The sequence below is a fragment of the Sminthopsis crassicaudata genome, chromosome 3, assembly GCF_048593235.1.
Source record: "Sminthopsis crassicaudata isolate SCR6 chromosome 3, ASM4859323v1, whole genome shotgun sequence".
NCBI classification, from domain to species: domain Eukaryota; kingdom Metazoa; phylum Chordata; class Mammalia; order Dasyuromorphia; family Dasyuridae; genus Sminthopsis; species Sminthopsis crassicaudata.
This window is the reverse complement of record NC_133619.1, coordinates 249,045,925-249,334,282: the sequence shown is the minus strand read 5'-3', so window position 1 is coordinate 249,334,282 and position 288,358 is coordinate 249,045,925. Positions and strand designations below refer to the sequence as shown.

General features: G+C 35.2%; 1 protein-coding gene across 5 annotated transcripts; it reads left to right on the top strand.

The window, feature by feature from the left end:
• Nucleotides 1–55,018: 55,018 nt before the first annotated feature.
• CRACDL (CRACD like) lies at nt 55,019–282,641 on the top strand. 5 transcript variants are annotated; one of them, XM_074300363.1, is made up of 12 exons: nt 55,019–55,301; nt 168,135–168,309; nt 211,141–211,220; nt 226,800–226,968; nt 229,817–229,952; nt 230,750–230,911; nt 233,831–233,899; nt 239,943–240,170; nt 244,387–246,034; nt 273,463–273,656; nt 275,786–275,933; nt 276,247–282,641. In XM_074300363.1, exons 3-12 carry the CDS (start codon nt 211,151–211,153, stop codon nt 276,387–276,389), a joined length of 2,967 nt encoding a protein of 988 aa, XP_074156464.1. In that variant the 5' UTR covers nt 55,019–55,301; nt 168,135–168,309; nt 211,141–211,150; the 3' UTR covers nt 276,390–282,641. The 5 variants fall into 5 exon arrangements, with proteins under 5 accessions (XP_074156464.1, XP_074156463.1, XP_074156462.1 ...); XM_074300360.1 differs by lacking the exons at nt 55,019–55,301; nt 168,135–168,309 and adding an exon at nt 186,176–186,562 and having other exon boundaries at nt 276,250–282,641; XM_074300359.1 differs by lacking the exons at nt 55,019–55,301; nt 168,135–168,309 and adding an exon at nt 186,176–186,562.
• The last annotated feature ends 5,717 nt before the right edge of the window (nt 282,642–288,358 follow it).

Below are 288,358 nucleotides of genomic sequence, written 5' to 3'. Positions count from 1 at the left end.
ATGGTGGTAAAGAACTGGAAGTTATGGGCATGATTGTAAATTGGGGAATGGCTAAACAAGATGTGGTATGTTATTGAAATGGCATATTACAATGCTAAAAATTAATGAGATCAATGATGGGTAGATTTAAATGAAGACTAAAATGAGGCAAACTAAGAGAACATCGTATACTATTAAGAACCATGCCTAGGTGAAGCGGCAGGTCAATTCTTTGAGAGTTTCCACAGCTGTGGATCGTAACACTTGCAAAGCAGCCTTTACTAATGCAGATGTTCTTTGTGGATTGGGAATGAAATAAATTGGAGGCAAGAGGGAAGAGGAGAGATGTCAGACAATGCACCTTCCTCTCAGTCTCCTTGTATTATCATCATCATCCTTTCACAGGAAGAGATCCATTCTACAGGTCTGAGTTAGACCTCCAGCAGCCACTGGCAGATGGCTCCCATATCACAACATATGGTACCCAAACAGGGACATAAAGAAGCAGCAGCGCCCAAGAGCTGTTTGTGAGTAGGATCCTCCCAGAGTTCCTTCAGTAACCCACAGGGAAGGAAAGGGAGAAGAGACCTGGTAAAACTTTTTTAGTTGGGATAATTAATGGACCAACACATCAAAGGACAAAGCCAGGAGACTGATGAGAGATTTGTGAAAAATACTTGTTCTGACGATAGTCCTCTTCTCCATTTGAAATTTTGCCTCCATGACATTTCACAAGATTCAACACCTGCTATAGCATCTCACCTTATAACCACCCAGAAGTGATAGTGCTGTTTGCACTCCCTAGCATGCAGACTCAGATGCCTTAGCATATGGACTTAGACAACAGCCAATGCATAAACTTACTGACCAAGCTGTGGGGGGAAAATAATCACACTCCCATAAAGCAAAAAACGGGGAATTGTTAAGGGCCATGCCTAAGTGAAGAGGCAGGTCAATTCTCCAAGAGCTTCCACAGCTGTGGATCACGAACTTGAAGGAGTTGCAAAGCAGCCTTCACAGATGTATGTAACTTGTGGATTGGCAGGTGGCTCTCATATCCCAACAGTATACAATAATAGTATTTTTTATGAACAACTTTGAGTGACTAAGTCATTTTTGACTATTATAAATACCCAAATTAACTACAAAGAACATATGCCTACATCCAAAGAAAAAGCATAAACAGAAGTATGTATAGGATGATTTTACATATATGTGTGTGTGTGTGTGTATATCTATATATAAAAACATACACATTTATGTCTAATGGTAACCATTTCTAGAGTAAGAGAGGTGGGGGAAAAAAGACAAAGTTACATAACTTTATTATGTATCTAAAAGAAATAGTCAAGTTGTACATAATAAATTTGCAGTTTTATGGACAATCATTTTTTCCTATTCTGTTATGGAAATGCTTGTTTAGAATAAAATTAATAAAAAACTTTAAAAGACACCATAATTTTTCACAGAAGGATGAAGGATGAAAGAATAATTGGTTTTGCATTACTTCATATGCTCAGCACTGCTGTTGCATGAGACAATTATCTTAAGCTTCAAGCAAGTTTCATCTATGGCTAAGGAGCAAGTTGAGCTCCAAGGGTTCTATCCAAATGACAAACCTGCACTGGCCTGGGTACTTAGAAACAGCAGTGTTCTCATTGGCAGAAATGATCATGACTTCCATTTATACTCCCACATTTGTTCTCGCTTCTAAATTCGTCAGTGTAAAGACTTTTTAAAAGATTAGCTGTTTCGAAGCCACATTTTCAAGGAGAGCTATGTGGGTCAGCACACGAACTAAATGCTTATTTGTCATTTCTCCATTTGGGAGCCAAATGCTGGGGTTTTTGTTTTTTTTCTTTTCAAGAATATTTTTTACTTTTAAGAATAATTAAGGATTTTGCTTTTCTAAATTGAAAAAAGTTATTCTGTTCAATAAAATTCAAATCTATTGTATCAAGGTAATTCTTCAATATTGTCCAGGTTTGTGGCCAAATGTTTTAAATTTCAGTTTTTCCCCTCTACTTTTGAACAGTCTGGTGAAAATTATTCCTTTTTCAGGTAATAGTCACCACAATCTGGATGACAATTTCAGAATAGGCCAAATTCTTTCTAGGAAATGATATTTTTGGTTTAACAAACAAAAAACTATGAAGGCCTTTGGATAGAAAGAAAATGTGTGTGTGTGTGTGTGTGTGTGTGTGTTTGAGAGAGAGAGAGAGAGAGAGAGAGAGAGAGAGAGAGAGAGAGAGAGAGAGAGAGAGAGATTTGTTCAAGACTGAAAGAGACCCCAGAGAAGAAAATGAAAGGGAAAAAAGAATCCATATCTGATTACATTTATAAAATGGACTGCAAAAGCTAGTGGTTTACCAAAAGATGCTATCCTGTCCAATATTAAGATGGCTCCCTCAAAATTTTAAATTATCTTTCTTTGACATGTATCAGAATTTTTCCATGGTGTTGAGTATTTACAAATGGAGAAAACTGATCAGTATTCTTCATCCATTCAATACCAATTGGGTGAGATTTTGCTAAGTGAAATAGATGAACCTACAAACAGGATTATGATAAGGCTATAATTACATAAAAATTGCTTTACATAGTGGTCTGTAGAACAGTCCTCTTTTGTAAAGCAAGCTGATAACATACTTAAGGGATAAACCTAAATTACTTAATCTGGTACTAGAGACCAGGGCTTCTTAAACTTTTTTTCATTCATGACCACTTTTTGCAGGGAAACTTTTATGCAATCTGGGTATGTAGGTATATGAAATACATATATAAACCAGACATATATTGACGCTAAATTATAGAGAAAGTTATTTTAAAACAATTCTTTGTTATTCATATAATTTTACTACTTATTAAAGACAATGAAAGCAAATTTACATACTAAAGAGATGGATGTGCTTGTTTATTTTTGCATAAAGAATCAAATTTTGGTGAAATATTTGATATCTTTTACTATTGCCAAATTTTTTGCAACTCCCACGTTCAACTATGTGACCTCATATGGGTTTGATACTCACCATTTAAGAAGCTTTGCCATAGATCAAGGGGTTCTTAACCCTTTCCAAATCATAAATCCCTTTGGTAGCAAGATGAATTCTGGACTTCCGGCCAAGATGGCGGCGTGGAGGCAGACAGCTGCTTGAGCTCCTCGTTTTCTCTCAGAACTTACTTCATGACAAGCCTCTGACTTAATGCTTGACCCAGAAAGAAATCCACAAATTATCACCAAGAGAAGACATCCTTGAAAGTCGCCAGAAAAGGTCTGTGTTTGTTCGGGGGAGGGTCAATCAGACTGGGCGCAGACTGAGGGCAGACAGCCAGAGCAAGACAGGCAGCTCACACAGCTCAGACCGGAGGGGGAGGGGTGTGATCTCTGCCGTTTCTGTGAAAGGGCTGTTGCCCCAGTGTGGATGCTCCATCTTGGTAGCAAGCCAGGAGCGGTGGAGAGGGTGTAAACACCGGAGGTGAAGATTAAAACCCCAGAAAGCCAGCGTCTCTCAGAGCCCGGCCACCCCCAACCCCCACCTGGACTGACTCAGTGCGTTCTCAGAGCCTCAGAGCGCAGACTCAGTACAGTCATTGCTGTTCTGTTAGTGGCTCTCTGCTGCCCTACCCCCAGTCTGTAGAGGAAGCCCATTAATACCATCCAGCCCCATCACCCGCAAAACAGACCAATTGTTTCTCTTGTCAGTTTGTTTTCTTTGATTCCTACTCTGACAAAATGAACAAAAAATTCAAAAGGGCTCTAACCATTGACAGCTTTTGTGTGGAGAGGGAGCAGACTTCAAATGCTGAGGAGACTAGGAACAGACTGTCCCCAGATGTATCCCCTGGGAGGGATATAAGCTGCTCCTCAATACAGAAGAACCTCATAGAGGAAATCAAAAAGGCTCTCACAAGAGAGCTGGAAGAGAAATGGGAAAAGGAAAGGGAAGCTTGGCAAGAGAGCCTGGAGAAGTCATCCCATGCATTCAAAGACAGAGTGGATATAGAAATCAAATCATTGAGAAACAAGATTAGTGAGCTGGAAAAGGTAAACAACTCCAAGGAAAACAGGATTAGTGAGCTGGAAAAGGTAAACAACTCCAAGGAAAACAGGATTAGAGAGCTGGAAAAAGAAATCAGCTCTCTAAAAAATAAAATGGATAAAATGGAAAAAAATTCCATAGAAGATAAAAACTCAATTGGACAATTACAAAGAGATATAAAAAAAGTGAGTGAAGAAAATACATCATTGAAAATTAGACTGGAACAAGTAGAAATGAATGACTCCAGGAGAAACCAAGAGGGAGTCAAGCAAAACCAGAGAAATGAAACAATTGAAAAGACTGTCAAGTACCTTACCAGAAAGACAACAGACCTGGAAAACAGATCCAGGAGAGACAATTTGAGAATAATCGGACTCCCTGAAAAATGGGAGGAAAAAAAGAGCTTGGACACCATTTTCGAGGAAATTATCAAAGAGAACTGCCCAGACGTTTTGGAAACAGAGGGTAAAATAGACATTGAGAAAATTCATCGATCACCTACTGAAAGGGACCCTAAAATCAAAACGCCAAGAAATATAGTGGCCAAGTTCAAGAACCATCAGACAAAGGAAAAGATATTGGAAGCTGCTAGAAAAAAACAATTCAGATATGGAGGATCCACAATAAGGATAACACAGGATCTAGCAGCATCCACATTAAAAGAACGCAGGGCCTGGAACATGATATTCCAAAAGGCTAAGGAACTTGGTATGCAGCCAAGAATAACTTACCCAGCAAGAATGAGCATCGTTTTCCAGGGAAGAAGATGGACATTTAACGAAATAAATGAATTCCATCTATTTTTGATGAAAAAACCAGACCTACATAAGAGGTTTGATCTTCAAATACAGAACTCAAGAGACTTCTAAAAAAGGTAAAAAGAAATCTTGAGAACTATACTTCTGTCAAAAAAATATGTAAAGAACATATGTACAATTTGTCTTAGAAACTAGAGGTGGAAAGGAGATTATATCATAAAAAAGTATAAAGTGGTGGTACTACATCTCATGAAGAGGCAAAGGTAACCTATTATATCTGAGAGAAAGAAAGGAGGGAGATGAACATAGCGTGTATCAATAGACATATTCAATTTATGGTGAAACTTCTTCCACTTCATTGAAAAGTGAAAGGGAAGGAGTAAGCTAAGGGGAAGGGAATACAGTAATTTCGAGGAAAAGGGGTAAAATAAGGGGAGGATCTTTAAGGTGGGGGAGGGATCCTAAAAAGGGAGGGCTGTGAAAAGCAAGTGGTGTTTACCAGTTGAATACTGGATAGGAGGGTAAAAGGGAAGGAAAGGGGAAAAGCATAAGCAGGGGTTAATAGGATGGCAAGCAATATAGAATTAGTCCTTCTAACCATAAATGTGAATGGGGCAAACTGCCTCATAAAGAGGAAGCAGTTAGCAGACTGGATTAAAAGTCAGAATCCTACTATATGTTGTTTACAGGAAACACACCTGAAACAGGATGAGACATTCAAACTAAAAGTAAAAGGGTGGAGCAGAATCTATTATGCTTCAGGCAAAACCAAAAAAGCAGGAGTAGCCATCCTCATCTCAGATCAAGCAAAAACAAAAATTGATCTAATTAAAAGAGATAAGGAAGGGCATTATATCCTGCTAAAGGGAAGCATCAATAGTGAAGCAGTATCAATATTAAACATGTATGCACCAAGTGGTGCAGCATCTAAATTCTTAAAAGAGAAATTAAGAGAGCTGCAAGAGGAAATAGATAGCAAAACTATAATAGCGGGAGATCTCAACCTTGCACTCTCAGAATTAGATAAATCAAACCACAAAATAAATAAGAAAGAAGTCAAAGAGGTAAATAGAATACTAGAAAAGTTTGATATGATAGATCTTTGGCGAAAGCTAAATGGAGACAGAAAGGAATATACTTTCTTCTCAGCAGTTCATGGAACCTATACAAAAATTGATCATATACTAGGGCATAAAAACCTCAAAATCAAATGCAGTAAGGCAGAAATAGTAAATGCATCCTTTTCAGACCATAATGCAATCAAAATAACATTTAATAAAAAGCCAGGGGAAAATAGACCAAAAAATAATTGGAAACTAAATAATCTTATACTAAAGAATGATTGGGTAAAACAGCAAATCATAGACATAATTAATAACTTCACCCAAGAAAATGACAATAATGAGACATCATACCAAAATGTGTGGGATACAGCCAAAGCAGTAATTAGGGGAAGTTTTATATCTCTACAGGCCTACCTGCATAAAATAGAGAAAGAGAGGGCCAACGAATTGGGTTTACAACAAAAATTGCTAGAAAAGGAACAAATTAAAAACCCCCAGACAAACACAAAACTTGAAATTCAAAAAATAAAAGGTGAGATTAATAAAATTGAAAGTAAAAAAACTATTGAATTAATTAATAAAACTAAGAGTTGGTTTTATGAAAAAACCAACAAAATAGATAAACCCTTAGTAAACCTGATTAAAAAAAGGAAAGAGAAAAAGCAAATTGATAGTCTTGAAAATGAAAAGGGTGAACTCACCACTAATGAAGAGGAAATTAGAACAATTGTTAGGAGCTACTTTGCTCAACTTTATGCCGATAAATTCGATAACTTAAATGAAATGGAAGAATACCTTCAAAAATATAGCTTGCCCAGATTAACAGAGGAAGAAGTAAGTAGTCTAAATAGTCCCATCTCAGAAAAAGAAATAGACCAAGCTATTAACCAACTTCCTAAGAAAAAGTCCCCAGGACCAGATGGATTTACAGGTGAATTCTACCAAACATTTAAAGAACAACTAATTCCAATGCTATGTAAACTATTTGAAAAAATAGGGATTGAAGGAGTCCTACCAAATTCCTTCTATGACACAGACATGGTACTGATACCTAAACCAGGTAGATTGAAAACTGAGAAAGAAAACTATAGACCAATTTCCTTAATGAATATTGATGCTAAAATCTTAAATAAGATATTAGCAAATAGACTTCAGAAAATCATCCCCAGGATAATACACTATGACCAAGTGGGATTTATACCAGGAATGCAGGGCTGGTTTAATATTAGGAAAACTATTAGTATAATTGACCATATTAATAATCAAATTAATAAAAACCATATGATCATCTCAATAGATGCAGAAAAGGCATTTGATAAAATCCAACATCCATTCCTACTAAAAACGCTTGAGAGTATAGGAATAAATGGACTATTCCTTAAAATAATAAGGAGCATATATTTAAAACCTTCAGTAAACATCATATGTAATGGTGATAAACTAGAACCTTTCCCTATAAGATCAGGAGTGAAACAAGGTTGCCCACTATCACCATTACTATTCAATATAGTACTAGAAACTCTAGCCTTGGCAATAAGAGCCGAGAAAGAGATCCAAGGAATTAGAGTAGGAAATGAAGAAATCAAATTGTCACTTTTCGCAGATGACATGATGGTATACTTAGAGAACCCCAAAGACTCTGCTAAAAAGCTATTAGAAATAATTCAGAATTTTAGCAAAGTTGCAGGATACAAAATAAATCCACATAAATCCTCAGGATTTTTATACATTACCAACACAATCCAACAGCAAGAGATACAAAGAGAAATTCCATTCAAAATAACAGTCGATAGTATCAAATATTTGGGAATATATCTACCAAAGGAGAGTCAGGAATTATATGAGCAAAATTACAAAACACTTGCCACAAGAATAAAGTCAGATTTAAATAATTGGAAAGACATTCAATGTTCTTGGATAGGCCGAGCGAATATAATAAAGATGACAATACTCCCCAAACTAATCTATTTATTTAGTGCTATACCAATCAGACTCCCAAGAAACTATTTTAATGACCTAGAAAAAATAACAACAAAATTCATATGGAAGAATAAAAGGTCAAGAATTGCAAGGGAACTAATGAAAAAAAAGTCAGAGGAAGGTGGTCTAAGTGTACCTGATTTAAAGCTATATTATAAAGCAACAGTCACCAAAACCATTTGGTATTGGCTAAGAAATAGACTAGTTGATCAGTGGCATAGGTTAGGTTCACAGGACAAGATAGTGAATAAAAATAGCAATCTAATCTTTGACAAACCCAAAGATCCCAAATTTTGGGATAAGAATTCATTATTTGACAAAAACTGCTGGGAAAACTGGAAATTAGTATGGCAGAAACTAGGCATAGACCCACATTTAACACCACATACTAAGATTAGATCAAAATGGGTCCAAGATTTAGGCATAAAAAACGAAATCATAAATAAATTGGAGGAACATGGGATGGTTTACCTCTCAGACTTGTGGAGGAGGAAGGAGTTTGTGTCCAAGGGAGAACTAGAGACCATTATTGATCACAAAATAGAACATTTTGATTACACCAAATTAAAAAGTTTCTGCACAAACAAAACTAATGCAAACAAGATTAGAAGGGAAGTAACAAATTGGGAAAAAATTTTTACAGTTAAAGGTTCTGATAAAGGCCTCATCTCCAAAATATACAGAGAATTGACTTTAATTTATAAGAAATCAAGCCATTCTCCAATTGATAAATGGCCAAAGGATATGAACAGACAATTTTCAGATGATGAAATTAAAACTATTTCCACTCATATGAAAGAGTGTTCCAAATCACTATTGATCAGAGAAATGCAAATTAAGACAACTCTGAGGTATCATTACACACCTGTCAGATTGGCTAAGATGACAGGAACAAATAATGATGAATGTTGGAGGGGCTGTGGGAAAACTGGGACACTGATGCATTGTTGGTGGAGTTGTGAAAGAATCCAACCATTCTGGAGAGCAATCTGGAATTATGCCCAAAAAGTTATCAAAATGTGCATACCCTTTGACCCAGCCATACTACTACTGGGCTTATACCCCAAGGAACTACTAAAGAAGGGAAAGGGTCCTGTATGTGCCAAAATGTTTGTGGCAGCCCTTTTCATAGTGGCTAGAAGCTGGAAGATGAATGGATGTCCATCAATTGGAGAATGGTTGGGTAAAGTATGGTATATGAATGTTATGGAATATTATTGTTCTGTAAGAAATGACCAACAGGAGAAATACAGAGAGGCTTGGAGAGACTTACATCAACTGATGCTGAGTGAAACGAGCAGAACCAGAAGATCATTATACACTTCAACAATGATACTGTACGAGGATGTATGCTGATGGAAGTGGATTTCTTCAACATAGAGAAGAGCTAATCCAATTCCAATTGATTAATGATGGACAGAACCAGCTACATCCAGAAAAGGAACACTGGGAAATGAATGTAAACTGTTATTTTTACCTTCTGAATCCAATTCTTCCTGTGCAACAAAAAATTCGGTTCTACACACATATATTGTATCTAAATTATACTGTAATATATTTAACATATATAAGACTGCTTGCCATCTGGGGGAGGGGGTTGGGGGAGGAAGGGAAAAAATCTGAATAGAAGTAAGTGCAAGGGATAATGTTGTAAAAAATTACCCATGCATATGTACTGTCAAAAAATGTTATAATTATAAAATAAAATAAAAAATTTAAAAAAAAAAAAAGATGAATTCTATGATCCTTTTTCAGAATAATGTTTTTAAGTGCAGAAAAATGATACATAAGATTACAAAGAAGTAGTTGTCAAAATATTTTTCATTATAGCTTTTTATTTACAAGATATATGCATGGGTAATTTTTCAGCTTTGACAATTGCAAAAGCTTCTGTTCCAACGTTTCCCCTCCTTTCCCCCATCCCCTCCTCTAGATGGCAGGTAGACCAATGCATGTTAAAAATGTTAAAGTATATGTTAAATACTATATATATATATATACATACACACATATCCATACAGTTATTGTCAAAATATTTTTAAATGATTCCACAAATCCCAGATTAAGAAACTCTTCTATACAGGTCATATGTAAATATACATTTTTAAAAATACGTATTCCATTTTGTTTTTAGACCTCAGCCTTTCAATGAAAAATACTTTAAAAACCTCCTGAATTAGAGGCTTAATGCTGAAGTAGGATTTAACAATATATTCCCAACAGAGGGTCAGAAACACTTGGGTTCTCATCTTGTTATATGAATGGAAACATTTAAAAAGTAATTTCCCTTTCATGAACATCACTTGTAATGGCTAGATTGCCCTGTATACAAAGGTATCCCTACTTCAAAGCAAATTTCAGTTAAATGCAGGAAAAGTTATAGCTTGAAGGTTTTATCTTTATTTAATAAGAAATCAATATTTACTAGAGAGATAGCATTGATGGACATTACTTAAGTAGTGGTGCCTTCCTGTAATTATGGCCCTTTCTTATTAATCCTCATGAATTAGTCCTTATGTATATAGCAGGCTCTGAATATATAGTTCTCACATTATGCAAATTCATGTTACACAAATTCAATTTTACAAAAAGATTCTGAAAGACAAGAAAGGATGTAACAGAAATATAATGAATATAATTTGGGAAAAAAATGTGCCTACAATTCATTTCTGATTTTTGTAAATTTGACAAAGGTGAAATATTTGAAGAAGTGAGTAAAAAGATTGTAAAATTAGCACAAGAATTGGAGATAGAAGTAGATGAGAATGATGTGGAGTGGATTGAGTCTCCTGGAGAACTGCAGAATGAAGATCTGATCGAGCCACTAGTTGCAAAGATTGTAGAAGAAGGGGAAGCTTTAGAGCCTAAGGTCAAACCAAAAAGGCTCACAATGAAACAACTGGCAGAAGCATTTCATTGTTTAACTGATTTTTTTTTTATTGAAAAGATAAATCAATATTTTTAAAAGTTCAAAGACTAGATGAGGTCAATATTGCATGTTATCATCAGATGTCCAAGGCAAAAAATAGAGTCACTGTCTAAACATCTCTCCAAAGTTTCATAAAAATGTTCCACCACCATTGATAAAGGCTAGATGCAATGATGGGGATGGGGCAACATATTGTATACCTATGTTAACTTTACTGTACTGTAAAATGCATATTTTATCATTCAATTTACCTTTCATCTTATAATTCTGTTTATTATCATGGTATAGTATTTGACATCTATGCATAAAGAAATTATTTTGTGTTTGACTTTGTTATATAGGCTAAGTGAAGTGGATGGGTAGAGGCAAATTTGTATTACATAAAATTGCTTTACATAGAGGTCTGTAGAACAATCCTCTTTTGTAAAGCAAGAACAGTCTGCACCATCTCACTGGCCTTGCTTGCTGATAACATACTTAAGGGATAAACCTAAATTACTTAATAGAGAGCTTTCCATGGCTATGCCATTCTGTTACCTCAAGCCAGTATTTAATCTTAGTCTCTCAGGTGTTTGTTAAGAGAAAGAGAGGCTAAAGTTAGAATCCTATTGATTTCCTTCTCTAGATGTTCTAATTGTACATGCGCACATATGCACAAATATAAAAATGATTATTTTTAACACTTTAGAAATAAGTAAAGATATAAAGCCTAAAGATTAAATAATAGCTGCAGTAAGGTAGAAAATAAAACTTGTGAAATGGAATGTACTGAGAAAGTTCTCTAGTTCTGTTGTAAAGAATGGTATTTTATTAACTTCAGAGAGACAGAGAGTCATGATTAGTATTAATAATCAGTAGGTAAAACTACTGAGCCTGAGACGCTGTTATGCTAATTTAAAAAAACATATATTCATGTTGAAATCCAAACATATTTGTGAGCATTCAAGTAATATTTATTAAGAGGTGTTAATGATTCCAATGGAGGCAATGATACCCCAAAAGGTTTTTTTTTTAAATGAGATTTAACAGTAGACTTGTGAACTAATACAATTTGATAGTTTTCTCCCTTCCCCCAGACATATTTGTTTTTACATTATTATGATTACATATAATGGTATATATTTTACCTTGGATATAACTTTAATGTCAAGAACTTGTATATTTATGAACCAATAGCAAATGTGAACATGTCAAAATCCCACTACACTGAAATTATAATTTCTGACAGCAACAAAAGAAAACTCTTTATGTAAAAAAGCTAATTAGAATGGCAACCAGTGTTGCTTGGAATTTTCCCTTCCCTTTCCTCTCCATGGAAACATCTCATGCCTGAGGTGTTCCTTCTACCCTCGACAGATTCTCATTTTTATCCTGACTCCAATCTGTGCTTGGGAAAGGTAGAGCCTGCAGATGGCAGGATTTTCAGTAAGGGAAGAGAATAAATTCTCAAGCTGTTCTTCCATACCTATGCCTTCTACTTCATTCAAGACTAAAAGTTCTTTCTAATCCAACAGTAGTGTCCTTTGTAGCATTTGATCTCTTCACACTTACCCTTTCACCTTCTAAATCCTAAATATGTATATTTCCCAAATCTCTGTCTTTCTTTCCCTTCCTCCCTCCCTCTCTGCCCACCTTTCTTTCCCCTTTCTTCATTTTTCTTGAGGGTTTTGGGGGGGCTTATGTTTTCTTTTACAGCAAGATCATTATGGAAATGTTTTATGTGTCTAACACATATTTAACCTAAATTGAATTGTTTGCATTTTTGATGTGTGTGTAGACTGAACAGGAATAAAGGGAGAGAATCTAGAACTCAAAGTTTTAAAAATTAATGTTAAAATTTGTTTTTATGTGTATAACTGGGGGAAAATAAAATATTAAATTAAAAAAGACAATTCCACAAATAAAATTGCTCCTAATTCTCTAGCTAGTGGGCTTTCAAATAATATTTCCTTAATATGTTCTGACCTTTTGGAATATCAAAAATCTACTAGAAACTCTTGAGATATTCGGATATTCTCCAGGTGCAATGCAGTGTAGTCAATGTTATGTTCACAAAAGATATAAGCATGAGTTGATTGTGTTTCTGCCCTTTAGGAGCAAGCAGAAAAAGTCTAATCCTTCTTCCAAATATTTGAAGTCAACTATCATGTGTCTCCTGAGATTTTTCTTCTCTAACTTAAACATCTCCCAAATTCCTCAGTGGATATGATCACCAGTCCTTTTACCATCTAATGTTCTCCTAAGGATCTACTCCAGCTATTAATGTCATTCTAAAATGTCATGCCTACAATTGACTACAGTATTCTAGATTATTACTCCTTTGTTCTCGTCGACAATGTCTTTCTTCTTTTCTTCTTCTCCTCCTTCTCCTCCTTCTCCTCCTTCTCCTCCTTCTCCTCCTTCTCCTCCTTCTCCTCCTTCTCCTCCTTCTCCTCCTTCTCCTCCTTCTCCTCCTTCTCCTCCTTCTCCTCCTTCTCCTCCTTCTCCTCCTCCTTCTCCTCCTCCTCCTCCTCCTCCTCCTCCTCCTCCTCCTCCTCCTCCTCCTCCTCCTCCTCCTCCTCCTCCTCCTTCTTCTTCTTCTTCTCAATTCAGTATAAACAAATTTTGACTTTTTTTGAAAGTTGTGTTACACTTGAAATATATTGATCTAGACAGTAGTGCAGTAGAGTGCCAGGTCTGGGATCAGGAAGACCTGAGTTCAAATCCAGCCTCAGACAAGTACAGACTGAATGACCCTGGGCAACTCACTTAAACCCTGTTTGCCTTGGTTCCTCATCTATAAAATGAGCTGGAGAAAGAAACAGCATACAATTCTAACACTTTTACCAAGAAAAATCCCAAATGAGGTCCCAAATTGTCAGATATGACTAAAATGATTCAATAACAATAACAAAAGATTTAATTCATTTTTCTAATCTGCTTAAATCTGTTATCCAACATATTCATATATCAGCTTGAAATTCATGCTTTGATCCATATTATTGATGAAGGATGTTGCATAGCATAGGGCCAAAGACAAACTCCTAAATGTCCATTATGAACATCTCTCTATTTTGGTTTTGAATGCACTTTTCTGGATTCACTTAGTACTCTTCACTCCATCTTGTCCACAAAGACAGTATGAGATATTTTGTCAAGTGCTTTTTTGGAATTCAAATATACTCTATCTCTAGCATTCTCTTAATCTATGAGGTTCCTCTGGCATAACCAATTCTTGATGAACCCATACTAGCTCTTAGTGATCAATTACCACAACCGTTTTCCTGAAGACTCACAAGGCATCTTTCTAATAAAATATCTAATAGAATTTTGGCAGAATCAGTCTCATTAATTTGTAGTAGTGTGAAGATTTTACCCTACTTTTCATTTAAAAAAATTTAGATCATATGCCCTATTCCAATCCAATAGCATCTCTTCCATTCTCCATAGTTTTTTTCAATGAATTTTAAAATTGAAATAATTTATATTTTATTGAACTAAATTCATATTTATTCTTTTATTTACATCTCCAAAATTTCTCCCAGTATTTCTACATTTAACCTCTATTACAGTGTCATCCCCTATCATAAATAATATTTCTCCATAGTTTTCCAATCAGGCTCCTAATAGTGACACAGTAATCACATCCAGCAATTCTTTTAGTATCCCAGTTCATTTAGGCTCACCAATAAATTCATTGAAAGCAATTAGGTATTTAAATTCCAAATTTTTAATATGTGTATAAATATATACATATATAGATATATAAAATCACAAGAAGTGATAATATCTGTATTATGTATATATGTATGTGCTTTTCTTTTTAATTATATAATAAATTCAACTTATTCTAGTAGTTTTCAAAGTTGATCTGTTTGTCTGTACTTCTTTTTTGACTTTTCTTTTGTTCTCTCCTCTGCATAAAAAAATGTTGGAAGTCGAATCTCTAAGCTGATTGGCCAAGCCCAGCACTGAGATCAAATATGCACAGCACTCGTGTAGGAACAACATTTCCTTCTATGATTCTCATCAGTGGACTACTGTTTCCTATATTATTTATATTTGGCTTGATTACAGCACTAAACATTATCTAAAAAAAATCTGGTGACAAGGAGAATTTGGACAAGTTAACTAGAAATGATTCCACATGCATATTCTGTCCTAATAAAAAAAATCTCTCACTGAGACAAATGATAAAGGAGAGAACACCATGGAGAGCATTGCCACTCTGGGAGAGAATCTAAAGGTCTAGGAAACAATGATGTTTACCGACTTAGACTCAGAAAAGATCAGTATGTCTAGGAACCAATAGATTGTTAAAGTATACTTGGGAATTGCCCTGAATGTCTATGTACACGGTTCTAAGTCAGGGAAATAGAGGGATCAAACAATCCATAGAATTGACAAAGAAGACATAAGTAAACTAACAAAATTCACTAACATTTAACCTTGTATAACATTTACCTTTCATTATTAGCTTTGTGTAATGTAATCAATAATTAACATTTAACCATAAAAAACTTACTCAAATATTAAATGTCAACTATAGTAACCTATAAAGGTCAATATGTCAGACACCTATCTGAAGATTATGTTGACCTAAAGAAATGTATATGTAATCAGGAAAATTGAATGATCATGATATAGTATAAAAATAAAGCCTGAAGGAGCCTGAGGGAGTAGGAGCATCATTTCCATCAGTTCCTCATTCAAGCTACCCCATGACTCCTGTCTTCCTTTGACACTGACCCTATTCCTCCTGCTCAGCTCCTTTGGACCCCCTGCAGAACCTGGACTCCTGCAAAAAAGATGTTTCAAAGAACCTTTTTGTTCTTTATTTTCACTTTTTCTTTTCTTTTCCCTTCATTATCTGTATCCCTCTTCATTCTCCCACCAGCATTACTGCAAAATCAAAGTCAATATGCACAATCAAGCAAAATAAATTCTCACATTGGCTGAGTCCCAAAAGGTAAATTAAACAGAATTAAAATAATAGTTGACATATTTGAAAATGCAATGGATTTGAGAATTCCAATTCATCTTCTTTCTATGTGGATTTGGACAATAATTTCTTCTCAATTTCTTCATCTGAAAAATGAGGAAATTGAGATTCTTAAGGTTTCTTCCATCTCAAATTTCCTTTCCTATAGGTCTACCATTGTTGGCTCCATTCTTGAATGTTGTTCCCTGTGAATTATTTGTCTTCTCCATTTTCTGCTTAGATTGGGGAGCAGCTGAATGAGTTGTGGTATGTAGATGTGATGAAATATTATTGTTCTATGAGAAATGATGAGCAGGCTGATTTCAGAAAAGCCTGGAGAGACTTACATGAACTGATGCTAAATGAAATGAGCAGAGCCAAGAGAACATTGTACACAGTAACAACAAGATTTTGTGATGATCAATTGTGATGGAATTGGCTTTTTTCAGTAATGACTTCTGCTGGAAAGTGCCATGCACATGCAGAGAAAGAACTATGGAGATTGAATGTGGATTAAAACATAGTAGTATTTTCACCTTTTTTATTTGTTTGCTTGTTTTTTTTTCCTTTCCTGTGTTTTTTTCTTTTGATATGATTTTTTTATGCCCAGCAGGATGAATATGGAAATATGTTTAGAATAATTGCACAAAATTTAACTATATCGGATTGCTTGTCTTGGGAAGGAGGGAGAAGGAAAGAGAGGGAGGGGGAGGAGAGGGAGAAAAATCTGGAACACAAAGTTTTGCGAAGGTGAATATTGATAACCATCTTTGCATGTATTTGGAAAAATAAAATATATATTTTTAAATTTTTATAAAGCTTTTTTTTTTTCTTTCTTTTTTTCTCTGAGGCTGGGGTTAAGTGACTTGCCCAGGGTCACACAGCTAGGAAGTGTTAAGTGTCTGAGACCAGACCTGACCTCCTGAATTCAAGTCTGGTGCTCTATCCACTGCGCCATCTAGCTGCCCCAGCTTTTTATTTTCAAAACATATGCATGGATAATTTGACATCATTGACTCTTGCATAGCCTTGTGTTTCAGATTTTCTCCTCCTTCCCTCCACCCCTTCCTCTAGATGGCAAACAATCTAAAATATGTTAAACATGTTAAAATATATGTTAAATCCAATATGTATAAACATATTTATACAATTTTCTTGCTGCACAAGAGAAATCAGATCAAAAAAAGAAAGTTAACAAGTAAGAAAACAAATTGCAAGTGAACAACAACAAAAAGAGTGAGAATGTTATGTTGTGATCCACATTCAGTTCCACAGTCCTCTTGGGTGGGGATGGCTCTCTTCATCATAAGATCATTGGAACTGGCATCAATCATCTCATTGTTAGAAAGGGTCACGTTCATCAGAATTGAAATAAATAAATTTTAAAAATACTTAAAAATATTGTGCCCTCATGGGAAGTATCCTATTCCCAGAGAGGAAAAAAAATGAATTCTAGGACAGCTGATAACAAAAATGGTGGAAGAGTCATAGAACTAGATAAACATTTGTGAAGGCCGTTCATCATACTGGGCAGAAGGCTATGCTACTTGAAAATAGTTCCAGTGTCATATTTTAAAACCTTTAACCTATGAAGGATCCAGAGAATAAAAAGAAGAAATAAGGACGTAGCCCACAAAGTAGAAAATAAAATTCAGATTAGAATGGAAGGCAAAATAAATAAAAAAAATAAATAAAAGAAAAGCTTCTTAGAAAAAAATTCATAAAATTAATATAAAAAAGAGGAAGGAAAGGAAGATTTAGAACTAGATCACTTGAAGACTTGAGGAAAGAGATTGTTGTTGTCCTTTGTTCTCAAAAAGGGCCAATGACATCACGAGGATGATGTCTTGACTTGCAGATGAATTAGATTTAAGTGAGGCAGAACTCTCAAGATCAATCAACCTCATTCTCTCTGATCTGATTTCAGTGGCAAGACATAGGTCAGGATGACTAGCAATGACCTGAAAGAGAAATTATTTTATTTTTATTTTTTCAATTTTTTTTATTATAGCTTTTATTTACAAGATATGTGCATGGGTAATTTTTCAGCATTGACCCTTGCAAAACCTTCTGTTCCAACTTTTCCCCTCCTTCCCTCCACCCCCTCCCCTAGATGGCAGGTAGTCCAATACATGTTAAATATGTTAAATTATATGTTAAATACAATATATGTATACATATCCATACAGTTATTTTGCTGTACAAAAAAGATCAGATTTAGAAATAAGGTAAAATTAACCTGAGAAGGAAATCAAAAATGCAAGAGGATAAAAACAGAGGGATTGGAGATGCTATGTTGTGGTTCATACTCATTTCCCATAGTTCTTTCCCTGGGTGTAACTGGTTCAGTTCATTACTGCTCTATTGGAACTGATTTGGTTCATCTCATTGTTGGAGAGGGCCACGTCCATCAGAATTGATCATCATATACTATTGTTGTTGAAGTATACAACGATCTTCTGGTTCTATTCATTTCACTCAGCATCAGCTCATGTAAGTCTCTCCAGGCCTTTCTGAAATCATCCTGTTGGTCATTTCTTACAGAACAATAATATTCCATAATATCCATATACCACAATTTATTCAGCCATTCTCCAATTGATGAGCATCCACTCAGTTTCCAGTTTCTGGCCACTACAAAGAGGACTGCCACAAACATTCTTGTACATACAAGTCCCTTTCCCTTCTTTAAGATCTCTTTGGGGTATAAGCCCAGTAAAATCACTACTGGATCAAAGAGTATGCACAGTTCAATAACTTTTTGAGCATAGTTCCAAATTGCTCTCCAGAATGGCTGGATCTGTTCACAATTCCACCAACAATGTATCAGTGTCCCAGTTTTCCCACATCCCCTCCAACATTCAGCTTTATCTTTTCCTGTCATTTTAGCCAATCTGACAGGTGTGTAGTGGTATCTCAGAGTTGTCTTAATTTGCATTTCTCTGATCAATAATGATTTGGAGCATCTTTTCATATGGCTAGAAATAGTAAATAGTTTTCCATTTCTTCATCTGAAAATTGTCTGTTCATATCCTTTGACCATTTATCAATTGGAGAATGGCTTGATTTCTTATAAATTAGGGTCAATTAAGAGAAGTGTTTTTAAAATGGAGGAAAATGGATAACAAAAGATATAAAAGAAATCTAAATACTAGGCAAGCTCAGGAGCAAGTTCATGTGCTAGCATCCTATATTATTACCATGATAGTGCCATTATAATAACCCTATACATGGAGTTAAAGTATTTTAGACAGACTAATGGATTTTCTATAGCAGTCCTTGTTCTCTTTTCCCTTTAGAAACTAAGTTTTATTCACAGCTTCTCAGACTGAAGGGATTATCAGTTCTTCATGATGCACTACTTTCTGGATAAATAACTTTTTTTTTTTTTTTTTTTTTTAATTAACAATAGGGAAAGAAAATAGAACTAGTTTTCGAATTTGGGTGCTGGTACTTCTGCAAGGCTTATAAATGACAACATGTAAGTCTGATGGGGGCGATAGCCCCTTTGATATTCCTTGTCTGATCTCCAACTTCCTTTGGGACTGATCTTTGATTATAAGATCTGGTTAAGCCAGTTTGGGCTGTACCCAGCCCCCCACCGGATCTGAGCTGGCTTGGATTTTCTCAAGCCCCAACTATCTGCTCAGATTTCCCCAAAACAGTTTCTTCCTTCTCTGAAAAGCCCGCCAACAATCTGGCCTTCCAGGAATCAACCTGGGCTCTACCCATATGCCCCTTCAAGCAGATAAAAACAGCCAAGGTAGAATCATCCCTTGGCAGAGAGTTGAAACATGCCAGCAATATGCCTAGCATCACAGACTCTCTGTCCCGCTGCCGTTTGGGGTGTGTATCTTCCTCTATCTAATGCCTTTTACTAACCAGACTTTAACCTTGCTTCCAAATCTTGCACTCGGTTCATACCAGCCTTGTGTCCGCCAACTGGCATCCCCTTGCAGGCAGTTTAGTCTTTCTGGAGGCCAAATGTCTGTCTATCCCTTTACTATCAATAAAGACTTTGTTTCCATACAGCGTTGAGTAGCAAATTCATTCGCTACCGAACCCACCCGGTGGTTACTTTGGGAAGGAGAAAGATAATCAGCCCCAGGAGGAAAGGAACTGACTTATCTCGGTTTAGAACCTCAGTTTACTCCTCAAGTCCTCTTTCTACCTTTATGACTCTGTGTTTCCATCTCTAGTTCTAATCTGCTAAGCAAAAAATGCAGTCTCTCTCTGAAAAAAATAAAACTATTCTTTTTAATCTCAATCTTTACATTAAACAAGCACTACAAATAGTCTATTAGTTTTGAAAAGCAATAAGCTTTATTACTGGCTAAAGAATTAAGGCAGAAAGTAAATAGAAAGGGCAGCTAGATGGCATAGTGGATGGAGTGCCAGACTTGGAGTCAGTAAGATTCATCTTCCTGAGATCAAATGTGGTCTCGGACACTTACTACTTTTGTGATTCTAGTTAAGTCTCTTCATCCTGTTTGCCTGGGTTTCCTCATCATAAAATGAGCTGAACAAGGAAATGGCAAATACTCCAATGTCTTTGCCAAAAAAAAAAAAAAAAAAAATCCTAAATGTGGTCATAAAGAATCAGACACAACTGAACAATGACAACAGCAGGAGGGTAGTAGTAATTAGCGTTTTTGATAAGGCTTGCAATTTGCAAAACCTTACATTCCAAATTTTCCTCCCTTCCTTTCCTTTTCCCTCTTCCCAAGATAACAAGCAATCTAATAGAAGCTATGCTATATACATAACTTTCTTGAACCAAGGGCAGAAATGTCTTCTTCAGACTGAGTCAGCAAATAAACCAAACCCAGAGTCAAAAGCAGTGTGAGGCAATAGAGATTTGCCTCAGAATGCCAATATTGGAGGGGCTCTCACCTACTCCCTTCAGTAATGGTTATTTCCTTTTTTTCCCTAATCCTGTAAAGACTTGTGCTGCCCTACAGACTAACCAATCACATGCCATAACCCACAGGTCCTTTTCTCATTGCACCCTTTCTCCAGGACCTACTTTTCTCCAACTCCTTGGGAGATGAAAGCCTGATTACCCCTTTCCACCAGATCAAACTTCCCTTGCAATAGTGATGAGGAGTAAACTGAGGTCCTAAACCGAAATGGGTCAGTTTCTTTCTAGATGTCTAATTATCTCTCTCCTCCCCAAAGTCCCAACGGGTGGGTCCTTTAGCGAATTTCGCTACTCAAGGCTGTGTGGAAACAAAGTCTTTATTGATTAGAATGGAAACACCAGAGAGTCGGTGGGCAAAATGGCTGCAAGGTACAAGGCCAATTTTTCAAAGAATAGATTTTTGAGGACTCTGTTTTATACAAGAGCACAATCATTCAGATGCAGTGATGTGAGGAGGTTCCAGAGAATGATGTAAATAAGATAAGAATTCTCTTGTTATCTATTGGGGAGAGACGTCTCTCCCAAAAAGGAATTTCCTGCTGGCATTTGGTCTGTTTGAGCAGATTAGAATGGGGGCTGTAAACCCCAGCCAGCTCAGATAGCCCAAACTAGTTTGACCAGATCTTGTAATCAAAGATCCAAGTCCCAAAGGAAGTTGGAGATCAAACAAGGAATATCAAGGGACTACCGCTCCCATCAATAGGGCTGTCCACAACCTCACCATTCCACTGCCCTTCTCTTTTGATATAAGTAGAAAAAAATTCTTGTAATGACTCAAGAGAACCTTCTTTAATTATTATATTGCCACTCTTTCTCAGAAACACAATTTTAGAATGCATTCCAAGGAAGACTTACACTTTTTCTGAATGCGATCTCTTGGTTTTTTATCCTTGGAATTATACCACTCAAGTGCACCATGCCTCATTCATTGCTGATGCTTCCTTCTCTTTGCCCTCTTCTCATCTCCCTCTTCATATGTAATTGCTAGCACCTGTTCCTTTTCAACATATATATCCTCCCAGTCCATGCCCATTAATCCCTTCAACTCAGGTTCTAATTGGCTCTTATTTTCTAGCCCCAAAGGTACTAAAGGATTCAGATAAGTTCTGTTCTTACAATATTTGTAGTGTCTTTTTTTTTTTCTTTCCCAAAATGCTCAAAGCATTTTTATGTAAATTTTGTCTCTGGTTCCTGATCAATTCCAAACGAGGCAGAAAAGGCTGGTTGTTATTTGCCTCATTCTAGAACATTCATAGAACTCCTGGGTCTAGAAGAGATGGAACCTACCCACCCACATCTTCTTCATTTACTAGCTTTGTGACTTTAGACAAGCCACTTAAAGGCAGGTAAAGAGAATAAGCATATTTAGATTGCCTATTATATGCCAGGCACTGTGCTATTCATACTTATAAATACTATTTCTTTTTATCCTCAACCTCTAACGGTCTCTAGTTTTTCTTGAAAGTTCAAAGATTTGGAACTAGTAGGAACCAAACTTGCTGTTTACAAATAGAGAAACCATGTCCCCCAAACCAAATTCTCAAGGATACTAAATTGCAGAACTAGAGGATCCAAACTCAATTTCCTTGAGGAGAGATTCAGGGCTGTTTCTCCTATATCATACTAACTCTCTGTCTAAGATCCCTTCTAGTTCTAAACCCCATGACTTACAATAATTTAGTTAGATGCCTTCATTTGTGAGGAAGTCATAGATCAGAGAAATGAAATTACTTATGTGAGGTCACACAGTTAACTAGTGGCAGAGATATGCCAGTCCTCAGCCTCCACTTCTCCAGATTTTTGTTTTTTTCCCCAAAAATGATATTCCTCTCACCTTCCCTCCCCAAAATTGGTATTACTTTATTACAAACACCCAGGCATGAGCTTTGGAACTCCAAGGTAAAAACTCCAAATATGATTAATATTAATTTTTGCTCACAAAATGAAATATAAATATGTGGCCTCTATAGCAAGTGATTTTTTAAAACCTCCTAGTTAGAAAGTGTTCCAGCCTATGTAATTATTATTTTTTAACATAAAAGAACTCTGAAAAGAATATGGAAATCTGAATATAAAACTAAAGTGCCATGGTCTCTCTTCTAGAGATATTGTAAGGATTAATGAAAAAAAAACATTTCTTAACTCTTGGCAAAAGAAAGGATTCTGTGTTCCAAATACAAAGCCCCATGATTGCTACAGTTTCCTTGAAAACAGCTAATCAGTAGTAAGAGCAAACAGGCATCCAGCTCCAACCCCCTTTCCGTATATGAAACACAATAAGACTTGGTAAAGCATCAGCTGCCCGGGTGCTATGGTGATGGAAGCTATTTAAATAATAGTAAAAGGAAGTCGGAAGAAAAAAAATAAAGCTATGCAGAAGGTTAAGTACACAGGAATTGAATACTTGTTTAAAAGTGAATATGACTTCTTAGATATGTAACAAAAGGCTCACATCAAAAGATGAGGGGAAAATTCACTTGCTGGTCTTAATCCATTCAAATGAAAGATGGTTTCTTCAGGTCTTTTGCCTCATTCCCAACTCCAAATTTAATAAAACAAACAGGTTATTAGGAAATGAATTAAAAAATAAAGGAAAAACAAACTGCCAACTCTAAAAGAAAAAAATGAAAACAACAATTGAAGAGGAAAAGGAGAAATTGAAAGAAATTCTTATATATTTCTTATATGTTAGAAAAAGCAACTTAAATAAAATAAATGAATATTTATAAAAATATAACTTACCCAGATTTTCCAAGCATGAAAGAACTAATCTCAAAATATGAAATTGAATGATACTAATGAGGGAAAGGGAAGGGGGAACCCCATTTCTCGTCACATAGATAATCCCATGAGGCACAGTGTCCCCTGTAAAATGAATTTACAGGCCTGAAAACCTAAATTGATAAATAAAAGGTTTATTGTAGGAATCTGGAAGTAAAGTTCAGTTACAAGACACCAGGGCCAGAGGTGGCCGCTGGGCGGGCAGGAACCTTTACATGGCTGGAAGGATACCATATGTTGGCTGGGAGGGCTCCTGAAGAGGGCATTCCAGCTCACATCTTTTATACCCAAAAGATGATGGGCGGTACCCCTAAAGTTCTTGGTGGGCTTTTCAGTTAGCTCAGAACAGGTGAGGGCTGGGGGAAGCTGAACTGATAGTGGGCCTGGGTCCGGATATTCAAAGGGTGCCTTTGACCAGGATTTGTGAATCAAGGTCAGTCATGGGTTGGGCAATTAGAAAGGAATCTTAAAGGGACCTCAAACCCCATCAATACATTATATTAACTCCCAGAGGGAAAAAATTAAGGAACAGATGGATTTAAAAGTGATTTCTAATTTAAGAATAGCTTGAAAAGCTTGAGGAATATTAAGTGCTAATGACTAGGTTGTGCCAATATAATTTTTTAAATGACAATACAACCAAAATTATTTTATACTTTTGATGTGCTGACAATCAAATTACCAAGAGGATGTTTTACAATCCTTGGTAAAATAATAACAAAATTCATTTAGAAAAAAACAGAAGATCAAGGATATCAAGAGAGTTTTTGAAAGGAAGTAAGGATGATAGGGGAATAGTACTTCCAGCCCTCAATTTATATTATAAAACAGCAGTTATCAAAATCAGACAATATTGGTTAAAGAATAGAGAGATAAATCAATGGAACATACTAGACAAGGAAAGTTAAAAATAGTAGAACTCAATAATACAATATTTGATAAAAATTAAAAACAGAAATTACCTAGGAGAAAATTCCCTTTTTGATGAAAACTTCTGGGAAAATTGAAAAGCAGTTTGGCAGAAATTGGGCTTATATGAACTCTTCATATCACACTCCATATTATATACTACATGTATAACTATTCTTAATATAAAAGATCACATAATAAAAAAATTAGAAGGGAAACAGGTCATAAAACTCTCACAGCTGGGACAAAAGATATATTCTTAACCAAACAAGAGATAGATACAACTACAAGAGATAAAAGAGATAACTTTAATCTCTTGAAACTGAAAAGCTTCTGCATAGACAATATTAGTTCATACATGTAATAACCATTCCCCAAAAGATAGAGTCAAAGGAAATGAACAGGGCGCAGTGGACAGAGCCCCAGCCTTGAATTCAGGAGGACCCGAGCTCAAATCTGGTCTCAGACACTTAACACTGACCCTGGGCAAGTCACTTAACCCTAGCCTCAAAAAACAAACAAACAAACAAACAAAAAACAAAACAAAACAAAAAAAGGATATGAATAAACAAAAAGAACTGCAAAGTACTCACAACCACATGAAAAAATTGTTCCAAATCACTAACAATAAAAGAAATGTATATCAAAACAATGCTGAGTTTACCTCACACAGTGAAAAATGACATAAATAACAAAAAATGGCAACAGTAAACATCAGAGGGGTTGTGGAAGAAAGACACACAAATACATTGTTGGCAGAGCTGTGAAATGGTATGGCCATTTTGAAAAGCAATTTGGAATTATACAAAAAAAGTAACTAAATTATCCATATCTTTTAAACCAGTCTTCATTATTGGATTCATACACCAAGAAAGCCAACAATAAGGAAAAAAAATCCTCATATACTTCAAAATATTTAATCCACCACTTTTTGTGATAGCTAAAGATTGGAAACAAAGCAGATGCCCATCAATTGAGTAACAACTAAACAAATTATGGTGTACGAATTTAATGAAATACTACTGAATTGTAAGAAATGATGTACATAATGAATACAGAGAAGCATGGAAAGATCTAAATGAACTGATAAAAAGTAAAGTAAGGAGAGCCAAGATAATAATATACACAGTAATTAATTACAACCATTTAAATGGAAAGACACAAGAAATAAAAAATAAATGTAACAAAATTATAAAGATCAAGTGGGGTTCAAATGAATAGATATGAAAAGATCTTCTAAACCTATTGTTTGTGGAGGTGGTAGGTCTACAGGTGTTATACTTTGTATATGTTTTCAGAATTTCTTAATGTGACAATCAATTGTGCTTACTTTTTTCCCCTTTTTTAAAAAAACAACTCCCAAAACAGCTATTTGGCATTTGGAAAGGCTCTGGGGGAGAGGGAAGAATATACATAGGATAACATGGTGATATAAGAAACTGAAAACATCAATGGTTTTATTTAAGTAAATTCCATCAAGCATCAAAGGAACAATGAATCTCACATTTTTATGAATTTCAAAAATTGGGAAAGAAAACATTCTATCATTTTCCATTTATGAGACAAACACAGTTCTGATAAACTAAAGAGGGTCAAGTCAGAGAAAGAAAATACACCAGAACTTCCTAAGCTTTTCACATCATGAACCACTTTGGTAGTTAGATGTCCTTTCTCAGGAGTTCTTATGCTCTTTGTGTTGTAGAATAACGTTTTCATTATTCCTCCCAGAATAATGTTTTCAAACATATAAAATTAAACATATAGGATTATAAAGGAAAACAAAGCTGAGTGAAATTGGTTTTTTCCTGTCCAAGTTGGCAAATTCCCCGAAAACTATATACAAAACTCAAGTTCTGTGCTACAGAATCATATCTAAGGCCTGTAAGTATAGGGGGAAAATGAATAAATTATTAGCAAAGAGATTAATGCAACATATTAAAAACTGTTATAGAATACCAGATTGGTATTCTAAATTGGTATACTAAGAAGACAAAGTTGGTTCAATATTAAGAAATGAATAACTATAAGAGGCCAAATTAATAATAAAAAACCCCCACTAAAAACCATATAATTTTATTGAAACAAAAAGATTTTTGATAAAATGCAATATTCTTTTATGTTGAAATTTCAGAAAACATAGGAATCAATAGACTTTTCCTTAATATGTCAAAAAGACATAAAATGTTTTTGTGTATGGGTCTATTCAAGTCAAATCAACTAGTATTAAGTGCCTACTATTTACCAGAATATGCAAAGTGCTGGGAATAGAATAAAAGCCCCAACTCTTTAGGAACTCACAGTCTACTAGAAAGGTAGGTGGGCTATATATATATATATATATATATATATATATATATATATATATATATATATATATATATATATATATATATATATATATATATATATATATATATTATATATACAGGATAAATTGGGGGGGAAAAACTAAAATTAAGAAAGATCAGGAAAACCTCTTGTAAAAAGTGAAATTTTAGCTGGGACTTGAAGGAAGATAGAGAAGCCAGGAGACAAGAAAGGAAGAACAGAATTCCAGACTTAGGAGGTAGTAAGTGAAAATGCATGGAAAAAGTTAAGAGTACCTTGTGGGAGGATCAGCCAATGTCATTGGATTGCAATATAAATTAGGGGGTAAGGGTGAAGTGGAATGTAAAATGTAAGAAAGCTAGAAAAAGGGCAACTATATGTCGAGTGGATAGAGTACTGGCCATGGAGTCAGGAGGACCTGAGTTCAAATTTGACTTTAGATACTTAACACTTCCTAGCCATGTGACCCTGTTCATGTTACTTAATGCCAATTGGGAAAAAAAAAAAGAAAGAGAGGAAGAAGAAAGAAAGAAAGAAAGAAAGAAAGAAAGAAAGAAAGAAAGAAAGAAAGAAAGAAAGAAAGAAAGAAAGAAAGAAAGAAAGAAAGAAAGAAAGAAAGAAAGAAAGAAAGAAAGAAAGAAAGAAAGAAAGAAAGAAAGAAAGAAAGAAAGAAAGAGAGGAAAGAAAGAGAGGAAAGAAAGAAAGAAGAAAGAAAGAAAGAAAGAAAGAAAGAAAGAAAGAAAGAAAGAAAGAAAGAAAGAAAGAAAGAAAGAAAGAAAGAAAGAAAGAAAGAAAGAAAGAGAAGAAAGAAAGAAAGAAAGAAAAGAAAGAAAGAAAGAAAGAAAGAAAGAAAGAAAGAAAGAAAGAAAGAAAGAAAGAAAGAAAAGAAAAGACAGTTGGAGAGATTAGAAATCACTGTTTCCTCTATAGATTAGATGGAACAGATCCTACATTTTGTCTTTCTAAATAAAAATCCATCTAGAATAGCTATTATATATTAGGTAATTATCTATATTACATGTAGCAAGATTCTGGACTTAATTTCCCAACCCACATGTTGGTAAATTGATTCCCAGAGGGTAGCTAGCTTATATCTCAAGCCTCTCAGGGGTTCTAAGGTAACACATAAGGAGTGACAGGGCAACTAATCTGATCAGTTTAAGCTCACATTCTAATGTGTTTTGTCATTAGGGCTGAATCTCCAGTTATTTCTTCAATAACATTAATATTATTGATTAGAATCCCACTATAAACTTAATTAATTAACATGAATTAGATTTTATAAAGAACATGTACTGAGAAGATATATCTCAAGAATAAAAATTATAAAACATTTTCTCCAGCATGAGGGTTTTATTTTTCCCCTCTACTTCATAATTTCTTGTAGAGCGCAATCTCAGACTTAAAGTGATTATTACTGATTTAATTGTTGTTGAATTGTTTTTCAGTAGTGTCTGACTCTTTGTGACCCCATTTGGGGTTTTCTTGGCAAAGATACTAGAGTGATTTGCCATTTTTCTTCTCCAGTTCATTTTACAGATGAGAAAACTGAGGCAGACAGTGCTAAATGACTTGCCCAGGATCACACAGGGAAGTGAGGTTAGATTTGAACTCCTGAAGAGAAGTTTTCCTAACTCTAGGCCCTGTATTCTGCCCTCTGCACCGCCTAGTTGTCCTGCTATTCATTAGCCCATCAAATTTACTTCCAAATGTGGTATAGTTATTGGACTTAGTGCTATAAGAAATGACTTCCCAGATACTGATTGATCTATTACTGAGCCAAGTCAAGTCGGTCTCAGAACTATATGGATATGCCCAATTCAGTGACTGTCAAACTTTGGTATGAACTCCCATCACTGGATCTCAGCTCCTCCAACCTATAAAACTCTCATGAGTCCTTAATCCAAAAGAAATAAGACACAAACAGATGGCTCCATCCAAGAACAGGGAGGCTTTAGAGATCATGAATTCATGGGCCACCTGTTAGAGGGAAGAACACCCCTTCATTGGCCCTCTAGAGAGTAAAGAATCATCCTTAATCATCATGGCCAGCAAAAAGGGAAAAGAACAAATTTTTACTTTAAGGCACTATTAATGCATTACAAGTTCTTTCTCAGCAATAGGAAAGAGTATAAGAAGACTTGAGGATATTCCCAAGTGGAGAGCCAGACCTCTCCATTCAAAGTTATGTAGATTTCCTAAAGTATTCATTAAATGCCCAGGTTTTCAGGATTGGGATTTCATTGCATAGCATCTTTATTATCTATACTTGTATCAATTCTAATATATGTTGAGTATCAGACCTTCATCAGAGAAATCAGTTGCAAAGATTTTCCCCTAGGAAACTTTCTTTTATAATTCTAACTGCACTGATTTTTTAATGCAAAAAATTTTTATATAATCAAAATTATTCATTTTATCTTTTGTGATTATAATTATTCATTATTTGACTAAGAATTCTTCCCTTATTCATAGCTGAGAAAGGTATCTCCCCTTCTATTCTCTCTCTCTCTCTCTTTTTTTTTTTTTTAAACAATATGATGGCTCATATTTTACTTATACATCTATTTGGAGTTGTGGTATATGGTATGAGATGTCTAAGCCTAGTTTCTCACAGATTTCAAATTTTCTCAGGACTTTATGCTGAATATTGAGTTCTTGTGCTAGTAATTAGCATCCTTAGATTTGTTAAATACTATGCTATGTTCAACTTTTTCTAGATTTTGCATAACTAATGTGTTCCAGTGATCAAATTTTATTTATTTAATTTTTAACCAGTAACAAATATTTTTTATGGCTACTATTTTGTATATAGTTTGATGTCTGGTACTGCCAGACCCACTTTCCTTCCCCCCATCATTTTCCTTAAGATTCTTGACCTTTTGTTACTCTAGATGAAGTCTACTATAATTTTGTATAATTCTACAAAGTACTTCTTTGTTTATTTAATTGGTACAGCATTGAATATATAAATTAATTTAAGTAATATTGCCATTTTTTTAATCTTGGAATAGCCTCACTATAAGAAATTAATCTCTCCAATTTTAAAATTTTATATTTCTAGAAAAAGTGTTTAATAGTTGTATTTATATAATTTATGTGTGGGTCTTAGCAAGTGGACTACCAAATATTTTATATTTTCAAAGTTATTTTTAAGGGAATTTATTTTTCTATCTCCTTTTTTCTAGCTTTTGGCAATGTTGTATAGAAAGTTTGATGATTTTTATGGATTTATTTTACTTCTTACTACTTTATGAAGTGGTTTTTAGGCATGTCTCTAAGATTCTCTAAATAAAATATATCATCTGCAAAAAGTAGTATCATTTTCTTTTTTTTGCATGTTTATTCCCTCAACTTATTTTTCTTATTTTATTTTTTTAGTTAGTATTTCCAAAAATTTATTATATAATAGTGGGGACAGTGAACATCTTTGATTTAACTGAAAAGAAATTACCTGAAATGAAGTGAAATGAAAAAGAAATTAAATTCTTCAAAAGATAATATTCTTTTTAAAAATTAATTAATTAATTTGTTTAATACACATTGCTTTGTGAATCATGTTGGGAGAGAAAAATCAGAATAAAAGTGAAAAACCATGTAATAGAAAAAAGAACAGAAAAAAGAAGTAAACATAGCATGTGTTGATTTACATTCAATCTCCATGGTTCTTTCTCTGGATGTACATGGCATTTTCTTTCCAAAGTCTATTTGGATTGCCTTGGATTACTGGAGCACTAAGAAGAACCAAGTCTTTCATAGCTGATTACCACAATTTCTTGCTGTCATTGTATACAATGCATAACCGGTTCTGCTTATTTCTCTTAGCATCAGTTTGTGTAAATCTTTCCAGGCCTTTCTAAAATCAGCTTGTTCATAATTTTTCATAGAACAATAATATTCCATTACCTTCATAAAGGTAATGACTTATTCAGCCATTTGCCAATTGATGGAAATCTACTCGTTTTCCAATTATTTGTTACCACAAAGAGCTGCTACAAACATTTTTGCACATGTGAGTCTTTTTCCTTCTTTTATGTATCCTTAAGATACAGACGCAGTGATGGCACTGCTGGGTCAAAGGGTATGCACAGTTTTATAGCCCATTGGGCATAGTTTCAGATTCCTCTCCAGAATGGTTGGATCATTTCACAACTCCACCAACAATGTCCCAGTTTTTCCCTATCCCTTCCAACATCTATCATTGTCTTTTCCTATTATCTTAACCAATATGAGAGGTATGAGGTGGTACCTCAGAGTTGTTTGAATTTACATTTCTCTAATCAATAATAATTTAGAACATTTTTATGCCATTAATTGTCTGTTCATAACATTTCATTTATCAAGTGGGGAATGACATATTCTTATAAATTTGACATATAAATTTTCACCAGCTTTGTACTTTCCTTTGAATCTTATTTCTGTTGGTTTTGTTTGTACTGAAACATTTTCATTTAATGTAATCAAAGTTGTCCATTTTGCCTTTCATAATGTTCTCTAGTTCTTTTTTGGTCATTAATTCCTCCCTTCTCCAGATGTCTGTTTTTTGATTTTATTTTGGTATGAGGTTTGAAATGTAGATCTATGTCAAGTTTTTGGCATATTATTTTCCAGTTTTCCCAGAAATTTTTGTCAAATAGTGAGTAAAAGTAAAAGATAATATTTCAAAGAAAGTTTCTTCGGCCTCTCTCTTTGAGTACAAGTAAGGAAACTTAAGGGGAAAAATTTAATAATTAACATATCTTTAAGTTTTAGTTCATAGTGCCTCTATCATTCTGCTAAACCAAAGAAAGATAAGCCTTCAAAACTGTTGTTTCCCTGAGCTCAAATTCAAATATCAGCGGAAACAAGGAATTTTATGACTATCAGCCAGAATCAGTGAATCAGGGATTATGAGTGAAAGTGCAGCTAGTCCTGGAAAGAAATGCATTATCATTTTTGAGGAACCAGGTTTTAGTGAGCACCAGAAGAAAGAGCAAGAGTGAAATAAGTAGCAGTATTTTTAAAAATGATAATGTTTGTTAATTACAAAACAGGAATCCTAGAGGGCACAGTGAAAGATCTGTGCAATATGTATTGGAATATTGATGGGGTAAAAATTAAGAAGATGGGAATGAAGGAGTGGACAGCAGAGTTTAAGGAGGAAGGAATTATTTTTCAGCTGCTAGGAGTTCAGTACCACGGAATGAAGAGCCCAAAAAGGGATGAGATAGGCAACCATTGGAGAATGACTACAGATAGAGTAAAATGAATGAAAGGGACTCTATGGATGAAGGTAGATTAATAGTAGCGTCAAGCAGAGCCAGATGGCATTATATCCCAAGGCATCCAGAAGCCCAGTCCTAAAGTAGATGGTATTACCCTGCAGTAGGTACAAATATAGCAAGAAGGTAGGTGCTTTTGCCAATACAACCAAGAAAGCTTTCCTCCCATTGTAAGGCTAACCAGATTCAGCAGATTCTGAATCTCTAGCATCTAGGCTAACCCATTTTGGAGGAATTGGGTTCTATATTTGGAACAGAAATGAGCCAGGTGATACAGTTTTTTTTGCATTATGCCTCTTTGTTAGATTTTTTAACTTGAGGTTGATTTCCCATGATTTAATTTAATCTGCATGTGTGTCCCTAAAGCTTGTATATCAGATTAACTGGTTAAATGTTTGGAGAGTTAGATGAAGTATGCACCAAAGGGACTAAGTACTAATTCTGTGTTACAAGATCAGCAAGTGCTGCACCTTTTAAAAAGTCTTCTGAGCCTTTTACTTTTACTAAGGTATTCCTGTTTTAGAGGGTGAAAGACTTTTGCAGTTAGTCAGTGGCTGTGGGATTCTGCCATTTAGACATTTTGCCTTGTAGAATATGATCAGTAGAAAGAGGCCTTAGATATTATTTAAATCCACATTGACATAGGTGAGTTTATTGTTTCCTACTGTATTGTAATTTGGTTTAACTCAATTAAAAACTTGGTTCAATATAGAAGCATATATCATGGAATCACAGAAATGTGGGAGCTAAGTAAATCTAGTTTCCCCTCTTCATTCTATGTATCAGGTAACTGAAATCTAAGTAGTGGTTTGTCTAAAACAATATTGTGAATTAAAGTCAAAATATAAACTAGAATTCAGATCTGTCAACTATCCAGTCTAGGCTTCTTTTGAATATACCACAATAACTCTTAAAATAGGACTTTACAGGCTGCTCTTTCTTTGAGTAAAAGAACATATGCATATGAAATATAAACATATGTAGTATACTTATATATAGCTATACATGAATTAAAAAGTCATCAGGTTTGCAAAAACTCTATGTAGACCCCTAAATTTACATATGGTGGCCCTGCCAAAATTTATCAAAATTACTACTTCTTCATTGGCTGCCTATACTTTGTAGTACTTAATGTTTTTAGAGTACCTAAGAATATATTTTTGACATATAAGATAATCTGAATATTTCAGGTAAAAGTGACAATATCTGCTGCATTATATTCTATTTTTAGACTACTTAAGCATATTCTTTTGACTTATAAGATGATCTGCATTTTCAGGAAGATATGTAACCATATCTGGTATATTATAGTCTATTCTAGGCATGTTTTAGAAAGATTAGTGAGAGGAACATGAAGTATGAGAAAAGAACTGAAGATGTTTATTATTGAGAAAGGAAGATTTGGTAGGAGCCAGGAAAAGATAGTATGTTATAACCTGCTTCCAACTGGAGTATTTTCAAGGAAGGATGTACAAAAAGTATTTGCTTTAGTGAGCAGAAGTAGAGAACCTGAGTACAAGATGCAAAAAAAGCAAAGTTCAGTACAGTAGAAGGAAAGACTTCCTTACATTAGAGCTGACCAACAGGTATGCATTACCATAAGAAGTAATATATTCCTTATCCCTGGAAGTTTTTAGGCAGAAGTTAGATGACTGAACTGAGGATATTAAAGAGGAGATTTCTATTCTAATATATCTTGGATTATATGATTTATTAGTTCCTTCCCAACTGTAAGATTCCGGAATCATATAGCATTAATTCAATATTTCAGATAGTAGTGGGGGGTTAAACTTAAATCATTTGGAAATTGTCTCAAATATTAATGTTACTTGATTAGATAACCTCTGAATTGTTTGTTGTTATTATTTATCCTTTCTTGAAGAAGACTATGACATGAAAGAGGTGATGCTATGACTTGCAAGTGAGTTGGATTTAAGTGAGGAAAGATTGTGTAAAGTCACCACAGCCCTCTGGATCCGGTGGCCAGATACTGATCAGGATGCCTGAAGTGGTTGGTAGGTGAGAGTTTGGCCTTTTAAGCCTCTGAATTACCTTCCAACAAGCAGTGGATGGAATGAAAAAGATCAGTGGGCTTGGAATTATAAATTACCAAATTCTGAATTATAATAATCTGCATCATCATAGTTTTATTTTCTTAAAAGAAAAAATAAAAAGTAGAAGTAGAATATATTCAACCTAGAAGAAGAGATGAGAAACCAGGAGACATATATTTGTCATTCTTCTACTGTGTAACCCTGAATAAATCTCTTAATTTTTCTGTACCCCAGTTTCCTCATCTGTAAAATAAGGAAACTGAAATTGATAATTTCCAAAATGCCTTCCAACTCAAAAATCATTCAATTGGTTATAAAGCACCAGATTTAGAGGTAAAAGACCTAATTTCAAATCCAAGTTATAACATTAACTATTTGTGCAATCTTGGATAAAGTGGTTTGTAGTTTATAAAGGACATTATTTATATTCTTACTATTATCTCACTATCTAAATTATCTATTTTATTCTTTATCTTAATTTTATAAGATGAATATTAGTAGTATTATTATCCCCAGAAAACTGGATCTCAGGAAAGTTAAATTCTCTACACAATTACATAGTAAGCAAGTTGTGGCAAAGAACTGGAATTTGAGGGATGCCCGTCAATCGAAGAGTGGCTGAATAAGTTGGGTATAGGAATGTGATGAAATAGTATTGTAGCATAAGAATTAATGAGCTTATTTATTTTTAAAAAAACATGGAAAGACTTGCATGAAATAATGAAAAGTGAATCAAGTAGATTCAAGAGCACAATGTACATAGTAACATAGCAATATTGTCTGAAGAATAACTGTGAATGACTAGGCTATTCAGAGCAATATGAATATTCAGATCAACTACAAAGGATTTACAAAGTAAGATGCTATCCACCTCCAGAGAAAGTAATGATACATGCAAGTATGTAATATAGGGCTTCGTGTGGGTGGGTGTGTATGTGTGTGTATGTGTATATGTGTAATGTTGGCCTTCTATAGTTTGGAGTTGAAGAAGAGTGAGGAAGACAATCAGAATTCAAAATGTAACAACAAAAAATAGTTTGTTTGGTTTTTTTAAAAGACTCATTGAAGGAAGGAACTTATGAACAAAGAACTAGAGAACATTGTGAAATGCATAATGAATAATTTTGATTACATTAAATTAAAAAGATTTCATGCCAAAAAACATTCATAGCGGCTCCCTTCTCAGAGCAAAAACAAATTGGAAATTGAGGGACTGCCCATCAATTGGGGAATGACTCAATAAACTATGGTATGTGTTTGTGATGGAACATTATCATTTTCTGGAAAATGAGGAACAGGATGCTCTCAGTAAAAAAAACAAAAACAAAAACAAAAACAACCCAAACACCTGGAAACTCCTCTAAGAACATAGTAAAATGTACTATATATACAAAGTAATACTAATGTTCTGGGATGATCAGCTGCGAATGACTTTGCTATTTTCAGTAGTACAATTATCTATAACTACTCTGAAGGATTTATGATGAAAAATATGTCTGAATACAGATTAAAGCACTCTCTCTTTCTCTCTTTAAACTTACTTTTTCTTGAAGATTTTTATTTTCATTATGGTGGGAGCTCTATGTTTTCTTTCACAACTTCTCTTTCATGGGAATGTTTTGTATAACTTCACATGTGGTTTCTTAATTATGGGTGAAGATAAGGGAGAAAACCTAGAATCAAAAATCTTAAAACAAATGTAAAAAAATTGTTTTGAATGCAAATGGGGAATACATTAAGTAAATAAGATTAAATTTAAAAGGAAAGAAAGTTAGGCTAGCATGTATATAAAGCACTAAATTAACTATTTTTTTTTTTTAATACAAACAAAACCAATGCAGCCAAGATTAGATGGGAAGCAGAAAATGGGAAAAAAATTTTACATTCAAGTATTCTGAAAAAGACCTCATTTCTAAAATATATAGAGAATTGATTCCAATTTATAAGAATACAACAGGCAATTTTCAGATGAACAAATTAAAGTCATTTCTAGTCATATGAAAAAATGCTCTAAGTCATTATTAATTAAAGAAATGCAAATTAAGATAACTCTGATGTGCTACTTCATATCTCTCAGGTTGGCTAAAATGACAAGATAATGAATAATAAATGATAATGATAAGAATCATTATAAAATAAAAGGGAAATAATAATGATAATAATAAATGATAATGATAATGGGAAAATTTGGCCACCAATACATTGTTGGTAGAGTTGTGAACTGGGTCTGTATCCCAAAGAGATCATAAAAGAGGGGAAAGGACCTACATGTGCAAAAATGTTTGTAGCAGGCCTTTTGTAATGGCAAGGACTAGAAACTGAGTGGATGCCCATCAGTTGGAGAATGGCTGAATAAGTTATGATATATGAGTATTGTGGAATATTATTGTTCTATAAGAAATGATCAGCAGTTAAAGAAGCTTGGAGAAACTTACATGAGTACTTACATAATGCTAAATGAAATTAACAGAACCAGGAGATCATTGTACACAGCAATGATCCACTGTGATGGACATGGCTCTTTTTAACAATGAGGTGATTTAGGGCAATTCTAATAAACTTGTGATGGAGAAAACCATCCAGAGAGAGGATTATGAAAACTGAATGTGGATCACAACATAGTATTTTCACCTTTTTTGTTGTTGTTTGCTTGCTTCTATTTTTCTCTCATTTTTTTCCTTTTTTGATCTAATCTTTTGATCTAAATTTTGATCTAGGAAGAGTCAGGGAGGGATGGAGAAAAATCTGGAACACAAGGTTTTGCAAGGGTGAATGTTGAAAACTATCTTTGCATGTATTTTGAAAAATAAACAGCTATTATTTATTACTTTTTATCATGTCTGTTTTTTTATTACCTTATCATAAATATCCTAAAATTTCTTCTTTATGGTAGTGAACAAAGCTTGTATGATCTTTACTATAGCTGTATTTGAACTATTTCTCTCTGGCTGTTTGTGGTATTTTTTATTTTGATCTGGAAGCTTTGAATTTTGGCTATGGCATTCCTTGGAGTTTTCATTTTCAGTAATAGGATGTTATAATACATGGTGCTCTCTCCTCCATTGCTTTTTCTTTCTTTTTTTTTTTCCTGAGGCAAATGGGGTTAAGTAACTTGCCCAGGGTCATATAGCTAGGAAGTATTAAGTGTCTGAGACTGGATTTTGAACTCAGGTCCTCTGGACTTCAGGGCTGGTGCTCTATCCACTGTGCCATCTAGCTGTGACCCCCGCCTCCATTTCCAACAGGAATTTGGATTCTCACTCCTAGGTCCCTAGTAGACATTCACTTTATCATGCTCAGACCCAGTTCCACCACTTTATTTCCTAGTCACCATGCTGTTATATGAATGATCTCCACCCATCCTCACCCTCTAAATCTAGCTCTAAAAATAACAACCAGATCAATATTACCATATCAAACCTTACTATAAAGTAGTAATAATAAAAACAATTTTGGTACTGAGTAAGTAATAGAGATGTTGATTAGTGGAACAGATTTAACCATACAATATTAAGAAATAAATCAGCCCAGTAGCCTAATATTTGATAAACCCAAAGATTCCAGTTGTTGGAGCAAAAATTCACTATTTGACAAAAACTTTTGGAAAAACTGGAAAAGCAGTTTGGCAGAAATCTATGTATATATTGGGCAACACCTCACAGCACATACCAAGATAAACATTGCTATGTTTCAAACATAAAAGGTGACACATGAACAAATTAGAGGAGCAAGATAGAAATTACCTGTCAGATCTGCCAAAAGGGGAAAAGTTCATAACCAAGTACGAGGTTAAGAAAGTAACAGGTGATAAAATGGACAATTTTGATAACATAAAATTGAAATGTTGCACAAGCAAAACTGATCCTAAAATTATAAGAGGTAAATGGGAAAAAAAAATCTTGCAACAAGTTTTAGATCTCAATGAATGGAGAAGATTCTGGGTAATTGATAAATTTCCCGATACAAGTTGATAAATTTTAAGCTCTGCAGATTTCCTGCACAAATAAAACAAATTTGCCCCTTCAGGGTGAACAAAGACTGATAAAAAAAATCAAGAAGAAGATTTGGGGCAGAACAGCAGTCCTCCAGGTACAACTTGAGAAGATCTGAAGACCCCCCCAGACTGGGGATTAACCCCTGTGAAGTAAAAACACCTCCAGACTTAGCTCCATAAAAACACCAAGTGAGGAATCCTGGGGAAAGCTGGGTGAGGCTGGAGCCTCAAGAGAAACCACTTAAACTTTTACCTTCTGGACAGGGGAAGAGTGAGAGTCTGAGTCCAGGAAAGAACCTCATCAGAGAAACTTCCTATGGGTACAGGGAAGACCAGTGTTCAAATTCAGAGGACACTGAAATAAAAAAAAGGTTCTACCTCCAAGAGTAATGTGAAATGGTTCCTTGCCCAAGAAGAATTTATAGAATAACTCAAAAAAGGATTTAAAGATCAAATAAGAAACATGGAGGAAAAACTAACTAAATAAAAACTATCCGAGAAAAACAGGATTATGAAAAAAACAGTTAACCAACTAGAAAAGGAGATAGATTCTCAAAGATGAAACTAACTCTGAAAATTAGAATTGGGCAAGGGGAAGCTAGGAGAGATCAAAAAATAACAAAGCAGACTCTAAAGAATGAAAAATAGAATGAAATGTGAAACATTTTATAAGAAAAATGACAGATCTGAAGAACAGATCAAGAAGAGAAAATATAGGAATAATTGGACTCACTGAAAGTTGTGTCAAAAAAAAAGAAAGAATCCAAGAAAAGTGTCCTAGAATAATAGAACATGAGAGAAGAGTAGAAATAGAAAAAATCCAACCATTACCACCTCAATAAGATCCTTTGTAGAAAACACATAGGACTATTACTGCCAAATATCTCAAATGAAAGAGAAAAATTTGCAAGAAACAAGAAAAACCAATTCAAAACTGCTAGAGTTACTATTAGAATTGTATAGGATTTAGCAGTAGCCACAATAAAAGATCACAGGTCCTGGAATCATATCTACCAGTAATCAAAAGAACTCGGTCTATGGCCAAAAAACATATCCGGAGAAATTATTCACAAATTTGAATGAGAAAAAATGAACATTCAATGAACTGGAAGATTTTCTGGACTTTTTATCAACCAAACCCAAATTCAATAGAAAATTTCAAGGAACTCAACATGGACAAATTGTTTATATTTTTTTTTACATAGGAAATGTATACCATATATTTAAGATTGACATCAGCTATAGAGTAGTTCAAAAGAAAGATTGGGACAGAGTTAAGTTAAAAATAGTAATTATATTATACAAATGAGATGCAGAGGAAAAATAGACACAAAACTTAGGGGGCTTGTCATTCTGAAAACTTACATCGGGAATGAGTTAAATAGGCAATTACATATATATCATGAAGCATATAGCATCCTCCAAAATCTATAAAGGAGTAAGGAGGTAAGGATGGGTAGATGGGGAAGCAAAGGAAAGAAGACAAGGAAGGGATCCATGGGTGGGGGGAGGTTAAGTAATATAGTAAGGCAAGTTCAGGAGCAGAATTAAAGCAGAGTCAGCAGGGAGAGGAAGGATATATGTGTGTGCATGGATATATCTATATATACATACATAAATATAGCTTTTCTTAACTACAGTCAGCTGGGGGGAGGTAGGAGGGATGAAAGGAGGAAAAAAAAGAATAAAGTAAAAAAGATGTGCAGCAGAGAACAAAAGAACAATTTATAAGGAAGTAAAGTTGGACACTCATGAATATAATTTCTTTTACTAATATGCATGCTTTTTTAAACTGTTAATTTATTGTTAAATATTTTGAAGCTTTCTTGATATTGGTCACATGACAATGTTCTCTTTTTGTTTTGTGTTCCTTTTCTGTTTTTCTGTTTTTCTCATTCTTTTTAAATAAATATTATAAAAAAGAAAAAAGTTTCATTGCTGAAATATATAAGGAATTGATTCAGATTATTATGAATCAGCCATTACCCAAATAATGAATGGTCAAATGATATGAATAGACAGTTTTCTTTTTTAAAAAATTTATTTTATTATAGCTTTTTATTTATAAAACATATGCATGGGTAATTTTTCAATATTTACCCTTGCAAAACTTTCTGTTCCAAATTTCCTCCTCCATCCCTCTACCCCCCCATCCCCTAGATGGCAGATAATCCAATACATATTAAATATATTCAAATATATGTTAAATCCAATATATATATATATATATATACAGTTATTTTGCTGCATAAGAAAATCGGATCAAGATGGAAAAAAAAACCCGAGAAAGAAAACAAAAATGCAAGCAAACAACAACAGAAAGAGTGAGAATACTATGTTGTGGTCCACACTCAGTTCCCATAGTCCTCTCTCTCTGGGTGTAGATGTCTCTCTTCATTACTGAACATTTGGAATTGGTTTGAATCATCTCATTGTTGAAGATGGCCACGTCCATCAGAATTGATCATCATTGTTGCTGTGTATAATGAGCTCCGGGTTCTGCTCATTTCACTCAGCAGCAGTTCATATAAGTCTCTCCAGGCCTTTCTGAAATCATCCTGTTGATCATTTCCTACAGAACAATAATATTCTATAACTGAATAGGCAGTTTTTAAAGATGAAATTCAATCTATCAAAAGCCACATGAAAAAAGTACTCTAATTCACTAAAAGTTTAGAAAATGCAAATTAAAACAACTCAGATTCCACCTTTCACCTGAGGAGGGGTGTAATGTTCTCTGATTCGGTTTTCTTGGGGGTCTCTGAGGGCAGCCTTCTTTTCAATTCAGTAATCACCACAAGAATTGCCACGTGTTAAAGTCCAAAAGTCTTTATTGTCTCCTTCTTCTGGTACTCAGCTAACTTTCTCATGGCCTTCAGACAGGACTTGGTTTCAATGGAGAAAATGCAGGAAGATAGGCCACCATGGTGGTGTGAGATGAAGTGAGTCTGAGTCCAAGGGTTTGTGCTTCAGCCTCCAGCCACCACAACCGTGGATGATGGAATGAAGCCTTACCACTATTAGATCCATAGACCCAACGTTATCAAAAAAAGAAGAGGAAGGACCTACATATACCAAAATAATTATAGAATCAGCTGCTTCTGTGGTGGCAAAAAAAAGGAAACTGAGAGGTTGCCCACCATGATTGAACAAGTTATTGATGTGAATTTGATGGAATACTATTGTACTGTAAGAAATGATAAAAGGAATTCTTCCAGAGACAACTAGGAAGATTTATATGAAATAATGCTGAATAAAGTAAGTAGAACCAGAAGAATAATTTAAATAATAACAAACAATATTGTAAAGACAAACAACTTTGAAAGACTTCTGAAGGAGTCATAATAAAACAAGCTACCCATCTCCTAAAAGAGAAGTGATGTCCTCAGGGTATTGTTAAGAACCACACCTAAGTGAAGGAATCTATTCTGCTGGTCAGAATTAGATCCCCAGCAGCCACTAGCAGGTTGTACCTGTAACAAATGGTGTCCAATGTGGGGCACAAGAAAGAAAGAAGCAGCAGTGCTGGAGAGCTGTTTATGAGTAGGATCCTCCCAGGAAAGTTCCTTCAGTAACCTGTGAGGAAGGAAAGGGAGAAGAGACTCAGTAAGACTTTTTCAGTCAGGGTAATTAAAGTGGGCTAACATATCAAAGGACAGAGCCAGGAGATTTATGAAAAATGCCTACTCTGACTACAATCCTACTTCTCCATTTGCCAGAAAATTTGCCTCCATGACATCTTACAAGATTCAATACCTGCTATAGCATCTCACCATACAAAGGAATAGGACAGAAAAGACTTTGATAGTGCAATTTGCATTTAGCATGTGGACTCAAATACCTTAGCATGCAGATTCAGATAATGGCCAATGCACAAACTTACTGTTTGTGGACTATGCTGACCATGCTGTTGGGGGGAAAATAATCATGTTCCCACAAAACAAAAAGTGAGGAATTGTTAAGGATCACGTCCAAGTGTGAAGGGGCAGGCAGGTTGATTCTCCAAGAGCTCCCACAGCTGTGAATCATGACACACTTGAAGGAATTGCAAGTCAGCCTTTACTGACACAGTTGTTGCTTGTGGATTAGAAATAAAATAAATCAGAGGCAAGAGGGAAGAGGAGAGAGGTCAGAAAATGCAACTGCCTCTTCAGTTTCCTTGAATCATTATCATCTTCACTCATGAAGGGATCTATTCTGCTGATCAGAATTAGATCCGCAGCAGCCACAGGTGGCTCCCATAACACCCAGAAGCTACTAGCAGGTTGCGCCATAACAGGGTACAGATTGAGATTTATTATCTTTTGGACATAACCAATTCATGAATTGATTTTGCTTGACAATATATATTTGTAAAAGGAATTTTGTTTTTCTTTCTTTTTCAATGAGTAGGAAGAGGAGGTTGGAGGGAAAGAATGCAAACACTGAAATAAAATATAAAATTGAATTAAAAAAATAAACACTACCATTCCTGGAAAGAATATGTTAATAAATGCTCCTATTATTCCATTATTCTTCCTTTTATTTTCCAGTCTAAAACATTCCTACTTCACCACCACTCCTCTATAGATCCTATCTTTCCCTATTAGAATGTGATATGTATATTGAATTGTGTGCCATCTAGGGAAGGGGATGGGGGGAAGGAGAAGAAAATCTGAAACACAAAGCTATGCAAAGGTCAATGTCAAATTATCCATGCATATGTTTTGAAAATAAAAAGCTTTATAAAAAAAAGAATGTTATATGTATGTATAAAGCAGTATACAGTGTGTATTATTTGTATTTTTATTCCTGGAGTCTAGTTACAGTGCCTAGCATAGAGCAAGTACTTTAAAAATGCTTTTTTCCATTCATTCAAAGGAATTTTTATTTTATCTTGTAAGTACAAGAGAGCTGAGCTCCTTAAAGTTTTTGGGTGGAAAACTATCATAGTCATGCTTTTCCATAGGAAGATTAATTTGACAGCTAAGTGGAAAATGAATGAGCGACTAGAAGCATAGAGACCAAATGAGAAGCTATTACAATAGTCCAAGCAAGGAGTGATAAAGATTATTCAGATATATAGTTTTTTGGTTTTTTGTTTTACCATACTAGTCTATGCTTACTTATATAATTATTGGGTCAGAGGCTTACTCTTGATGTGAAGGCTGTTTTAGGAGACCCCTTGCTGCTATAACTTATTGTTCCTAGTCAGACAATCTAGGAATTTTATTATCCCTTCTCTTTCCCCATGGATGTAGTTACTGTTTTCAGTTAAAATCAGAAACTTTAAACATGAACAGATAGATTTTGATTTTAAGAGAAATCCAAAAAATCCTTTCAGAGATCACAGAAAATGAAGGCATATACCATTTGACCAAGGTATTTCATGAAGACAAAAACAGTCTTTAACCGTATTTTTCAGAGTAGGAATCATAGCAACTCTTCTTCAGCGAAGTACTTTGTACTCACAGATCTGATCTGGACCAGGTTTGAATTAGTAGAGCCTGGCCAGTAATGAAAGAGCTCAGGTTTCCTTTTCCTATGATCTTCAGATTTTTACACCCCACCCCCAATCCCTATGCATGGTTTACTTAGAACTTAGATATTTGTTCATGTCTAGGATACTCCCCCAAAGGAGGAGGATACTCAGTATACAGTATAAATCAGGTATGGGACAGATACTTATTTCCTCTATACAAAAGAAATGCTAAAACACAAAAGACTCACAAGTATTCACTGACAGAAGACTTACAATTATTCAATAGTAACTTATAATTACTATTATACTCTTTTAGGAGATTGAAGCTTCTCATCTGAACATAAAACAGATTGGGAAGTTACTGAACAGACATTTCTATTTTACCTCAGCTCTATATTATTCAAACAATTCTATATCTTCTTCCAAACCAGGACACATTTGAGACTCATTCTGTTGTTACTCAATTTCTCTGATGAACTCTCCTTGCTGCCAATGAGCTCCTCTACAAGGGCCCAGGATGTTATGAACTAACAAGTTCGATCCAAGCCTGCAGAGGTTTATCTTAAGTCACCTACTCAGGAACTTATACACAGAGTGACAAAGGTATTTAGGGGCTTAAATACAAGCTTATAATGAGGGAAAGGAAATGGGGAACCCCATTTCTTGGCGCATAGATAGTAAGATAATCCCATGAAGCGCAGTGTCCCCTGTAAATGAATTTACAGGCCCGAAAACCTAGATTGATAAATAAAAGGTTTATTATAGAAATTTGGAAGAAAAAGCTCAGTTAGAAAGACGCCAGGGCCAGAGATGGCCGCTGGCCGGCAGGAACCCTTATATGGCTGGAAGGATACCATGTGTTGCTGGGAGGGCTCTGGTGTGGCCCTTTTTATATCTAGAAGATGATGGGCGGTACCCCTAAATTCTTGACGGGCTTTTCAATTAGCTCAGATCAGGTGAGGGCTGGGGGAAGCTGAGCTGATAGTGGAGCTGGGCCCGGATATTCAAAGGGTGCATTTGACCAGGATTTGTGAATCAAGGTCAGCCATGGGATGGGCAATTAGAAAGGAATCTTAAAGGGACCTCAACCCCCATCAGTTACATGGCAGAATCCTTGCTCTTCATGGGAATGATTAAGGTGTATAGGAAAAGAACACCACCTATATAGCCTCACATCTTTATGAAAAGCCTAGGATAGAGAGAACTATTTGCCACTTAAAAGCATTGAAGGATGAGAGGGACCTGGAAATGTAACTGACAAAGCATTCAGCCCCTCCCTTGCTTTGCTGCTTGGAGTATACAAGGAGAAAAAAATAAGGGACTACCGGTAAAGGGCTGGAACTGAACAGATGCACTTAGATAACCCAGAATCTAAAGCTAATTACCAATTGGACAATACTCTATTAACATATGCTTGGGGGATGACCCTGCCCAACTATTCTGTGCTGGCTGGATCTGTGGGTGTGGACTGAGAAGTGTGGGAGAGACCAGAGGGTGGAGTAGGACAAGTAGGATCATTCTTTGGTAGTGGAGAGAGAGAGAAAGGAGGTGTGGAGATTTCTATCTCTATTCCCTTGATGGCAACCCCAAAAGACCAAGAATAAAGACTTTTGCTTATCCTGACTCTGGTTGATTCTAAGATATCTGGGGTACTAACACGGTCATTACATTTGGCGCCCAAGGTATGGGTCAAGCACCCTACTTTCACTGGAGAAGTCCCCTGGTGACCAGGAAATTAGGTGAGTATTTTAATAGACAAACAGGGAATTTACTTTGTTAAGGGCTAAACTAGTAACCTTTTTTTAGCTGAAATGGGGCAGATGTTAGGAAAAGATTCTCCCCCTTCTCCAGCCCCACCCCCACCCCAAGGGGCCCAAGGGGTGCTATAAAAAGCATGCTTAAGTTAATTGAGGGGCAAGGTTTAATTATAACCTGGGAACATTGCTAGACTCTTGGGTACATTAGGATGCATGTCTCCTTGGTTCTTAGAGGAAGAAGAAATAAATGCAGATAATTGGAAACTTGTAGGAGAACAACTCTGTGAATACTACAATGTTAGAGGTCCTCCTTCAATTTCCACAGAAGCATTCTATATATACAACATAATTCAATTGGCCTTAAAGAATCTTGCAAGTTATAGAAAAAGGAAAAGTTTTAGAAATGGCCAGATGAGGAAGTGTGAGGGAAAAGAGGAAGACTGTTAGGATTACTAGGTGAGAACTCAGGTTGTCTGGACAGTGACAAGGTGAGAATTCAGGTTGTCTGGACAATTACAAGGTGAGAACTCAGGTTGACTTGATAGAAGGAGCAAGCTCATTGGCTGAAGTGGTTCTTCCCAGAAGCCCTTGCATTATCCCACGCCCATTCTCTGGGAGGATAAAAGAGGCAACATTGGGCCTGGAGAGCAGATTGGACTAAAAGAGGACACCACTCCAGAGATAGAAGAGGTCTCTGAATTACATCAGGCCTGACGGGGCTCTCTGCAGGAAGGGAAGTCACTTCTCTGGACAAGAGTTAACAGCAACTGCCTGGAGACAACGGTTCGTTACAGAAGACAAAGAACAGTCTAATGACTATATCATCAGAGGGCATGGGAACTTAAATGAGGTTCAAGGATGGGGTGATTCTGGCTCTTTTGAGGAAGCTTCAAACCCACTGAGGGAGTAGGTTATTGACATGCCCCCATCAGCTCCACCTTCTGGGATGGAGGGAGGAGGAGTAGTGGGAGGGGCAGTGACACCACCAGCACCTCCCCTCCAGCAATCACCCCCTGCTATGACTAGATTGCTAAAGGCACTACTTAAAGCCACAGAGGAAGGGAAGGCAATTTGAAGCTACAAATATTTCCAGTGATTCAACAGTTTAACTCTTCAGGTCAAGAAAGTAGAAGATACGCTGTTTTTGATACAGAAATCCTAAAAGACCTGAAAAAGGCTTGCACTCTTTATGGGGCTACATCAGCTTATGTTAGGATGCTATTACAAAATTTGGCTTATGAAGTCTTAACCCCTAGTGACTGGGAATCTATAGCAAGGGTGTGCTTAGAACCTGGACAAAACTTGTTGTGGATTTCTGAATATAGTGAGCTCTGTAGGATACAAGCCCAGCAAAATAGTCAAAGTGGCGTTAATCTTCCAATCACTTATAACCAACTCAAAGTGGCGTTAATCTTCCAATCTGTAACATGCCCTCCTGGGGGTTACAATTACTAGTCTGTCCTAGGCCCAAGAGAGTACCTTTGACCACTGACCTTTGCAATGTCAACTCTACCTGGCTCGCCTCCTCTGAGGCCTTCAAAGGTCTCTGGCCACAATCTCTTGAATCTATAGTTTAATAACCAGTAGCACGCTCAAGAACAGCCACGTGTAATCTTAAAAGCCTTTATTATACCTATTCACATAATGCCCTGACTTGATGCCCTGACTTGTTAACTTCTTACCTCTCACGGCTCCATCAGCTTGGCTCAGCTACCTCAGATTAGGGAGCCAGGTTAAAGAGCGCCAGGTTAAAGAGAGTGATTGCTGTCTGCAGTGGGCTTATATAGGGCCTGTGAGGTCACACACACAGCCAATCTGCGAGAGAGTTACCCATTATGAAAATATCTCAATGTGGCCAAGATCCCACCCACTGGACAGTCCTAATATCCACAGAGCTTATTTCCTGGGGCACTTAATCTCCCGTTGCGCTGTGGCGCCGCCCATTTAAAGGGTCCTTACAATTCCCTTCTCTTGTTTTTCGGGAACTGCATTCTTACACAATCACCTATGACCAACTAACAGGTGTAGGTTCTTATGCAGACATTTCAATATAGATTAATTACTCCATAGTAGCATATGAGCAAATTGCTGCTGCTGCTATCAAAGCATAGGCTTCTTTCCCCAGTAAAAACGGGTGAGGCCTTCACAAAAATTGCACAAGGATCAAATGAACCCTTTGCTGATTTTGTGGGACGTTTGCAGATAGCTGTCATACGAACTAATGGTGAAAATACAGTAATGGACATTTTGATAAGGCAACTTGCTAAAGAAAATACTAATGAGGCTTATAGAAGGACTATACTAGGATTACACAAGGATGCTCCTTTAGAGGAGATCATAAGACTCTGTGCCTCAGTGGCATAGCCAGGCAATGATGCAAATTTCCCAAGATCCTAACATGGGAAGACAGGGTCCCTTTTGGCAAGGGACTTCTAGAGAGACTCGTCAATGCTTTCAATGTAAAGTAGGGCATCTGAAAGCTCAATGTTGGCATAGAGACAGAGTGAAAAAACAGGGTGGGAGAACAAGATCCAATACCCCATGTCCAAAATGCAACAGAGGCATCAGAGTGTAGACTGATTCAGGGAAATGGGATGAGGGGCCCAGCCCCAGAACACCAGGCAAAAAACATTTGGGGCATGATAGCAGCCGATGCCACACCCAGAAAGTGCCTAGAAGCCCAATACCCAGACATGACCAGTCAGTCAGGAAGCCATCTGATTGGAGAAAGGGATTACACAATCAATCAGCCAGGAAGCAACCTGATGGGAGAAAGGAACTACAATTAGAGAGGATAGAGTTGTATGTAGCTGGGACTACTGAGATACCCCGTGGAGAGGTGACATCTGTTCCTCTCCAGCCTATGGATCCCTTGCCTCCAGGCACAGTAGGCTTGACCATTTCACCTCCTGAGAATACTTACAAAACAGTGTCCATCTATACACTGATGTGGGAAACTGGGGAAGGAAACTGGGGAATGTGTAGATAATATCCCAGTCACTAATACAGGTAGACAATGTGTGACTTATCAACCAGGAAAAGTAGTAGCATCAGGTTTATTGATACAGACCCCTAATAAGCAATCTGGTGACAGTCGCCCAGATTCTGACTCCAAGCAGCAAAATCCAGGAATATACTAGACAGCAGCTGTGACAGTTGACCAACCTATGCTCACTATCTATATAAATGGTATACCATTAGAAGGATTGGTGCAGATCGCAAAGTCATTAGAGGTGCCAACTGGCCCAGTCACTGGCCAAAGATTAAGGCAGACACCTACATATCTGTTGTAGGAGGATCAATAGCAGCTGAAGTTAGTGCTATCCCTTTGAGATGGATATTTGAAGGTGAAACAGGAATTTTTACTCCTTTTATAGTTGGAAAAAAATCCCCATCAATCTGTGGGGAAGAGACATTTTACAACAATTAGGGTTAAAAATGAGTACTTTGTTTTTTTAGGCAGGGCTGCTGTTGAAGGCGTCAACACTTTCACCTGTTCCTATCCAATGGAAAACTGGTACACCAGTGTGGATAGAACAGTGGCCCTTAGGTAGCAATAAAATTCAGGCCTTATTAGATATAGTAGAGGAGCAACTTGATCAAGGACACTTACAACCTTCTCTAAGTCCTTGGAATTCCCGTGTATTTGTTGTAAAAAAGAAATCTGGAAAATGGAGGATGTTGATTGATTTAAGAAAGGTAAATGAACAGATGAAAACTATGGGAACTCTTCAGCCTGGACTTCCATCTCCTACTCAATTGCCTAGAGAATGGCCTCTTTGGGTTATAGACATTAAGGATTGTTTCTATTCTATCCCTCTAGATAAGGAGGATATGAAAAGATTTGCCTTTTCAGTGCCCAGCGTTAACTTAGCTGAGCCTTATAAAAAATATGACTGGACAGTTTTGCCACAGGGAATGAAAAACAGCCCTACTGTGTGTTAAATGTATGTTGCTGCTGCTCTTACTCCAGTAAGAAAAGCATTTCCAAAAGTAATGTTATTACATTATATGGATGATATATTGGGATGTGCACATGAGGAATAAATGTTAGAAGTATGTCTACAAAAGACCATAGAAACACTAAGGAATTATAAATTGCACATAGCTCCAGAAAAAATTCAAAGACATGCTCTTTTCAATATTTAGGATATGAAGTACACCTTAAAGTGCTTACAGTACAAAAACTATTAACTTCTTAATCTTTGACAAAATGCACTGGCTCTGGCAGATAGGTTTTACAACCCACTGGAAGGGCAGTGTCCAGGGCGAGCAGCTCCACTATTTTTAGATAATTGCCAGGTGATGTGGAGAGACCCAGAAAGTGGTGAATGAAAGGGACCAGATAGGTTGACTGCTTGGGGGAGAGGGTTTGCTTGTATCTCTACAGATGGAGAAGGAATTAGATGGGTACTAATGAGCCACATTTGCCTTGTCCATCAGAGAGAGAGATGGAGCAGACCCTTGAAACAGAGAAGACCCAAGAAACATCGGGTGGTTCTGTTGCTGACTGTACCCACTACTGAAATAGCTTGGAAGTTATGGCGTTGACTCATGGATCAAAAATTGTTGGACTTCAAAACCCTCAAGAATCACTGGATTCTCTGAGACATTATAAGACTGTTGAAGGACTTGAAAACCCTCAGGAATCACTGGATTCTCTAAAACATGATAAGACTGTTATAGGACTTGAAAGCCCTCAGGAATCATTGGATTCTCTGAGACATGATAAGACTGTTGCAGGACTTCAAAAACTGCAGGAATCATTGGATTCCCTAACACATAAAAAGATTGTTGCAGGACTTCAAAAACTTGCGGGCATCATTAGATTCCCTGAGACGTGAAGCAATGGACAATAGATTGGTTTTAGACTATCTCTTGGCTGCTGAAGAAGGTGTATGTGTGATTGATGTTTACATACCCTTCTTCTAGGACTTCTGGAAATCTTTTACAAGACCATGTTGATTTATATTGTTTGTTATACCACTACTTACATGTACAATTCATGTTTGTTACATCACATCAAGCCTGCACTGACTGTGGGAAGAGTCATTACTAATAGCCTGTGCATTATTGCTATGTGGTTGTGTAATACCTCCCATGCTGATGGGTTTGTGCATACCTGTCTCAGAAACCTGCTAGCAATCCCCACTTCCCTTCCTAAGATATCAGGGAGGGCGTGATTATCTCCTTTTTAGTGCTTTCACCTCCCTTCCTGAAAAGTCAGGGGGGACATGATCACCTCCTTTTCAGTATTTTCACCTCCTTTCCTGAGAAGTCAGGGAGTATCTGATCACCTCTTTTTTGGGGTTCTCACCTCAGTGAAAAGTCAGGGATGGTATGACTACCTGTGTTCTAAAACAAAAGAAAGTGGGAGATGTAAAGGGCTGGAACTGAGCAGATGCACTTAGATAACTGAGCACCTAAAGCTAATTACCAATTGGACAATTACTCTATTAACATATGCTTGGGGGGTGGCTAGGTGGCGCAGTGGATAGAGCCCCAGCCTTGAATTCAGGAGGATCCGAGTTCAAATCTGATCTCAGACACTTAACACTTCCTAGCTGTGTGACCCTGGGCAAGTCACTTAACCTCAGCCCCAGAAAAAACAAAAACAAAAACATATGCTTGGAGGATGATCCTGCCAACTATTCTGTGCTGGCTGGATTTGTGGGTGTGGACAGACAAGAGATCAGAGGGTGGAGTAGAACAAGCAGATTCATTCTTTGGAGGTGGAAAGAGAGAAAGGAGGTGTAGAGATTCCTATATCTAACCCCCTGATGATGGCCCCAAAGACCAAGAATAAAGACTTTTACTTATCCTGACTCTGGCTGATTCTAAGATATTCAAGGTACTAACATGGTCATTACAACCACCCAGGGTTTGCTACATCATACCAAAGCAACAAGTCTTTTCAGCATTGAGTCCCACATGTCCAGAAGCAATCAAGGTTCAACATCTTCAAAGTACTAAGCTCCTTTAGCACTGAATCATGTACATAGTCATTTAGAAATATAAAGATCAGCTTTGTACATGCTATATTCAACTCATGATACATATCCATATCCATATATATGGATAGAAATTGATCTATAGACATATACACATATATGAAACGTGACACATTGTGTGATGTTGGGCAAGTCAATTAATTTCTCAGTGCCCAGGCAATTTTCTAAGATTCTAAATTACAGACAGACAAGGTAAGTTGCCCATCTGACTACTTAGTGGTTATTTCTAAACTGGGATTTCCCCACACTGATGAAATTACCCTTTGCTCCCTAAAATACAGTTCAATGGTCCATTTGCAGAAATTTGCTTAATTGCTGATAACACGTATATATCAGAACCCCCCTGAGATTTTTCTTCAGTCAGAAAAGCCTGTTTCATTTCTATGTGGTTTCAATGAAGTTTTATTACAGTCTTCCTGTTGTTGCCTTTTATCAAAAATGAATCGATTAATTAAATTCACATCACTCTTTAGGACTTAATGATGATGGAGGCTTTGTTTTTTTTTCTTAGAACAAAGCATTTGAAGGACAGAGACTACATTTAATTTGAGTGCTTCTGACACATCTAGACATTGAACAGATAACATATTAAGACAATGATGATAATTTGGTGCAGGATAAAAATGTAAATACAAGTCATTAAATGTTTCAAGAATCAAAAATTTGGCTGTGCCAAAGGACAATTTTTGTTGGGGGCTAAGATCATGAGAGAAAGACCAATTTCTTTCATAAGTTAATAAGACTGTGTTAGATTCATAACATCAAAAAAAATCTCATTGTTCCTAAATCCTCTTTGACTTTTCATTCTTATCTCTGCATGTGCAATCTGGTTTCTATCTTTTCAACATCTCTCAGATATCCTTTCCTCTGGAAGGTAGGACTATTCAGATTTTTTATTTGTATCCATCCTTCAGTGCTTATGTGGGTATTTCATAAATTCTGTTCATTTATCCATTCATAATTTCCACTGGAAGGTTAAGAAATATGGCCTAGGATCACACATAGTCAGAAATAGGTTGAATTCAGGTTTTCCTGATTCTAAAAGTGGCTTTCTTTCCATTATGACACAAAGCCTCTCATTAAAGCAAGTACAAGAATAATCAAGGAAAAAAGGCTGAAGGAGGGTGATTCAGGGCGTTGTTATTGTTTAGTCTCAGTTGGAGGGTTTTTATAAAACAGAAAGTCATACATTCAAATCCACGATGTCTAAATTTCATAAGTCAGTCAACCATACCTCAGGATATTGATGCTTTGGGGGTGTCTTGGTCTTAATTATAATTTGTTCTTTATTAGAGCTTCTTCCACGCACTCAATGAACTTAACTTAAAATTTAAAAATGAACTTCTAAATGGACAATCTTTTTTAAAAAATAAACTTTCCCTTTTTAGCTTCACTGTTTTAAGTGAATTTCTCCTGCATCTAATTAAGCACAAATTTCTTAATTTGATATCTCCTTCCAAACACGCCACCTTTCACTCCTTGTATGGTAGAAAGTGTTTCCTCAGTCAAAGTGAGAGAAAACAATCTTTAAATAACTGCATTGCTGGATGTAATGGAAGGGTACCTTGACTTGGAGGTAGAAGGTCTGGTTTTTAGTTCTTGCTCTACGAACCCTTTTTAGGCAAACCATTTTACTGTTATTCAATGTCTTTTTTTAAAAAGTTCAATTAATTTCAACACAACTCTATTAAGTAGCTACTCTGTGCAAAACTGATGGACATAACTCTAGGATTCTTGGAGCTTCATTACCTTTCCTTGGTGTAAGTAGATGTCATTTTCATCACATCATCATTATGCATAAGGAAACTTTAGGAATTACCTAAACAACAATCAGAGCTACTAAGTCAAGCAATGCATAAAATGCTGAGTCTGTATGTCATTTTCATCACATCATCATTATGCATAAGGAAACTTTAGGAATTACCTAAACAACAATCAGAGCTACTAGGCTAAGCAATGCATAAAATGCTGGGCCTGAAGTTAAGAACTCTTTGGGAGTTCAAATGGGACCTCAGACCCTTTTTAGTTATGTGACCCTAGGCAAGTCATTTAACCCTGTTTGCCTCAGTTTTCTCATCTATAAAAAGAGCTGGAGAAGGAAATGTACCGGGCTCCACTGTCTTTGCCAAGGGAACCCCAAATGGAGTCATGGAAAGCCTCAAATGACTCAGCATCCAATCAGATGGGAAGCCTCCTAGTAATGTGAAAAATACAACGGTTCTGATATCTAGTGCCCTCTGTTCAAATCCTGCCTCTAAAGCTTATTACCTCTTTGACCTTGCAAAAATACCAAGGCCCCTTCCTGGGCCCTTTTCTTCATCGGTAAATTAAAGTGGTTGGATTAGATAAAGTCTGAAGTCCCTTCCAACTCCAGGTCTCTAATGCTATGAGAAGAATAAACATTTATTGAGTGCCTATAACAGTATCTTCACATCATGTTATTTTTGCCCAGGAGTGTTTCATTTTACCCTTCAAAAAAGCTCATTTAAAAATGGGAAGCTAGACTTTCTTCTTAGTGTGTATGCAATCTTATCATTTCAAGGAACTTCCAAGAGATCATCTTATACAATCTCCGGTCCCATCCAGACCTGAAGCTAAAACTAGTACAGCAAAAAACTTTCACCATACACACCAACCTATTAAGAACCTTTAAAAATTAAGCAAATTAAACAATCACTGGAAGCCCTTCTCCCACTTACCACGGCCATTAATCCTGATGATTCATGTTGAAGCACAGAGGGAACATCATTTGTCTGTAGAAGTACAAGACTCACAAAAATGGATTTTTGTTTGTTTTAAACCTGCACAATTCCTTTTGGTCAGGAGCATGTGTGCTTGTACTATTGTGCATGGCAGATCTAAATCATTCTAGGGAAACTTGAGGTGCTAATCTTATATTTAGACATCCCTGGTCGTAGGAGGTTCTATAATGAGTCTTGGTTAGTGACTAGGACTGGTGCTGGTTTTGCAGTAGGAATGAGAAGCCGACACTTCATCCCTAAACACCTATGTGGATGAGCATGAAGAGTTTTGCCTCCAGATTTGCTCTCCCCTGAGTGAACAAGTTGCCCTCTTTTCTGGCGAGCACTATCTTTCCTCAGAAGTAACTGAATCTTTGCTGCTTTCCTAGTATTAGTTGTACGCCAAAGTATACAGATACAGAAATCCAATCAATTCTCCTTTGTCTTCCTCCCCGGGCACCCTGGCTCTCTATTTTGATCCCTAAAGATAGATGTAGAGGTGGGGTGTAGATGGGAGGAAGGTGGGAGCTCCTCACCCGTTCAGTAAGTAGGGAGTGGAAGAGAAGAGTCAGGATCGCCGCTAGTGGCGGATAGGGGAGGGAAGGTGTCTGGACCTGGGCCAGCATGAAGGCATATAGAGGCTTCCTTCTGGGTGCAGGCGTGTTGTAAGGCTTAGTGCACTAAAGTTCTCTCGGTGGCTCTTCCCCGCTATCAGTTTTTTTGGTTTTTGTTGTTGGGTTTTGGGGTTGGGGTTTCCCAGGGAGTTGGCAAAGCACTGCAGTTGGCCCTACCAAAGTGCAGCCTTCCGAGAGTCTCAGAAGAGGTGGAAGCCGGAGAGAGATGGGGATGGGGTTGGAAGGAGGCACGCGGGATCTCCTCCTCCCCTGCCCACCCCCTCTCCTGGGTTGCCCCTCCCCGGGAGCCGCAGCGCCCCTGCCACGCAGCTCCTCTCCACGCCTCCAGACTCCCCTGGAGCAGCTCGGCGCTCTCTCCTTCCTCTCACTTATTCCCCACCTGCAGGGGGCCCGCCGAGCTCCAGCTCCTTCCCTGCGGCGCGGACTGAGTGGGAGCTTCGCGCAGCTGCTCCCGCTGTGGCCCGGGCTGCCGAGGCGGCGGTGCGCTCTGCGCGCAGTAACCGACTGCGCGGGAAGCGCTCGGCTGAGCCAGCTGCAGCAGCACCAGCTTCCTCGCGAGTCCGGCCTCGAGTCCCCGGCGGCGGACAGGGGAGCCCCGCCACCTGCGCCGGGCTCCCAGCGGCTCCTGCCCGGGGCAGGCTCTCGGAGCGCGCAGCCCGCGCTTGGTGCTGCCTATGGGAGCTTCCCGGAGCGCCAAAGAGTGGCAAGACCCGGGGAGTCTGAGCCAGGGAGAACAAGGCAAGTGTCTCTGCGGGACAGAGGGAGAAGGTGGGGGCAGGTCTCCCTTTTCCTCGCTTGCCCCTGACAGTCCTTCCGCGATTTCCCCATTCTCCCTTAAAGCTCCCCCTCTCCCCCCATTCCGGTCCCTTTCTGTGATCTTTAAACTGGCTTCTGACCCTTGGACCATTAACTGCATGTAAGCGCTTTTCTCAAATATGTTACCGGCGAGGGGACGGAAAGGTTTGGATTCCATTAAGCGCTGGGGGTGGTGGAGGGGAGCAATTGCGTTTCAAATAGCCTTACACCTACTTCTTTCTCTGCTGTCCCTTTTCCCCCCATATGTCTTGTGGAGAAATCCTCCAGGACTCTCAAGTCGAACATCACCCAAGCGCCCACGATGAAAGTAGCCCTAGTTGTTTTGTGGGGCAGGAGAGAGGAAAATGCCCTTGGATTTAATAGTTCACGGGTGTGGGTTCCCCCTCCCCCCTTCCTGAACTGGACACCTGTTGGATTTCCTCAGGCAGTCAGGTCTTAGGCTTAGTGCCCTGTGCTGCTAAAACCCACATTAGTGGCTGGAAACCTGAGAAACCTGGATTGTTCTTTGACTGGGACCATGAGTTCCTAAGGATGTGCTTAATTCGGCCCTAAGGGGTCCTGAATCTCTTGACCTCCAGTGGGCCGAAGAGTATTCCCGGCGAGTTTCAATGACGGCCATCAGCCTTCACACAAAGATTACATTTTGATTTCTGGGATCAGGGGGACAGGATCCGTCTCAGTTTTCTTTCGTTACACCAACCCCCCACCTCTCTGATTTACCTGAAACCGCAAGAAATGCCCAACACTGAAGTTTGATTCTTTCCTGCTAAGTCACTGAGCCCTGGGATCTCACCTTTCTTTTAGAGTCCCATAAGCCTTCTAGCCACAGTAAATTGCAAATTACATGGGAGATTTTTGCTTGTTTGGGGTTTTGAAGGAAGATATCAGTTTCATCCTGAAAGACCACTGAAGAACTCATTCAACACTGTAGAAAGCATTTGTGGGAATTATTGCTAGGCCAACATTCAGAAAAATGTAACACCAGCCTTGGAAAACCAGTTGCCTTTTAAGAGATGTGTTTATTAGCACCACTACAACATGCATGATGTAATGTAGTGAGGTGGCTTGAATATCAGCCATGGTAAATGCTGACTTGTTGGGTGTTCGTTCTTGTAACTCCCACTCTTTCTTTTCGTATTTGCAGTGGGACAAGCAGTTTGTTTTACATTATACTTCTGGAGGGTAGAAAACAGGAGTCAGAGTTTGCAGGAAGAAAAGTTACAGTTAACAGGAAGAAATATAATGTAAATAGAATATTTGCCAGCTTGTTGCCCTTTTTCTTCTTTGAAGGAGGGAAGGAATCCCGGAGGAGACTGCAAAGGTGAAACATGTTGTGGTGTATGGGGAGCCATGTTTCCATTTGCTTGGCCTGGTAGAATTTAATTTTGTGCATGAAATATGAAGACCTAATTGATTAGTATTCAAAATAGCTTTCACTATCAATATAGTTAGCCTTCTTTTATACTTATATTACTGGTATGTTTTAAGTAGTTAGTATACATAATTGTGTATATGTACATAGATATGTATGAATGCATGTGTACTTATATGTGTGTATGCAATCAATATGTGTATGTATAATTTATATGTTTTTACATATAGTTGTAAGGATCTAATGAGATAATAATTACAAAGTGCTTAACAGTATCTGGCATATAGTAAGCACTCTGCAAATGTTAGTTATTACTGTTATTATTATATATTCTGTCTGGCTTTTTTTTTTTTTTTTTTTTTGGAGTAGCTTGTGATTTCTTGGATGTATGGAAGTCCTTGGGAAGAAATTTTATGGTTTGCAAAGCACTTTAATATACATTATCACTTGCTATTATTCTTATTTTAGAAATGAATGAACTTGCACAGGGTCCCTTATCTAGTAAGTATTACAATCAGTTCTTAGTTTGTTTAGACTGTAGGTTTTAGGACTTTGATTGAAGGCCATAATGCAAATTGGAAGTTACTCAGCAAATTATTAGGTTAGAATTGCCTGGGGTTTTATGCAATTGGTTTAGTGACTTGGTTAGGATCCCATAGCCATTGTACATCAGAATTGAGATAAATGGACTTTCTGACTTTCAGGTCTTCTCCCTGTTAATTAGGTTACCATAACCTATATCTATAATAGGGAAAAATATTGGGTGAATTAATGAATAATCAGAGCTCACATTTATATCATCAAAGAACAAACAAACAAACCTGTGAGATAGACACTATAATTATCCCCATTTTACAGATGAGCAAACTGAAGCTAAGAAAGGTTAAATTATTTGCTCAGGGTGACAATATAGTATCAGCAATGGTATTTTTTTTTTTTTATACTGCAATCTAATAATTTTGCTTAGGCAACATATTTTTTAGGATTTTTGACTATAAGCCTAATATTAATATTACTAATATTAAAATACATTACCACTTACTATTAATAATAATTATTAATGATAATACTAGGAGCTGAATGGTATAAGTCTCTATATTTCAATTGGTTGACAAATGCTTTTCTGAGTATCTGTGATATTTCAAGAAAACTCTTCTACAAATGCAGATTGACATTTACTTTGTGATTTATAATCATAAAGTTGTTTGAGGAAATGAAAGTTAGAGAAGTTAAATCCTTTACCTGTATGTTTCAAAGTTCGAACTTGGACTAAGGTTCCTGACTTTGAGGAGGGGCAGCTAACCACTCTAGAATGGTTCTGACTCTCATTGTCACCTAGTGGTACAATTGAAAGTACTCAAGGGCAACTAGGTAGTGCCATAGCATATAGAGGTCAGGGCTGGAGTCAGGAAGTCTCATCTTCCTGAGTTCAAATCTAACCTCAAATATTTACTGTCTGTGTGATCCTGGGCAAGTCATTTAGCCCTGTTTGTCTCAGTTTCCCTTTTTAAAAAAGAGCACTATCTCTGGAGTCAGAAAACCTCAGTTCAGTTCCAAATTCTGACATTACTTGTGTGACCTTGGATAATTTTCCTTCTCAGGAGTTGAAGTTGGTTTTCTACATATATGGTTTATGAACACAAAACTTTCCTGTTGTCAGAACATAAGTTAAATTAGTATTTGGCATATAAATTGTAGAACAAAAAGGGATAACTTTATTGCTTGATTAATTGTTCTTTCTGGCATTGTCAATTAGCTGACATTTTCTCTTTAGCTACAAGTATATACATTCCAGGTTTATATGTGAGACAGTGATTTACTGGAAAGAATTCCAAATTTATAATGATCCTTTCTCTGAAACTTACTGGCTCTGTGACCAAAGGCAACCCATTTAACTTTCCTGAGCTACAGTTTTTTCATCTGTAAAATGCTGATAATAATATTTGCACTGTTTACCTCATGGAGTTTTTAATGGAGATTTGTTGTTGATACTGTTGTGCACTTGTTTCAGTCATTCATGTCCAACTTTTCTTGACCCTATTTGGGCTTTTCTTGGCAAAGACATTGGAGTAGTTTGTAATTTTCTTCTCCAACCTGTTTTTACAATGAGAAAACTGAGGCAAATAGTGGCTAAGTGATTTTCATAGGATCATAGAACTAATAAGTGTCTGAGACTGGATTTGAACCCGTTTTCCTGACTACAGGCCTAGCACTTTGTCCTCTGTGCCACCTAGCTGCCTCTGTAATGGAGAAACCATTCTGCAAACTTTAAACTAGTAGAAAAATGTGAGCTGTTTTTATTATTAAGCACTAATTGTTATTGTGGGAATGGGTCTGAATTTATTATTTCACTTGGATAAGGAGTTCTGAGGTGAGAAAAACCCATTTAACTTTATCAACCCAGGATTTCATCTTCAGTGCAATATTACTGCACTATCAGTGCAATATTAGAGAAATATCTCAAGCATTGAGAATTTAAGTGATTTGACCAGGATCATATAGTGTACAAGTTATGACTAGAACACTTTTCCTTACTTCAAAGCCAACTCTATCCTTTATCCCATACTATCTATTATTAATGTATTTTAAAAGTAATTAACATCTTTCCAAAGTTCACTTCGTTCCTGGACTTCTCACATTGTCTGCTCCCTCGGCCCCTGTTGCCTCTCCTTTGAATGGTTGAATTCTCCCAGAATCTCCTTTTTAAAGATTCCAAGGCGAGTCATGTCTGAATTCCTCTCCAGGATATACTCCTGATAGCTGTATTTCTTCATCACCAGCAGATACCTTAATCTTTTCCATCCCTTTCTCAACTTTCTTTTATATGTTTTCTTCCCCATTAGAATGTAAGCTCCTTGAGGGCAAGGTGTGTCTTTCTGCTTTTATTTGTATTTCTCACGTAACTGGCATGTAATAAATGTTTAATAAATGCTTGTTGACGTGACTCATCTTGAGCTTGTTAAATTTAAGGACATAGTTTTCTTCCTTGATTCTACATTCTGATGATGGCTTCATAAAAACCTAAAATGATACTTAAGAGTTTTTCAAATCCCAAATTGTCTAATGGTAATGCCATTATGAATATGATCACATGGAAAATTTAAGAGAAGAAATAACCCATAACCCTCTGAATCAAGAAATTACAAGTAGGGAAGATGGAAATTATTTTGCCTCTTCAAAAGTACTCCATTTCACTCATTCATGCTTATACTTTGGAATACAAAATATAAAGGAATCAAATTCTCTGAAGTCAATCATCAAGCATTTTGATGAGTAATTAAATATTTACTGACTGATATATATTTCACATTGTATTAAGAGCTGTGGAGGAAAGAAGAGGGGACATGGAAATCAAAATACTTATAGGGGAGACAAGACTGACCTACATTAAGCCATAAAACAATATAAAGCAGTACAAAATTAATTACTAAATTATGGATGTTTGATTTGTGTAATAAGATCCTGTTCACAAAAGGGAAGATCCATGAGGCCTGGAATCAAAAGAAAAGCCTTCAGGAGGAAGTAAAGTATAAAGGATGAGTAGGAAGTTTGGGATAGTTAGCTCTTTGAATTCTACCTGTAATTTTTTTTTTCTGTCAAAGAACTCTGTTATCTCATTTAATCCTCAATCCTGAAAGCTAAGTGCTATTATTTTGCTCATTTTACAGATGAGGAAACAGAGGAAGAGAGAAAAGTGACTTGCCTAGGGTCACATAGCTACTGAATGTTTATGGCTAGATTTTAATTCAATGCTTCCCAACTCCAAGCCTAGTATTTTATTCATTGTGCCACTTAGTACATTAAGAATAGTATAACCTATCATTTTATTTATAATTTTTCCATCTAAAATAAATTTATACTTTTAGGAAGATGAGTCAGCTTGTTAAAAAAAAAAAAAAAGATCTGTGATTCTGAATAATTTTTACTGTGTTAACAAAAAGAAGCATTTCTTATGATTCAAGGAGATTTGTCTCTCTCTCTCCCTTCTCCCCCTAGGGATCTATATGCTCTGTACCTAGTCATGCAGTCTGGACCAGATCCTGAGGGCTGGATTCCCAGTGACAGTGTCCTCCCCCCCACCTTTTTTTTTCCTTTTCTTTTCATTTCTTTTTTTTTTTTTTTTTTTTTTTTTTTTTTTTTTACAATCTCTGGCTCACTAAACCCCTGACCAAGTTCTCTGGAGTTTAAAGCATTTTTTTTAAAGTTTAGGCTTAAGCTTCTATCTATGATTTCTCAAAAATTAGGAGTACAGAGATATTCAATGTACAATATGAATTAGATATGGGAAAATTTATATTTCCTATGCACACACACATACACACACACACACACACACACACACTAAAACACAAAGCCCATATTGATAGAATGACTTAAAAACAGAATTCTGTGACTTATACTATAATTACAATTTACTGGGAGGCTGAATCAAAATATAACTTTCATGAAAACCTAAAGAGTTTGCAGATCTTCTGATTAGGTTTTTTGCATTTCACACTCCAACTTTTCTTTCAATCCTTGCAGCACTCTTTCCCATGGTATTGTTACTTGTCATGGAGGAGGATAAAGACCAAAGGATCACTCAAGGGCTGACATATGATACCAAAATGGCAGGTTCAAGTTCTTTCAGTTCTAGGCATGTGACAATTTTTAGTCCATTAAAGTTCACTCTGTGATTCTTCCCCACTACCCATTTTTAAAATTTTTTGTTGTTGGTAGTTTTTTTTTAGCTGATATGGGGATTTTGCTCTCCATCTAATAAAGGAGTAAGACACTAATATTAACTGTTTATGATTAATCCAGTGCCTGGCACATAGTATGTGCTTATTAAGTGTTTGTTCATTGATTGATAGATAACTATAATATATAGAATACTATGAGATAAATATCTTATGTAGGAGTCTAACTTGGGCTTTGAAACCAACCTACTGTTAGCCCTAAGGGCTCCATTCTGTAGTTGTGGCCCCAAGAACAAGAACAACTATAATATTTTATTATGTAAGCATTTGGTATAGCATTATTTGCCAAATATTGTGTGTGGCCCATCAGTGAGGAAGGTTGGCTGATGTCCCAAGCGAAACCCAGCTTTATAATTAATAATAGTTAGCATTCATATGGCATGTCAAGGTTTGTAAACTCTTTACACATATCTCATTTAAGCCTCACAATAGGCCTGGAAGGTAAATGCTATTACTGTTGCTATTGTTCAGTTGTTTAGTTGTGGCTGACTCTGAATGAACCATAGCACTCCAGCCCTCTTTCATCCACTATCACTCAAAATCCATTCAGATTCATTTTCATCATTTCCATGACACTATCCATCTCATCCTCTGCCATCCCTCTTTTTTTTTTTTTTTTTTTTTTTTTTTAACTTTGGTCTTTCCCAACATCGGGGTCTGTTCAATGTGTACTGTATTCTCATTTTGTGGTTAAAGTATTTATGTTTCAGCTTCAGTATTTGACTTTCCAGTGAGTAGTCTGAATTAATTTCTTTAAATATTGACAGATTGGATCTTCTTGCTATCCATGGGACTCTCAAAAGTCTTCACTAGAACCACAGTAGCTATGTATCCTGGTGTAGTCGTTCTTTCAATCTCAGTTTCCTTATCTGTAAAATAAGGAGATTATATTTCTGGGCTATGAGATCCCTTCTATCTTTAAAATCAGTGATTTGTTTCATGTTGGAGACTGTCTTCGCCCCATATATCCATCTGCCTCCTTTTACCCATGCAGGTTTAAAGTTGTTTTACTAAAAGGAAAGCAAAGTAGAATGTGTTCTGCAGTTTTTCTTCTGGACATTATATTTATCAGAGATGTTACATCATTTCTCAGAGAACTTATAGTTTAAATGACAAAAAAAGAGCCAAATATGTATGTGTAAATATAAGTATATATATATATGAATATGCACACATATCTATATATAATATATATTTATGTATGTGTGTATATATACACACATACATATGGATGTATAGTACTAGACTGAGAATTATCTTCTTGATTTCAAATTTGTCCTAAGACACTTCCTAGCTGTGTGATCCTAGGCAATTTACTTAACCCTGTTTGCCTGTTTCCTCATCTGTAAAATGAGCTAGAGAAGGAAATGGCAAACTACGCCAGTATCTTTGTCAAGAAAACCCCAAATTGGGTCACAAAGACATGGGCTAGACTGAAAATGACTAAACAATATACATATACATACATTTGTGTGTATCTGTAGTTTACTATTCCATGCTGCTAATTTGGTTCAAGATAAACCCTAACATTCTTGAGAAGATTCAGGGCTAAGAGGCATGGTTCTCAAATATTTTGCTAATGACTAAGCTATTATTTTAAGAGAAATTTTGAAAGACTCTTTCAAAAAGCAAGGAGTGGCAAGTTATTCGGGCCACACTCCATCTGGTGTGATAGAATTCAAATGTATAAAGGGATCAATGCAAAAAATACAGGGTTGTTTTTTTTGTTGTTGTTTGTTTTTGTTTTTGCCATTATATGTAGCTCACAACTAGCAATGGTTTTTGCTTTTAGGATTTAATAATTGGTATAAAATAAAAGAAGTCTGTAATCAGGAGACAGGGTGTAACTATGGTTTAGATATTTCCCAGGAACAAGATTGCACAATTTCAAAATATTTCATTTTGCAAAACATACTGTAAAATATGTATTTGAAATGCATAGCTGGTACCTTCTTCCTTATGCTCTTAAAAGTAATTTCACAATAATAGATTTAAACCTAGAAGGGATATTAGAAATCATTTAAGCTGATCCTCTTGTTTTGAGTTTCGGGAGTTTGAATAATTTGCCCAAGGTCAAATAGATATTCTGTGAAGGATTTGGGATTCAACTCCAAGTTAATTCTACTCCAAATTCAACTTTATTGCCCTTAGATTATGCTGCTTCTCCATTTTTATTCCTTTAAAAATGTTGAGAGTTTATTGGATTTCTTAAATTGGGTCTATTATTAAAGCAACCCATAGGTTGTGATAAGGGTTAGGTGATATTAAAAGAAAATGAAAAAGGATGCATATATTTAGTGTTCTCCGTTTTGCTGTTTGGGATAATAAAAATAGTAAGAATATCTAATATTTATATAGCAAAGTATCTTATTATGAAATAATAATCTCATTACATTTTCCCAGTTGTTTTTCAATCATGTCTGACTCTATGACAACATTTAGAGTTTTCTTGGCAAAGATACTGGTTTGCCTTTTCCTTTTCCAACTCATTTTACAAATAAAGAAACTGAGGCAAACAGTGAAGTGTCTTGTTTAGAGTCACAGAGTTAAGAAGAGTCTGATGCTGAATTTGAACTCATGAAGATTAATTTTCTTGACTACAGACCCAGCACTCTATCCACTAAAAAGCTTAATTGAATATATCCTTGTAAAGCATTATTTCTGAAAACATATTTTTATAAAGCTTTTTTCAGAATGTCCAGAGATGGAAAAAACCCAAGACATGGATGCCCTGATGGGACCCAAGTAGAGGGACTAAGCTGTGGAATCCTTTCACACATTTCCTGTCCCCTTCACAAAGTATGCATACCTATTGAGCTCAGATACCACTGTTGGTGGAGTCCACCTTAGATTACTAAGGGACAGGTATAACCCTGGTTTGATGATTTCTTAAATAATATACTCACACAATATTTCAAAGCACTTTCACATCTATAATTTCATTTTATCCTGGCAGCAGCTCTGTAAGATAGGGAGGACTAGTTTTATCACTGTTTGATAGATGAAGGAAATTGAATTGTAGAGAAGTTGTAAATTGTCTGTCACATAGAACAAGAGACTTAAACTCCAATCTTCTGACTCATAACATGTATTCTTCCTGCTGGGACACATTGCCTTTATAAGAAACAAATAGTTCTTTTTTTGTACCTGCCATTATTTTAAATTTAGTTTTAGCTTGTTTTAAATTTAGTATCTAACTTTCAAATAGAGAGTGAAAAAATCCTAACTTTGTATTTTAATAATTAATAAAATTTTCAAGGAATGAAATTAAATAAAGCTCTTTTTTCTTTCTTTCTTTTCTTTTCTTTCATTCTCCAGCTAATGAGCATCCACTCAGTTTCCAAGGAACTAGATTTCTAAAATTTTTTCTTGCTCTAAATCTATGATCCTATAATTTGATTAACAAGTTTTGCCCACATTTAGTCACCATTACTTTATTTTCTTTATTGCTTTCAAAGAATAAGGAAAGGGTGTTTATTTTGCTTAGGTTTATATAGTTCCTCCTTTCAGAGATAGTTGAAGTGTCATATAAGTTTATTGTCTGAGAAATCATCAAACAAAGGTTATTTTTGTTCCTTGGGAATCCAGAAGGAACTTCACCAAAAATAACATCTCTCAGAGATCCATAGGAATATTCACTTTGTGAGGAGGAGGAGACTATGAGAAGATTTCAGATTCCTTTCCATATTTCTGGGTTCCATGATGGCATCCATCTTTTAGGCTTCCATACATCTCTTAAAATTCTGCAGATAGCCACATGCAAAAGTACTTTCAGGAATAACAGATATAAATAAACATTTATTAAGCTCTTATTCTGTTCCAACCATCTTGCCAATCTCTTTCCAGAGAAAAAAGACAATTCCTACTCTAAGAGATCTTATATTCTCAAGACAGAAAACAGCTCAAAAAAGGAATCTGGGAAGTAGTGGAGAGGTGTGTGGGAGGAACAAGACAAAGTGAAAGAGTGCAATCAGGGACAGATCCAGGAGAGAATGAATGGCCTGGGTACTTCTTGAAATTGTGATCCCAAGCAGGGACTTACCAATTAGAAAAAAAGGACTGCACGGTGGTGATATCTTCAGGCAAGAAGGTTGTTGGTACAGAATCTGGAAAGGTTAGCAGGAAGAGAAGGAGAAATAATGTTTGCTAATAGATTATTAAGCATTATGAGAAGCTCTAGGCCAGGGAGTGTCTTTATTAGGCTGATTGCATACCAGGATTTAGGCTTTGCCAATCCACATTCCCTAATAACTTTCTTGTAGGGTTCTTAGAAGTACTTGTGGAGGGCATAGCTTTGTTTTAGGATGGCCCTATGATCCGATGTAGTCTCAGAACAAATTACCCTATATATTTCATTTCTGTGGGACCTGTAAAATGAGGGGCTTGAGTTAGATGATTTCTCTCATGTATTCCAATTCTGCAGAACTTGAATTAGATTGCTGTATATTTCTGAGGAGACAATTTGGTTGGATAGAAAGAGGATTGGATTTGAATTTAAGAGCTTTGAATCTCCATTCTACTTCATACTAGATGGGTGACCTGGGGTTTATCATTTAACCAGAATGAGCCTAATGTCCTCATTTTTTTTAAAAAATAGGGATTTTAATATTTATACTTATTTCATGGAGCTGATAATTAAAGAAAGGAATGAGGATAAAAATACATCAAGCATTTTGTTCTAGAGTGCCATAGAAATGTAAGCTATAACATATTACATACCTTAGAGGTAGGTGGGTAGTAAAAATGGTTAAAGCATTAGAGTCAAAAAGACCTTAATTCAAATCCAACCTCAAAAATTTTTAACTTTGTGGCCTTGGACAGATCACCCAACATGTTTGCTTCAGTTTCTTTAGCTGTGGAACAGGAATAATGAGAGCACCTTCTTCCCAAGGTTGTGAGTGATCAAATGAGATATTCATAAAATATTTAGCATAGCATTTGGCATATAGTATGTGTTGGATAAATGCTTATTTTATTCCTTAATTTCTTCCTTTTTATCAAAAGAAGGAGAGAGCCTTGGCTTTTTGTCTAACCCACCAGAGGGCAGCTAGATGGTCCAGTGGATAGAATACTGGGCCTGAAGTTGGGAAGACTCAATTTTCAATTTGGACTTAGATATTTCCTAGCTGTGTGCCATTGGGCAAATCATTTAACCCTTTTTGCCTCAATTTCCTCCTCTGTAAAATGAGCTTGAGAAGGAAATAGCAAACCTCCCAAGTGTTTTTGCTAAGCAATCTCAACAATAACAAACCCACCGGAAATTAGTGATTCAATTTTGGAATCAAGGAACAACTTAATCCCACCTTGGTTATATACTGGCTTTGTAATCATTAGCAAGTTGCTGAACCAATTAGTACTCACAAGCAGTGGTCTAAGACTGTTGTCAAAAGCTCTGATTTTAAGAATTTTGGGGAAGGAGTCATGACTTCTTTGGCTGGCAAAGCTTATGAATCTCCTCTCAGATAATTAAAAAATATTTTAAATAGTATTTTCAATATTCTTCTTTTTAAAACCTTGTGTTCCTTTTTTTTCTCCTTCTCCTTCCCCTGCACAAGAAAAATCAGATCAAAAGGGGAAAAACATGAAAAAGAAAAAAAAAATTAGCAAACAAATAACAACTAAAAAAGGCAAAGATACTATATTTTGATCCACATTCAGTCTCCATAATTCTGTCTCTGGATGTGAATGGTAATTTCTATCACAAGTCTATTATAATTGCTCTGAATCACCTCATTGTTGAAAAGAACCAAGTCCATTACAATTGATTATCACATAATCTTGCTGTTACTCTGTACAGTGTCCTCTTGGTTCTGCTTACTTCACTCAGCATCAGTTCATGTAAGTCTTTTCAGGCTTTTCTGAAATCAACTTGCTTATCATTTCTTATAGAACCATAATATTCCATTGCACTTATATACCATAATTTATTGATAGATATTAGAATGATATTTTAAAATATACTGAATAAAATACAGAGCATTACAGAGGAAACTAATTATGTTAAAGTCATCAAAAACATTTCCGAGAAGAGGTAGACTCTAGATTAAGAAATCTTTTCCCTAAGACTTGCAGAACAGCTGTCATCTGCATTAAACTGGGAATTTTTCCACATAGTTATTACCATAAGATAATAAAAAAGATGATTGCACATGAAACTGGAAATCTCTTAAATAAAACCTACAATTCCTTTTAAATATATAGTAAAGTTATCATGTATATTTCTTTTTTCCTTTTTTTTTTTTCCTTCCCTACTGTCCCCTACCCTGAGCTCTCCTGCATCAATTAAATCATAGGTCAGAACAAAAAATAATTCTCTGGGCAAATTCTGAGAAACAGAATTAAGGTGCCTCAGTGTTTGTTGGCTGTCCTACCCTGTACTGACATGTTCTTAAAGAAGCATAAAAATGTCATTCTCCTGGGAATGACTCATTAAACTATTCTCTCACTTATTTTCTGACACTAAGGATAATGACTTTTGCTCCAATCCCTATCCAGAGGATGGGGGTTGGGAAAGCAAGTTTTGACTGAGGGGATGGGAGAGAAGGGAAGGTGATCCCTAGATAGAGTTTAGTCTAAGAAAAGGGCCAGAATGCTGATCAAGACAATTTGTGGATAGATTTTAATTATCAGAGGATAAGAACTCTGTAAACTCAACAATTTCTGTACTTTGGGCCCTTTTTTGTTTTGTTTTATTTTTATTTCATGTCATGCATGGTTTCAGGGAAAAGTTCCTGAAGAAAGATTCCAATCTGATAGTAGATGAATTACCAGGCCATCTAAAGAAATCAGAACATTCTTAGAGGTCATCCCAGTACCCTGAGGGAAGCAAGAAAAACAACTGAGGAGATAGGCCAGGAAACAACTATAACTGCTGATTTCTTCCTTTCTAGCCAGACTATCCCAATACCTATAAGGTTGCAATTTGCCAGAGTGATTGACTGATACCAGGACAATCAGAATCCCAAGATTTTAGGGGTAGAAAATAGTTTTAGAGATCATTTTATTTTACTATGAAAATGTAAAATATTTAGATTAACAAAACAACAAAAAAGAAATTGAGTAACTGGGAAAGAAAGAAAGGAAGGCATCCTCACAACTCTTTCTATGATACAAATATAGTTTTGATAACTAAACCAGGGAGAGACAAAAATACAAAAACAAAACTGCAGATGAATATCCCTAGTGAATATTAACACAATTTTTTTACTTCTTTTTATTTTATAGTACAGTGGATAAAATTCAATGGAACATGGAGAAGACTTGAATTCAAATATGGCATCAGATACTTAAGAGCTGTATGATCCCAAATAATTTGATCTCCATCTGCCTTAGTTACCTAACTCAATTACTATTTGACACAATACTAGAAAGAAATGTTAACCATAGCTTTAAGACAAGAGCATGAAACTGAAGGCACAAAGACAAGCACAGAAGATACAAAATGATCCCTTTTTTGCAGATGATACAATTCTGTCCTTAGAAAACTTTGAAGTCCACTAAAAAAAACAAGTAATAACTTCAGCAAGTATGCAGAATATAAAATAAATCCACACAAATTACCAATATTTTTATATATAACCAACAAAACTCATCAAGAGCTAAAAAGAGGGGCAGCTAGGTGGCACAGTGGATAGAGCACCAGCCTTGAATTCAGGAGGACCCGAGTTCAAATCTGATCTCAGACACTTAATACTTACTAGCTGTGTGAACCTGGACAAGTCACTTAACTCCAGCCTCAGAAAAAAAAAGAGCTAAAAAGAAATTTCATACAAAATAATTATAGATGCTATAAAATATTAGAAACTATATTAAGATTCACCAAGGGACTATAGGAGTATAACTACACTATACTCTTTGCAAAAATAAAGACAGACTAATAATTGGAAAACTTTTAATTGCTCATGGGTAAGACAATATCATAGTAAAAATGAAAAGCTTGATAAGGAAGAGTACCAAATTTCAAAGTGTTCTATAAAGTAGCAATCATTAAAATGACCAGTTAAATAAGAAAGAGGTTGATTGATGGAACAAATTAGGTATAAAACATACAGGAACAAAAATACACAACATGATGTTCAACAAATCCAAAGAGCTTAACTATCGGGGTAAGGACTCATTTATTTGACAAAAACTGTAGGGAAAAGTAGTCAGTTATCTCTTAGATCAGCATCTTATACCATCATACATCATGATGAGTTCCATAGGGATAAATGACCTAGACATAAAGGTAACTTCATAAACAAATTAGAGGAACAAGGAAGAAATTATCCATTGGAACTATGGATAGCGTAAGAGTTCATGGCTGAACTAGTGAAAGAAAGAACTGATTTGCTAGACAAAGACTTATATTTTCAGAAATGACTAATGTGGAAAATTGTTTTGCCAGTATATGCAACTATGTTTTAAAGGCTTTATTTTTCTTTCTTTAATTTGGGAGAGAGATATAATGGTAGTGACAGATGAGTATTTAAAATGGTTGCTGGTTCAAAAAATATATACTTTTAAAAAGCATATGCATAATAATTGTGAAGCTACCAGGCAATATGTAAAATTTTCCCTGCTTCGGCACCAGAGAGGGGTCAGGGTACAGAAAGAAAATAAGGATTTTATATATTTGGGGGCAATTAGATGGCACACTGGGCTTGGAGACAGGAGGATGTGAGTTCAAGACCAGCCTTAGACATTTAATAGCTGTGGGATCCTAGGTAGGTCATTTAACCTTTGGCTAAGTTTTAATAATATAATGAAGATAATAGCACTTAATCTCTATGTTGTAAAAAAAACAAATGAGAGAATACTTATAACATGTTTAGCACAATGGTTGACACATATTAAGTACTATGCAAATGTTAGCTATTATTACTGTTATTCTATAAAACCTACTATGTAACAAATGCTTTTACAAATATTTTCTTATTTGGTTCTCATGATACTACTGCAAAATAGGTATTGTTATCCCCATTTTACAGCCAAGGAAATTGAGGAAAAATGAAGGTGAGTGACTTGCCCAGCCAGGGTCTTCCAGCTAGGTCTTCCTGACTACAGGTTCATAGTCCATCCATTCTGCCTCTTCTTTCCTTCAACCTGAATCATATTTTCTACCATATTACTTGTACCCTTCTCTTCTAAAAGACCATATTCTATCACATTTTCTTTCACTGCCTTCAAAGACCAAAACACTCTCAAGTGCCTAGAGTCCCTTACTATCAAGATTAGGAATTGGAGGATTCTTTTGTTAATCATGCAAATTATGGAACATTTGGATCAAGTGGACTTGAGTTCAAATCCCAGCTCTGCCACTTAATACTTATGTGATTTGGGGGCAATTTACTTAACTTTTTGGGGCCTCAGTTTCCTTAGCTGTAAAATGAAGGGAATAACTAGATGACCTTTAATGTCTTTTCCAGCTTTAAATCTAATATCTTAAACTGTGTGTTTGATACTGTTTGATGATAATAAGTACTTTAAAAAGTACAATGAAACAATCTCAACTTCTAAGGATTTTTTTGGCTAATTTTTTTGAGTGATACAAGTTGTGAATACTTTGTCTAAAGTCCACGAACTTCTACTTGTGCTTTATTTGGAAGGGGTCACTAGGGTTTCCATCTTTTTGTAAAGTATTTGTCATTCTGTTGTTAAGAAATGTGAGAGGTCAGACTTTTTATCAGAAGAGAAACTAGGAAAATGTTTGCCTAATAATTCATGTACCCCTGTGAAGAATTGAAATCAGCATTTATGAATCTTATCTGCTTTCAATTTTGTAGGAAGTTAGAATTTCATTAATATTCCTTAATGTAACTTTGCTATCATTCACTATATTAATTGTACTCATATTTTCTGTTTAGTATTTGATCCAACTTGAACTTTGTATTGGACTTTTTTCAATGATTTAGCTAAGTAGAAATTTCCATTATCTTCCTTCTCTCTAATTATCTTTGCTTTTCTGAGCTTCTGTAGTAAAGATTTTAATCGATGTAGTTGTTTGCTCTGTTCTTTGTGCTGCTTTGGCTCTTTATATAAGGATAACCTTTTATCTTTTGCTTGTAATTGTTGATTTTGGTTATTAAGAATTTCTGCTGTACTTTTACTTCTCGTTTCCATTTTACATATTTCTTTTTCATTATCTTAATAGTATTTAATTTTTCTATTATTTTCTATTATCACCTTTCCTTCTTTGATCCTTAGCAATTTGGACATAGCATATTCCATTTTGGGTAGGATTGAAATGTTTTTACTCTCAATATCAAATATTTTAAGACAATGAATTTGTTTATGACAGCTATATTATTTTAAATTATTCTTTTCTGATAATTGGTATTTTAATTGGATTCATAAAACTTAAAAAGAGCTTTTCAAAATTTCATTCTAAGTATGCTCCTCTTCAATGGATACTTAATATGAAGAAATGTGACATATACATAAGTCTAAGCAACTAAGTTATTCATCCTCTTAATGCTCCCTCTCAGGCAACTCTTTCGATTGTAAGTTATAGTGAAGTTTTGCACTAGTAGAGGGAATTATCTCATATAAGATTACCTTATAACAATAACATGACTAGCTCTTAAACCTCTATCTTTATTTGACTTGATTTAAAAAATTGTCAGTGCATACAATGTAGAATGCAAGAATTGGTATCAGGAAGAAATGTGTTTGAATTCTACCTTTTAGAATCATTTCAGAAAAACTTGGGAGGACTTATATGAACTGATGCAAAGTGAAGTGAGCAGAATCAGGAGAACACTGTATGTAGTAAACAGCAACATTGTAACAATGATCAATTGTGAAAGACTGAACCATTCTAATATATACAGTGGTCCACAATAATTCCAAAGGATTCATGAAAAATGCTAACCACATCTAGATAGACAACTGATAGATTCTAAATACAGATTTGTTTTCCTCTTGTTATTTTTTGTGCTTTTTTCCCATGCAGTATACTATTATGAAAAAATTATGAAAAACATGACTTCATAGTTATAATAGGTATTATATTTTTTGCTTTCTCAACAGATGGGGGAAGAGGTAGGAAAAGGGTATTTGGAACTGAAAAAGCAAAAATCAGATCAAATTCTACTGCTCACATTTATTGGTTGTATTACCATAAATTCTAAATTTTTCTAGGTCTCATTTTATTCATCTATAAAGTAGAAATAATGATACTTGTAGCTCACAGGTCACTTAAGAATTTAAAAGAGATAATGCATATCATAGCTAAACTTAAATTATTACATACATATTTCTTATTAGAGTAAAATACATTCTTTAAGACTGTTCTCCAAAAAATGTGCCTATGCAAGTGATGAAATTTAATTAATCAGCAAGCATTTATTGGGCTCCCATTATATATTCCAGGCTCTATAGGAAGGATTAGAAATACAAAGAAAATGAGTTTACTTTCTTCAATGAGCTCACTTTCATTTAGTTGTTTAAGATTTGGTTATCAATGTAGTCACAGAGGTAGCACATTTTTATGATCCTTTGATTTTCAAAATAAGAATAAATTATGCTTAGCAAAGTATACAGCACATGAGTATTTCATAAATATTTGTTTACAGATTTATTTACTTATATTTGTATGCGTGTTTTCCCCCTTTGAAGTCAGGGGCTGTTTTCATTTTTTTTTTATCTGCAGAACTTGGCACATAGAAAGCATTTAATAAAAGCTTTTTTAATTGAATTGAATTGATAACTGAATGGAGGTCCAAACACTATCTGTTCTCTTCCAGAGTGATCCATTGTCACTCAAAAAGAGCTCAGCCTAGTACAAAGAAAAAACCACTAGAAACAAGTGGATTAAAATATCCATTTTCCCAAGTTATGATACATTGGGGGATAAAAAGCTAATTGAATAACTGTGTCAACATCTATATCTTATATAGATATTGCAGATAGACATTGCATAGGGATCATAACTGAACAGATGGGAAAGATATAGAATCTCATCTGAGAAACTGATCAGCATTTTCAGTGAACCCAAGCAGGTGTTACCTGTGACCAAAGCCTATCTTTTTAACATTGATAAACTCTCAATGACAGACAGTGTAACATAGTGAATAGAGTCTTAGGTTTAATGTCAGGAAGAGTAGAGTTTATATCCTGCCTTTGATTCTTACTAGTCGTAGGATGTTTAACACTAAGAAACTCCCTAAGATTTTATCTGTTCATTTTGACAGCTTGGTGGCAGAGTAGTTAGAACACTGAGCCTAGAGTCAGGAAGACCCAAATTGAACCCAACCTCAAATATTTACTAGCTGTGTGACCCTGATTAGAAAAGTTTCAAACTCTGTCTGCCTCAGTTTACTCAACTGTAAAATGAGCATCTACCAGAGGAAGCTAAATGGCACAGTAGATAGAACATTGGTCCTGAAATGAAAGGAACTGAGTTCAAATGTGACATCAGACACTTAACATTTATTGGTTGTGTGACTCTGAGCAAGTGACAACCCCAATTGCCTCTCAAAAAAAAAAAAAGTGAGCACTTATCTCTCAGTGTTGTGAGGATCAAATGAGATTTATGTGTCATTGTCTTGAAAGTAGTAAGCATTACATAAATGCTTATTCCCTTCCCCCTTTGTATTATGTCATAGTAGGTTGCAATATGAATTGTGACAGGGAGACTTTGCTACAAATTCTCCACTATGAAGTGGATTTTCACATTTGCATAATCTTCAAATGAGTCTCTGTGGTTCCAAGACATGGGCCATATAGGGACCATATAGTTCAACTAAAATCTCAGACAAATTAAAATCACAGGTGATCTATTGGGTGATAAAAAGATATATGGTGGGTCTAAGTAGACTGTGAATATGCAAAAAAACATCAAAGTCATGCATGACATGGAAAAGACTGGAAATACCATAAGAGCAAGAGTTAGATAGCTTGACAGTCACAAAATATTCTAAGATCCAGAGAAAGGATTCTATCATGCAAGATATATCCTCTATGGAGCAATCCAAAAACAGATTTATTATAGAAATGGAATGATTTTCCCCAGAATGCAGTGATTTCTTCACTGAAGGTCTTTAAGCAAAAGCAAGATTAATAATGACTTGTTAAGTTTGTTGTTTTTAGATATGGGTTGAACTATATGGTCCTTAATATCACTTACAATTCTGAAATTTTGTGATTCTGGAAATTATATAAGGCCTTGGACTTTTTGCTTAGGATTTGCTTAGGATGAAAAAGCACATACGGCTTACCATTTGTTCTGGGTTAAGAAGTGTCTATTCTAATATCATGAATTCATTAAAGTATTAATGTGAGATAAGATATAATACATTATATTAATAACACAGGTCTAGGTCACTATGGGTATATATGCCTGAATTAGGCTGGTAGGATGTGAGCTAGTTCTAAGACTTGTGTTTTGTTTTTAGGAAAAATTTACATTTGTTTTCAGTGAAATCCAAATCAATAAATTATTTCTTATATCTGGTGAAGCTAAGTTTAGAGAAGGATGATCAGTACTGTATAATCTATAACATGTTTTGTTTAACCTGTGATTTCATTGGTGTAGGAAATTCCTAGTGAGAACAATCAGTTCTGTCAAAGCAGATCAATACTTACTTTTCACAGTGAATGTTGAAAACTATCTTTGTATGTATTTGGAAAAAATAAAATACTGTTAAAAGAATTTTGAAGAAAAAATGCTTTCTTTGCAACTTAGGATCTTAGAGACTTTCATTGAGAGGTAAAGATTACTGATGAGAATTATAGAACCAAAAGTTTATGTCAGAGGTGGGAAATAGGTATTCTTTACTCTTTCACTGATTTTCCATGCTACCCTTATGGCTATAAAAAAAAGTCAAGCTATTTACTCTCCTTTGGGTTTGTTTGTTTTTTTAACCCACAAGATCCTTCTTTTGATCATGGTGCCCCATGAAATATTATTCTACTCAATAAAAATTTATATATCTTATGTAATCTTATACCAGAAAGGTACATTTTCTAGAAAACTGCTGAGAACCCCAGTCAGAAATTTCACAAGCATTATTTCTATATCAAGATTGTCAGAATTGTTTCCCAAAAGGGAATTGGAGTACTTTGAAAAAAAAAAAAGATTTCCATTTGCTATTTTCTTGCCTTGCCTACAATTCACTTTTCTTCCTTTGCCTAAATTAGCCCAGCTTTACTAAGCTTGGCTCTTCCTTTGCTAGAAGCAAACTCTGAGCTTTGGAAAAAATGCATCAAACACAAGGATAAATGGAACAACCAATAGTTCCCTATGACAGACTCCTAGTTATGGCCTTTAATAGGAAGGTGAGTAAATGTCTATGACTGCTTTAAAAAAATTGAATAATGATGCACACTATTTTTTCATGATTTGCTTTTTTTTTTCCCCACGGCAGTTTGAAATTAGCTTCACGTAGTTTAATGGTTGGCAATATGTAAAAAACAAGAGTTTGTTAATTTTCTGTATATTTTTTCCATGTGTCACAATTGATAAGCAATCAAATTTAGGAAAAATATTTGTCTTTCTGCCACTATGAACAGACTTTGTGAATAATTAATGGGAATTCAGGTATTTGGCAAATTCCAAAATGCCAAGCTCAACAGATTATAATATTTTATGATCAACAAGGAAAATGTTGTTGTTGTTTTTTTAACCAATATAAAGAACAGGAGGTATGACTATAGCATCAAAATGCTACTTTGGTAGTTAGAAAGGTAGCTTGGTAACTACACTCATGGGTCTTATTAGTTTTCTTTACTGTTTTTTTCAGAATTGGATTTCTCAGCTGAAGGTTAATGTCTAGAATATTGTCGGTATTTTAAACAAATTATCAAGTTTGACTACCATCCCTGGGGTGGTGAGAGGATGAGGCTATCAGAAAATAGTACCTTCTAACCATTCTTCTCAGCTTTAAATGTAGAAAATATTTCCTCCCATCTCTCTTGAGGTCAAGGCTGCAATGATATGTTTATATATAGTTAGACCGTACTTGAAACAAATTTGGATAAAGGACCTTCCAGATTGAAAAGGAAATAGATTAAGGGATAATTGTGCTTTAGTAAAGAATTTTGTGTGTGTGTTGAGGCAATTGGGATTAAGTGATTTGCCCAGAGTCACACAGGTAGGAAGTATTTCTAGGTTTTTGAAGTCACACTTGAACTTGGGTCCTCCTGACTCTAGGCTTGGTGCTCTATCCACTACAAAAGAATCTCTAAATAATATCTATTGTGTTTTTAGAATTTTACTCAGTTTATGAATATTTTAATTACCTGTTTGGAAGGGACCTTTCTATTTTATAGAATAAGGTAAACCTGTAATAGTTCTTAACAAGAACAAAAAAAACAATACTTTTCTCCTTCACTATTTCTAGACTCAGATTCTTTGTCCAGAACAGACATTAGCTATTCCAGACCTGCTTAATTTGAAATAGATTTTTTACAATCTATCACATTTAAAAATTAATATACTTGGGATAAAGGTAGTGATTTTTGCCTTGGAAATACTATTTCTATATTCCTGTTTAACTACAACACCGCATTAGATACTCTTATCTCTTTTTTTCTCCCAACTATTATATTGTATCTCTTTATTTTCTTCATTATATTTCCCTGTATTTTTTTTTTTTTTGCTATTCTTAAATTTTTAGCTTTTAGGATTTGAAATTAAGACTTAGAAAGAGACCTTAGAGATCATCTAATCTGAGCTCTTCATTTTACATGAGTATAAACTGAGACTTCAGTGTAAAATGACATGTTTTAATGGTCATACAGGTAACCAGGCCTTTGATTTGAGTCCTTGATTTTCTGACTGTAAATCTATTGTTCTTTCCATCATATTCCCATTAAAGGAATAGGTAGAATATGTGATTAACTTGCTTAATATTATACACAGCATATACTTAATAAATGTTTAAGATGATTGTTTCAGGATCCAGAGACAATTAATATAGTATAAGTAATATTTTATTGAATAGCAATTAGGATTTGACTATTTTGTATTTATTTTCTTTATATTTATTCTGTATTTATACATGTGTATCTATATTTATATATGTATACATTCACACACATATATTTATGTACATATACACATTTTTGTCACCCTCCCATTAAAAAGTAAACCCTTTTTAATGATTGCTTCATTCTTTGTATTTGTATCCCTAGTGTCTATAATAGTGCTTAGCATGTAGTAGATAATTAATATACTTATTGTTTGATAAGAATAGCTGGTGAAATCCTTGCAAAACCTTTTGAAGATGCAAAAATTTTGGCCAGCATTTTTGCAGACAAAGAAACTGAGTCATTTAAAAAAAGACACTCAGAAAATTGAGTGTTTGTGTTTATATTAAATCCTATCATAGCTCCTAATTCCAATCCAGTAATGTCTTATGTGAATAGTAAGTCTAATATCAAAAATACCCTGTCCCTGGGTCCAGTAGAGAAACTCCTTTAAGATGCAATGGGAAATGTGTCCTGAACATCCAGCGTACCATCAAAAAGAAAACAGGGAGTAGGAGAGTTTTATCAGAGGACATGAGATCTTCTCAGATTTTATATACCTGCTTTATTCTGGTTCTCTGGCAGCTAACTTTGATCCTGGATCTCTTATTGCAGCTTTAATAGTAATTGACTTCAAGTTTCAATCCAGCTTGTATCTTGTTTCCATTCCTGTGTTCTCTTTTCCCATAGTGTATCTTGAGAAGACAAACCAATTTGGACTCCTTGAAATCATAGGAATATCATTAACCATTCCTTTCCACACCCTAAGAAAAGGGCTTGACTAGAATATTCAATTCAATAATGAGATCAAAGCAGATAGCTGAATCTGAAGGGTGTTTTGCATGATTTGTGTACCTAAAAATATTTCAGATTTCTATAGTGCTTTAGGGCTTATGAAACACTTTCCTAATAGCATCTCTGTAAAAAGAGTAGTTATTTCCACTCTACAGATTGGGAAACTGTGGCTGAGAGAGGTTAAATGATCATATAGCTCATAAGAGTCAAAGCCAAGATCTCTTCTCAGGTCTCTTGATTCCAAGTCCAAGCTCTTTCTTTTAATACTGTACTACCACCCAATTTCTAATATTTATATTTTGGGTTTAGAAACTTTGAATATATTTTTAGAAACTGTTCTTGCTTGTTCACCATGTGCTATAGAAATTAAGTAAAGTATTAAAGTATTAAATATATTATTTAAATAATTAAATATCATCTGTCCTTTTTTCCATTTATTAAATAAATATTTCAGTTTCTGCAATACTATTATAAAATAGTCTACCATCATCAGTAAGTGTTATCTGTAATGGGGATAAACTAGAAGCCTTCTTAGTACAATCAGGAGTTAAACAAGGATTTCTATTAGCACCATTATTATTCAATAGTACTAGAAATACTAGCTATAGCAATAGCAGAAGGAAAAGAAATTGAAGGAATTAGACTAGGTAATGAGCAAAAAACTATCATTCTTTAGAGGTGATATGATGACATACTTGGAAAGTCCTAGAGAATCTATTAAAAACTAGTTGAAATAATTAACAACTTTAGCAAAATTTCAGGATAAAAAAAATAAACCCATATAAATCATCAGTATTTCTGTGTAGTACCAGAAAGTCCTGCAGCAAGAAATAGAAAAAGAGACTTCATTTTAAATAACTATAGACAGTTTAAAATATTTAGGAGGCTATCTATCAAGATAAGTATAATTACATAAAATACTTTCCACACAAAGTCAGATCTGAAAAATTAGAAAAATAGTAATTACTCATGGATAGGCTAAGCCAATATGATAATCTTAATTATATCTTAATTAATTTACATATTATATCTTATATCTTAATTAATTTACATATTCGATGCCATATTAATAAAAGTACCCAGAATTATTTTATACAGATAGAAACAAATAATAACAAAATTCATCTGGAAGAAAAAAAGGTCAAGAATATGAAGGGAATTAATGGGAAAATTTGTAAAAGAAGGTAGCCTAATAGTACCAGATTTCAAACTATATTATAAAGCAGTAATTATCAAAACAAACTACTACTAGCTAAGAGAAAAAGCAGTGAATCAATGGAATAGATTGGATATAAAATACACAGTAGATAATAATCATAGTAATGTATTATTTGATAAACACAAAGATAAAAGTCAGGGACAGAAACTCACTATTTGATAAAAATTACTGGAAAACTAGAAAGTAGTTTGACAGAAACTAGATAAAGACCAACATGTCACATTAGCTACCAAGATTACATGATTTAGATAGAAAGAATGATATAAGCAAATCAGGAAAGCATGAAATAATTTACTTGTCAGATCTATAATAAGGGAAGAATATATAATTAAAGAAGAGATAGAGAGCATTATGTGATGTAAAATAGATTACTTTTATTTCATTAAGTTAAAAAAGTTTTTGCACAAATGAAACCATTGAAGCCAAGATTAAAAGGAAAGCAAAAAAACTGGAAGGAAATTTTTACAGCAAGCTTCTCTGATAAAAGCCTCATTTTTCCAATAAAAAGAAAACTGAGTCAAATTTATAAGACATATGGTTAAAGAATATGGATAGACAGTTTCATATGAAGAAACCAAAGCTATTTGTAGTCATATGGGGAAAAAAGCCTTAAGTTATTGTTGACTAGAAATGCAAATTTAAACTCTGAAGTATCACACCACACTTATCAGATTGGCTGATATGACAGAAAAGGAAAATAGTAGATGATGGAAGAAATGGGGGAGAAATTAGGACATAAATGTATTGTTAGTAGTGTTCTGAACTGATCCAACCATTCTGGAGAACAATTTGGAACTATACCCAAAAGACAATAAAACTATGCATATTCTTTGTCCACTACTAGCTCTGTATCCCAAAAAGATTTTAAAAATTGGAAAAGTGTATGTATGTACAAAAATATTTATAGCATCTCTTTTTTGGTGGTAGAAAAGAATTGGAAATTGAAAGGATGCTCATTAATTAGAGAATGGCTAAACAAATAGTAGCATATGATTATGTTGGAATTCTACATAAGAATTATGAGCATGATGGTTTCAGAAAAACCTGGAAAGACTTACATGAACTGAAACAAAGTGAAGTGAGTAGAACAGAACATTGAACAGAGAAACAGCAGTATTGTACAATAATCAATTGTGAATGACTTATTCTCAGCAGTACAAAGATGCAAGGCAATTGTTAAGGACTTATGATGAAAAATTCTTTTAGCCTCCAGAGAAGAAACTAAATACATAATATTGTATTTATTATATGTATGTATTATGTAATAATGTGTAATAATTATGTATTAAAACATAAATACTTATTGCATATCAAAACATACTATTTTTTACTTTTATTTTTTCCATAGTTTTAATGAGTCTGTTTTCTTTCACAACATGGCTAATATGGAAATATTTTATTTCCATATATATGTAGTTGTGTATGCATGACTATACATATATAACCTATATCCGGTTGCTTGTTGTCTTAGGAAGAGGGGAGATATTGGATGAGCTCAAAATTTTGAAAAACAAATCTAAAAAATTGTAATTGGAAAAAACCTTAGAAGTAGCAGTTATCTTTTTTTGATAGAAGAAATTATAAAACATGATTAGTGACTGATACAGCACTAATGTTCCTTTGATTCAAACTTAATTAAAATCAATCTTTTTTACCTACCAGCCGATATACTATCTTTTAAAATGTCTAGAAATGTGTTTGTAGTCACTTGATTATGCAGGATTAGCAAGGTTTGTTTCTTTCATGTGACTGCCATCTTTACATGCTGCTTGGTGAATAGTAGTGCTTAGAAGTTAAATGATTAAGCTCTTTTCCAGGAATCAATAATGGAAATTAATTGGGTTTTATTCTTTAGTTATTTCCTTTCTTCTTTTCCATATAGTCCCCTCTGTTCCCCCTTTTCACTCCTCACTTTTCACCTCTCCCCTTTACCCCTTCTGCTTCCTTTCCCTTCCCTGAATATAAATCTCACCTCTGACTCTGTGACCCTGGACAGGTCACTTAAACTCTATGCTTCAGTCACTTTGTGATCTTAATAGCTTCTATGGATCTAATTATCATCTTTATGCAGATATTCCCAATATTTTTATATCCAACTTGAGTCTCTCTCTTCTGAGCTCTAGTCTCACATCATTAACTGCCTGTTGGGCATTTGAAACTGTTTTATAAGCAGTTTTTAAATCCATATGTACAAAATATTGTCTTTCCTCCAAAATCCATTCCTCTTCTGCATTTGCTTATTATTGTCAAGGAATACCACTCTCCTTTCACTCCACTCAGATTTATAACCTCAGTGAATTTTCAAGCGTTCATTCAAACTCAACTCATATATCTAGTCCATTGCTAAAGATCAACATTTTTTTCTCCACAACATCTTTTTCATGTCACCTCTCCATTTATATAATCATTTAATTCCGTGTGTGTGTGTGTGTGTGTGTGTGTGTGTGTGTGTGTGTGTGATTTTCCCAAACCATAGTCTGATCAGGACACTCTCTAACTCAGTAAAAGAGATGGGCTGTCATACACACACACACACACACACACACACACACACACACACACACACACACACACACATATATATATGTTCAAGTCCTAAGCAGCTCCATCATTCTTATTGTACATTTGATATTTATTATATATGTGAAGTAATGCAAAATATATTTTCATATTAGCCATGCTACAAAAGAAACTACAGACCCCTCAAAACCCAAGAAAAATAAAAAGTTTTTAAGAACTGTGTTTCAATCTTCATTCAGGGTTTATCAATTCTCTTTCTGGAGATGGATAGCATTTTTCATTGTAGATCTTTTGGAATTTGGTGCTTTGTCTTAATCAGTTCTTTCATGGTTGATCAACCTTATAATATTGTTATGATTGTGCACAATATTCTCTTGGTTCTGTTCACTTCATTTTGCATGAGTTCATATGTTCCAGGCTTTCTGAAACTCTCCTGCTCATCATTTTTTATGGTACAATAAAATTCCATCACTAATTCAACCATTCTGGAGAGCAATTTGGAACTATGCCAAAAGGCTATAAAACTGTGTATACTCTTTGATCCAGCAGTGTCTCAACTTGGCTTGTATCCCAAAGAAATCATAAAAAGGAAAAGGAGCCATATGTACAAAAATATTGATAGCAGCTCTCTTTATGACAGCAAAGAATTGGAAATAGATTGGAAAAAGAAATGATGAGCAGGCAGATTTCATAAATGCCTAGAAAGACTTAGTACATGAATTGATGCTAAGTGAAGTGAACAGGACCAGGAGAACATTGTACACAATAATAGCAATTCTATGCAATGATCAGTTTTGGTAGACTTTTTTTTTTTTTTTTTTTATATCAATACAATGATCTAAGGAAATTCCAGAAGACTCATGAGAGAAAATGCTAATCACATCCAGAGAGTTATAGAGTATGAAGGTAGATTGAAGCATACTGTTTTTCACCTTTTTAAAAATTGTTTTTTCTTTCTCATGATTTTTTCTGCTTTATTCTGATTCTTCTTTCATAGCATGACTAATTTGAAATATGTTTGATATAATTGTACATGTAGTACCTATATCAGATTGATTGCTTCTTCAGGAAAGAGTAAGGGAGGGAGAAAGAAAAGCTGCACATATTTAACCTATATTGGATTGTTCTATGAGAGAGAATAGGGAAGAGGAAAAGAGAAAAATTTAGAAAACAAGGTTTTTTAAAATAACTTTTTATTTACAAAATATATGCATGGGTAATTTTTCAGCATTGACAAATTGCAAAACCTTTTGTTCCAATTTTTCCCCTTCTTCCCCCCACCCCTTTCCCAGATGACAGGTTGACCAATACATGTTAAATATGTTAAAAGAACACAAAGTTTTGCAAAAGTGAATGTTAAAAACTATCTTTGCATGTATTTGGGAAAAAGCTATAAAAATAATAAAAAAGTGAATGCTGAAAACTGTTGTAATTGGAAAAAATAAAATAATATTGAATGGGTGGGAAAGAATTCCATCATAATTATATGTCACAATTTGTTCAGCCATTCCCCAATTGATCAAACCCTCTAACTGTTATCCTATATCTCTTTACCCTTTATAGCTTAACTTGAAAATACCAACGAGATGGGCTCTCATTTTCTCTTCCCTCACTCTCTTCCTAAGCCCCTAAGTCTCTCTGACCTTATCATTTCACTGCAATGGCTCAATTTATCAGTGATCTATTAGTGGTCAACTTCAGAGCTTTTTCTCAATCTTCATTCTCCTTGATCTCTGTTAACCTTTGATATTATTGATCATTCTCTTTAGATTTTCAGGACACCGTCCTCTCCTGGGTTCTACTCTTACCTATCTGACCACTTCTCTCTTTTACTAAAGCCACATGATCCCCTCTAATCATAGGCCCCTCCGAGATTCCCATCACTCCTGCAGACCTGCATCTCCTCATATTTGAATTATTGCAATAGCCCCCACTCCAATTTATCATCTATTCATTTTCTAAAAGTGATTTTCCTAAACCATAGGTCTAATCAGAACATCCTCCATCTCAATAAACTCCATTGGCTCTCTGTAGCTTCCAAGATCAAATACAAATACATAATCCCTATTGCCTCCAGGATCAAATATGAGGCGTCTGGTATTCAAAGCTTTTCATAACCTAGAATCCTCCTACCTTTCCAGTTGTCTTAAATTTTACTCTTGGCCATATACTCGTTGACCCAATGGCTATTTCACAAATGAGACATTCTATCTGTAGGCTTTGGGCATCGACTCTGGACACCCCCAAGACTAGAATTCTCTCCTTCAGAACTCCACCTCTTGTCTTCCCTAGTTTCCTTTGAGTTAAAAGCAGAATCTAATGTTTCACAGGAAGCCTTTTCTAACCTCTCTTAATTCTAGTGCCTTCCCTCTGTTAAGTATTTACTCTTTACCTTCTATATAGTTATATTTGTTTGTTCTTTCTCCCATTAAATAGTAAATTCCTTGGAGCCAAGGACAATTTTTTGCCTATGTTAGTAATTTCAGCACTTAGCAGGCACTTAATAAATATATTGATTCATCATAGAGGCGTTTCAGTTTGAATGGAGAATTTCCCAGAAATCTCAAATCTTCTTGGATATTTCCATAACCTATTTTATTAGAATTTTTGTTTTTCTTTTTCAGTCATCTGAGTTGTGTTTGACTCTTTGCGAGCTCATTTGGGGTTTTCCTGGCAAAGATTCTCTAGTAGTTTGCCATTTACTTCTCCAGTTCATTTGAAAGATGAGGAAACTGAGGCAAACAGAGATAAGTCACTTGCCCAGGACCATACAGTTGGTAAATGCCAGAGGCCAGGTTTGAACTCAGCAAAATGAGTCTTCTTGACTCTAGCCACTATACTACCTAACTCCCATTATTAGAATGAAGAATATTAACTTACTATAGTCTTAAAAAGAGAAATGCAATCTGATGCAAATTTTAAAAAGAAATGGAATATCCAGAAATTATACCACTTTAACTCAGGATATTATTCTTGTTTTTGTTATATATTGTTATTGATTATCACATAGTTCAATCAAATTCTGATTTTAATTTTGGGTCAGCTACAGAATTCCAGCTTTAGAAGATATCCCTAGATCTCAGCTGGGATTTCCTATTTAAAACTCATGAGTTCTGTCAGCTACTTCGTTTCTCAGAAGGTTTCCAGTTTTCTTCTTTCTGCTTGTAACACAAGAGAAGGCATCCAAGCAAGGATTCTTCACCTTTTTTATGTGTCATCAACAGTCTGATGAAGTCTATGAACCCATCTTCAGAATGTCATAATTGAAGAAATTTCTAAATTTCAGTTAAGAGTCAGTGAAAATAAAAATGTAAATATTACATCCTGACATTTATCCATCAGCCCCAGGTTAAGAACTTCCACATTAAGGGATTTCTATGAAAGTATCTTCTCTTTTTCTCTCTTTGATATCTGTCTATTCTTCCCTATGTTAATCCCCTGATCACAGCAGAAGGTCCTCAAAAATACAGAATTTACATAGACAAAAACTTTTTCCTCCTTTTTCTTCCAAGCAGGATATGAGGATTTGAATGACAACCTTGATTTCTAGGAGAGTAACTCTATTCATTCTCCTCTCGTAAAGTATATTGTTAATTCCTAATATTAACAGAATGCCCAAACTTAAACAGAAAAAATATTGCTGCTTAGAGAAATAAATTTTAAAATATTTAAAAATAATATAGGTGAAGTTGCATGAGTGAATTCTTTTATACTTCTATACTAATTAGAATTTTTAAGTTTCAGAAAACAATCCCCATCACTAATGTTCATCCTTTGATTCATTCTACCATGATATATAGTGAAGCATTTCTTGGGAGACAGATGAGCTAAGTTCTGATACAGCAAGACTGTGAAATCACTGAAATCCAGGAATTCCTCATGTGCTTTTCCTTTTGCATTTATGCTTTTTTTTTTTTCCTGGAGAAGATCCTGGGATGATACTTCCTTTATATTTTTCCCATGTTAAAAAATATAACATTCTGTATGTACCCTGAGTCCATCATCTCTCTGAATGGGTAACATATTTCATCATTGGACCTCTGAAATCAGGGCTGTTCTTTGCATTGATTGAAATGCTAAAGTCTTTCAAAGTTGTTTGTCATTACAATGTTCATGTTATAGAAAGTGTTCTTCTGGTTCTGCTCATGTCGATTTGTTTCAGTTCCTAAAGATGTTCCTAGGTTAGAGTGAAACTATTCCCTTCATCATTTCTTACAGCACAGTAGTATTCTGTTACATTTGGTATACAATAATTTGCTCAACTATTGCCCTAATTAATGGACATGCTCTTAGTTTCTGATTCTTTGCCAATGCCAAAAGAGATGCTCTAAATATTTTGTATGCATATTTTTCCTGTTCCTTTCATGTCTTGAGGTATAGGTCTAATATTGACATATTATATAGTATAGCCTCTAGACCCCTTCCTCCCTCACTTTCAGCAATTTGACACTCATGGCTTCACATACTTTGGAGAATACCTAAAAGGAATTAGCTGTGATAAATCTGTGCTGCAAAGTTGGCAAAAGCTTCTGCCTTGATGAGTCTAAGCTATGTGTTCCCTTTTCAAATAAGCTGGTACAGAATAATAATGTGACAGAACACCAGCAATGGGAATTGTACTATGATTGCAGCTGTTATCAGAAGCACCAGGGAACTGATCTTCTGCACTACAATACCTGTTCCTTCCTGCCCTTGTGATTCAGCAGCCCGCTTTCCTTAGAGTACTAACTACTTAACTCCTTAGTCCTATAATGCCCTATTGCTATATTGAAATTCATTGACTCTATTTGAATCTAGTATATATTCATGAATCCTTACTTTTCTTCAAATCTTCCTGCTCAAACTAGTCAGAATCAGTTATGTAATGTTAGAGAAAGCAAAAGTACATATATTTAAAATAGAAAAGTAAATAATAGACAATTAAAATCAAGCAACAAACTGTCACGTGTTTCACAAAACAACCTCCTATCCTTCTACATTGGAAGGAAACAAATCCATTGATAGGCTGTCATAAGCATAAGGTTTAAAAAAAAGATTTTTGGTATCTATTCATATATCTTTTTAAATGATACAATCTTGAGTCCTTGTGAAACTTACAGATCAAGGATTCTTAGTTTTTTTGGTGTTATGGATTTCCTTTAGCAGTCTAGTAAAGCCCATCAACCCCTTCCCAAAACAATGTTTTTAAATGCACAAAATAAGGTAAATATGATTACAAAGGAAATTAGATTGAAATATAGTCATCTCAAATGTTGGAGGGGATGTGGGGAAATTGGGACACTAATACATTGCTGGTGGAGTTGTGAAAGAATCCAGCCATTCTGGAGAGCAATCTGGAATTATGCCCAAAAAGTTATCAAACTGTGCATACCCTTTGACCCAGCAGCGCTACTACTGGGCTTATATCCCAAAGAAATACTAAAGAGCGGAAAGAGACATATATGTGCCAAAATGTTTGTGGCAGCTCTTTTTGTTGTAGCTAGAAACTGGAAGATGAATGGATGTCCATCAGTTGGAGAATGGTTGGGTAAATTGTGGTATATGAAAGTTATGGAATATTATTGCTCAGTAAGAAATGACCAGCAGGAGGAATACAGAGAGGGTTGGAGAGACTTACATCAACTGATGCTGAGTGAAATGAGCAGAACCAGAAGATCACTGTACACTTCAACAACAATACTGTATGAGCATGTATTCTGATGGAAGTGGAAATCTTCAACATAAAGAAGATCCAACTCACTTCCAGTTGATCAATGATGGACAGAGGTAGATACACCCAGAGAAGAAACACTGGGAGGGGAATGTAAATTGTTAGCACTAATATCTGTCTGCCCAGGTTGCATGTACCTTCGGATTCTAATGTTTATTGTGCAACAAGAAAATGATATTCACACACATGTATTGTACTTAGACTATATTGTAACACATGTAAAATGTATGGTATTGCCTGTCGTCGGGGGGAGGGAATAAGGGAGGGGGGGTAATTTGGAAAAATGAATACAAGGGATAATATTATAAAATATATATATATATATAATAAAAAAAAAAAAAGAGTTAGCTAAAAAAAAAAAAAAAAAGAAATATAGTCATCTAAATATTTAAAAAATAAATTTTTGGAACCCAGGCCACTAATCCTTATACAACATATTTTTATACAATTTGTTTATCAGGTCTGATGTCAAAATAGCCAACTTTCATCAAGAACAAACATTTCTCCAATAAAGGTACCAAAAGCATTAGTCATTTTCATTGTTTATCTTTTATAAGAGTCCATTGTTGGAGATGGCTTTGAATCATTTTGAGCAAGTTAAATGTTTCTAAAGTCCTGAGATGTTTTTGAACATGTTGAACAAATTGGAACATACAACCTACAACCAAACTGGTCAGAAAAATATGTATAAACTCACTCATTAATTCAAACAGAATGTCTATCTAGGAATCACTGGCATCCTTGGCTATCACATTTACATATTTTATCATTTGTAATTACTGCTTGCTGCTTAATATGAGGTAGAAATGAGAGATTTGAGAGGAAATAAAAACATAATTTTCCCCATTTATACTCACATTATTTTTTTTTAATTTTTTTTATTTATTTAGAATTTTTTCCACAGTATATATGCATGAGTAATTTAAAAAATAATATTATCCCTTGTATTCATTTTTCCAAATTATCCCCCCCCCTCCACTCCCTCCCCCTGATGACAGGCAATCCCATACATTTTACATGTGTTACAATATAACCTAGATACAGTATATGTGTGTAAATACCATTTTCTTGTTGCATATTAAGTATTAGATTCCGAAGGTATAAGTAACCTGGGTAGATAGACAGTAGTGCTAACAATTTACATTCAATTCCCAGTGTTCCTTCTCTGGGTGTAGTTATTTCTGTCCATCATTGATCAACTGGAAGTATACTCACATTATTTTTAAAGAGCTGTGAGTTTGAGGAAGACAGTGATTCTTGGGAATGACCAGGAATTCTATATTTCTAGGCTATGTTTTGCTGTTTAGTTTGGACTCAGAGAGTAGATCTATTAATAATATGTAGACATTTCAGGGAGGGGTTACCTTGAACTTAATTTGAGGAAATAATTCCTAATATAATTCTGTGTCTAAGAGTAGAATGAACTGCTTCAGGAGATAATGAGTTCATAGCATAGTGGGCATTTACATAAAGTAGTTCCTTAGTTCACCTGAATTATCAGTGGTTTTCCAATAGAAGATTCTGTTATTTTGTTTCTCTAGGCTGAGCCACTAAGCCTTTAGCATTTATTTGCTGAAAAGAGTTATGGCTATTAGTGTCAAAGGAAGATTATGTGACCTTATATGAGTGTGCTTTCTTTCTGGTCTCAAGAGTTTGCAAGCGTAGTTTTTTGCTGTTCCTTTAGACCCAAATTTGGTCTTTCCATCAGGATGAACAAATTTAGATTGGACTGATAGATTCATTATAAATTAGAATGGAGGAAGAGTAGGAGAGGTGATTCTTTGCGTGGTTTTCACTTTAGAGTTAGCTAGAAAGATAAGACCGGATTAAAGTTCTGTTTTTTTCCTCTGAAAATTGTCAAGTGTCCAGGACTCTAATGATATATTTTATGGAAGCCATCCAACCATGTTCGAATGTAGGACTGGTAAAAAAACAAACAAACAAACAAACAACAACAACAACAAAAAACCCTGGATAAACAATCATAGAATGGCACCCTGTACAATAAACCAAGAGAGGTTATGGTTGCAAAAGCTACCTTGGACAGAGAGCAAATCTATAATTTATACTTTGCATAGAGTAAATGTCTAACAAGTATAGTTTCAGTTTGGAGTCTGGGGATCTGGGACTGGATTTTGGTTAGAAGATAAGGTCATCCATCTATCCACTATGATAAATTTAGCTCTTCTCAGCAATATAGGAATCAAGACTATTCTAATAGACTTGGGTTAGAAATTGCCCTTTTCATCCAGAGAGAAAACTATAGAAACTAAATACAGATTTAAGCATACTATTTTCACCTTTTTTTTTTTTTTTTTGGTTTGCTTTTTCTCTCTCATGGTTTTTTACTTTTGTTCTGATTTTTCTTTCACAACATGACTAACATGGAAATATGTTTTAAATGATTGTATGTATAAAATAGAGAGTAAAGGAACAGGGAGAAAAAAATTAGAATTCAAAATTTTACAAAAATGAATGTTGAAAACTTTCTTCACGTATAATTGGAAACATAAAATGCAATTGAAAAAATTTTTAAAAATGATTGCTGAGAAGTATGTGTAAGGTAAGAAATAAATATTTAATTTAATTTAAATTTAATACTAAGTATGTGTAAGGGGGGAATGTTAATTAAATGCTAGAGAAAGAGTGAATCATGTTAAATTTTGAAATAAAAGCCCCCAAACTTAAAAAAAAAGAAGATAAGGTCATCTCATTTTTCATTTATTGAGGAAGTCAGAGAAGGCTTTGGGTAAATTATAAGATACATCAGCGGATTATACTTTATTCAAGTTTATATGTTCCAGTGCCTAACTTGGTGCTTTGCATATCATAGATGCTTAATAAATGTGCTATCACATGTTTTATCAATTTAATACTGATTTTGTATTCCATACTGTATTCTGATTTATTTATTCCTAATATTCCTCATTTAGAGGAAGAACGGTAGGATTTAGGGTTATTTACTAAATATCTGTGTGACTTTGGAGGAGTCAGTTTTTCCATCTGAATTTTAGTTTTATCATTTGTGAAATAGAGACAGTAATACTTGTATTGCTCAGTTCTTAAGGTTGTTGTGAGAAAGTACTTCACAAATCCTAGGAGTGTGAGCTGTTATTATTATTCCTCTAATGCCTTTAGTAAAGAAAACTTGCTTCTTTTGTAGAGCTGTGGCTGACATTTCTATTGTGAAATCCTTCACAATAAACTCCATTCTTTGACCTCTCTGCAGAACTTACTTAATATTTTTCCTACTAATGTCTTTTGTATGTGTTCTTACATTATTTAAATAACCTAAATTTTATTTTAAATAAGTTTTTAAAAATACTTTTATTAGCTTAACTCAAAAAGACCAACAAAATAAATTAAAGATGAATTTCCAACTATTTAAAAAATAGGGAAGAGAGAGTATTTCAACATATAAAATGTTTATAATAGTTAATTCCTTGAATATTAATATCCCCTTTGCTTGTTATGTATGTCTTCCCTTTCACAGAGTAGTCCATGTGAACATAACTTGAGTTCTGTTTTCTTTGACTTGCAGCATTTCATCTTTCTATATATTTTTCATCAACGTCTGTCTTACCTCCTAAATTAGATCACTAGCTCCTTGAAGCCAAGATTTATTTCTTCCACCTCTTTCGGATCTCCCCATGGCACTGAGTACTTGTTCTGCATATACATGTTGCTTTTATAAATGTTATTGACAAACTAGTACTTCTGCTTTTAGTCAGTGACAACTCCACCCACTGTACTTGCTTCCCCCCCCCACCTTATTACTAATGGGGGACATAAATTTATGCTTTCCTTTAAGGTGACTTGAAGTTCAGAAATGGTACATTTAAAAATACTAAAACAACAGAAGAAACAAAGGTGCTTATTTAGATGTCTCAGAGACATTCTATTTGTAGAAACTTCTTGAGTAGGATTCTGGGGAAGGGGAATTGAACATATAAGTACCTACTGAGAGCCTCATTTGCACTTTATTCATACTTCATAATTAGCAAAACTAAGGAGAAGCGAGGTACTGGGAGACTCTGTCATATACCACAGTGAACAAAGTAGAGATGTTTTCATTTTTGCAAGCTAATTCTTCTTTCTCTAAGAGCTCCTCCTATGTCAGCTGAGACAATAAGGTTCTTGTTCATAGTGAAAGACCTAGGTTTCCTGCCACTCTGTGAATAATAACCTTTGTTGATGGATAACCTTTCTGGTAACTTGAGAGCACCATCTCTAAGCAGGCTAGTAAAGAGGCTGATAATCTAGTGCTATGGATCTAAGAATCCCAATGAAGTTTCCAAGGTCAGACTTCAGCAACTATTAAAAAAAAAAAAAGCACCTCAGCAGATGAAGTCAGAGCAAACACTAAGTTACCTGGGCTGTGTTTGACTAATGTAATCTTAGATACACAATGCTAAAGAGATCAGATTCAGCTTATATAACAGGGGAAAGAGAAGGAACGAGGCAGTTTATGTTGAATTTTCTTTTGGAAATTCTTCCATGGTATAGCCACCTACACACAAAAGCACTGTGAAATGCACCAGCCCACTCATACACGTGTATTAACAGACTGGATGGAGATTAGTGGAGCAATAATTTTGGAAAATACTTTGCAACAGCTATAAAGGACTGTTCAAAAGGAAGTCATAACCCCCAGTCAATCTATAAGATTGCTGACTAGATCTTTTTTCAAAGATACTTAAGGAAAAGGAGAACAAGAAGTGTATGCACAGAAGAATGAGTTAGGTGTATGGAGCTCCCAGTATGTGTCTAGAGATTAGTGCACCATTAAGTTTATAAAGATTGTTGCTACTCACAGCTCATTTGTATAGTCTACTAAAATCATATTTTCCTGAGCTGAGATTTATCATTTTTTCTTTCAGTTTAGAGGTAGTTGTGAATGAATACGAGGTAACTTTAAAGATATTTTGGGGGTTTTTATTCAAAACACAGGATAAGGGCTTTGACTACAAATCCAGTGTCCATGCAACCATATGACATAATTTCCGAGGGTATAATAGAGTTCTCTCTGAAGATATATTTGAGAAGATATTTTATTAAGACCAGGCTAATTGTATATTAGTAACATCTAGAATGTCTCAGTGTGATCTAATAAGAGAGTTACGGTGACCTTTTGGTACAACATTTAGTTTTCATCTTTATGTGTGATAGGTGACTTGCAGATATGGGCAATGCATGACTGAATAGTACATGTCAGTGGGTGAAACAATGTTATATTAACCTCTGGAAACCTAGACTAAACTTGTTAACTTAAGGAATTCCTGAATTGTGATAAGCAAAATAAAATTTAGTCTTAACCAGCATGAACACATTGAAGACTAAGACTTGGGTCTCTCTTCTTCACTATTTTCACTTTTCAGCACTGGCAATTCAATACATATTATGTTCAAGAATTTAGGAGCTGTCATAATAAAGATATATAGGTATGCTGAAGAGGAGATTGGTGGGAGTTGAGAGGAGGGAGAACTAGAAGTTTAATTTTCAGATGTAGGGACATTATATGAGTCTTAAGGATCAGTTCTCTCTTTTTCTTTTCTTTTCTTTTTTTTTTTTTTTTTTTTTTTTTTTTTTTTTTTTGAGGCTGGGGTTAAGTGACTTGCCCAGGGTCACACAGCTAGAAAGTGTTAAGTGTCTGAGACCAGATTTGAACTTAGGTCCTCCTGAATTCAGGGCTAGTGCTCTATCCACTGCACCACCTAGCTGCCCCATGATCAGTTCTCAACTGATTGTATGCAGCTGTGACTGTCAAGATATTGATTAATTTTAAGGACTGACATGTTTTCACACTCATTTGTACAAATTTGTTTGAGATCAATATGTTCCTTCTGTGCAGATAAAGACCTTGAACCTGTCATTAGCTTCTGTTATCCTGACTGAAAATGAGCCTCCATGTATGTGTATGGCTGCTTTTCCCACATTCTCTGCTTCAGGGCTGTCTCAAGAAATCAGTCAAAATATATGTAGTGTGGGCTTGTTTAAGATGGCAGGGAGCCCAGAATTAGTTCAGCCATGTTTCAGCAAGGCTTACAAACATGGAGTGGTGGTCAGCTTGCCAAGTTGAAATTTGAGAAACTGGGCAGCTTTGAGGGAGACCTGTATAAAGAGTGCTTCCAGTTCTCAGATGCCAGATCAACCCTTGTGAGTTTCATGGATATCGTACCTTTATTTTCATCTTCTTGAAGATGCTCTTGTATAAAATGATCAAGCTATATCACAAGCTAGTGTGGCTCCAAATGAACCCAATTCACTTTGTTCCTGGATAACAAGAAAAACAGTTGGGTAGAACCCTCAGATCAAAAAAAGAATAATAGATATTTGAGTCCCGTGGCACAGTCTGGACAAATCCCAGAGTTATGGCCACCCTAGTTCTTGTACTTGAACTATGTTCTGTTAGGGCAGGTGGTATATAATTGTCTACAAAAGAATTTAATACTTTGATTCTATCCAAGTAATAAATAATGTGTCTCCACCTCTATTTAGAATGCTTTTATACTTTATTTTGTTCTGATATCTAAAAATGTTGGGATTGGAATCACAGTCCTAGGAGATGGGGGAAAGTACTTACTACTCAGATGTTTAACATGACACAATAACCATCAAGTATTCTTTGTTTATTTAATAAGAACCCATGATTATGTACACAAGCCAGCTCCAGGTGCTGGCTTGAACAAAGATGAATAAGATGCTGTTTTTGTTCTTAAGGAGTTTATACTCTAGTTGAAGAGATAAGAAATGTCCACAAATAACACTAAGATAAATTAGAATATAATAGGTGTATAAGAAAAGCAGATATAAAGAGCCTTCAGAAAACTAAGGAGATGGGGTGGAGAGAGGCAGAGAGACCAAGATAGAGAGATAGAAAGAGGGAGAAAAAACAGAAAGGGAAGGAGAAAGAGAAGATAAAGAGGACAGAGAAGGGAGGCAAAAGAGAGGAGAAACAGAAGAGAGAGACAAAGAGAACCAGAGACTGATTTTGTGTTTGAGGGAAATCAAGGAAAATGTTATGGAAACAACATGACACAAATTGGTCAAGATAAGTATTTTATAAATGTATGTTATCTTGATTCTTAATATAATCATAACAACAGCTAAGAGGGTGGAGTATATATCCAGCATAGTGTGGAATGAGGAAAGGTAGAGGTAGTAAAGAGCATTGTGCACTGAAGATTATTAGAGTCCATTGTTGAATTCAAGAAGATCTGAGTTTATAACCTACATCAGATAATAACTATGGGACATTGACTAAGGTCAAATTATTTCACCTTTCTCAGACTCAGTTTATTTCATCTGTAAAATAAAAGTTTCTGTGAGGATTAAATGAGATAGCACATATAATGTACATTGTAAAACTTTAAGCATGATATAAATACTATGTTAGAATTATCATTAACTAGTGTTAAAATGATTATTGGACAGAAGGATAGTTATGAATTATGTGAGAAAAGGCTGAAAAGACAAAGTAGAATGAAATTGTGCAGTATCTTAAATGCTAAAATTTGTTGATTTTATTTATTTTTTTTCATTTAATTAACCAAATTCAGTTGTCCCTTTCTCCCATCTCTCACTCTCTTCATCACTCTCATTGAAAAGAAAAAATATACTTAGTCAAGCAAAACAAATTTTCACATTGTCCATGTCTAAAAGAATGTATGCACCTAGAGTCCATCACCCTTTTATCTGGAGATGAACATAAACTTCTTTGTTGGCCCTCTGGAGTTGTGGTTTATCATTGCATTCATCAGAATTATTAAATCTTCCAAAGTTGTTTGCCTTGGAAATATGGATATTCTATAATAAATTGTTTCTCTAATTTCTGCTCACTTCACTATATATCAGTTCATACAACTCTTCCTAGATTTCTCCAAAACTTTTCCTCTCATCATTTTTATAGCCTTTGAATAGATGAGAGAACTTCATAAAATTCATTATCTATACTAATTGGGACATAATTGAAATAAATATTTACTAAGTGTTATACACTATGTTAAGTACTATATAATTTTGAGAAAATCTCTGCCCTTAGAGATTTTATATTCTAATTGGGGATGGAAGGAAGAACCATGACCAGGAAAGAGAAGTCAGTTTTGGAGAGTCACAAGAATGGTGACCATAGCTGGACAGAAATTAATTTGACTCTTGTTCCTAACTCAGGAGGTAAAATCAAGTAGGGGAGAGAAGTGTTTATGGCATATTAGAGAGAAAAAATTGACCCAATTGATTGCAAGTCTCTTGAAGACAAAAACTATCTTATTTATATTTGGATATCATGCTTGGTGCCTGATACAAAATATATACAGAAGGGACTTAATGTATATTTAATGGATGAATAGAACCATGATTCCTCATTTATTGTTGCTTCTATTATACCATGTGGTTCCTGCCTGTTTTCCAAAATTGTACTATTAGGTTATGCCATGTTAGCCTTACTTGATATTCCATATTCATGTTCCTACTCTAAGTAGGTCACTCACAGCAGATCTCTTGACCTTGAAAGAATCATTTGAGAGAAGAAGAATCCTAGGTTGTCTCATCTTTAGCATTGTCTTTCACATAGTTATTTTTTTATTTGTTCTTTGATATACTCATTATTCCAAATCTCATTAGTAAATCTCCATTTAAGTCTGTGTCTTTTACTTATGCTACTTGAATTGATGACTTTTTATTGTATTTAACTTCTAAAAGATGTATTTTGTATTGGAAATTTTTTATATTTGTATGAAATTTTTCTGTGCCTTAATATATGATCATTTTTCAAAAAGTATCATTCAGAAGCACATTATTTAACAAGTTTTCTGTTTTAAAGGTACCAAAAATATTTTTCTCCCCTGAGGTAGGGTTAAGTGACTTGCCAGGGTCACACAGCTAGGAAGTGTTAAGTGTCTGAGATCAAATTTGAACTCTGGTTCTCCTGAATTCAAGGCTGATGCTCTATCCACTGTGCCACCTAGCTGCCCCTACAGTTTTCTTTCTCAATTTAAAAAAAATCTATATGTTCTTTTTTGTTAATATTTCTGTTAGATTTGTCCAACTCTGAAAGAGAAACATCAAAATCTCTTGCTATTACTCATATTATTGTGTTACTTTCTATGTCTTTTTGCCATTTTCCTTAATTTAAATATTATGCCATTTGATGCATACATCTTTAATGTTGGTATTGATTCACTGCCTATACAGTTCTTGTAAGCACAATGTAATTTACTGTTTGCCTCTGACAAGTAGCATAGACTTTTACACATAGGAAGAAATGTAGACAGTACTAGCATAGGGCTCAAATAACTTGTTTACAGTTATTATCAAAATTAAGAAAGCAATAATTTTTTATGTTTGAAAGAAAGAAAACCAAGAAATAGGGGTGTGGAAAAATCTATGTTAAAGTATCAGTTCCTAACCTCAGGCTGAGACTTAAATTATTATCACTGAGTGAGTATTGGAGGATTTTGAAGATTACATGGAATGACTAAAAAAAGGACAGAGGTGGGCAGGGGAGAAACACATGGTACAACAGCATATCCAGCCAAAATATTAATATATATAAAGATATAATGGATTTGGCGCCCAAGAGCCATAGTTTAAATCCCAATTCTGCCTCTAATCAATAGTGTTACATGAAGCAAGTCATTTCACTTCTCTCAGCCTCAGTTTCCTCATTTGTAAAATGTACATATATACCCAAGAATTTATCATGTGCTGTATTCAAGGGCAACTAAAGCACTATGTTCTCCCTTCTGATCTAAATTCTTACTTTCCCTTCCAGTGAATAGAGTGGAATCCAAATAGAAATATGCATGCTACATTTGCCATGTTGGAATGGTCAGTTCTACAAACAACTTTTTTTTTCAAATTGAAAAGCATTATGATATAGTGAAAAAAGGATGACATTGGGAGAGACTTTGGTTCAGGTTCTGCTCATGACCTTGACTAGCTATATGATGATGAATAAATCCCTTATTCTTTTTGAGCCTGTTTCTTGATCTATAAAATGGAGATATATCATATTAACTTTTTCATGGTATTGTTGTAGTAATCCATTGAGCATACTTTAAACATTGAAAACGTTATTATATCAGTGTATACTAGCTATTATTTGTTCTGAACCTATCATTGTGATTTCATAATTTTAGGGAATTCCCAGCATAGAAACTTCCTACAGAGATATAAATGAGCAATTCACCCGTGACTTGTAGCATTAAGAAGTTGCTTGTGTTTTTAACATGTTTAGAGTTAAACAGAACAGTATTGTATCCAATATGTCTCTTCATTTATTATTAATAGCATCAACATAAAAGTTATTGTGTAGGGCTATATAGCTACAAAGCACTTTATGTTAGTTATTTAATTTGATCCTGACTATAACCCAGTTGTATCAATAGCAATGTAAGTTTTATTATCTGATTTAGATTTTGAGCTATTAAGAGACCAGGGTCATCCACTTATTAATAAGTAGTCAGAATTTGAATCCAAGGCTTCTGACTTTAAGGTCAGGTTTGTTTGCTTGTCATCCCATGCAAATGTGCAGGAGTTTGCCCATGTTATTTGAATTAAATAAGATTGTTTCAATAATACTAGATGCTGCAGTGGAATTCCTGGACACCATGGCAACTTGGTACTTAAGATTTGTTATACTATTATCTATTGCAAAAATCTCAATTGACAGATAAGAAAAATGAAGCCTTAATAAAGTAAGTGAAATTATGATTTAATCTCAGACTGGTTTGGGGAAGAAAATGAAGAAGCCCAAAATATTAACATTTTAACATTAAGATGTTAAGTAGTAACTTAGTAAGTTACTATTAGTAAGAATATCTGTGATTGAATCTAAGGTAACTGAACTTGGATATTGGCAGAATTTGGAGTATATAATTGCTAATTTTTTAATCACAGAAAACAAGAGACAGGTCATAGAACTGGTTTATGTGATGGGTCACTTTTTTGCTCTGGAGTCAGAGTTATGAGTTTAAATTTTGACTCTCATGATTTCTTACTGTGTAAAAAATCTTGGACAAGTCAATTAGCTATCGGTTTCCTTATGTGTAAAATGAGGTAGTTGAACTAGTTGGCCATTGAGATACTTAACTCCAAATCTATGATTCTGTCATCAGAGATGAGTAAATATCTGTCTTCACAAAAGGAAGAAAGACAGGATGCTTAACTCCCCACTCTTATTCTTCATAACCAATCATTTGTCAAGTCCCGCTTATTCTATCTTTATGATACTTCTATATACACTCCCTTTTCTCCTCTGACACTGCCCTCACCCAGGTGCACAGGCTCTTATCACCTCATATCTGGACTATTACAATACCCTGTGTTGATAGCCTCTGGTTTATCAGCTATTCAACTGATCTTCTTAAAGTGAAGTTTGACAATGTCCTCCCCCTGTTCATTAAACTCTGATGTTTCCTTATTACCTCCAGGATAAAATAAAAAAATCTTCTGTTTGCTTTTGAAAACTCTTCTTGGTAAATTCTTATGTTTCTAGTCTTTTTATATCATATTCCTTTCCAAGTACTTTGAAATCAAATGATACTGGTCTCCATGTTGTTTCTTACATGTGATACCCCATCTCCTGACTGTGAGTCTTTTCATTGTCAATGCCCCATATCTAGAATTCTTTCTCTCCTTATCTGCCTCCCATATTCATTGGCTTTCTTCAAGCCCTAGTTAAAATCCTGTTTTCTAAAACAAGGCTTTCCTCATCCACCTTAAGGCTATTGCCTTCAGTTCCCATGGTCTTGCGATGGAGAGAGCCATCTACACCCAGAGAGGTTGTAGGGACTGAGTGTGGATCACAACATAGTATTTTCACTTTTTTCTTGTTGTTTGTTTGTTTTTTCTTTTCTTTTCATTTTTTCCCCTTTTTGATCTGATTTTTCTTGTGCAGCATAATTGTGGAAATATGCATAGAAGAATTGCATATGTTTAACATCTATTGGATTACTTGCCATCTAAGGGAGGGGGTAGAGAAAGGAAAGAGAAAAAAAATTGGTTTTGCAAGGACAAATGTTGAAAACTGCATATTTTCTTAAAATAAAAAGCTTTACAAAAATGCTATTTTGTACCAGACCTAAAACTGTATTACAAAGCAATGGCCATCAAAACCACTTGTTACTAAGAAATTATTGTTGAAAGAGTTGAAATTGTTGAAAGAGTTGTCAATCAGTAGAATAGGTTAAGTTCACAAGATATAATAGTGACTATAGAAATTTAGTGTTTCATAAATCCAAAGACTCCAGATTCTAGGATAAGAACTCATTATTATTGGGAAATTGGAAATTTCCCAAATTGTTGAGACAAATTTTGGGGAAAATTGGAAATTAGCATGGCAGAAACTAGGCATTAATCCCCACCCAACACCCTATATATACCAAGATAAGATTGAAATAGGTTCATGATTTAGACATAAAGAGTGATACTATAAGCAAATTAGAAGAACAAAGGATAGTCTACCTCTCAGATCTGTAAAGAAGAAAGGAATTTGTAGCCAAAGAAGAGTTAGAGTATATTATGAAATGCAAAATGGATAATTTTTATTATATTAAGTTTAAAAGTTTTATACAAACAAAATCAATACAGATAAGATCAGAGGGGAAGCAATAAACTGGGGGAAATTTTTGCATCCAAGGATTCTGATAAAAGTTTTATATCTAAAATATATAGAGAACTGACTCAAATTTATAAGAATTTAAGCCATTCTCCAGTTGATAAATGGTCAAAGGATATGAATAGACAATTTTCAGATGATGAAATTGAAACCATTTCTAGTCACATGAAAATAATGCATTGTCATTATTGATCAGAGAAATGAAAATTAAGACAATTCTGAGGTACTACTATATACCTCTCAGACTGGCTGTGATGATAGGAAAAGAAAATGATAAATGTTGGAAGGATGTGGGAAAACTGGGGCACTAATACATTGTTGGTGGAGTTGTAAACTGATCCCATCATTCTGGAGAGTAATATGGAATTATGTCCAAGGAGCTATCAAACTGTGCATACCTTCTAATCTTGTTTGCATTAGTTTTGTTTGTACAAAAGCTTTTTAATTTGATGTAATCAAAATCTTCTATTTTGTGATCAATAATGAATGATCTCTAGTTCTCCTTTGGTCATAAATTCCTTCCTCCTCCACAGGTCTGAGAGGTAGACTATCCTCTGTTCCTCTAATCTATTTATGATCTCATTCTTTATGCCTAAATCATGGACCCATTTTGATCTTATCTTGGTATATGGTGTTAAGTGTGGTCCATATCTAATTTCTGCCATACTAATTTCCAGTTTTCCCAACAGTTTTTTTCAAATAATGGATTCTTATCCTATATGTTGGTATCTTTGGGTTTGTCAAACACTAGATTGCTATAGTTGTACCCTTTTTTGTCCTGTGTATCTAATCTGTTCCACTGATCGACTAGTCTATTTCTTAGCCAATACCAAATGGTTTTGGTGACTGCTGCTGTATAATATAGCTTTAGATCAGGTACATCTAGACCACTTTCATCTGACTTTTTTTCACTAACTCCCTTGAAATTCTTGACCTTTTATTGTTCCATATGAATTTTATTGTTATTTTTTCTAGGTCATTAAAATAGTTTCTTGGGAGTCTGATTTGTATAGCACTAAATAAATAGATTAGTTTGGGGAGTATTGTCATCTTTATTATATTCGCTCAGCCTATCCAAGAGCACTTAATGTCTTTCCAATTATTTAAATCTGACTTTATTTTTGTGGCAAGTGTTTTGTAATTTTGTTCATATAATTCCTGACTTTTCTTTGGTAGATGGATTCCCAAATATTTTATACTCTCGACAATTGTTTTGAATTGAATTTCTCTTTGTATCTCTTGCTGTTGCTTTTTGTTGGTGATGTATAAAAATGTTGAGAATTTCGGTGGATTTATTTTGTATCCAGCAACTTTGCTAAAGTTGTGAATTATTTCTAATAACTTTTTATTAGAATCTCTGGGGTTCTCTAAGCATACCATCATATCATCTGCAAAGAGTGGGGAGATATCTTTCCATGTTAACATAGAAACATTATGATTATTTTGGGGGTCAACCATTCAACCAGTTTTGAATCTACCTTATTGCACCTGTTGTCAAGTCTGCATCTCACCATCTTATTCACAAGAAGACCATGAGAGACTGTCAAATGTTTTACCAAAATCTAGGTAAACTATATTGCTTTCATGAGGAAGTTGGTGGTAATTTTTTCAAAAAGATATTATAATGGATAGAGCACAAAACATGGTGTCAGGAAAACCCATCTTCCTGAGTTCAAATCTGGCTTTAGATACTTACTAGCTGTGTGACCCTGGGCAACTCACTTAATCCTATTTGCCTCAGTTTCCTCATCTGAAAAATAAGTAGGAAAAGGAAATGGCAAGCACTGAAGTATTTTTGTCAAGAAAACCCCAAATGGAGTTATAAAGAGTCAGACTCAACTGAAAAATGATTAAATAACAACAAATTATCTCTTTTACAGTATATTTCAGAATTTACTGGGTAAGTCACTGACCTGAAGTTTGTGGGCTCCTTTTTCCTCTCTCTCTCTCCCTCTCTCTCTCCTTCCCTTCCTCCTCCCTCCCTTCCTCTTTCCCTCCCTTTCTCTCTGTCTCTGCCTCTGTCTGTCTCTCTGTCTCTGTCTGTCTCTCTGTCTCTCTGTCTCTCTCTGGCTCTCTGTCTCTCTCTGTCTCTCTCTGTCTCTCTGGCTCTCTGTCTCTCTCTGTCTCTCTGTCTCTCTCTGTCTCTCTCTCTGTGTCTCTCTCTGTCTCTCTCTCTCTTTTTCTCTCTCAAAATAAGGACATGATTTTTCCTTCTCTAATCCTCTTCTCCCATTCTCCATTATTTTACAAAAAATAACTGACAATGATTCAATAGCTCCATTTACTAATACTTCCAGTGTCCTGGGGTATAGTTTAATTGGCTCAGATGATCTTGTCAGGAGTTAATCATCAAAAGTAACCAGGTGTTCTGTTGCTTTACCCTTAATAATTATATTGGTAAGTTAGGGCTACTTTGTAGCAGCTGGAATGAGAGATCTTGAATTCAAAGCATTTAAAAATAAGGCAATTTAATCAGCTTTTCATATTCATTTAAATTGTTTCATTTAGTTGCAAATGCCTCTCCAAATGTGTGCTTACTAGTATCATCATCAAGTGTCTACATTAAGAAGAGGAAAAGGAAACTCATGCATAGGACTTGCATGTCCAAAGGAAATTTATTAAATAATATTTTTTATATCCAACTAGAAATGGAATTTTTATATTGTTTCATTCATCAGATATGCATTAAGATTCAGGTGTGAAAATTCCTTAGGTTGGAGTAGTATGGTAGTTTCAAATATAGCTTCCCAGTTTTATATAGGAAAAATTCCATCTCTAACATACATTAGAGGTGCTTTTCCTTTTCAGGAGTTCCAGATGGTTTTGGTGGGGATTAAGATAAAAATCTGCTCCCTCTAATTCTTCATCTGTGCTTTGGGATCTCTAAGTACAATAATTGATAGTGGTGGTGGTCAGAGAATATGGGAATGGAATGCTTTCTTATTTATTCAAGTTAAAAAATGACAATGAGAGTCTTATCTATAATTTCAGGTGCTATGGAGTTAAGCCCAGATAAAAATTTATGATGTTGTTCATGGGAAAAAAGGGCAAGACCATCCTTACTGATTTTAGGGGGAAAACAAAATTCAGAAAACAAGTAACAATGAAATATACATACCAGTTATCTGGGAAATGCCAGGAAAATGGCCTTCGATTTTTTTTTTCTTTCAAGTGAGGGATCACTTAATAAATGTTTCTGTTTTCCTACCCATACTCTCACATCCTCAGCCCAGAGATTCTACAAATGAAAAACTAAGTCAAGTTCCATAAGGAATTTATACCATATAAAGATCATAAAAAGGCACTATTAAACCATTAATTAATTATTAAATCAATTAATTTCCTTAGATAAAGGATAACTACTGCAGTTTAAAAATTCTAAGAAACAAAATCATATCCTTGTACCTATAATAGTGAGGAATCTTAGAAACCAAAGTGATCAGATATTATGGAAAGCATGGAAGAAGATAAAGTTTTTTGCCCCTGTCATGATGTCTTTTAGCAATTTTTTCTTCAGTTCTTGCCAATACAAAGATTTCCTTGGTTAGAATACAGAAGCAAATTAATAGTTGTTCAGTTATCATTGACTTCATCTGTCCTGAGCAACTGTATATCCCCTTTTAAACATCTCCTTTTCTCAAATCTCAAATCTTTTGTCATTAGATCCTCACCAGTCTCAGCTCATTTTGAGATTTGACACTCCTGATACTATTCTCATAGGACTTCTGTATTTATCTTCAGTTGGGGGAAGAGAAAGGAATAAGTATTTTTATAGCACTGACAATGTGCCCAGCACTATGCTAAGTGCTTTTAAAAATATTCATTCAATCCTCACGACAGCTTCGTGAAGTAAATGCTGGGTTTTTTTTAATTCCCATTTTACAATCAAGAAAACCAAGACAGATATAGGTTAAGTGATTTTCTTAAGATCATATAACTAGGAAATGTCTAAGACTGGATTTAGAGCCAAATCTTCCTGACACCAATCAAGTCCAGTACACAATTCATTGCTGCCTCTGTTAATTGTCTTGCAATTATCTTCTGTACATGTACTTTAAAAGTCAAAATTGGGTCAGCTAGGTGGCACAGAGGATAGAGCACCAGCCCTGAAGTCAGGAGGACCTAAGTTCAAATTTGGTCTCAGACACTTAACACTTCCTAGCTGTGTGACCCTGGGCAAGTCACTTAACCCCAATTGCTTCAGGAAAAAAAAAAAAAAAAGCAAATTTAATGAGTTTCCTGTGCACGTGCCCACATCAATATTTTTTAGTACAACTCCCATTTTCCTTTTTCAGAATTATTTTCTGTTTGTGTTTTCAGAATTTCATTCATGACATTCCCTCCTAGGCTGACTTTTTTTCTTTTTCTTTTTTAAACTCAACAGAATATATTTTCTATTCCAACAGATGTGAATTGTCATACTGTACAACTTCAAGTAAATACCAGCCTTACATTTTATTTGGAGCTCTGATAAACACTTTAAAGTAAAGCACAGTTTACATGCCTTCTCATCAATTAGGTTGACTTTTAAAAATAGAATTAGAGTTTATGGGATTCTTTCTGGTCCCCTCTCTCTAAATGCTTTGAAATCTTCTTTCCTCAAATTTAAGATAATAGGCTATTAGTACTTTTTATTCCTTTCTGATCACCAAATTATAAGAAGAATCAGTCACTTCCCCCCAAAGTTCTTATCATTTTCACTCTAGTAGGTAGAGTTCCTTTTTTTGGTGAGAATCCATTCCTGAATAGAAATGCCCACCACTGGTTGGTTTCCCTAACCAACCAGTTTTGTATTTTGTTTTGTTTTGTTTTGTTTTGTTTGTTTTGTTTTGTTTTGTTTTGTTTTGTTTTGTTTTTTGGTGGGTGGGAGGGTGAGGCAATAGGAATTAAATGACTTGCCCTGGGTCACACAGCTAGAAGTGTTAACTGTCTGAGGTTGGATTTGAACTCAGGTCCTCCTGATGCCGGTGCTCTATCTAATATGCCATTTACTATGCCCCCCCCCCACATTTTTAAAGATGAAATTATTATTGAGAGGTCTGCTTTTGGCAGAGAGAGCATGCTCCAGCAGATGTCCAGGTAATTAAAGTTCCCCCACTACAACTAGAAATAGGAGCAATGTGAAGTTGCCAAAATAAATTTAAACTTGATCTAAGGAAAAATTTTCCTAACACTCAGATTTTTTAAAAAATGGAATGGACTCCAATCGTTCTGAAGAGCAATTTGGAACTATGCCCAAAGAGTTATCAAACTGTGCATATCCTATGCTGGGTCTGTATCCCAAAGAGATCTTAAAGGAGGGAAAGGGACCCACATGTGCCAAAATGTTTGTGGCAGCCCTCTTTGTGGTGGCTAGAAACTGGAAAATGAATGGATGTCCATCAGTTGGAGAATGGTTGGGTAAATTGTGGTATATAAATGTTATGAAGTAATTATTGTTCTGTAAGAAATGACCAGCAGGATGATTTCAGGGAGGCCTGGAGAGACTTACATGAACTGATGCTGAGTGAAATGAGCAGGACCAGGAGATCATTATACACGGCAACAACAAGATTATATGATGACCAGTTCTGGTGGATATGATTCTTTCCAACAATGAGATGATTCAGGCCAGTTCCAATGATCTTGTGATGGAAAAAGCTATCTACACCTAGAGAAAGGACTGTGAGAACGGAGGGTAGTTCACAACATATCATTTTCACTCTTTTTGTTGTGGCTTGCTTGCATGTTATTTTCTTTTTCATTTTTTCCAGTTTGATTTGATTTTTCTTGTGCAGCATAATAATTGTATAAATATATATACATATATTGGATTTAACATACATTTCTACCATGTTTAACATATATTGGACTACTTGCCATCTAGGGGAGGGGTGGGGAAAGAGGAGGAAATTGGAACACAAGGTTTTGCAAGAGTTAATGTTGAAGAATTATCCATGTATATGTTTTGAAAGATAAAAAAGCTTTAATGTTTAAAAATGGAATGGACTACTGTAGTAGATACCATATTCTTCTCCTCCGTGAGGTCTTTAGATCTTTAGTTTCTTTAGCAAGAAAGCTGCTTGATGTTATCAGAATGTTATGGAGATACCAAAAAATTCTCAGATTTAACAACCCAAGCTTTTAATAACCATATAAAATGCTCCAAATTGTTAATAATAAAAGAAGGTTAAATTAAAACAACCTTGAAGTTTAATCCCACACTAATCAGATTGACAAAGATGACAAAAAAAAGAAGAAAATGACAGTTGTTGGAGGGGATGGGAGGACACAGCTACACTAATATGTTATTGGTGGATAATGTGCCAAGACTATGCTAGGTGCTTTTAAAAATATTCATTTAATCCTCACAACAGCTTTGGAAGTAAATTGTGTTTCTTTTATCTTAATTTTACAATTGAGGAAACCAAGGCAGATAGTGATTTTCCTAAAATCATACAGCTCAGAAGTGTCTGAGACTGGGATTTGGAACCAACTCTTCCTGATTCCAACCAAGACTCATACATACAAAACTAGTCATAGCAGCTGAAGAATTGAAAACTAAGACAGTGTCCATCATTTGGGGAATGCTAAGTATATTAATATAATGTAACATATTTGTAATGTGAGAAATGATGAAAGGGAAAAATTCAGAAAAGCTTAGAAAGACATATATAGACTGATTCAGAATGAAAGTAATAGTAAATATTTCTTAAACTTATAATATATGCCCTACAGACACTATGCTAAGTACTAGGTATATAAATAAAAGCAAAAGACAATCCCTGTTCTCAAGTAGCTCACTATCTAATGAGCAAAGATAATATTTAAACAACTATATACAAATAAGCTACTTACAGGATTGATTAGAGATAATCCATAGAAGAAAAAGACTAGCATGGTGGAAAGCTATAAGAGAGATTGTCAAAGGCTTCTTATAAAATATAGAATGCTGATACTTAGAAGAAGCCAGGAAACAGAGATGAGAAATGGAAGAATTCCAAGAATGGCAGGGGAGAAGGAGGAGATAACTAGTGAAAATGAACAGAGACTATTGTGTTTTTTTCACAAAACTAATTCCTAGTTTTACTTATTAATAAAAAGGAGAAAAAAGGGGAAATATTTTACATGAAAATTTTATTATATATTTAAAAGGAATAGCAAATTGTAACATAATAGATTTACAATCATCTTTTTTAGTATACCATGTTATGAAATTGCTTGTTTTATTCCATAAATGAACAGAGCTTATTTTATTTTCTGTTGTGTTTTTTTCATAAAACCAATTCCTATTGTTATTTATTAATAAAAAAATTATGGAAAAAAAGGAGGAAAAGATATTTTACATGAAAATTTTATTACCTATTTAAAAGAAATAGCAAGTTGTACATAATAGATTTACAATCATCTTTTTTATTATATCATGTTATGAAATTGCTTATTTTATCCCATAAATTAAAAATAAAATATAATTTAAAAAATAAATCTGAAAAAGAAGGAAAAATTCATAGAGTTTGGAGTAATGTTTTGTGGGATGAACAGTAAGGGGCTAGTGTCAGTGGATCAGAGAGTATATGAGGGATTGTAAGGTATAAAAAAAACTGGAAATGTAAGGGAAGATCTGATTATAAAGGCCTTGAAGGCCAGGCAAAGAGAGATAGAACCAGGATAACTATTTATAACATAACTACAACTTTTTAAAGAAAAGCAACTTTGAAAGATTTAAGACAATGACCTCTCACAACTTCAGAGAATCAAAGATGAAGTTTATTACCTACTGCCTATTATCTACTCCCTGACAGATGTGGTAGACACAAGATGCAAAGCAAGATACATATTTTTATACTTGGCCAATATTTGTATTTGTTTTTCTTGACTATGTTTTACTTATTACAAAGAGGACTTGTGTTTTAACTTGCTTGTTTGGTAGAGGGCAAAATGTGGGAAAGGAGAGAAGACTTAGGGATAATAATGCCAGAGAGAGACAGAGAGAGAGAAAGAGAAAAAGAGAAGGGAGGAAGGAAGAAAAGGAAAAAAAAAGAAAAAAGGAGAAAGAAGAAGAGGAGGAGGAAGAGAAGAGAGAAAGAGAGAGTATTTGAAGCATTTTTTTAAATGCAGAGAAGAAAATTGGTAGAAGTTCTGATAAAACAAAACTGATGTATTGAATTTATTACATATTTTTTTTTAAAAATAAGCTGTTTATAATAGATTTGGGTTTCATATAAATCCTCTTCAGTTCTTTATTGTATATGTAAATGTGGATGTTTATTAATATTTGTCAAGTTCATAATAATAAAATAAGAAAAAATGTGGCAAAAGAGAATCTTTTTGGCTATAGGTTGGACTAGATGGCTACTTTAAACTCTGAAATTTTGTGTGATTTGTACTCTTGAACATGAGTACATAATTGTAGACAGTTGTTATTTGGGGGAGGAAGCATACAGAGATCATATAAAATATGGTTAATACCCTCAAGAGGTAGATAGCCTTGCTGAGGTGAAATATATGTGAAACAATAGAGGAAAATACATGTTGTTGGTAAAACAAGCACAAACAGGGTAGCACAGGAAGCTGGGAAAGAATATATACTTATTAAATGCCTGTTGTTTGCTAGGCACTGTGCTAAATGCTTTATAAATATTGTCTCACTTGATCTTTACAACAATAATTCTCATTTTACATTTGAGAAAAAAATGAGGCAGACAGAGGTTAAGACCTAGTAAGATTCTGAAGTTGGATTTGAACTCAGGACTACATGACTCACAACACTATCCTTTGTGTCACCTAGTTGCCTAGTAATCACGTAGTTACAGCCTATAGTCTATTGAGAATTCAAGGAGAAGAGAGAACAAGAGAAGTAAATGTATGTTAGTGAGATTAATATACAGCTAGATTCTGATTAGTGTGAATAATGAATCCCATGAACGGTCATATTATTTGAACTCAAACTGCTTATTTTCTTTGGGCGGGGAACCAGTGACCATATTTCACATAATTATGACTTCAAATAGTGCATATCCAAATATATATATGACCTCTTCTGGGGTTCATTATTCACACTAGTTGTGAACTAGCTGTAGTCAAATTATAAAGGCAATGGAAGGAGTGGATGTGAGTTCAAATTCAGCTGTTCCTGGGTTTCAGTTTCCTCAATTGTAAAATGAAGAGCCTAAACTAGAAGATGTCTAAGGTCCCTTTCAGTTCTAAATCTGATAATTCAAAAGAGACCTGCATGTCCTACACAGTAAATCTTCTCACCAGAAAAGAAAAATTAGGTTTGAGGTTAAATAAAAAAGGACACATTTGGCATCACAGTGGTAGACATATAGAATTAGGAGTCTTACCTGTAACCCTGTTATCGTAAAAGCCTGGGGTGTTTTTGTGGAGGGGCAGCTTTGTGCTATCTGCCAGATCAGAAGACTTGAATCTGGAATAGCTGAATGTTTAGTAATAATCCATATACCAGCTTAGAGGACTATTTTAATTTACTGGAGATACTTCATGGGATACTTCCCCCCCCAAAAAAAATAAATAAATAAACACAGGAGAGGAACCTCCAGGGAAGCAGTTGAGGAAAGACTTTTTGAATGATAATGGAATTATTATATATTGGACATGTATGGAAGCAGTCCCCACCATGTTCTTTTATCTCTACGGTTCTAGTCAGATATCCAAAAAGCTTTCTATCAATTGCCTTCTTTGAGATTCCACTCATAGTGTGTATCTCTAAAGTCTCCCCCAAAGTTTCTGGAACAAATTAAACTATGTGAGTAAGCAGCTTTACCCTCAGCATTCTCTCAACCAATGAGACAAAACCTCTCTCTCCAGACATCCAAACTTCTTTAAAGTTGTCCTTCCATGAAACTTCAGGCATGGAGGCAAACAAATAAAGAACCTGGTTTCAAACCACTTGTGACATGATCATTTAAAACATCCTGTGTAGTTTTCAGATCTGTTTATAACATGGGAAATAAAAACACATTCTTTTCCAGCTTAGGAGAATTAGAATTCCTGAGAGCATGAGAGAAGGAATTGGGTACCACATTATGAAGAAGAGTACTGTTACTCCTTACAAGATATTATCACAAGCAGGTTTCATTTCTCATGAGTGGCTGATAACTGATCAAATGTGTCAGATTCCTACTTCACATTAAAGGAAATTACTCCTTTTTAGAAGACTGCCCCAGTCCTTTCTTTAAGCACTTATGCTGTTTCATTATTTTTTGACCAGATCAGTCACTGGTCTATTGGATCTTTGTGGCCAAAAAAATCAACCTGTATTCCTGCGCCTTATTAATTAAGTTGGATGCTTCAATAGAGGCTCTGGGAGTTCTAAAGGTGGACCAGGATTGTGTATCCTGTGGGGAGAGGAACATGGGAAATGATCAAGGAAATTCAGGTGCTTCAGCAAATGTTTTTTGTAGGGGGGGGGGGATGGAGGAGGTGTTTGTGTGTGTGTTTTGTTTTGTTTTGTTTTTTTGGTGCCAGCCCACAAGGAGGGTTGATTAAATCTGGGCATTAAATTTCATGGTCTTGGAACATGCATATCAATGACAGGAATGTAGAGTGGAGAAGGAATTCTGAATTACTTGAGGAATGCTTGTTCATCTAGGGGAGGCAGAGATGTCTCATGATCTATCCAGTTAGTTTATAGGTGTAGATTTTTATGAAAGATTCTTTGGTAAAAGTCACTTGATTCTACTCTTCTTGAAAAAATTTCACAGTTCCTCAGGTATCCTGTATCTCAAAATTAGTGACTAATTTTCAGAAATTCAGCAGAGATTTTTCTCATTGCTCTCCCACTTCTGCTCATGACTTACAGCAATTACCTTGTACAGATGTCAGCTATAATTTAAATGAAATTGAAATGAGAACAGAAGACCATAATTTAATAAGAACCTCTTCAGAAATGGATGGAAGCTCAGACAAGAACAGGACATGGAAAGGAAGTTTAAGAATTTGCTCCCACTATCTGGTGCATTAGAATATTAACTTCATGATCCAACCATCTGGAAAGCAATTTGGAACTATGTCCAAAGGGCTATAAAACTGTGTATACCCTTTGACTTAGAGTATCACTAGTCAGGTCCATATTCCTAGGAAATCATAAAGGAGGAAAAAGACTCACTTGTGCAAAAATGTTTGTAACAGCTCTTTTTTGATAGCAAACAATTGGAAAAATAGTCGATGCCTCAATTGGGGAATGTTTGGTATATGAAGGTAATGGAATATTATTGTTCTATTTAAAAAAATGATAAGTTGATTTTAGAAAAGCTTGGAAAGATTTACATGAACTGATGCTGAATGAAATAAGCAGAACCAGGAATACATTGTACATGGTAACAACAAGATTGTACAATGATTAACTGTGATAGACTTGGTTCTTTTCAGTAGTTCAGTGATCCAAAGCAATCCCAATAAACTTTGGATAAAAAATGCCATCTGCATCTAAAAAAGGAACTATGGAGATTGAATGTAAATCAACACATGCTACGTTCACTTCTTTTTCTGTTGTTTTTTTTTGTTTTTGTTTTTTTTTGCCCCTTCCTCATGGTTTTCCCCTTTTGTTCTGATTTTCCTTTTCCAACATGATTCATAAAGAAATGTTTATTTAAATTGTCAATGCTGAAAAATTACTCATGTATATATCTTGTAAATAAAAAGCTATAATAAAAAGAAATGTTTATTTTAAAAGTTTATATATATATATATATATATATATAAAACCAGAAAAATAAAACTATTAAAATATTAATTACAATAGTTGCTGTAAGGCCTACTGTTTTGTTCCAGTGTTTAAGGAAATGGAAGGGTAGTCTTTTATTTATGTTAGAACTATTTGATTTTTCTTCCCATCACCTCCACTTAATATATTTATCAGTGAATGTCACCAGTAAACTCTCATACAAAACCTTTTTGAAATCCTGTTTCAGTATATGAAGCTCATTGTTGGAAGCATTTATGTTGAAATAGGCAAGGCAGTTCTGGTTCTGGTCATTTCACTTTGCATAATTTCATGTAAGTCTTTCCAGGTTTTTCTGAAATCAATCTGCTCATCATTTCTTACAGCACAACAGTATTCCACTACATTCATATGCCACAACAAGTTCAGCCATTTGCTAATTGATGGATGGCCATCTCCTCAATTTCCAATTCTTTGCTGTCACAAAAAGAGCTGCCACAAATATTTTTGCACATGTGGATCCTTTTCCTTCTTTTATGATCTCTTTGAGATACAGACTGCTGTATCAAAGAGTGTGCACAGCTTGATTGTCTTTTGGGCATAGTTCCAAAGTCTCTCCAGAATAGTGAGATCAGTTCACAACTCCACCAACAATGCATTAGAGTTCCAATTTTCCCACATCCATTTATCATTTTCCTTTTCTGACATATTAGCCAATCTGATAGGTATGAGGTGGTACCTCAGAGTTGTTTTAATATGCATTTCTCTAATCTAATGATTTAGAGCAATTTTTAATATGACTATAGTTTTAATTTTTTCATCTGAAAATTGCCTATTCCTATCCTTTGACCATTTATCCATTGGGGAATGGCTTGTATTCCTTTTAATTTGACTTCATTTTCTATGTAATTGAGAAATGAAGCCTTTATCAGAGATACTGTAAAATTATTTCCCAGCTTTCTTGTTTTCTTCTAATTTTGCTTGCATTGGTTTTGTTTATGCAGAAGAGGAGGAAACTATCCACAGGAAATATGTTTAGAAGAAATATACATGTTTAACCTATATTGGATTATATTGCTTCTAGAGTACAGGAGTGGGGGAGGAGAGCAAGAAAAGTTTATAATACAAGGTTTTGCAAGGTGAACGCTGAAAATTATCTTAGCATGTATTTTGAAAATAAAAGTCTATCATTGAATTTTTTTTAAAAAAAGGGATAAAAAAGAAACTATCCACAGGAATAAATAGCTAGTTAATTAACAGCAGGGATGAAATAGAGACAGTCTCATTTCTCTTAATGTATTTTGCATAATCCAGCATCCTTTTCCCCTTTTCCCTTCCTGGATGAACATAAAAACCCCACCTCTCCTCATTTCTACCTCTGTCATAAATATCCAAAAGTCCTTCTCTACTTAGACCCTTAAGTCCATTACTCCCCTGACCTTCAGCTACACTTCTTTATGTTCTTTTGGCCCTTCCATGAACCCTTCAGCTGAACCTTTCTGCAAAGGTTTCAACTTCATTTAGCATCAGAGCTACTTAAAAGTAAGGTTTGTCTGGATTTTTCTATTCACATTTTCAGTGCTTAGCACAGTGCTGAACATAAAACAAATACTTAATAAATACCCTTTCATTCATTCTGAAAAGTCCTGGTAAATTGGTATTGTTGAATGTACATAGCATTGGAATTTCCCAAATCAGTTTTTCAAATTAGCAAGAGGCCCCTGTTTCAGGCCTAAAAATCAATCAATCTAGGTCTAAGTGAAATTGGGCTGCAGCCAAATAAAAATTTTAATGAAGATTGAAAGTTCTCAGTATGATTTTTTTTTTTGGACTGTAATATTGGCAAGTGTGGGAAGAGTTAGAGAAAATCTGTGGGCTGCTAAACCATCCTGAAAATAGTCTCCAGTCTATTCATCCCAAGCTGATTTCATTTACTTAGTGTCTCTGGGACCTGTTAATGGGAATTTGAGCTTATGAGGTGAGTTGTTTATCTGTTTTGGATGAACTAATAAATTCTTTCTACTTTTTCGCAATCTGTTAGGTTGAAAGATTTCTGAGCCTATTCCCCCAGTCTGCTGAAATAGATCTGGATGCATATATTTAGCCAACCCAAAAAATATTCTTTATACCTCCTTGCTTTAACAAAAATTTGGCTTTCCCTCAAGAAATTTACATGTTTGGAAACCCTTAACTTTCTCTGATCCTTTTAATCTCAGACCTTGGTAGTAGTATTGCACAATTTCTCTGCTGTCCACTGCTACCATGGCTTACAAACACTGCCTGTATCTTACCTCTTGATCTGGTGTAGAACCTCACAATCTTTCCGCTCCCCCTCCCCTTTAGTCTGAATTCCTAGTTCAACTCCTTGGATTTTGGTGTTCTGAAGATTCCCAATTTGATTTAGTCTTTTGTTGTATTCTTTTGGATCAATATTTGTACTCTGCCTCTTATGTGTTTTGTTTTTACATTACAAACATTTATGGATTACACCAACTTCATGAGAAGTCTCTAGTAACAAAGTAAAAGATTTAAATAAAATGAAATAATAAATAGTTAAATAATACAATTGAAAAAAGCAAGAGACAAACTGCAATTCTTTCTAGTAAATCAAGGATGAAGCAAAAACATCCATTGTTATCACTTCTTTTGACATTAAAAATGCTGGCTACAACAATAAGATAAAGAGATTAAGAGTAAAGCTGTAGATGAAGAAGAAACAAAATTATCACTTTTTTGCAAATGACAATGATATTAAGAACTCTAGAGAGTCAACTAATCACAAAATTCATCAGCATTTCTGTATAATATTATTAAAATCCAGCAGGAAATTATAGAGATATTCCATTTTTAAATTATCACAAATATCCTTTGATCTAGCAGAGCTCTACTGGATTTGTATCCCAGAGAGATCATAAATTAGGGGGAAAGATCCACATGTGCAAAAATATTTGTAGCACTTTTTTTTTGTGGTGGCAAGGAATTAGAAATAGAGTGGATACCCATCTATTGGGGAATGGCTGAATGAATTTTGATATATGAATGTAATGGAATATTATTGTTTTATAAGAAATGATGAACAGACTGATTTCAGCAAAGTCTGGAAAGACTTACATGAACTGATGCTAACTGAAGTGAGTAGAACAAGGAGAACCTTGTACACACTAAAAGCAAGATGATTGACTATGATAACTTAGCTCAACAATCTGGTGATTCAAAACAATTAGAGTACACTTGGAATAGAAAAAGCCATCTGAATCCAGAGAGAGAACTATGGAAACTGCAAATGGATTAAAGGATAGTATTTTCATCCTTTTTTGTTTGTTTTTTATTTCTTGTGTTTTTCCCTTTTGATTTGATTTTTATTGTATAATATGACTAATATGGAAATATTTTTTAAATTATTGTATATGTACAACCTATATTAGATTGCTTGGTGTATTAGGGAGGAGGATGGAAGGGAGGAAGGGATAAAAAATTTGGAATTCAGGATCTTACAAAAATGAATGTTGAAAGCTATCTTTACATAAAATTGGAAAAAATAAAAGAAAATTACTGTAAAATGTGTAAAAAATATTTGAGAATCTAATTTCTAAGCACACTAAAAAGTCTGTAAATACAAACATATCACAACTATTTACAGAAATAGACCTAAAAATTGGAAAAAATACTAATTGCTCATAGGCAATGTAACAATGTAACAAAAATGACAGTATTTCTTATATAGTTTAGTTCTTCAATGCCATACTAATTAAACAACCAAAAGATTACTTTTTTAAAACTAGAAAAAGCAATAATGAAATATGAAAGGGGGAAAAGGTCAAGTATCTAAAGAGAAATAACAAACAAAAAATGGGAATGAAGAGTATTTAGTTGTGCCAGATCTCAAATTAGAATACAAAATGTACTTTTTAAAATAATAGTTTTTTATTTTTAAAATATATGCAAAGATAGTTTTCAACATACACCCTTGCAAAATATGGTGGTCTAAATTTTTTCTTCCCCTAGACAGCAACAATCCAATATATGTCAAACATGTGTATCTCCTCTATACATATTTCCACAAATATCATTCTGCACAAGAGAAATCAGATCAAAAAGAGAAAGAAAACAAAAAGCAAGCAAACAACAACAAAAAGGTGAAAATACTATGTTCCAATCCACACTCAGTCTCCCATAATCCTTTCTCTGGATGCAGATGACTCTCTTAAACACAGGTCTATTAGAATTGGCCTGAATTAATTCATTGTTGAGAAGTGTCCATCAGAATTGAACATTGCCTACTCTTTTTGTTGCTGTGAACAATGTTCCCTTGCTTCTCCTCACTTCACTTAGCATTAGTTCATACAAGTCTCTCCAGGCCTTCCTGAAAACATCCTGCTGAGTGCGAAACAGTAATTATTAAAACAATCTTGTGCTACTTAAAGAATAGAGGGATTCAAAAAGTTATTAAACTGTGCATACCCTTTGATCCAGCAGTACTACTACTGGGCTTATATCCCAAGGAAATACTAAAGAAGGGAAAGGGACCTGTATGTGCCAAAATGTTTGTGGCAGCCCTTTTTGTAGTGGCTAGAAACTGGAAAATGAATGGATGCCCATCCATTGGAGAATGGAAAATTATGGTATATGAATGTTATGGAATATTATTGAAATGACCAGCAGGATAAATACAGAGAGGCTTGGAGAGACTTACAGGAACTGATGCTGAGTGAAATGAGCAGAACCAGGAGATCATTATACACTTCAACAACAATACTGTATGAAGATATATTCTGATGGAAGTGGATATCTTCGACATAAAGAAGATCTAATTTAGTTCCACTTGATCAATAATGGACAGAAACAGCTACACCCAGAGAAGGAACACTGGGAATTGAGTGTAAAATGTTTGCACTATTGTCTTTCTACCCAGGTTACTTATATCTTTGGAATTCAATTCTTACCAGGCAACAAGAAATTTGGTTTTATACACATATATTGTATCTAGGATATATTGTAACACATTTAATATGTATGGAATTGCCTGTCATCTAGGGGAGGGAGGGGAAAATTTGGAAAAGTGAATACAAGGGATAATGTTGTAAAAAAAAAAGTTACCCATGCATATGTACTGTCAAAAAATTATAATTATAAAATTAATTTTAAAAAATAGAGGGATTGATTAATGAGTGAATCAGATTAGATTTATAACACACGAAACAAATGTATCTCATATACTTGTATACAATAAACAAAAAAATCAATTTTTAGATAAGGACTATCTGATGAAAATTGGATTACAATATGGAAGAAATTAGATTCATTTGTCAAAGATTATTGATTCTACATCTGGTATATAGTTCTTATTTGTACTTTTAGTACAATCTGATAGAATTTTTATTCAAAGTGTGGATTTTGAATCAAAAAAGGAATTCACATTTACCATTCAGTTAATCAAGGTTATATATTGATGAAGATGGGGATCTAAGACAGGACCTGTGATTGAATTGGCATAGGAAAAAGCTGAGATGATCAGTTCAGATTACCTTTTACTTTATAACTTCAGTTGTTTGGAGTACTAAGAATTGAGTCTACAAGTCAAGTCAATAAGCATTCAATTGTGTGCCAGGCATTGTGATAATTGCTGAGGCTAAAAGGAGATAACTTCCCCCTTACCCCCAGCCTCCCCCCCAAAAAAATCTGCTTTCAAGGTTAAGTAACTTACCAAGAATCACTATCGGTCTTTGATGAAATTAATAAATGCTCAATTGAATGGCTAGCTAGTGTGGTCTTAATAGCACTGGACATTGTTGTAATTTTCAAGTTTTATAGCCCGTAAACATATTATAACTCTTAACTCTATGCAATGTCATAGCTTGTCAGATTGTAGAAAACTAAAAGCCAACAGGGAAGTTACCATTTTAACCTAAAGGCTAGACATAGTCAGTCCAAATAGTTTGAGAATTCTTCTCTGCCCATGATCTGTTTTGGAAACCTTTGTGTTCAAGGAATTGTGGGCTAGTAGAGTGTGGGGTTTTGATAAAGTTTATGGAAGCATGTGGTAGCCAACATTATAACCTTGGATCACTTTTGGTCTTTCCCATTACCATCCTCTTTCTAAGCAAAGTACTATAGAGCATTTTAATAAAGGTACAAGCATTAAGGCAGCTAGCTATATGGATAGTTCAAGGGATAGAGCACTGGGCTGAATTCAGAAAACCTAAGTTTAAATCTGGCTTCATACTCACTAGCTGTGTGATCATAGGCTAGTCATTTAACTTCTTTTTATCTTAATCCACTGGAAAAGGAAATGGAAAACTTCTCCAGGATCTTTGCCAAGAAAATTCTATGAACAGTATTGACCTGCTATGGTCTATGTGGTTCAGTGAATTTAACAACAACAAGCATGAAAGAATTTTCTCATGGGACCTGTCAAATAAGGATATGTATTTGTAACAGCAATACATATAAACCTCTTTGGGCATAAAGCATACCTCTGCCAAGGACTGTCAAGTACCATCTGCCTTGGAGTGGGGGTTTTATCTTGACCAGATATGAAATGCAAATGTAATAAAGGAACAGTTCCAGGAAATGGCAGAGCTGCTGTTTCATGAGTTGGGAGTAGGAGGAGAAGTAGATTGGGTCTTGCAACAAGATTGTCACAGATTGTTGCTGTTTGTCCTTCATTCTTGAAAATAACTATGACATCATGAAGGTGATGTCATGACATGTAAGAGAACTGGATTTATGTGAAGCAGGGCTGGGCAAAGTCACCATCCTCACTCTCTACTCAGGAGCTATCTAGGTTCAATGGCAAGATCAGGACTTTTGGAGATGGCATGGGATGCAGTGGGAGACCTTCACTTTTTAAGCCAAGCTCTTTCCCAGCTCAGTTTGTCTGAGGCAATTCCCATTTAGTGATTAAGTCTAGGTGAGAAATGAGACCAAAAATGGTCTTTCCTTTGTAACAAAAAAAAAAATCATTTTTGGGAGAGGAAAACTCTCAGAGTTTCTGGCCAGAACAGAAACAATTGCTATTTACATACACTCAGTGAGTATGAAGCCAGATGAAGTTCGCCAATCCAAACAATGATCAAGGTAGACTTGGAGTGGGACCTATTGTGGGTCAATCAGTGAGAGTCAGTGTGATTTAGGTTTAAGATATGGTTCTTCAAAAAGAAATGTAACCTCTAAATCTCAAGAAACTTTGTGAGGTTTCCACAATCAAAATTTATATTCCTTTGGGCAGAATACCTGGAGGTAAGTGTATAATTCTCTTCTGCCCACACAGCCACACAGGAAGAGGCAGGGAGGAAGGAAGGAAAGAAGGAAAGAAGGAAAGAAGGAAGGAAGGAAAGAAGGAAAGAAGGAAGGAAGGAAGGAAGGAAGGAAGGAAGGAAGGAAGGAAGGAAGGAAGGAAGGAAGGAAGGAAGGAAGGAAGGAAGGAAGGAAGGAAGGAAGGAAAGGAAAAGGAAAAAAGATAAATATTTTAAGATTTCAGGCCTCCTAATGTATATTACTACCTTCATAATTCCCTGTAGTCATATTATTACAATCACATCAGTTCTCTGTTTAAAAAAAGAAAACAAGAATGTTCCTTGCTTAGTGAATAAAGTATGCAGTCAAGGCACCCCATGTACCATTCTTCTTTCTCTGCAGTTCTCCAAGTCTGTGGTTGTGAAACCTCTGATGGTTCCTGAGATCCTTTCAGGGGCTTCAGAAGATCAAAAGTGTTTCCATTAGTAATATTGTTTTAATTTCTAACAAGGAAAATACTGATAGATAAAGTAAGATAAAAGATCTTTGGGGGATTCTCAATCATTTTTAAGTGTAAAAGGTTTTTGAGACAACAGAATTTGAAAACTGCTGATCTTTATGATAAACTTTATTGGTTCCTCATTGAATAAAGTATTCAACATATTTCATGTCTTCATCCTCCTTTTTCATCCTTTTCTGATGCAATGTATGCTCTAGAGAAACTGATTTATTCTTTTTAAATATCTTTTTATTTTCAAAATATATGCAAAGATAGTTTTCAATATTTACTCTTGAAAAACCTTGTGTTCTAAACTCTTCTTCCTCTTTTCCCTCCACCTCCTCCCCTAGACAAAAAGTAATCCCATATATGTTAAACATGTGCAATTCATCTATACATATTTCCACATTTTCAAATTGATTTATTCTTAATCCCCAGTTTTGCCCTGATCACTTCTCTCTTTCCACCTTTTTTTCATACTATTGTCCATCCCTGGAACTTAACTTTTTCCTGCTTTCAAATCCATACCTTATCAACATTTATTGAAGTTTTTCTTTTTCTGTTGGATTCCAGTTCAGGTACCAGCTCCTCCATAAAACTTTGTCTGATCCCTCCTGCTAGCCAAAACTGACATTTTCCTCCTCAGAAAAGTACTTGGACTTTTCTTTTATGCTTGAAACAATCTCTTTTGTATTATAGATATTTGTATCACTGTCTTTGATTTTAATAGTTTTGCCTTCATTTTTTATTATCATTCCATTTATCTGAACCAAGAAGAGAAGAAAAGACCATTGGTGAAACATTTTAAAATATAGTAGGGGAACAGAAGAAAAGTCAGGATGGTTCACAGACAAACAGGGCAGTATGATGCAATTATATCAAATTCTATGTATACTTTATTTTTTTTTTTAGAAAACAATTTGTTTATTTTTTATTAATTTTATAATTATAACATTTTTTGACAGTACATATGCATAGGTAATTTTTTTTTACAACATTATCCCTTGTACTCTCTTCTGTTCTGAATTTTCCCCCTCCTTCCCTCCAGCCCCTCCCCTAGATGGCAGGCATTCCCATACATATTAAATATCTTATAGTATATCCTAGGTACAATATATATGTGCAGAACCGAATTTTGTTGTTGTTGTTGTTGTTGTTGTTGTTGTTGTTGTTGCAAAGGAAGAATTGTATTCGGAAGGCAAAAATAATCTGGGAAGAAAAGCAAAAACAAAAAATGCTCAATTTACACTCATTTCCCAGTGTTCTTTTTCTGGGTGTAGTTGATTCTGTCCATCATTGATCAATTGGAATTGGATTAGCTCTTCTCTATGTTGAAGATATCCACTTCCATCAGAATACATCCTCATATAGTATCATTATTGAAGTGTATAATGATCTCCTAGTTCTGCTCATTTCACTCAGCATCAGTTGATGTAAGTCTCTCCAAGCCTCTCTGTATTCCTCCTGTTGGTCATTTCTTACAGATATGTATACTTTAAAAAAAACCAAGTTGCATGTAATAAAGATTCATGATTTCATATACTGTCTTCTTTTCCTTTTCTTTGTATATTGTATATATGTATATTTATTAATATTTGTTGATTTTTGTCAAGCTCCTAATTTAAAAAAAGGAATGTTTTTACTAATGTAGTGTTTTAAAGTTATAGAAGCAAAGGATGGTAGCTATGAGTGCCAAGTATTTGAATAGTTGGAAGGGTAACCATTTCACATTAGGGAAAAGCTCAGTTCTCTTCCCCCTTTTATCAGACACTTTCATATTCATATCAGGAAAGGAGAGAAAATAATAAACATCCTTCTTGGAGGAGAAACTAGCCTATCCCTGACCAGAAAGTGCAGCCAGATCATGCTTCCTGGAGCAGACGTAGTGTCATTAGTGGAGATTCTGAGCCAAATGAGTTATCAGATAGCAGATGTACTGATTATGGAAAAGTGGGAAACAAATGATTCTAATGAGTGAAAGGACTCATGATACCTGCTAGAGATATAAGGCACTTCGAGAGGGCTTAGAATGACAAGATGAGTATAGTATGTGGGAATGGTGAGATGAGTGCAATACGTGCTGCTTCATGGAAATAGCCATTTAGGGACACTGTCAGAAGGAATTTGGGGCATTCTGGTAAAAATGAATAGCACTTGTAGTAGTTTGAAAGAAGACTATTAAAACTTTGTCTAGATTTCTTGCAAGTTATGGTGCTTGCCCAATAGCAAAAAACATAGCTTGTTAGATTCCAACTAAAATAGTAATAACAATAATAGTTGACTTTTACATAGTACTTAAAGTATTTAAATGCTTAAATGTTATGATGTTTTATCCTCATGACAGCTCTATAAGGAAGATGCTACTATTATCTTCACTTTATAAATGAGAAATTATGTGATTTTCCAAGGGTCACACAGGTAACTATCGGAGGCAAAATTTGAATTCATGACTTCCTTACTCCAAATCCAGCACTCTACCAGTGTTGTTGTTATCTAGTTGTATCCAGTGCTTTGTGGCCTTGTAGCCCATACTGTTCATAGAGTTTTTTGGTCAAGATACTAAATGGTTTGCCCTTCTGTTCTCCAATGTACTAAGGTTTTACACCCCATTTGGGAATTTTCTTGGCAAAGATACTGGAGAGATTCGCCATTTCTTTCTCCAGCTCCATTTACAGATGAGGAAACTGAAGTAAACAGGGTTAAGTAACTTGCTCAAAGTAATAAAGATAGTATGGTCTCTTTTTGTATGACTGAAGTTACCCTCTAAAATGTAAGAATGCTGGTTTGTTTTTCTAATCTTGGGGTTGTCTTTTACATATTTTTTTAAATTTTTATTTATTTTAAAAATATTTAAATAATTAAAAACATTTTGATATATTTTGGTATAATCTTCATAATCCATGTATTATATCTTATGCATTTAAAACATTATTTTGAGAAGAGGATTATAGGTTTCTCCAGACTACCAAAGGAATCTATGAAAAAAAAATTTTTAGTTGGAAGAAAATGCAGGATGACTGGTATCATATAAAGATTATTGATAATGACATAGTCATTATCTTGATTTGTTTGCTTAACTATGTATGTGATTGTTATAAGGAAACAATTCCACTTGGGAGAAGGGGAAGTGGGTGAGTAGTAATAGATATGGGAGCAAAGTGTCATTAAAGGTGTTTAAAACTCGCACAGAGAAAAGGGATTGGAATTGCAGACAGGGTAAAAAATTGAGGGATTTCTTATATAGTTAAGGGTATGTGTGTGAATATAAAATACTGTATATGGTAAAAGTTCATAATTTCTTGTGTGATCTTCTTGATGCATGTTGAATTCACAATTAAAAAAAAAAAAGATTACTGGCCTAGAAGTCCTCAGACCTGAGTTCTAATCTTACCATTGTCCATGATTTATATGGTATTGAGCAAGGCACATACATTTTCTGTTCCTTTGTTTTCTCTTACATAAAATGAGGTAGTTAAACTAAATGATTTCTGATATCCCTTATTAATATTCTCTGATTCTAAGGGAGAAAAAAATGTTAGTTCAACTGGCTTATTATTCTTCATACCCATTCCACACTTGCCAGTAGTAATTAAAAAACTAGAAGATAATTTTAAAAACTTAGGAGTGCCAAAAGCATGATTTCAGAATGCTTATGTATGTATGCATGCATAGGCAGTCAAACAGATGGTTATTAGCATTTTGAATACGTCACCAGGGAAGGTGATGGAGTAGGAGGGAAGAGATGATATTATAATAAGTTTTGAAAATAAACTTATCTCAGTTTATGTTGAACCCTTACCTGTGAACCCTTTTCAAAAAAAGTTTTCTTTTTCCTACTGGATATTCTGGGTGCAGAAAGTGATTTTTCTTCAGTGATATCCACACTGCTCATTCAGTGGGAATTAGACCAATTGAATGGTCAGTTACCACTCAGTTTGTTGAATGACCACAGCCTAATCCAAAAGGAGGATGGTTGGGAGATTATGTAACTGTGGAAGAGAGAATATTGGGTAGTAATTTGAAGGGTAGATAAAATTATGTTGAAGATAATGATTGGCTATTATTTTTTTTTTAATTTTTTTTATTATATATATATATATATTTTATAATATTATCCCTTGTATTCATTTTTCCAAATTACCCCCCCTCCCTTATTCCCTCCCCCCGACGACAGGCAATACCATACATTTTACATGTGTTACAATATAGTCTAAGTACAATACATGTGTGTGAATATCATTTTCTTGTTGCACAATAAACATTAGAATCCGAAGGTACATGCAACCTGGGCAGACAGATATTAGTGCTAACAATTTACATTCCCCTCCCAGTGTTTCTTCTCTGGGTGTATCTACCTCTGTCCATCATTGATCAACTGGAAGTGAGTTGGATCTTCTTTATGTTGAAGATTTCCACTTCCATCAGAATACATCCTCATACAGTATCGTTGTTGAAGTATACAGTGATCTTCTGGTTCTGCTCATTTCACTCAGCATCAGTTGATTTAAGTCTCTCCAACCCTCTCTGTATTCCTCCTGCTGGTCATTTCATACTGAGCAATAATATTCCATAACTTTCATATACCACAATTTACCCAACCATTCTCCAACTGATGGACATCCATTCATCTTCCAGTTTCTAGCTACAACAAAAAGAGCTGCCACAAACATTTTGGCACATATATGTCTCTTTCCGCTCTTTAGTATTTCTTTGGGATATAATCCCAGTAGTAGCGCTGCTGGGTCAAAGGGTATGCACAGTTTGATAACTTTTTGGGCATAATTCCAGATTGCTCTCCAGAATGGCTGGATTCTTTCACAACTCCACCAGCAATGTATTAGTGTCCCAATTTCCCCACATCCCCTCCAACATTTGTCATTATTTGTTCCTGTCATCTTAGCCAATGATTGGCTATTATTAAGACAGTAGAAATCTTTCTATCTTTTCACTTTCTGATGTCTCAACACTCATCTCCTGGAGTTAGACTACAATCTTTCAGGGGTGTGTGGATCCCACTAGGAAAATCACTATTCTAGAAAATGAGTAGTCCATTGAAAGTAATTCTAAAACTCCCTTGGTTAGAATACCATTCCTTAGAATAAAACCTCCCAGTATTCCCTAAACCAGAAGTAATCGATCTTTCGTTGGACCTCTCCTAAAACTTTGTACTGATGATTTCAAATCTTATTCACAGCATACTTGGAACTCTAATTTGGGAAGTAGTTTTATCTTCTCTATTACACTATAGGCTCCCTGAAGATAGGGGTGTGTCTTATACTGTTTTGTATTCCCCCAAACTCTACTTTATAGTGCTTTGTATGCAACAGATGTTAAATGAATGTGTTAAAAGAAGAAAGTTTTCAAGAATGTGAGGAAAAGAAAGATAACAAAGTGAGCTTTGCATTTAGTCCTGATGATCTTAAAATATACTTTTCTCTCTTCACTATTCTTTAAACATGTCCTTTGACTTTCTACCCATAAGCATTTCTAAAATGTTTCAAAAACTAATGCTTTTGCTCAAAGTAGGGCACAGAAAATAAGAATAGAAACACAAGGAGTAATTAAGACCGTTTAATGGGAAAATTACAAATCTTGTTTTATTTGAATTGTCATCTTTTTATTGCCTTTTTTTTTTTTTTGGCAGATGTCAATTATAATACATTGTGGTTAAGACTTGCCAAAGATTTTTTTTTTTAAGTTCATTATCTGAAACAAAAATCCAAAGAAGCAAGACCTTTGATACCCAGATCAGCTTCATAAACAGCAAGACATTTTCCAGCCCACATAAGGTATATAGGGATACACATTGGGGATGTTGTTGGAAAAATTATTGCTTTCTAATAGTTGATGGCATATACAAAAGAAAAATAAGTTCCAAGTTAAAGTGAACCATTTATGACTGTATATGATTTTTAAAAGTTTTTAATATTGATAATTTCTACTCTTTAAGAAAATCAGGTTTTATGTATCTTTTCTAGTTTCATTGGATAGACATGGAAAATTATTGATTTGATATTTTTTCTTTATAAGAAATCTTTTGTGAAATTTTAGGCCAGAAAAACATGGACAGAGAGACAGAAGGGTCTAAGATTTCTATTATTCAGATGGTTTATGTTGTGTAATGAGAAATAATTGGAAAATAACCCCAGGAAATTAAAGATGGAAACAAAGGTCCAAAATATTTATAGAATTCTTTGTAGAAGCAATCACCTCTAAACAAAAAAAATTTTTTTGGAGAATTAATTCAATACTCTGTTCTGGAGATTTAGCCAAGACATTCTTGATTACATGTAACTGTAAAAAAGAAAGCATATCATGGAAGTCTAGCAGTATACATAAGCCTCTCTCTGAGTTATAGCAAGTCTGAGTTCTGTAATGTTTTCTTTTATTGAAGAAGGGACCCCGAAACTCTCTAAAATGCCTTGAAGGAGAAAATCTCCTTGTAGATTTGTATAGCTTTTACAATACAGCTTGTAGATAAAAAGAGCCAACTTGGAACAACTCTTTGCAGAGAGGTCCTGACATGCCATTCTATGCCATGCTAGGCTATGCCAAGCTATGCCAAGGAAACCTCTGCCCACTGGAATAATATTCTCTTCCGGTGCTACCCTCTCTTTATCCTCACCTATTTCCCTAAGGAGACTTTATGCCTCTCTGTCAGGATTTCTCTCTGCCTCTCTGCCAGAACTCCTTCACTGAGAAATTAAGATTTTCTGTTCTTGCAAAGTAAAGGCTGACTTCCCAATGCCAATAATAAACCTCTTTTATCAATCTAGGTTTTTGGGTCTGTAAATTCCTTTACAGAGAACCTCTTTTCCACCAGAAGGGGCTTCCCCAAAACTCACTACCCTTGTGCTGAATCCCAAGAGGGTGTAGGGGAGCCTAACCTCTCCATTTGGTTCCCTGAACACCAAATCTGCCCCTAGACCTTATCATTTAACTCTCTGACCACCAGGAACCTTAATCTCATTTTGGTTCCCTAAATCTAGACCTTATAATTTGGTTCCTGATAGAAGGGAACCCCAAAACCTAAACCTCATCATTATGTTTTGTTGCAAAGAGGGGAAGGTTTCTAGAGAGGGGAAGATTTAAAAGACTATGATATAAAGACAAAGGATATCAATAAAATGTGTTTTTATTCCTTGAAAGGAAATAGAAAACTCCTCCAGGAGTACAGTATTGAAAACAAGTTCAAGGAAAACAAAATCAGTTTTTCAACAGAACTGATCCATATAATGGATGGAATTTCTAAAAGATAGTTCCCCCTGAATATTGGATTTGATGTGTTTTAAGAATACTAATACAGAATTTCAGAGCAAAACCTAGAAGGACTTTTTTTTTTAAAGAACATTGAAGAAATCTTGGGCTTTCCTACTCTTTTCTTGCCTTTTGCTCCTCAGAGATTATTTTGATCAGACAACCTTCTCTCTTACCTTTTGTGCGTCATAGCCAGTTAGAATGTGATCACATCCACAAAGTATAGAAGGGAAGATTTGACAATCATCTAGTTATAACCTAAGGATATTTTATTGTATTTCTGCAATCTATGCCTAATTTTGTTTTTATATTCCAGGCCATTGGAGGCAGGGAACAGACCGAGTAACCTGTCGATTCTGAATTATTAGGAACACATTCCCCAGGTTAGCCCCTGCTCATGTCAGAACCTCTGAGTTTCTCTGAGATGAGGTGCCATTAAGCACCACTTATCAATACATTAAAACAAGGAACCCAAAAGAGTTTGTTACATTCTTTCATTCAATAAACATTTGTAGTGTCCTCTATGTGTTAGATATTCAGGAAGATACAAAGTTTAAATAATACACTGTTCTTAGTCTTATAAAGTTTATTGTTAGTAGAGAGAAAAAGTGCAAACACAGATGTTTGTAGCAATTATGTCAATATTCCAAATAATACTTTGTGATTAGGAAGTTAAGGAGCCATCTTTCTGTAAACAGAGAGTTCATTTTTTCCTACCAGGCACTTCTTGCAAAGACAACTGTTGAATATCCTGGCATAGATTTGTTAAGGCTGTCATTAATACTAAGATGATCGGTAAACAAGCTTGTAACCAGTGAAGAAGATAATTTTTTTTTTAATGGCAATTGGGGTCAAGTGACTTGCCCAGGGTCACACAGCCAGGAAGTATTAAGTGTCTGAGACCAGATTTGAACTCGGGTCCTCCTGAATTCAAGGCTGATGCTCTATCCACTGCACCACATAGCTGCCCCTGAAGAAGATAATTTTAAGATTAGGAGGTAAAAAACCATAGACCAGGAGGTGAGATATGAGATTGTACCATAAATCAATGAATAAGATTCTGTCAGTGTTTATTCAGTATTGTTCTTAGGAGATGTTCCTAGTCTTCTTGTTAGATATAACCTATGAAATGGTAATGGAGCATCAGACTGCCTTGGCTTGATAGGACTAGCAATGTCGATCATTTAGCTTCCCTTATTCAGACACAGGGAACCTCGAGTCTATTATTCTATTATTACTTTGCTTTCCTAGATAGATTTTTTCTACTGGGAAGATAAGAAAATGACCAATTAATTTCATCGTTTAGTCCAGAAGTATGAAACACACATGACCCACAATACTCTCAAGTGCAGCTCAAACTAAATTAAAATGTAATTGAGAAATAGTTGTCAAAATAAATAAAATGCTAATATAATGTTAATAGGTGGTTTTTAAAAGAGCTGAAAGAACTATTATATTTTATGTTTTATATATTTTTTATTTTTTTATGAAGTAGTTGAGGTTAAGGGAATTGCCCAGGATCACACAGCCAGGAAATGTTGTTAAATATCTGGAATCGGATTTGAACTTACGTCCTCCAATTTCAGGACTGGTGCTATCCATAGCACCATCTAGCTGCCTCTTTCTATTTGTGTTCGACACCACTGATGTAGTCTTTTCACCAGTTGTTTTTCTTTCATTATTAATTATTAAATTGCTTTGTTGGTTTTCCAACAACAACAAATATTAAGCACTTATTTTATACATATGCTATCCTAGGTACTTTGGAAACAAAGAAATGGAGGAAAGATGAATCATCAAACAAACAAAAAAAAAGATTTTTTAGAAAAGTGAAGGAGGAGATTTTGGTTTAGCTGAAGTCAAAGGAGGAAAGAATATCTAGAAGGAGTGGATTTGTTCCAACAAGATCAAAAGCTATAAGTTAGTAGATCATTATTAACTCTTGAGAGAGAGTAGTTTCACTAACAGAGCATAGACATAAAAAACTCTTAGAAGTTTAGGAGTAAATGGTAAGAAGGGGAAGGAATAGGAGTTATACAAACTAGAAGGGTCCAGAGCAGCTTTTTTGTTTGTTAGTTTGTTTAAGCTTGAGGAATCTTAAGCATGTTTATAGGAAAACTGGAAATAGCCAAGTGACAAGGGAGAGACTGAAGATGCTTGAGAGAAAGTGGATCATTCCTGGAATGATATCCTAGAAGAAGCAGAAAGGAACTGAGCAAAAAGAACATCATTAGTGAGAAATAGGGGTATTTTTCTTGTTGGACAAAAGTATTGGAATTTAAGTGATGATACTGAAACATTAAAAGAACTAGAGAAAGGGAGCTTAGTTCAGATAACTTCATTCAAAGAGGAGGATGTTTTTCATGTCATATTTGTAGCCCTAGCACCCAGTATAATAAATGTTTTTGGGATTGTCATATATTAGAAAAAATTAGGTTATCTGCTAAGAAGTATGAGAAGGAATTTGGGTGGATTGAGAGAGGAGAGATAGGAAAAGTTTTGAACAGTCATCCTAAAGAATGAGACTAGGGAATCAGTAAATATAAAGTAGAAGAATTCTTAAGCAACAACAAGGGCTCATGTAGCTTGAGTGAAATTATTGGGTGAAATCTATTCAATTTCATGACTCCAAAAGGGCTCAGTTCCTGAGCAGGAATGAAATAAGCATGGAGGTCTCCTAAGAATGAGGATTTATAGGTCACAAATAGTAGAAGGTTAGAGAGATTCTATAATAGTAGCTAATCAAATATTAAAGAAGTTCATCATGGGCTAAGTATAGAAGCAATTAAGACAGACTAGTAAGAGGGATGGGTCCAGGGACCAGAGACATGATGAGATAAAGAATGCATATAATGGACATGAAATGGAAAGAAGGACAAAAGCTAGTGGAATGAGAGTAGAATTTCAAAATCCCAGATCTTGGAGGTAGTGCAAATTAATGAAATGGCAAGGATTGAGGTAAAAGTGTGTTTTTAGCTGTGTACTTCTAGTGGAATGAAAAAGAAAGGTAGGGGATTTGAAGAGTTTAAGGAATTTTATGATTAGTACTAAAAAGCTTTTTAATGTGTACTATAGTCCTCAGGGATAATGGAAGATAGACGTGATAAAATTCTGAGTCTGATTCTAAGCTTAGAGAATTTGAGATCTGTAGGAGGACACTATGGGGAGAAGAGTACATAAGATGATTGCAAAGACCTCAAGAGAGTTTTAGGATGGGTGATAAGAGTTGTGATTTTAATTAGTAAGTATCAGTCTTCCTCAAGGCAAATCATGAACAAAACTGAGCTCCTGAAGTGGCAAATCTCAGAACCAGATCCTGAATCTGTGATGGTTTTAGTAACTGATATCCTTCAACCCAAAGAGGCCAAGCCTAAATCAACTCTCTTTAACCCTGTTTTTTTTTAACAGCAAAAGAATCCATCTGCGCTCTCATCTTCACTTACTGAGTGCCCCTCTTTTCTCAGTAACAAGGGATCTGGCAAGTCTAACTAGTAATCAACATGTTGTTTGGTGAGCAATGAATCCAAATGAAAAAGGAGTGGGAAGTCTATAAGGGATATTTTCATCAAGCTGTCCCAGCCTGATTAGTCACCCACCTCCAGAACTGAGATCAAGCTATCGCGAGAGGGATACTCTGTTTTAAGAAACTTCTTTCTCATTTAGTGATGGAAATAAACTGACCAATTCTTACCCCTCTCTCAATATAGTCTCATTTTTCTAAACTTCAGGATGTCTTTTTGTTTCTGAATTTGACTTAACCTAATCTCCTTCATTACAACTCACTTCCATTACATTATAGGTCCAGAGTTCAAGATTATTTCTCATTAACTACAAATTAGCTATACTTTGATCTAAATCAATAAAGTTATATCAACTTTACATTCTAGGATTAACTATTTTTGAAAAGGATCCCTGTAGATCAGTAGTTTCCATCTTGGGTTCTGAGAACTCATGAAGTTACTGCAAATCCGGAGGTACATGAAGCCTTTACTACTTTTATATTTATTTAGATCTAACAAAATATACAATATGACTCACTATAATAAGTAAGCCATCTCAATTCTGTGAGAAAGCAAGGCCTAAGGAATAACTATAAAAGTATATAACTGAAATGGGAGGGAAAAAAGAAGATATTGGCATAGAGGAAGTTGAATCCTATGATTGCAGCCTCTATCCAAACAGCAACCAATCTCTAATCACTCTTGCCCCTGACAACCCTTCATTTTCTTGAATACAACTTATTCTGTCTTTGTCCTATCTTATCAAACAAATATGCATTTAAGCCCCTACTATGTGTCAGTCACTTTACTAGTTTTATATATACAAAGAAAGTCTTCTCTTTTCTAGACTAAACACCCCCAGGTTCACATAGCATCATTTCTAGTCCCACCATCCTGGACAATCTCCTCTAAATGTATTCACTCTTGTTAATGTCCTTCTTAAAGTATGATGCCCAAGAATACTTTCAAGTATTATTAAATATTAGTACTCTTCCTGAGTTCTACTTTCCAGCCAGATGTATAGCAGCTATTACACACAAACATACAACACTTCTCCCATGCTTGGAAGCCACTCCCTCCTTAAGCAATTCTAAGAAGTACTCTTACAATATCTTTTCCTTAAAGACTGAGCTCAAGAGTCACCTTCTACAGAAAAAGCCTTTCCTGATTGTGACCTGCTCTTAGTACTCTACCAAAATTACCTTGTATTTATTTAGTACATATTCTGTATATATTTACTTAATAAAATTAATTATATATACAAAGATATATATATATACATATTTATATATATATATATAAATGTTTATTGTGTTTGCAATCCTAGTTCCCATGATAATACCTGGCATATATTTAATAAATTGATTAACTAATTGAAGTCTAAAGCCCAGACCTCAAGGAGTTTTTCAAATGGTGTAATAAGATAGATAAAAAATTAACAAAATGAAGAAATTTCATCTGTGACTTAAGTACCAAAATGTGTATTGTAAATAATGTTATAGACATGCAGAGGATAGCAACATTAATATGGCCTAGAAGTAGGGGTGTGTTGGAGCCAGCTCATACTAATTCAGATTATTAAATTTTTCATGTGATCATTTACACCACAGAAATTACAAATTAGAGCTTGATTGTTTGTTGATTGTCTACATTCAAGGAAATAATGGAGAAAATATTAATAATTCAGATTAACCTTAAAAGTGTGCCTTAAGTACATTTTCCCTCCAGGTAGTCACTTGCTAAATATTTACCAGCACAATTCTGGCTAGAGAGGTCAAGAAATGTTACTTAAGCCACAACATCTTTTTAATGTCAAAAAACTTCTCAGGCACATTTATATTATTCATATTATTAGTCTCTATTAGTTGAGAAAAATACATGATAAAACCTATTATTAATTTATTAATCCTTTAAAACACTTTTTTTTTCAAAATAGCATATAAACACTTTAAATAGTTATATAAGAGTACATATGCATTTATATGTGTATGTATATATGTATATGTAAATTCATTCTATACATAAATGTAATTTGGAGCATAGGATAATACTTGGAGGGAATTAGTATGGAATAGTGCTGGAAATGTAGGGAAGTAAGAAGTTGAAGACAAGGTATTTAACCCCATTTACCTCAGTTTCCCCATCTGAAAATGATCTGGAGAAAGAATGGCAAATCACCACAATATCTTGGCCAAGGAAATCCCAAATGCAAGTCAGATAGAATTGGACATGACTAAAACAACTATAATTGGTCTCCCTGCTTTTAGTCTCTTCCTACTGAAATTCTTCTTCTAGCAAGATGCCAAATGATTTTCCTAAAGCACAGGTCTGACCATGTTAAACTCCTACTTTATAAATTTTAGTGAATCCCTATCAAATATATCAAATATAAATATAATATATAATCAAATATCAAATTTTCTGATTGGTTAAAGCTCTTGTGTTTTCTATCTTTTTAGCTTTCTAACATTGTACTCTACTATTTCTGTAATTTGTTTACAACTAATCTAACTTGCCATTTCTCAAATATACCTTATTTCCCATTTCTATGGCTTTGTACTGGATGTCCCCACTTTCATATCTCCAACACTCCCTATCATCACCTCTAGTTCTTATTGGCTTCTTTCACAACTCAATTTGTACATCCCACTTTCTGCAGGAGGCCTTTTCCTTTTCTCACCAACTGCTAATTACTTTCTTTCTGACACTACCTTCCATTTGTATTCTATGCCAACTTGTACATATATAGTTATTTATATGTTGTTTTCCTCATTAAAATGTGAACTCAAGATTGGGACTGTTTGTGCCTTTCTTTATATCCCTATTGTTTAATATGCTCCTGGCATATATAAGAAGTGTCTGATAAATGCTTGATTAACAAACTAAATGACATAAAACCTCTTTAGTACTATATAGGTATTGATTCTAAGCTGACCTAAAATGAGTTTAATTAGAGCTGGAAATACATGTGGGCATCTCAGCTTTTGTTGGAAAAGCTAAACAGTATTTGCAGTTCTTAATTGTATGTGTTGATTGTCTAGTTTGTTGAATATATGTGTTGAATTTAAAACCCCTGGTTGGTTTCCTCCTACGGCCCAGCATGCTTCTGGGCTGCCTGCCTCTATTGACAGCTGGTGTATGATCAGGGAACAAAAACTAATTTTAATATGAACCTAAGCAAGACCAAAATTAGGAAATCTAAATGTGTTGCAAAAAAATAACAAAATACATGGAAAAATCAAATAGAAATGATTTTTAGATCATTTGTTATTTTGATTTATTTGCCTTGAGGGCAGAATGGTTTCTCATACTTAGTGACCACATAATGATTAAGATAAAATTACACTGACCATATAATGACTAAAATAAAATTACACACATTATAAATTCTCAGTAAATGTTTATTGAATGAATTGCAAGAAGTGGTATTGAACCAAATGAGTACTAAAACTGACCCCTTTGGGTTAGTGCATCAGTTCTCAAAATCAAACTTTATACAGCTAAAAATTAGTAATGGCTACCACAAAGAACTTTTGTTTATGTGGGTTATATCTATCAATAATTTAACCATGTTAGAAATTAAAATATCTTAGTATTGGCATGAAAATAGTTTTGATTTCATGGACCCTTGAGAATACTCTGAAAGAGTCTCAGAGAACCATCCCTTTCATGGTTTGAGAACTTATGGCTTAGTAGGAGTAAACAAAAGAATAAGCATTTATTAAATGCCTATTATGTCCCAGGAGCTGTGCTTTATAAATATTATTTCATTTGATCCTCACAGCAACCCTGTGAAGAAGATGCTATAATTATCCCCCTTTTGCAGTAAAAAAAAAACTGAGGCAGACAGAGGTTAAGTAGCTTGCCCAAAATCACATAGTGTCTGAAGTTACATTTGAGTTCAGGTCCCCCTGATCCTAGTCCCAGTATTCTATTTGATAAGGTAAAGTAGGCACCAGAGATGGTAAACAGAAATAGATTTGGGAAAGCAATTTATTGTTAAAAAAAAAAAAGAATATCATATAAAAATAGCATTAGTAGAGATTCATTTCACAACAGAGAGCAATCATGACAAGACATCTATCACAGATACAAAAGAGTGCTATTTATTATGTGACAACACACAGGAGTTAGCAGGTAAAGGGATTTTAACAGTTAACTAAGAGAAAGCATGTTCCCTAGTGGAACTCACAATTAACTAGAAGGAAGACTCCATTAAAAGGAATATGCCATGAGGTGGGAGAATGCCATTGATTGGCAGGCTAAATCCATAGAGGAGTTTAATAAATTAACTCCAAAAAGAGTTTAATAGGGGAAGGGGATTACACCATTTACTGGTGGGATAATTATAAAAGCACCTTAAAAGAATTAGCTATAATAGGGAGAAAGATAACCATCAGGCAATGGGAGATGGGAAGGGAGACTGAGAAGAAAGACACCATGAAGTGGGACTCTATGGCTTCCTAACCCTAAAAAGGATTGAGTGAAGATCTACACCATGGGCTGATGTTTTATGAGAGAAATATAACCTTGTGGGTTTGACATCACAACTGTTTTCTGACTGGATATTGTAAAGTAGGATGTTTAAAGACCTCCACCTGAGATAGGACTGTAATTGAAAATCCATATGAACAAAGACCTACTTAAGAATAAAAGGCTCTCTTAAAAATCCCATCAGAGCCCTTCTTGCTCCCCTCTGCAAGTATTATAATAAGGGTTTCTTTGCCAACATCTACCTAACTACCCAGGACCACTTGATATTCACTGTGTCTCTTAGCTAATGGTAGACAATTGATATACTAGATGACAGTCCAGATCTATGAACATATTGACTGGACTAGAACATTTGAATGAATTGTATAGGTGCAATTTAATAGGGATAAATGTCAAGTCTTTCATTAAATGCATGTGTTTAGATAGTTTATCTAAGAAGTATCTTGGGGATTTAATAATTTAAACTTAATATGAGTCAGGGGCAGCTAGGTGGCGCAGTGGATAGAGCACCAGCCTTGAATTCAGGAGGACCTGAGTTCAAATGTGACCTCAGACATTTATCACTTCCTAGCTGTGTGACCCTGGGCAAGCCACTTAACCCCAGCCTCAGGCAATAAATAAATAAATAAATAAACTTAATATGAGTCAATAAACAAATATTACAATCAAAGAAGTTAATGGATGACTTCCAGAAAGAAAGGTGATAACTGCTCTAGCCAGGTCTGATCTTGTCTTGAATATTGTTTTTGTTTCTGGATACCACAGTTTAGGAAGACATAGTTAAGTGTGGGGGAGCATCCAGAAGAAAGTCTGGGTCTTGGGTCTGTGATATAGAGAAACAAATTAAGGGGAACCATGGATATATAGCCTGGGAAAGAGAATGGAGGAGGGGAGAGGGAAGGAGGGAAAAAGAGAGAGAACAGAACAGGGAATGAGGGAAAGAGGTTGGTGGAGAGAGATGAGAGAAAGTGAGAGAGCAAAAAAAGAGAGAGAGAGAAAATGAAAGAGAGAGAAATGGACAAAGAGAAAGATAGAAAAGAGATATGTGGGAATGAGAAAGAGAGAGAGAGATCACTAGGTATTTAAAGGGCTTCATATGGAAGGAGGTATTAGTTTTTTTTTCTCTTTTGCTCCTGTGATAAGATCAATATTTATCAGTGTTTCCCTGACACAATTTGGTGCTCAGTAGAGAGAACATTTGGCCAGGACTCAGAAAGACCAGAATATGTATCCAACCTCAGACACTCATTTCCAGGGTAATATCGGGACAAGTCATATAATTGCTGTCTGCCTCAGGTTCCTCTGAAACTTCTATGTGTCATTTAGCTTATCTTTCAAGTGAAATTGATTTTTAAGGAATAGGTGTAAGACTTGACATTTATTCCTAGTAAATTGAATTTTATGCAAATCATCCAAGTATTCTAGCCTGTTAATATGTTTATAGATGCTGACTGTCATCTAGTGTATTAGTTTCCACTTACAGCTAGGTGGTACAATGAATAAAGTATTGGGCCCAGAATTAGGAGGACCTGAGTTCAAATCGAGGATCAGACACTGCTAGCTGTGTGATTCTAGGCAAGTTGCTTAACCTGTCTTGCCTCAGTTTTCTTGACTATAAATGAAAATAATTATAACAAATATCTCATAGGATTGTTGTGAGAATCACATTAGAAATATTTGTAAAGTACTGTGCTTAGAGCACAGTAGGAGCTTAATAAATGCTTCCTTCCTTCCTTTACTCATAACCTAGACTCCTTTTCTTTGCACAAAGCTTAGGAATTAGCTTTCCCTAAAAGAAGATAATATTTGTAGTATTTGCAAATATTTGTAAAACGTGTGTAGCACAGTTCTTGATACATAGTAGATGTTATAAATGTTTATTCCCTCTCCTCCTTTTACAGATATATATTTTTATCCTTTCAACAGTCTTGGAAGGAATATACTGTTTTCCCCATTTTACAGATGAATAAATAGAGGAGCAGGTTAATGACTACGTCTGAGGTCAGATATAAACTCAGGTTTTTCTAGCCCCAAGTCCAATGCTCTTTCCATTACATCACTTAATTAATTGACCCTGGCTTCCCTGATGTAGCTTCCTTGTAACTTAAAATCATGGGGGGGAAAAGTCCCAGGCATGGGTGTTAAAGACTTCTGAGACTTGGTAAATAATACCAATAATAGTAACATTTATATAGTTTCCTATATGCCAGGCACCATGCTGAGTGCTTTATAATTATTATCTCATTTGAGCCTTATAGACACCCTAGGAAGTAGTTGCTATTGTTATTCCCATTCTACAAATGAGGAAACTGAGGCAGAGCTTAACTGACTTGCCCAGGGGTGTACAAGTAGTAAGTGCCTGAGGCAATCAGATCTTCCTGATCCTACTGCTTTATTCACTGAATCAGTTAATTGATTGGTGGTGACTTTCTTGATACAAATTTTTGGTGACCCAAAAATCTTCAAAAGTCCTAGATAGGGGTATCCAGAACCTTGCTGAGTTAAATCCAGAAAAATTAAGTACTACTTTATCCTGTTCCAGGTGGATTGACTGAAATGATGGAAGAAATAAAGAGTCAAGCTTAAAAGCAAACTGATTTATTAACCAATTTAAAAAATTTTAAATAAAACTTAAAACCTTGTTATGCCAACTACATGACAGATCAGGAACAGTTGTTTTTTTTTTTTTCAGCTTGGCACTTAAACTGAATTCATGGGGAGACATATTTTTATACATTAAAAGAAAACAATTAACAGGATGTAAACCGGGATACAAGATTAGGTAATCTGCTTTGTGATTGGAGGAAAGGTTAAGGACTCTGCAAATTGGGAGGGGAAGAACAAGCAAGTGTAATTCCCAGAAATCAGAAAAAGAGATGTTCCACTCCCCCCAAGTGTTTGTGTTCCTTGTGTTACAAGGAAACAGTAACTAATTGACCAGCATAGGGCTAGTTTTCAGATAAGACATAAGTGTTACTTGTGATGTATAATTGTGAGAAAACTCCTTGCATCAATCTTTGGATTTGACTGAGTTTTTGGTCAGCATAAGGGTTTCTAAACAAGGTGATATACCTTAAGATGCCTTCTGTTTCTCAGATTCTGAAATTTTTTAGCTCTAACCATTCATGGTTATTTAATAAATGAATTTGCATCTTTGTTGTGCTTGGTCACATTTGGACTGGAAAATTAATAGAAATAATTGGAATGTGGTTATATTACCTAATAATATTTCCAGATAATTATTACAAGGGCTAATGCTTCCTTTTCTTGTTAATTAATAATTTTACACCATTATTAGTGGGTTGCACCTACTTTTATTTTTAAATTTTTTTATTAATTTTATTATTTTAACTTTTTTTTGACAGTACATATGCATGAGTAATTTTTTACAACATTATCTCTTGCACTCACTTCTGTTCCAAATTTTCCCCTCCTTCTCTCCACCCCCTCCCCTAGATGGCAGGCATTCCCATACATGTTAAATATGTTATAGCATATCCTAGATACAATATATGTTTGCAGAACCGAATTTCTTGTTGCACAGGAAGAATTGGATTCAGAAGGTAAAAATAACCTGGGAAGAAAAACAAAAATGCAAACATTTCCTAGTGTCCTTCTCTGGGTGTAGCTGATTCTGTCCATCATTGATCAATTGGAACTGAATTAGATCTTCTCTATGTTGAAGATATCCACTTCCATCAGAATACATCCTCATACAGTATTGTTGTTGAAGTGTACAATGATCCCCTGGTTCTGCTCATTTCACTCAGCATCATTTCATATAAGTCTCTCCAAGCCTCTCTGTGTTCATCCTGTTGGTCATTTCTTACAGAACAATAATATTCCATAACATTCATATACCACAATTTATCCAACTATTCTCCATTCATTTTCCAGTTTCTGGCCACTACAAAAAGAGCTGCCACAAACATTTTTGCACATGTGGGTCCCTTTCCCTTCTTTAGTATTTCCTTGGGATATAAGCCCAGTAGTAGCACTGCTGGATCAAAGGGTATGCACAGTTTGATAACTTTTTGGGCATAATTCCAGATTGTTCTCCAGAATGGTTGGATTCTTTCACCACTCCACCAACAATGTATCAGTGTCCCAGTTTTCCCACATCCCCTCCAACATTCATCATTATTTGTTCCTGTCATCTTAGCCAATCTGACAGGTGTGTAGTGGTATCTCAGAGTTGTCTTAATTTGCATTTCTCTGATCAATAGTGATTTGTAACACTCTTTCATATGAGTGGAAATAGTTTTAATTTCATCATCTGAAAATTTTCTGTTCATATCCTTTGACCATTTATCAGGAGAATGGCTTGATTTCTTATAAATTAGTCAGTTCTCTATATATTTTGGAAATGAAGCCTTTATCAAACTGTTTTCCCAGTTTGTTAGGGTAGCACCTACTTTTAGGGCAAATAATTTTCATAGTCAATTAACAAGCATCCTTAAATTATTCATATGCCACATATGTGCTAAGTGCTTTGGATACAAATACTAGCTAAAAGAAAGACATACTCTATATTCAAAGAGCTTATATTGGGGGAATGGGGGAGGGAGAGATGGCAACACCTTTGTAAAAGGGGGAGAGGAGACATGTAGTGACTTTAAATCAGATATCAAAAAGAGACTTGACAAACTATCTTGTCCAGTCTTTTTATATGACAAAAATATTTGGTTCTGAGAGAAATGTAATTACCTACCCAGAGTTGTAGAATCTTAGAATACTAGATATAATGAATGTAGTGTAATACCTAAATTAAGAGAAATTAAGGCCCTAAGATTTTAAGTGATTTGCCTAAAGTTACAAAGTAACTTTATTGGAATTCGGATTATAGATATAGTTATCTGACAATTGAATTCAACAAACATTTATAGGATCATTCTGTCTAGAGCTGGAATTGACCATCTAGTCCAACTTCCTCAATTATGCACAGTACAAAGCACAGTGTTAGATGCTGGAGTTATACAAACACAAATGAAATAGTCCCTGACCTAAAGGAGCTTATATTCAAATGAAGGGATGCAACATGTACCCCACTAAGTACATTCAGAGTATATACAGATAATTATTTGTATATTCATCTTTATTTAGCAAAATAATTGAGACACAGACATAGAGAGGTCCAGTAACTAGGGTTAGGAAAGGACTCTCTTAAGGATAGGTAATCTTAAATATGCTTTGAAAGAAGCTAGTGTTTCTGTGAGGCTAAAGGTAGGAAAGAAGTATATTCTAAATATTTGTCCAGATACATGCAAAATTAGTTTCAAGTAGTTTGCAAAACCCTGTGTTCCACATTTTTCTCCCTTTCTCCCCTCTTTCCCTATCCCCTAAACAACAAACAATTAGATATAGGATAAATGTGCAATTCTTCCACAAGCAGATTACTATATTTATCATGCTGCGCAAGAAAAATCAAATCAAAGGGGAAAAACGTGAGAAAGAAACAAAAGCATACAAAAACAACAAAAGGTGAAAAGACTATGCTTTGATCCATATTTGGTCTTCACAATTCTATCTCTTGCTGGATGATTCTTTCCATTCCAAGTCTGTTGGAATTTGCCTGGATTCATTGTTGAAAAGAGCCAAGTCCATAACAGTTGATCATCACATAATCTTGTTTCTGTATACAATGTTTTCTTGGTTCTGCTCATATCACTTAGCTAAGTTCATGTAAGTCTTTCCTGAAATCAGCCTGTTCGTTATTTCTTATAGAACAATAATATTCTATTATATTCATATACTATAGCTTATTCAGCTATTTCCCAACTGATAAGCATCTACTCAATTTCCAAAGCTCCTAGCCACTACAAAAAAAAAAAAAAAAAAGGCTGCTACAAACATTTTTGCTCATGTGGGTCCTTTCCCCTTTTTTATGATCTCTTTGGGATACAGGCCCAGTTAAGACACTGCTGGATCAAAAGGTATGCTCAGTTTGATAGCCTTTTGATGTAGTTCCAAATTGCTTTCCAAAATGGTTGGGTCAGTTCACAACTCCACCAACAATGCATTAGTGTTCCAGTTTTCCCATAACCCCTCCAACATTTATCATTATCTTTTCCTGCCATCTTCACTAACCTGATAGATGTGAGAGGTACCTCAGAGTTGTCTTAATTTGCATGTCTTTAAGCAATAGTGATTTAGAGCATTTTTTTTTCAATAAGGCTAGAAATGGCTTTAATTTCTTTACTTGAAAATTATTTGTTCATATCCTTTGACCATTTGTCAGTTGAAGATTGGCTTTTATTCTTATAAATTTGAGTCAATTCTCTCTATATTTTGTAAATGAGACCTTTATTAAAAACACTAACTGTAAAAATAATTTTTTTCCCCAGCTTTCTGCAGGAAGTACATTCTAAATATGAGGAACTGCTTATCCTTTATACTTATTGAGATGAGATGCAGGGTCCATCCATTCATGATGTAAAGAATCAGCTTTGGCTCCTATGCAAGAAGAAATTTAGATGTTGAAAGAACAAGGAAAATATAAATTTAATTAATATTGTTTGTTGTTTTGTGAGACCTAGGGCAGAATTAAATAATTACTGAAAAATGGACTAAGGTCCTTATACATTAGAAACATCTAATTTTATATACCAAATCCCAGAAATATCCCTCTTTGTCTTAAACTTAATTTTTTTTTCAAAATCATCATAGCTGGAAATTTTCAGGACACTCTGAACATCCAAGTCTTAGTTTTTCTTACCATGCAGTAATTGGATTAGGGTTAGTAATTCTATCTTTCTTTCCCTTCCTTACCTTTCCATTGGTCAAATTAATAATTTATTATGGGACAATTTAAGATATTAACCACTTTAGCTTTGCAGAGCATTCATCAACAAACAAAAGAATATATTTACTGCAAACCAAGTTTTGGATTTTTTTTTTAAGGTGGACAGTTAAATACGCCTAAATTTTGGGTTCAGTGGCTGGTCTTTGTGCAGCATCAGAATGGTAGAATTCTTTAATTATGTTCTACCACTCCTGGAAGTCTTTCTGAACCATTCTTCTGTTGACTTGGAGAGGTTATTTTTGTTAAATCTGAATAACAATTGACTGAAATGAAAATGGCAGGGTTGCTTAGTTACTATGATTCATCACTGTGAATCAGTGTTTTACTCAGTTCCTTCTAGGTCTGAGCAGACTGGGGGCGGAGGAGGCTGGCATTAGGAGTCAGTGTGAGCAGAGTGTGCCCACTGGAGGGGCAGGAGGGAGGGATTACTATTTTTATGGAGCATGTAGGACTGTGATTGATTTGCTTGATTGTTTTAAATATATCCCTTGAATTGAATGTTTGAATGTATTTGACCCTTGAAAAGTAGGACATGGTTTTTAGTGAGTCTGAATCTTTTTTTGCTTTTCCCACTGTTTATTTGCTCAGCTGCTTTTTAAAAAATAATATTTTTGGCCATAAATGACAAATTTAGAACATTCATAGCTTTTTTAATTATTTAGAGTTATGTCCCATATATATATATATGACATGTATCTCTGAAATGCTCTACATCATTTAAAGAGACTCTTATCTTCCATATCCTTAGCACAGAGGATGCAAAAATAACATGATCTCTGTCTTCATGGACCTATAGTCTATCAAACTGATACACAGAAAAAAAATTAATTTTGGTACTGATTTCAAGTGCAGTAAGCAATCACAAAAGAATATTTAGGACCATCTAACTTAGAGAAGGCTTCATTGAGGAAGCAGGCTTTCAACGAATCCTTAAAGTAGAGTTATGTAATATAAATATGGGTTATATGTCCAATATAGAGTAATTGACCCTAAGTATGGATAGGTATATAATATGAGACCTGTCATTATCACTGAGGATTCTGTGATTTCCACCATTGTAGCAAAAAGAAAGAAACTTTGGTTGTACCAAAGTAGCTTATGGAAGATGGGCAGAAAAGAGATAAAATAGTTATGATGACCCCTAACCCTCTGCGATCTACCACAGTATTTGTAATCTAGGGATATAGTGTTCTCTTTTAGGGTTTTGGAATAAAGCTTACTCTAAAGGAAAAGGTAGCATTTCTCACCAGATTAATTATATTCCATTAACTGTATGAAACGTTATATAGATTAGAGTAGGCAATAGAATTCACAAAAGTAAATGAGCACATACATGACTCATAGAAATTTGGTTAAAATAAATGAACACATATAACTTATATCAGTGGCTTGCTAGTGTAGGGAGAGGGGAGATAAGGGATGGAGAGGAAAAATTGAAACTCAAAATCTTTTTTTGGGGGGTAATGCAATCAAGGTTAAGGAACTTGTCTAGGGTCACACAGCTAGTGAGTGTCAAATATCTAAGACCAAATTTGACTCAGGTCATCATAACTCCAGGGCTTGTTCTCTAACTACTGAACATAGCTGTCCAGGAACTCAAAACCTTACAAAAATGAAGGGTGAAAACTCTATTTTTACATGTAATTGGAAAAATATATTTTATTAAAGAAAAAAATTAAGAAAATTAATTAAAGAAATAAAATTAAAGAAAAAAATGCTTTTGGAATCAGGAGGCAGATAAATTCCTGTCTCATCAAAGAGGACCAAAAATTTGGTCTTAGTCTCTGGAAGTCAGAGGACATGTTAGGAGAACAGCACATGATTTGGGCTTAGGGAAGATCTCCCATCTACTATTCAAAAGTTTGTGCCTCTGTTCTATTCCTGTTAATGTCTAGGCCTCTGAAGTCTCTTTTTTAAACAAACGGCTCAGAAATCTCCCTGATAATCAAGAAATGCCTTCTCCCAAGTATATACATAGCATCAAAGGGCTCTCTTCTAGGGAACCACAGGATTACTACAGGCATAATTTAAATAGGTATAAAAGTGTATATAGGGTATTACAGACAAAAGAAATAGTGTAAGAATGAGCATGGAATGTTGGGATAGGCAGTGAGGAAACTGGCTTAACCATGGGTGGTTAGGTATTTGTGGAAAGTATTTGTAGTAAAATAGTGAAAAGAAAGGTTGTTGAGGTGGGATGGAGCCAGATTATAATATGCCTTGACAGCTAAGAAGAGGAATTTGAAATACTGTAGATGTTTACCATCTATTCATCTGCCTTTTGTCAACAGATCAGAAACCTTTCTCAAGAAGATTTAACTTTCTCTCACTTTCAGAAATCTTGTCCTGGTGAATGCCTTCTGTGATTTACTATATCCAGGTGGCCCCAGCTTTTGCATCATTTTACCCCAATATTGCATATATCTTCTAATATCCCATTCCTCCTTCCCAATTTCCAATTTCCAATTGTGGAACCAAAATCTCATCAGTATCACCAGAGCTACTGGAAAATGCGTTAATCTTTGATTTTACAATTCTTTGTAAATTTTCAAAATAAAATATCCCTCCTTAGCCATCATTCTTTTACATGAGTGCCTCTCTCATTGAAATGCAAGACCTTACAGAATAAGGACCATATCTCCTTTTGTATTTTTGTCTCTAATACATGATATAGTTTTTTATACATAATAAATGCTTAAAATACTTTTTAATTCATTCATTCTGTAATGAATTGCTGATGCATTCTCGGACTACCTGATATGACTTCTTTTCACATGAAGGACATTAGATAACTGCTTCTGGGTGAAATGAGATAATATGGATAGTATGGATAGTACCTTGGAAAGACTGGTGCTTAGACATTCCATAATTCTTTTAGTCATCTAACCATGTAAAAAAGAGGTTCATTTAATGTCTGTGGAGACATTAAAAATGTTTCATATTCCTATTTTTGCCTCAGTCTTCTTGGGAAAGCTTGAATATACTTGAAAGAGTAGAGCCTATTAGCTTGTGAGCTTGAAAGGTCCAAAGGCTTCCATAACAGGTCATCATCCCTACTTCCAGGATTTCTCAGCCATCTCAGCTATTTCAGCCGCAGTGCCTTGAAGGACAAGGATCAGTCTGTGAGAATAACTTTTGGTTTCTAGCACCAGGGCAGCTGAGCAAGAACTCATTCACAGTGATATCTGGGATAGAAAACTGATAAGACCAGTACAATACAGAAACTAAGCCAAGTTTTGCGCATACTCCCCCAGAGACTAAAGGGGAGAGTTATGAATTTAGGTGTTGATAAAGGAGGGGGAAATGAATGTTGTTGCTGTAACTTTGAAATAAATATTCCTTTGTAAGAGTTAGTCAATGTCAAGTAGTTAAATTGAGCTGAGGTGCTAATCTTTGGCCCCCTAACATGGGAGAGGAGGGAGCACGACTAGTAGCAGACCCTCCAGAATGGCTGGAACATTAATGAAGAATGTGGAGCTTTGGGGACCTGACTTTGGGAAAGAGAACCAGGAGGTCTGTGCTACATACTATTTGTTGATGACAATATGAACTTGCTACAGGTTCTTGATCAGGGGAAGAAGAATTGGCATTTATATAGAGCTATAACATTTATTTTACATTTTTTATTAGATTTGATCCTTACCACAAACCAAGAGGTAGATGCTATTATTACCTCCATTTTTAGGATTGAAAAAACAGATCAAAGAAGTTAAGTGATTTGGTCAAAGATCATACAGTTAACAAGTGTTTAAGACAGAATTTGAACGCAGATTTTTCCTAAATCCAAATTTGCATGTCATCTCCTGGATTAGTGATGCTTGTTATATTTTTTATATCTGTCAGTTAAAAAAAATTTGAGCAAGTACTCCGGTACTTGCTTATGCAGTAATAAATGAAAAAGGATCAGGTAAAGATAGAATAATATTTCATTAAGAAGCAACAGAGAACCACTCATGTTTGTGGAGAAGGGAACTGACACAGCCAGACCTTTGCTTTATCAAAAAACAAAACAAAACAAAAACTTTAGCTGCTTAATGAATGAAGAATAAATTCCAGAGGAGAGAGACCTGAGACGAGATCAATTGGGGGACTATTAGAATAGTCCCAATGAGAAGTGATGAGGACCAGAATTTGGGTGGAAGCTATATAGAGAAAAGGGGATAAATGTGAGTTAAGGATAAATTAGAGGTCTGACAACTAATTGGATATGTGGAATGAAGTAAAATGAGGAGCCAAAGGTAATATTGATTACATTGATTACAATGTGCATTACTGATTAAAAAAAAAAAAAGTGGTGCCCTCAGTATCCACGAAATGATGTGGGATTGAGAAAGGGGTGGGAGCAGAATTTTAGCACTTGAGCAGCTGGTATTGTGGATGTCTGGGAGGATTAAACTGATACCTAGCTCATAAGAGGTTTAAGTTGGGAGTTCTCACAGTAGAGAGAGGTCACAGATTTGGGAAATAGTGTGGAGAGATAAGAATAAATGTAGTTGGGCTGACGACAAGCCCAACAATTGACTATCTCAGCAAGAGTGGGATGCAATCTATCCTCCTAGGTACTGATTAGTTGATTACATACTCCTTGGGGTCAGTCCATAAATTCTTCTTCAGGATGCCTTGCCTTTCCTCTCCATCTCTCTGTTATACATTACAAATGATAATGGTATTTGGGGAGTCTGCCAGTGGTATGTAGAATAGATTAAAATATCAGTGAATAATAGCAAGGAAGATTTTTGTATTAATTGAGTCATGAATATAGACTACAGCAGGAGAAATTGCTCAGGAGAGGCAATGAGATATTCAGAAAGATGATGACAGATAGTAGATAGAAGATAATAAAGAATCAAACTTCCTTTCCCCTTTCTTCTCATTGTATTTTATGACCAAATAGAATCACATAATCTAGAGCTGAAAGGAACTTTATAGGTCACCTAGCTTCACATTCCCTTTTTTTTAATAATAGCTTTTTATTTTCAAAATATATGCAGATATAATTTTCAACATTCACCCTTGTAAAACCTTTTGTTCCTAATTTTTTTCTCCTTTCCCCCCTTCCCCTAGATGGCAAGTAATCCAACATAGGTTAAACGTTCAATTCTTCTAAACATATTTCTGTATTTATCTTGCTACATAAGAAAAATAAGATCAAAAAGGGGAAAAAATGAGAAAAGAAAAAAAAAGCCAAGCAAACAACAACAAAAAGAGTGAAAATACTAAGTTGTGATCCATATTCATTCAGTCCCCATAGTCTTCTTTCTGGATGCAAATGGCTCTCTCCATCACAAGTATTTTGGAATCGGCTTGATTCATCTCATTGTTGAAAAGAGCCACTTGGCATTCCCATTTTACAGATAAATGGAGATTTATGGATTGTTTGCTTATTATCCAGGGACTATTCTAGCTTAGTATTGCCAAACTGGTGAAGTGAATTATCCAGTGTTGCAAAAGATTTGAATCCAGGTTAGATTTCAAATTCAGTATTCTTTCTACTTCATCAAATTGCTTCATGTTTCCTCATTTGAGATCCCTAGTTTGAGGACGGCTAGGTAGGAGGCAATGAAATTATATAACAGATTGTGACTTTAACAAATGAAAGTAATTTTAGGGCATGTTAACTATGTAAAGGAATTCAAATGCTAAATTACATTAATAATGATCTCTTTAAGACATTTTTCACTGAAAGCTTTTCTAGCTAATTCTTTCTTTCTCCAATTTATTTTTTCTGCCTAATTGAAATACTTAAAAGTTGGCTCTCTGACCCTCCTCCAAGTTAACTAATACATTGCCTAGAATATATTAAACTCCTCTTTCCACTTTTCCTTTTTATCTTCCTTCTGATACTGAAAGCCTTACTCTTTATGGTCTCTCCAGCAGAGCTCATCCTCAATCTCTCCAACTTGTAACCTTTTGATTATAACTTATAACACTATTGTTAGATTTTTATATTATCTCAGTCCTTAAAAGATCTATAATTTTTGATCCATGTCTTAGTGAACAGTTTTATGAATTTCTGTGACCAAAAAATGAATAAATTCATTTTCTGGAAGCTAATTTTCTAATATTGACCTTTTCCATAACTTAGCTAGGATGGTCCCTGGATAATAAGCAAACAATACATAATTAAGCCCACATTGAAATTTTCACTTTTCTGAAATGGGCTTCAAGAACCCAAAATTACTTCCATGTCATTATGAAACATAGGCAAATGGATATTTGTAGAGGTAACCTTTCATGTTTCAGTGAAAATCACATCTTTTCTAACTTATTTATTGACTCCTGAAATAGATGATTTTAATTGGATTCCTATTGTGTTTCCATCAGCATTAATCAGTTTAGTGTGATTCACAGGGACAGTGATTGATGGCAATTAGTAGTATATCTGCCTATCAATAAATATTGACAGTGTAATCTTTTTTATAATAGGTCCCCACTTTAAACTACAAGATTATAAATTCACTTGCTTCTTGTGAAGTTCAATTTCTTAATTGTAGGAAACCAATTAGAGGACTTTCTTTCTTCCTGCTGAGTAGGGGACCAAGCCCAGTGTGGCAGAGATGATTCAATGATATGGACAGCTCACCAGCTATTTTTGTTGCCCCTTTGACTCTCATCATCCTTCTATTGCCCAACATGGGGATATTTCCATGAGCACTTGGCTAACAAGTGGCTCTATTTGCTGATCTATAACCTGCATATCTGCCAGCCTATCAGTCCATATGGATATTTTGACTTTTGCTTATAATGACAGGTATCTTAAGATTTGCTCATTAGGACTCATTAGAACATCCTGATTTTAGGTTCTTTAATTCTTTAAACCAATTAAATCAATTCTTTAATTGGTTTGTTAACCAATGGGATTCTGTATTTTATGTAGACCCTCTTGGATGTTCAAGGTCAAGGTCAAGATTTATCAATGAATGAGACTGTATATTTTTTTTATTTTCTTCATCTGATTTGTCTGGGTACCAAGTACTATAAAATTAACACCTCATGATGAAGATCTGAAGTTCCCATTCATTGAAGGATTTGGTCCCTTCAATAAATGTTTATTAACTTGGAACTCTGTCTCAATTTCTTTCTTTTCTCTCTCTCTCTCTCTCTCTCTCTCTCTCTCTCTCTCTCTCTCTCTCTCTCTCTCTCTTCTCTCTCTCTCTCTCTCTCTCTCTCTCTCTCTCTCTCTCTCTCTCTCTCTCTCTCTCTCTCTCTCTCTCTCTCTCTCTCTCTCTCTCTCTCTCTCTCTCTCTCTCTCTCTCTCTCTCTCTCAAATCTCTTTTGGCAGCCTTATTTACTTCCACAACTTCATCTACTATCCCTAAGCACAATATTTCCAAATCCCTTTTCTCCAGTAAGGATTTTTCTTCTGAATTACAAATCCATGTCTCCACATGTACATTCCACCAACAATTAAAATTCAGCATGTTCAAAATCAAACTATATTTTTCCCCAGTATTTCTTTTTTTTAATTACTTATTTATTTTGTATTTCTACCAATTACATTTTTGGGTTTTTTGCATGAGCTTTTAAAATTTTTATTTTAAAAAAATAGAATAAAAAAAAAGACAGAAAAGGAATACAAAACCAAACAAGACAAAACATTGTCATGTGCCCTGCAGAACATCAAGGAAAATTCAAAATATATAAGCACAAAGAAAGTGTATATACATGTGCAAAAATGTTTGTGACAGCTCTTTTTGTAATGGCAAGAAACTGGAAACTGAGGATGCCCATCAGTTGGAGAATGGCTAAATAAGTTATGGTATATGAATGCTATGGAATTGTTTGATAAGAAACAATCAGCAGAATGATTTCAGAGAAGTCTGGAGAGACTTGCATGAACTAATGCGAAGTGAAATGAGCAGAACAAGGAGATCATTGTATACAGCAATATCAATATTATAGGACAATCAATTCTCATGAACGTGGCTCTTTCCAACAATGAGATGATTGATGCCAGTTCCAATGATATTATGACAAAGAAAGCCATCTATACCCGAGAAGACTGTAGGAACTGAATGTGGATCATAACATAACATCCTTATTCTTTTTGTTGTTGTTCGCTTGCATTTTGTTTTATTAATCATTTATTTTCCTTTCTGATCTGATTTTTCTTATACAAGAGAATTGTATAAATATGTTTGCACATATTGATTTTTAAAGCATATTTTAACATATATAATAAAAAAAGAAAATGTGTGTGTATATATATATATGTAGAAGAAATTAGATTCATGAATGTCCATTTTTTTCTTTAATTCCTTGTAAACTGTTCTTTTGTTCTCTGCTGTGCACCTTATTTACTTAATTCTTTTTTCCCTTTTATCCCCCCACACCATTTCCAAGGAAGCTATTGTTAAGAAAAGATATATTTATGTATATACATATGTAAATACATATATACATGTACAAATATACACACACATATCTTTCCTATCCCTGCTGACATTATGCTCCTTAACTTGCCTTGCTATTACTTAACCTCCCCCCACCCATGGATCCCTCAGTTGTCTTCTTCCTATATTCCTTGTTGCTCTATCTGCCCATCCCTCCCACCTTATTTCTTTATTGATTTTGGAGAGTATATACTATACTATACCCTACATGGTATATATGTAGTGTTGCCTATTAAACCCTTTCCCAAGGTGAATAGGTTTTAAGCACTAGAAGCCCTCCTCCCCTCTCTAATGACTTTGTGTCTATTCTTCCTCTGTACCTCATTTATATAATTGCTATTTTTGCCTTAACTCTGCCAATCTTTCTTTTGAACTACCCTGTTGTTGTTGTGAAACTTAAATTTAGAATAATTTCCCATGTAAAAATATTGATTTTTGATATTGGCACTTATATGTTCAATTTTCTATTAAGTTCAGGTTTGATTGATAGAAAGTCCTGAAAATCTGCAAGTTCATTAAATGTCCATTTTTTCCTCATTCAAGATTTTAGATAATTGTACAGATATGATAGTTTTGATCACAGGCCTAGTTCTTTTGATTGTTGGTAGATATGACTCCAGGACCTGTGGTCTTTTATTGTAGCTGCTGATAAGTCCTGTACAATTCTAATTGTAGTTATAGCATATTTGAATTGGTTTTTTCCTTGTTTCTTGCCAAATTTTCTCTTTGATCTGGGGGCTTGGAAATTTGGCAATAATATTCCTATGTGTTTTCCCATCAAGGATCTTGTTGAAGTGGTGATAGGTGGATTTTTAAAATTTCTACTTTCTTCTCATGTTCTATCACTCCACGACTATTTTCTTGAATTATTTCCTATATTATTGTGTCAAGATTTCTTTTTTGATCATCACTTTCGGGCAGTCCAATTATTCTTACATTTTCTCTTCTTGATCTGTCCTCCAGATTGTCATTTTTTATAAGTTGTTTCACGTTCTATTTTTTTCATTCTTTATATTCTATTTTGTAATTTCTTGATCTCTTATAGCTTCACTGGTGTCTCCTTGCCCAATTCTAATATTCAAAGAGTAGCTTTCATCTTTGAGACTTTGTATCTCCTTTTCTTGTTGGTCAACTTTTTTTTCAGAATCTTCTTGTTTTTCTTCGATAGTTTTTTTAAAAAAAAATTTCCTCATTGTCTCTCATTTTATTTTTAAATTCTTTTTTGAGTTTTTCTATAAATTTTCTCTGGGCAAGGAGCCATTTCACCTTATTTTTTGGGGTAGAAGCTTTTCTTTGCCAGGTCATTTTTTTAAAATGAGAGTGTAAGCACCTCTTATCATGGAGTGGGTGATGGTGCCTCAAGCTTCCCTTCGACAATCTACTCTGACCAGGAATCCTAAACCAAGAGCTCTACCTTCTTGCAAGTGCCCACAGCCAGTAGCAACCCTGCCCTATATTCATAGGTTGCTGGCTCTTTTTTGCCCAGGCCCAGGGCCTGGAGTTCCCAATTAGCCCAGGTTCACTCTGGCTTCCTTGATTCAGATTCCCACTCCACAAACAGTCTGAGAGGTAAAAGTCTTTGTAGTTCTTGCTGAGGCTCCAGCCAAACCTAGCTAGTTCAAGGGGTCTTAATTTGGTATTTCTGGGGAGCTAGCCAGGAGATGTTTGCATTTCACATGGGTTAATCTCAGCTTGGAGTATTTCTTCAGATCTTATTGGATTGTACCTGAAGAACCCCTGTTCTGTCCCAAGTTTTCTTGATTTTTCAACAGTCTATGTTCACCCTGAGGCACAAATTTGTTCTATTTGTGGGAGAAGTCTCCCTAGCTTGAAATTTACCAACCTATTCTGCCATCTTCCCAGAATCCTAACCCCCAATTACATTTAAAACAATTTTTATATTTGTTTTTAAAACTTTTGAATTTCAGATTTTCTCCCTTAACCCCACCTCCATCCTCCAATAAGAAACCACATGTGAAGCTATGCAAAATATTTCCATAAAAGAGAAATAGTGAAAGAAAATATAGATCTTCCACCATAAAAAACCTTCAAGAAAAATAAAGAAAAGAAATTTGAGAGAGAGAGAGAGAAAGAGAGAGAGAAAGAGAAGAGAGAGAGAGAGAGAGAGAAAGAGAGAGAGAGAGAGAGAGAGAAAGAGAGAGAGAGAGAGAGAGAGAGAGAGAGAGAGAGAGAGAGAGAGAGAGAGAGAGAGAGAATGAGAATGCTTCAATCTGTATTCAGATACAATCAGATCCTTCTTTACGCATGGATAGGATTTTTCATCATAAATCCTTCAGAATAGTTTATGGATCATTATACTGTTGAGAATAACAAAGTCATTTACAGCTGATCATCCTAGAATATTGCTATTATTTTGTATACAGTACATTTCACTTTGCTTGAGTTCATGGAAGATTTTCCAGGGTTTTTCTGAGACCATCTGCTCATCATTTCCCATAGTACAATAATATTCCATCATAATCTCATAGCACAATTTATTCAGCCATTCCCCTGTTTATAGATTTCTCCTCAATTTCCAATTTTTACCCTGAGAACTACTATAAATATTTTTGTAAATAAAGCTCTTTTTCTCTGTTATAAAATTTCTCTCTGGATTCATGCCTAATAGTGGTATTGTTAAGTCAAAGGATATAGCATGAATTTATAGTCCTTTGGGCATAGATCATATCTTTTGATCATTTGTAAATTGGGCCATGGCTCTTATTTTTTATAAATTTTGACTCAGTTCCCTCTATGTTTGAGAAATTAAGTTTTTCAGAGAAACTTGCTTCAAAAATCTTTTTTTAATTACTATTGCTAATTGTATTTCCCCCCCAGTTGTTTTATTCTCTCTCCTTTTACCCTGTCCATCCTCAAGTGTTTTGCTATTGACCACTCCCTCCTCCAATATGCCCTTTCTTTTACTACCTTCTCTCTTCTGTTCCCCATTCCCCTCCTACTTTTCTGCAGAGTAAGAGAGATTTCTATACCCATATTGAGTGTGTATGTTAATTCCTCTTTGAGCCAGTTCTGATGAGAATAAGGTTCACTCACTCCCCTTCTCCCCTTCTTTTACTCCAATATGAAAACTTTTCTTGCCTCTTTTTATGGCAGATAATTTACACCATTCCACTTCTCCCTTTCCTTTTCTTCCAGGCCATTCTTCTCTCACCCCTTATTTTTTTATTTTTTAAAAGATATTATCCCTTCATAAAATCAAGCTATCTTTATCATTAAGCATTCCCTTCTTTATGATTTTATTTGTCTATGATATGTGGTTTAAAAATCCTTGGATAGTCTTGGACTCTTTCTTGTGTTTTTCATATTCAGTCAGTTTACAAATTCCTAGCCATTCTCACTAAAACTTCTCACAGTTGCATTAATCCTCTTCTCTCTATTCCCAGTGATACTTCCTAGTACCAGCTTTCATTGACACATAAATAAATTTTTGCAATACCCTCCTAAGTCTTTCAACCTCTTTTCTCTGTTTTCCCAATTCATGTTCTCCACTGCTTCCAGAATAGTTTGCTTTTAAAATATGCATAAATTTGTTTTTATCATTCCTCTACTCAAACCTGGAAAGGCAAAACTTTTGCCTAATCATCTGTCCTCAGTCTGGCAACATTCTACTTTCCAACTTTATGTTGTTATTCTCCTTTTTGTACTCTGAAGTCTAATTGCATAGACTTCCTCTCCTCATCCTTCATCCCCCAACATACCCTATATTTTCCCATTTCTCTACCTCTGCTCATGTTGTTACTGTTCCTGACAATTTTTACTCCCCATCTTTGCCTCTTGACTTCAAATCGGTAAACATTCCAATTCAATAAATATTAAGCATTATGCCACATGAATAAATATTAGATTTTTAATTAATTCATTAAACATGATAACCATCTATGATATATATCCCTAAACCATGGGTCTGGCATTCTGTCATCTGGTACATAAACTCTATTTTACATTATCTTTTTTTTTTTAAGTTTGTTTTTCTAAACATTTAAAGAATGATTCTGACAGCATATAATACTAAAATATAAGGCCTCCTTAAAGCTCATAATTAAAAATAACCTAGAAACAATTAGGAACTACATCTCTCCTAGATTAAGTTTGACTTGTGTTGTTGGTGTAAATTTTGCTTTAAAGTTAATAGTCATTGGAAGTTTGATTTTGATATAATAACTAGATTAATAGAAAACATTGGTTTGAGTTCTGATTCCAGCCCTGCCTCAAACAGCTTGTCTACGGGCAAGTCACATAAGGAGCTGGATGAGAGAGATAAATGACATGATATCCCTTCTAGTTCTAGCTTTAGCTCTATGATTATAAACATTGTCACATGAAAGAGTCTTGTTCAGCTTGTCCATAGAGAGCAAAACTAGTAACTATGATAAAAGTTTCAGATTTAGGTTTGATATAAATAAAAAACTTACAAAGAATTATTGAAAAGTAGAATGGAATTCATTAGGAGGCTCTTTGTCACTGAAGGTCTTCAAATAGAAGCTTAAGGACCATAGTCTAGGATGTTCTTGGAAGATTATTATTTAAAAATGGGGATAAACTAGAGGAGGAATTATGGTATAATGGAAAAAAGCCTGTGTCATAGATTACTGTGTTTCAGTCATTTCTTTTTTCAGTCAGTTATTTTAACATCATTAAATTTTAATACATTATATCAACACATATATACTTATTTTAAAATAGAATATTTTCCCCAATTACACATAAAATAATTTTTAACATTATTTTTATGAGATTTTGAGTTCCAAATTTTTCCTACTCTTTCTCCCTTCTCCAAGCATATATAGGTTGTATAGCACATCGTTAATTACTTCATTCTAGAATTTATAAATACTCTCCCATTGACAGTTAAGAATCTTGGACTTTTGGAAATATGTTTAAAAGAATTGCACATATTTAACCTATATTAAATTTCTTGTTTCTTGGGGAAGAGGAGATAAAGAAGGGAGGGAGAAAAATTTAGAATACAAAGTTGTGGAATAACTAAGTTTTTTTTTTTTTTAATGTATGTTGAAAACTCTCTCTACATGTATTTGGAAAAATAAAATACTATTGGGGAGGAAAATCTTGGGTATTTCTTAGAGAAGAGAATTGAGAAAAGATACTCTTACTCTTCCCAGAGATTTTTTAAAAAATCAAACATGTGCATGTGTATAACTTATTCATAATTTATAGGCAACTGCTCTGCAACTTACATTCTCAAAAGAGTTGCTTTGCGTTAAATTAGTTAAATGATTGAAACCAGGTTTTTCTGACTCAAGTCAATTCTTTATCAATTATGTTATGCTATTTTGACATTGTCAACTCAATTAAATTACTTACTGAATCACTTATGGTTAAATCTGTTTGTCAGAAGATCATAATAAAGGTCTATGCCAGGGGTTCTTAACCTTTTGGTATCAGCAACTATTTTAGCAGCCCAGCAAAGATCTCTTTTCAGAATGTTTGTTGTGCAGATTCATAATTGAAGGAAATGACAAATTCCAATTAAAATTAGTGAAAATAAATTTGCAATTTTTCCCCCAATCAAGTTCATGGACACCCTAAAATCTATCCATGGATTCTTGATATTCTCTGATTACCAGGTTAAAAACTCCTGGTTTATGCAAAGAAAGTTATTCATTGTTTCAAAGGATGTGAGATTTCATCAGTGTTACAAATTCTGAGAGTCATCTCTCCCACCTTTAGCACAGACAATTTCATAGGTTGCTGGTAGTGAACTTCTCCTTTCACTTAGGCATGTTGATTTTTGTACAACAGGAGCAGACTGTCCCTGAGACTGTATAAGAAATCTTTTCTGCTAGATAGGGAAACTTGCCCTGTGATCCCTTCCTTACATCAACTTCTTCAGAAAAGTAAAGACAAACAGAAATTTCATTAATACCTTGTTACATTATTACCCACTTAAAATAGCACAAATTATATATAACAAATTTTGTCATAAAAAGATAGCAATTAAGCACTTCCATTACTACATTTAATGTATACTTAAAATAAAATATTATATGAAACAAGCCAAATAAGAAAAGTTAGCAATTTTATTACAACTTTGTTCAATTTAATTTATACTTTTAAAAAGCCATATAATAAATGTTGATAATTTCATATGTAATCCTTTTGTCATTTTATATTGAATTGTTTATATTTATTGATATTTAAGTTCAAAACGAAAAAGAAAAACAAACTGATTTCTAAGATAAAGAGGAAAATGAAAGAAATATATTAGACCAAGATCAATTCTCCAGTAGATATGTGGTCAAAGGATGTAAGCAGTTTTCAAAATAATAATTATAAAGCTTTAACAACCATATAAAAGTATATTCTAAGTCTCCAGTAGAAGAAATGCAAATTAAACTTGCTTTGAGGTTTCACCTCACATCCTTCCATGATAACATGCCACTCTATGAGAAGCTCATTCTAATGCCTTACATATTGTTGGTGTTTTTCCCTAGTAAATACTTTATGTTTAATTTTCAGGGCTGCCTGTTGTTTATCTCAAAAGAATGTATATTCTTTTTAGGACAGGCATTGTTTCCCTTTTGTCTTTATATTTTAAGCATCAAGTTTTATATTCTTGAGCTCAAAGATTATGCAGATGGCAAGACCTTGACTCCTTAGAAAAAAAGCTAGGACAAATTCATACAACATACTAAAAAGCAGAGGTATCACCTTATTGGCAATCAAAGCTGTAGTTGTTCCAGTTGCTGTGAGAGTTGGACTATAAAGGAAAGCTTAGCACTTCAGAATCAATACTTTCAAATTGTGATTATGGAGAATACTTTGGAAAATCCTTTAGACAGCAAGATCAAATCAGTCATTACTTAAAGGAATTAATTCAGAGTATTCACTGGAAGATCAAATACTGAAGCTGAAACTTAAATGTTTTGTCCACATAATAAGAAGAATGGGCTCAAGATCCTGATGGGCCAGCTAGGTAGTATAATAGATAGAGCACCAGCCCTGGAGTTAGGGGGAATCTAAATTCAAATCTAGTCTCAGAAACTTGACACTCAATAGCTGTGTAACCCTGAGCAGGTCACTTAATCTCAATTGCCTCCCCTCCCCACCAAAAAAGTAGAAAAGACCCGTATGCTACATATTTAATACACCTTAAATTTACTTGTAAGCGATTTACTCTGTTGTACATTAGAAACAATCAACATAATGAAAAAATCACTAGGCTGAATCAGAAAATCTGAGGTTTCAATAATGGCTTTGCTACTAATACCCTCTATGACCTTTACCAAATAATTTCTTTCAGTTTCTTTAGTTTCTACAACATTATGAAGATGTTTGTATGGAGTTAAATACTTAGGGGGGAGCTAACTGAATGGATAAATAAGGAGGATAAATTAAGGGAACTTTGAGGAATACCTCATCACCACAAAACTGATAAAAATAGTTAAAATAACAAAATTCCATGTCAACAAGAGTATGGAGAACCAGGTACATACATTCATTGCTGATAAAACAGCAAATTAAGATTGTATTTTTGAAGAATAGACTTGAAATACACAGCAAAAGTGAGAAAAATGTATGTAATCATAAATATCTCTGATGATTAACCTACTTGCAAGTCAAGATGTTTTCACTCATTGCATTTGTAGTCCTATGATTTAGACAGGACTGACACGTTCAGCATTAATGTCATTTACCATCACTTACAGGCAATTACTATGTCAGTTAATAAATACTTATTGATTGAATCATAGTTTACTTACTATATCATATGCATAAGCCACAGCTTTCCAAACTTTCCTAACCCTTTTTATAGGTAACTTTTCCTCTATTTTCTTGTGAGATGAAACAGAAGCAACAATTGATCACTTGTTTCTAAGATTTGAGTTAGAAAGGATAGAGGATGAAGTTAGATGTCACTTATTTTTTTGAAGCCTAAAATTATCCCATCTTATGTTATATGCTAATAAAAGCTCATTTATTCAGTATGTCCCAAAAATCTTAGTGCAGCGATTAAAGCTTAAAACTATACTAACATTTTTGAATATCCTGAACAGTGATATTTTTCTTTTTTTATTCATCTTATTAGTATTTTGTTTTTCCAGATATAGGCAAAGATAGTTGTTGTTTTGCTGAGGCAATTGGGATTAAGTGACTTGCTCAGGGTCACACATCTAAGAAGTATTAAGTGTCTGAGGCCAGATTGACTTCAGGGCTGGTGCTCTAGCCACTGCACCGCCTCACTGCCCCACAAAGATAGTTTTTTAATTAAAGCTTTTTATTTTCAAAACATATGCATGGATAATTTTCAACATTCACCCTTGCAAAATCTTGTATTCCAATTTTTTCCCTCCTGTCTCCCCACCATCTCCCTTAGAAGGCAAGTAATCCAATATATATTAAACGTGTATAATTCTTCTACACATTTCCACAAATATCATGCTGCACAAGAAAAAACAGATCAAAAAAAGAAAAAATGAGAAAGAAAACAAAATGCAAGCAAATAACTACAAAAAGTGAAAATACTGTTTTGATCCACACTCAATTCCCACAATCCTCTCTCTGGCTGCAGATGGCTCTCTTCATCATAAAACCATTGGAAGTGGCCTGAATCATCTCATTGTTGAAGAGAGCCACATCCGTCAGAATTGATCATCATATAATCTTGCTATTGTCGTGTATAATGATGTAGAAAGAAAGAAAGAAAGAAAGAAAGAAAGAAAGAAAGAAAGAAAGAAAGAAAGAAAGAAAGAAAGAAAGAAAGAAAGAAAGAAAGAAAGAAAGAAAAAAGAAAGTGTTTTCTTTTATTGAAAAAAGAGGTATTTTTTTCATTGTTCCCCATATTTTTTAATCTTCAAGTCACTGTAAGGGACTGAGTTAGGTGCTAGGGTTAGAGGGTGAATAAATAGGGGTCAGGATAATTATATTGGGGATGGAGATTAGCTTTTATCCAAACCATCTGTATTCCCTTTTAACCTTCTTTTAACTTCTTGGAGGACTGGGATTGTCTTGCTTTTCTATTTGTTTCTTTAGCACTTAGCATAGTTGTTACATAGTACTTACTTTGTAAATTCAATATATGCTTATGAAGTTAACATTGCTTACTTCTTAACCCATTGCTTCTCTCTCCAGGTCACTTAGCTAGCTCCTATAGAGGATGACAAATGCATCATCAGCAAAGGAAGCATTAGAAAATTTTTTTAATTCTTTAAATTCTTTTAAGATGCTTAAATCCATTCATTTTCCCTTTTTTTTTGGGGGGGGATGTATTATTACACCAGAATTGTTTAAACAATCTATATCTTTCACTAAAAAGAAAACTCCTCCTGTCTCAAAGCAAATACATTAGGAACGATTTTTCATGAATAATGAGAAGAATGACCCACTGGCTACAAAGTGCTCAGCATGTCATTTATGTCACTGACACCATACATTTGGAACCCCTTCTGTCACTTCTTGGGTTTTGATCTGTCAACTCTAGTTTCCTATTCCCTGGTTTTCCATTATCAGACACCAGCCTAATTTCCACTGTAACTCCCTTCACCAACCCTATATTCCTTAGCTACAATTCATAGGCTCATAGGATTTCACACTGGGAAGCACCTTCAAGATCATCTAATCCAGCATTCTTATTTTATAGATGAATAGATAAGGGCAGATAAGATTAAGTGCTTATCTGAGGTCATAAGGTAGGTAGTAAGAATCACAGTCAGAATCTGAACCCAATTTCTAATTTTTTTTACAGTAGGATAACATGCTGATTTCCATTTCCTACCTCTTAGATCATCCCCATTGAACATACTCAGGTTAGGATTCCCCACATCTGTCTTTCCCAATATGGTGCACAACTCCCAAAATATCTTGCATCTATTTGATATAACCTGCAATGTTCTGCTTATAGCAATCCACAAAATCTTGCCAGCTCCCAGTGATTACAGGAACTAGCCCCAGTGAAAAAGGAAGGAAACTTCTAGAGAAAACTACAGCCAATAAGAAGTTTTCTCTGTTTATATCCCACATAGTGAGGTGGTGTTTTCTTTGGATAATCAGGACTGCATGATATATATGAAAGAGCACTGGGCTTAGAATCTAGAATCCTATCTCTAATAATCAGCTGTGTGACTATGGTCAACTCATTTACTCTTTGAGTTTGTTCCCTGATCTAGAGAGTTGAACCAGAACAGGGTTCACCCAGTCCCTCTAACAAATATATTTATCTCACATTGTGGGGATTAGAGGTGTGGCACACCTACAATCTGGAAAATATGTGAAATGTTTTGATTATTCCTTTGTACCAGAAAAGAAGTCTGATTTTTTTTTCTTTTTCTTTTATGGAGTATTTACGATATCTTATTATAAAATTTGGGTTATTTGGTCCTAGACTATATTCAGATCAACATTAAATAAAAATACTTCTTCTGCTGCCCTTGTCTTCTTCAAAGCTTCCCTAAAATTCTCATTTAATTTCTTAATGCCAGCCTTTGATATGGTGAAAGCATAAAGAGGAGAGTTGCTGTATGGAAGAAATAACTATATACCCTTATGTCTCCTAATTCATAGTTTGGTTGCTTTAAGTGCCCTTAAAATTCTGATGACATTAATTGATCAAAGTCCTGCCCCACTTTTTTTCATTTTGGTGGAACAAGAGAATGAGCCAGCATGAACGGATTGTGGATTACATATCCTTTTCCTCCAAACCCCTCTTCCAAACTTCCCTGTTACAGTCAAGAGCACCACCATCTTCCTAGTCATCCAGATTCTCTATCTCAGTGTCATCTTTAACTCGTTACTCTTTTTCTGAGCACACTTATACAATCAATAGCCAAAACTATCATTTCTTTGTGGTGTTCTGTTGCTTCAGTCGTGATTCTTTATGACCTATTTGGATTTTTTCAGAGCAGAGATACTGGAGTGGTTTGCCATTTCCTTCTCCAGCTACAGATGAGGAAACTGAGGCAAACAGGTTTGAGTAACTTACCTAGGGTCACACTACTAATAAATGTCTTAGGCTGCATTTAAATTCCATTCCAGTTATGGCACTCTACTGTACCATTTAGCTGCCTCAGCTCTGCTACTTACTATGTGAATCTCAATTCTCTCATCTATAAAGTAAGTTTAATAATACTTGCTTATGAGGGAAGGTAATTTTCCCAGTGCTACCTATGCAGCTGGTGCTACTGGTGCACAGTTTTTGTTGTTGTTGAGTTATTCAGTCATGTCCAACTCTTCCTAACTCCGCAGACTATAGCACACCAGGTCCTTCACTATCCCCTATTATCCTTAATTCCATGATACTACCTGTCCATCTCATCCTCTAACATCTCCTTCTCCTTTTGCCTTCAGTCTTTCTCTACATCAGGGTCTTTTCCAGTGAAATCTTGTTTCCAATAATAGGCTATAACCACTCTGAGGAGTTTAAGCCCAAATCAGAAGAAATATGGTTGGAAATTTATATAGTTAGAGGAAAGGGGTAGAGTGAGTTCAGGAAGGATGATAAGGTGAGTTGTATGGAGATAAGCTCCTTGGCTGGCTCTCAGTGTAGGTAGTACAATAGCTACTTCATAGGATTTTGAGGAAAGCTCTCTGAAAATTGTAAAGCATTGTGCAAAAGTAGATGTTTTTGATCATTATAATGGAAGAGAGCCCTCTGCTGGATGATTTGGAACATTTTTGCCTCAGAATACAGATCTTTTAGACTAAACCAAAACTCTTTAGACAAAACTGGAATGCTGACAAAGCGAGGATTCCTATATAAATCACCTTAATAATACTTTGACAGTAAACCTCTTCTAATAAATTCTTCAAAACTCAACTCAGATGTCACCTCTTCTAAGCATTCCTTGATCCACCCAGCAATTAGGGACTCTCTCCTCAATTATACATATTTGTATACATGTCATGTGCCCCAAATAGAATGCAAACTCCTTAAAGATGGGAGCTGTTTTGTTCTTGTTTTGGAATGTCCTAGAGCCCAGCAGATTACCTTGATTGTAGTATATGTTTGCTGGATTGAATTTAATAACCTTCCCCCTCCTTTTTTTGCTGTCTGAATTGGGGGATCCAAGGCCCCCATTTATTTATTTACTTACTTAATATTTTCCTCCATTACATTCAAAATAAATATTTTTAAATTTTAATTTGTTTTTAAAAATTTTAATTCTAGTTCTCTCCCTTATCCCCACCCACAATTAAGAAACCACATGTGAAGTTATGCAAAACATTTCTATAAAGTCAAGTTGTGAAAGAAAACATAGATCTACCACCCTAATGAAAATAAAAGCCCTCAAGAAAAATTAAGTTAAAAGACAGAGAAGGAGACAGATAGACAGAGACACAATCAGTTCTTCTTTCTGGGTATGAATAGGATATTTTTCATTATAAGTCCTTCAGAATAGTTGTAGATGATTATACACCTGAGAATAGCAAAGTCATTTACAGCTGGTCATCTCAGAACATTGCTCTTACTTTGTATGCAGTATATTTCACTTTGCTTGAGTTCATGGAGGACTTTCCAGGTTGCTCTTGTTATGGTGGTAGTGTTTTGGGTTTTTTTTTTTTTCCTGAGAACATCCTGCTCATCATTTCCCATCGAATAATAATATTCCACCACAAACACAGTTTATTGAGCCATTCTCCAATTGATGGGCATCCCCTCCTTTCCCAATTGTCTAATTTTGCTTTTTTTTTTTTAAAGCATTCTTCTCCTCATTAACTTGTTGTATTTCTTTTTGCACCACTCTCGACTCTTTTCCTAATTTTTCCTCTATCTCTCTTACTTGATTTTCAAAATCTCTTTTGAGTTGCTCCATAACCTGAGCCCAGTTCTTGTTTTTCTTGGAGGCTTTGGATGTAGGAGCTTTGATTTGTTATCATCTTCTGAGTGTGTGTTTTGATCTTCCTTGTCACTTTTATAACTTTCAATGGTCAGAAACTTTTTTTGTTTTCTGCTCATTTTCTTAGCCTATTACTCAGCTTTTAACTCTTTGTTAATGTAAGGCTCTGTTTCCAGGGTGGAGGAAGCTCCCAAGCTTTAGGGGTTTTGTGCATTCCTTCCAGGAATCTGACCACAAGCACGCTTTTCTGCTCTGGAGCTGTTAGATGTGTCCCTGCCCCACTGTAGCTGTAAGATCTAGTGTGCTGGCCTGGGCTGGGGCAGGGACTGGGGCTCCCCTGACCTGGGCCGCATTGATATGGCCTGCTCTGAGACTTCATGCTGGACTCCCACTCTGATGTCGAAGACCTTTTCTGCTGACCTTCTAATTTGCCTTTTGGCTAGAAAATGTTCTATTCTGTCTTTTGGGATGTTCTGATGCGCTAAAATTTGTTCAGTCATTATTTAAAGGAATTTAGAGCAGTTTGGGGGAGAGGTTGAGCGAGTTCCTGTCTTTACTCTGCAATCCTGGCTCTGTCTCTGCCAGCAATTTTAGACTGAAGGAGGAGCTCCAGAAGCCAACATTTCTAATATCCATGATGGGGCTGTTTCCCATATCTTAAGGAGTGGTCCAGTGGTTAGAGCCACCATTTAGGCCAACTGAGCCCCTCTCCATAAACACTTCTCTGCCCACCTAGTGAAATAGTAATCACACTAATTTTATAAAGCACTTTAATGTTTACAAACCAGGAGGAAAAGGTGGAAGAACGGTCGATTTTGCTGATTAAAAAAAAAGATGTAATCTTTAAAATGTTTATCTACAACAGTTCTATATACTCTCAGGATTCAGAGCTAAAAGGAAGCTCAGAGTTCATCTTGTACAACTTCATCATTTTATAGGTAAACAAATGGAAGGAAGCAGTAGGATCCCTTGGAAAGAACACTTGATTTTTGAGCAGAAACAGCTTTTCAACTTGGTAATTGTGTGACCTTCAAAAAAGATACCTATTTTTTCTCAGCTTGAGTTTCATTATCTGTAAAATGAAGGGATTGAGCTTCATGGCTTCTTTGGTCCCTTCTAATCTAAATCTAGGCTCACAGGAGCCCTAAAGAAAAGACAGTGACATGTTTACACTCAAAAAAAAAGTGGCAAAGGCAAGAGGCCTATAAGGTAAACAGATATTATTAGTTCCATTTTACAGATGAAAAAACTGAAGGTCAGAGAGGCAACTTTTCATAAGATAACACAACTAATTAGCATTAGAACAAGCATTCGAACCCATATATCCTCATTCCTCCAGTTCTGCCCTCTGTCAATTATACCATACCTATCTCTTGAAAAAAAAAAAATGTTGCTAGGAGATGGAGAAGCTGACTACACCTGCTTCCAGAACTAATTGCTTCTTTGCTTTTTGCAAAGCTGGAAAATTCCCACAATGTAGTCAGACCTCTTGTGGAGCTCTGATCTAACTGTTGCTTGTGATTTGGTAATACAGAAGGTAGCTACAACATTATCTAAGCCAGAATTGGGAGATTTGATTCACTTTTCTATTGAGAGTTAGACAATAAAATCCCTTTCTAAGGGTCATTAATAGACCAGTAAAAAGAAGGAACACACCTGAATGAAAAAGGAGATGGTCCAAAGCATCAGATGAGGTATTTTCCTTCAGGTGCTCTTCTCTAAAGCCATACATAGGAACTTATTTTATTTTGTAAATACTTCCCTAAACGAACTTTCTTAGCTCCACATTATTGCTAACACAATTCCCTATGGATGGAATCCCTTCCTCAGCTCTTTCTTCTGCCTTTTAAAATTTTACTCATCTTTTTTTTTTTTTTTTCCCCTGAGACTGGGATTAAGTGACTTGCCCAGGGTCACACAGCTAGGAAGTGTTAAGTGTCTGAGACCAGATTTGAACTCGGTCCTCCTGAATTCAAGGCTGGTGCTCTATCCACTGCATCACCTAGCTGCCCCTTACTCATCTTTTAAGACCCAGCTCAAAACACTACAACTGTTGGTTCTGGCCAGAAACTCTGAGGGTCTTTCCCTCCCAGATTGATTATTTGGTGAAAGCAGAGAAGGCCATTTTCTGCCTCAGTACTCAGACAAACTAGGAACTGGGAAAGACCTCAGCTTGAAAAGGCCATGATCTCCCATTGCATCTAGGGCCATTTCCAGGAATCCTGATCTATGTCTTGCCAGTGGACCCTGATGACTCTGGAGGAGACCGGATAATGACTCCACACAGCTCAGCCTCCCTTAAATCCAATTTATTAGCTAATCAAGACATCACCCTCTTGATGTCATTGGTCCTTTTTGAGAAAAACAATAAAAACAAAACACTAATTCTGCCATGAATTTTTTTTCATCTTTCCTACTCCTAGTCAGATAGTAACATTCCATCCTTTCCACATAACACTTTGTACCTCTATTATACATAATGTTCTAATTTACATCCTTGTTCTTCCTTCTATATACAGTTCAGCAGAACAGGGGCCATCTATTTTTCATAATTTTAGCATAGTTCTCTGTGCTAAGAAACACTAATAAAGTGTTGAATGAGTTCTTTTTATATGATTAATTTTGTTCATTTTGTTCATTTAATATGCAGAAATACAAAAAGAGAGCATGGATTTAGAACTCAAGGGGACTTAGAAGTCACCTAGTCCTATTTCTTCATTTTATAGATGAGGAAACCATCCACGAAAGGTTAAATAACTTGTTAAAGATTACAAAGATAGTAAGTACTCAGATTTACTATACCATGCTACCTTCCTATCTGTTACACAGGTCAAAGTAGAATTGACCTTCAGCATGGTCACACTTTTGCCCATAGCTCTTTCAATCCAAGCCTCTCCTTGTACTCCATCCTCAATTCTCTCCTTGCAGATAGAACAAGCATTGGCTTTCTGGTTCCCTATTGTTCCCTGGAAAGCATCCTCCTCCCTTCTTTGACACAGAGTTGACCTTAGATTGAGTTCCTTTTCCTGCTTTTACTCAGCTTCTCCTTTATCTCCCCAGTTGTCAATATAAATCTTTAATTTTCCACCATAGGAGCTCCTCTTTTCCTCAGTAACTTAGCAACCCTTCTTCTCCTCCTGATTGGAGCCTTCTTTGCAATCCTAGGTATGTTAAGTTTCTGCTGTAACTGGTACCTCCTCACCCAAGTTGGGGGAGGCAGGAACTTCCTTAGACGAAGCAGTTCTAAGGATAGCTCTGGAGCCTTGCACTGCCAAATTCATTGCCTGTGGGCACTGACATCAAAGTAATGCCAAGAAAGCAAAAGGGGTGGAGGATTAAGTAGAATATCCACTGTCCTTAATTTTAGATTAGTGCTGTAGGGGACAGGTCTCCCTACCCTGTCTGAACTCCCATGGCTAGTTTTCTAATGAGATAGTGAGATTAAATGAGATGTTTGCCAAACACTTAGCACAGTATCTGGAACATAGTAAGTTTTAATAAATGATCATCTCTTTTCTCCACCCCTGCAACTCCCTGTCTAGTGCAGAGACAGGTGACTTTTGACTCATACTGACTCCAAATATAGTTATACATGTAATTTATACAATAAACTCTTTTGCACAGAGCATGATGTTTTAAAGGGTTGAGGCATTCTGGGTAAGTTAATAATCTTATTAATAATGCCAGCATTTTAATAAAAGGTTGATCATTTATTTTTCTCTTAAACCAAAGAAAATTATCGTTTTCATACTTATAAATTCATTGAAAAAGGGGTGTTCCTGAGTGTGGCAATCAATTATGATTGGTTAACAATTAATGAAAAAAATGAATATTACAATGAGGGGTTGAACCTATTCATTTGAACTTTAATTATGACATTTATTTCTAAGTCGCCCCAATCTTGGACAATCTATTAAAATAATTTCTCCCCATCCAGATCTGAAGTACAAAGGCTTCCCACCTTGGGAGAGTTCTGAACAAAACTGTTAATCCAATGTCATTATCAGTAATGTCCTTCAATAGAGTGAACTTTTGAAATCAGGACTTAGAGAAAGGGGAACTTCTGGGTCTCCCCAAATCATTGGTTTTTAATAATCATTTCTCTCAAAAGACACCTGTGATGAAACAACTTCAAGGAATTTGACATAATTTGGCATAATTTAAGTGACCCTGATATAAGTGTCCTGGCCGTGATCTAGGGTGTTGGGTATCCCAATAGAAGCTTATTGCTTGAAGTCAAGGACTGACTCATTTGTGTATATATATAGATCTAGGGTCTATCACAATATCTGTCACATAGGAGGTGATTAATAAATGTTGGCTTCCTTTAAAACTAAGATAAATAGTCATCTCTGGCAAAGAGGTCTTTCACAATCACCCAAGATGACTAGTGTTTTCTTCACCAAAGCTGTCTTCCATCTACTCTTTTTGATCTAGTCTGTACCAATTTATGTATATGTTGGCTTCCTCATTAGAAACTTATTATTTTTTCTTGCTGTACTTAGCACTTAGCTCAATGCCTGGAAACTTGTAAGCACTTCATAAATTCTTGTTGATTGACTGATGGTAGAATTTGTATTATCTCTATTATAATATTGCCACCTGACACATCCTAGAATACTGAAAATTGCTCTATCACTCAGGTGTTCAAGTTGAACTAACAACCAAGGCTTATGGAATGATTATTGAATTATACAAAATATCAATAGGCAACTTCTATAAGTAGGAACTGAATTTTTTAGTGTCTAGATTCTCTTACTTTTTATTTCATTTGTTCAGCTTAGTGACCGTAATTCTACTTTGTCAGTCCTCTTGACCATTCAGCTGAAAAGTCAACTGTAGGGAGAGGGTCCTGGATTTTTCTCACCATACATGTATAGTGGCATGAACTGTGCTTGGTATTTGAATCAGTTTGTTGTCAATAAGAACACTACTCAGCACGTCTCCTTTCAAGAAAGAACAGACAGCCACAAAAGTCAGGAATACACTGAATTTCTTTTGAATTGTATTACTATTTATTGAGTCAGCTTGCTTAAATAGTAAACTGTCAGAAGAGTCAGGAAGACTTTGGTACCTGGAAGACTTTCTGCAACCTCTCTGTATTCTTTCAGAGGATAGAGTGACTTGGTGTCTATCAATCATTTATCCCTGCAATTGTGTCATCTTTCTCTGCAGTCCCTTGGCACCCAGACAGAAATTAGACTGGAACAGAGATATGGAAAAGAAACTCCTACTCACTCAGAGGCTTGTCAAGTTGATCTGTGCTGTGTAATACTGCCACCTGTTTTACATCCTAGAAGACTGGAAATTGCTTTATCACCCAGGGGATCAGACTTCACTAATAACCAAGGTATATGGATGGATTGCTTATTGCATTTTATGAAATATCAATAAGCAACTTATTGTTTTCAACTCTTCTACTCAGTACCCTTGATGATATATAAAATTAATACCATTCTTAAATTTTTAAATTTTAATTTTTATGTACCATTTCATATGAAAATTTAATTTTAAAAAATAAGCCTTTGGATCTCCTTCCCAATTTCTCTTCCCCTGCCCAAAAGAACAGCAAGAAAAGAATAACTTTGTATCAAATATACATAGTCCAGAAAAACAAATTTTTGCACTCACCATGTATAAAATGTATGTTTCATTCTGTACCGTAAGCCTATCACCTTTGTAGAAAAAGGTGAATAAAGTCTTTTATCTTTGGCTTTCTGAATTTGGTTTATCATTTTATTAATCAGTTCTAAAGTCTTTCAAAGTTGTTTTTCTTATAATGATGTTACCATTATGCATATTGTTCATGTAGTTTGCTGGCTTTATTTTGTATCAGTTCAGAGGTTTTCCTAGTTTTCTCTGAAACTTTCCATTTGATCATTTCTTATAGCACAGTAATATTCCATTTTATTACTATGTCTTAATTGGGTTTCTTATTCCCATATAGGTGGGCATTCTCTCATTATTCAATTTTTTTCAATTAGGAAAAGAGCTACTATAAACATTTTTATACTTATGAGTCCTTTCCCTCCCTCTCCATTTTTAAAATTTTTAAAAACTTTGGGGTATAGACCAGGTCTATATTTCTGCATCAAAGGGAATGAATAAATTAATGACTTTGGAGGCATATAGTTTTTTTATTTACATATTCACCAGTATGTTGTCATGTTGATAGTCTTTTACATCATCATGATCTACTTTAAGTAGCAAAAAAAAGGCAAAGATCATTGGAGGATGCAAGGTTAGAACAAATTCTATGATGCTTGACTTAGTAAATATATGCAATAAAGTGGGGAATTTGTAAATTTTTCATATCTTTGTTTGGCTTATTGTAATTTGATTCAGTTTAGCAAAAAAATGAATGCTATATACAAGGCTTTGTGCTGGGAATTAAGGATACAATGAAGATGGAGTAGTTCCTGCTTTCAAGCAATTTAAGATATGAGTACTAGCCCTTGAATTAGGAGGACCTAAATTCAACTGCGGCCTCAAATACTTATTAGCTGTGTGACCCTGGGCAAGTCACTTAAATCTGTTTGCCTCAGTTTCCTTATCTGTAAAATGAATTGGAAAAGAAAATGACAAATCACCCCAGTATTTTTGCCCAGAAGACTCCCAATGAGATCATGAAGAGTTGAACATGACTGAAAATGATTGAATATATATGGCTTTTATTTTAGGCCTACAGGCAGCCAGTTCTGATTAAATTTCATTCAGAATGCTTCTGTTCTCCATTTTTGTATATTCACTTTGTTTTATACTTTACTGTTCAACATCTAAAGAAAAATTTATTAAGAATTTTCTATTTGGTTGTTTCTAGAATTCTGTCACTTCCATTAACTTAATTGTAAGCAGTGTTTCCTAAGGCCCAGTTGACTTCATTCTTCAGGATGTCTGGTTCAAGTTCAGAAATCACACTATCGTAGTTATTGGTTTTATTGAAATATTTGTACAGTTTTTCTGTATATTCTTGAATAGAACAGGACAGTTCATTTTGCCCTTTCTGGGGGCAATGATAATATTGATTCTGTGAGCCTGAGGAGAAAAAAGGATATTCTCATAATGACAAGGAGATAAATGATAGACAGGGTGGATGAAGAGGCTAAAGAGGCATTGGCCCTTGGAGTGTTGATCCAAGAGGCTTAACTCCTCCTAGGTATGACTGCCAATGGTCTAATTTATTCAGATGAAGGTGAAGACATATGGGTCTAAGAAGTGAAGAGCTTAGTAGCTTAGTTCTTCTTAGTCTTACGACATATACATAAAGTATAGAAACAAAAGGAAAAAATTGTCTTTATAATGGAACCATTCTATTTAGTTGCATTATAACTTGTTCTAATTTAATGCTTTGAAGTTAGTTATATGGATGTTTTGTATTATAAATGAATTTTTCCTAACTGCAGAATACTTCATTAAGAAAATATTTATAAGGTTAGCTAGGTGGCACAGTTTATAGAGCATCAGCCTTGAATTCAGGAGGACCTGAGTTTAAATCTGGTCTCAGTCACTTAACACTTCCTAGCTGTGTGACCCTGGGCAAGTCACTTAACCCCAATTGCCTCAGCATAAAAGTAGAAAGGAAGGAAGAAAAGAAGGAAGAAATTTGTAATCAAGACTCATTTCTTTTTTTTTTACTTTTATTTTTTTTTAAATTAAAGCTTTTTATTTTTCAAAACATATGCATGGACAATTGTTTAACATTAGCCTTTGCAAAACCCAGTGTTCCAATTTTTCCCCTCTTCCCCCACGCCCTCCTCTAGATGGCAAATAGTCCAATATATGTTAAACATGGTAGAAATATGTTAAATCCAATATATGTAGACATATTTATATGATTATCATGCTACATAACAAAAAAGAGAAGCAAAATAAAATGCAAGCAAACAATGACAAAAAGAGTGTAAATGCTATGTTGTAGTCCACACTCAGTTCCCACAGTCTTCTCTCTGGGTGTAGTTGGCTCTCTTTATCACTGAACAACTGGAATTTGAATCATCTCATTGTTGAAGACAGCCACTTCCATCAGAATTGATCAAATATGATTTCTTGATTATTGTCAAACCAAGTTACTTAAATTGAAACTATTTTCCATTATTTGTGAATAAATGAATAACATTTTAAAAAAAGCTTTTTGTCTATTATCTTGCTAGACTCTGTGCTATGCAAAAGCACATCACAATTGTGATGTCACTGTTCCCAAAATCTTTCTTGAGAATGGACACAGAGAACTTCAGAAATGTACTCTCTAACATAATAATAAATTAACACTTTAAGGTTTGCAAAGCACTTTACATATATTTTCACATTTGAGCCTCATAAACTTTTCTAGGTCATTTAATTATATCATCAGAATTTCTCTCCCCAGGCAATCTGACCTACTTAATATAGTTCCTGGTGCCTTGCCACTGCTCATAAACAAGCAAAGAAGAGTAGAGCCACTATGCAGGGGATCTCTGTTCTTCCAGAACATCAGGACACTCATCAGACTTGACTAGTACCTGAGAGAAGTATACAAATCCATATAGTTAACAAGGAATCATATCCTTGATCTCCCAGTAAAAAAAAATTCCCATGGCTTTACTTGAGCTTCATACCTGCAAAATTATCTAACTTTGTAGTAATTTTCCTTAGCTATACTGAGACAAATACAACTAGATCAATCGGTCCCGTTCACCCACACCAAAATCATAGCTTTATTTTTAAAAAACAACATGGTTAAACATATATTTTTTTTCTTCCTGAAATAATAGTGATTTTATGTTTGTAAAGTTCCCTGAAAGAAAAAGTAGCACCTCTTCCTTCCAGTTCCTACTCAGACTGGAAGCTTAGATCCTCAAATTTTATCTCAAATTTCTAGAGATACTTTTGAGGGAAAGGGATTTCCTAATACTGTTGCTCATAAACCCCGGTCTGATATGCTCCTTGTTATCAGACAGCTAACCAGAACTGATTAGGTTTTAGAAAGAGATATTTCTTGAAGAAATAATAAGGGCATTTGTTATAGAAACAACTTCACCTTCCTGGCTAAATAAGTGTGGGATATACTCTCCCAAGTACTTACAGAGTTCAGGGGAAAGTGGGCCTAAGTTTTAACTGGATAGAAATCCATTTCTCTCTTTTCTTATCAAATTCTCCTTAAGAGTGCTTTCTTTTCAGCTTTCATGGTTGATACCCCGAGATGAAACTGCCTTTTTTCATTTTATCTAGTTTGACTATGATGTGACTCTCAAGCTCCTGATCCCTTCAGCCTCGACTTCTCTAGAGTTACCATTGCCATTACTGAAGCAAGTTTCTGACCTTTCACGGTTCACAAATTCATATAATTCTCCCCTCCCCTAAGCTTCATGCCCTCTGTTATAATAACAAGGATCTCCCTCTTAAGAGTTTCTCTTAAACTTGACTGAACACTCCCAGGAATCCCTTGTCTGATATACTGTAGGTCCAAAGTTGTCCAAATTTTTTTTAAAAATCCTCCAATATTTCGGTATCATCAGCAGACCTTATCCATTGTCACTAAGCACTCTATAGTACTTCTTTCCTTCCAAATTCACTAAGTATTTGTTCACACCCAGCTTATACTTTTGATAGATTCATTGAATTCAGTTGAGGTGGCTAGCCCTTGTTCATTCCTAGTTTATAGTTTATATCTTTAATTCAAATCAAGTCAATCAAAGAAATATTCCTTCCTGATAAAGGGTTAGTACACAGAGCATCTTTCTAGTTTTATTCCTTGGTGTTATAGTTCAAATTTTCCAACATTTCCTATTTTTAAAAGAATACACAAGCATCAATATTCCATTACCATACCCATTCCATGACCATGTTTTCTGGGGTGGGGGGGATCACATTTTGGTAAATTCCCTTATAATATAGAGTTAAACACACCTAGATTTGTTAGTTCTTAGATTGATAAGGGGTTGTGTGTACTACACATATGTATTATACATACATGCTTACCTCACTTTGTTGTTGATGTTTTTCCTTCATTTCCAGAGGATCATGATATCAGGATGGTGATGTCATAACATTCAGATGAATTGGATTTAAGTAAGGGAGGGTTGTGCAAGGTTACCTGCCTCACTTTCTCCTCCAGAGCCATTTGGGTCCAGTGGCCAGAAACAGATCGATATGACCAGAGATGCTCCAAATGTGCCTCACTTTATAGAAACATAAGATCATAAATTTAGAGCTAGTAGGAACTTCAGAGGCCAACTAGTTAATCTTTCTATTTTATAGATGAGAAAGCTGAGGCCCAGGGAAGTTCAATGACTTGCCAAAGCTTATACAGATAAGTATCAGAAGTGGGATGTGAACCTAGAACTTCAATCTCTAGAGCTAGTAGTCTTTTCAGTATACCACATTAGAAAAATTATAGTTGGATAAATATACAAATAAGGAAATAATCACATTATAAAATTATTTTGATAATACTAAATTTTTCACAACAGTTTTCTTCTCTTCAATTTTCCCTAGATACATTTAAAATCTTTGATTTAACATGCAGGTTTTTTGCAGGAGCCTATCCATCATGGTAAAAAACAAAACCAAAAACAAATACTTGTATTGATGTTTTCCTCTTCAAACTGCCTCCTGTATCCCTATGGGGAACCTAGGCCTTTCCCAGTAACATCAAACACAGATATGAATTCAAGTCAGGATCTCTCTTCTTGTTTCCTAGCAACTCAAGGACAGTGGTGCTTTCTCCTCCTATTGAATTGTTCAGTGAAAGATTCCAGGATCATTTGGTGAAGGACTCAGGGAAATGCTAATAACTTTCATTTGGAGAGACTGATCCTGGGATGATGATAGTGGAGGAGGGGTGCTATAAAATTGAAGTCAGAGCTATCACAGATCTTTCTGAGGGACTCAGAATTGACTCAAAAGTATTTCACTTGTTTGAATTGGTTATTTCTTCTGGTGGACTTTCTTTGTAGATATGAGATGAACCTTTGAAAACCACTAGAACCCTCTGCTAGGTTGGTACTTGCTTTGCTAAATCTGCCCATAGATAAGCAAACTGAAAGCTTTTTTTTTTTTTAACTGTCTAGAGAATGATTTCTCTGTCTGTTCAAGGCAATATTTGGAATTACTTAATGGGTCCTGTCAAAGAATCACTCCGATTTCCCTGATTTAAAAATAAAGGTGGAATGAAGGGGAAGTGTCTAAAAATGAGGCTAAAAATTGTAAGAAACTGTTTCTTTCTCTTTCTTGCTTTTGCTTAGAAATATAAAAATATATATCCTTTCTGCCCTACAGATTGTTCTGCTATAAAAACAGCTAATGGAAAATTTGCACATTTCTTGGGAAAGCCAGTGAACAAAGGTGTTGTTTTCCTAACTTCAGGCTTGGTGCTCTATCTACTGAGCCACCTAGCTGTTCCTACACAAAGGCAGTCTAAGACTGAGTTTCTTAAACTTTTTTCTATTCTCGACCCCTTTTCACCTGAGACCTCAGGTATATAGGTATATAAAATAAGTATATAAATCAAACATTTACTGATGATAAATCATAAAGAAATTTATTTTAAAACAATTCTTTGGTATGTATGTATGTGTGTATATATATATATATATATATGCATATATATATATATATAATTTTACCATTTATTAAAGATGTAAGCAAACTTGCATGCCAATAAGATGGATGTGCTTATTTATTTTTTACATAAAGAATTAAATCTTGGCAAAATATTTGATACCTTTTATTGTTGCCAGATATTTCTCACCCCCTATGGGATCACGACCTATAGTTTAAGAAGCTTTGGTATAAGGCAACTTTGTTCCACAGTGGAATTTGTGTAAGAGAAACAAAAGACATCCCTGAGCACATATACCTCCACCCCCTTTCAAAGGGTAGATGATTGGCTACTTGTATTTTCCATGTAAATGAACTTCCTTCTTAACAAAGTGGAGATGTTTGGTTAGCTCCCACTGACTAGTTTGTGATATTTATTTTTTATGCATACTTAAACATTTGTTCTTTATTGTTCCTTTTCTTCTTAAAACACTTCAGCTTCTAGGTCTTCAATCTCACTGGTGTGTGAGTGTGGGGGGGGGGAAGGGGAGAGAAATTGGGGAGGGTGTGCAGACATGCATGCACATGCATACATGGATGCAGAGTAAGGTATATTCCAACTATATATATTTTACCATATGCATTCGTTGCATAAAATTAGAGGAAAATAGGTTTAGAAGTAGAAAGGATTGTAGAGGCTATTCCCTTCATTTTACAGATGATAAACAGAGAGCAATAAAGGTTAATTAAAAAAACTTATTCAGAATCACATCAGGTCAGAGCGAAGATTTGAACCCAGGACCTTTTACTGACAATATAAGGCTGCCCCAATCACTGAAATTAAGTGATTTGCCAAAGGGACATATTCACACCAAGCCTAATTCCAAGTCTAGGGCTCAGCTCATTACATCAGTTTTCCTTTTCCTAATTTTTTTTTTAACATGAGCTATTTTTTCTAGATTTTGCCTACCCTGCACTTGATATTTCAAGGGAAGAGGACATTTTCATAGAATAGTTGATTTAAAACTGCACAGAATCTTAGAAGTCATTTGGTGCAGTCCCCTCAGGTGAGGAGACTAACCCAGAGATATTGGATGACCTACCTATAATCACCTTAGTACCTAAGACCATACATAGAATATTCTTTCCTGGCATATAGTGGGTACTTAATAAATGCTAGCTGACTAGCCGAGTCCTTATAAAAACTTAGCTTACCTGATTCCAATCCCACTGCCTAATTAATTCTGCAGTAACTACCTAATTAGCTTAATTAATCCACATTAATTGAGAATCTAAATAATTCAGATTCTGAAATTAATTTTTCCCTTAGAATGATTGACTTTGTCTTGACATGCAAGTTAAATTAATTTTTTGAACTCATCTCTTTATATGGTACAGTATATAGACAGCCTGAGTTCAGATATCTTCTAAGAAAAACTATTTGTTCTGGTTCTTTAGTCATGTCAGTTTTATCTGATTTTTCCTGATACCATTTAGGGTTTTCTTGTCAAAGGTACTGAAGTAGTTTGTCATTTCCTTCTTCCACTCATTTTCATACCAGAAAAATGAGGCAAATAGGATTAAGCGACTGACTTGCCCAGGTACTAAGTGTCTGAGGCCATATTTGAACCTGAAAAATAGTCCAGGCCCAGAACTCCGCACTCTGGTGTCACCTGGTGGCCAAAGATAAACCATATCAGTAAAATCCTAAATCAGAATATAAGCAAGAGGTAATGGTAATGGAGGACAGAAGTATGACAGATCTTACCAGGTTCTATCCTACTAGTTCAGATACAACTTTACGTGTCTCTAATTCAAAAGATATTCTTCTTTTTTTAAGGCCACAGTTTAGTTGTGCTGTAAAAGTTTATAGTCTTTAAAATGGATCAGATTAGAAACTATGGTTGACGGTATACTAAAAATGTAGGTTTAGTCAGAGGTTCCTTTGAATTTTGATACTTTGGGATTCTGTGACTTTAGAACTCTCTAAAGTCCTTTTTAATTCTAAGAGATGTTATTGTTATATAAAAGAGTATAACTATATACAATTAATGAATATAAAAGAGTGGTAAAGAATTGTAATATATCTGGAAGGCTAAATGCTAGAGCAGTGGTTCTAATAATTTTGCAAAATATTTTGATCATTGTATTTCTATATACTTGGTCTCCTTTAGAATCCTATGTATTTTTGGTCCATTTAAAAATATTTTTCTAGGGGCAGCTAAGAGGCATAGTAGGTAGAACACCAGCCCTGGAATCAGGAAGACATACCTTCAAATGCAGTCTCAGTAGCTGCATGACCCTCGGCAAGTCACTTAACCCTGATTGCCTCCAGAATAAAATAAATAAAGAACATTTTTTCTGAAAAGATATCCATAGGCTTTACTAGATACCCAAAGGAGTTTCAGACATATGCACACACACACACACACACACACACACACACACACACACACACACAAATGAAGAATCCTATTATTTAGAGTGAGCTGAAACTTGCACAAAGATCCAAAAATAAAACAATAAAAAACAGGGCTTTTTCACCAGGAGCAAGAAAAAAATCAGAAGGAATTTAAGATAGGTTAATGTTCCAAGCAGGTAGCTAGGTGGCATAGTGGAGAGTGTCATTCTAAAAGACAAGAAAAGTCACCTTTATGAGTTCAAATATGGCTTCGGACACTTACTAGCTGTGTGCTATGATCCTGAGTTATGTGAATCTGAGCAAGTCACTTAACCTTCCCAACCTCAATGAGCTAGAGAAGGAAATGACAAACTATGCCAGTATTTCTGCCAAGAAAACCCAAAATGATGTCACCAAAAGTGGGACATTATGGAAATGATTGAAAAATAATAACAAAAGGAGAATATAAGCTCTTTTGCAGAAGGAATTGTTTTTCATCTTACCTTTTTATCCCCAGTACCCAAAACAATGACTAAAACACCTCTATTGAAATTAAAGCCTGATAGAAATGAGGAGATAATAAGACAGTTGCAGACCCATGTCTTAAATGAAATAACATATAAATATGGGCTCTCATAAAGGAAATACATTGGAGACTTTATCTTGAGGGATTTGCTATATTTGGTTAAGTCCTCCAAGATGCTTGCATTTCTGACACTGCTAATTGTATCAAGGCCCTGGAAGTTATAAAGCTTCCTGTATAACATCCAGAACCACTTTTAAAGGTTTTTTTCCTAGATATGTTATGCATGACTATATAAATATAAAATCTATATCAAATTGCTTATATTCTTAATAAAGGTAAGTAAGAGGGAAGGAGAGAATTTGGAACTCAAAATTTTAAAAGAATGAATATTAAAAACTTTTCACACATAATTTTTAAAAAATAGCATATATGAGAAAAAAATTTTCTAACTGGACAGTGAAACCAGACATGGGAAAAAATCATGTATATGAAGAATGTTATCCTTCAATTTTTTTCTTTTATTGCTAAAGTTAATATTTCTAATAATGATGGTAATAGTGAGCAGTCTTGTTTCACCCCTGAAATTAGGAAATCTTCTAGTTTATCTCCATTATATATAATACTTGCTGATGGTTTTAGATAGATGCTACTTATCATTTTAAGGAAAGCTCCATTTAAAGAATCTCTTGTCTAGACTATGATGTAAAATTAAATAGCCCAGAAGTTGATCCATCAGTACATATATTTTAAATAGATATTGCTCACAAGCAATAGTGAAAGAAAGAGAGAGAGGGAGGGAGGAGGAGAGAAAGAGAGGGAGATATGAAGGGAGGGAATAGAGAGGGGAAGAAGAAGGGAGGAAGAGAGAAAAGAGAAAAGGAAGGAAAGAAGGTGGTAGGTCTAAGGGTTCTAATGGACTGAAATATGGATTCAATATGAGACAGTAGCCAAAAGAGCTTAAGTGGTATTGTACCAGAAGGCCTATATCAAGGGCAGGAGAAAGGTCAATCAGATCCCAAGGACAGCTTTAGGAAAAGTAAACCATGTTGGGAAAGAGAGTGGTAAGGGGAAACAATGGTAGATATTAGTCTTTTCATACCATTTCATATCAAGAGAGCTAAAAAATCCCTGCTTCTCCCCCCCCCCCCCCAGTACTTTGGGTGTACTGCCTGTGGATAATTTATAGAAGATAAATATCACACAGGATGTTAAGGTATAATCTGATGACCCTTGAATAAAATACTGATATCAACAAGATTACAGCTCTATTAAGCAATAAAATCACATTTATATGATATTTTAAAGTTTTCAAAATGCTTTATATATACATATAATAAAGCATTTTGAAAACCTTAAAGTATATATGTATGCATATTTGTATATATATATATATATATATATATATATATATAAAAAGGTGCTGTGGTTTTCCACATTTTACAAACTGAGACAAAAGTTAGGTGACTTGTCCTACCACACAAATTGCAAGTGTCTAGAGAAGTCAGGTCTTCTTGACTCCAGTTCTTTATCCACTATGCTACCTAACTACTTATACTTTTTAAAAGGCCAGGAAGGAAGAGAACAATATTTAGATGAGTTGTCATCTCGTTTATAGTACACAATTTTAGTGACTCTATGTGAGGCAGCTAGATGATAAAATGGATGGAGTACTGAATTAGATGGTATAGTGAATAGAGCTGACTTAAAAAGTGTAAGCCAACCCATAAGCTCCAGAGCAAACGTCTAACATCATCTTTCATCTATGAAATATATTGTCACTGTGATGTAGAACCATAGAATACGATCTTCAATTTACAAATGGGACAAGTTAGATTTGCCTAAGATTGTCCATAGATTTCTTCATTTCTTTCTGTATTTTTCTTGGTGATCTCAAATATTGATGGTAGCATCTCTGAATACATGATTTCCAATTTTTGTATCTATCCATAATTTTGCCTCTGAATTCTTCTGTTTCACTAACTTTGTGCTCAATAGTTCTACTAGGAATGCCTTGCTTAACTCAGTTTTCCTAAAATGCAACTTATGTTCCTAACTCTTAAATCTACCTCTTTTCCCAAACTCCCTATTTCAATTAATTCTACTACCTTCCTCCCAATTTTATTTTGAACCTCTTTCTAGATAGAGTAGTAGATAGAGGAAGAGGTCTCCTTGACTCCAGTTCTTTATCCACTATGTTATCTAGCCACCTCCAATTAGAATGTGAAGTAGTTATTCAAAGTACTATTATCACCTTATCACAGATCCAGCAGTCAGTATTACACATTTGTTATGTGTGAAACACTGGAGTTGTAAATACTAAATGAAAAATGATGAAGGAAGACAAATCTTAATGAGTTCAAATCCAGCCTAGATGATTATCTATGAAAGGCTGGGCAAGTCACTTAACTGTGGTTAGCTCAATTCCTCATCTGTAAAATGAGCTGAATGTAAATGTAAAATGAGCAAACCATTCCAAGATCTCTTCCAAGAATACCCTAAATGAGACCATGAAGAATTGGACACAACTGAAAAAAACTCCCAATGACAAAAAGATAAAATTACTCATATTAAAAAATAATATTGTACTAATTGTAGTCCAGCAGCTAGTTGGTACACTGGATAGAGTTCTATCAGGAAACTTGAGTTCAAATCCAGTCTCAGATACTTAGTAGCTGTCTGATCCTGGACAAGTCATATAATCCTTTTTGCCTCAGTTCCTCATCTGTAAAATAATGTGGAGAAGAAAATAACAATCCATTCTAGTATCTTAGCCAAGGAAACTCCAAATGGGGTTACAAAGAGACAGATATGACTGAAACGACTGAACATCAGTAGATTCAAAATATTAAAATTATATTTGATACCTTCTTCCTTTCCAACAGCCTTATATCCTATCCTTTGTCAAGTCCTGTCAATTTTATCTATATGATATTTGGTATATCTCTCTGCTTTTATCCACTCACTACTGCCACTTTGTTTCAAGGCCTAATCGACATTTTCTTGGACTATTGTAGCCTATTGTCATCCTTTAGTAGTTCTCATTGCTTCCTGCCTCTCCCTTCTTTTTCAAATAATTGTGCAAATAACTTTCCTAATGCACACATCTGAGCTGTTTCCCTTTCTTACTAAAATAGCTTGAGGCCAGCAGTTATTAATATTTAATTGGTCATTATTTTTTTTTTTGCTTTTGATACTAATAAGTTAAAGACTTCCCCAACCTCCCCTCGCCCACATCTTTGGTATCCTTTCCTCTTTCAAATGCCATGAGAATTAATTCTTCATTTATATCATGACTTTGTTGTAGCTAGCGTAGATCTCATCTGTAATTATTGGTCTGGTCCAATCTTTCGCCCTATATTTGTTTTCCTATCTTTTCCCAGGATAACTAGAAGAAAAAAAAAAAAAAAAAAGAATACCACAGCTTTTGAGTCAAAAAGACCAAGGTGTTAATCATGATTGCCCCTTTCCTTAATTTTTTCCCCTGTAAAATAGAAATGAAAACATTGGAAAGGAACACATAAGAATAAGTACCTGCCACACCCTGTAGATGGAAAGTCCAATAAAAGAGTGAGCTGCAGTTGTGTTTTTATGACATTAAAAATTAGGGGCAGCTAGATGGTGCAGTAAATAGAGCACTGTCCTTGGAATCAGGAGATCCAGAGTTCATATTCAGCCTTATACAATTGATACTTACTAGCTGTGTGATCCTTGGTAAGTCACCTAACACTGATTACTCACCCCCCCCAAAAAAAAAGAATTAACTCTTTAATTAGGACCTTGGATTTACTCATAAAAATGAAAACATTTAGCATAGTATTTGAAAATCAAAACTTGGTGGACCCACATTTAACACCACATACTAAGATAAGATCAAAATGGGTCCAAGATTTAGGCATAAAGAACGAAATCATAAATAAATTAGAGGAACCTAGGATGGTTTACCTCTCAGACTTGTGGAGGAGGAAGGAGTTTGTGTCCAAGGGAGAACTAGAGACCATTATTGATAACAAAATAGAAAATTTTAATTACACCAAATTAAAAAGTTTCTGCACAAACAAAACTAATGCAAACAAGATTAGAAGGGAAGTAACAAACTGGGAAAACATTTTTACAGTTAAAGGTTCTGATAAAGGCCTCATCTCCAAAATATATAGAGAATTGACTTTAATTTATAAGAAATCAAGCCTTTCTCCAATTGATAAGTGGTCAAAGGATATGAACAGACAATTTACAGATGATGAAATTAAAACTATTTCCACTCATATGAAAGAGTGTTCCAAATCACTATTGATCAGAGAAATGCAAATTAAGACAACTCTGAGATATCATTACACACCTGTCAGATTGGCTAAGATGACAAGAATAAATAACGATGAATGTTGGAGGGGATGTGGGAAAACTGGGACACTGATGCATTGTTGGTGGAGTTGTGAAAGAATCCAATCATTCTGGAGAGCAATTTGGAACTATGCCCAAAAAGTTATCAAAATGTGCATACCCTTTGACCCAGCAGTGCTACTCCTGGGCTTATATCCCAAGGAAATACTAAAGAAGGGAAAGGGACCTTTTTGTGCCAAATGTTTGTGGCAGCTCTTTTCATAGTGGCTAGAAACTGGGAAATGAATGGATGTCCATCAATTGGAGAATGGTTGGGTAAATTATGGTATATGAATGTTATGGAATATTATTGTTCTGTAAGAAATGACCAACAGGAGGAATACAGAGAGGCTTGGAGAGACTTACATCAACTGATGCTGAGTGAAATGAGCAGAACTAGGGGATCATTATACACTTCAACAATGATACTGTATGAGGATGTATTCTGATGGAAGTGGAAATCTTCAACATAGAGAAGAGCTAATCCAATTCCAATTGATCAATGACGGACAGAATCAGATACAGCCAGAAAAGGAACACTGGGAAATGAGTGTAAACTGTGAGCATTGTTTTTTTTTTTTGTTTGTTTGTTTTTGTTTTGTTTTTGTTTTTCTTCCCAGATTATTTTTACCTTCTGAATACAATCCTTCCTTTGCAACAACAACAACAACAAAATTCGGTTCTGCACATATATATTGTACCTAGGATATACTATAAGATATTTAATATATATGGGAATGCCTGCCATCTAGGGGAGGAGGTGGAGGGAAGGAGGGGAAAATTTTGGAACAGAAGGGAGTACAAGGGATAATGTTGTTAAAAAAAAAAATTACTTATGCATATGTACTGTCAAAGAAAATGTTATAATTATAAAAATTAATAAAAAAAAAAAAGAAAATCAAAACTTGGTTTCTAACCCCAGTACTCTAACTGCTTTTCTCCTTAATTGTAATAATTGTTTAAAAAACAATTGATTGTCGGAATCTTTCTTCCAGTACTATACATGTTGTCTAAAAACTCAATGTCTGTACCCTACCAACAAACAATAGACTATATAGTTAACATATAGTTAACCCAGAGGAGTGTCTTAAATTTGAATAATCCTGATGTTATGGAGGATGTGGGGTACATAAGTGAAACAGACTGGAAATGGTTATCTCAGCTGTGAGTTGGGATTCTTTATCTATTACATGAAACATCTGACAAAGATTGGAGAAATCGGCTTGTTGGAGCTCACTCCTATCTCTAGAAGTGAGAGTGTGAGATGAAACTACTGATCTACTGGCTAGAATAAATAACTGTCTGAATAAGAGGAGTAATTAGAAGGTTTCAAATAGCAATACCAGAAAATGTGAAAATGTTTGTAGGATTATTATGGAAGATTAAGGATAGTATATGAGGGCAGCTAGGTGGTGCAGTGAATAGTGCTGGGCCTGGAGTCAAGATGACAAATTTTCTTGAATTCAGATCTGAATTCAGACACTTACTGTGTGATCCTGAGCAAGTAACAACTATGTGCCTCAGTTTTCTCATCTGTAAAGTGAGCTGGAGAATGAGATGGCAAACCATTCTAGTATGTTTACCTAGAAATGAAGTATTGGACATAACTAAAAAACAACTGACTAACAACACAAGTGAGCTAGACTATGATTTCAGTAATAAAGAGAACATTTGAATGAGTAAAATCTCTTATCAGTTTAAGTTTCTGTAACTTAATAATCTTAGCAAATTGTTTACACCACTGAGAGATTAAATAACATGCCTAGGGTCACTCAGTCAGTCAATAAGTATTTAATAAGTCTTTATTATTTACCAGGCGTTGGACTGGAGATATTTTTTTAATGGTAAATACAAGATCCCTGCCCTCAAAAACTTGTATTCCATTGAGAGAGACAACAAGCAAACAATTTCATATAGACAAGACATATTTAGAGTAGTTGGAAGGTAATATCAGAGCCTTTGATACTGCTGATCATCCTCTTGAGCTTTATGGAACAGTGTTAGCTCCTAGTTCTCCTCCTAGCTGTTGGACTACAACTTCTCAGACTTCTTTACTAAATCCTATTCCAGAACTTGCCCACTAACTGTGTGTCTCCCTTTAATGTACTCTACATAGTTTATTAAACCAGCTCCCATGCATTTACTTGTTATTTCTATGCCAATAATTCTCAATCCACTATCCTCTCTGTTGACCTCTGATCTTCCATATCCAACTGTCTTTCAGACACCACAAACTAGCTATGCAATAGACATCTTAAACTCAACGTGTCCAAAACTGAATTCATTATCCTTCCCCCTAAGCTGTCTTTTCTCTATATATAACTATTATTCTCTCTATTACTATTACTCCCAGTCACTCAGACTTAAAATCTAATGATATCCTCAAACCTACACTATCTCTCACTAGCCATATGCAATCTGCTGCCAAGGCCTATCGATTTCACCTTAGCAATATCTCTAAAATTTGCCTATTCCCTGCCTTTTAAATTGCCATCAGTTTGATGCTGGCCCTCATCATCTCACACCTGGACTATTGCAATAGCCTGCTGGTAGGTCTCCCCACTCCAATCCATCTTCCATTCAGGCACCAAAGTGATTTTCCTAGAGCACCCCTCAAATTCCATTGAGCTCCTGTCATCCTCAGGATCAAATACAAAATCATCCGGCATTGAAAGCCCTTTATAACTAGCCCACTTTGACCTTTGTGGTCTTCTATGTTCTCCCTTCCCCCACATATTCTTTGTTCTAATGACTCTGGCCCCCTTACTTTTCCTTGAATGGGACACTCCTTCTCTCAGCTCCAAACATTTCTTCTGGCTAACCTTAAATACACATGTACTGTCCTAAATGCTTGAAACACTCTCAGTCTATTGGCTTCCTTGGCTTCCTTCAAGTCCTAGCTAAAATCCCATCTTCTAGTGGAAATGTTCCTCAAATATTAATTTTAATGTCTTCTTTCTTCTAATTATTTCCTATTTTTACATATAATTTGTTTATATACATATGTAGAGACATACATACATATGTGTGTGATAACTTATTGACCCCCTTAGATTATGAATTTGAATTTTGCCTTTTTCTGTATCCTTAGCACTTAGCACAGTGCCCAGGTACTTAATTAATTGAATAAATATCACTTTGACAGCCAAATGAAGGATGGATTAGACTCGAAGGGGTTCTCAAACTGCAGCTTGCAGGTCAGATGCAACAGTTGGATGTTTATTCGGCCTGCTAGGTTATGGCAAATGGGCTGAGGGGCAGAGACAGAGTGTGAGCTTTTGTTTTTACTATAGTCCGGCCTCCAACAATCTGAGGGACAGTGAACTGGCTCCCTATTTAAAAAGTTTGAGGACCACTGGCTTAGAGTGAGGAGAGGCTTAAGTCATGAAGACCAACCAGAAGGTCTCGATGGGAGGTTATCAAGTCCTACACCAAGTTGGTATCTCTGTGAATGGAGAAAAGAAAGCACATGTGAGACTTTTTCTAAGAATAGAAACACCATGGCTTAACAACAGATTGATTATTTGGAGTGATACTAAGAGAGGAATTAAGGATCCTATCCTGGGTGACTGACAGAATGGTATTAACAGAATAGGAAAGAAGGAAGAGGAAAAGGAAAATGTGGGAAAATAGATTATAAGACAGAGCCAGTGTCCGCAGTAGGATATTCAACTCAGGTCTTCTTGATTCTAAAGTTGACTTCCTCTCCTCCAACAAAAAGTCTAAGAGTGTTGGTAGGAACATTGTGAAAGGTGCTGGAATCAGGAAGCCTCCTCTTCATGAGTTCATATCTGGCCTCAGACACTTATTAGCTCTGCAGCCCTGGACAAATCACCTCATTCTGTTTGCCTCAGTTTCCTCATCTGTAAAGTGAGTTGGAGAAGGAAATGACAAACCACTGCAGTATTTTTGCCTAGAAAACCCCAAATGGGGTCACAAAGAGTTAGACACAATTGAAATGACTAACAAATCAAAGCTAGAGAGAGAATTTGCAGTAACAGAATTGGAAAAATAATTTTTTTATTCTGTATTTTTACCATATAATTATACCAACATTGAAGTTTATAGTGAAGAGAGGTGGGAATTTGTGTTCTTTTCTGGTAAAGATGAATGAGGAGACAGAAGGAGTGGGACGGGTTTGAGGGTGTGTATGCCTTCTCTCTTTTAGATCTCCACAGTCATTAGCTCTTATTTCTTATAGGGATTAGCCCTAGATCAGACCTGGAATGTGACCTCACCCATCACTGTCTCTTACCTTCATCTGCACTGAGTACAGTAAAACAAAGCCTATGTTTGTTATATTTTGTGAATGGTAACTATACCGATCCGGGGGAGCTCAGTGCTTAAAAGCAAGGAGCCAGCTGCCTGGAGAGCCACTGTCTTTGGCCCTCTGAGTGAAATCAGGAAGTGCAGAGTATGTTTACCAGGTAGATACTGTTGCCAACACTCTTCCCCCGGGAGATCTCACTGGGCCGGTCAGAAGCCCCATGGGCTGGGCTTGGCTGGGTTTGGCAGAGTCCACACTTCCTCGAGAGTGCTTGCAACCTGTGGGCGATGCTGGGTCTGGCTGCTCAGCTTTCTGGAGGAGCAACACGGAAGGAGGGCTGTCAATAAGCATGGCCTGCAGTTTGCCAGGAGCCTTCCTTGACTGCTCTGGGGAGAGACATAGCGAGGTCCCTTCTTCTCACTGCTGCTGGTCTCTAGAAGGATGAAGGAGTTGAAGGCTTGGTCTGCAGTCAGGAAGATGGCTACTTTTTACCAGTGCATCCGGGCTGACTCCAGGTTAGAGCTTGAGCTGGCAGTTGGGAGCTTCTGGGGTGACCTTGTCAGAAGAAAAGAAAAGGGCTGGTGGAGAGGGAGGGGCTGAGGAGATGGCATAGGAAAGACAGAGAGAGACAGACAGACAGACACAGGGAGAGACAAAAAGAGACGTAGAGAGGCAGAGAAATGTTTCAGAACTCTGAGCAAATAGCTATAGATTACCTTGTACATAAGCAGAACCAGTGATTTGTTAAAAAGCTGGCTTCAGGCATCCTCTGCCGTTTGTGTTTTTAGGTATGGCTGACCACGCCATAGAAGCCTAATCTAAGCCTTGGTGGTCCCTATGTGCATTCTCTTACAGATCACCCTCCATGGTTTTAATCTCTTGCTATGCTGAAATTCTGGAGAAAAATAATGAGGTTTTTAACCTGTATTATCTTTATAGGACAGATATGCTGGCTAATCAATCAGCTGTTTCCAAAATGGAATCTGCTTTACAGTAGTTTGGATACAAAGACCTGCAAATAATGATTCATAGCTCTATGTATATATGCCCTTAAACAGGTAATCCAAATACATTTGATTTGGGCAGAAGGAAGTGAAAGGACATTTGGTGCTCAGGTCCCATTCTTTTTCCCTCTGGGGATATGCCCAGGCTAACTAAATGAATAGTGTTGAATTTATAAGGACATGTTGTTTTTGCTTCGTTTGTTTGTTTATAGTATATAAACTCATTATCTATAGAATGAAAGGTTTTATGTATTGCCCACAAGGTCATATGTCGCACTATAGGATTATATCAGCCAGATGTTCTTTTCCTTAGTTCACTTTGGTTATGTGTTCCCAACACAAAGTGAAATGCAGATCTGATTAATATAGATAGTCAAAAGGTGTATTTTAGCCCTCCCCACAATGGAAAATATTTAGCTCGGTAAGATTATTATATAGTAATTATTATAGTATTCACTAATTGTAGTATTAAATATAGTAGTTGTGTTTTTTTGTTTAGTCATTTTCATTTGTGTCTTATTTTTTTGTGACCCAATTTGGGGTTTTCTTGGCAAAGATATTGAAGTGGTTTGCCATTTCTCCTCCAGTTCATTTTACATGATGAGGAAACTGAGGCAAATACAATTAAGTCACTTGCCCAGGGTCAGACAGCTTGTAAGTGTCTGAGGTCAGATTTGAATTCATGTCTTCTTGGCTTCAATGCTAGCATTACATATAGCCTTCAAGGAAGAAAATTTTCTTTTTTTTTAATTTATTTTTTTCTCAATGCTATTTTATTTTTCCAAACACATGTTTATTTTTATATAAGATTTTGTGTTCCAATTTTTTTTTCTCTCCCTTCCTAAAATGGCAAGTGATCTGATATAGGTTATACATGTGCAATCTTTTAAAACATATTTTCTTATTAGTTATGTGGTACAACAGACCAAAAAGGAAAAACACCATGAGAAATAAAAAGGGGGGGGAGGTGAAAATAGTATGTTTCAATTCACATTTAATCTCTATAGTTCTCTTTCTGAATGCTGATGGCATTTTCCATCCCAGATTTATTGGAATTGTCTCGGATCACTGCATTGCTGAGCAGAGCCAAGTCTATCATAGTTGATCATCACATAATCTTGCTGTTACTGTGTACAATGAGGAAGAATATTTTCTAAGAGCATACTTTTTAGATATGGGATGAAGACCACCCCACTCTTTTCAGGGCTGCTTTCTACCTTTGGTGTCCCCCTGATCCATTTAACTCTCATCTGTGACTCTAATAAGCTGTAGCATGCACAATGGCCACATCCCACTAAACCATTTCAGCAGATGGGCTAAACAAGGTTGAGGGTAAGCTAGTGGTCTCAAACCCTATGATGAGTTAAAAGATATCTACTATGTATAGAGCTATGTTCCAGTTGCTGGGGAAAATATAAATAAGCCATAGCTTGTAGAGTTTTCATTCTAGCAATGAAATGATGTATAATGAAGTAGAAAGTAATGAACTGTGTAATGAAAATAAGGAGACCTGTGTTCAAATTCTGATTCTGTTACTTGCTAGTTAGGTATGCCTCCTGGGAAAGTCATTCACTTCTCTGTTTCCTCATCTGTACAATGGGGACAGTATTACTTATGCTGTCAACCTTACACTGATAGGGTAAGATACTGCAAGATATCCTTGTAGAGATGGCATCCAGTTGGGAGAATCACACAGGACTATTAAAAGAGGCATACATGGGTTTGAGTATAATTTCAATAAGATAAGGATTTGGGAGGAAGGGGGAAAGAAAGGCTCATTGTCTAAATTTTAGATATATTTTGAATCTCTGAGTGTACAGAATAGCAATGTTATGCATTTTTATTAATAGATTTTGGAGCATGCCTTCAACCTACTGATGGGAACAAAATTTGCATCTGGTGTGATGTGGAAATGTCAAATTGTGTAGCATTCCAGATAAATTAAGCCTCCAGGATTTGAAGTCATTTTTATGACATGCATACAGAACCTATTTTTAATGATAGTTTATTGCCTTATCATTTAGATCAGAAGAAAAAAATTGTTAAAATCCCCACCAGTATACAAATTCATGCACTACACATCAGACAGTGTCCTCTTGTACATAATAATTTAAATAAGCATTTAGTCTTAATAATGAGATAGGTACTAAAGTGTTTATTATCCTTACACAAGAATTATAATGAAGCCCGTTTTTTAAAATATGTAAATTATACTACCAAATAGTTCTCCATTATTTCAAACTTTTGTGTTTATTTTTGATTTAATAATTTGGTGTCTCTACAATAGATTTCTTTACTAATTTTTCCCCGCTTCAGTAACTTGCAAATGTCTGAATCAATGCTTCTCAAATTTCAACTATACAATAAAACCAAAACCAAAACTTAATAAGATAAATAATCTTTGAGTGAGTAAAAACTAACGTACAAATTTTTTTTAAAATGTTGTATCCCAACCTTAATGTGAGATGATTGTGAAATGAGTGCATTTGTGCAAATTTATACTAATTTTTGCACACCCTTATTTATATACGTAATTCACAAAACAAATAAGTTAACTGGGAAACATACTTAAACCACTTCTCACTGACTTGAATTGTTAATGTGGTTTTTGAGTAAATATCTTTTTTTTCCTCTTCCTGGGGAGGGAAGGAAAATGGAGATAGATCTATCATTTGACTTATAGAAAACTAACACAGCTTTCAAATCCACCTGTAATTTATAGTCTTAAAGAGTGAGTTGGAACTCTTAAGAGTTTAAGAGATTTTGCCCAATGTTGTACATGAAATTTTATGTGTCAGAGTCCAGACTGCAACTCTACTCTGTATTCTAAAGCCAGCCCTCTATGCTCTATGTCATGCTGTCTTTCATTTGGACTAAATTTTGGTCCAAATAGAGGGTGTATTTTTTTCTTTCCAAATGTGGACAAACCACATGTAGTTTTTATAATTTTTTAAAATCACATACTAATATATTTGTTTTGCTTTTCAAAGAAATCTCATTCTACAGGCACAATTATGATCTTGGAAAACTGAACTACCTTGTACTTCCCCAAGTTTGTATCTTTCTCGTTGCTCTGAATGTCCTCTCTCTTTGCCTTTGCAATTTTTACCAATCTTTTGATGCCAAGCTCAAAAGCCACTTCTCCAAAACACTTTTCCTTTCTCTCTCACCTCCTTTCTCTCCACTGTTAATGACCTTTTCCTCCTTCAGGTTTGCCAAAGCCCTTTGCTCAGATTTTCTATCACACTCTTATCATGTAATCTAAATATTATGGTTATTTCTGTGCACGTGAGATCCTCCCCTAGACTATAAATTCTAGGAAGGGAGGTACAAGGTCTTATACAGATGTTGCAATCATTCTATCTCCTATGCGTATAAAAAGCCCATTTAATCAATGAATTAAATTGAATTTGGGTGTGACATCTTTGGACCAATTTTCAGGAAATTATAGAATCATAACTTTGGAGTTGGAATGCATCTCTAGGTCATCTAGTCCAAAGTTTCTTAAACTGTGGGTCGCATGTAACTGAATGTGGGGGTTGCAAAATTATGATTTATTATCAGTAAATATTTGATATGTGTACCTATTTTATGTATCTATCTACTCGAGATCATGTAAAAATTTCTCAGGTTGAGAAGAGATTGTGAGTAGAAAAAATTTAAGAAACTCTGATCTAGTCCATCCCTTTGATTTTAAAGGTGTGTCTTGCCCGAGGTCACCATGGCATCACTGACATTCAAATTCAATTCTCAAGCCAGCAATAATTCCACTACACCATCCTGCCTTTAAAGTTTATTTTGTGGGTGGCTGAAATTATTTGAATAGAATTTTATTTTTGTTTTGTCTATCATCAAACAAGCGCTTTCTGCTTCACTTAAAAAGGAGAATATATACAGCCTCTAGAGTACTTCATAGAAAATCCAGTCCCCTGTATTATTAAAGAGAGAGAGATTGTCTCAGATATAAGAGTACATTCACTATTGGCAGAAAAGTTCTAAATATTTGGTACTATTCTAGCTTCCAACCATAGCTGCAGGATTCTTCTCCACAATGATCAGTTATGCTCTCTGAAAGAAAAACAGATTATACCTGATTGTTCATGGACAGGTCAGGTAAGTTGGTTTCATAAAACAAAGCAATCCTTTCCAGAGAAGCAATAGGAAACTTTTCATGGAGTCTTCAGGATGACCTGATATTGTCAAGATTGGGTATTACTAGAGATGACCATCCTATGCTTAAGGTAGCATCAGTGTGGGTATGGTCATGTTTTAAGAGCAAAGAAGAAAGGGGACATTTACCTGAAGGTTTATAAGGATGTAGGCAACAAAAAAAATTTTTTTTTCTAAAAACAATAATGAAGAAATCCCTGAAGTCAAAAAGTTAATAATTCTGTGTAGATAGATAGTTTAGGCAAGTTGAGAAATATGGCATATACACAGAGAGGAAATGAAGGGATAACAAATTCAAGCCCCTAGGAATGATATTATAGAACAAGAATAGTAACTGCTGGAAAGAAGTCAGAAACAGTAGCACCTGTGCTGAGCCTAGGGACTCTGAGAAGCAGAGATGAGTTAAGGAGTGTTTTTCAGGCAGGGCAGATGGCTTGTGGGAATTGAGTCATATAATCTCAGCTTTGTCAAGAACAATATGTAAAGGTTGCAAAGAGACCAAACTTAATTTGATGCAAGAAAAAACTTCTTGGCAAGTAGTTCTATACTAAAACCACAAAGAAGGGATACAGAATGCTGAGTTTAGAGGAAAGAATTATTCCAGTTTAGCTGGAACGTAGGGTGTACAAAAGGCATGTATGAAAAGGGTTAATTGTTACTGACTTTTCATATATACACATATCTTATCTGCCAAACTACATTATAAACTTTTCATTTATACTTCTGTTTCTCTAAAAACTTTAAGGCATTGTTAAACATATAACAAATAATAAATAATGAATGAATGGAAACCTTTAAAATCAATTAATTAGATATGTGTAAGCAGCTATTCATCCAGCTGCAGCTATTAAACAGTTTGGTATTATAGGGACATATTCCCTAAATTCTGGCAATTATAGAAAGGTAATCATTACAGAAAGATAATCTTTGACCACTAGACCATATGGGTTAATTAAGAACAAATCAGTTCAAACTAACTTCTAGTTATATTGGTGTAACAGCAAAATGCTACAGATATTTGTAATTATATAAGGCTGTGAACAGAATCTCTTATAGCTTTATGATTAATGGATCAAAGTCAATTTAGAGGAAGATTTATGATGTCATAATCCAGGACTGTCCTCAACTCTCTTCTGTTCAAAATTTTTTATCAATGACTTAAAGCCATATAAGACATGATTTTATCAAATATGCAGATGACATATGATGAGGTTTAGAATTGGGGTAACTAAATGAAATTAGGTTTAGGGGCAGGTTCAGGGCACAGGAAGTCAAATGGAGCTCTCCTGCAACCCCTTTGGATTCGACGCAAGGATACAGAGTTAAATGAGGTCTAATAGTGGCACTAGAGTCCCCGGTAAAGGAATTTACAGACCTGAAAACCTAGATTGATAAAGGAGGTTAATTATGGAGTTTGGAAGTAAAGTTAAAGTCTAGTTAACTAGTAAAAGGTGAAGGTAGAGATAAAAGGGCACCAGAAATAGGATTCCAGGGGACAGAGATCCTTGGCATGTTAGAACCTCTGCAAAGAGAGAGGCTCTTTTATATGAGAGATTTAGCTAAAGGGGCCTGTGGGTGGTGTCCCAAGTTGGCTCAGATTTGGGTGGGGGTTGTGAGAGCCTGAATCTTCTATTGGAATTCAAAAGGGTGCTTTTGACAGGATTTGTGAATCAAAGGTCCCAGTTTCTTGAATTGATCATGCATCAGCTAGGAGAGGCTGGGAATCAGAAAGGAATAAATCAATCTGAAAGGATTAGTTTCTTAAAGGGAGCACAATCCACATCGCATAGACTGGGCAAAAAATAACTAGCATAGATTTTTTTTTAAATAAAAAAAAATTAGCTAAGAATTTAGCTAGGGATTAGCTTAGTTTGGGTTCAGAAGAACCCAACTATCTAAACAGAACAAAATTAACAGAGAAACAATGTTCTATAGTGTTGTATAGAAAGAATGCATGATTTAATCATTGCTCCAATCACTATTTATATCATTTTAATCATTGCTCCAATCACTATATATACGGTCGATATTAGAAATACTTCATCCCTCCTAAATTGCTCTGTGGACTTGTTTTCCTTCTCATCAGCTGCCTTGCTACTGTAAGGGATATTTTTCTTTCCTCTTCTGTCCTTTCCAGCTTCCTTTTATTGTCCTGTTAGAAAATAAGCTCCTTGAGGGCAAGGATTTGTATTACTTTCTTGTATTGTACTCCCAGGACTTAACCTGATGTCTAGTAAACACTTTATATATTTTTTTCTTCCTTCCTTCCTTCCTTCTTTCCTTCCTTCCTTCCTTCCTTCCTTCCTTCCTTCCTTCCTTCCTTCCTTCCTTCCTTCCTTCCTTCCTTCCTTCCTTCCTTCCTTCCTTCCTTCTTTCCTTCTTTCCTTCCTTCCTTCCTTCCTTCCTTCTTTTCTTCCTTCCTTCCTCCCTTTCTCCCTCTCTCCCTCCCTCCCTTCCTTCCTTCCTTCTTGTCTGTTTTTTATCTGCCTGTCTCTATCCATGTGTCTGGCTTCTAATTCTGGCTTCTTCTTATTGTTGTTTGCCCTTCATTCACAAAGAAGACCATGACATCAGGGAGATACTATGACATGCAAACCCTAGCTAAGCCTTTGATAGATGCGTATCATTTCCCAAGTTACCTCACCAATGTGAGCCTCAGTTCCCTAATCTATAATTGGTTATCACCAAGATTCCTTCCAGTGTTAAGATGCTATGATCATAATTATAATTCTCTTAAGATGAAAATTAAAGGGGCTAAGTATAAAATTTTTACTTGGGTTTAACAAATCAAGTTATAAGTATTAAGTGACATGTTCAGAGTTACACAGGAAGTGATCAGATTTGAACTCAGATCTTCCTGACCCACTAAGTCATGTAGATGTTTCTCTCATTTATATAGCACCGACTGTATGCCAGGCACTATGCTTTACAAATATACCTGAGACATAGGTTATTATCCCTATTTTATAGTTTAGGAACTGAAGCAGACAAGATAAGTGACTTACCTCCAGTCACGCAGCTGGTAAATATGTGAGGCCAAATTTAGAGCATTTAAGGCTAATTACCTCTTGGACAATACTCTATTAGCATATGCTTGGAAAATGGCCCTTCCCACTATTTTGTACTGGCCCAATCATTTGGTGTATGCAGAGAATTGTAGGAGGGACTAGGGAGTAGAATAAGACTAGCTAGAGTCACTTTTGGACAGGAGATGAAGAGGAGAAGCCGTGAAAATCCTGTGCCCATTCCCTTCATTTCTATCCCTAAAGACCAAGAATAAAGACCAAGGACTTTTGCTTATCCTGACTCCAGCTGATTCTAAGGTATCCGGGGTGCTAACACAGTTATAACAAAAATCCATGATTGAAGTGGTAAATACACGGTAGTGCAAGTGAGTGGAGGGTGATGAATGTAATTAAAGAATGTTTTGGTCTATACTTATATGAAAAAATGCTCTAACTCACTATTGATTAGAGAAATGCAAATTAAAACAACTCTGAGGTTCCACCTAACACCTCTCAGATTGGCTAAGATGAAAGGAAAAGATAATGAATGTTGGAAGGGATGGGAAAAAACTGGAACACTAATGCATTGTTGGTAGAGTTGTGTACTGACCCAATCATTCTGGAGAACTATGCCCAAAGAGCTCTCAAACTGTGCATACGCTTTAATCCAGCAGTGCCATTACTAGATCTATATCCCAAGGAAATCATAAAGGAGGGAAAAGGACCCACATGTGCACAAATATTTGTAGCAGCTCTTTTTGTGATAGCAAAGAATTGGAAAATGAGTAGGTGCCCATCAACTGGGGGATAGTTGAACAAGTTGCGGTATATAAAGATAATGGAATATTATTGTTCTATTAAAAAATTATGAAAAAGCTGATTGTTGTGAAGTGAGGAGTTGAAGATATTGCCTAGTCTGGTGACTGGGAGGATGATGGTACCTTCAACAGTAATAGAAAAGTTTGGATGTGGGGAGAATTTAGGAGGAAAGATGGTTCAGTTTTGGACATGTTGCATTAAGAGGTCTTCTTGGGCATCCTGTTGGAGATGTGATGGTGAAAGTCAGCAGAGAAGGACAGGATAGGTAAATCTGAGAATCATCAGGGACAACTAGATGGTGAGATAGTCAAAGCTACCCAGAATATCTCAGGTCAGATGCTGCAGTCATGCAGGCCTTAAAAAGGCCTGGAAAGATTTACATAAACTGATGCTGAATGAAACAAGCAGAACCAGGAATACATTGTACACAAAAACAGCAAGAATATTTAATGATAAACTATGAAAGCCTTGGTTCTTCTCAGTGGTTCAATGATTCCAAGGAATCCAATAAACTTTTGACAGAAAAAGAATTAAGGAGACTGAATGAAAATCAACACATACTATATTCACTTTTTTCTGTTTTTTTGTCTTTCCCATGGTTTTTCCCTTTTGCTCTGATTTTTTCTCTCTAAACATGATTCATAAAGTAATGTGTATTAAAAAATAAAATTACTAGGAAAATGAAAAAAAAAATTTATAATAAAAACTTATTTGAAGAGTAACCACTGGCCCTCAGACTGTCTTGATCTGAGTATCCCAGGTTGTTTTTTTTTTAATTCTTTACATGGACTTGCATGAAGGTAAAAGTGTAGGGAAAAAAATGTTTCTTTTCTTCATTTTTTTTCTAAATCTATTCTTATATCAGTGTGAGAAACTTATGAAGAAACTCTCTGCTAATACAGATTGGTAACTCTTCTTACATGGCCTTAAACAGTTGTCTGAGACACTGAAAAGTCAATTGATTTTTCCAGAGTTATAAAATTAGTATGTATTAAAAGGAGTACTTGAGCCCAGGTCTTTCTTACACCCACCCTGACTGTCCATCCATTATAGCACTCTACTATGCTAAATGCTACTCCTCTACATGGATAGGGGGAGACATTGTTTTCAGGGAGTACACTGATTCTTAAATTTTTCTCTCCTTGATCTGTTTTACAAGTCATTTGTTTCTTCCAAGTCAAGGAGAGCTCATTTAACACTCAACAAACAGTTGGTTTTGATATTTTCTTCTGGTTTTTTTCATCATTTTATTTCATTCGAAAATTTCTTTTTGTCTTCTGAAGTCATTGAGATCAATGTGCTCCATTCAAATATTCAGGGAGTCTGTTACTCCCTGTAAGATTTTCTACCTTCTAGTGTACACCACTTATTCTCCTTCCAATTGCCTTTCCAACATCTCCAACTGGATATCCAAGAAAATATCTTAAACCCAATATGTCCAAAACTGAACTTATTCTCCAGAGTTCTTATTTCATTTATCTCTTGCTTCATATCTTTCAGAGAATCTTGTAGTCCTTGTATTTAAGACATTTTTCTCTTTGGCTTTGCTTATAGTAATAAAGTTATTTTATTCTCTTGTATATATCTCATGAACATCTCTTGATCTACAGTATTCTTCATGGTGTTTGATTATCTTCTTCATTATCTTCTAGATTCAGTTCCTAGTGTGGCAGTTTATGCCAGGACCAGGCTTCATTCCCTCCTGTATTTTTAATAGTCAGTAAGCATTTATTAAGCACCCATTGTGTGCTAGACACTGTATCAAGTGCTGGGGATATGAAATGAAAAATAGTTCCTGTTCTCAAGGAGCACACAATCTGATGGGGAAACTGCAAGCAAACTACAAATAAGCTAAGCATTAATGCAAAGGAATTGAGAAAGGCTTATTCTAGAAGACGGGATTTTAGTTGGGTTTGGAAGAAAGTGAGAGGAAATGAGGAGAGAAAGCTTTCCAAGCATGGAGGACAACAAAAGAAAATGCTTGGAGTCTAGAGGTGTAGTGTTTTGTCCTTAAAACAGCAAAAAAAGGCTAATCTGACTGGATCAAAGAATCTATTGGGGGGGGGGGTGTGTAAGATATAAGAAGATTAGAAAGGTACAGGAATGGTTAGGTTATAAAGGGCTTTGCACATCAAATAGGATTTTTTTGCATTTGATCTGAGAATGATAGGACACCCCTGGGATTTATTGAGTAGAAGGATAACATGTTCACTCTTGAATTTTAGACAAATGACTTTAGGAACTGAATAGAGGAAAGACTAGAGTTGGGAAAGACTTATAGCAAGCAGACCAACCACAAGTCTATTTAAATAGTGCAGGCATGAGGTGAAGTTGACTGACCTTGGCAACAGACTGGATATGGAAAAGGTGAGAATTAGTGAGGAGTTGAAGATGTTGCTTAGTCTGGTGACTGGGAGGATGATGGTACCTTCAACAGTAATAGGAAAGTTTGGATGTGGGGAGAATTTAGGAGGAAAGATGGTTCAGTTTTGGACATGTTGAGATAAAAGGTCTTCTTGGACATCCAGTTGGAGATGTGATAGTGAAGATCAGCAGAGAAGGGCAGGATAGGCAAATCTGAGAATCATCAGAGACAACTAGATGGCGAGATAGTCAAAGCTACCCAGAATATCTCAGGTCAGATGCTGCAGTCATGATGTTCTCTAGAGCCTCACATTCAGAGCACTGCCTGCTGTTTCCTGACAAGTCTTCCTGACTTCAGATCCTACACTTTGCCTACTGCACCATCTTACTGCTCCTTTTTTGGGAAGTGCTAGACTGGGTAAAGGTATTTGGTATAATTTCACTTTGAATTTCTTGATCTGGTGCTGCTTTTTTATCTTTGCTGAAGTACATGTGGTAGAGTTGGGCTCCTCAGTGCTTTGTCACACTGATTGACATCATAATTAGGAGCAATGGGATACCCTTTTGAGCAGAAAGGAGAAAATCCAGTTTCATCTGTGTTCATTTGAAAAAGTAATTATTGCATTTTTTTTTCATGGTTAACACCTTCATTCTTCTACCTTTTTTGGTAGTATCTGCCATTTCCTCTGATTTAAGCTGAGAAGTACAGCCTTCAGTCCTCAAACTATGTGATCTGCATCTTTGGAAGACATAGTTGTCATTAATGCTCTTTCTGGCAAACTGTTGGTCAACAAGGGTGTGAACTGTATGTGAACCTGTGTTAGGTTTTTCATGGGTTAATAATTAAACTTTGCCAGCAATAAAATATAAAGACTCCACCTGCTAATAAACTTGAGGTGTTTTGAAGTGAAAATATTGTTCATATATGTTCAGAAATCTACAGAATGTAAATAACCAGTCTTGTTTAGTCAAAGTCTTTGAGATATTTCTTTGAACTCAAAGATAATGGGATCATAAGCCCAAATATTCAGAGTATAGCCACTTTGCTAAAGAGGAGAGACTAGCTCTAAAATACTGTTTTTTGTCCATTCAAGTTTCTTCTCTTTCCTCCATCATTCATTACCATGACTTGGGCTTAGAAAGAAGTACACAGTCTAATGATTAAGTAATATAACAGGTTAATACCCTCTTCTGTATTCTGATATGGCAGATGATTTTTTCAAATGAAGAAAAATTTATATAGATATCTCTGAATGTCATTTCTTTTTATTTTTCATTTTTCTTATGGTTTCATTGGTATAGGGACTATCCATTGATAAAATTCTCACTATTGATGAAGATAACCAACCATTCTGAAATTTTTAGACTTAGGAATTTGTCTGTTCCAAGGAGAAGTTAGGGTCACATAGCCATAATGTATCTGAAGTGGAACTTGAACCCATCTTCTTGGCTTGGAGGCCAGCCCTCTATCTACTCTGCCAAAGTGCCTCTATACTAATCTACTTAATTGTTATCCTGAAGTAATGTAATTTCATGCACAGGTCAAGCTAGCAGAATGGATAGGACTTTGGATTTAAGAGTCAGGAGACCTATACCTTATTTCTCTGTTGTTGTCATTTTTCAATCACATCCAACTCTTTATAACCCCATTTGGGGTTTTCTTGGAAACTCTTCTAGAGTGGTTTGCTTTTTCCTTTTCTGAAATGGAGTGGTTTACCATTTCCTTTTCCAGTGGATTAAGGCAAGCAGAGAACAAGTGATTTGCCCAGCTTCACTCAAGTAGTAAGTGTTTGAGGCCACATTTGAACTCAGACTCTAGACCTGCTGTTCTATCCAGTGAGTAACCTACCTGCCTTTATCTTATTTCTAACTTTGCTTTTGCCTAATTATGTAACCTTTTTTCTTTCTTTTTTTACTTAGTATTTTATTTTTTCCAGTTAAATTCACTTCTATAAGATTTTGAGTTTCAACTTTTTTCCTCTCTTGTTTCCTTCCCTTTTCCCTCCCCACGATAACAGATAGTCTTATATAGGTTATATATGTACAATCATTTTAAACATATTCCCATATTAGTCATGTTGTAAAAGAAAAATCAAAAGAAAAGAGAAAAACCATAAGAAAGAAAAAAAGTGAAAATTGTATGCTTACATCTACAATCTCCTTAGTTTTTTCTCTGGATGTGAATGGCATTTTTCATCCCATCTATTAGAATTGTCTTGGATCACTGTATTGCTGAAAAGAGTTGAACAGCATTTGCTGTTACTGTGTACAGTGTTCTCCAGGTTTTCTGTTTACTTCACTCAGCATCAATTCATATAAGTTTTTCCAGGCTTTTCTTAAATCAATCTTTTTTCATTTCATTCAAATGCCATACCCCAATTGATGGGCACACAAAAAGAACTGCTACAAACATTGGATCAGAGGGTATGCACAATTTTATTGCTCTTTGGGCATAGTCCCAAATTACTCTCCACAATAGTTAGATCAGGTCACAATACCATCAACAATGCATTAGTGTCCCAGTTTTCTCACTTTCCCTCCAACATTTATCATTATCTTTTCCTGTCATCTTAGTCAGTCTGATAGGTATGATGTGGTATCTCAGAGTAGTTTTAATTTACATTTCTCTAATCAATAATGATTTAGAGGATTTTTTCATATGACATAGATGGCTTTAATTTCTTTGTCTGAAATTTGTGTGTTCATATTCTTTAACCATTTGTCATTTGGGGAATGACTTGTATTCTTATAAATTTGACACAGTTCTTTACATATTTTAGAAATGAGGCCTTTATCAGAAATATTGGCTATAAAAATCATCTCCCAACTGTTTGCTTTCCTTCTAATCTTGGCTGCATCAGGTTTGTTTGCACAAAGTTTTTTAATTTAATGTAATCAAAATTATTCATTTTGTATTTCATAATGTTCTCTATTTCTTGTTTGGTCACAAATTCCTCCTTTTTCCAAAGATCTGACAGATAAACTATCCTTTGTTCTCCTAATTTGCTTATAGTTCCACCCTTCATGTCTAAATTATAAGCCCATTTCAACCTTATCTTTGTATAAGAGATTATGTGACCTTTTGCCTGACTATGTGACACTTCATTTTGGGGAGACCTCAGTTTCCTCATCTATAAAATAAAGGAGTGGTACGAGATATACTCAAAGGTCCTTTCCTTCTTTATGATTCACAGAGTTAATGAAAAACTATGTTTCAGAAAAGAATTACATTCATGTTTGACTACATTAAGACCTCATAACTGAAACAGAATGTTGTTTCTAATTTAAACCATGTTGCAAGTGTTTTCTTTAGCTTCCTTGACTACATAGGGAAAAACTGATCATAGGTGGCCATTTTGGGGGGTTTTTTTTTGGGGGGAGGTTTCTATCTACTGATACATATACATAATTTTAAAATTGGTATAAATCTTTGTTGGCCTTTAGTAGTAAATGGATATGAGCTTTAATGAGAGTTTTCCAAAAATGCTTTGTAATAGCTAATACATTCTCAAAATTGGAGTAATTTCTTTGATACAAATTTTAAATAATAAGTTGTTTCTGTAGATCATAGTCTCCAAGAAGTTCAATTTAATTTTGCAGTTTTTGACTTGATTAACTTTTTTATTCAAATCTCTTCAGATTATTTTTATCAATCAGTGAAAATAATAAAAGATGAGGAAATGTTCTTTAGTAATCTGCCAGGACATACGAGCCATAGTAATGCTATGTTTCTTTCCTGTAAGTCTGCCTTCACTAATCACATGTAGGCTGCATTTTTTGCCCTTCAATTATCTAACATACTTTAATCAATTACTGGTTTCCTAAAAACTACTTCTTCTGGAGATGAATGGCAGAGAGACACAAGAGCCAAAGCTTTATTCCTTTTGGTCATTTCCTTTTCACGAATTCCAGGGATTAATTAAATGATTGGAATTATATCTATCAGCCAACAATCAACAAGTATTTATTAAGCAGTTAATATGTTCCAACCATATTGGGCTAAGCAATGGAGATGTGAAAACAAAACCTTAGTTCAATATGTATTAATTGAATATGCAAATGTGTTTTTCCTTTCATCTTTTCATAGAAGAGCTGCCTGTGCCTTTCTTTATAGAAGGCTCAGAAATTTGCATTTTTCATCATTTGATTTCCAGGAAACATTACTGCTCTCCCAGAATAAACTGATCACCTGAAATCTTATTACTATGCAGATTGATTCAGTTTTTAATAGTCAGCAGCTTCTCAACTTCCTCAGTTGCTTCTCCCCTATATTTGGAAGGCTAGAGGGCTGGAACTAGAAACTCTTCACAAAGTCTTCCTTTTTATAGTTATTTCAGTTGTGTCTGACTCTTCGTGACCTCATTTGGGGTTTTCTTAGCAAAGGTACTATAGCAGTTTACCATTTCCTTCTCCAGTTCATTTTACAGAAGAGGAAACTTTAAGGTAAACATGGTTCAGTGACTTGCCTAGGGTCACACAGCTGGGAAGTATCTGAAGCCAGATTTGAATTTACAGCTTAGTAAAAACCACTTAGTGATCTTATCACAGACCTAGGACCGGAGAAAAACTGATATCATTGTCTACATTGATTACCTTATCACCATTTCCCAGGAAGCTCATTATTGGGAAAAACTCATTATCCTGTAAGATTTCATCTGCCTTGGTAGTTTAACTCTTCACTAACCTGATTGAAGGGTAAAACCATGAATGAATGAAACTTCCATTTAAGGCAGGAACTCAGTTTAGAGTTTCATTTCTTGCCCGGCTGCACTTCACTGGGACATCTCTGACTTCTCCACTGTTTCCTCACTTCTCAGGTACCTTCCCTAACCTTTTTCAACTTCTTTTTGTGTTGTCTTCCTCTATTAAATTTTAAACTTCTTGAAGACAAAAACTTTTTTTTTTTTTTTTAATTTGGCATCCCCAAGTACCTGATAAGTAGTAGGCACTTAATAAATGTTTATTGACTAGCTTAACTGTTACAAAAAAGAAGTCATCAGAGACAGGCTCTACCCTCAAACTTTGTCCACTTTTTTAAAAAGAAGAGGTAGAGAGAAGATGGGATTTGTGAAGATTAATTGAAAGTAAAATGTCTGTGGTAGTTGACAGTAAGCAGAGCAGGAGTACAGATTGCTAAGAATGCCATATTCTAAAACCCATTTTTATGGGGCGCTCTCTTCAATGGTGGAAATCAATGCCCCAGCTTGAGAATGGGGTGCTCAGAGTTGGCAAGAGTCCTAGAGAAGAGAGGTTTGATTTTAGGACTTTCTTCAGAGACCCTCTTGGGGTTCTCTTCAGGAACTTTTACCTTCCATCTAGAAAAGAGAAGGTGGATGGTGCTATCTTAAAGGAACTGGCATTCTCCATTATGCCCCCTTTCTTTAGCTCACTACACTAGAAAATAGAGAATTTCCTCTTGGGTGAGATCTGAAATTGTTTCTTGGTTGAGCTGAGTTACCTTGTTCCCAAAGGGAAAATTCCTTAACTCTGATTTATCTGGTACATACTCTATGTGTGATTTCTCTGATTTCTGTTTTATTATTGACTTGGATGAATGGGTGCTTCATTGTGGAACTGCTATTTGGTAAGGAATCAAACTTTTGATATAAAGTTTGGGATCCTGCTTCCCCCATTAAATAAACAATTAGAAGTTTAGCTTGAACATAAAAATTATATCCTTTAGACTAACAATAATTTAAAGGAGCACATAGATATGCTAATGTTGGGGGGATGTGGGAAAACTGGACACTAATACTTTGGGTGGAGTTGATCCAACCATTCTGGAGAACAATTAGGAACTATCCTAAAAGGCTATCAAACTGCATATCTTTTGATCCAACAGTGTCTTTATTGGGGCTGTACCCCAAAGAGATCATAAAGAAGTGAAAAGGTCACACATGTGCAAAAATGTTTGTAGCAGCCCTTTTTGTAGTGGCAAGGAACTGGAAACTGAGTGGATGCCCATCAGTTGGGAGATGGATAAACAAGTTATGGTAGATGAATGTTATGGAATATTATGATCAGCAAGATGATTTCAGAAAGGCCTAGAGAGATTTACAGGAATTGATGTTGAATGAAGTGAATAGAACCAAGAGAACATTGTATACAGCAACAACAAGATTACAATGATCATTTCTGATGGCATAGCTCTTTTCAACAATAAGGTTATTCCTGAGTGGATGCCCATTAGTTGGAGAATGGCTGAATAAGTTATAGTATATGAATGTTATGGAATATTATTGTTCTATAAGAAATGAACAGCAGGATGATTTTTAGAGAGGCCTGGAGAATCTTACATGAACTAATGCGAAGTGAAATGAGCAGAACCAGGAGATAATTGTATGCGGCAACAGCTGATTCTTTCCAACAATGAGATGATTGAGGCTAGTTCCCGTGATCTTGTGATGAAGAGAACCATTTACACTCAGAGGACTGTGGGAACTGAATATGGATCACAACATAACATTCTCACTCTTTTTGTTGTTCACTTGCATTTTGTTTTCATACTCATTTTCTTTCCTTTTTGATCTGATTTTTCTTATGTAGCAAGATAATGATATAAATATGTTTACATATTAGATTTAGCATGTATTTTAACGTGTATAACATATATTGAATTGCTTGCCATCTAGGGGAGGGGTTGGGAAAAAGGAAGGAAAATTTGGAATATAAGGCTATGCAAGGGTCAGTGTTAAAAAATTATCTGTCCGTATGCTTTGAAAATAAAAAAGCTTTAATAAAAAAAAAAAAAAAAAAACAATAAGGTGATTCAAGTCACTTCCAATAGACTTATGATGGAAAGAGCATCTGCATCCAGAAAGAGGACTATAGGGACTATAGTGGATCACAATAGGTTTTTCACCTTATTATTGTTTACTTGTTTTTTCTTTTTTTCCTCATTTTCCTCCTTTTTGATCTGATTTTTTTTTTTTTTGTGCAGCATGATAAATGTGGAAATATATAGAGAAGAATTGTACATGTTTAATACATATTATTTAGGAGGTGGGTGGAAGTTGGAACTTTTATGGAGTTATGGCAGAACTTTTAAGGGAGAGAGAAAAATTTGGAACACAGTATTGCAAGGGTGAATGTTGAAAACTATCTTTGCATGTATTTTGAAAATAAAAAGCTCATAGTAAAATTTTTAAAAGAACAAAAATCTCCACATCACTTGATTAGAAAATGCAAATTAAAACATTTATGAGGTATTATCTCACACAATCAGATAAACTAAAATGATAGGAGAAAATGGCAAATGTTGAAGGGAATGTGGAAAAATTGAGACATTAATTCACTGTTGATGAAACTGAACTGATCCAACCATTTTGGGGAACAATTTGGCATTATACCCAAAGTATATAAAATTGTATATCCTTTGACCCAGCAAACCCACTATTAAGTTTGTTTCCCAAGGGGGAAAAAAGAACTTATATATTATAAAATATTTATAGGTTTTTAATTAATGGTAATTAATTTAAATAATGGTTCTTTTTTTGTAAATCTGAGTTAGTTCCCTGTATGAGAAAACTTTATCAGAAAATCTTGTAGTAAAATTTTTGATGTTATTTTATTGCCTTTGATTTATCATTCAGTCATATCTCACTCTTGATGATCTCATTTGGGGTTTTCTTGTCAGAGATACTAAAATGGTTTATCATTTCCTTTTCCAGCTTATTTTTACAAATGAGGAAACTAAGGCAAAGAGGGTTAAATGACTTGCTCAGGGTCACACAACTAATAAGGCCAAATTTGTACCCAGGAAGCTGAGTCTTTCCATGTGCTATCTAAATTTTTGTGGTAAATTATCTTAATTATATCAATTATCTAATTTAGTTAGATACTTTTTTTTTTTTTTTTTGCTATTGCTTTATCTGAAATAAAGATTGCTACTCTGCCTTTTTTTTTACTTCAAGTGAAACATAAGTCTACTTTAACTCTTTATTTTAACTTTGTATGAGCATTTCTGTTTCAAATGTATCAACTATAAACAACATATTATTGGAGTCTAGTTCCTAATCCATTCTGTTATGTGCTTCTGTTTTATGAGTGAGTTTATTCCATTCACATTCATAGTTATGATTACTAACTGTATATTTTCCTCCATCTCATTATCTTCTATTTCTTCCTCTCTTCCTCTATCTCTCTCTCTCTCTTATTCTCTCCCCTGTCTCTCTTTAAATATTTTTTATTTTTTGATCTGCCTTTGTTAATTCATCTTTCCTTTTATCATTCTTCCCTACTACAATATCTCTTATGCCCTTTTCCTTCTAGTTTCCTATTGGGTAAGATAAAATTCTATATCCAATTGAGTGTGTGTGTGTATGTGTGTGTTCTTCCCTTTTTGAACCAATTCCAATGAAAGTAAGTCTCGAGCATTGTCTGCACAGTAGTGCACTCCCCATTTTTTCCTTCTCTTTTTTTTTTCACACCTCTTTTATGTGAGAAAATTTCCATCATGCTATATCTCTTTTCTTTTCCCAGTGCATCCCTTTTTCTCATGCCTTCAGTTTTTTTGAAATCATCCCACAATAATTGGCTCATATTCATGTTTTCTGTCCATGTATACTCCTTCTAATTACTTCAATAACTCAGGAATTTCATGTATCATTTTCCCATATAAACAATTTAACTTTATTGAGTCTCTAATGATTTCTTTTCATTTTTACTTTTTTGTGTATCTTTCGAGTTTCATATTTGAATATCAGATTTTTCTATTCAGCTCTAATCTTATCATCAGGATTGCTTGAAAGTCCTTTATTTTTATTAAATATCCATTTTTCTCCCTGAAGGATTTTTTTTGCAGGGTAAATAATTGATTCTTTGTTGCAATTTTAACTCCTTTGCCTTCCAGAAATATACTACAAGTGAGTGCTCCACTACTTTAACTGGGAAGTTGCTATATCTTATGTGATCCTGACTATAGTTCCACAGTATTTGAATTGTTTGCAATATATTCTCCTTAACCTAGGTACTCTAGAATTTGGCAATAATGTTTTGGGGAGTTTTCATTTTTGAGATCTCTTTTAGGAGGTGAGCAATGGATTTCTATTTTATCCTCAAGCTAAAATATCAGGGCAGTGTCCCTTCGTGATTTCTGGGAATATAATGTCTAGGGTTTTTTTGATCATGGTTTTCAGGTAGTCCAATGATTCTTAAATTATCTCTCTTCAATCGATTTTCCAGGCCAGTTTTTTCAATGAGATATTTCACATTTTCTATCATTTTTAAATTCTATTGACTTTGTTCTATTGTTTCTTGATGCCTCATAAAGTCATTAGCTTCCACTTGCCCAATAGTAAATTTTAAGGAATTATTTTCTTTTCTTTTTTTTTCTTTTTTTTTTTTTTTTACATTTAATTTTTATTTTATTTTATAATTATAACTTTTTTTTTTTGACAGTACATATGCATGGGTAATTTTTTATAACATTATCCCTTGCACTTCTGTTCAGATTTTTTCCCTTCCTCCCCCAACCCCCTGCCCCAGATGGCAGGCAGTCTTATACATGTTAAATATATTACAGTATATTCTAGATACAATATATGTGTGTAGAACCAAATTTCTTGTTGCACAGGAAGAATTGGATTCGGAAGGTAAAAATAACAGTTTACACTCATTTCCCAGTGTTCCTTTTCTGGATGTAGCTGACTCTGTCCATCATTAATCAATTGGAATTAGATTAGCTCTTCTCTATGTTGAAGATATCCACTTCCATCAGAATACATCCTCATACAGTATCATTGTTGAAGTGTATAATGATCTTCTGGTTCTGCTCGTTTCACTTAGCATCAGTTGATGTAAGTCTCTCCAAGCCTCTCTGTATTCCTCCTTTTGGTCATTTCTTACAGAACAATAATATTCCATAACATTCATATACCATAATTTACCCAACCATTCTCCAATTGATGGACATCCATTCATTTTCCTAGCCACTTCCATTTCTAGCCACTATGAAAAGGGCTGCCACAAACATTTTGGCACATACATGTCCCTTTCCCTTCTTTAGTATTTCCTTGGGATATAAGCCCAGGAGTAGCACTGCTGGGTCAAAGGGTATGCACATTTTGATAACTTTTGGGGCATAATTCCAGATTGCTTTCCAGAATGGTTGGATTCTTTCACAACTCCACCAACAATGCATCAGTGTCCCAGTTTTCCCACATCCCCTCCAACATTCATCATTATTTGTTCCTGTCATCTTAGCCAATCTGACAGGTGTGTAATGATATCTCAGAGTTGTCTTAATTTGCATTTCTCTGATCAATAGTGATTTGGAATACTCTTTCATATGAGTGGAAATAGTTTTAATTTCATCATCTGAAAATTGTCTGTTCATATAGGAATTATTTTCTTCAATGAGCTTTCCCCCATTTAGCCAACTCTGCTCTTTAAGGAGTTCTTTTCATTGAATTTTTTGGTGGCTTTTTTTTAAACATTAAATCAATTCTGTTTTTTTTTTAAAGATAATTTTCTTCAGTACTTTTTGTGCTTTGTTCCTCCACCAAGTTGTTAATTCTCTTTTCATAATTTTCTTATGAAAATACTTTTCTCAATTTTTCTTCTGACACTCATCTCTTTAACGTTGGATTTGGTTACAATGAGCCTTTTTTTTTTTTTAACTTGAGGTTTTGCTCATAGCTGTTTTCACATTGTTGTCTTCTTGTGAATTTACTTTGTCTTCTCTGCCACTTTAGTGAGTTTTTATGGTCATGTTTATTGTTGCTTGCTTGCTTTTCTTGACTATTTTTTTACTTTGAGCTTTATGTTGAAGTTTTATTTTGTTCATTTTATGATTAGGAATGCACTATTCCAAGCTTTAGGATTTTTCCTGCTCTTATTTTCAGAGCTAGTTTAAGGGGTCAGTACTTCCAAGGTGATGTGATCTTGTGAGAGGTATAGAATTACTGTTCTCCTTGTCTGGCCTCTGATCTTTACTCAGGAGAGACCTCAGATCTTCTGAAAATACAAGGACTAGCACTCTTTTTGATCCTGAAATTGTGACAAGGTCCCCTTCTCTCCTGCAGCCATAGCACAGTTGTTCTTCTCTGCCTTGGACGTATGACCAGAGCCTCTGCTCTCTTGTGATTGATTACAATGCTCCTCTCCACCCTGAAGTGTTTTCCTGAACTTCTTAGAAACAATAGAGTTGCCTGCCACTCAATATCAACTGCACCCAGTGTTAGCAAAGGACCCTTTAATCTCTTTCTGACTAAGTGTCCAACCTTCTTCCTATCTCCTAAAGCTACTATTGTTGCTGTCACAACTGCCCCCAAGGCCCACTACTAGTGATGCTGCTAAACTCCAAGTCAGTTCTCACCCCAATGATAAACCTATCCTGCTAACTTCCTGAGTTGTCTTAAACTAGAAAAATGCCTCACCCTGACTTCTTGTTGGCTCTGCCGCTCAAATTTTTAAGAAATTATTTTAAAGTTATTTGAAGGAGAATGTTAGGAGGGTTCATCTGGGTTGCTACCTGTATTCCATTTTATTGACTATACTTTTCCAGGCTTTTTCTACTAATAGAAAAGTAGGAACTGAATTTCAGTGGAGTAGGTATGTATGAACTGAGTAATCTCTTCCTGCCATTCCCACCCATTCATATCAATGATTCAAGCAACTATCTTGGCAAGAAGTCCAGGAACTGAATTTTGGGAATGTGACTAATTGTGCTGGAATTGAGAGAAACAAAAGGAAGTTAGATATATTGACTTATACATGATTTTGTTTAGAAAAATATAGAAGTGAGATCATGTGTTCAAAATCTTTTCAGGAAAGTCCGACATTGGACAATAACAGCAGTGTATGAGGCCATCTTGAGAAGACAGATACTACATCAGTTTTTTCATTATAGACCCTTGTTCTGTTCTCACACTGCAACTGATTGCTCTTTACTAGTCTTTAGAGTCTCTATGATATAATCTATGTATAAAATCAAATCAGAATTTCTGAATGTATAGGAATAGATATCATCTGAGTCCTTAAAAAACTCATATCATAAAACAAATATCCAGAATTGATTTTGCATTTTTTGTAAGTGAATTTGTTATAGATCTATATGTATGAAGGAATCAGTACTTAAAAGATTTAATGGGAATTATTATGAAAGAACCTACAAATAGGGGTTTGTTTAGGAGAAGGGGAAGTTTTTAAAAAAGAAAAACGAATCAAAGAAAAAATCCAAGTGGAAAGATGATTTTTATGACTGGAATAAATTGTGGATTTTTCTGTTCCTGAGAATACTTTATCATACTAGTTACCCCCAAGTATTCTCAAGTTCTCAGGTAGCTATAGCTACTGTAGGCACTTAGCTCCTACACTTTTGTGTTCCAGAATGTTTGAGAGATTCGGGACCCTAAAAAGCTACTTGGAATATTAACAACAACAATGAACATTTATATAGCATTTTAAGGTTTGCAAAAATGTTTTTTCTCATTTAATCCTCACACCAACCTAGTGAAATAAGTGTTATTGCAATTTGCAATTCCTTGAACATGGCACTCAATTTCCCATTTAATCTTTCTTTTTAAATACTTAATTTACTTCTAAACTCAGTTCCAGTAATATTTTCTGCATAAAGTCCTTCCTGAGGTCCCCAGTACTGGTATCTGGTCTTCCTAAACTTCCTTTTATTTATTTTCTATATGTATTTGAGAGTATAATTGAAAAATTAATCTTAATTATACTTAATTTGTGGGGAGAGGTCAATACCATCCCCATCCAATTTTAACCTTTAACTAGAATTAACTATACTAACCCCTATTTTACAGAAAAAAAAAAAAAAACTGAAGCCAAAAAACATTAAATCACTTACTCAGTTCACATAATTACTAAGTGTGTAAGGAGAGAGTTAGACCCACGTCTTCTTGATTTCTGAGTGCATTGCTCTGCTTGTTATTCCTCTTGAAGCTCTGGGGAAACTGGTTAAGCACAAAAAAATAGTTCTGGAATGCCATAATACTGTGTAATTGAAGCTGTCACCAAAATGGGATATAGATTGCCCCTACGATGATGTTTCCTGCACTTATACCCCCAGAATTGGTTAAATTAGCTTCTAAACTTCTTCAAAGCAAAAATTCTATTTTTTATCTACCCATCACCCTACACTTATGTGTTTTTCTTCAAGTGGCCTCTAGATGTATATTATTGATCTAGTTGTTAATTTGTATTGATTCTTTTGAATCCATCCTTTATGAAGTACTTCATTCAAAGCAGTTCTCATTAAGGAACTATTTTTAAGTGTGTGTGTGTGTGTGTGTGTGTGTGTGTGTGTGTGTGTGTGTGTGTGTGTGTGTGTTTTATTTGAAGTTTACCACTGAAAGATATAAGCTGCTGTTGGGTTAGCTCACTGCTTACTTTAGGGTGTGTTTGCGTCATAAATGTCAACCAGTAACCATGTATATGACTTCCATGAAGGTACAAAGGATTCTTTCATTTAAGGGAGAAAAAAAAAGGAACCAGATCTGACTTGTATAGTTGGTGGTATGACTGACTGTTTTCCTCAGCTATTGCTATTGTTTGTGATCAGTGATCAGATGAATTTTTAAATGATTGCCAAGTTTAGAGGCGTAGACATATTTCTCTTCTAGAGAACTTTGCTCTGTGATCTTATCTTTGCTTAGGTAGGTGTGTGCTAGGCAACCAAGGTTAGCAGCAAAAAGCAGCCACCTGATTGAGTTGGATCTTTTACTGAAGATGTTCCCTAACTAAAATTCATTTCTCCTTGGTTTCTAGGGAGGTGGACATGAGCTCTACAAGAATAATGGATATTAAGATGCGGGAAGCTGCAGAAGGGCTTGGTGAAGATAGCTCAGGTAAGCTCCTCCTGCATCATAAGGGGATCTTGCTGGCAAGCAAATAATCCCCAGGTCACAGGATCATTTCTGTATGTGAAGAGGAAGGGTTCATCTGTCCACAATCATACCCCAGATTTGTTTCAAATGAATAGGTATGTCTTAATTTAATTTAGGTGATTTAATGGGAGGAAGGGAGAGGATTTCAGGTAATTTCTGTTTGCTCTTGGAAATATCTCTTTACTCCAATGTAAAACAGGTAGCATTTTTTTTTTGGTTATAGCTTTTTATTTATAAAACATATGCATGAGTAATTTTTCAACATTGAACCTTACAAAACATTCTGTTCCAAAATTTTCCCCTCCTCCCCCCTACTCTCTCCCTAGAAGGCAGGTAGTTAATACATGTTAAATATGTTAAAATATATGTTAAATCCAATATATGTACACATATTTATACAGTTATCTTGCTGCACAAGAAAAATCAGATCTAGAAAGAAAAAAAACAAACAAACCTGAGAAGGAAAACAAAAATGCAAGCAAGGAATAATAGAAAGAGTGAAAATGCTATGTTGTGGTCCACACTCAGTTCCCATAGTCCTCTCTCCGGGTGTAGATGGCTCTCTTTATTACTGAACAGTTGGAACTGATTTGAATCATCTCATTGTTGAAGAAGACCAAGTCCATCAGAATTAATCATCATATAGTCTTCTTGTTGCCATGTATAATGATCTCCTGATTCTGCTCATTTCACTCAGCATCAGTTCATGTAAGTCTCTCCAGGGCTCTCTGAAATCATCCTGCTGATCATTTCTTACTGAACAATAATATTCCATAACATTCACATACCATAATTTATTCAGCCATTCTCCAATTGATTCTATTCAGTTTCCAGTTTCTTGTCTTACAAAAAGGGCTGCCACAAACATTTTTGCCACATGTGGGTCCCTTTCCCTTCTTTAAGATCTCTTTGGAATATAAGCCCAGCATCAATACTGCTGGGTCAAAGGGTATGCACAGTTTGAATACTTTTTGATAACTTGATAACTTTTTAATAGTTCCAAATTGCTCTTCAGAATGGTTGGATTTGTTCACAGTTCCACCAATAATGTATCAGTGTCGCAGTTTTCCCACCTCCCCTCCAACATTCATCATTATCTTTTAACGAGTAGCATTTTTAAGAGGTTTTTTTTTTTTTCATGTTCTTTAGAATAAACATTTCTCAGTCTTTAAGTGCCTTAAAAGAAGGAGAGAAAGAAAAATAGAACCATTTAGCATCCCAGGGAGTTAGTAAGAAACTGATCCTTGTCTAAGAATGTCAGATTTCCTCAAGATGGTCTCACTTCTCTATTGTTGATTGCTTTCCTTCCATTTCCAGGAAGCTTTTATACATTTTATTTGTTAAGTGGAACTCAAAGTCAACAAGTTTTTATCTCATTATTCAAAATTTTCTTTATGCTTTATCCAGATATTTATATCTTGAATTTCTTCCTTTCTTTCTTCCTTTCTTTCTTCCTTTCTTCCTTCCTTCCTTCCTTCCTTCCTTCCTTCCTTCCTTCCTTCCTTCCTTCCTTCCCTCCCTCCCTCCCTCCCTCCCTCCTTCCTTCCTTCCTTCCTTCCTTCCTTCCTTCCTTCCTTCCTTCCTTCCTTCCTTCCTTCCTTCCTTCCTTCCTTCCTTCCTTCCTTCCTTCCTTCCTTCCTTCCTTCCTTCCTTCCTTTCTTCCTTTCTTTCTTTCTTTCTTTCTTTCTTTCTTTCTTTCTTTCTTTCTTTCTTTCTTTCTTTCTTTCTTTCTTTCTTTCTTCCTTCCTTCCTTCCTTCCTTCCTTCCTTCCTTCCTTCCTTCCTTCCTTCCTTCCTTCCTTCCTTCCTTCCTTCCTTCCTTCCTTCCTTCCTTCTTTCCTTCCTTCTCTCCTTCGCTGAGGCAATTGGAGTTATTTCTGTGATGAAGAAAGCCTTATAAAGCAAGAAATATAAGGGGAAGGTGGTAAGGGAAGCAGCAGAAAGCTTTATTCATTGCTTTATTTATTATTTGAAGGATTTTTCAAAAATGTCCAAGACCACAAAGAATAATTTCTTATATTAGGGGGAAAAAAGAGTCCAGGAGCAGATTGCTACAATCATTTAGGAGATACTTCTTGCCAATATTCTAGTCAGAATTCCTTTGAAATGGCTATGCAATGACATTGTCAACTTAGAGCATAGAGTCCCATGGGTTTATCGATTTAAAAATAGAAAGAAGGTTTAGAGATAGTTGGTCATCCAGTATAATCCCTTTATTTTATTCTTTAAAAATAAATTTTTTAAATTTACCTTTTTTTCTCCCTCCTAAATATGGGGGCTGGGAGAGGGTGGCAGGCAGGAGAGAGAACAAAGCCCTTAGAGTATGTACAGTTAAGCAGAATAACTTCCCTCATTGGCCACGTTTTAAAAATGTCCCATTCCATATCTTGAATATTTATGTCAGGGGGTGAATCATAGCATTCATCATTAGTCCTCTGAAATCATAGTTGGTCACTACATTGATCAGAACTGTTAAGTATTTTTAAGTTTTTAAGTTGTAAGTTTTTTTTACACTATTGTCATAACTAAATACATGGTTCTGCTACTTTATTTTTAATTACTTTTTTATTTTTAATTTACTTTTTAATTAATTTTTATAATTATAACTTTTTTTTACAGTACATAAGCATAGGTAATTTTTTTTTTTTTACATTATCCCTTGTACTCCCTTCTGTTCTGAATTGTTCCCCTCCTTCCCTCCACCCTCCCCTAGATGACAAGCATTCCCATACATATTAAATATCTTATAGTATATCCTAGGTACAATATATATGTGCAGAACTGAATTTTGTTGTTGTTGCTGCAAAGGAAGGATTGTATTCAGAAGCTAAAAATAATCTGGGAAGAAAAAAAAATGCTCACAGTTTACACTCATTTCCCAGTGTTCCTTTTCTGGATGTAGCTGATTCTGTCCATCATTGATCAATTGGAATTGGATTAGCTCTTCTCTATGTTGAAGATATCCACTTCCATCAGAATACATCCTCATACAGTATCATTGTTGAAGTGTATAATGATCTTCTGGTTCTGCTCATTTAACTCAGCATCAGTTGATGTAAGTCTCTCCAAGCCTCTCTGTATTCCTCCTTTTGGTCATTTCTTACAGAACAATAATATTCCATAACATTCATATACCATAATTTACCCAACCATTCTCCAATTGATGGACATCCATTCATTTTCCTAGCCACTTCCATTTCTAGCCACTATGAAAAGGGCTGCCACAAACATTTTGGCACATACAGGTCCCTTTCCCTTCTTTAGTATTTCCTTGGGATATAAGCCCAGGAGTAGCACTGCTGGGTCAAAGGGTATGCACATTTTGATAACTTTTGGGGCATAATTCCAGATTGCTCTCCAGAATGGTTGGATTCTTTCACAACTCCACCAACAATGCATCAGTGTCCCAGTTTTCCCACAGCCCCTCCAACATTCATCATTATTTGTTCCTGTCATCTTAGCCAATCTGACAGGTGTGTAATGATATCTCAGAGTTGTCTTAATTTGCATTTCTCTGATCAATAGTGATTTGGAATACTCTTTCATATGAGTGGAAATAGTTTTAATTTCATCATCTGAAGATTGTCTGTTCATATCCTTTGACATTTATCAATTGGAGAAAGGCTTGATTTCTTATAAATTAAAGTCAATTCTCTGTATATTTTGGAGATGAGGCCTTTATCAGAACCTTTATCTGTAGAAATGTTTTCCCAATTTGTTACTTCCCTTCTAATCTTGTTTGCATTAGTTTTGTTTGTGCAGAAACTTTTTAATTTGGTGTAATCAAAATTTTCTATTTTGTGATCAATAATGGTCTCTAGTTCTCCCTTGGACACAAACTCCTTCCTCCTCCACAAGTCTGAGAGGTAAACTATCCCATGTTCCTCCAATTTATTTATGATTTCATTCTTTATGCCTAAATCTTGGACCCATTTTGATCTTATCTTAGTATGTGGTGTTAAATGTGGGTCCATGCCTAGTTTTTGCCATACTAATTTCCAGTTTTCCCAGCAATTTTTGTCAAATAATGAATTCTTACCCCAAAAGTTTGGGGGTAAATCTTTGGGTTTGTCAAACACTAGATTGCTATTTTGATTCACTATCTTGCCCTGTGAACCTAACCTATTCCACTAATCAACTAGTCTAGTTCTTAACCAATACCAAATGGTTTTGGTGACTGTTGCTTTATAATATAGTTCTAAATCAGGTACAGCTAGACCACCTTCATTTAATTTTTTTTTCATTACTTCCCTTGAAATTCTCGACATTTTGTTGTTCCATATGAATTCTGTTATTTTTTCTAGGTCATTAAAATAGTTTCTTGGGAGTCTGATTGGTATAGCACTAAATAAATAGATTAGTTTAGGGAGTATTGTCATCTTAATTATATTCGCTCGGCCTATCCAAGAGCACTGAATGTCTTTCCAATTTAAATCTGACTTTATTTTTGTGGCAAGTGTTTCCTAATTTTGCTCATATAATTCCTGACTTTCCTTTGGTAGATATATTCCCAAATATTTTATACTATCGACAGTTATTTTGAATGGAATTTCTCTTTGTATCTCTTGCTCTTGGATTGTGTTGGTTATGTGTAAAAATGCTGAAGATTTATGTGGATTTATTTTGTATCCTGCAACTTTGCTAATGTTCTGAATTATTTCTAATAGCTTTTTAGCAGAGTCTTTGGGGTTCTCTAAGTATACCATCATGTCATCTGCAAAGAGTGATAGTTTGATTTCCTCATTTCCTACTCTAATTCCTTGAATCTCTTTCTCGGCTCTTATTGCCGAAGCTAGCGTTTCTAGTACTATATTGAATAGTAATGGTGATAGTGGGTAACCTTGTTTCACTCCTGATCTTACAAGGAAAGGTTCCAGTTTATCGCCATTACATATGATGTTCACTGATGGTTTTAAATATATGCTCGTTATTATTTTAAGGAATAGTCCATTTATTCCTATACTCTCAAGCGTTTTTAGTAGTAATGGCTGTTGGATTTTATCAAATGCTTTTTCTGCATCTATTGAGATGATCATATGGTTTTTATTAATTTGATTATTAATATGGTCAATTATACTAATAGTTTTCCTAATATTAAACCAGCCTGCATTGCTGGTATAAATCCTACTTGATCATAATGTATTACCCTGGGGATAATTTTCTGAAGTCTTTTTGATAATATCTTATTTAAGATTTTAGCATCAATATTCATTAAGGAGATTGGTCTATAGTTTTCTTTCTCAGTTTTCAATCTATCTGGTTTAGGTATCAGTACCATGTCTATGTCATAAAAGGAATTTGGTAGGACTCCTTCAATCCCTATTTTTTCAAATAGTTTATATAGCATTGGAATTAGTTGTTCTTTAAATGTTTGGTAGAATTCACATGTAAATCCATCTGGTCCTGGGGATTTTTTCTTAGGGAGTTGATTAATAGCTTGTTCTATTTCTTTTTCTGAGATGGGACTATTTAGACTACTTACTTCTTCCTCTGTTAATCTGGGCAAGCTATATTTTTGAAGGTATTCTTCCATTTCATTTAAGTTATCGAATTTATTGGCATAAAGTTGACTAAAGTAGCTCCTAACTATTGTTTTAATTTCCTCTTCATTAGTGGTGAGTTCTCCCTTTTCATTTTCAAGACTAACAATTTGCTTTTTCTCTTTCCTTTTCTTAATCAGATTTACTAGGGGTTTGTCTATTTTGTTGGTTTTTTCATAGAACCAACTCTTAGTTTTATTAATTAATTCCATAATTTTTTACTTTCAATTTTATTAATCTCACCTTTTACTTTTAGAATTTCAAGTTTTGTGTTTGTTTGGAGGTTTTTTATTTGTTCCTTTTCTAGCAATTTTAGTTGTAAGCCCAATTCGTTGGCCCTCTCTTTCTCTATTTTATGCAAGTAGGCTTGTAGAGATATAAAACTTCCCCTTATTACTGCTTTGGCTGTATCCCACACATTTTGGTATGATGTCTCATTATTGTCATTTTTCTTGAGTGAAATTATTAATTATGTCCATGATTTGCTGTTTTACCCAATCATTCTTTAGTATAAGATTATTTACTTTCCAATTATTTTTTGGTCTATTTTCTCCTGGCTTTTTATTAAATGTAATTTTAATTGCATTGTGGTCTGAAAAGGATGCATTTACTATTTCTGCCTCACTGCATTTGATTTTGAGGTTTTTATGTCCTAGTATATGATCAATTTTTGTATAGGTTCCATGAACTGTTGAGAAGAAAGTATACTCCTTTCTGTCTCCATTTAGCTTTCGCCAGAGATTTATCATATCAAACTTTTCTAGTATTCTATTTACCTCTTTGACTTCTTTCTTATTTATTTTGTGGTTTGATTTATCTAATTCTGAGAGTGCAAGGTTGAGATCTCCCACTATTATAGTTTTGCTGTCTATTTCTTCTTGCAGCTCTCTTAATTTCTCTTTTAAGAATTCAGATGCTGCATCACTTGGTGCGTATATGTTTAATATTGATACTGCATCATTATTGATGCTACCCTTTAGCAGGATATAATGCCCTTCCTTATCTCTTTTAATTAGATCAATTTTTGTTTTTGCTTGATCTGAGATGAGGATGGCTACCCCTGCTTTTTTCGTTTTGCCTGAAGCATAGTAGATTCTGCTCCACCCTTTTACTTTTAGTTTGAATGTATCACCCTGTTTCAGGTGTGTTTCCTGTAAACAACATATAGTAGGATTCTGACTTTTAATCCAGTCTGCTAACTGCTTCCTCTTTATGAGGGAGTTTACCCCATTCACATTTATGGTTAGAATGACTAATTCTATATTGCTTGCCATCCTGTTAACTCCTGCTTATGCTTTTCTCCTTTACTTCCCTCTTACCCCCCTACCCAGTATTAAACTGGTGAACACCACTTGCTTTTCACAGCCCTCCCTTTTTAGTATCCCTCCCCCACCTTAAAATTCCTCCCATTATTTTACCCCTTTTCCTCACAATTTCTGTATTCCCTTCCCCTTAGCTTACTCCTTCCCTCTCACTTTTCAATGAAGTGGAAGAAGTTTCACCATAAATCAACTATGTCTATTGATACACACTATGTTCATCTCCCTCCTTTCTTTCTCTCAGATATAATAGGCTACCTTTGCCTCTTCATGAGATATAGTACCACCACTTTACACTTTTTTTATGATATAATTTCCTTTCCACTTCTAGTTTCTAGGACAAATTATATATATGTTCTTTACATATTTTTATGGCAGAAGTATAGTTCTCAAGATTTCTTTTTACCTTTTTAGAAATCTCTTGAGTTCTGTATTTGAAGATCAAACATTTTATGTAGGTCTGGTTTTTTCATCAAGAATAGATGGAATTCATTTATTTCGTTAAATGTCCATCTTCTTCCCTGGAAAACGATGCTCATTTTTGCTGGGTAAGTTATTCTTGGCTGCATACCAAGTTCCTTAGCTTCGGAATATCATGTTCCAGGCCCTTCGTTCTTTTAATGTGGATGCTGCTAGATCCTGGGTTATCCTTATTGTGGTTCCTCCATATCTGAATTGCTTTTTTCTAACAACTTCCAGTGTTTTTTCCTTTGTCTGATGGTTCTTGAACTTGGCCACTATATTTCATTCTTCCATGGCACTATCTATCTCATGTTCTGCTGCCCCTTTTCCCTTTCTCTTTCAAATTTTCCCAAAATCAGGTCTTTTCTAGTGAGTCCCATCTTTTCATTATATAGCCAAAATATTTAAACTTCAGCATCAGTATTTGGACTTTCAATGAATAGTCTGAATTAATTTCAGTATTTATTGATTTGATCTCCCTGGTTTCCAAGAAACTGTTAAAGAAGTTTTTTTTCATACTAAAGAGGAGAAAGGGATCTGTGTGTGCCAAAATGTTTGTAGCAGCTCTTTTCATAGTGGCTAGAAACTGGAAGATGAATGGATGTCCATCAATTGGAGAATGGTTGGGTAAATTATGGTATATGAAGGTTATGGAATATTATTGCTCTGTAAGAAATGACCAAAAGGAGGAATACAGAGAGGCTTGGAGAGACTTACATCAACTGATGATGAGTGAAATGAATAGAACCAGAAGATTGCTCTACACTTAAATGTTGTATGAAGATGTATTCTGATGGAAGTGGATATCTTCAACATAAAGAAGATCCAACTCACTTCCAGTTGATCAATGATGGACAGAAACAACTATACCCGGAGAAGGAACACTGGGAAATGAATGTAAATTGTTAGCACTACTGTCTATCTACCCAGGTTACTTATACCTTCAGAATCTAATACTTAATGTGCAACAAGAAAATGGTATTTACACACATATATTGTATCTAGGTTATATTGTAACACATGTAAAATGTATGGGATTGCCTGTCATGAGGGGAGGGAGTGAAGGGACAGAGGGGATAATTTGGAAAAATGAATACAAGGGATAATGTTATAAAAAAAAACTCACTCATGCATATATAGTCAAAAAATTTATAAATAAATTTTTTTTTAAAAAGTTTTTTTCAGAACCACAATTCTAAAGTATCAATTGTGCAGAGTTCAGCTTTTCTTATAGTTAAGTTCTCACAGCCATATATTGCTGTTGAAAAAACCATAGCCTTTACGATATGGATCTTTGTCGGTAAGATGACATCTCTGCTTTTCAGTATGTTATTCGGATTTGCCATAGCTTTTCTTCCAAGGAGCAAGCATCTTTTAATTTTGTAGTTGCATATGCCTTTGTGTATATACCCATATGAACATGGTTGGTTATTGTCCTTTGTTCTCAAAGAAGACCAAAATGGCATCACTATGTCGAGTTGAGTTACAGTGTGTCCGACTGTGGCTATCAGACCAATACAAATTTGGAATGCTCAGATACAAATAGTCTCTATGAAGATTAGGGATGGCTTCTGTAACTGCACATCTCATATGTCATCTGAGCTAATTCAGTTCTACTTTGCTCATGGAACACAGCACCTTCTCTGATGAGGGCATGTCATCCTGGGTAATCCTGTGTCAGTGTCTCCCATGACGTACAATCAATTCTACAGTTCTTAAGAGAGACCTTGAGAGTGTCCTTTTATCGCTTTTCTTGACCACCTTTTGAGCACTTGCCCTGTATGAGTTCTCCATAAAATAATCTCTTTTGCAAGCATTCATTGGCATTCAAACAATGTGGCCAGCACTCAACACATATTATATATAGAGTACTGTAAAAGTCTTTGCGTATATATGTATTATTTGTGCATAGTATATTTTTATGTATACATGTGTATGTGTCTATATAGAATAATTCTAAAGCTATTAAATGTAAGGTAGGCATCTAGGTGAACAGAGGAAAGAATGTCAGTTCTGGAGTCAGGAGGGCCTGAGTTAAAATCCAACCTTAGACACTTACTACTGTGTAACCCTGGGCAAGTCACTTAATCCTATTTGCCTCAGTTTCCTCATCTGGAAAAGCAAATGGCAAACCACTCTAGTATCTCTGCAAAGTAAGCCCCAAAAAGGAGCTGAAATGAGTCAACAACAGCAATATATACAAGGTGGAGAAAAATCAAATCCCTTAACTTGCCTGGACCAACAAATTTTTCATCTTTAAAATGAAGAATTTGACCTAAAGGACTTCTAAACTCCCTTCCAATTCTAAAGTTATACGATCCATGTGGTAGTCCACATGTGTTCTCTGAGGACAGGTAATACCTCATTTTTGTGTTTTTTATCCCCAGTGCCTGTGCACTCACAGGACATGGAGAGAAGGGTTTGGATCTGTGATTTCTTTGGTATAAGGATCTCTCAGGTGAGGAAGCTGTCTCTATCAATGCAAGATGGCACTTTCTCTATCACTTAATAGTCTGAAGGTATTGCCTCACTCTAAGCCCGGGGGTTCTTAGAGTTTAAATGGCTTGCCGGGTGACTTCCCACAATGTGTCAGATGTGGGAGTCATATCCAAGTCTTTCTGGCTTTGAAGTCATTTCTACTCATTTTGCAATGTTGTTTGCTAATTTGATACTCTGAATTATCTGCAAGTCTTATTTCCCATTCAACTACTAGTCATTGTGCTAAGTGCTAGAAATACAAAAAGAATAGCCCTCTGTCTTCAAGGCAAATACAATCTAATGGGAGAGACAATAAACAAATAAGAGTAGACAAGCTACATACCAGATAAGTTGGTAATAATTAACAGAGGGAATTTTCATTATATAGCCAAAGTATTTAAACTTCAGCATCAATATTTGAACTTCCAATGAATAGTCTGAATTAATTTCAGTATTGATTGATTTGATCTCACTGTTGTCCAATTGCTGTCCTATTGGCCTCAATTCCTTATCTGTAAAATGAGCTGAAGAAGGAAATGGCAGGTATCTTTAGCAAGAAAACTTCAAAGAGTCAGGCAGGTCTGAGAAAAAACAAAAATGACCGAACAACAAAGGAACTGAGGAAAGCCAGGGGACAGATAAGAAGGGAGGACATTCCCTGCATGTGGGACAGCCAGCGAAAATGCTCAGAGCAAAGAGCAGTGTTCTTAGAATAACAAGGTGTATCACTCAGTTAAAGACAACTTGGCTGAGAATGATTCACCTGGATTATAAAGGGCATTGAAGGCCAAAGAAAGCATTTTATATTTGACATTTTGTATACACACCGGCAAGCCCCAAAAGGGATGGCTAGCCACCAGTTCTTAAATATTGAAAGAACTGAGCTGCATTCATCTCTGAGGGCATCTCTAATTAGAATAGATAAACAAGGTAAGCTGGTCTGGAGGGGCATCTCGGAATCAGAAAAATCAATCTACAAATTGCAAATGGACTAGATATGGCCCTATTCAAAGGTAAATCCACTTAGGACCATTCAAAGTCATAGGAAACAATCTGTTAAAATTAATTATCTGAAATAAAAGGAAACTGAGGGCAAAGTTACCCAGCTAGCTGTGATTTAATCTGCAAAATAGAAGATGGTTTTTATAACAAAAAAGAATTAGGGCAGTGAGGTGATACAGTAGATAAAGCACCAGCCTTTAAGCTGGAGGACCTGAGTTCAAATTTGGCCTCGGGTACTTAATGCTGTTTAGCTGTGTGACCCTGGGCAAGTAACTTAACTCTATTTGCCTTAGCAAAAAAAAAAAAAAAAATCTAAAAAAAGAGTAATTGGGAAAATGTTTTTTGAACATAATTCAATTGAATATCACCTAACAAGTTAGCCTATGCCAGAAATCCTTTCCTCCAGATGGTACCTTTTGTAACCAGAAACATTTTGGGAAAGAAGAATCTGTGGTGAGTGGTTAGTAGTCACTTCCCATCTTTCTTAGAACAGTCCATTACTCAACTTTCACTCTAGCTCAGAAAAAAAAGGGGCTTAACTTAATATCTGGCTAACTTTTCTCCATCTGCAACAAAGGGACATAGTCTCTGGTCAACATCCTTTTCTACTAAAAAGAGAAATTTAGCTTTTTGAAAAACCTTATAAAACTTATGTTTTTTTTTATTCTTCTAAATTATCTGCTACTCAATAGTAAAGTCTTCTAATCTGTCTATTCACTAAATCTATAAGTAAACTGAACACAATACTCATTTATCTGTGTTATTTTGACTTAGCTTAGGACTAGCTTCTATGCTGTAATTAGACTAAAAGTAAATTTTAAAATAGGTAATATCTTTTTTAAATCTAGAATCTGAGTTGGCAGAAATCTCAGAGATTATTCAGCCTAATCCCTATTTGAAATATGAAACCCTTCATCAGTATCCTAAGCACAGTGTTATCCAACGATTACATGGATACCTCTTATGATGCAAAATAATTTCACACTCAAGGCCATTATTTTTACTTTTGGACTTCTCTTATTATTAAGATGTACTGCCTTATTAAAAAGGTTTGAGCCAAAATATATTTAATGTGTTCCAAGAAAAATATGATAAAGGAAATTAATAGTAAAAAGATATAATTATCACTTTATGGTCAGGAAAGTAGGTTAAACAACCTATTGGATGTTAGTGAGACAAGATATCTTATTTGATAACTTTGAATATCAGCAAAAGGTAACAGAACTGGTTTCCCTGTGGTTGACAGAGTTTTTTTTAAATAAAAATAACCCCAAATACTTTTGAATGACCTTAAATGGATAAGATTTTTTTTTCCCATATAATTGCAGATGTCCTTTATTTTAAGGAGGGAAGTATTCCATTAATTAAGGCAATTAATTTTATTTTTTACAGTAGTATTTTTTTCCAAATACATATAAAATAGGGGCAGCTAGGTGGCACAGTGGCTAGAGCAACAGCCTTGAATTCAGGAGGACTGGATTTCAAATCTGGTCTCAGACACTTAACACTTCCTAGCTGTATGACCCTGGGCAAGTCATTTAACCCCAGCCTCAGGAGGGGGGGCAAATACATATAAAATAATTTTTAACATTTTTTTTAAATAAAATTTTAATTTCCATATTTTCTCCTTCCCCTTTAAGAAGATAAACAATTTGATATATGTTATATATGTGCAATCATATAAAATATATTTCCATGTTAGTTATGTTGTAAAAGAAGAAACAAAACAAAAGGAAAAAACTATGAAAAAAATAAAGTGAAAATAGTATGCTTAATCTGTATTCAGACTTTATCATTTCTTTCTGTAGATGTAGATAAGCATTGGATCATTGTATTGCTAAGAAGAGCTAAATTAGTCATAGTTGATCAGTATTCCTTTTACTGTGTACAATATTCTCCTGGTTCTGCTCACTTCACTTTGTATCAGTTCCAGGTTTTTCTGAAATCACCTGCTCATCGTTTCTTATAGCAAAATAGTAGGGAATTAATTTTAAAGAATTTAAAAGATATTACTATCTGTGTGACCCTGGGCAAATTACTTAACCTCAATTGCCTTTCAAACAAATAAACAAACAAGAATTTAAAAGACACAAAATAAATAAAGTAGGAAAAAAATAATCTCATACTACTGGAGTCTTTTAACTTAAAAGAATTTTCATCCTTTAATAAATAATAAGAGTTTGAGGTTGTATTTGAATTCAGATCTTCCTGATTTTAGATTTCACATTCCTCTGTGCCTCTAGCTGAATAATGTTGGGTTCCCCCCCCACACTTAATAGTATTCATTTTTTTCAATTACATGTAAACATAATTTTCAACATTTACTTTTTTTTCTTATAGCTTTTTATTTACAAGATATATGCATGGGTAATTTTTCAGCATTGACCTTTGCAAAATCCTCTTTTTTAACTTTTCCCCTCCTTCCCCCCACCTCCTCCCCTAGATAGCAGACAGACCCATATATATTAAATATGTTAAAGTATTCAACATTTACTTTTATAAAATTTTGATTTCCTTTTTTCTCCTTCTCTCCCTCCCCTCCCCAAGACACCAACCTATCTGATATAACTTATACATGTACCATCATATTAAACATATCAGAATGTTTTTAAATGCATAAAATAAAGTATTACAAAAGAAATCCATCATATTGAAATATACCTTTCAAAATATTTAAAAAAAAATAAATTCATGGATCTCAGGTTAAGAACTCCTGCTCTATAGGGAGTTTTTAATTTGGATATTTAAAACCCTTTATGACACTTTTGAACACCTTTAGCAAGTATATGGTCTCCCTGCTTTATGCTTTGATTTATACTAATTTGAACCAAATCTCTGTGGCTTTATCTATCAAGGACCTTGGATAAACGTAACATAATGTAAGTATTAGAATCCAAATGTGATAGTTCTACTGTCATTGATGGTGAAGATAGACTATTATGGGAATTATGGCAGATCTGTTCCATTTCATATATATTTGTTTGCCTCCTTCCAGTTCCAAGTCTTAGAGTTTTCATGATGGTATAGCTTAATTGGGCCTAACACTGATAACAGGCTTGTTTATTCCACCTTTTACATCTTTAAAAACAAAACAAAACAAACAAACAAAACCACCTTCTTTAATGAATATTCATCTTCCCTGTAATTTTGCAAATGAGCCTATATTCTAAGTTGGTATTATCTTTGGCAGTCAGGTCTTTTTTACTTGGCAAAGATATTGTGTTTGTTGGCTGAAACATTTTCTGGACTCTTCTTTGTAGTAACTGTCAAACTCTAAGAAATGGCAGTTTTTAGAACCAGTCTTAACTTTTAAGTTTATTTGGTCTTTTTTTAATTTTTAATTTTTTTTTATAATTTTAAGTCCTTTTTCTGTTTAATAGTATCAACAGCTGATTTTGCAGATTAGATTGCAGATAGTTTAGATAATTTGCTGTGTTTTCTTAACCATATTTCTGAATGCTTTGAGAGCAGAGACTGGAGTATGGATTTTTTTTTATATTATTTGTTTTATTTTGCTATTTTTTGTCTTTCTTTGTATCCTCAGTGGTTAGCACGAATGCTTTGAATATGGTAGATGCCTAAGAAATACTTGTCCTCTTGAATTAACTAATTTTTAATTTGGTTATTAGATGACACAGTGGATAGAGTAGCAGCCCTGAAGCCAGATAGTCTCATCAAATCTAGCCACAGATACTTATTAGCTGTATGACCCTGGGCAAGTTACTTAACCCTGCTTGCCTCAGTTTTCTCATCTGTAAAATGAACTGGAGAAGAAAATGGCAAACTACTTCAGTATCTTTGTCAAGCAAATCCTAAATGGGTCGAAATGAGTCAAGTAACTAAAAAAGTGACAAGTCAATAACAACAACAATTAGTTTTAACTAACTGTTAATGATCTAACTTTGTATAGACAATAGATTCAGAAATGAATCCTACATTGGTAACTAGTAATTTCTTACCTAGTAAGAGGAATTCATTTCATTTTGGGGGGTGATATTTGCTACGTGTTATGTTAGTACCTTATGACTTTCCACTAGAATTTCTTACAGTATTAAATCATAGGATTTTTGTATAATCTATAAACTTTTAATCTCTTTCATGTCTTAATCCTAAACCATATGCTTCAGTACTTTTCACCTTTTAATCATCTTCCCATTGAAGACATCAAGTATATGTTGATTTGGTTTGGAAGATTTTGTCAAGTTCTTCATATCATTTCTTTCCTTCTTCCTCCTCTACAACATATGGCACATATAAAGTACATAGACTGAAATTATGCTGATCTATTTGTTTACACTCATAAAGTTCACTTCCAGGTCTTATGATGTTGTGTCATATGAAATCATATTTCTTAGAAATAGCCCTTGGTAATAGGATGAAATCCACTCTACCAGTTCCTTTATTTGTTTCTCCGGAAAAAAAAAAAATTGTGAACAATTCGGCATCTTGTCTTTTCTTTCCAGTTTAATTTATAGTGAGAATGTTAATTGCAAATGGTTCCATTCATCCAGTAATACCTCTTTTCAATTATTAAATAAAGATCTAACAGTTACAGTGCCAAAATTTAAATTAGTAGTAGGCAAAAGGAGCAGGAAAAATAAGGAGACCCCAAAATTCTATTTGTGCTCTGCTTGTTCTGTTTTTCAGTTATCTCTTAGATATGTTGAAACATATAAAAGCAAAGGGATACTAACTTTTTTTTAATGCCCACACATTTATCTGTTTGTCTTTTTTATTTAGGAAAGAAGAAATCCAAGTTCAAAACTTTTAAAAAATTCTTTGGAAAGAAGAAGAGAAAAGAGACTTCAACATCTGCAAGTAGCAGTAGCTGGAAGCCAACCCAATCAGAAAGTGATGTCATTGCTCCAGTATCTCTGCCCATTGGCTATGACTCAGAGGATGAACTTGAGTAAGTTGCAGACTTTGCCTCTTATTGAACATCAGTCCATAATTTATTAAGCACTTACTATATGTCCAGTTCTAACATTTTTATGATATTAAGGTTCTTCTAAGTTGGTAAAAAGAATGAGTTCAGATGATACCTCCCATAGGAAGTCTCTTCAATGTGAGAGGGATTTAAGAATGCTATTATTTTCTTCCAGAAAACAGATTTTATTAGGATTGTATGAGTGTTATGAGTACAAAGAATTTGAATCCATGAGATATTTCATATTTTGAAATAACATTTTGGAAGTAATAAAAATAGAATATTCAAGATGTCTTGAATAATTCTCTTCTTCCTTAGAATAGTGTTTTCTGCTTTTTTCCATATTCTCCTGTGGCGAGAATTTTTACCCAAAAATCTTTTTAGATCTTGGCAGACTTTGAACTCTTAGAAAGAGACAACCCATTTGGGAAAAGCCACTTATTTAAAAGAGAATTCTTGAATAAATGAAAAACATTTATTAAGTTATTGCTGTGTATATAGCACTGAGAATAGGATAGAAATAGAGAGGGATAGAGATAGGGTATAGTTCTGTGATTGCACTGATTTAAGGAATTCTCAGATCAGGAAACTTTCACTTTATCAATTCAGGTGAGCTGCTTGTATAGTCTTAAAAAATTGGTCACAGCACACAGAAGTTGAAACTTGTCTAGAATCATGTAGCTAATATGTGTTAGAGCCAGGATTGAAATTGTGTCTTCTTAGATCCAGGGCAAGCTCTTTATCCACAATACCATGATTATTCTTTTGCTGTAAAAAAGGGGAGGGGGAGCATTTCTATGACCTGAAGGAAATAAAAACAACTTTTAAACATGGAGATTTATATATATATATGTATATATATAAAACAATCCAGAATCATCTTAAATTTAGCCAACAGTTTTCAGGGAAAATAACAGTTCCCCAGGATTAGAAAGTTAATAGAAGCCAAATTTTGTCTCCTATTAATATTAATTTTGCCAACACTGGATACACCCTAATAAATGCCCCATTGCCTAATAAATACCCAATTGAACTGTTCACCAAAATGTTTCCCTTACCTAGGAATGGCCACCTGGTGGCAGCAAACAACTAAATATCTTTGGGGAATTTGATTTTTTTTTTTTTTTTTTATTCTTTTCCTTTTTTTATTTCTTCTCTTTCCTTTCCTTTTCCCTTTCCTTTCCTTTAACTTTCCTTTCCTTTCCTCCTCTTCTTTCTTTTCCCTTTCCTTTCCATTTCATTCCATTCCATGATATCAAATAGCACCGTTATCTAGGATACACAATTGGTATTCAAATCTTTTTAGTAGCTATCTGTCAGCATTTTGGAAATAGATTGCTATATATGTATACACACACACATACACACACACACACATATATATATATATATATATATATATATATATATATATATATATATATATATATATATATATATATTTATAATGATTAGAACTATGCAAAAGTGAAAGACTACCTTAGTAGAACATTTGCCTTCCATCACTAGAGACCTTCACAGTAAGACTGAACCTTCTATATATCACATATTTTATAAACACATGTGCACACATACTCATATATACATACTATCTAATGCTTAAGGTAAAAAGCTGGATTAAATAATCTTTTAACTTCCTTCTCATATGAAGATCCTGTGATTCTGTGCCTAGGAATTCTTTGCCATTTGAGTGCTATTTAAGAATGTGAATTCATAGAACTGCATGGACTTCCTTAGAGTGATATTCATTTTGCAAACAGTGCTTCACAAAATAGCCTTCAAGACTATTTTATTGGCCCATTACTAGGGTCAGATTTTCACATGCACAAATACAACAAATTGGCAACATCTTCAATTCGGTGTATTGAGACAAAGCTTTCCTTCCTTCTTTGTCAGGTGTTTAAAATAGACCCTTTTCCACCTATTGTTTGACTGATCATCATTGCTAGGAAAGTATGACTATTAATTTCTACATCCTTTATTGAGAATACATCCTCCATTTATTCTTCATGAATCCTGTCTAATGCCTTGATTATTTATTTAGTTGGTGGAGGAAGGGAACAGTGGGATGTCAGAATTAAGATTAGAGATCAAGATAGTGAGGAAAGAATGATCTAAGAAAATTGGTAATATTCCCATGTTACATTTCAGAGTGTTCCCCATGTTCCTGTCTTGTATAAAGTAATAAAAAGGACCATGGATTTACAAATTTGTAATTTCCATTCAAATACACCATCTGCTGAACCCAGATGCCAGGACATGGGTGGATATTTTGGATAATCTTGTGACCAGACTATCAGACAGCCAGTTCACCCAGCCTGCTGTGCAAACACAGCCTCCAGAATAGTTTCTTTACTTGGGAGCCAGAGCGTCTGCTTGCTTACATACAAGAAATGACTTCATTCTTGCCAGATTTTCCATATAACTCACAGAGTGGAGTGGGGTCAGAACTGAGATTGGTTATGAACTGTTTTTATTCACTCTGCTTACTTGGGGTCATCATTCCTGTCCTACTGTTGTTTTGTTTTTAATAAAATAAAGGTTTCATTCTTCTTGTCTCATGTCACATCTCTACTATGAGAATTCATGTCTCTGAAGTACCTGACATGTAGAAAATGTCTCTAAGAAAGACTGGCTGACTGACTGACTTAGTCCTGAGGGTTGATCTTTGACAATACAAAGATGATGTTGTTAGGAACAACAGTCCTATATTAGTCTGTTTTATGTTCTCAGGCCACGATTACATTTTTTATGGTTCTTATCACTAAGACACAGAGCTATCAGGAGGGAATGAAAGCAAGCATAGCTGAACCTATCTTTTCTGTCCTAGGGATCACAAGGGTACCCTGGGGAACCGAGCCCTTTCACATGACAGCATTTTCATTCCCGAGACGGGTCAAGACCCTCCCAGACCGGCTCGAGTGTTTTCTCAGGAAAATGTGTCTGAGAGGATCAGAGCTTTACAGGTAATACTCTAATCAGTGAGATTTGAGATGTAGAATAAGATTGTAGAAAATTTATTTGTTTGTTTAATGTTACTTCAATGATTTGGATCATCATTTGGATGCCACTGCATCATTCAAAGATCATGATTTCATCTCCGGGGGACTCCTTTTACCAACACAAATCACAGCCTCCTCACTTCTTAGTCCATAGTGTCAAGAGTTGCTGAGGTCCCCTAAAATTCTTCATTTGGTAGGTGGCTAATCCCCCAGGAATTTAGTTCAATCCAATTGGCATTTGTTAAGTCATTGCTCTGTAGAAGGTCCAAGGACTGCAAAGACAAAAATGAAAAAGGGTCCCTGCTTTGAGGAGCTTGCATTCTATTAGACTTTTCAGATTTAGGTTATCTGGTTCCCAGTTTACAGTATTCATTGCCTAACTCATATCTAAAGCCTTTCCAAGTTGGGTTGGGCCCACAAGGACCTGAGATACCACTTCCATAGCCTTTGAGGACAAGACTTCATTGGAAGCTTCATTGATAGTAAAATCATTCATTCTCAAAAAATTTCTATCCTTGTCCATGGTTACAGAGTTATTTCTGAGACACTATTAGGAAAGAGCATAGACTTTGCAAAATGAGTTTCTTAGTTCAATCTTTAGCACTTAGCATGAAACCTTAGCGCGGAGAAGACATTTAGTAATATTATTGATTGTATAGTAATATTATTGATTGTATTTTTAACTATATCAGCCCCCTAAAAATTCTGTTTATAAAACTCCAGAGAATATTTCTTTCTTTTCTTTTTTTTTTACGTTACAGATGAAAATCCAATATAATATGAAACTGGGCCCCCCTCCTCCATGTGGGATTCCAAATAAACGAGGCGATGATGCCGGCATGAGTTCTGAAGATGATGGATTACCCAGGAGTCCTCCAGAAATATCTTTGTTACATGATATAAATGCCAGCACAACAACAAAAGCAAGTATCACCATCAACATCCTGTGCTTTTGACCCATTTGTGTAACAAAGGGCAGTTAGATGTTTGTTGGGGAACCTGCTCTCCTTCCTTTTTCCTTTAGTTTATTCCCAAATAGCATATGTATCTATGGAAGGGAAGTGCTAGCAGATTTTATCAGTTAGATCAAACCTTTGATGGATTGGGGATGTGAAAGCCACCAACTATACTTGTTGGGTTTTTTTTCCTTTGAGTTGAAAGTTAGTCTTTCTTTAGAGATGACTCGAATAACATATAGGGCTTGGGTATCCCAATTTTCCTTGAAACACATTTAGGAAAAACATCCTGTCACCTTGCCACTTTTGCCAGTGTATGTAACAATCTATTTTCATAGTCTTCCAACTCTTTGGTGAAGAGAGGGAAGTATTTTGCCTCATCTCTCCTCCAGAGCTAATCCTGGTCATTATAATTATGTATCATTCAGCTTTGTCGTCTTATTCTTTTTATTTGCACTATTACAGCCATTGTGTATTCTTCCCACCCCTCACCCCCTTTTTTGGTTCTTAATCAGTTTCTGTCTCTATTAATTATTTTCTGTGTGACTATAGGAAAAAAAACACTTAAACTGCCTGGATTTGTTCAACTGCAAAAGAAGGGGCGTTAAACCAAATGGCCTCTGAAGTCCTAATTCTAACTCCAAATCTATGGTTGTATGATTTCTCTGGTCATAAATTGTTTAGACCAAGTGGCTAAGTTCAATGAAATGAGACAAATTCTGCTTCTTTTTTCTAGTATGTGTGTTTGATGTTTGTGAATAATTTGTGTTTCTGGGTTAGCATTGAATATACATAGTTATGTGTTCCTTTTTAGGATAGGAGAATTGTAGGATCAGGATGCCAGAAAGTCAAAAACTGACATGATAAATATGGATAGAGCCATTTGACAATTAAAAATATTTTGAAGTTCATTACACAGCCACACATATATATTAGTACCTGTATTTGTTTATGGCACAGCTAGGTGGTGCAGTGGATAGAATATTGGGCTGGGAGTCAGAAAGATCTGAGTTCAAATCCAGCTTCAGATACATCCTGGCTGTATAATCAAGTCACTTAAACTCTATTTGCTTTAGTTCTTCATCTGTAAAATGCTAGAGAATGAAATGGCAAACCACTCCAAAAAATTTCATGGACAAGTCCATGTGGTTACTAAGAATCAAAAAGGACTGAACAATAATATATGTTTATAGAGATAACTAGGAGACACAGTAGATTTAAAAAAATAGGTCTAGAGCTAGGGAGACTTCAGAAACCAGCTGTGTGAACTTACCTGCCTCAGTTTCCTTAATTGGAAAACAGGGATAATAATAGCATCTACCTCTGAGGATTATTAAATTAATTTAATTTTTAAATATTTTAAAGCACTGAACACAGTGCCTGGCACATAATAAGTGTTATGTCTATCTTCTATAATAGACATATTTTAGTATGTAGATGGGGGAATTTATCTTTAGTGTTGTCCAGTGGAACTAGAGAAAATAAACTCAATAAGTAAGTTCCTAGGGCCAAATGATGCTGTTCATTCAGTTAGCAGCCCAATTAAAATTTATTCCTACAGTTTTCTGTATATGCAAATTTTGAGTGCTCATATGACTGATGTGAGTAGGATTATTACTCAAAACTATATGTAAGTCAAAACAGCATTCAGTTAAAGATATAAACATGAATGATAGGCTGGAGGGTTTTTTTTTTTAAGGTACTGGAATATATGATCTGACAAATCTTTCTTTTAATGTTAGCCATTGAGCAGATGTTATTTGCATTCATACAGCATTAGGACACACACAGATAAGAGTAATTGTAATGAGGGAGTTGGTTTCAATTGAATCTACTATTTATTGTCCTATAGTTTCCTGTTAGAAATACAGCCTTTTTGGGACTCAATTCTTGAAGCTAGACTTCTTATACATGCTAAACATAGTGCCCCAGACAAAATTCTAAAGCTATAAACTGCAGAAAGTTACAGACCTACGTTGGTAAAAGGATTGAAGGAAATTTCTCCTGTTACTTTCTCTTACAAAGGGATGTGATCACAAGTTAAGGGAGGAAAACCCAAATTCCATATTGTGCTGGGATTATATAAATTTAGAACACTACAGAACACTAAAGCAAGAAGAAAAATAAATATTTTTCTAGTAATGACTAATGGTGACATCCCCATGTATTATTTGGATTTTGTTGTGACTAAGCAAGAGGAAGCAGAAGACCATATCACATTTAAGTTAGGTCCAGGATATGTAAATTTCCAGTACATTGTCTCAGTTCTCTTTTTTAGTATAAGTCCTATAGTCTTATTAACATGGTCATAAGCCAATATACCATTCCAGACATGTTTTTCTTCTTTTAGGGGAGAAATGAAAAGGAAAGAAAATAAGTAGCAGAATCTTGAGAAAATTCTAACCTGGAAGAGTCAGGTTCAAGTCCCAGCTATCACTAACTAGGTTGTGTGACCTTTGGAAAATCAGTTAACTTCATCTGAGAAATGTGGGAATTGAATTGGAATAACTTCTAAACTCTGCTTTCCAGCTTTCCCATTCTGCAATTTATATAGAGTTGGTCTAATTTCCCCTGGTTCCCATATCCATAGTAAACCTTCCTTCTTAAATGCCATCACTCTTTATAATACAGAAGGATATAGGAAATGCAATTGTAATCTGAATAATATGAAAATAGCCTGCCACTTGAATAGCATAATATTTAAATTAGATCTTCATTCCTTTTCTGTGCGTTTAATTTTTTTTTTTAATGTTCAGGTGTGGTTTCTAAATAGCAAATGCTGCAAGTATTTTATGTTATTTTTGTATTGTACGTAGTGTGTTATCTGTCTGTAATCCACCTCATTGCTCGTCTTTGACTGAATCTCTCCCTCATTCCATTCCACAGTTCTCTGACCCTCACAAGCATCTTAGCTCTTTGAGTTTAGCTGGAACAGGCAGTGAAGAAGAAGAACAGGTAATTTCTAACTCTATTCATTAAGAAGAATATAAAAATCTAGACCCACAAAAGCTTCAGAAAAATATCACAATGAACAAAATCAGAACTTTGTAGAGCAGCAAGTAGATATGTGCCAGAATTAACCTCCATAGATTGCATTAATTTATAATTCATACCCTTCTCACTTTATCCACATTCCTCTCATGTCACTTGTTTTGTTTTTGTAAACATATTTCTTTCTGGCATCATAGGAACTTCCTAGAAATATCTGAGCCAACCCTCTTTACAAATTCTATTTCCCCAAAAGTGTTCAGTAAAACCACCTAGTAGTGTATTTCACCTTTCACTTCTGTAGTTTTCTCATAAATAAGAGGATGTGTGATTGAACTTTAATATGTTACAGACATTGTCATTATTTAAATGTCAGGTTTTTTAAAACACCCTCAGAATTACTTGGCTTCATTCAGTTGAGCTAATAACAGCAATCCACATAGCAAGGCACAATTCCAAACTTGTGGCATTAAGTAAAATGAAATAGATAACATAAGTAAAAAACTTACTATTATAAAATAAAATAAATGATAACTTACTGTCATTGCTGTTAATATAGTTCAGGGTAAGGAAGGGAAAAGGACGGCATCTTCTTTCTTGCATTAGTTATGAGGACCAAATTTTGGTTGAAAGAGTTCTTTACATATAAAACTAAGCTTCAAGAACAAACTCAATTCAGTCAATCAAATGGATGACTAAAACAGACACTAATTGATGTAACTGTGCATTAAATCCCAGAGGGATGGAGATGTATTTGTGCCACAGGACACTTAGTATGGCCTTGTATACACATAGGAGCTTAACAAATCTGACTGTGATGTTTTCATGCTATCAAAAAAGCATTGTGATTTTTTAAAAAATCCATTATTTGAGGATAATTCCATAGTATCACTTCCTGCTTGAATAGGTTATTTAGATTTTTTCTTTTTAAAAAAATAATATTTTATTTTTCCCCTAATTACATGTAAAGAAAATTTTAACCCATTCTTTTAAAATTTTGAGTTCCAAATTTTCTCTTTCTCTAAGGCAGTAAAGCAATTAATATAGGTTACATAATGTACAATCATGCAAAATATTGAATATGTTGTTTTATTATTGTTGTTTAAGTCAAAATCTTAGAATTTAAAAAACTAAAAACTAAGGGCAAAATTCTTAAATATCCATGCTGATCTCAGAACTGTCCCCAATTAATTTAAAAATAAAAAATAAAAATTTAAGCATAGGTGCCTTGCAGAATAATAAATTAAATAAACCAGAATAAGCATGCTATATATTTTACTTTTGAATTACAGACACAGCCCCTATATATTTGCTTTACAAAAAAAAGCATAGAATATGTATGTGATTTTGTAAACACAATTTTCAAATGCAGAAATCAAGATTTATGAGACTGTCATTTGTGGCATTTTAAAAGGCTATTTGGCACAGGAGCAGCTGGGCAGTGAGGAAGATCTGAATTCAAATCCAGCCTCAGACCCTTACTAGCTGTATGACCATGGACAAACTACTTAAGTCTCAGTTTCTGCATTTATAAAATGAATTGGAGAAGGAAATGGCAAACCATTCTAGCAACTTTGCCAAGAAGGCTCTAAAAGGCATCATGAAGATTCAGACATAATTGAAAAATGACTAAATAACAACAGTTTGGCACAAGGGAAAAGATATTAGCTGTGGATTCAAACCCATCTTTTGCTAGCTAACTTGGGCAAAATGCTGAACAAACTTAGGCCTTAGTCTCTAAAATGAAAAGGTTGAACTATATGATTTCTGAGACCCCATCCAATTTTAGAAATCAGCTGACAATTTAATTCAATTCAACAAGCATTTATTAAATAACAAATATGTACAAAGCTCAATGATAGGCACTGGAATAAGAAATACAAAATGTAAAAAGTAATTTATTTTTTCCACTTACATGTAAAAATAGTTTCCAACCTTCATTTTTTAATAATATTTTTGAGTTCCAAATTTTTCTCCATCCCTCCTTTCTTTCCCCCCTCTGTAAGATAACAAGCAGTAAAGCATTGGTTATACATGTGCAATCATGCCAAATACATTTCTACATTAGTCATGTTGTGAAAGAAGAAACAGAATGAAAGGGAAAAACCATGAGGAAAAAAAAATGTGAAATTAGCAGCATAAGAAATTAAATGAGGAGCAGCTGGGTGGCGCAGTGGATAGAGAACTAGTCCTGAATTCAGGAGGACCTGAGTTCAAATTTGGTCTCAGACACTTAACTCTGGTTTGTGTGACCCTGGGCAAGTCACTTAACCCCAACGGCCTCAGCAAAAAAAAGAAATTAAGGGAGAATTTTTGGGGGGAGTTTTGTGGAAGCCACAGATCACAACAAAAGATCCCAGATGACTCAGAAGTTTAGAAATTCAGAAATATATGAAAAAATATATATATGGTATAGTATAATATTAACATACTTTATCTTTTAATAACATAAATACACAAACTTACCTCTTTGGTACAAAGGGAGGATAAAAGAATTTTACTTGCATCTTCTAGATCACATGGGGAGCTGGGGGTAGGGGTAGGGAGACACAACCCCCAGCACTACTCCCCTGTGGGAGGGATAAGTGGAATGGGCTGCTATACCAATGGCTCCCCCCCAAGGGAATATTGAAAAATGGTTCCTAGACCCTGGTGACAACGAGAGATATAAGACAAGGTAAATATGCCTCTGGTCACTAGCAGCCAGAGCCTGCAGTGCTTACTAGGTATTCACAGTAAGTAACAACCCTTTTCACTAAAAGGTAGACTTACTTTCGTCCAGCTAGCAAAAACTAAAATAATCCCTGTGTAGATAATCCCAGTATAGATAATGTAATGACCTGTGTAGAGGTTATCTCTATATCAGGAGAAAATGAGGAAGGTCCCTAAACTACAGCTGCTTCCTGCTTCTTCATGCTGGTAGCCATTTGAGTTATGATTAGTGCTCCTAATTTGTCTTTTTAAATCCTCTCAACTCTTGCCTTCCCTCCTCCCTTTTAAGTCCAGATGACCCCACTAAAATTTACAAAAGATAGGACTTCAAAATTCTATGCAGAGGGGAAGGTTGCTTTGCTTGACCGCTGATTCTCCTGATACCTCTCAGAATCACAATAAGTAAGTGGAGGCCAGGAGAAACTTTTAGAGATATCAGGTAAAAGATTGCTTTTGTCTACAATTCTCCCCTCCCCCCCCCCCCAAATGACTACAGGATTAAAACGGGGAATTGCCCAATCCTGTCTAAAATTGTGCACAAATGGGTATCTTGATTGCTCCAGGCCTCAAAAAACTGTCATTACATTTTGGAAAACAAAACCAAGACTGAAAGGCAAAAGGAAGGCAAAGTGGAAAAAAAGAAATTGGTTTCCTTCCAATTTCTTCATATATTTTCCCAGAGAAGTCGAGATTAGAAGGGTTAGGAGCAGAGAAAAGGGGTGGGGGGCAGGAACTATTCACACTTCCTGAGATCTCTTGATATTGTGCTTCCATAATTTTTTTAAGAGGGAAAAAAAATTAATGTTGGTGTGAGCCCATGTGAGCTTACCAGCTCCTTCTGAGGATCCATTGTTTGGGTTGTTTATATAACACAGTTCTCAGTTTCCAATCAATAAGGAAGAGATGCTGCTCCTTTAGTAAACAGCAGTCCTTTTTTCCAATTTTAAAAAATAAGTATACACGTGATTGTGAGATGCCTTTATTTCCAGGAATACAATAAAAATTTTATTGACCGACTGATACTGACTGAATTTTTCTTTTTTTAAGCCAATTTTTTATTATTTCAAGTCAGATAGTATCCTTGTTTCAGAAGGCCTGAGTTTACCTCTGTATAAAGTTACCCATATCATCAATTTTCTGAATCTAGATCATAGATCCTCATGAGACTATCTAGTAGTTATCAGGCTTTTTTGCCTTTTACATTGATTTTGTTTTCTGAGTTTTGTTGTTGTTTTATTCCTCCATAAGCTGATAGATATGGAAACAAAAATAGATTCTAAATGCCTTTGGTTCCTCCTTCCTGCAATTTCAAATCGTTTTTTTCTGACTGGCTAATGCAACTAAAATTTGTTTTCATTAGACAGGAGCAGCGTCATTTAGACTAATATGACAAATGAATGACTTACTGAAGTAATTTGCCTATAGGGGACAGCAAGCATTTTTTTTTTGAAAGACTTCTCAAGTCTCACATTCAGAAGAATGTTGTCACTCAGGCTTTGCTAGATTCACTGTGCAAAAATAAAATTATTGTCTTACTCATTAGTTCAACCACAAAATTGAACTTTGTTGATTTTCAACATTGCACAGATTAAAAATTTGGTGCTGGGATTTTTCAAGGGGGTTTTGGATCTAGGGCTGTCAGTAAACATATATTTTTTTTTTTAATCTATACCACAATCTTACACTAAATAGGCTGTGGTCCGAATTTTGGTCATAATTGCTGTCTTTCTCTTTGCCCACATCACTTTATATTGATGAATATCTCTGCTGGAGAAGCCATTAGACGTCATTCAATTGAGGAGCCCTGCCAAATAAGATATTTCATAATGTTGAAAAAAGAAAAAAAACTTCCAAAGGAAGTTCAAAACTGAAATAACATCCCTTCCCTGGACAAAGTGTCCTCTATTGGGTAGATCCACCCAAGTTGGAGTGTTTGAATCAAAATATTTGTTTAGAAAACACATCAACCAGTCTGATTTACTAAGGCATGTAGGTACCATCAAAGCCATTCACAGATGTAAAAAAGCTTAATTGAGTAATTATCATTTGGATTTACTGTGCTTAAGCCAGAGTCACACCTAGACAAACTTATGAAATTAACAGCCAGAATTTGTATTTGGTGGCTTCCAACCTTCGCTGCTCCAATCAGGTATTTGTCCTTGGCAAAAAATTAAGGAATAATTATGGCTTTAATAAGGACTTAAGTGAGCACAGAAGGATTTTGGCCTTCAAAACCTGAGAGAATGAAGCCATTGACATGGGATCATATGTGGTGAAATTGATGTTCTTTAAGTAGCACAGCACATAGAGAACTCACTTGGACTGCCAATCTCTAGTGCAGCCTAATTATCCCATATACAAAGAGAAACTCTGTGTGGTTTATCTGTCATATCTAAGTATACAAGGGGGCAAGTCCCCTTTACTAGGATTATGGAACATAGAATGGGCACGATTCCTGCCTCTAAAGCTTTTTGAATTCACTGGAAGCCAGGATAGAAGTATTCTTAATTTAGCACTTCAGAAGTTCTTAGAAATGTATGACATATTTTCATGTTTTTATATAACATTTTGGCTTTCACTTAACATAGTCACAAGATTTGGAGCCAAGAAGTGTGGGTTCCATTCCTGGATCAATTGATTTTAGGCAAGTTACTTTATCTGAGTTCCAGATTATTAAGAAATGAGGTAGTATGGTGGATCAAATCCTATATCAGGAAACCCAGAATTCAAATCTTGCCTCAGATTCAGGGCAAGCTACTGAAATTCTTTGAGCCTCTTTTCCCTCCTCTGTAAAATAAGGATAATAACAGCAACTACCTGAAATGTTAAGATACAATAAAATATGGAAAGTTTTCTTCACTAAATATTACCTATTAGCTATTATTATGATATGTCCCATCAATAAGATGGGGTTGGTAAGATGTGACCTACCTACTTTATTGCCCTGTTGTGAGACTGAAAAAAAGAGAATTTAGGTAAAGCAGTTGGCAAGCACTAAAGCATGATAAGGATTTCATCCCTTATTTGTTATTGTTTTTATTAAGGTATTAGAGAATTCTCCTTATCAATGCCACATTTAGAAATTATTTAGAATGTATATTTAAGTACAACAAAAATAATAAAATAAAAAACATTTTTGGATGTGGTAAATAAGTAGAAAATTTAGAATTCCTCATAAGAAACACCAGGAGACAGTACAAAAACTAAGCACATCAAGAGTAACACATAAATGTTTGGAATCTAATTCTTTTTCTTTTTTAACCTAATGCCCTGAATGTCTTTGCTTTGTTTTCCAAAGGTCCCTATAGTTTCTTCTTCCAGACCCCTCTCTCCAGACCATCTTTTCTCCAGACATGCCAGTGATACCATGACATCTCCACGGACATCTGACAGTAGTCTCTCACCTCTAGCAGATTTCGATTATCCTCCTGAATTCTCTTCCTGCCTTGATAACTCTGCAGCAAAGCACAAACTCTTGGTTAAACCTCGAAACCAGAGGTCCAGCAAAATGAGAAGGTTGTGTTCGGTAAGTCACATCTCACCAAAGAGAAGTAGGGCTCGGTACTCTTTGCATGTGCCTCCGAGGATGATTCTTTGATCATTGGAGCAAAACCTACTCATGGCTCTACTCATTTTCACCATGCATACTACTGGGTCTGACTATGTTGCCTAGATAACTTAGTTGGTCCCAGGAAGAATAGCTGAGGTGTGAATGTTAGAGTGATGGTCTCTCTTGAAGAAAGAACTTAGTCCTTTCTGACTGTGGAGGTGATGATTCCAGGAAAAAGAATGGACATTGGCAGGATGCCTTATGAATGCTTTGATTAAGTTGACCTTTGATTAGTGAGTTTCTTGCTAATTTAGTTCTCTTGGATGGAAAGTTGTCTGTTTTTCCCTAACTTTATGGAAAACAGACTCCTTTTCTTTTGCCAGATAATGTCATTATAGTTGGATACAGATTCCCACAGTGTTCTAGGTCCAATAATGTTGACTTTCAGGAGAATCAAGAGGCTGAGACTTTTCAGTGTTCTAGGTATTCTTTTTATATGAGAAAATAGTTTTATCGGGTGTTTTTTTTCTCCCTTTAAAGGTGGATAAGCCTGATAAGGTACCTGTAAGGCTGTATGCTTTTTCAAGGCATAATGTCAACAAAAGTCTTTTTGTAACAAAAAGAATGTAAATGGACCTGTGCAATATGGAAACGAACCCTCCCAAAATTATTCAAACTTCTTATTCTTTGCAATATGTTGACTGAGCAAACATGAGACCTTTTAAGGACTTTATAAAGCATCTGGCAGTTGTTCCCAGTCCTCTGATCTTGAATAGTTTACAATTTTAAACAGTTATTTTCTCATTTAGTCCTTGCAATAACTCTAAGAGGTAAGTGCTGTTATAGCCATTTTATAGTTGAGGCATATAAGAGTTAGTTAAGTGACTAGTCCAGGGTCACAGCGAATAAATGTCTTAGGCCAGATTTGAAATCACACACTCAGTGCTCTATTATCCATTGCATTATCAACTGCTTTCTTAAGGAGAGAGAGCAGGAAACCTGGAATTTCTAAGGACTGACTTCCTTCCCATGGTATATGGTGAAGGACCTTCTTTTGCCATTTGAAGTCCAATGTTCAGCTTTAGATGCCATCTTTGAAAATGCCCCTCCATTGCCCAGACTCTGAGAAGCCTTTGCTATAACTGAATTCCTGCACTGTCTTGAATTAAATGCTGGGTCAGTTTTATGGTAGGCAAAAACTGTTACTGGAAGGTCCATTTCTTCCTCTGAATATATTTTGTCACTTTTGATTACAGATTCCCTGAATCAAGAGATTTCTGGATATAACTTTGAAGCACTGTATACATATTCTTGTATATTAGGTAGCTACCTACTTATCTGACAAAACTGACTCATGTCAAAAAGCAGTTAAATAATATTTCTCAAATTTCTATCCAAGCAACTAAAAATACTGGAGTTTGTTGAAAATTCCACATTTTCATCTCTTCTGCCAGCTTCCCTCCTTAGGATATTACTGGTCATAGATTCAGAGCTGGAAGGAACCTTGGGAATTATTTTATCCAATACCCTCATTTTACAGATGAGAAAACCAAGGCCTTAAAAAGAACTGATTCGCCATAGGGTCACAGAAGGTAGTAAGTAGCAAAGCTGGATTTGAACCTAGTGCTCTGTTCAGTCCTATGATTTAGATCTCTGGAACTGAGAGGTTCTAGGAGAATAAAAAGTTTGGTAATTGTCTCAAGTACCTCCCAGAAATCAATGGCAATCAACAAATATATAGTACCAGTTGTGTGGTAGGTTTTATAGAAAATAGAATATATAATATTGTTCTTGCCCTCAGGGAGTTTATAGTGTAGTTGAAGAAATAAAACAGATGAATAGATAACTAATATAGATCCTGCTGTTATTTCAGCCTTCCATTAAAGTATACACACTTAAGTGATAACTCATGATATAAAGGTGATCTTGAGTTCTCAAAGGCAATGTCAGCAGAGCACAACCTCTACTAGGTTCAGCCAACTTAGAAAATATTTCAAATAAAAAGCAAGTAATGGACTGTGTGTCTATTGTCTGCACACGAGCCCGTTCAATTCAGAGAGGTTTATCACCACCTTAACAGATGAACGATCTGGGGGTTTGGGCCATAGCAAGTCTCAAAGACTTTCCTAAAATGTAGAACGATTGTGCTCTGTGTTGGCACATCAGCAAAATTATATTTCCCGGTAGTATAATTTTAGCAGGATGACATTGTCTGACCCAAAGGAGAAAACCCTTATAAATTAGTTTTTGCTTACATACATTCCATTTCAAGAATTAATTGTTTCTCAGTCGTGCTATATCTGTTGATTAATGAGGTGAAAAATCCAGAAATAATGAAATGGTATTCTAAATGTATGAAAGGAGGGAAAAAATTAAGGCTGGAGTAGAAAAAATAGTCTGAATGTCTTTAAAAAATTCTCTACCATCCAGGCATGGTAATGGTACTTCTTTAAACCCAGTGAGACTGAAGCTGGCACTTCTCTTGAATTTAGGAATTGTAAACAACAGTGAACTGTGCCAATTAGGCATCTATATTAAACTCAGCATCAATATGGTTACTGACCCCGTACCTTAGGGAGGAGTCCATGAGGTTGCCTGAATAGGGGCCATTTGGCTCACATTAAAAATGGAGCAGGTCAAAAGCTCATTAGTGGGATCAGTCTTATAATTAGCCCTTGTACTATCAGCCTCAGCAAGATAGGGAGACCCAGTCATTTGAAAAGACTTTTTTAAAAAGAAAGGAAGGAATAAAAGTAAAATGGGCATTATTGATACCAGTAGAGAAAGAAAGCAAATGCCAGGAAATTATTAGAATGAAAGCTTCTCAAGCAGAGATTTTCTGCTTTTTTGTCATATTTAGTTCAAATTCTTTTAGCTGTGTGATCTTAGACAAGTTTTTTCATCTTCTTGGGCTTTAGTTTGCTTTTTAGTAGAAGTAATATCAAACTATATTATCACTAAAATTCATTATTTTTATTATATTCTCTAATAAAACTAGTAATAGGAGGACAGATATGGTGTGTCTGTTGAGTGGAACAAATCATAAGATCTTTTTAAGGAAGTATTTTGTTTTTTTACATTTTTAAAAGAAAATGAAAGACAATTTTTAATATTAATTTTTCAAAATTTTTTGATTTTCATATTTTCTCCCTTCCTTCTTCCCCTTCCCCTCTTTGTTAAGCAATTTGATAGAGGTTATATATGTACAATTATGTAAAACTTATTTCCATAATTAGTCATGTTATGAAAGAAGAAGCAGACCAAAAGTGAAACACACACATACACACACAAAATAATAAAATGAAATAGTATACTACAATCCTCAATCAGATTCCATCAATTTTCTATAAATGTAAATGGTGTTTTCTATCAGGAATCCTTTTGTTTTGAATCAAACAATAAGATCTCTTAAAGACATTATTGAATAATCTTTCTTTCCACAAACTCTGAGTAGCATTTCAAACCTTATATCCTTATAAGTATTTATCATATAATTTTACATATGTAATTATTCCAGAATGTAAAGTCCATGAGAATGGGGCTCATATCTTAACTGTCTTCATATTTCTCCCTACACCTAACCAGTACTTTGAACTTATTAGGAACCTAATCAATGATTGTTGAACAAATGAATGAACAAGTGAATTCAGAAGAGAAAGAGATCATGACTATTAACTGGGAATCTTTCACCAAGAAGAAAGTTAAGCTGAGATTTTTAGGATTTAGATGGATCAAGAGATGGACATTCTGAGCACAAAAAAAATGTATAAGGTAGCAAAGAGCACAAAGTATAGCCTGATTTAAACAGAGAGATCATAATAGGGAGAGAGATCACTAGAGAACTGGAGAACAGTTAAGGAACTAGTCTTGTACATTAAAAAAGAATCCACAGATATTTCTGGGGTGAAGTTATACAGTTTCACTGGAAATTATTTGTTTGAGATTTCAAATAGGTTAATTATATAGGAGATTGAAAAAGGATGTTTTAGTTTGTTTAACAGTTTTGTTTATAATTATATCTGCTTTTGTAGTAATCATTTTTTAAAATATCACAATAGTGACAGGAGGTTTTTGGGTTTTTTTTTTAAGAAAGCTGGAAATTAGAGGAGGAAATTCACATTTTTTAAAAAAAATTAGCTCTATAAATATTTAAAGTAGTAATGAAATTTAATACATTTTATATTTCTTACAGCGTGCACAGTCAGAGTCTCTAAGCGACCTGACTTGTACCCCAGAGGAAGAAGAGGAGGACGGGAAGCAAATACTCAAAGACCACAAAGATGAGAATTCCAATTACGGCCAGGAGGAAATGATGGACAAGGAGACCATAGCTAATAGCCCAGAGATTCTGAAGTCAGAGATATCTGAGGAGCCTTCCCAGAGCCAAGAGGACCAAGATGAAAAGCCTGGGGTGTCTCAACTTCCTGATGTATTTGCCAGCCCAGGGGAATTGTCATCAATAGTAAATAACCTTGAGGCTACAGTGGAAGTCAGTTGTGCAGAGTCAGACCATTTACTTTCTTTAGACCCCTCTTCTCTTCCTGAAAACTCCTCTTCTCCTACTTTAGATGAGGAAGAAAGCAAAGAAACAGCTCTCACAGAAGTGTCTCCTCCTATAGAGAGCACATGTGAGGAGTTGGTTTGTGCACTTAATGAAGTCCAAAATCAATCTGCTGACAGCCCTCTAGATATACCCTCTCCAAAGGCTATTTCCAACACTACTGCAATTTCATCCAGTTTAGATTGTTCAGAAAAAAATATAGAAGAGTCAAAAGACAGCCTGGAATTGTCTGATGCTGGGGAATCAATGAAAGAATCCACTGTAATACCTGACTTGGGCACTCAGTTACCAAAGAGTTGTTTGAAAAACAAAAGCTCTTCAGTCACCTCAAGTCCCAGTGTTTCTCCCACTCCTCTAGGTTTAGTGTCACCACAATTGGGACCTACCCCCTGGCACTTGGAGAAAAACACCACCCCAGAAGAGGTCCCCAAGTCTGAGCAGCAAAGCTCTCCTCCCACGGTTACTGGGAGAGAGGTATCAGAAGGGAAACTGGAAAGGGGAACCAGTGAAGTGAGGAGTTCCAGAAAATTTTCTGTGTCTTCCTCCTGGGAGAGACCAAAAGCTAGCAGTCTGTATCCAAAAGAACATGTAGGCAGCGAAACTCCGTCAAGCACAAAATTGTCCTTGCTGAAGACAAACCTGACTCCAAAAAATGAGGTCACTAAGGATAATCTTCAGATGAACACTGAACACCAGGAAGGGAAATTGGGCATTATAAAACAGGCAGTCTCAGTTGAGAGTGACTCTCAGAACTCTGTAGATAGAGAGGGGGATCACACTGGGCTGAGCTGCATGTCCCCGGCTTCTAGTGTCTTGCCTCCAAAGGCAGATCCCTGTCCACAGTTACCGAGTCAGCCTGTCATTGAAGACAAAAACCCCTTTCAAGTCAAACTGCGGTCCACCTCCTTGTCTTTCAAATATAGAGATGGATCTTTCCCAGAATCAAAAGGAATGAAGCGATACAGTGCAGAGATCAGGGTGGAGAAAGGAGGGTTGACTTTGCTTTCCAAAGATGAAAAAACTCGAATCAAAAGACTATCAGATATAAGTGCAGCTAGTCCTTTAAATGACAAAGTGAAAGGTAAAACCAAGTCCTCTGAGCAGCTTAGTCACAAGCCTCCTTTACCCAAGAAACCTGTTTTGCAAACTGTAACTACTCCCCACTCACATACACTCCCTCCTGGGAACCTTGAAAAACTGGACAAATTAACCAAGTCTCCAGAATCCAGAAATGAAACTAAGACCTTGGAGAAAAAGTTGCCTCTTCACAAAGTAGCTGGTAAGAATGCTGATCATGTGTGAGTCTGCTTTAGGATGGAGATGATTCTGAAATCTTCTACTGTAAGCCCTTTGAAATTTCTTGTTTGAGTTAGAACACGCATATGTGTAAACAGGAACATTTCAGGAATATTTGAAGAGTAAATAAAAAAATTCCTTTCAACTTCACAGAGAAATGTTTGTTGGCTTAAGGGAGCTGGGGGACAGGGTGAAGGGAGCAAAGAAACAGGTCTAGGAAGTGAAAGTAGAAGAAAAATTCATAACCTATTTGTCCCAAGTATGAAAGATTCAGATATGTAGAAAGAAGACAACAATAAAAGTGTAATAATTTCTTGACAGGAGACAGGGCACCCGTAAGTGAATGTTCTACTGTTCTCAGTTCATAATTTCCAGTTTAACACTTTATAAAATATCAATAGAGTCTAGGTTCCCTAGATAAATGGATTCCTATAAAATTATTTACATCCAGTGATCCAGATTGATCGTCTTGTTGTAAACCTATTCACATCATACCTCTCTTCTCAAAAACCTTCAATAGTTCTCCATTGACTATTCATATAAAGTATAATTTTCTGGTCCCTATCCAAAAGGCTTTCACAGCTTCTCTGAATCCTGCCTTTCAGTTTTACCTAACACTATTACCCTTCATTCCATCCAAATTGCTATTCATTAGCTACTATTCTCACCCTGACTTTTCTGGTTTCTATACCTTGGTTCATTCTGACAAATTTAGGGATCTGCAATTGAAACTTTTCCTTTGGTACTTCCTCTCCCAAAGACATGCTATTTACCCCTTACATCCTCTTCATCATCCTCCAGTGCACTGATACAAGACCTTTACCTACTGGTCTCAGGACTTCTAATCTAAAGATAGTTGAGACACTTCCCTAAAGCATACCTTTCCCACCAAAAGCATTCAGAGCCATTACAGGAGTCTCTTGGAAGTGGTTTGCACCTCTCTAGCTCTCTCTGACTCTTTGTTTCTGTCTTTGATTCTGTGTGTGTGTGTGTGTGTGTGATCTCTCTCTCTCTCTCTGGCTCTCTGTCCTTGAATCTCTCTTTCAATGTCTGTCTCTTTGTCTCAATGTCTGTCTGTCCATCTCTGTCTCTCTGTCTCTGTCTTTATCTCTGTGTCTTTCTCTCTCTCTTAATGTCTGTCTGTGTCTCCTTCCCTCTCACTCCCATATATACATACATACATACATAGACACATCACTCAACCAAAAAAAAGTAAATTCCTAGTTACAGTTCTGATTTTATAATCCATGCCTGGAAGGGACTTCCTCCTTCTCCCTTCTCCGCACACCTCTGCTCATTAAAAACTTTCTCTGCCTTCAGGGTCCAATTCATTGTAATATCCTTCATGAAGCCTTTCTTTATCTCTCCCAAATAAAAAGTTTTTCCCTCTTCAAATCTCTCTTGCCTTTTCCACATTGTTCCTTTTATCATAGTTATGTGTGCATATGCTTTAATTCTCTTATTAGAATGTGAGTGATGTCAGAAGATTTTTATTTCACCTGTTTTCCCAGTACTTAGTATGATTCCCTGAATATAGAAGGTGCTTAATATTTATTAATGTTATTATTAAATTCTTTCTAGCACCTAAGCCACTTCCTGATCATAAATTAAGTGCCTTTGAAACATGGCCCCAGTTTCTGAGTCAGGTTCCAAAAAAGACCCTCTCAGGTCATAGAGATACTGTAGTAATTTATCATCCTGGTTGTCTAGAAGAATTAATTCAGAGCCAAATTGTCCCTCGTTGCAGAGTTGATTTCCAGTGTATTGGATTACAACTATCTTAATAAAATTGTATTAAAAACATGTATATTTTTATGTTATAAATGAAAAGTTGAAACCATATCCATAAAAAAAATGTTATAGATGTATATATGGAATATAAGAATTTGTCAGTGCAGTCTTCTTTAAGAAATGGAAAAATTGAACTAGGCTACTTTTCTCTGTAATCCATCCTTCCCATTACTATCAGATTGATCTTCGGAAAGCACAGCTCTTCTTCTGCCATTATCCTATTCAAAAATCTTCAGAAACCACAGGCCCAGAATTCAGAAGCCTTAGCACTTCCTAGCTCTATGACTGGGCAAATCACTTACCCCCAATTGCCTCAAAAACAAAAACAAACAAAAGCAAAACCTTCAGAGATTTCCTCATTGTCTATGGGATTAAATTTAAACTCCTCAATTAAACATTGTCAGGGTCTTTCTTGTCTTTTACTTAACTATCTTTCCAGCCCTGTCTTCCACTATATCCTTACATTTCGAACCCTAACTTATTTGATATTTCCTAAGATTCTATCTTGGAGTTCATGATCTCACTGTCATGGAATATTCCACTGCCCTACCTACACCTATTGAAACCCTATCTATCCTTTAAGACAAATCAGATGCTAATTCTCTGATCTAACCTTTCCTGACTCTACTCAATCAGATATAATCTGCTTCTCTGAATTCTGAGAGTATTCTGTTCCACCTCTACTTAATCAAATATAATCTACTCCATCTCTGAATTCAGATAGTATTCTGTTCTACCTCTACTTAATCAAATATAATCTATTCCATCTCTGAGTTCAGACAATATTCTGTTTCAACTTTTTCATAGTATTTTTTCTTTTAACCTTGCTTTGTAGTTATTCATATTATTTTCTTACCTTCTTTCCCCTTCTTTAATTACAAGTTCCTTGAGGTCAGAAGAATGTGTTTTCTTCATCCTCGCGCCTAGCACAATGTGTTGCTTCAAAGAACATGCTGAATAAACATTTCTCAAATTGGATTGTATGTGTTTGAGAAGGCTGATTAAGTTTTATTTGCAGTGATTCAGATGAACAGAGTATTCTGTTGGGTATGTGCACTTAATTCTGCCTGCTAGCTTCTTATTAGGAACAAATATACCAGAGAATAAAATTATAGTCTTTTTGGCTCATTGTTGCCAAAGAACTGTGTAAATGGTATTTGTGTGTTTTTAATGTGTAAGAGATGAGATGATGTCTATGTTGTAAGAGAGAGAGACAAAAAAATCAATAAACATTTATAAGTGCCTCCTATGTAGTATAGCTAATGAACACACACACACACACACACACACACACACACACACACACACACACTGCACTTCATCCTTAATCCCAGAATCCTCATAAGCTTTTAGCTTTATCATAATTACTCTCAGGACTTGGACTTACTCCCATCAAAGGAAATGAATAAATAACAAAGGCCCAACATCCCAGATAAACTCTTAATGTATAAATAACTCTCAGAACAATACCCCAAAGTTCTGGATTTCAAAAACCAGGTTCATTTGGGAAGAGGCCTTTGCCTCAAATCTTTTCTCTTTGGCAGTTTTTTTCCCTCAAAAAGAATTTCCCCTCTGAACTTCAGAATATAGCTCATGTCCAGGTCTCCATGGATGTGATGTGACTGTGTATAGGATAGCCTTCTAGTACATCACAGACAGTATACAAAAGGGGAAGGAAGGGGAAGGGAATAAGCATTTTACACAATTATTCTGTACCAGGAACTGTTCTAAAAAAAAAAAAAAAAAAAAAAAGCTTTATAAATATTATCTCATTAGATGCTCATAAAAAATCTGGGAGGCAGGCACCTATCTATTATGATTCCCATTTTACAGTAGAGGAAATTGAGGCAGTCAGCAATTAAATGACTTAAGGGTCCAAGGACAGATTTAAATTCAGATTTTTATGACTCCAGGCCCAGCATAGTATCCAAAAGTATCACCTGATTTCCTCAATATAACAAACATAAACATAAATACACACTAATATACATGTATGCATATATATGTGTGTGTATATATAGGTATATGTAGTTAGATCTACATATATAAATATATATATGTATATATATATAAAATATTTATATATTCTTTCTCTCTACTGATTCTTCCCTCCTTCCCATGGACCCATATGGTTCTCCAGACTCATGGCACCATTTTATAATTTTTGCTTCCCTTGCAAGGAAACAACACTAAATTTCTAGGCAAATTTCCATATCTCTGAACCCCCAAGATATAATATATATAATATATAATCTATCACTGCAATTTGTGAATTTCATGAACCACTACAGAATGCAGAACTATATACAAAGATTTGCTTCATTATCTAGCAAAATGGCATGCATTGGGAATGAGGAAGACTTTTGTTTTTTTCTTTTTCTTATTTTTTTTTTTAACTTCTATAAGCTGGGTTTTTTTTTTGTTTTTGTTTTTGTGGTTTTTTTGGTTTTTACTTTTTTTTTTTTTTCTGTTTGTTTCTGGTTGCTTGGGATAGATTTTTAAAAGCAAAGAGGCAGATGAGTGCCTAGAGAAACTTTATAGGTTAGGAATAAGGATAAGCTTAGACCTATACAGCTATGGAACATCTGGATGATCACATAAAATTGATGATTTAAGAACTATCTCAGAATTGTGCATCATGGGCACTGCACTGGAAAAGGCTTTCAGGAAAGTAGGTAACTAGTGACTAAATTCCTTGGAGAAAGACTTCTTCTACCTCAACTTCCTCTCCTTTCACTCTCTTCTGATCTCTCTGAACTCTACCTTTCTTTCAGCTGAAACTACCTCTGGAAAGTTACCAAGGATCTCTTCATTGGTTCTCAATTCTTATCCTTCTTGATTTTTCTGCAGCCTTTGACACTGCTGATCTAACTTTTCTCTTTCTATGATAATACTCTATCCTGATTCTTCTTTTGTTGATGTTCCTCCTCAATCTCCTTTCTTGATTTTTCAACTTGGATCATGTCCACCAATCAATCTTCAATATCCCTCAGATTCTGCCCTAAGGAGTTTATACTATTTACTCATTGAATTTAATTATCATCTGTATGTAAATGATTCTCAGATATAATTATCTAGTCCTAATCTCTCTCCTTCACTGAGTGGTCAGAGGCTAGCTGTGTAACCCTGGATAAAGCATTAAATCCTGTTTGTTTCAGTTTCCTCATATGTAAAATTAGCTGGAGAAGGAAATAGTAAACCCCTCCAGTATCTGCCAAGAAAGCTTCATGTGGGATCACGGAGAGGTGGACATAATTAAAAGCACTGAATGAAAGCGTCTCTCTTGATCTCCAGTCTTGTACGTCTAACTTTTAGACATGTTGACAAAACTAAACTCATGTCTTTTCCCCAACATTCTCCTCTTCCTAACTTTCCTAATATTATTAATGACACTACCATGTTTCCAATCACTCAGACTCATGATTTAAATTCATCATTGGCTCCTTACCCTCTTAACTAACTCTACCCTCTTAATTCTCTAACTCTCTTACCCACTTTTATCCATTCTATTGCCTAGAACTCTCAATTCTGCCTTGGCAACATCTCTAGCATATGCCCTTTTCTCCCTTCTGACCTCCCTGGTGCAGATTTTTTTTATTGCTAATGCCTGGTCTGTTTCAAAAATCTGTCGGTTTGTCTCAGCTTCAAGTCTCTCTCCATTATTCAGTCCATCTTCCACTCAGCTATCAAAGTGATTTCCCCAAAGATCTTCCCTAAAAATATTGAGAAAGTTAGAAAGAAGCAAATATTAGGTCTGATCACCATCATTCTCCCTTATTCAATAAACACCAGTGTTACTCTGTTCCATCCAGGATCAAATATCAAATCCTCTGTCTTTTAAGTCTTAACTTAAAACTTAATCTCTTCCTCCATTTCAAGCCTTCTCACACTTTTACTCCCTTCAATGTTTTGTCTGGTCCAGTGACACTGATCTTTTTGTCATCTCTCACACAAGACAGGTCTTCTCCCAACTCTGAATTCCTATAGGCTGTCCCCTTTCCCTGAAATACTCTCTCTATACTTAGGGAATGAGAAGTGGGAGTTGATCAGAGACCTAAATAGGAAGGTTTATGGGGAAGTGAGTTTTTATTAGGAACTTTGTATCTTTCTCTGGAAGATGCCCATTGACAGCCTTGATGAGGAATTGGAGGACACTTAGAAGATATTTGTTAGACTTTTACATGGGACTCATAAACAGGAGCCTTCAGACCTGTGGCAAACTTTTCTAAGAGAGAGAGAGAGAGAGAGAGAGAGAGAGAGAGAGAGAGAGAGAGAGAGACCAAAACTTAGAGGCCTGAGATTAGACCTGGGTCCTAGCAGGAAAAATAGTTGTACATTTGTACAATTTACCTGGTGGAACCCACTAATATTAGACTTGAGTTGGAGTCACATCATAATTGTACTTATGCTTATCTATATGTTAGTAAGAGGCAATAAAGTATCTTTCAATTACATATCTCAGTTGACATAACCCTTTTTCTTTGCAAAAAAAATTAATTTTTCTGATCCTTTCCGGGCCAAACTGATCCATATAAAAAAATTAGTACATTACAAGGATAGTACCTTAAATAGTGGGATAGCTAGGTGATATAGTAGATAGAGTCCCTGGGCTCGGCATCAGGCAGATCACTGAACTATTTGCTTTAGTTTTCTCATCTGTAAAATGACAATGTTAAAAATCTACAAAAAGGAAATGGCAAACCACTTCAATATCTTTGCCAAGAAAATTCCAGGGACAGTATGGCCCTGTGACAACAATGAAATCCTAAGAGCTGAGGTCTGACTTAGGACTCCCCTAGACAATTCTAGAAATGCCTTTGATCCCAGGTCACAAGGTGGGTACTTCTAGTGATAGGGGTTCTTATAGGAAGCAGTAAATATTTGCCTATTGATTCATTACTTATAGAGATTCCTTACTTCTGGAATTAGAGACACTCCTATATGAAGTCAGTGGAGCTAGGAAATGACAGCTGAACATAGTAGAAAGAGTACTTATCTCCCAGGGTTTTTGTGAGGATGAAATGACTTTATAATTATACATTTAGCACAATGCCCAGCTCATAGTAAGTGCTATACAAATATTAACTACGTTTGTTATTCTTTATCTCTAAAAGGGATTGAACTAAATGATCTTCAAGTTCCCTTCCAATCTCTGACATTCTATTATGACTGTGATTTAGAGGCAGAGTTGATAAATCTTCCCCTGCCCTCTTATTGCTTTCTTACTCTAATCCCACTCTCCCCATCAGTGCCCTCCAATCTCCCACCAAGTGTTGCAGATCATTGAATTACCTTATTTCTCCCCAGGTTTGTCTATTGTAATTGGAATCTGTTCCTTAATAGGGCACTGACTGTACTAGGACAAAGCAGTTTCCCTAGACTTCTGCTTAATTGATCATTCATTTGCATCTGTCATTGCTTGGCACAAGATAGGGACAGAAGCTTAGAGTAATAAAAAAGAACACTTGATTTGAATTAAAAAGGAAAGAAGAAAACAAGAATTAATTAAACACCTACTGTGCGCCAAGCATTTTACAGTTTTCAAATAGTATTTCAATTGCTCTTCACATCAACCATGGGAGTCAGGTGCTATTACTATCCCCATTTTACCATTGAGGAAACTGAGGCAGATAGTAAATGACTTGTCCAGGGTCAGTTCTTGATTCCAGGCTCAGCCGTGATACCTAGCTACCTCTAGGATTCAAATCTTTGCTTTGCTACTTAGTACCTAAGTGACCTTGGACAAGTCTACCTCCTTCAGTCCTATGACTTCAGTTTCTTCATGTGTAAAATCAAGGTGTTGGACTAGATTTTCTAGGTCCTCTCTAACTCTAAATTCTATATAAAACGTTTACATTGCGCATTTTTTGAATTCTCTGGCCAAATATCCTATACCATTGTTTCTAGCTCTGTCCAGAGTCTATCTTTCTTAGCTCCAGAGAATGATTTTGGAAATGAATGAGTTAACTTCTTTAAAACATTGTGAGCTTCTGGGGTGCTCTCTAGAGGACAGCCTTCTTTTCATAAGCACAAACACCTGAAGTTGCCTAAAGAGAACAGCAGACCACAAGCTAGACTCAAAAACCACTATCTGTTTAGTGCCATGATGCCTTTGTGTGTGTGTGGCTACACTGAAATTAAAAAGCTTTGCTTTTAGGGATGCACAAGCAGTAGCTAATGAAATTCTCTGCAGCATTTCATAGCAGTTATAGTGAGTAATTCTATAAGGGAGATGGAATGGGGGAGGAGTAATCATTCAGTATGAATACAGTGAGTATAATGTTAGCATTGGCATTTATCTCTGCATGAACTCAAATTGAAAGTGACCTCTTAGACATCTGGAATGTACATGAATGAGGATATCCTTGCTTTGACAGCAAAACCAAGAAAAAGGTTTTACAGATATTTGACATTTTTTTCCTCATCCACGACCTTCTCTTTATAAGTCTCCAATCATTATAATAACTAGAATGATCAATTTGGGGACCAAAAATCCATTGTTTTGCATGATAGACCAACAGCTATATTTTAAATATTGATGGATAAACAATGGAAAAGGAACTGCTTAGCTAAGAAATAGAGGGGGAAAAAAGGAACCTTTTCTATCAGTTCAAAGCTCTGAGACCAGAAAAAAAGATGAAGATCAAGAAAAATCCTGAGATAAAGATGTGAGCTAATGCAAAAGCTTTGGACATTTTGATATGAGAAGCAGTAAATTGCATATACAAAATCTCCCTTCTTTTCCTGTTCACTGATGTTTTTACTGTCCAGGCATACCAACTTAGGAGCTAAGACAGATGGTCACTCCATGTGGGGTATATGCTATTTTTGGTCTTCTTGATATCCACTGCCCACAAACCTGAGCAAATGGTTTTGAACCAGTTGAACACTGGGTAACTGAGTTCAACATAGATGACCCAACAGTCATTCCCCATCCTTCAATGTAATGGGTAATTCATACATGTACCTTCCCTAGAGATAGTATTAGTCAATGTAGCTGGGGACAATTCAGATAGTAAAAGTTTAATAACTGCATTACTCATTTTTGTTTATTTTCCCCCAGAAAGTTCTAATTATTACTGTTCATTATCCTGTATTGCGTTGGTCCTTTGCAGGGTGTTACACAAGACACAGATGGTCTCAGTTCCTTTATCCTTTTTCTGGTGGGGGACAAGGTCAGCACTTTGGGGGGATGGTAGAGAAAGGGTCTGCATTTTAAAGTTAGATAGATGTCTAAACTCATCCAGAGTGCCTCAGGGAAAATGGAAATGTCTCAAGCTATCTCTTTTTGTTGCTGTTGTTTTTATTGCATTGTTTCAGTCTAGTCCTTCTCTTTGTGACCCCATTTGGGGTTTTCTTGACAAAGAACCTGGAGTGGTTGCCATTTCCTGCTTCAGCTCATTTTACAAATGATGAAACTGAGTCAAACATGGGTAAGTGGCTTGCCCAAGGTCACAAATCTAACTGAGGCTAGGTTTGGACTCATGAAGATGTTATCTTCCTGATTCCAAGTCCAGTGTTCTATCCACCTTGCCATTTAGCTGCCCCATTTCCACTCTGCATTCTACACAGCTAGTAAAACCTTTTTCTTTTCCTTTCTTTTTTTTCCTTTCTCATCCTGCATCTTTCCTTAAACATAGGGAAAACCTTTAGTTGGTAGTGAAATAGAGGGGCAAGGAGTATTTTGGGGAGTAATTATGAAATACTCTGCTGGAAGAAGAATTTCTAGGAGAAAATTTAATTATAAGGGCATGTTAGGATACAGAATTTGGTCCAGTTTTCTAGGTAGACCAAAGTGTGACCTTTTAAACTTTTCCCACTCATGATGCCTTTTCATCCAAGAAGTTTTTATGCAACCCCAGATATATAGGTTTACAAAGTAGGTTTACAAATCAAACATTTAATTAATCCTAATTTTGTGACCTCCACATTCATTTGGAGGTCATGAGCCCAGTTTAAGAAACTTTGAACTAGAGGGAAACTATACAATGGATGAAGAAAATTAAAGGAACTAACCAGAGTCTTAGGTAGGAATTCTCGCACTTGAAACAAAGACAGAGGAAGCCTGAGATAGGATCTTGAGGCCAGAGAGGGATTCAGCACTCTGGCTGAGCTTAGACACCTTACTTTAAAAGGCAGACTCTCTCCCTGCCTCTCCCCCAAAGTGCAGACTCTTCTCTCCCACCAGAAGAGGAATAAGGGACAAAGACCATTTTTGTCTTGTGTAGCACCCTGCAATGGACCAACACTATACAGGTTAATAAGGAGCAATAATTGGAACTTTCTGGGAACAACAACAACAACAAAATAATAAGTAATGCAGTTATTACGGCACATTAGGTTTCAAGTTCATTTTACTTAACCTATGTCATTCTTCTGTGATCCCTTATCCATTTTTCTGGGGAAGGAGATAGCTTTTCTTCCCAGGAATTTTGGTCTATTTCCCCACCCGCAGTTCTATCTGCAAGATTAGGGGTCTCAGGTGGCTGACAAGGTAAGTGGACATTCAGGCCAAAGTTTCTAAAGTTGTAGATCATGACCCTATATGGGGTCTTGTAACTGAATATGGGAATCACCAAATTATGATTAAATAAACATTTGATTTGTATACCTATTTTGCATACCTATACACCTGGGATCACATGAAACATTTCTTGGGCAAAAAACTGGTCATGAGTAGAAAAAGTTTAAGAAGCCCTTCTCTGGTCTACCTAGAACACTGGCCTGGATTCTGTATGCTAACACTCCCTTATATTAAAATTGTCTCCTACAAATTCTTCTTCCAGGCTTGAGGACCCAGGAGTGGTCCAGGCTTTAGGGATGGAAACTAGATCAAGAGAAAAGACTGCAGTTACTAGGGTAGTTGCCATGAATGAGGATGTCATTCCCCAGCAGCTGGGAAAAACAGTTTCTTTCCTGTTTGTTCTCTAAATCCCGACTCCCCTGACTCCCCCTTTCCTTTTTTTCAGACTCTTCTGACCGCCCTCTGGTTGCTATGGCAACACTTCTCTTGCTGAGATATCTTAGGCAGACAGGTATTCTTAGGCAGATAAATGTTACTGAAGCTTTTGAAGCAATTCTGGACATCTCTTCCATTTGCCTTAAATGCCAGGAGGGGGGTAACTGGAAGAAATGTATTTTGTTGCAGAAGCCAGTGCCTTTGCCTAGGGCATGCTGAGAGCTAAAATGATGATAATGGTTCTCTCACCCTAATTTGTTGCCCTCCACAATCCAGTTTACCTGCAGAAGCCTCGCTGATAAGGTTTAACAGGCTATAAACTTTAGAGCAATTAATTACCTGCAATATAAAAGTGAATTATTGTTACCATAAAATAAACAAATTTACTTAGATTTTGGCTCCAAAAGAACTATATTTGGTGAAATGTGTGCATAAAGGGGAATATTCTTTGAATTGTGCAGCTTGAAGAGAAATAGAGAAAAGTAACCTTAAAAGTATTTAAGAGTAGAAGCTAGAGCTTGGTAGGTAGAAACTCCAGCCATAGTGTTTGAGAATCAAAATGACTTAGGAGTCTAGATGTTTTTTGCTTCTGATGCCAGGCTCTAAATTATATCTGATTACAGCTAGCTAGTAATAGGGATAACTGGCTCCTATAAATTTCAGTAATTGGAACAAAACCCCACTTGTCTCTATCCAAATTCTAATTCTAGAACTGGCAATAAACTGGAGATTTTTTCAAGAACTAGTTAGTCATAGATAGGGTATGCAGCAGTCAGGACTGGGAAAGCCTAGTCAGAAGGGAGTCTTGGGAACTTCATGTGAAACAGAGGACAGAGCTGGCTAATAAAAAAATAAGGTATCAGTGTTAATTTAAAGACTAGGTACCAGTTCAGTTGCCTAGATTTAAAGTCAGTGGTTCTCTCTTGAAATCTCATGTTCTGGGAGATCCTTCAATAGGAAACACTTTCCTAAGTTGCTTTGCTTTAGAACTGTTTAACTAGCAAATAGCAGTCCCATAGTCTGCACCAAATGCTCTCTCCCTCTTCCCTCTAGGAACGATTAGGAAGCAAGAAGAGGAGTAATAAGGTTGAGGAAGAAGAGAGGAAAAAGTAGGTAGAGATAAAAAGGGAAATGGAGGAATAATGTTAGGAAATTTTTTTAAAAAGAATTTCAGTGGTAGCCATGACAAAATACAGATGGCAACATGATGGTTTACTGTGAGAAAAGAATTGACTCTCACTGCTGATGTTACCACATGAGCTTGGGAAATTCAAGAGTCTAAGTGTAATGCTATATAAAACAAAGAAAATGAATAAGATGGTCTCTGAGGTATTCTCAAATCCTAGATATGTGATTCCATGACCCTCTAACTCTGAAAATGGATTAAATTGCCAATAGGAACTGGAGCAGGTGGAATAACCAGAATAGTGGAGACCTATTAGAGAAAAAAACAAAATAAGAGGGAAATAAACATTGATCAAGAACCTGCTGTATGCCAGGCACTGTGCTAAGCATTTTACAAATATTATCTCTCTTGATGATCACAAGGGAAACATTTTATAGATGTGGAAACAGAAGCAAGCAGGTTAAAGTAACTTGCCCAGAATCACACAGGTAAATCTTTCCATTTGAAAATGTTCTCTTGCTTCTCTCTTCCACATGATTGCCCAAGGTCTTAGGGCTGGTTAGTAAGTAACAGAATCGGGATTAACAAGCACTTAGTGCTTTTTTATGGAGTCTAAGGGGTCTAGCATAAAGCCTAGCTGATACTCAATGATTTTTGGTGTTCTGCCATTTGATGTTCAGCTATGTCCAATTCAGTGTGATCCCCATTTGAGGTTTTCTAAGCTAAGATATTGAACTGGTTTGCCATTCTCTTCTCCAGATCATTTAACAGATGAGAAACTGAGGCAAAAAAAGGTTAAATGACTTCTCCAGGATCACAGCTAGTAAATGTCTGAGGCCGGATTTGAACTCAGGAAGATGAGTTCACATGCACATTTTTAATATATATGCATATTTACATATAAAATCATACAAAATATATACACAACATGTGTGTATGTGTATACATATATATGTCATATCAATATTTGTCAAAGCATTTCCTTGACATTTTTACATTAAATTATTTTCATTAATAGAAATCATTTTTTGCAGAGGTTGAGCTGACCATCTTTGATAAGCTTCACACATTCTCCTTTACATTAGCTATCCACTAAACCATACATCTTAAAGTTTTAGTCACAGAAAACAAATATTAAATTTTGTCTCCTATAAAAATTTAAAAAAACCCTTTGGCTTTTCACAAATTATTCCACAATGAATCATATTTTGTAATAATTTTTCTAAACTGAAAACTGATTAAAACATTTTTCTTTCCTGTTCATTTTACTTCTATGGAGTAAGAAAAGCACCAGATAAATACTACACAAACACATAATAACAAATCTGAAGTCATTTGATCTACCAAGGTACATATGGAAGTTCAGTTCGGCTGGTTTTCAGTCTTATCTAACTCTTCCTGATCCTATTCGGATTTTCTTAGTAAAGATATGGAAGTAATTTGCCATTTCTTTCTCCAGATCATTTTACAGATGAGGAAACCTACAGTCACACAGCTAGTTTCTGAGACTGGATTTGAACTCAGTTTTTCCTGACTCCAGGTCTAGCACTCTATCCATTGTTCCACTTAGCTACTCTTTAGCTTCTGAATGTAACCCAACTATTAGTGTAGATGATTTTTAATTTTGTTCCACTACAAAGCATTTTTTTGTATGAAGTGATTTCCCAAGATCAAACAGCCAGTAAATGTCTGAAGTTAGATTTGAACTCAAGAAGATGAGTCTTTCTGATTCCAGATCTGGTGCTCTATTTGCTGCATCAGCTAGTCACCCCACATGGAAGTTAAATTAAGTACAATTACAAAGAATTCTTTAAAGAAATAGGCTTAAATTGGAGAAATACTAATTGCTCATGTGTAGTACAAGCAAACATAATACTAACAATAATACTGCCTAAATTAATTTACTTATTTAATATCATACTAATCAAAGTACCAAAACACTATAGAACAAGAAAAAAAATAATGAAATTTACCTGGAGAAATTAATTCAGTCAAGAATTTCAAGGGAAATAATGAAAGAATGAGATAGAAGGGAATTTAGAAGTATCAAATCTCAAAGTGTCCTACAAATCAGAAATCATTTCTACCTCTGCCATGTGTGGGACATTGAACATATTATCAACTCTCTCTGGGCTCAATTTCCTGATCTGGAAAACAAAGGATGTCATTAGATAGCTTCTTAGGTCCCTTTCAAAATGGCAATCTACAGTTTTATGATTTTGAATTAGGGAGAGAAAGAAATATGAAGAAAACAGGGATAAATTATTTCAAGTTTATGATTAGAAAAAGAAATCATCTTATATGTGTCCTTTACACAAAAGGAAAGAAGAAAAGAAGAAAGGAAGGAAGGAAGGAAAGAAGGAAGGAAAATTAATTATGCCCTACAGCACATTTGGTAATAGAGCTTATTAAAATGGCTCATTGGAGAGTGAGACAATCACCTTGCACACTGGGTTGAGGAACTCTTTTAAGATGGGAAATAGAAACAGCAGGGGAACACAGGAAGTTATAGAGCTTCAGAGATATGAGTGAGAAGATAAATTGGGTTGAGACATGGGAGGGAGGGGACAGTAATTAGAAAAGGCAAGTAGGTCAAGAGATACTGGAGCTTATTCCAATGCTGAGGGGAAGTGAAACAGATGAGAAAGAGAAGTTGATAATGAAAGAAATGGACTCCCTTCAGTTGGTGTTCACTCCCCCACTGGCAACAACTTTATTCAAAACTATAATGTGGAAAATGTGGTTTCTTGAATCATAGTCTGTCATTTTTAAATGAAACAGAAAAGAAATTTTTTTTTCTTTATTGGCATCAAAATTCTCACTTAATACTTATTGAATGATCCATAATTTCATCTTTGTAGATATTTTTCAGAGGTACAGATCTCAACTCCTTTTTATTTCTTTTGAAATAAATAGTTGTTCAGTCATCTTCAGTTGGGTTCAACTCTTTGTGACTCCATCTGAAGTTTTCTTGGCAAGGATATAAGGTTTGCTGTTTCTTTCTCTAGTTCATTTTACAGGTAAACAAATTGAGTCAAACAGGGTTAGATGACTTGCTCAGAGTCACATAGCTAACAAGGATGTGAGGTTGAATTTAAACTCAGAAAGGTGAGTTTTCCAGACTCCAGGCCTGGTACTCTATTCACTGTACCACCCAACTGAAATAAATAATAACCTAAAATCATCTCTATGCTTTGCTAGTCTGAGTTTAAGATGACAGTTCCATACAGACTACCACCAGGTCTATTTCCAAAGCCTTTCCCACATAGCAGGAGAGAGCAAAATTTATATTTTATACTTGCTATTCTAATATTATAGCATTCAAAGCTTAAAATAAACTGAACATCACAATGAGAAATCATACCAGGACTTATTAGGGGGCAAAATACTAAATTAGGCCTAAATTTCAAAAGGGTATTAGTAAGCCTTAAAAATAAAAATCAAGCACATATTTGACCTATATCAGATTGTTTGCTGTGTTGGGATATGAGAGGTAAGAAGGGAGAGGGAGAGAAAATTTTGGAACACAAAATCTTACAAAAATAAATGGTGAAAATCATTTTTACATGTATTTGGAAAAATGAAATACTATTGAAAAATCTAAATAATAATTAATTTTTTAGAAAAAAGAAAAAAAGAGTTGATGAGAGAACAAAAATAAATAAATAAATAAAAGCAAATCCAAGTTTCTGGGGTTGTCAACAATATTTTAAGACCTGTGTGACTTAGCTGTGATATACTAACATAGTGTTAGCAATAGTGGATTTTTCTGATTGACATGTAGATGAACTGAATTTTCTATTGGCAAAATACAACACCAAAGCACTCTTTTATTATACACAATTATCCCTAACTAAGGGCCAGCCAGGTAACAGTGGCTAGAGTATTGAGCTTCAAGGCAGGAAGACTTCCTGAATTCAAATCTGGCCTCAGTCACTAACAAGCTATGTTTGCCTCAGTTTCTCATGTGTAAATGAGCTTGAGAAATACATATCAAACCAGTTCAGTATTGTTGCCAAGAAAACCCAAATGGGGCCTTGAAAGTGGGCCATGACTGAAACTACTAAACATTCTTAATAAAGACCGGAATTCAAGAGAAGTGGGTGTAGAACACACATCCTGCCTCCATGATCTGCCTTTTGTACCAACTCAAATTCATTTGCAAACTGAAGAAAATCTTAGAAATGTGCAGTATTGTCAGAAAAATAACTTAGATAGCTTTGTGTAACTAAAGGGTTTGGTCTGTAGCCCAGACCTGGGGGTGGAAAAGGGAAACTAAATCTCAACCTAGGGCACGCTGCCTGGCTTTTTGTTAGCTAGTTGTGGTGGTTATAACTAAAAGAGCTATTATAAGCCAACTTTTAGCTGGTAGAAGTTCTAGACAGCATATCTTAGTAAACTGGCCCTGAGATGGCCTGGCTGGCCCTTAAGAGACGAGCCTGAAATTTAATGACTGGAAACAAGGTCCAATAGAGATGTGAAGAGACCAGCTAAGCAACAAACCAACAGATACTATGTGATAGGATTGGCTGAGTCCAGTGGAACAGAGACAATCGCCAGCATGGAGCAGACCCAGTGAACCCCCTCAGAGAGATATGTCCATCAAACACACTCAATGAAAAACAAGTTTAGTAAAGTATCAAAAACACCATCAGAAGATATCAGTATTGGAGATATAAGTTGACTCTCCATATGCAGGCTTTTCATTCACAGAGAAAAAATTCAACAAACATTTATTAAACATCTACTTTGTGCTGGGCACTATGCTAAGGCCATGCATTTTCACTCTCACTGATGTTTATAAAAAAGTGTGTCCTACATCTATGAGTGGAATGTACTCTTATAAATCTTTACTGTGCTAGTTAACTAAATGCCTTTGCTTTCAATTAATTGTGTTTTCTTACTGGCTAGAGAAAACAAACAGGTCAATGGGAGTTTGTGAATTATTGTTCTGAACTGATACAGAATACCTTGAATCAGGAGTAGCTATTCTGGGGACCCCAAATATGAAAGAGAGTACCCCAGTGGATGGATATGCTACATGATATAAGGGACTATCTGAACTTCCTTAATAAGGAGTCGCCCATCCATTCATTGTTCACTAAGGCAACCCAGATTTTTAGAAGTCTTTATCATGTAGAGAAATATTCATGAAAGAAATAGGACAGATTATGGTGACAGTTTCTTGAAAACTCTTCCCTAAATTGGCCATCTTAATTTCTTACACATTTTACTTTCAATTTACTGTCATTCTTTTAGACCTTTTCATTGAATGACCATTCACTAGTAATAAATACATTAAGGTAATCACCAGGAAACACATGATCACTTGGTGTTTGCATATAAACTAAGCTGTTATTCTTTTTCAAAAATTTTTGTAATAGTTTTTTTTTTTATTTTCAAAATACATGCAAAGATAGTTTTCAACATTCCCTTGCAAAACTTTGTGTCCCAAATTTTTCTCCTTCCCTATTCCCTGCCTCCCTCCCTTCCTAGATAGCAAGTAATCCAATATAGGTAAACATGTTAAACTGTTATTCTTGACATGGGAGGAAAAAATAAAAACAAAATCTGTGTCTTGAAAAAAGAAAAAGAAAGAAAATCTTTTCCCTGTTGCCACCATTTGCATTCTCCAGGAGTCAGCTTCAGAATATATCCTGACCTCAAGGAGTTTATAGATGTATCTAAGCTAGTGACCTAGATTTTGATGTATATAATGTCAAGAATGGAGATGGCATGAGGAACAAATCATTCTGTCAAAGCCTAGCAAATTAGAGGTTGGATGTGGGTGCTAGTAGCATAATAAATAGACTGAGTAAGGAAGCATCTAGGAACTAGAAGTTTGGCTGGGTGTAGGCAGGATTGATACATTGTAAATATGTAGGTGTGCCTTCAAATTAAAATTCAAGCAATCAAAGAAAGAAAGCTGGTGTCTGGATGAGTGCAAATAATTCAATCTGAGCCAAGAAATTTTATTTATTTTTAAATCATAGATTTTTGACCAGCAGGATGTAAGAGATGAAGAGATAGAATTGACAAGACTTGCCAACTAATTGAAGTTGGGATTGGACAGAGAGGGAAGAGTTGCAGTTTTTAGTTTAATTCAATAATTATTTATTAAATGCCTCTGGTATTTAAAACCAATAAGATATGGAGGCCACAAAGACAAACTGAAACTGAGAACATGATGATGCTTTCAATAGTAGTAGGTGTGTTGGAAGAGGGACAAGGCAAAGTGTTCTGGATTTGCTAGCTGAGGACCCAGGTTCAAATGCTGGCCTTGCTACCTACCACCTTTGTGACTTGGTGAAAATAATTTTGCCTCTCTGCTCCTTAGATTTCTCTTGTAAAATGAGGGATCTAGACTAGATGGTTTCTTTTCCCATTCTATATGTTACTTAGGGTTGTTTATTACATGAAAAGCATTAAAAGAGAGGGTAAAGAAATCAAGCAAGCAAGAAAAAGATCTAGAATACTTCTATTTAAACCATTTTTCCTTTTCTTTTTCTTTTTCTTTTCTTTTTTTTTTTTTTTTTTGCTGAGGCAATTGGGGTTAAGTGACTTACCCAGGGTCACACAGCTAAGACATTTTAAGTGTTTGAGATCAGATTTGAACTCAGGTCCTCCTGACTCCAGGACTGGTGCTCTATCCACTGTGCCATCTAGCTGCCCTCCCCGCCCCTTTTTTTTAAAGGCAGACAGGTTTAAGTGACTTGCCCAGGGTTACACAATAAGTATCTGAGTATTTGAACTCAGAATTTCCTGACTCTAGGACCAGTGCTCTGTCCATGGTACCAACTAAGTGCCCCCCTTAAAACCTTTTTTTTTTTTTTTTTTTTTTTTTTTTTTTCAAAGCAGTAAATCAAGTAACAGGATTGACTTGAACTGGAAAGGGAAGCTGGGCTAGAATAGACAAAAACCCTTCTGGGGAAACAGTAAGGAAAAAAAAAACCTCAGGCTACTAAGGAAAATGATATACGAAGAAAGGGGATTTATAATAAAGGCTAAGACAAAATAAAAAAATAACAACATAAAAGTTCAGTTGAATAACATATAGCCAAAGTCCAGGCATTTTTTGGAGTCATTTAGTCTTTTTTTTTTTTTAATCTTCTATTTTCACATTGCCTAAATTTCCCTCATGTCTGTCTACCTTAGCTTCCAGGAAGTCATTCCATGGAGCAAAGAAAACTTTTTTAAAGAAAAAACAAGGGAGAGTGAGAGGAAGAGAAAAAGGAACAAACAATTATATAATCCTACCATGTGCTAGATACTGTGCTAAAGTGTATTTTACAAATCTTAACTCATTTGATTCTTACAACAATCTTGGCAGGTGATACTGTTATCTCCATTTTAGGAAAACTGAGGCAAATATAGATTGTCAATTGCCTAGGATCACATAGCTTCCTGACTCTAGGTCCAGCAAAATCAATCAATAGATTAAAAAATTCAAAGCACATACAATGTTTCATCCCGTGGATTTTCAATCTTTGCAAAATTATGGAGGAAGTATCTCTTTTGGGGGAGTCATGCTTGTTTTTTTTTACAATTTTGCAATATTTAGTGTTGTTTTGTTGTGGTTCTTTCCAATTTTCATTGTTATAATTATTTATATTGTTTCTTGTCTTCATCAATTCATGTAGGCTTTATATGCTTCTCTATATATACTATATTCATAATTTCCTACAATACAGTAATACATGTAATACCATATTTATATACCACCACTTGTTTAGCCATGCAATCAATGGGTCTTGACTTATTTTCTCTTTTTTTACTAATATTAAAAAAAAAAAAAGAGTCACAGACCATAAAGGGGGATGGGTAATTGCATTGAAGTTCTATTACAAATTAAATATACTTATACATACACACAAAAAAAAGCAGAAAAGAAAGTCAAGAAGAGGTGTTTTTTTTGTTTTTGTTTTTTGGGTTTTTTTAGAAAATAGTTTAAAGAAAAGTAATAAGATCATCATCACCAAGAATCTTACTGTGCTCAGCTCCTTTATTCTTCTTACTTTAATAGACTGGTCACATGAGCTTGAATGAAAAAAAAATTAAGTCATCCACATTAATAGATGGGCTATACTCAGGAACTTAAGGATAATACAATAGATAGAGTGCCATGCCTAGAGGCAGGAAGGCATATGTTCAAATTCAGTCTCAGACACTTACTAGCTGTGTGGCTCTACAAAGTTACTTCACTGGATTTGCCTCAGTTTCCTCATCTGGAAAATGAACTGGAGAAGGAAATGGCAAACCACTCTAGTATCCCTTCCAAGAAAACCCCAAATAGGGTCACAAGAGTCACTATGACTGAAAATGACTGAACAAAATTTTAGGAAACGAAATGTCCAAAGATCTGAGATGTGTAGTTTTTTCACTCTTTTAAGAAATGCATCACACAAGAAAAATCACAAATACTTTCCACTTTATGTATAGTACCTTACAGCATTAAAAGAATAGTCCTTGAATTAACCCAAAGGTGGTTTAAAAAAAACTCATGCAAGAAATTTAAAGTTATTTTCTTAAGTATAGTCTAGGTTTTTAGATTACACTCCATCAATTAATGGTGGCTCAAAATTAATTGTTCAGAGTACTTCTATGGATAGAGGAAGTTCTCTTATCCAGATACTAACTATATCAAGGAAAGCACAGGTCTAATGACTATCCTTATTCCTTGTAGAATAAACTTAATCACATGATAACTTGATGGTTAAAACTGGATGAAGCATATTTTTCTTTTTCAGTTTATGTAAATGAAATAATAAGGATAGTCATTAGACCTGTGCTTTCCTTGATATAGTTAGTATCTGAATAAGAGAACTTCCTCTATCCATAGAAGTACTCTGAACAATTAATTTTGAGCCACCATTAATTGAAATTGTACGAAAAGTTATCTTCTCTCTCCAAAAATATTCAAACACTGAGACTGTGTCTTGGTAACCTTACAGTTGCAATAGTCATCATGGTATTAATAGAGTTCTCTCTCTCGTGCGCCAATTTAGAGAAAAGAGTTTCTTTTTTAAAGTCCTTTTTTTTTTAAAGCCAGGGCAAAGGAAATGATAGTGATTTATAGTGGAAAGTAGATTGCCATTCAGTCAGAATCACAGCACTGTTTTGCTTACCATGTATTGGGTATTTTCCACTGAAAGATCTTTGTCTTGGAAAGTAATAAAGCCTAGTTTTTTCAGTTACTCATTGTGAAAAAGTTACAGTGTGAAAATGAATTCTAAAGGGTGCCAAAAAGATTGAAATCTGAAATAACTGTCATCAACCAAAAGGTCAAAACTGCAAAGTTAGCTGAATTCAGACCATAGGAAGACAGCTGAATGCCCTAAAAATCTATTGCACTCCAAGTGCTTCCCACACAGATTATCTTCAGTTCTTGTGAGAATGGATCAAATAGTGCCATTGAAAACCTAAGTCTGTAAGCTTATGTTGGATTTTATGTACTGCAAAGTTTTACTTGTGTTTATTTTTTAAATTACATATAAAATGGATTAGTCACAACAGATAGATGGAAGCAGCCTCTTTTTAAAAAAGCATAGCTGAAGTGAAGCTAAAACTCTCCAGTTTTTATATACTTATGTGCTACAAAATGTCAGTGCTTGTTAGCAACTGCTACTTTGGTATGTCTTCCAAAATAGGCATCAGTTTAGACAGGCAGAAAAAAGAAAAGTGTTTCTATAAATGTATTCAGGCCAAATTAGGAGAGACAAGATTTTGCCCTGCCTTGTACCTAGTTCTGTGTTTCTGTGAGGCAGCAGGATAGAAAAACGCCTCATCCAACTCAAAATATGCATTTCAGCACAGGACACTGTAAACAGAGTTGTAGTGGGGCATTTGCTAATTGCTACTGTTGTTGTCCAGTCTTCTTTGTGACCTCTTTTGGGATTTTCTTGGCAAAGATACTAGAATGCTCTTCCTTCTCCAACTTATTTTATAGATGAGGAAACTGAGGCAAAACAGGGTTAAGTAACTTGTCCAGGATCACGCAGCTAATAATGTCTGATGCAGATTTGAACTCAAGAAGTCTTCCTGACTCTAGACCTGCCATTCTATCCACTGCACCACCAATGCACATTAGAAAACCAATACAAATATTGATGAAGCAAAAATACTTAAGGATATATAGTATATTTATACAGAATGCATACTGTACACTGGAGATGACAAACATACAGCTTGAAAGCTGGCAAAACTCCCTAGTGGAGCTCAAACCAAATTAAAGTGTTATTAAGGAATGCTAAACAAAACAAATAAAAATAAAATACAGTATAAATAATGTCAATTTGTAGTTTTCTAAGTCAACATGGGACTTTAAGAATCCATTCTCTGAGTTTGATAACACTTGCACTATACACACGTACATATGTATGTATATTACTCTGTATGGGCATGTTACAGTAAGTGGGGAGAGTGGGGAGAACAGTAGGCTTGGAGTTAAGATTTCAAATCCCATTTTAGAGATTTTGCTAGCTGTAGACCCTGGGCTTTAATCGCTTAGTCTCTTTCTGCCTCAGTTTCCTCATCTATAAAATGGGGATAATGTTGGCATCTGTGTCATAAGGTTGTTGTGAGGATCCAATGAGGAAACATTTACAGTGCTTGCAACTTTAAAAACACTCTAAAAGTATGCTTGTTCTCTCCACATATAAACACGTAAATAGAGAGCGAAATCTATGTAATATATGAATTGTCTTATAATATGATTTGTATATATTATTTTATTTTACATATATGTGGAGAAGGAAATATATACATACATGTATATGTATGTATTTCTATATATAGTGTGTACATTTGTACATATGTGCATATACTTATGTGCACTGAAAGAATATTTATACACATATAGAGCTTTAAAACTGCAAAACACTACATTTTTTCATTGAATCCTCACAAACCCTCTGAGATAGGTCCTATTGCATATGTGTGTATATCTTTATTTTATACACAGAGAGAGAAGGAGAGAAAGAAACATACACATATCCAGATACTTCTTTTCATTTCAGCGAGACTATTTTATGCTATCTGAAATTTCATTGCTTTGTTATAATTTTCATTCAGTGAAGGCATTTGTTCAAATGTAGCAAATTCAATGTCAGTTTCCCATTTTAGATCTTGCCTTGTACAGCTACACTTGACACCTTGTGTCAATCTGTTAAAAAAAAAAAGTTTGAGAAGTATGTAATATCAGGTAAATCCAGAGGAAGTTGAAGGTAGTTTTAAATAAAATATTTTCCAACTGTTAAAAAAAATGTTAAATGAATGAATGCAAGCATAATGGACCTGTCTTCCACAGGAAAACTTTTTAAAGACACTTGAAAACAATTATATTCCTCTTAAACCTTTCCTCTAGATTGAAAATTGTCACTTTCTTCATCTATTTTTTATGTGTTTCAAGGCTTCTGACCCTCCTAAATAACTTTTCTGGGAAAATTAATCGATGTTTTTCTGAAACTGTAGCATGAAGAACAATAAGAAATATACCAAATTTAAAAGAAAGAAAGAAAGAGAGAGAGAGAGAGAAAGAAAGAGAGAGAGAGAGAGAGAGAGAGAGAGAGAGAGAGAAAGAAAGAAAGAAAGAAAGAAAGAAAGAAAGAAAGAAAGAAAGAAAGAAAGAAAGAAAGAAAAAGAAAGAAAGAAAGAAAGAAAGAAAGAAAGAAAGAAAGAAAGAAAGAAAGAAAGAAAGAAAGAAAGAAAGAAAGAAAGAAAGAAAGAAAGAAAGAAAGAAAGGATAGCAAGACAACATGACTTTTCTCTTTCTATTCAACATTAGCCTTAGCTGGATGAAGCCAAAGATTGTTTTGTCTTTCTTGTCTGCTAAATCACACTTGTTGATTTATACTAAGATTACAATCTATTAAAGTCCCCAGATTTTCCTCACTTCATCTGGTTTGCTGACATTGTTTTCTTATTCTATACTTCTACAGTTGATTATTTTTAACTTAAATAAAGGACTTTCAAAGAGGCAGCTAAGTGACTCGGTGGATAGAATGCTAGGCCTGGAGTAAGGAAGGCCTAAATTCAAATCCAGCCTCATAAATTTACTATGTGTGCCGTGGGCAAGTCACTTAACCCCAGCTGTCTCAGTTTCCTCATCTGTAAAATGAGCTATAGAAGGAAATGTCAAACTACTCAATTATCTTTGCCAAGAAAACTCCATGGACAGTATGGTCCGTGGGATCACAAAGCATCAGACATAACTGAATAACAACAAATGGAACTTCCAATTTATTTCTACTTTATTAGATTAGATTTGACCTATTGTTCTGGCTTCCTGATCTTTTTAAGATGCCAGTTCTTCCATCTAAAATATTAACTCTCTATCTGTCTCAGCTTCACATCATCTGCAAATTTGGTAAACAAGCCATCTAATCTTTCATCCAGTCATCCATAAAAATATTAAACACAAAAGGGCCAAGGAAAGCATTGTATTCTGGCAATGACCTTCCCCTAGATTGACCTTGAGCTATTGATACTCTTTGGGTCTGGCTGGTCAATCAGTTCAGAATGCACTTGACTGTACATGAAATAAAAATTTCTTCATACTGCCTAAAACAGTATTATAATATGATTTTCTCAAATTCCTTGCTGAAATTCAGTTATATTTTGTCTTTGGAATTACCCTGATCTACCACTGTACCAGATATAATGAAAGAGAAAAGAAAAGAGAAAAAGTGAAACAGAGAGCCAGAGAGAAAAAGAAACAGAGAGACAGAGAAAGAGCCACAGACCCCCCCCCCCACACACACACACACAGATTAGTCTACCACTACCATAATTTGTTCTTGATGAACCCATGGCTAGTACCTAGTAATTAGTGCTTCCTTTTTTGTTTGTTTGTTTTTAAAGAACTCACATCATCCCCTATAATAATACCTTTTAAAATTTAAAAGAATCATGATTAAGTTTACCTTACTGTGGTACAATTCTTGTGGTTAGTAGAATTCACCCTTTAGAAAATTGGGGCAATGTTTGCCTTTTCTTCCCAGTATTGATCTTATCTTTTCTATTATCTTTCTTTCAGTTCAAACTAGCTAAGACTAGCCTTTCTTGTTCTCCTTATCATTGATTGTAAGTCTTAGCTCATTTTGCTTAACTCATTCTGGGCTATAGAGTTCTTGACATTCTCATATAACCACACCAAGTTTTTATATCTATTTTCAATCATCTGATCTTGCATCTGTCTTCTATACATGTCTTTCCTTAACCTGAGGGGGAGGAACAAGCATTTATTATATGCCTGCTATGTGCTAAGCCCCATGCAAATACAATCTCATTTGATTTGCATAGCAATCTTGAGAGATAGGTATCATTCTCATCCCCATTTTACAGATGGCAAAACTGAGGGAGATAGGTTAAGTGATTGGCCTAGGACCGTACACAGCAAACAAATGTCTCAGGCTGGATCTTCTGTGTTTTGGGCCCAGTGCTGTAATCAGTAGGCCCTATCGCCAATTTGTTCTACCACTGGACTTCAATAACTCTGGAAGAGAGTGAGGCAAATGTTTTTTATGTTTCACTTAAATCCAATTCACAAACAAGTCAAGACCTCACCCATGATGTCACTGGAACTCTTTGATAATGAAGGGCAAAGTTAGCTTTGGGGGAACTGAACAAATTCCCTGTACCTGTTCTGATTTCTTTAGGCTGTTTTTCCTTGTTTTCCTCAGAAGATCCATCACTGTTTTTAGGTTTCCAGAACACATCTCCCCCTGTGACATCTTCTTTCAAGTCCCACAGCTGAGTAGGACACTTGGGTCTTATAACTTCCAAATTCAAACTGTCCCTAGCAGAGAATATGATCCAAGGAAAAATTACCTGAGCTAAACATAGAAAACATTGCAATGTGAATGTTTGATCTTTGGTACTCCCAGACTCCTCTTTCTGCTCCTTTTTCTTCTCTTTCACCCACCATACTCCTAATGCTTCTCCCTCCTTTCCCTTGCTCTGAGTGGTGGTACTTGTGAACTGGTTCAAGTTAATAAGAGAGGCCGTGTTGCATAAGGGCCTTTGTGTCAGGAAAATCTGAGTTTAAATCTGCCCTCAGATAGTAGTTGTGTGACCCAGACAAGTCATTTCATCCTGTTTGCCTCAGTTTCCTCACATTTTTCATATATTTGCATCTTTGAATAAAAGTAAAATGAGCTGGAGAAAGAAATGGCAAACCACTCCAGCATCTTTGCCAAGAAAACCCCAAATAGGGTCACAAAGAGTCAGATACAACTGAAAAAGGACTGAGCAACATGTTAAAGCAAATATATGGTCCACAAAACTCTGGTTTCAAGTCACAGGTTATTTTTCTGAAACTATTGCTACCTTGCTACTTAAGAGAACTAATTATGCCAACATTGTTATTAAGAAACTCTTTTCTTAAAAGTATACCATGCTAATTAATTTTAAAAAGGAAAGGGACTTGATATATAACTTTCCTGTAGTTAAAATACTTGTTAAATAAATAGTCTATTAAATGCTAAAAAGCAAACCAAGGACCAAGTGTTATGCTCTGAGCAAATAAAAGGTCAAGTGCTCAATAAAGATTTACTATCTCCAGAGAAGTAATATGGCCATAGTGGATCAAAAGCCACTCTGAAATCAAGAAAGACTGGGATCAAAACCTGCCTTTTAGATATACTTTGTGACCATGGACAAGTCACTCAAACTCTCATTGCCACATGACAACTTTTTAAGACTACAAATTACTGACAAGTTGCCAGTCTGTGTCAGTCAAAGGAGTTTACATGTGATAGATAGAATACTAGGCAGGAATCAGGAGCTGAGTTCAACTTCAGCTTCAGAGACTTAACACTTCCTAGCTGTGTGACCCTAAGCAAGTCACTTAATCTCAATTGCCTACCCAAAAAAGAAAAAAAGAAAAGAAGAGAAAAGAAAAAAAGAAAAGGACTCATAAAATAAGAAAATGCTTATTTCTTCTTTTCCAACCTCCTGCTTAGTTTTCCTTTCTTTTTTCCTTTTTGTCTCTCTTCCTTCCTGACATATCAAAGGTCCAAGCCAATCTCTTCTCCCGTGTAAAAAAAAGCAAGATAGTAGAATTTAAATGTTGTGATCATAGAATTATTGACATTTCCTTCCTTCCTTCTTTCTTTCCTTCCTTCTTTCCTTCTTTTCTTCCTTCCTTCCTCCCTCCCTCCCTCCTTTTCTTCCTTCCTTCCTTCCTTCCTTCCTTCCTTCCTTCCTTCCTTCCTTCCTTCCTTCCTTCCTTCCTTCCTTCCTTCCTTCCTTCCTTCCTTCCTTCCTTCCTTCCTTCCTTCTTTCTGGCCATTCTGAATAAGCTAGCTTGATATCTATGTTATTATTGATATTTTTTATATCTTTGCATCTTTGAATGAAAGCAAAAAAATGCCTAAAGTTAATTCCTAAAGATCTCACCCCAAGTCTCTCAAATCTTCCCAAAGCAATATGTGTAATGATATAGAGCATGTGGCTGGTACAGTGCAGTTCACTACAAAAGGTCAAATCAAAAAGGGTAAAGGACTTCTATCAAATAACTTTGTGAATCTGCCTGCAGAGAAAAACATGCCGTCCCCAGCATCAGCCCCTGGAGCTTCAGACGGCCACTCACTGCCACCGTGGATTACTCTAGCCAGGCAGAAGCGCCGGGGCTCACGGGAACAACATCAACCAAGCAAGGAGGAAAAGCTTGTGACACCAGCCACAAAGCCAGACACAGAAAAGCCGAGGGACGATCTGGACAGAAAAGAGGTGCTTACTCATATAACCTTTATCCTTTTCTTTCAGTACTATCCAAAAACAACTTCTGCTACCGGAAATGACAGGTGCCCAGAGATTCTGAGGGGCACTGGAAGCATAATATGGGTCATTGATTTACCAAATTAGAGAGCCCATTTTGATAAAAAACACACACACACACAAAACCCACTGTCTCTGAAACTACAATTCCGTAACTGAATTATCAAAGTGTAGCATCCATTTTGATTAAAAGGAAAAAAAAAAAAAATCCCACCTCTGTGGACGATGGCCACTGAAAGCACAATTTGACTTTTACTAGATTATAGCATTTATTTTAGTTAAAAAATTAAAACAATTCACCAGCTCTGCAGGAAATATGCAATGAAACCTCAATTGAGTTATCAAATCATAGCAACCGTTTTAACTAAAACACAACCCAACTCAGTGACTCTGCGAGGGAGGTTGCACTGAATGCATGACTTGGTTACCGTGTTACATTTGGGGGGGAACCCCACAAATCAGCCCCCTTTCTCTTTTAGGGCTATGAATGAGTCAGATCCGCAAGTGATTCACTTAGGCAAAGAGAGTCAAATCTCTCACCGTCTCCCTGTTGTCTAGGCAACGACGCTTGGCATCTGGAGAAATGAAACAAGGTTAAAAATAACTTCTCAGTTTGACGCCTGGTGACAATGTCAACACTCCATTCGGGCTCCTTGCTCGGTGATAAATGAGACCCGAATGCGCCTGGTGGCACGGGCTTCATGCTGGGGCCTCCGCTGAGCAGCACTCTGATTGGCTGCTGATTATTCCTCACACGGGCTCCCGAATTAGGAATTAGAGGTTCATTTTTGCATTCCGGAATGCAAGCAGTTCCTTCCCACCCGAGCAGCTGGGTGGGTGCGAGTTGTTTTTTCCACTAATAGTTTCAGATTCGGTTTTGGGCTGACATGATGAGATAAAGAAGCACTTGAAATTGAGTGTTAATGATGAGATTGACAGAGGACCTGGTCCTACATTTCCATTTAAAATTGAGAAGTTACAGATCACCAAGAGGCACAGTTATGAGGAGGTTTCAAAAATAAATATATGGACTATTTAGATAAACGTCTGTGATGTCTTAGCCCAGTTTGTCCCTTCGGTAGGGTATTGTAAGGGAAAAAAACCACGGGATTTGAGAACAAAATGTCCTGGGTTCTGTCCTTTATCACCTTTGATATTTTGTGCAGATCACTTTACCTTCCCTGGGACATCTTTAAGATGATTAGATTAGATGGCCTCTAAAATTCCATCCTGGTATAAATTGATAATATTAGTATAGATATCGTGTGTTTCTACCAAAAATTCTAATTTTAAAATGAAATATTTGCCATTAGAATGGAACATAACGTGGCAAAAAAAAAAAGTAAATGAATAATGCCAGAATATTATGAAAAAGGTGTAAGTCATTAACGTAAGCATTAAGTTCTGAAGGTCAGTTCAATGGAAGAACAGCCAGAACAAACAAGACTTTGTCACCCATCACTGGCTGTGTGACCCTAGCAAAGTCCCTTCCCTTATAAAATGGAGAGGTTTGGGTTAGAGAGGTGATCTCTAAGGTCTAAAAAGCCAATTTTTAAGTACCAATTATTTATCTATGGAAAGCTGCAGAAAGCTTTTTTTTTTTTATCCCAAAGAAGGGAAAGGTATGTTTCCTACAGTGATCCTCTCAGATTTGCTTGGGGATTGGAGCAAATTAAAAAAGAGAAAAAGAGAGACACAGAAATTATTTAACTTGAAATTTATGTCTGAAGAAATAGATGGGTTGTCATTCATGTAAGGTAGAAAGGATTCTCACAGATCTTACAAATAGGAGTCCTCCATAAAGAGGAAATCACAAGGTCTAGGTACATGGATCCATATATATGTTTAATTTCCCCCATCTACACAAGTGATCTCTCTCTGTGTCTCTGTTTCTCTATCTGTCTCTCTGTATGCGTCGCTGTCTCTCTTTCTCTCCTCTTATCATTTCCATATGAAATAAATTAGTTCACACACTCTGCTTTTGAAAAGCACCTTCTTGGTTCCAAATCAATGTCAGTCTTAGTCATAAAGTGATTACAAGTGAAATTATTAGTATTTGCCCTTTTAAAATCTCTCCATAGGATCGCATTAAGCAGCAAGCCGACTTTGTCCGGAGCAAATCTTTCCTGGTGCAACCAGCTAAAGCTTCTGAAGAACAGAAGCCAAGAGCAAAGCTGAATATCAAAGAAGGACTTCATCGAGGCATTTCACTTTCCCATCAGAACCTGGGTATGAAAAATGTTAGAGATAACATTATGAGAACATTATGTGTTCTAACAATTTTATTTCAAGGAATTCTGGCATCTGAGTATTCTAGTTTTCATTTGGTCATTCACACGTTCTTTTCCCCCTCAACAAAATAAACTGTTTACAAAGTCTGTTAGATGCTCTTCATAATTGTTATTTAATATAAAAAAAAAATTATCTGAAGGAATACATCTACTTACAAGGACTTCTCTGCTGCACATTGTTAAAATAATAGAAATAGTTTGCGATGGATTGGCAAGCTTCCCATTCAGAGTATTTTTCTTTTCTTTCCCAGCAGCTCAAGCTCCAGTGATGACTGAAAAAGAACTGAACCAGCTAAAGAGGGCCAGTTATTCCAGTGCAGATCAGCCATCCTGGATGGAACTTGCCAAAAAGAAGTCTCAAGCCTGGAGTGACATGCCCCAGATTATAAAATAGGTTGACTCATAGCTGATTTAAACATTTTTTTTTCACTTCTTTGACAAGTTAATAACCCACTTAATGAAACTGCTAGTTAAGTCATGGCACAGGATCTATGAAAACTGAGAGTGATTTTATCATCAAGTTAGAAGTGGGGGAAATGTGAAGTAAAGGGGAGGTCAATGAAATGACTATAATCTTGGGCCAGAGTTTACTAAAATCTTTGAAGTGATAAATATTTGGAATGAGACACCTGGGAAGTCATCCAGATACCATTTCTTATGGGCCAATAGGAACAAATGTGTTTTTTTTTTTTTAAACTTAAATTTCTTTTGTAATATAGGCTCTGCTGCTTGAGGGAAGAGCAGGCTGTCTCAAGTGAAATGTGTGCTAGAAAATTAGACTTCTTTTCCAGGCTGGAATAGAAATGGTTTCATGAATATGATGAATATGCCCTTCCTTCTGAGGACAAGCCTTTGGATACCCCCTGATCAGAGGGTCCCATGTGTTCTTGTCCATGTTTATGACCAAAATTGACCTTAACCTTAGAACCAAGCAGAAGATGTGAACTAATTTATTTCACATTGAAATGATAGAGGAGAGGGAGAAATAAAAAAAGAGACACAGAGAAAAAGAGACACAGAGAAAAAGAGACAGAGAAAAAGAGAGACAGAGACAGAGACAGAGACAGAGACAGAGAGATAAACAGAGAAACAGAAAGACAGAGAGAGAAACAAAGAGACAGAGAGAGAAACAGAGACAGAGAGAGAAACAGAGACAGAAAGACCCAAAAAATATCCTCAATTTGGAAACTACATATAAGAAACTTTTAAAAGATGTTTTCCATCTGATGTGAGTGTCCTTAGCAGTTCAGGACTAAAAAGCAATCCATTTAATAAAGGAATGAAACATAGCCTCTGTTAAATGATAAATGTTCTGGTTTTCAGTAGTGTCTGGCTAACTATAAATAAAAAATATTTACTGTATAAACCAGATACTAATTTTTTTTTGGAGGGGCAGAAACAATCAGGAAAATAACCTAGTCAGTTTGGATTAAATACAATATCCAGAATGAGCTATGATTATTTCTGCTTCATTTGGGTAACAATACATCATGAGCCAAGGAAAGAAAGGACAAATAGCATTAGTCTCAGAATTGTGTCTGTGTATTATAATCTATAGTATATATGTCTATTTTTTCAAGGTACATTTCCAAAGCCTTTTTTTTTTTTTTTTGAACAGGACAATCTCTGCAGGAATATATATATAGCTAGCCAGGGACACCCTGCCAGTGGGATCAGAACAATCTCTTCATGTATTACAGTTTGAATTTATTTGTACCCTAAGGCTGTCTATCTTTATTGTATTTGAATCCTCATGAATAATTCTTTTTCCCCCCAGCCCCTGAGATTACAAAGTAAAATTAAGCAGGTCTGCCTTAAATAAGCTCAAAATAAGAAATACCTGATACTATAATGAGGTGTGACTCTAGTGGGAATGCTACTTAAATGATTATGCAAAGCTCTAAGATACACACTTTTCTTTTTCATCTGAGAAAACCATTGTCCATTAACACTTGCATCTTGGTTCCTTTTATTAGCAGAACAGAATGTAAAAGGTAGAATATGACCTATTTTGAGCTTGTTAATAATCTCTTCATATCAGTACTAGACTTCCTTCTCCCTGTTGTCTAAATCCTTTCCTGAGCCTGAACTGGGAGGTTAGAGAAGGTGCTTTAACCCTTCAGGATACTAAAAAAATTAAATGCGTGCTGGAACCTAAAACCTTTTCCTTTTAGTTAATATACCAGGCTAGGTTTAGACTAAAGTCATTATGGCTTTGTGGCCCCTGCTATTGTAGCTTGAAATATCAATGTTTGCAAGATACATAGTGAGATGGCAGTGTTATTTAGTTGAAAGAGACCAGAATATAGAGTCAGAGGACCTGCATTCCCATCATTCATGGCTTTGCTTCTTTTACTACCTCTAAGATCTTGGAAAAGTCATTTAACCTGGAACTGGTTCATAATCTAAATTAGAGAGTTAATTAGAGGCTCACTAAAGTCCTTTTCAGCTTCAAAACCTCTACTTACTTATGAGCAGTCTAGGATCGTGCCTAGTATTTGAAAAGGGTAGTACCTAATTGTCCAACATATGAATGACATAAAACTGGCAGATGACAAGAAGCTGGAAGGTACAGTTCGTACATCAGAACTGAGTATTGAGTTTTAACAGGCTGGAACAGTTAGTGAACCAAAGATCACCCATAAGATAAAATGTAACAGAGACAAGGATAAAGTTCAGTACTTGGGTTAAAGAAATCAGTTGAAGAAGTTCAATTTAAGGGGGAATATGGGTAGAAAGCAGCAGTTTATTTGAAAAGAAAAAAAAAACCTGGGAATCCAGTTAACTGAGTGTCTGAAATGCCTATTTTACATCAAGGCTGCTTCAGTGTACTACTGTGGTCCTCACCCATTGGCTAGGATGATACCCCACTGACCATGAGGGTCATGGGAAAAATCAAGTGCTTAATAATGTTCGCTTAAAGCCTGTCTTGCCTATTTTGGGACTTCTTAAAAACATTTAGTAGTGTATAGAGCACTGACTTCAGATTTCTGAGTATCTAGAATACTGCATGTGGTTTTAATTATCCTACCTATTTTCATCTTTGAAATGTTGTCCCTTGTGTATAATACTCATTGATTCAAATATGTAATATCATGAAATTGGGCTCCAGTGGCTATCCAGTTACACTCACATCTGAATCATTGCTAGGTAGGTTTACCTTCTTATGCATGTCTTAGCCAGGTGTGAATGCTGTATTTGATTTTTCTTTACCTTGGTTTGTTTATTATCAGGAGAGGATACTATATATATGCAGTATTATACTGAGGCAGTACAGAATCTTTCTCAAAATACCAATGCATTCTCTGTGACATCAAGCAAATGTCTGTCACCTCTAATTTACATCTGCAATTCTTGCCAGCATGGGCCATAGCTCCTTTTTCAAATGATTACATCGATTAAAATGGAAATTCGAGTAACTATTAAACTATTCTTTCCTCTCTCCCTACCCACTTTCACTAGCACTTGAATTTTGGAAAAAGTAGCTAGTATTGAGCCAGGCTCTGCCTGTATTTCTCCTTAGCCATTGCTGCATAGTGACTATCAGTGCTTTTACTAATGGTCTCATTTTGAGCAAGCTGTGATGACCTACTTCATGAAGGGAGCTGAGTAATCAGGATGATTGTAAAGTATTTTGTAAATATGTTATGCTTTCAGAAAGAGGAAGCCTTACTGATTTAGATATATGAGGAACTCTCAACTGAGGCTTTTTAGAGGGTTTTAGAGGGTCATATTCAAAAGAAAGGAGGGCACATATCCAAGGATGAATATGAAAGTGTCATAGGCCTGCCTGCAATGAGTGTCCAGAAAACTAAAGCCTATTTGTGAACTGGGGCTATCAAAAAATGCTAAGGGCTAATAAAAAGGGCTTTCGAAAATGTGTAACAAAGTCTTACAAAAAATGTTGAAAACTACCTTTTCATATGTCTGAAAAATAAACTATTATTTGAAATTTTTTAAAAAGAAAAATGTGTAAGTTGGGAAAAAAAAGTAAAGAAGAAATGAGAGATAGGTCAATGATCTAAGGTAAATAGAAAGTTTAAAATAGATGAAGAAAAAAAACACAATTAAACCTCTGCTTCTTTCTTCTCTGTTAAGAAGTTGTTATTTCGGACTCTTCAGTTGTTTATTTCTGACTTGGAGTTTTTGGGCAATAATATTGAAGTGGTTTGCCATTTCCTTCTCCAACTCGTTTAAAAAAAAATGAAGAAATGGAGGCAAACAGGGTAAAGTGGCTTACCCGAGTCACACAGTTAATGTCTGAGGTAGGGTTTGAACTCAGAAAGGTGGTCCTGATTTCAGATTCAGCACTCTGTCATTTGCACTACCTAGCTGCCCTCTTTCAAGAAGAATGTTTCTCAAGCTAGAGAATGGAGGGGGAAGAAGAGGGGAGCTGAAGAAAATCCAAATGAATGAAGAGATCATAAGAAAAATTTGAATTGCATGAGTTTAAGCCATCAATCCAAATAAATTGCATTTCAAAATATCAACCAAATTTGAATACTAGCTAGACTAAAACAGATAACAGAGAACTAGAGACAGGCAAACTTCCTGATTTTCAAAAGGGTAAAGATTTACTGTAGATAAATAGATTTGATGTCTGTTCATGACAATAGCTAGCATTTATATAGCACTTGAAGGTTTACAAAGCATCCTGCAAATATTTGGTGCTCATGACTATCCCACAAGTTAGATGTTATTATTATCTTCATGTTACAATTCAGGAAAATGTGACTTGCACAGGATCACACAATTAATAAGTATCTCAATTTGAATTGGAAATCAAGTTTTCCTGACTCCAGATCTAGCATTCCATTCATTTTGCCACCTAAAAATGGAGGCAGTAAACACCAAGAGCCAGTGAGTTTTTCATTAACAATTTATGTCTAACCTCTTTTTGTTATCAATTAATCAACAAACATTTCATGAAGTAGCAGTGTATTCAAGGAACTGTATTGGTGATACAAACACAAAAATGAAAGCCTCTTTGCCCTCAAGCTTACATTCTTGCTAGGGTTAATACACAGGTAAAACTGAGAATGGACAAGTAGGTGACTCAATAGATAGAGGGCAGCCCTGGAATTGGGAGTACCTGAGTTCAAAACCAGTCACAAACACTAGCTTTGTGTCTTTGGGCAAATCACTTCATCCTGTTTACCTTTTTCCTCATCTGTAAAATGAGCTGGAGAAGGAAATGGCAAACTATCCTTAGTGTCTTTGTCAAGAAAATCCTAAATGGGGTTGTGAAGAGTTGATCACAACTAAAACTACTAAACAATAACAAAAGAACAGGGAAATGTCATAGATATGATGAGGACAGCAAATCATAATAAAGTGAGCTTGGAAAAGAGAGTTAAATGCTTTCTAAACTAGTTGAAGAACAAGATTCAAAAGGTGTTAATTAGTCATTGCCCAGTGTCAGTCTGGAATAAGGGTATTAATGAAGAACTTGTAGAGGCTAGTGAAGTGGGATCTAGTGAGTTCAAATTTTTTTTTCCTATGATGTAGCCTACATAGAATCATTTTTGTGGGCATATGTTTCAGCTTTGCTGATTAAAGCTAGAAGAGCTAGTTAATATGTTCAATGACATGATTATTATCCAAAAAGATATTGCAAAAACACTAGGCTTGGAAAAAACACTAAGCTAAAGCTAATAAAATGAAATTGAATATAGATTTTTTTTTACCTGAACTCAAGGGGGAAAAATTTGAACAAAAGTTTAGATGAGCAGGGATGACAATTCATAGATAATTGAAATCAAAATTAAAAAGATGTGGCTTAAAATACTGGTTCTGACATATATTGGTAGACTGACCTGGTGAAGTCATCTGATCTCCTAGTATCCCAGGCAGATGCCCTAGATTTGTTTAGTTCCTAAGGAAAAAAAGGTCTTGATCTGAAATTTTCTTACAGGAGAGTTTCCTGTTACAACAAAACCAAAGGTCAAATTCTTTAAGGTCAAAGACTTGAAAGCAGTTCACATGAAAAATGCCAGTAGAAACATCAGCAGTGTACCATGATGTCCCACAAAGTATCCCATCCAGAGTGAGGCAGATGGTAACCTCCCTAGAGTCTGCCCTTTTGAGATGACATCTGCCCTGTTCAATTCTAGCTGGCCACATTTTTGGAGGGAAACTGACAAACTGGAATCCTCCTGCAATAGAGGGAAACCGGAATAAAGATGGAATATAAATTTCTGCTCTTGAGGGCATTTTGTATCATCAGTATTCCTTGAATACACAGCTATTGTTTGTCCTCCTTTCTGGAAGACGACCATGACTTTGGGGAGGTGATATCATGATATGCAAGTGAATTGGATTCAAGTGAAGGAGAGCTGTGCAAGGTCCCCTGCCTCACTTTCCCTTCCAGAGTTATTTGGGGCCAGGGGCAAGATAGATCAAGATGACTGCAGATGGCTCTGTTTGAAATATGTAAGGTCTTCAGTAGGTCTCAGTTTGACTGAGGCTGCACCCATTCAGTGAATGATTAAGGCTGGGGAGCAAATGAGGAAAAGATCTCATTCACTTAGTAAATCTAAATAATCTAAATAAATGAATGAATGTGTGTGTATATGAATATATTGCTACTTAATGATGACCAACTGAAAGAACTGAAGATGTTAAAGCTGGAAAAAAAAAAAAGAAATGGCATAGGAAATTGGAGGAAAGAAGAGAATTATCTTCAAATACTTTAAAGGGCTTTCATGTTAAAGAGTTCCAATGTGTGTTTTTAGACTAGCTCTCCTGGAGCGGAACTATGAGCAATGTGGGTCAGAGGTATTGGAAGGGAAGTGTTGGCTAATGTTAGGAAACAGTTGCTAGCAATTGGAGTTCTCAAGAAATGGGATGAGCTGCTTGGATTTGGTCTTTCTAAGCTTTGGCTTTTGCAATTTTGGAGTTAAGTTTTGTTTTGTTTTGTTTTGTTTTGTTTTTAATCTCCAAATTGTTGATTCCCTGTGCATTTCTCCTTTTCCTCTTTGATTTCAAATAGCTTGTTTACCTTCTAGATAATTACAGACTATTTTGTCCCGGTGATATTGTATGATTCACGTCCATGGGGGTCAGCAAACTTTAACCATGAAGATTTCTACCAAGAGAGATGGAGATATCTTTTACTATGTTCTGAAAATTCTTCAAGATAAGGCATCTACTGTACACAAGTCTTCAACTAGATCCTTAAAAGGAAAAAAAAAAAGCACTCTTTGCAGTTAAATCACACCTCCCTTACACTCCCATCCTTTGCCCTGTTTGCTGTGGTCTAACTTGGTATGTTTTTTCCTCTTAGACTTAAATTGTGCAGAAGAACTAAAGTTTATTAAAAGAGAAATAGCTAAGAAGGAATAGATAGAATTATTGCAATAGCCTGCTGGTAGGTCTGCCTGCCACAAGTGATCCAATCCATTTTCTATTCAGCCACTAAAATGATTTTTCTAAAATGCAAGTCTTATCATGTCATCTCCCTTACTCAATAAACTCCAGTGGCTCCCTATTGCCTCCAGGAGCAAATATAAAATTCTATTTGGCATTCAAAGTTCTTTATAACCTATCCCCTCCTACCTTTTCAGTCATATTTTTTCATATTCCGAAGTATGTACTCTTTGATCCAGTAACATTGGTGTCCTGACTATGTCACAAATGACATTCCATCTCTCTGCTCTGGGCATTTTCTCTGGCTGTCCTCCATCCCTGGAACACTCCCTGCTCTGATCTGGTTATTGACCACCCTGGCTTCTTTTAAGTCCCATATAAAATTCTCACCTCTTACTGGAAATCTTCCTTAACTCCTCTTAATTCCAATGTTTTCCCTCTTTTAATCATTTCCTGTTTATCCTGTCTATAGCTTTCTAAGTATATATTTGGTCACATTCTCCCATTATATTGTAAACTCCTTGAGGGCAGGCCTTATCTTTTGCCTCTTTTTGTGTCCTCTGCACTTAGCACACTGCCTGGCACATAGTAGGCGCTTAATAAATGTTTATTGATTGATATTTACTTAGATTATAAATCATTGACACATTTTGTGCAGACCTATTTAAAGATGCAGCAACCTTCAGTATGTAGAATATTGTCGTTCTATTATTAAGGAAGATAGGGTTTAGGGTTGGAAGGGACCTTAAAAGTCATCTCTTTTAATTCCTCTATCTTATAGTAGAGGAAAATGAGCCATTATTACTTAATGTTTATGGCACTTGTTATGGTTCAGACTCATGATTTTGCTGGTATAGGGGAAGCTTCCTCTGTCAATGAAAAATTGTCTTCGATACTAAGAAGTTAATTGACTAGCCCAAGATCATACAGCCAGTATGTGTTCAAGGTAGGGTTTGAAATTAGAGCTTCCTGAATTTGAGACCAACTCTCCACACTACACCAAAATGACTTTCAACCAGAAAGGACTAAAAAAAAAATTCAGATTTCAGAATTGAGGAGATGATCCTGCTCTCCTTTCTATATAGGTGAGTACATAGTATGCCACTTAAGTTTTCTTAAATCTTTCAGCTTAGAAACTTCAAAAATGTTTTTGACAGTTAAAAGTTCCCTTTCCAAAGTATATTAATGCCTCTAGAGACTATCCCTTTTAACCATTGTTCTGTATCTCAACCACCAGGGTCATTTTCTCATAGTAAATTTAAATTTCTTTCAGCAAACATTATTTATATTCCATATTTTCCCCATTCACAGTTTGGAGTGTTTTGGTCTTTAAATTCTATCATTTCTCACACTGACTATTTTATTATTTGATTGTAGAATTGTTATTTACAATTTCTATTTTCTCAGACCCATCTCAATTTATTTTAAATTTTTTTCTCTTATTTATTGTACAAGATATAAAATAAAAACTGATTTTCATTGTATCTTGTCATGGGAAACTGGATTTTAGATTGAAAAAAAATTACTTTGGAGATGCTGGGACCCAAAATACAAACCAGGAAAGCCTCTCTAAATTGCATATGGAAATATGAGTGAAAATCATGTTAGAAGCAAACATATATATACATATAAGCTGATATTTGCAAGAATGAAAAGTCTCTTGAAGTTAGACATGTCCTTACTCCAGAGTTCAAGGTTAAGGCCATTTGAAGTATATATTAAGGTGTGCAAAAGCCTGAACTTGTTTTTATTTTTTTCTGTACATATTGAAATAATGATCAGTAGTTAACACAATCAGATTCTCTAAACTTCAGCGTAAATATATTTTTGCCCATTGATGAAAATCCACAATCTGATTTTGACTATAATATAGCCCTAAACCAAAAGAAATATTTCCTCTCAATCCTAGAACAAAGAATTTAGGATATTTACTCTAGCTGATTTGCATAGGTCAACTCTCTGGTAACCTGTAAAATGAAGAAGAAAAAGGGCAGGAAAAAACCCAAATGCTGCTTAATCCCACTCCTAAATTCTGGTTAGAACTATATTGATGCAATGGAAAGAATGCTGCATTTGGAGTCAAATGGATTTGTCTCAAATCCTGTATCTGACATTATCTATAATACCTGAAACGAGGCATTTCACCACTTTGGGCCTCCCGTTGTTCACTTGTAAATATGAATGAGTTGGACTAGATCACTCCTAACTGCCCTCCTAGCATTAGATCTATTCTCCTAATGTAGGTATATGGGTATGGCTATGTGTGCACACTTGTGAAAGCAATTCAGTGTGTGTCATTTTGTTTTCTTTTGAAAAAGCAAAGTAGAGTCAACAATCGACTACATCTCCTTAAAATTGGGTCTCTTTTCAACTATACCCTTCCCTCCTTGTACAGGTATTTTTAGTAAATGTTTTTTTTTTTTAAAGCTCTACTTACATTTCATTGGTGTAAAGAACTCTTAGTGGGGAAATTAATCTCTGTCAATGCAGATCGATATCCTTTCTGCAATTTGCAGCTTGAGAAAGTTTCCTGACTTGGTTCCTAAGCTTAATTGTTCATATCATAGGAAGATTCAAAAGAATATTGTTAACTTGTTTGGCATCAATTTTTCCTTTTTCTTGGTGAGTCTGTATGGTAGATCACTTTTTATGCTAAGGAAGCAAAAAAGGACAAGAGAATATAATGTTTCACTATATAAGGAAGAAGTGTAATCATCCTACAAGAATGCCTTTGTGTTCAGTCATATTATCTTGTATCTAATTTTAAGCTATATAGTTTAGACTAAGCGGATAGAACAGTCTCCAATTTTGAGATAACAGATTTTGCTTGCTTGATTGGGTATTTTCTGAGCCAAATTTTCCTAAGAATCTTTCTTGGAAACAAGGTAAAGTTGAAGGAGATTTTTAACTCCTCTAACTAGCTAGTCAATTAGTACCATGAAGGAGTTAGTAGTGTACCTGCTGAACTGGGAAAATTTGACTGATTGTCACAAAGGGCTAAGCTAGATATAATATGCTTACAAAATTATTGATTTAGTTTTCAAAGGGATCTTAGAATCTATCTAATCCAACTTTTTCATTTGATGAAGGGAGGAAGGAATGAAGGAAATAAGCATTTTTAAGTGCCTTCTGTGTGCTAGGCACTGTGCTAAGTACTTTATAAATTTTATCTCATTTGATGAACCTCACAACAGCCCTAAGAGGTAGGTGCTATTATTGTCCCCCATTTTACAGAAGAAGAAATTGAGGGAAACAGCATCTAAATGACTTGCTCAGAGTTACATAGCTAGTACAAGTCTGAAATCAAATTTGAACTCTGGTCTTCTTGACTTGGAGCCCAAGGGCTTTCTGTACTGTATTCCCAGAGAGATTTAGTGATTTTCCTGAGGTCATATAGATAGTAAGTGACCAAGATCATATTTGAACCCAGGCCTTTTTAAAAATTATTTATTTTTCTCCAATTACATATAAAAACAATTTTTAATATTAATTTTTAAATGAGTTCTAAGAACTCAGGTCTTTCTGAATCCAAATCAAACTAGAAGTAGAAATAATATGCATGATGCAAAAGAGAATTTTACACCCTCCCATGATCACCAATGCTTAGGTAAATATAGACCTAAATAAAGCTCCTTTACACTAACAGGTTTTTTAAATTGTGAAAAAATTGCATAATTATGTCTTCTTTGTATTCTTTGTGAGCTCAGAACTTCTCACTTGGCACCTACAGTTTCTCTTGGTCTTCCAAACATTATGGTCACAGTCATGTTTTTGGTCTGATTCATGTGAAAACCTTGATTCCCAGTGTTCCATGAGTCCCATTTTAAGTTGTGGAGCAGTTTGTTTGTATTTTTTTTGTAATATATTTACTGTGGTGGTAGAGAAACCATGTGAGTGAATTTATAAAATTTCAGACGAAAACAATAAATTGGAAGTCTCCCTCCATTGTCAGACTGTTTGTTTATTGTTCTTCAAAAAACCATCCCTATTTGTGTTTGCTTAAAGGAGGGTGCAAAAATCCACTGATGATCAAGATTTCTAACTAACCCTTTCCTTAGACACTATACCAACATTTCTCAAACTCTGTCCATGTATCTTTGGTGTCTTCATGGTGTATATACAATTACTGTGAGAAAATCCCTATACTCACATTTCCTTCCTAAAATATGAAATGATGAAGGTATCACAAATACTGCATGATTGCAGTATTGTTACCTGTTACCTGAAACAAGACATTTACCACCCTGGGCTACTAATTAGCCCACTGCAGTGGAGGGTGTAGGGTCTGAAGTCCAGAAGACTCATCCTACTAAGTACAAATACTGTCTCAAGGCATTTACAAGATGTGAGATACAGGGCAAGTTATTTCACCCTGTTTGCTTCAGTTTTTTCACCTGTAAAACATGCTGGAGAAGGAAATGGCAAATCACTCCAGTATCTCTGCCAAGAAGACCCCAAATGAGGTCATGAAGAGTAATATGCAACTAAACAACATTTGTTCTGTGAAAATGGAATCAATTCTAATTTTCTCCCAATTTCTTTGATACACATACATACACACACACACACACACACACACACACACACACACACACACACACACACTTTTTCCCCCTCTGAGTAGGGATTTTCTATCTCCAGATCTCTAGACCGGCAACATGATGTCTTATATTTCCTTTTTTTTTTAAATTGATAACTTTTTATTTTCAAAATACATGCAAAGATAGTTTTCAACATTCATCCTGGCAAAACCTTGTAATCTATATTTTTGTCTTTTCCTCTCCCCCTTCTCTCTTCCCTAGACAGCAAATAATCCAATCTAGGTTAAACATGTGCAATTCTTCTAAACATTTCCACATTCATCAAAAAATCAGATCAAAAAGAAAAAAAAATGAGAAAGAAGAAAAGCAAACAACAAAAAGGATGAAAATACTATGTTATGATCTACATTCAGTCCTCTTTTTGGGTGCAGATTGCTCTCTCTATGACAAGTCT

What these genes read in the sequence shown, in the direction of transcription:
- CRACDL (XM_074300359.1), top strand. Translation starts at nt 186,489, where the DNA reads ATGAAGGAGTTGAAGGCTTGGTCTGCAGTCAGGAAGATGGCTACTTTT. An exon ending in GCTTGGTGAAGATAGCTCAG is followed by an intron (nt 211,221 to 226,799) that starts GTAAGCTCCTCC and finishes TTTTTTATTTAG; the next exon opens with GAAAGAAGAAATCCAAGTTC. An exon ending in GACTCAGAGGATGAACTTGA is followed by an intron (nt 226,969 to 229,816) that starts GTAAGTTGCAGA and finishes TTTCTGTCCTAG; the next exon opens with GGATCACAAGGGTACCCTGG.